The 288,358-nt window shown below is 45.1% G+C and overlaps 4 protein-coding genes, 2 long non-coding RNA genes and 2 pseudogenes across 10 annotated transcripts in view; 6 read left to right on the top strand and 2 right to left on the bottom strand.

Annotated features, from left to right (window-relative positions):
* Positions 1-16,533: 16,533 nt before the first annotated feature.
* LOC143984211 (uncharacterized) lies at positions 16,534-26,070 on the bottom strand. The gene is made up of 2 exons (XR_013274723.1): positions 25,950-26,070; positions 16,534-21,477 (listed from the first exon to the last, which is right to left on the bottom strand). It is a non-coding gene; the product is annotated as an uncharacterized LOC143984211 (long non-coding RNA).
* A 5,333-nt stretch (positions 26,071-31,403) lies between these two features.
* LOC143984240 (uncharacterized) lies at positions 31,404-39,224 on the top strand. Its single transcript, XR_013274740.1, has 3 exons — positions 31,404-31,935; positions 35,601-35,649; positions 38,593-39,224. It is a non-coding gene; the product is annotated as an uncharacterized LOC143984240 (long non-coding RNA).
* Positions 39,225-50,234: 11,010 nt separating this feature from the next.
* LOC143984248 (uncharacterized) lies at positions 50,235-155,064 on the top strand. Of its 4 annotated transcripts, XM_077484537.1 has the most exons (16): positions 50,244-50,314; positions 53,211-53,265; positions 75,715-75,847; positions 90,164-90,262; positions 91,317-91,385; positions 92,720-92,830; positions 94,402-94,497; positions 98,100-98,198; positions 103,843-103,995; positions 105,402-105,497; positions 108,302-108,358; positions 110,461-110,522; positions 136,627-136,711; positions 140,625-140,753; positions 142,745-143,002; positions 149,643-155,064. In XM_077484537.1, exons 2-16 carry the CDS (start codon positions 53,263-53,265, stop codon positions 150,686-150,688), a joined length of 2,496 nt encoding a protein of 831 aa, XP_077340663.1. In that variant the 5' UTR covers positions 50,244-50,314; positions 53,211-53,262; the 3' UTR covers positions 150,689-155,064. The 4 variants fall into 4 exon arrangements, with proteins under 4 accessions (XP_077340669.1, XP_077340657.1, XP_077340663.1 ...); XM_077484531.1 differs by lacking the exons at positions 136,627-136,711; positions 140,625-140,753; positions 142,745-143,002; positions 149,643-155,064 and having other exon boundaries at positions 50,242-50,314; positions 110,461-112,514; XM_077484533.1 differs by lacking the exons at positions 50,244-50,314; positions 53,211-53,265; positions 136,627-136,711; ... (1 more) ...; positions 142,745-143,002; positions 149,643-155,064 and adding an exon at positions 88,420-88,461 and having other exon boundaries at positions 75,745-75,847; positions 110,461-112,514.
* LOC143989639 (U6 spliceosomal RNA) lies at positions 88,873-88,968 on the top strand (annotated as a pseudogene).
* Positions 155,065-162,835: 7,771 nt separating the features above from the next.
* LOC143984299 (major histocompatibility complex class I-related gene protein-like) lies at positions 162,836-227,846 on the bottom strand. 2 transcript variants are annotated; one of them, XM_077484555.1, is made up of 6 exons: positions 227,684-227,846; positions 189,643-189,894; positions 180,163-180,447; positions 177,035-177,310; positions 168,701-168,829; positions 162,836-165,100 (listed from the first exon to the last, which is right to left on the bottom strand). In XM_077484555.1, exons 1-6 carry the CDS (start codon positions 227,739-227,741, stop codon positions 165,066-165,068), a joined length of 1,035 nt encoding a protein of 344 aa, XP_077340681.1. In that variant the 5' UTR covers positions 227,742-227,846; the 3' UTR covers positions 162,836-165,065. The 2 variants fall into 2 exon arrangements, with proteins under 2 accessions (XP_077340681.1, XP_077340676.1); XM_077484550.1 differs by lacking the exon at positions 227,684-227,846 and adding an exon at positions 206,696-206,818.
* LOC143989590 (U2 spliceosomal RNA) lies at positions 193,787-193,938 on the top strand (annotated as a pseudogene).
* Positions 194,059-195,612, top strand: LOC143987055 (uncharacterized). The gene is made up of 2 exons (XM_077485527.1): positions 194,059-195,245; positions 195,291-195,612. The coding sequence occupies exons 1-2, from the start codon at positions 194,233-194,235 to the stop codon at positions 195,610-195,612; spliced, it is 1,335 nt and encodes a 444-aa protein (XP_077341653.1). The 5' UTR covers positions 194,059-194,232.
* A 21,583-nt stretch (positions 227,847-249,429) lies between the features above and the next one.
* The window catches only part of LOC143984317 (major histocompatibility complex class I-related protein 1-like), a 95,068-nt gene continuing 56,139 nt past the window's right edge, over positions 249,430-288,358 (top strand). The window contains exons 1-3 of the mRNA XM_077484563.1: positions 249,430-249,591; positions 268,604-268,855; positions 284,517-284,792. Of these exons, the coding sequence (XP_077340689.1) occupies positions 249,507-249,591; positions 268,604-268,855; positions 284,517-284,792 (613 nt within the window). The 5' untranslated portion in view covers positions 249,430-249,506. The remainder of the gene's footprint in view (positions 249,592-268,603; positions 268,856-284,516; positions 284,793-288,358) is intronic.

Below are 288,358 nucleotides of genomic sequence, written 5' to 3' on the forward strand. Positions count from 1 at the left end.
CAAGGTGATGTACAAAACATACAACTGTACTATGTAGAGGCCAGTAGCCAATAGCTTTTGTCTCCAAATTTTTTATGAGCATATGTGGCACTTTGTGCGTCGGAATTCTCTACACATGATCGGAAAAAGTCTGATTGAATTTTGTTGTCGGAAAATTTTAGATCCAGCTTTCAAACTTTTTCCGTTGCAAATTCCGACAGAAAAAGTCAGATAGAGCCCACACATGATCGGATTTTCCTTCAACATAATCCGATCTGACTTTTTCCGACTGTGTGTATGGGGCATTAGACTGCAATGATGCAGAAGAAAACAGTAGCAATGGCGCCGACTTCAGAAGGCAGATGAATAAAGAAAAATAAGCTGTAAAACAGTAAGATGGAAACAAGGGAGTTTATTTTCATGGCGAAATGGTATTGTGCATAATGTGCAGTAATTACTGTCTTTTTCATGATTGCTATGCCTAAGTTTACTACCGCTTTAGCAAACCTGCAAAATAAACTTTTATTTTTTGATCACTATTGCTGTCTATTAAAAGTGCATCTTTTATTCTATAATTTGTTATGTTTAAAATTAGAGTAACATTTTGATTCTGTAACCAAACACTGCAATGTTGGTTCATAAAATAGAAACAAACAAACAAAAAAATAGTTTAAAGGGAGAAGGAGAAGAAAGAGTTGATTAGGGATGATTAGGATAAACTAAGGGTTAATATGAAGTTAAATAGACTTGTTTTACTTGTTAGGTTGTTAGCTGACAGCATCTGCAGACTGAAGATTCCTTTGACTGTAGATGAATGAAACAGGGTAGATACAACATAAAAATTGTATTTTGTATCTCTATCTGAACATTGTTGATATACACACTGTGTCAGACTCTCTTTTTTTTCACAGCAGTAGCTGCTAGAGCTGCTGTATTTACACAGCAACTCCCGGCTTTATTTAGGCCTCATGCACACAGGGTGTTTGATTTTCTACCCCTGACAGAAAAATTGCACACATGTTTAGGTTTGTTTAGGCACATTTAGGCATGTCAAGTGTTTGAGTGTTAATGGATTCCTTTGGCCAGAATATTAATTTATTGCCAACCACATAAAGGCAAAGAGGGTGGATTTTAATACCCACTTGCTGCACATACAGTGCCTTGCGAAAGTATTCGGCCCCCTTGAACTTTTCAACCTTTTGCCACATTTCAGGCTTCAAACATAAAGATATAAAATTTTAATTTTTTTGTGAAGAATCACCAACAAGTGGGACACAATTGTGAAGTGGAACGAAATCTATTGGATAATTTAAACTTTTTTAGCAAATAAAAAACTGAAAAGTCGTGCGTGCAAAATTATTCGGCCCCCTTACTTTCAGTGCAGCAAACTCACTCCAGAAGTTCAGCGAGGATCTCTGAATGATCCAATGTTGTCCTAAATGACTGATGGTGATAAATAGAATCCACCTGTGTGTAATCAAGTCTCTGTATAAATGCACCTGCTCTGTGATAGTCTCAGGGTTCTGTTGAAAGCGCAGAGAGCATCATGAAGACCAAGGAACACACCAGGCAGGTCCGTAATACTGTTGTGGAGAAGTTTAAAGCCGTATTTGGATACAAAAAGATTTCCCAAGCTTTAAACATCCCAAGGAGCACTGTGCAAGCGATCATTTTGAAATGGAAGGAGTATTAGACCACTGCAAATCTACCAAGACCTGGCCGTCCCTCTAAACTTTCAGCTCAGACAAGGAGAAGACTGATCAGAGATGCAGCCAAGAGGCCCATGATCACTCTGGATGAACTGCAGAGAACTACAGCTGAGGTGGGAGAGTCTGTCCATAGGACAACAATCAGTCATACACTGCACAAATCTGGCCTTTATGGAAGAGTGGCAAGAAGAAAGCCATTTCTCAAAGATATCCATAAAAAGTCTTGTCTAAAGTTTGCCACAAGCCACCTGGGAGACACACCAAACATGTGGAAGAAGGTGCTCTGGTCAGATGAAACCAAAATCGAACTTTTTGCCCACAATGCAAAATGATATGTTTGGCGTAAAAGCAACACAGCTCATCACCCTCAACACACCATCCCCACTGTCAAACATGGTGGTGGCAGCATCATGGTTTGGGCCTGATTTTCTTCAGCAGGGACAGGGAAGGTGGTTAAAATTGAGGGGAAGGTGGATGCAGCCAAATACAGGACCATTCTGGATGAAAACCAGTTGGAGTCCTCAAAAGACCTGAAACTGGGACGGAGATTTATCTTCCAACAAGACAATGGTCCCAAACATACAGCAAAATCTACAAAGGAATGGTTCACAATAAACGTATCCAGGTGTTAGAATGGCCAAGTCAAAGTCCAGACCTGAATCCAATCGAGAATCTGTGGAAAGAGCTGAAAACTGCTGTTCACAAACGCTCTCCATCCAACCTCACTGAGCTCGAGCTGTTTTGCAAGGAAGAATGGGCAAGAATTTCAGTCTCTCGATGTGCAAAACTGATAGAGACATACCCCAAGCGACTTGCAGCTGCAATTGCAGCAAAGGGTGGCTCTACAAAGTATTAACGCAAGGGGGCCGAATCATTTTGCACGCCCCACTTTTCATTTTTTTATTAGTTAAAAAAGTTTAAAAAATCCAATAGATTTCGTTCCACTTCACAATTGTGTCCCACTTGTTGGTGATTCTTCACAAAAAATAAAAATTTTATATCTTTATTTTTGAAGCCTGAAATGTGGCAAAAGGTTGAAAAGTTCAAGGGAGCCGAATACTTTTGCAAGGCACTGTATGCATCCATGAGCTGCAGAGGTTTTTGTGCTGACAGTGCACTCACTGAGACTGCTGACGGTTTCTAGTATAGGGAGCAAGTTTGGCTCCTGATCATGTGACCACTGTGGCAGACAAGCTAACTGGTCATGTGATCGGACAGTACTTTCTGTCCCCAGATGAAGGGAAGAAATTAGTGGGAAGGGGTGAACAGTCATATGTTTGTATACACTGTATTATGGTGAACATATTTTCATAGCCCTGCATTGATTTATGAATGTGTGATAAATCCATGCTCTAGATATAAGATAGAATTTTACTTAGATCATCAGCAGGTACTATATCACAATGTATGTGAAAATCAATGTCAGTATAAAAATGGCCACACTGAAAATGTAGATCTGCTAAATGTGTTAACAAAGTGATAGTGTAAGCACAAAATCAATAACTCTCAATCATAAAGTGAACTAACAAAATACATTGTGACTTTTTGCTGTGAAAAATATGTGCAAAATGATTCTCCAGAATATAGAGAAATCACAATGCTATATGGACCTTCAATATTGAATAACGTGGCAATGCAAAATTACAAGACCAAAGAAAAAAAATAAAGGAAATAAAATTTGAAATAAAAAAAAAAAAAAAAAGTCCAAATTGTCCAAAGTTCAATAAGTGTTCAAAATACCACAAAAGTACAAACGTGCAATTAAATCACAAAAAGTTTCCTCCGCCGAAGATTTCTTTCTCTCACCTCCCAAAAAAATTTATATTTGGGAGGTAGTTCATACATGTGCAGATAATGATCGCCAATCATCATAATTTATTTTATCAGTTCACTTTTATGATTGAGAGTTATTAACCTTGTGCTTATACTATCACTTTTTTTTTTTTTTAGCACATAGCCACTTTTTTTCCCCACATTTTTATACTGATATTCATTTCCTGCACTGATTTATGTTTATTTTATTTGTTAATATATTCATTTCAGGTGCGGGCAGCTTAGCATTTAAAGGGTTAATTAGGAGCATAGAAGGTTCTCAATAGAGATTTTTTTTTTATCAACGTTCTCTATTTGTGCTATCAATATGAGGAAACTACGGTTACCTATTCTGTGCCTTGCACGCCACGTTCTCCACGTATACCAGCCTGGCCAGGTGGTTTGAGGTAAACCATCTACCCACAGGCTATCTATTGGAACAGGTCATGACCCAAAATATGTAGAAGTGAAAGTGGTTTAAAGCAAAAAACATACAGTACTAGTTCACCAAACCACAAGACTTTACCCGAATGTCTATGTAAATGGGGTACAGTTAGGAGAGCCTAACAAAGCTATGGGAGCAAGAATTTTAAAATGGCTTGGATTGTATAAACCAGCCATTCCCAACCAGGGCTCCTCCAGAGGTGTGTATGGTGTCCTTGAGCTGTGAATGAATAACTGACTGACCTCTCACCTGACGGTCCAAATTGTACAGAAATAGCTTGGTGCTACTGTTAAATACCGTTATTTATGGTATTATTATCAATATTCTGTAAATTATATTGGTGAGAAGTTTTGAAGTAGAGAGTCTGTTCACTTTTGTAAAAACTCAAACAAAAATGTAATAATAAAATAACAAAATATTACAAGAACAATAGCAAAATGTAAAATGTAAAAATAACAATCAATAATGTAGTTATATTCTTGAAATGAAGATTGTATATATAATCAGAAGTGTGTCTTTGCATGTGTGTAGCTGTGGCAGCTTCCTTGAGTGTGTCTGTAGCTTCTTCCTAAAAAGGCTGGTTTAAGGTTCTTATTTGCCTTGCAGTTCTACAGAAAACCGCGGGCTTCAACCCCTTCCTCCCCTCAAGCAAAGGTGGGGGTTGCTCAGTTTCTATGCATTGGCATTCCTGCGGAGTGGGCAAGAACAATGTGTGAAAACATTTAACCACTTCCCGACTGGCGCACGCCGATGTACGTCAGCAGAATGGCACAGGCAGGCATATTGGCGTACAGGTACATCCATTTCTATATGCCGCCCTGCCATCGCGTGCGTGCCGCCGGCTTGCGTGCTGGTCGGGACCCCCGTAAATCCGGTCGCCGGTCCCGCGGACTCAATCGCGGCGGGGATACCCGCGATCGTCTCACGGGGAGGCTGAACGGAGAGATGCCGTTGTAAACAGCATCTCCCCGTTCTGCCTAACAACAAGTGACGCTGATCTCTGCTCCATGTGATTGGAGCAGAGATCAGTGTTCACTAACACAAAGCCCAACCCCCTACAGTTAGTAACACACCCCTAGGAACACTTAACCCCTACACTGCCACCCCCTGGTTAACGCCTTCACTGCCAGTGTCATTTACACAGGAATCAGTGCATTTGTATAGCACTGATTGCTGTATAAATGACAATGGTCCCAAAAATGTGTCAAAAATGTCCGATGTGTCTGCCATAATGTCGCAGTCACAATAAAAATCGCTGATCGCTGCCATTACTAATAAAAAAAACATATTAATAAAAATGCCATAAAACTATCCCTTATTTTGTAAACGCTATAACTTTTGCGCAAAGCAATCAATAATCACTTATTGTGATTTTTTTACCAACAATATGTAGAAGAATATGTATCGGCCTAAACTGAGGGAAAAAAAAGTTTTTTTTATATATTTTTGGGGATATTTATTATAACAAAAAGTAAAAAATAATAAGAGTTTTTTTTTTCAAAATTGTCGCTCTATTTTTGTTTATAGCGCAAAAAATTAAATCCGCAGGGGTGATCAAATACCACCAAAAGAAAGCTCTATTTGTTGGGAAAAAATTACGCCAATTTTGTTTGAGAGCCACGTCGCACGACCATGCAATTGTCAGTTAAAGCGACGCAGTGCCGAATCGCAAAAAGTGGTCTGGTCTTAAGCCAGCAAAAGGGTCCGGTCTGAAAGTGGTTAATGTATACAATATAACTTCTTAAACATCTAATTCAAATACTACATATACATACATGGTATGTATAGGCAAAGTTGATCCGAGGAAAATCCGATTGCCTCTCGGGGGATCAGGAAGGAATTTTTTCCCCTGCTTTAGCAAATTGGATCATGCTCTGCTGGGGTTTTTTGCCTTCCTCTGGATCAACTGTGGGTATATGGGCTGGTATGATATTTATTATATATATATATATATTTGTTTTTTTTTTTTTTTTTGGTTGAACTGGATGGACTTGTGTCTTTTTTCAACCTGACTAACTATGTAACTATACATATATATATACACACACACACATATACAGAGGCGGACTGACAACACTTGGGGGCCCCCGGACCAAATAAAGCAAGGGCCCCTGTCAAGCCCCACCCATGACCCACCCCTGACCACTACATTTTGAACAAAGTACAATTTCTGCCTTTTTTATGGGACCTGGAGGGGGTCTCTCTCTAACAGTGTCCATTAGAGATGTTAGAGAGACCCCCTCCAGGACCCATTAGAGTCTACAAAGCAGTCTAATGGGACCTGAAGGGGAGCCACTCTAACAGAGGCCTTTTCAGTGTCCATTATAGAGTCTGTCCCATGCAGGTCCCATTAGAGACTACAAAGGGGTATAATGGGACCTGGATGGGGTCCTGATCGGTCTACCTCCTTGTGCCATGACTCTCACCCCTGCTCCAACCTCTCACAAAGTAAAAATAAAATTGGCACTGTGTAGCACTCCTCATACCTTAACTATTAGTATTGTAGCTGTGGCTGGCTCCCGGATCCTCTGTGACTGGCTCCTGTGGGTGGGTGGCTGGCTGCCACCCTACTGTGGCTGCCTAGCTGGGTCCCTGGTGTGGGTGGGTCACCGTGGGTGGCTGGCTGGCCCTGCTGTGGGTGGGTCATAGTGGGCGGTTGGATAGCACCCTGGTCCTGCTGTGGGTGGCTGGTGTGTTCCCTGCTTTTCTGCTGTTCCGGGCACTGTTTGCCGAGGCAAGGGAGGGATTTGGAGGGAGGTTGCGGCCCCTATCTGGGATGCTAGAACTAGAAGGTTTGCAGCAGGCCCGGTGTGCAGCGGTGCTCAGTGCAACGGGTAATGACATTGTGTCCATTTGAGAGCCTATGTTGGAAAGAGCCCCCGTCAATGCAGCCTCACCAGTGCCCATCAATGCCACACCTGATTAGTGTTCATCAATGCAGCCTTACCAGTGGCCATTAATTCAGCCTCACCGGTGCCCATGAATGCAGCCTCACCAGTGCCCATGAATGCAGCCTCACCAGTGCCCCTCAATGGAGTCTGATCAATGCATGGGGGTTAGAGAGGAGAGCTGCCAGATCACACAGAGTGGGTATCTCTTGCTGTGATGCCTGGCGGCCGCTGTCATCCACGGTCCCACCTCTTTTGATAGAAGCCACACGTCCTCTCGCATTGGACCAGTGTGATGTTTGCCAAAGGAGCCAGGGGGCGGGACATCGGATGACAGCGGTCTCCGGGTAAGCGGCAGATCCCTGAACTGTGTGATCAGAGAGCGTTCGCCCTCCTCCTTACCCTCCAAGCAGTGGCATCACTAGAGTTATTGTCACCTGGTGTGGTAAAGCATGGTGTCACACTCCCCCACCTCGGGGCACTGAGCAGGCTAGTGCATCGGTGCGGCTCTCCTCCCAGCCTGCCACAGTAGATGGAGCCAGTGTGGGATTGGGGATGGATGTAGCCAGGATGGGATCAGGGGGGTGGATGAAGCCGGGATGGGATTAGTATGGTGGATGGAGCCAGGATGGGGATGGGGTGATGGATGGAGCCAGGGTGAAAAGGGGTGGATGGAGCCGGGATGGGATTGCGGTGGTGGATGAAGCCGGCATGTGGTCTGGGGGTTGCTGGAGCCTGGAGGGGATTGGGGTGGTGGATGGAGCCAGGATGGGGTGGGGGGGTGGATGGATCCGGGTTGAGATCAGGTGATGGATGGAGCTGGGATGGTATTGGGGTGGTGGATGGAGCTGGAGTAGAATGGGGGGGTGGTTATTGGAGCCGGGATGGGAGCGGGAATGGATGGAGCTGGGGTGGGATCGGGGTGGGGATTGGGCCAGGGATGGGGAGGTTGTGGATGGAGTCGGAGTGGAATAGCGTGTGGTGGATGGAGCTGGAATGGGTTTGGGGGGTGGATGGATCCGGGGTGGGATCGGGTGGTTGGATGGAGCCAGGATGGGATCGGGGTGGTGGATGGAGCCGGGATGGGATCGGGGGCGGGGGGATAGAGCTGAGATGGGATCTGTGATTTGGGAGGGGGGTTAAAAGAAGGATATGTGCCACGGGGTGCTTTTCAAAGGGGGCGAGAAGGGCCTGGGCAGGTAAAAAATTGCGCTGCTAGGAGTGATTCTAGGGAGGGGAAGGGGGTAGGGGATAAGATATGTGCTAGGGGGTGTTTTGGGAGGGGAGAGGAATTGTGCTGGGTGGGTCAAACTTCAAATCTGCCCCCCTTCTAATACAAGTCCTCTGTAGCCCAAAGCACCCCCTAGCACATATTCCATCCACCACCCCCCCTTCCCCTCCCTAGAATCACTCCTTGCAGCACACTTGTTACCTGCCCAGGCCCTTCTTGCCCCCCTTTCAAGACTTGTTATTACAGACCTCTTATGGCAGGTGTCCCTGCTCTTGCTCCCGGCCTGTGTGTGAATGTCAGAGCCGAGGATGAGGCTGCAGCTGAAAAGAAGTGCGATTGTGGAGGTGCGTGGGACGATTGGACCTGGGCACCCTGACCCTGTTTGTCAGTGTTTCAGCTGGGGGATAGCGGAAGGGAAAAAGGGAGCCACGGCGATCAGTGTCTATCCAAGCCTGGGGTCCCCCCCTTCAATAGCGACCCGGGTAGGGCCTGGGTGAGCACGAAAACAACGGTTGTGGGGGCCCGCAAGAGCACTGACAGTTCCAGCAGGTGGCGCTGGTGGGCCCTCGGAACGTGTTCGAACTGACCGAATGGTCAGTCCACCCCTGCTTATATCCCATATCGCACTTAGAGCATGTCCCATGCACTCTTCTATACCACATAGCACACTCGATACGTAAGGTTGCCACCTGTCCGGTATTTACATGGGCAGTCCAGGTTTTGAACCATGTGCCCAGGTCTCAGTCTGCCTGACACCCAGACACATTGTTCACACCAGACTGCGGCTCTAAGCTCCATCTGCTCAGCTCTGGGGGTGGGGGAAGGAACAGGACTAGGGTACCAGAGGTCTAGGAGCAGTTCCAGTAGATTCCTCTTCTACAGCAATACGCCGGGGCATGTAATTCCCGGGAACGGCAGCACAAGTATTACTCCTCTTCTTCCCGAAAATCATCAAATAGTCCCGGCCCCCTCTTCTATACCTCTCCACTAGGGCTTTGAAATTGCCGGAACCTGCAGCACACGGATTACTCCGCCGGGACTATTTGATGTGTTTCGGGCAGACGAGGAGTAATATGGAGTGGTATAGAAGAGGGGGCCGGCACTTTAGTTTAATTGGCAGAGCCACAGCAGAAGGAACACTCTGTCGGGACTATTTGAAGATTTTAGGACAGGGAAAGAGTAATGACCCCACCCCCGCCGTCACCGCTACGAGCGAGAGTTTCAGCAACATGGGGGGGCAGAGCGAGGAGTAGAAACAGCCGTGACAGCCGCCAAGTGCTCCATCACAGCCATCTGAACTGTGCGGGGGATTTCTTCCTCCTTCTCTGCAATCCCCCCTCCCGGACACCTCTGGGTGTCCTCACACCATTCACCTTATTAGGAGGGAGGAGGGGCAGCTGTTTGTATTCTTCCTGACCAGTGATTTCTTTCTGCTAGAGGGGGTAATCAAGGCCCCCCTATCATCCCTCTGCAGTCCCCCCAGCTGGTGTTTTTTTTAACTGGAGAGGGATGAAGGGGAGTCTCTATATCCCTGGATGGGGGCCCCCCTTATCACCCCTCCTACAGTCCTCCTAGCGGGATTAGGGATGCCACCTGTTCAGGATTCACCCGGACAGTCTGGGTTTTAAATCATGTTTCTGGGTTTCAGTCCACCTGAAACCCGGACATATTATTAAGACAGGAATGTGGCTTGGAACAGGGATTGACAGTAGGGTTTGGGGACACTGTGCATTACTATTCTGTTTGGAGCGCCCAAAGGTGTCCCAGGTCTCTGACAATCAAACAAAAAAATGTACTGTGCGCCACTAAAGTGTCTGGGTTTGTCTTGAAGAAAAGTGGCAACCCTACAGTGCCCATGAAAGGCAGCCTGATCACACAGGGGCTGGGCTGGTGGTCCTGGGATCTGGCTGCTGGAGCTGGGCTGCTGGTCCTGAGGTCTGGCTACTGGGGCCAAGGGTCCAGCTGCTGGAGCTGGGCTGCTGGTCCTGGGGTCTGGCTGCTGGTCCTGGGGTCTGGCTGCAACGGGGCTGGTGAGGCACCCCAGTCAGAAAATTCAGTACAGACCCCGTCCTGCAGTGCAGACCAATCTCCCGCAGTACAGACTCCTCTCCCACCTCCTGCAGTACAGACACCCCTCCCAAAGCAGACCTCTTTCCCGCAATGCAGACCTCCCTCCCGCAGTACAGGCCTCCCTCTGTCAATACAGATCCCTCTCCCTCATTGCAAACCCCCCTCCCACAGTATAGACACCTTCCCCTTAGTAGAGACCCCCCTCAGTATAGCCACCCCCTCTATCAGTAATGACCTCCCAGTGCAGCCACCCCGCCATCAACATAAACTACCGTGAACCAGACGTCCCCGATTTCCGGGGACAGTCCCTGGACTGAGGGCATGGTCTCTGGTCCCCATCATCCCAGGTTTTGTCCCCACTTTGGCCACACCAATCCTGGGCAGGCAGTTTCCCAGTGGACGGGTGCCGCGCTGGCTTTCAGAGGAGCCAGGTCTGTGTTCGCTATTGCGGTAGTACTCGCAAAGTAGCTGAAGAGGAGGAGCTGGAGTGGCTCCAGCCTGACTGTGTGCTACTTGTAGCCGCCATTCCTCCTCCCCATTTGTCAGCTAGAATAACCGGTGTTCTGGCGTATAGAGTCCGGGCATCACATAGTGTCCACTCCGTACTGTGCATGCGCAGTACGGAGCAGACGAAGCTTCGGAAAATCTCCGAAGCTGAACGACACCTGCGCCGTGAGTGGAGGTGGTAGCCCCACCATCCAAGCGGACATAGGGTTGTGAATTTTAGAGGGCCCCTCGCGGGGGAGCTTTGCTCGCCACGCTTCGGGCCCGGCCTCGCTGCGCTCGACTCTTTTTTATTCTAACTCTATGTCCACTTGGATAGTGGGGATAGAACCTGGACTCACGGAGCAGGCGCCGTTCATCCTCTGCAATTTTCGGAATCTGTGTTCCTGTGTACTGCGCATGCGCAGTATGCAGGGGACACTATCTGATGGAGGACGCTATTTGACAAGGCATCGGCCGTGATCCCAGAGACACATGACCACCCCCTCTCCCAGCATCCCGCCCCTCTCCTCCTACCTTTGCTGCCTCCTCCAATTACTCTCCTGGCAGTGTCAATACATAGGGGAGAGAACAGAGCACAGCGTTCCTCCCCCTCTCTCCTGTACTGAAAAGAATTATGAGAGTTGTAGTCCAGAGGGGCGGGATTGCCTGGAGCTACAGAGGGCAATGGCCACAAGTACAAGAAGGAGGTGAGTTTCTGTTATAACATTTTAATAAGTAATTTTTCTCCTTCACTGGTGGGCGCTGATGGGTGCCAATCATGGGCACTGACAGGCAGTGGAAATGATAGGCGGCACTGATAGGCACTCATGCAGTGGCACTGACAGACAGCACTTATGGGCACTAACAGGCAGTGTCACTGATAGGCGGAACTGAAAGGCAGTGGTGCTGATAGTTGGTGCTGATGGGCACTCATGCGGTGGCACTGATGGGCACTGACAGGCAGTGGCTCTGATAGGTGGCACTGACAGGCAGTGGCTCTGATAGGCACTCATGCAGTGGCACTAACAAGTGGCACTGACAGGCAGTGGCACTGATAGGTGGCATGGATGCGAACTTATGCAATGGCACTGACAGACGGCACTGATGGGCACTGATAGAGGCGATTCAGTTCGCATTGTGCGCTATACAAGTATTTCATTCATTCATTCATAGACACTCATGCGGTGGCACTAATAGGCGGCACTGATGGGCAGTAAAATCATTCTATAAACACATACCACATACACTTCTTATATAATTTGAGGAAAATATGCTTATAAAATAGTTTACTATTTGCCAAAAAATAATATATATATATATGTCCCGTATTTCATTTTGAAAATCTGGCCATCTTAACATAGACCCTCCTAAGTGCAGACCCCCCCTCCATCAGTATAGACCGCCTAAGTGCAGACCCCCCTTCCAGCAGCATAGACCCCCCTCAGCATATACACCCCCCTCCATCAGTATAAACCCCCTCAGTGCAGACCCCCCTCCACTTTTGCTAGTAGTCACCCCTCCCATAGCACCCCCAGCATTTTTCCATGTACAAATACAATACACTGTTCAGATCTCAGAACACGTGGGATATGCACAGCGGCGTGTCCCTCCACGGACTCCTCATCCATCCTGTGTACAGTAGTGTGGGAGGAGCTGCAGTGCAGAGGACTGGAGGGGCGCTGTACCGATCTGAGCCGAGAGCCAGGGGAAACGTTTCGGGGGAGGGAGGGACACAGATCGGTGGGGGGTGAGGATTGTGCGATGCCGCTGCCCACGGCTGTCACCCAGATGTGGCCCACAGCCCCCACCCCTTCATAAGAACGCCACTGCCTCCACCCACCCCCCTTCTTCCCTGCTGAATTGACCAGACGAAAAAAGTACCCGTGCCCATGCTGCAGTCAAAGCAGACTGGGGACAACAGTATGGGCTGTCCCCCTCTGCCTCAGCTCACAGCACCTTACATCCACCTGTCACTCAGCCACAGACAGAGCGGCCGTACTCCATTCAGCCAATCGGGCTGCTCTGTCTGTCTGTGGCTGAGTGACAGGCACAGCCGGGAGATCGCCCTGCACTCGCGGGTATCCGGGAGCCTGCAGCCAAATATGGGAGGCCCCCGCGGCTCACGGGAGACTTCAGATGTCTGCTTTATATGGTTCGTGGCCTCTATCATCACAGTGGTGTTCTATTGTAATGTTATTAGGAGTATTTTTTATTTAAAGTGATAGTTTGAGTGACTTCACTTAACCACTTCTGGACCGCTGCATGACGATGTATGTCCCTACTTTGGGGACAGATATAGTTGTTATGGCCGCCATAACCCCAGTATCCCTGTGTTCGACCGGTGGCCAGGTACAAGATAAAAGTGGTCTCTGCGGCGGATTCACTGCAAGATTACTTTTATCTATGGTGGGAGAGGGAACTCCCCCTCCCACCATGATCCGGTGCCCTCCGCCACTTACAGGAGCCGTTGGCAGAGGCAGAGGCAATTGCGCCTGTCCCCTGGGCTGACATGGAGACGAGTGAGAGGAAGATGGCCATCCCACTCATCTCCATGACACTGCAGGGAGCGGAAGTGACATCATAACTTCACTTCCGCCCATAGCTCTTAAAGGGCCATTTCATTTTTTTTAAATGACAAAATTATTATTATTTTTATTGCATTTTAGTGTAAATATGAGATTGGAGGTCTTTTTGACCCCAGATTTCATATTTAAGAGGCCCTGTCATGTTTTTTTTTCTATTACAAGGGATGTTTACATTTCTAGTAATAGGAATAAAAGTGACACATTTTTATTTATTTTTTTAAAACAGTGTAAAAATAAAAAGTAAAAGGTAAAATAAATAAGATTTTTTTTTTTTAAATGCACCCCGTTCCGCCGAAACGAACGCATACGTGAGTAGTGCCCGCATATGAAAATGGTGTTCAAACCATACATGTGAGGTATTTCCACGATCGGTAGAGTGAGTGCAATAATTCTAGCCTTAGAAATCCTCTGTAACCCAAAACATTCAACCGGTAGATTTTTTTAAATGTCGCCTATTGAGATTTTTAAGGGCAAAAGTTTGCCATTCCACCAGCGGGCGCAATTTTGAAGCGTGACATGTTGGGTATCAATTTATTCAACGTAACATTATCTTTCACAAAAAAATTGGGCTAACTTTACTGTTGTCTTATGTTTTAATTCAAAAAAGTGTATTTTTTTTTCCCCAAAAAAGTGCGCTTGTAAGACCGCTGCGCAAATACAGTGTGACAAAGTATTGCAACGACCGCCATTTTATTCTCTAGGATGTAAGAAAAGAAATGTATAAAGTATGGGGGTTCTAAGTAATTTTCTAGCAAATAAAAAGTGCTTTTACGTGTAAACACCACATCTAATGCCCTGTACACACGGTCAGACATTTCAACCAAAAAAATCTATCATATTTTTTTAAGATGGATTTTAGGTGAAACTAGTCTTGCATACACACGGTCACACAAAGTTGTAGGAAAATCCGATTGTTCTGAACGAGGTGACATACAACGTGTACGATGGGACTACGTAGAGGCCAGTAGCCAATAGCTTTCGTCCCCAAATTTATTCTGAGCATGCGTGGTACTTTGTGCGTCGGAATTCTATACACCTGATTGGAAAAAGTCAGACCAGATTTTGTTGGAAAATTTTAGGTCCTGCTCTCAAATTGTTTCCGTCAGAAAGCCCGCTAGAGCCCACACACGATCGGATTTCCCGACAACATAATCCGATCTGACTTTTCCTGTTGGAATTTCCGACCGCGTGTACGGGGCATAAAAAAGAGGCCCAGTCTTGAAGTGGTTAAATGATTTGCATTTCTAATATTCTTTTTAATTTTTGTCATTACTTTATCTATTATGTTGATTGATTTATTGTATTGCTGCCCATCACAGAAGGTTCACACATAAGATATATAAAGTTTATTCATCATTTAGGGGAGCGCTGTACCAATCTTTACACTAGACCAAAAAGACTACCGTATATACTCGAGTATAAGCCGAGATTTTCAGCCTCTTTTTTGAGGCTGAAAGTGCCCCCCTCGGCTTATACTCGAGTCATCGCTGTCTGCCCGCTCGATCAGCGTGTCGAGCAGACAGACAGCGGCCATTCTATTCAAAAGCCGCGCCTCCGGCTCCGCCTTCGCCTGTGATAGGCGGAACACTGAATTTCCCAGCAGCCTGTGTTCCGCCTATCACGGACATCGTATCATCCTCGTACTACGGACGAGGATGATACGACGTCTGTGATAGGCGGAACACAGGCTGCTGGGAAATTCAGTGTTCCGCCTATCACAGGCGAAGGCGGCGGCGCAGCTTTTGAACTTTACAATGGCCGCCGACGAAGAGGGCACGGGACGGCACGGCACGGGACGGGACGGGACGGGACGGGGGCAAGGCAAGGCAAGGCACGACACGGGACGGATGCAAGGAGGCAAGGCACGGGACGGAGGCAAGGAGGCAAGGCACGGGACGGAGGCTCGGGACAAAGGTAGGCTGGACACACACACACACACACATGGAGACACACACAGGGATGGATGGATGGATGGATGGAGACACACACACACAGGGATGGATGGATGGATGGATGGAGACACACACACACAGGGATGGATGGATGGATGGATGGACACACACACACACAGGGATGGATGGACGGACACACAGGGATGGACGGACACACAGGGATGGACGGACACACAGGGATGGACGGACACACACACAGGGATGGACAGGCATGTCTCACCCTCGGCTTATACACGAGTCAATAAGTTTGCCAGTTTTTTTGGGGGTAAATTGGGGGCCTCGGCTTATATTCGGGTCGGCCTATACTCGAGTATATACGGTATTTCATTTATTTTTAATATTCAAAGCAAGCTCCCCCATCCATCCATGTCTCTATCTATGCTTTATTTTGTTGAGAAATCACTTTGAAAAATATCCCCCTTAGCATTTCTGTCCGTCACCAAGGGCAATGATTCATGTAACATTTACTTCCTGGATTCCATCTGCCTTTAGCTCAGGCCTGCATGCAGGAGTGTGTGCTTAGTTGGGAAAAACCCTCTTCCCCTCCTGAAGTCTCCGATATTATTTGCCAAGGCAAGAAACCAGGAAGCAATTGAAGAAATGTAAAAAAAGAAAAAGTTTAAAACAAGTAAATATGGTATACTTTTCTATTTACTAAGACTAGCAGCATGGGGATTAAAAATAATGTTGATTGATTATCTTGATTAACTGAGACACACTATAGATGGATGTGCTTTATTCATATTTCATATCTGAGGTTTACAATCACTTTCCGTGGTCTACAAATCTCACCTTGCTAGCAGTGCAGATGGAGGAATCCATCACTGCTGATCATTGCATATAAACAAATCAGGCTTAAAGTGGTTGTAAAGTCAGAAGATTTTTTATTTTAATGCATTCTATGCATTAAGATAAAAATCCTTCTGTGTGCCGCAGCCCCCCCTAATACTAACCTGAGCCCATCTCGATCCAGCGATGTTGCAGGAGAGTCCCAGTTGCCCGGGACTCTCCCTCCTCATTGGCTGAGACAGCAGTGTGGCGCCATTGGCTCCCACTGCTGTCAATCAAAGTCAATGAGGAGATTGTGTGGGGCTGAAAAGCAGCTCCGTGTCTGAATGGACACACAGAGCAGCAGCTCGGGTGCCCCCATAGAAAGCTGCTTGCTGTGGGGACACTCAGCAGGAAGGAGGGGCCAGGAGAGCCCGTGGGGGACCAGAGAAGTGGAGGATGGGGGTTGCTGTGTGCAAAACCGTTCCACAGAACAGGTAAGTATAACATATTTGTTATTTTTAAAAGAAAAAAAAATGGAGACTTTAGTATTACTTTAAATAGTTTTATTTTAATAATAGGGCAAATTAATCCACTGACAAGAGATATAAAGATATATATTTTTATTATTTCTTGAAATTAAAATATATACAAGAACCTATAATAAAAATCACAAAGCCGTGTTCTTTCCACACATTTTCCTGTTTTCCCACTTAAGAAAGTTGCATATCTTCATTCTTCCAGCAGTGGCGGCGAGAAGTCCTTCCATTATACTGAAGGGGTATCCCATGAGCACCATCCAGTTCTGTAATACTAAAGAAGAGCTTATTCACATCATGTCCATTGATCTGCATTTTGCGGCACACCTCCACACATGTATAATACAGCAGGGCCCACAGGAAACTATTGTATTCTATGTTCACACCATGCATGTGTGTTGTTGTGCAGTAAACCAGGGCCATCTTTAAGGCAGGGCAAAAGGGGCAGATGCCCTGGGTCCTGTCATTGTTTTTGGGCCAAAAGCAGCTGTCCCATACTTGCCAAATATCTCAGTTTAAATTCCCTTTCTCAGTTTAAAACTTCCCCTGAAGTTTTAGTACTGTGCAGTGTCCCGATATCTCAGTGTGAAGTCCTGGAACTAATGCTGCCCAGCTTTGCCCTATTGTTGTGTACAGATGACTCACCTGCAGACCCTGTGTTTACATGTAAAAGTGGCGGCATTACTAAGTATATAGCTGCGGCTAGTGGCATTAATATGTAAATAAAGGTGTCAGTCATATGTATATCATGCTCCCCTGCAGTGAGGAGATGATGTGCTGTAACCTCTAGCAACCATTCAGTGAGCAGTATTAATGTACAGTAATCTCTCCAGGAACCAATTAACAAGCAGAAATCATTTACTGTAACCTCTAGCAAATAATCAGTAAACCGTAATGTGTGCTGTAACCTCTAGCAACCAGTCATTAAGCAGTAATGATATGCTGTAACCACTGGCAACCAATCGCAATTGCTGCCTGATCTGATAGAGTAAACTGACTTTAAGTCTAGCTACTATTTATTGTATGTCTCAGAGCAGGTGGAGAGTGAAATTGCATGTGGGTGGGGAAAATGTTTACCCAGGGTCCAATCAATATTAAAGACATCCCTGCAGTAAACGCACACGGTGTGAAGAAGCTCTGTGCCTGTTCACACATAGTACGGTGACTCGCATTTTCTGCACTGGAAGAACGGCAGTCACACAGTTGTTATCTATGTGCCCCATGTGCTCTGCAGCCTGGAGCCGCTGTATAATGCAGACATGCTGCACTGTATGGTACGGCACAGGAAGGCACTACATGTTACTGTACAGAAGCTGATCACACTGTACTACTCTATGGTGACATCAATGACTTGTCCCTTTGTGCGCTTCACATAAAGTTCACACAAAAAAAAGGGGGAAAAAAAGAGCCATGTGATGCGGTAGAACGTGCATTGCTCCGCCTCCTACCGCTGGCTCACTGTGACCGGAATGGACAGCTGCCTGCACACTAAACCGCTCCAGTTTGATGTGTGGGCAGTGTGAACAGACCCCCAATAATCACAATAAAATATCCGGCTTCCTGTTGCTAATTATAGTTGGACAATCACACTCTTTTTTGCAAGACGATAAAAAATAAATAAAACAAATCCGGCCTCTTCCTCGCTTTATAGCCGGCCAAATCACGCTACTTTATTGCAAAAAGTGACACTAAACTCTGGTTTACAAAAAAGAAATGTTCTGTTCAGGTATGCGTTGTTAAAGCGTTTGTTACCTCAGCACTTCATATTCCTGATATGTGCCCGCTGTACCATCTACTTGTATGAGAAAGTCTCCTGTTCTCTTTGTATTGCCTCCTTTGTGTGAAATCCCCGGTGTTCCTGCCAGACCCTCTGCTTTCCTATTAAATAACTGACCACACTAAGCTGGAGCCAGCATGGTCAGTTCTCTAGCTATAATGGGAACTTGGTGTGCTGTCCTCCAATGATCAGACTTGTCCTGACACCCCTGCTTCACAGCCATTCACTGGGAAGCTCAGTGTGATGCTGCTTCTCCTCCCTTCAACTCTTATAAGGAAACATTATAAATACCTTCCCCTCCGAGCTTTATACCTATAGAAAAATGTTTTGCCTTTCATTTCTATTTTAACCACTTAACCACTTAAAGTGGTTGTAAACCCTTACAAACCACTTTGACCTACAGGTAAGCCTAGATTAAGGCTTACCTGTAGATCCAAGAAATATCTCCCAAACCTATACGATTTAGGAGATATTTACCCAAAGACAGCCACCGCTGTCTACCGCGCATGCGCCGTAGACATCGGTGCGCAGGCGCACTGGGCAGGCCACAAATCGCTGCAATATGCCGCGAGTGTCCGCTCCCGTGCACATGCGCAGGAGTGACGTCATTGCGGCTCCGGCGAATCACAGCGCCGGAGCAGGGAGACCCACCAAGAAGATGGACGCTCGGAACTATAGGGGACAGCGGTGACTTCGCTGGCTCCTGTGTCAGGTAAGTGACACATAATGGACTACTATGCGATGCATAGTAGTCCATTATGCTTTACCTTTGCAGGCAATCAAAGAGGAAGTAAACCCATCAGGTTTTACTTCCTCTTTAACAATCGGCCCACAGCCGAATGATGGCTACAGGGCGCCTCCACCCGCGATCTACAGGCCCCATCGGGGTGAAAGTACTCCTTTGCGGTTGAAATTTGTCTTGGAGCCTCCACCCGCAACCTCGAGGTCACGTCACGGTGAAGGCACTCCTTTTTGGTTGTAATTGTCTAGGAGCCTCCACCCGTGAGCTCGAGGCCACGTTGGGGTGAAGGCTCTCCTTTTCGGTGGTAAATTGCCTGGGAGCCCCCACCTGCGATCTAGAGGCTACGTTAGGGTGAAGGGACTCCCTTTTGGTGGTAATTGCCTGGGAGCCTCCACCCACGATCTAGAGGCCGTGTCGGGGTGAAGGGACTCCTTTTCGGTAGTAGTAGCCTGGAGCCTCCACCCGCGATCTAGAGGCCCCATCGGGGTGAAAGGACTCCCTTTCAGGTGGTTATTTGTCTTGAAGCCTCCACCCGTGAGCTCATGGCCACGTCAGGGTGAAGGGTCTCTTTTTCGGTGATAATTGTCTTTAGTATATTCTTTTTCCAGCTATTATCTACTATATAAAATGCAGCGCTGTCAAAAGAAATCTTTTAGTGAAGATCTCAGGAGTCACCCCCAAGGATGAAAGTAAAAGATATTGGTGGCAATCCCCGGAGTCACCTCTTGGGATGGGTGTTAAACTAGTGACTAGCAGCAGGCGTGTTCTCATGCTCCATGTGCAGAGCCCGCCAGGATGTCGGCACAGCGCTGCGCTAATCACAGGCAGTGAGACATTTCCTGATCTCTGCAGCCGCACACCGGGACAATGTCTCACTGCCTGTGATTAGCGCAGCGCTGTGCCGACTTCCTGGCGGGCTCTGCACGTGGAGCATGCGAACATGCCTGAGCTCATTCTTACTTACCACAGGTGGTGGGCACACATGCCGTATAGTGGTGGGTTAAATGAGCCTTTAAGCCATCCACTCCGGTGGATCTTAACTGAGAAATGATGGTGTAATGGTGAACCTCGACCACATCTGCAGCAGCAACCGGTGGGAGACTGGCACCAAAAATCCCGACAGGTAGACATCCCTACATGGGAATCATAAAAAAACAATAAAAGAAAAAGGGCCTCCAGATAGTGCATGAATCCAAGTGAAAAAAGATTTTAAAAAAAATAAATTAAAAATGTACAATGACCAATCATGATGGGTACATAAAGTGATCACATAAAAAATGGCGTGGTAACGAGAGCACAATAGGCCAGCAACCCGACATATTTTGGACAATAGTCCAGCTACTGGGGCATGTGCCCTTTTTTTTATTTTTTTTTTTTATTTTTTTTCAGATTGCTGGCCTATTGTGCTCTCTTTACCACGCCATTTTTTATTCTAATGATTTTTATTGAAAATGTACTCATTATAACACACTTCCATTTCACTTTGTGAAGAATTATGAAAGAAAAGAATAGGCAAAACAACAACTATAACAATAAAGGAAAAATAATAAATGAAGCTGCAAAGTAGCGACCGCCCCGTGAAGACTTACCACGCCATTTTTTATGTGATCACTTTATGTACCCATCATGATTGGTCATTGTAAATTTTTATTATTTTTTTAAATAAAACAAAAATCTTTTTTTCACTTGGATTCATACACTGGAGTCCCTTTTCTTTTGTTTGTTTTTTCACGATTTTAAACCCTGACTGGATGGTATTGGGGGTATCGCAGACCATTCCAGCTGGTGATCGCCTTCCCATGTAGGGACATCTACCTGTCGGCATTTTTGGTGCCAGTCTCCCATTGGTTTCACTAAAGTTTTCTTTTCACAGCGCTGCATTTTATAGTTTTCATTGTATTACACAATCTACTATGTTGTTGATGTTACCTGCTGGTCCATTATTTCACCACATTTATATGCAGGAAATGTAAAAAAAGAACATACATATTGGTATACTGTACTTTACCCCATGCTGTTTTTGAGGCCTGTAATAAGACAAAGGTGGTACATTAGTTTATAAACCAGCGGATGCCCAGATTTCGACGAAGCCTTATCCGATGACGAATCTGCAAGGCAGGGTCTTGGTATGGTGAAGTCAGGGCTCGGCAGAGAGGACAAGTTGCTGTTTGCAGAAGCCATCTGTAAATACAATCAGAATGGAAAGTATGAGAACATGGTAATGTTCTGGTGGTCTCTCCATTATACTCACAGAGGCAAATGGAGCAGGTAGGCTGCTCCACTGCCGGTGGTCTCGGTGGTGCTGGGTGGTGTTCTGCAGCTCTGTCTCCGGGAGAACGGCTCCGGTTGTTTTCTGCCTCCTCCCGTCTCCTCCGAAGTTGTCCTCTTGTCCGGTGAGCAACTGGAGACTCTCCTCCCTCCTGACGGGATCGCCTTCCACGGGACAGACAGCGGGAAGCTCGTGGCATGGTGGTGGTGAGTGATGCTGGTGTGCCTGGAATAAACTAAAAACGTTAAATACTAATAATACTTATATATACAATAAAGATAAAAATATATTTGAATAAAAAAGCTAATAATCCCAGGAGACACAATCTGACGATGTGACTCGGTCAGCTCCCAGTGCAGGAATGTTTTGAAACAACTGCAGTCTGGTTTGAACCGGTTTGCAGCCCACTGTGACATCACGCACCTCATACCAACTGCCACTTTTCTAGTATGAAAACTTTGACTGGGAATACCTCGGTCATGTAACACTGTAGCCAAATACATTTTATATCATTTCATAGATTTTACATATAATTAAACTGTACTATGGTCATTTTAATGGCTGGGTATGCTGGGCATAATTCTCTGTATCTGTTCTTATTCTGTTTGTGTGGACCCTGCGCAGTACCACTTCTCTTGTCCCGTATGCTGGGTGTTTTTTCCAGTATCATACTTACCTAGGTGGATGCTGCATCTGTCCCCCGGCCCCTCTACATGGAGAACTGAGCGATCGAAAAACTGTCGATCCCTCGGTTCTGACAGCTCAGTGAGCAGAGAGCTGCAGACTGTCGGTCACCGCTCTCTGCTCTGCCCCCTCCTCACTCTCTGGAGCGCTGGGCTGTGGAGGGGGTGGAGTGGTCAGCTCAGGATCTCTGCGGCTCACTGAGAGGCTGATCCGGGTGTTGGTCCAGGGACCTGGTGGATCCCAACTTCCATTGTTGTGATGACACGGGTTGCCGGATCGACTTCTGTGACATGTTACAGGAGTGCAAAACGAGCTTTGGTTGTACTTCTCCTTTAGGCTGGGTTCACACTGCTGCGATGCGGGAATGCTGCGAATGTACTGCGGGTTCCCGCATCACATGCCTCCCGGTGGCAGTTCACACTGCCCTATGCGAACTGCTGGGAGTGTCAGTGAAAAGTTAATGACACCTCCAAATCAGTTCACATATCGCAGTGCGATCTGCAAACTCGGACAGGAATCGGATCGCATGGTGTGAACACCCATGCGATCCGATTCTGCTGCGGACCAAAAAAAGGGTCCTGTGCGAGTTTGGGCCGGATGCGATGCGAATTCAGCCATACTATCTGTATGGCTGAAATCGCATCGCACAGAGATCGCATGTGATTTGCAGTGCGATCCGATCTTGTACACCGCAGCAGCGTGAACCCAGCCTTAACCCCTTGCCACCCAGGCCAATTCTGACATTTCTCTCCTTCATGTAAAAGTCATCATCTTTTTTTTTGCTAGAAAATTACATAGAATCCCCAAACATTATAGATTTTTTTTTAGCAGAGATCATAGAGAATACAATGGCGGTCATTGCAACTTTTTATCTAACACAGTATTTATCAAACGTGTTTTTTTTTTGGAAAAAAATAGTTTCATGCTTTAAAAAACATAACATTAAAGTTAGCCAATTTTTTTTTGCATAATGTGAAAGATGAAGTTGTGCCAAGTAACATATACATATACAACATACCTAACATATCATGCTTCAAAATAGTACACGCTCGCGGAGTGGTGACAAGCCTCGGTACTTTAAAATCCCCATATACAACGCTTTAAATGTTTTTACTGGTTACATGTTTTGAGTTACAGAGGAGGTCTAGGGCTAGAATTATTGCTCTCGCTCTAGTGTTCGCGGCGACACCTCACATGTGTGGTTTTAACACCGTTTTCATATGTGGGTGGGACTTGCATATGCGTTCACTTCTGCGTGTGAGCTCACCGGGACAGGGGCACTTTAACATTTTTTCTATTTTGTTAATTTTACTTCATATTTTTTTAGTTTGACACTTTAAAAAAAATGTAAACATCCCTTATAATAGGAATATGGCATGACAGGTCCTCTTTACAATGAGATAGGTTGTCAATAAGACCCCACATCTCACCTCTAGGCTGGGACAGCTGAAATAAAAAAAAACGATCTCAGCTTCCCAGCCGAGGCGGCGCTGTTTGAATGCAGAGGCCGAGCGTGATGTCATAACATCGCACCCAGCTTCTAAACGATCATAGACTCCGGTGACTGTCTGGTCCGCCGGAAATCTCTATGTTAAAGATCCGGGCCCGACGGATTTGTTTTCCGCAGAGGTAAGTCGCTAGAAGCACAGGAGGGTGGCGGGAGGGGGGACGTCCCCTCTCACCACCCATAAGAACGATCAAGCGGCCGAGTAAGTACACTGAGGTAAATCAGGGTTCCCAGAGCACCCTTTATATCACAGTTCCCCTTTACACCAGAGGCCACAGTGTTCCCCCTTACATCAGAGTCCTCACCGTGCATCGGAGTACTCAGTGTTCCCCCTTAAATCAGGGTACCCAGAGCATCCCTTATGTTAGAGTCCCCAGAGTTCTCCCTTATATCAGAGTCTGCAGAGTCCCCCCTTACAGTGTAAGGGAACTCTGTGGATTCAGATGTAAAGGGGGAACTCTGTGGATTCAGATGTAAAGGGGGAACTCTGTGGATTCAGATGTAAAGGGGGAACTGTGTCCCCAATGGGTAGTGTGTGCCCTCCTGGCAGGGATCTCTGTGCCCCCATTGGGTAGTGTGCGCCCCCAGGTGTGGATCTCTGTGCCCCACTTGGTAGTGTGTGTGCCCCCAGGTGGGGATACCTGTGCCCCCTGGCAGGGATCCCTGTGCCCCATTGGGTAGTGTGTGCCAGTGTTGCCAGCCTACCAAACTGAAATTTACTGGCACGACACCCAAAATTTACTGGCAAAGCCAAATTTTTACTGGTATTTTAAAAAAGTTACAAAATTACAGTTTTAATTGCAAATTTCAGTATTTAGGCTACAAACAAGTACACTATCTGAATAGCAATGCAATTTAAGGTTCAATATAAAAATAGTCCATCAGATTTTGTTCACCATCTCCTCCTGCCCCCTCACCTCCTGCCACCATCACCACCTCCTTCTGCCACCACCAGACACTACCAGCTCCTCTTGTCACCTCCTTCCCCAACCAGCTCCTGCCAGCACCGTCACCTCCTGCCACAAGCTCCTCCTGCCACACCAGCTCCTGCCCCTATCACCTCCTGCCACCACCAGCCCCCTCCAGCTCCTACCAACATCACCAGCTCCGGCCCAAGCTCCTCCTGCCACCACCAGCTCCTCCTGCCCACCAGCTCCTCCAGCTCCTCCTGCCCACGCCAGCTCTGCCACCATCACCAGCTTCTCCTGCCACATCAGATTTTATTCACCATCACCACCTGCCCCCTCACCTTCTACCACCATCACCACCTCCTTCTGCCACCACCAGCTCCTCCTGTCACCTCCTTCCCCAACCACTCAGCGTGTGACATGTAATGTAATGTAATGTAATGTGATGTGATGTTCTGTCTCACAGGCAGCACTGTACACATTGCTTGGATGCAGCCCAGGCAGATCTCGCCAGACAGCAGGCATGGAGGGGGGAGGGGCTACACAAACACTGCATGGGGGATGTCGTCCCTTTTCTATAGGAATTTGGGGAAAAGATTAGAACTAGGCGGAGGAGGGGCCCCCTGTCAGGTGGGGTGATCTGGGCCCCTGTCAGTGGGGTGTTGGGGGCTCCTGTCGGGTGGTGTGTTCGGGGACCCCTGTCGGGTGGGGTGTTTGGGGACCCCTGTCGGTTAGGGTGTTCGGAGGCCCCTGTCGGTTAGGGTGTTTGGGGCCCCGAACACACCACCTGACAAGGGCCCCCATCAGTGGGGTCAGGTGATCGGGGCCCCTGTCAGTGGTGTGTTCAGGGGCCCCTGTCGGGTGGCGTGTTCGGGGGCCCCTGTCGGGTAGGGTGTTCGGGGGCCCCTGTCGGGTAGGGTGTTCGGGGGCCCCTGTCGGGTAGGGTGTTCGGGGGCCCCTGTCGGGTAGGGTGTTCGGGGGCCCCTGTCGGGTAGGGTGTTCGGGGGCCCCTGCCGGGTAGGGTGTTCGGGGGCCCCTGCCGGGTAGGGTGTTCGGGGGCCCCTGTCGGGTAGGGTGTTGTGGTCCCCTGTCGGGTAGGGTGTTTGGAGCCCCTCTGTCGGGTGGGGTGTTCGGGGGGCCCCTGTCGGGTGGGGTGTTCGGGGGGCCCTGTCGGCAGGGTCAGGTGTTGGGGGCCCCTGTCAGTGGGGTGTTGGGGGCCCCTGTCGGCGGGGTCAGGTGTTGGGGCCCCTGTCAGTGGGGTGTTGGGGGCCCCTGTCGGCGGGGTCAGGTGTTGAGGGCCCCTGTCAGTGGGGTGTTGGGGGCCCCTGTCGGCGGGGTCAGGTGTTGGGGGCCCCTGTCAGTGGGGTGTTGGGGGCCCCTGTCGGCGGGGTCAGGTGTTGGGGGCCCCTGTCAGTGGGGTGTTGGGGGCCCCTGGGATCTCTAATGGCAGCTCTGATGCTGAGTAAATCCTCAGGATGAGAAAGGAGGAGAGAAAACACTGACAGATCATTACAGTACAAGCCGCGCCCCTTCTCTATTGTCCCCGCCCCCCCACACATCCCGACTACTAAGGTGAAATCACGGATAATGACACTTACTATATCTCCGATGAAAAAGCTGTGCCTGTAATCTCCAAAAAATGCGCTGTATGGCGCTGTTCCTCCTCTGTGACGAGAGCCGATAAGACGCCTTCAACACACAGAAGAAAATGGCGCCGGTCGGCCGGGTGAGATCGTTATATGCCCGCCCCCTCCGCCAATCAGAGTAAGCCCGCCCCCTCCGCCAATCAGAGTAAGCCCGCCCCCTCCGCCAATCAGAGTAAACCGGCCCCCCCCCCGCGCCGCACAGGGCACGTACGGGCTGTTTCACCGCTCAGCCCTGATGTACTGACAGGAGAAGACAGCTGGAGAGAGAATTCGGCAGCCAGGAAGATGTTCAGCAAGTGAGTAAAGCAGATCAGCAACTTCTCACATCACCTCTCAGCGCCAAATGTTTTTATTATGGAGTCGTCTCATCTTCATTGTAATCCACACACTGATGGAAATGTCCTGCAAAACTCCCTTCTCTTCTGTACAGCAACAGTCCCGTCCTTTTCCACATGTCCCTTCAATAAACGGGATTTTTGTGTCTCCATTTTCCTGATTTGTGCAGCTTGTTGCAATCAGTGGCTTTATTGTCTGCATAATATTTCCAGCTGTTTACTTTGCCAACAGTCACTTCACTGCTGAGCCACAACTGATGCCAAAGACACCACCAATCTCTATTGTGCCAGATGAAAATAGGGACCCGAGTGGGCGCAGGGAACTGCTGCACAGGGCAGCCAATTAGACATTTTTGGGCCCCTTACACAGCTTTAGACCTGCCCCCCCCCCCCCTCGGCCCTGACCACCAACATTCCCCACGGTCTCCCCCTTGGCTGTACCACCAAATTCACCCACTGACCTTTCCATGCCATCCTCCTTTGTCTGCCATCCCATCTCCTCCATCCCATATCCTCATCCTCCTTCAGTCCCATATCCTCATCCTCCTCTTCCAGTCCCATATCCTCATCCTCCTCTTCCAGTCCCATATCCTCATCCTTCTCTTCCAGTCCCATATCCTCATCCTTCTCTTCCAGTCCCATCTCCTCATCCTTCTCTTCCAGTCCCATCTCCTCATCCTCCTCTTCCAGTCCCATATCCTCATCCTCCTCTTCCAGTCCCATATCCTCATCCTTCTCTTCCAGTCCCATATCCTCATCCTTCTCTTCCAGTCCCATCTCCTCATCCTTCTCTTCCAGTCCCATCTCCTCATCCTTCTCTTCCAGTCCCATCTCCTCATCCTCCTCCTCCAGTCCCAACTCATCCATCCCATGTCCTCTTCCTCCTCCAGTCCCATCGTCTCCTACCACAGGAGGGGGGAAGTGGGACAGGTGGGGGCCAGTGTGTTAGGAGGGGGGCAGAGAGACAGGAGGGGGATATGTCACAGAAAGGGGGGCAGCCGGATGAAAAGGTTGCAGCAGGAGAGGTAGGGGGCAGCGTAACCGGAGGGGGAGGTGTCATAGGAGGAGGTCAGTGGGACAGGAGGGGAAGTGTCATGTAAGGGGGCAGCAGGACAGGTGGGGGGGGCAGTGTCACACACACCTTAGGACACACCAGTCCTCCCATCTCTCACCTTTCCAGCAGTACCAGGAGGGATAGCTGACCCTGTGTCCCATCTCCACCAGGCTCTACGGGCCACCGCTGCAGGAGCCCAGGCTGCAGGCTCTTCCTCCCTGACCTTTTCCTCCATGGGGCGCTCCAACTGCCCCCGCACACTGACGGCGGGCCTGGGCTGCTCGTGAAAAGCAGTGGTGGGCTCAGACTAGTAAGCGCCGTTCTCCTTCCATAGCGTGCGACGGGGGGGGGGGGGGGTTGCTAGTGAAAGGCGTTGGAGGCTTCTCTCTCCTTCTCAATATCGGGCGGCCCGCACGGGCCCAGCCAGTGCATGACAGATTGTCATGTCTTGATGAACGGGGAGCGGGCCTGGCTAGTGGGGCTCCTTAGGACACTCGGGCCCCTTACAGGAATACTGCCTGTAACCCCTGATATTGGCCCTGCTGCTGCAGCAGTGATGATACTATTGGATTATTTATGCACGACTCTTTCTGTTTATCTTTGCCTCACTGTGCTCCTTATAACCAGGTCTAAAGTGCCACAACAGCTGTGCTTTACAATGATATTGTGAACACTTTAGGTCTTCAAACTAATAATACTGACACATATGCGGGCACCTTGTGGTAGAGGTGCGCATCTTCACTGGCCTCACAATTCGATTTGATTATCAGGTCAGCGATTAGTTTCGATTCCGCGATGCATCACGATTACTGTGCGCGGTTTTCTTAAAAAAAAAAAATTCAAGCAGTCAGGACAACTTAATTTTCTTATTTTATATGTTCTTAAAAAAAGACAACACTCCGTGCATGCAGCAAAGGCTAATCACAGCAGACAACTTAGAGGAGTTCCAGGCTCCCAACCCCCCCCCCCCCCCTATACTACAGGAGATGATCAGAGACTGCAGACATACTACAGGAGATGATCAGAGACTGCAGACATGATGCGCTGTTGCCATGGAGACAGAGACCAGTGCTATCAAATTTCGGTGCCAGGAAAGTAACCCTGGTTGTTCGCCCCACTGGTCCACTGTCGGAGGATTCCCCCATCCACCTGGAATGTGTAGATGGGGGAATTGGATCATATTCTTTTTCCAGTGTAATTACAAAAAAGCGATCAATATATGGACTGCATAAGTGGCTTCGGGGGAACTGGATCTTGGAAGAACAGAGCGGGGGAGGGAGACAGAGGAGAGAAAGGGACAGATCAGTTATCAATGTGTAATGAAAAATGCAGAGCTCACTGATTCAGGGAGGAGGATGGAAGTTCTCACAGCTTGGAATGTGTAGCTGCTGCTGTTCATATCTCCCGCGCACCTTCCTCCTCCTCCCCCTCCTCCTCCTCCTCCTCACAGCTGTAAATCGGGATAGGAAAGTGGGCGGGGCCAGGCTGACACAGGGAGAGAGAGGAGGGGCAGCTGTATGCAGTACATTCATTGGTCCGTTGCTGGGAGGGGCGGTGAACTTCGCTGGGCTGTGTGTGAGACGAGACACTCCATTCAGCTGCATCCACCAGCCCCTCAATGTACACACTGATCATCCTGTCCTACGGGAGAAATCGGTGTGTTTTTTTCTCTGTCACACGGATAATGGGAGGCTGGAAACAGTGCATTGTCCCTCCCACAGTGCAGGATCAGACAGACAGCTACACTGATCTGTCTCACAGCTCTGCGCCCGCCGATGGGGAGATGAGAGGGGTGTCCACAGCTCCAAATCCCGAGGCGGGGGAGAGCCTGGGTGGGGGCAGCATGCTGAAGCCAGATCATTGACGGGGAAAGGTTCAGCCAGCCAATCGGTGGCTTGTCATGACCGGTGTCTTATCATATAAGGTCCTCCATCCGATAGTGTCCGCTGCGCATGCGCAATACACAGCAACACAGATTCCGAAAATTGCAGAGGATGAGCGGCGCCTGCGCCGTGAGTCCAGGTTCTATCCCCACTATCCAAGTGGACATAGATTAGGAATATAAAAGAGCCGAGTGCAGCGAGGCCGAAGCGTGGTGAGCGAAGCTCGCCCACGAGGGGCCCTCTAATATTCACAACCCTATGTCCGCTTGGATGGTGGGGCTACCACCTCCACTCACGGCGCAGGCTCCGTTCAGCTTCGGAGATTTTCCGAAGCTTCGTCTGCTCCGTACTGAGCATGTGCAGTACGGCACGGACACTATATGGCAGAACACCGGCAAAGACACTGCTGTGCGGGGAGGGGCCAAAATAACGTCATACATAATCGATTCTCCGGGCTAACCGCATCGATGCAAGCGATGTAATGTCTGCCCTCATGTTGTAAAGCGCTGAGCAAACTGTTGGCGCTATATAAAACCTGTATAATAATAATAATAATTTTCAACACCCCCTACCTTGTGGAGATGGCACTTCGATTTCACTTCAACTAGTTTTCTTAGAGCCTTGGAAGTGCCTAACTCCCAGGCTATACCTACGGCCTGGTGCTAATAATAAGCCCGGTCTTGCCAGCCTACATGTGGAAGCCTTCATAGTCAAGGTGCTTATATTGGATCTTTGAACAGCAGAGAGATTATATCTGAGGTGGAGAGAGCTCATCAATCACTACAGGTAAAAGTCAAGAACTTATGTAAGGTGTGGGCATGGAATCGGAGGGTTGCCCAGGAGCAGAGGCAAGGTCTGGGGTGCCTTGGCGTACTTTGCTTAGTGAAGGTGATGTTCAGTCTCCCTTGCAGCAGCAATAATTGAGTTCTTTAGCGTAGGTAAGGGTTTACAAGCATTTACCGTTATCCCTGAGTTTCTTTATTTTGACACTAGAAATGTGGTCACCTGGTAAATTCACTTTTAAAGCTCTATACCCAGCTCAGAAAATAGTGTCTTAGTTTCCATTTTATAGAGCTGCTCTGTTCCATGCTTAAAGCGGAGTTCCACCTGGGAAAAAAAAAATACGTTGGCGGCTTCACTCTTGGCTCCCTACTACGCATGCTAAAGTCACGTTATATAGTTAGGTTGAATAAAGACACCAGTCCATGCTGAGTGAGTGTCTACATCGGTCCCTACCCGTCAAGGAGCCCACAATCCAAGGTCGCCACATTCATATACTAGGGCCAATTTTTGGACAGAAGCCAATTAACCTACCAGCATGTCTTTGGAGTGTGGGAGGAAACCGGAGTACCCAGAGGAAACCCACGCAGGCACAGGGAGGACATACAAACTCCAGGCAGTTAGTGCCATGGTTGGAATTTGAACCAGTGGCCCTTTTTACTGCTAGGCGACACCACAGGTCCCAGAATACAGCAGTGGGGGTGGAGGAGGGCAGGACATGGCGTAGCTTGCAGCAGAAAGTGCAGCGATCTATGCCCGGAAGTGGGAGCAAATACCTGAATTTGACAGGTATCTGCTCCCTGCTTTTTTTTTTTTTTTTTTATCGCAACCTTTTTAGAATCACTTTAATGCAGGGCTTTGGCTTTTAGTTCAGGAAGAAAAAGCCTCCACTGCTGGTTTTCCAAAGTCTTTCAGTGCAAACAATGGGTGGCATAATGTCTTCATTTATTTTGACATAATGGTAAAAGTGCTTGCTGACCTGGGATGAGCATTGGTAGGACAAAGCACAGAGGAACCATCTCCCGTAGTTTAAGACGTGCTTATTGCATTATTTTTGTTTTAAGAAATCGCACATATCCTAAAATGTTTTATTATAATTGAATATTTGTATGGCATGCACAGCTCAAAGCAATGGATGTTTTTTGCAGGATATCCAGGAGACTGGGCAGTGCCAGCTGGAGCTCATCAATGTGCAGGCTCTCCACCAAACAAACTAATAAACCACTTAATGAATCTATTCAGGAAGATGCTGACCAGCCCAAGAGAATGACCCGGGCATGGAAACAAAGCACAGCATGCATGCCAGTATTGGAGAAACCACTGCAAGATCTTGCTAATGCATCCAATGATCACATCTTGCAGGTGAAGATCAGTGCTGAAGAACGCCGTAGTGCAGAACAGTGCTGAAAAGAGATGATTGCACTGGGCTCAGTGAAAAAAGAGAATCCAGAAACTATTGTCCCAACTGTGCCAGAGTCTCCTCCTTCAGTGACCATCACACAACCCCTCGATCCTATCACCCCTGAAAAAAATGGCCGCACACAGCTAAGTTAAAGATTGCGGACAGCTCCATGCCTAAGTTTGCTTATAAAGAAATGATAGATTTGACAAGTGAAACGCCCCGGCGTGTTGAAGAAGCCGCTAAAACGCTGTCATTAGAATTGTCAAGTCACAGCACAACATCTACAGGCTCTAAGTCAGACGGACGCTCAGTGCGTCACAAGCATTGTGGGTCGCAAGTCGGTTAACTGTTGTCCTTCCTTAGCTGACCAGTTCTCCCTAGCCAAGAAGTGTGAACGCATGACTCCAGAAGCTGTTGGGCAATCCATTCGTCGCTCAATATCGGAAAAGAGCTACAGAGAATTCCGCTTCTAGCTACAAGTGTTGTAAGTACTCCTCTCCCCCCCCCCCCCCCAATTACGAGGCAAAGAAGCCCCACTTATCTTTCCAACTATGTTTTATTGATAATTTATAATGCACCCAAGATTGGGCTGGCACCAGCATCATCTTGTTGTGCTCACTTTGCTCTTGTCAAAAGAGAAAATGCTTGAGTGATTGGAGCATGAAGGACTCCAAATCTTTATTACATACAGAAATCACCACAGGTTTTCTGAATTTACATGTAGCGTGTTCCTTGTTTTCTAAACCTGGTACATTATTGCTGAAGCTGTGGCTCCAACTCTCACTCCAGACTTTTTCCTCCACCCTACAACCACTGTGCACATTTATACTGAACTGTAGGGGTGAGGTCTGATCTCACCTCACTGTTACCAGTCTCAATTGCTATATGAAAAGACATAAAATGTTGCAGAGGCACTGTGTTGTGTCCTAAGAGAATATGAAGTAGCTTTTATATATATATATATATATATATATATATATATATATATATATATATATATATATATATAATATAAAATTTTGTTTGTTTGCTGTTTGGAATATTAAAGGCACTCCACCTAATCTTGGGACTGCTGCTGAAAACAACAGTTCTGCCTGATCCTTCTCTTTTTAGCCCCCCCCCCCTTGCTTCTCCCCATTATTTAGTCCTCCCAATAGCAAGCCGCTTGTTCTGGGGGCACTGGTGCGTCCTAGCTCCCAAGCCCGGCTCTATGCATCCATGAGATGCACAGAGTCACTGATCAGCCCTGCCCCCCACTCTTTTCTCATTGTCTTGCTGGCTACGATGGACAGTAGCAGGAGCCAATGGCTCCCGCTGCTGTCTCAACCACTGAGAGACCCGGGAGAAGCTCAGCTCTCAAGCATATTGCTGGATCGAGTGGGAGCTTGGGTGAGTATTTGGGGGTGGGCCTCTGCATGCACACACAAGGTTTGTTTCCTCTTCATGCATGAAGGTTAAAAACCTTGAGCCTTTAAAACCACTTTAAAGTGGAACTTTACCCATAACCACATGATGGCGGGGTGGGGGGGGGATGTTCTTTAGCCAGGAACATACTTTCTGCATTATTAATTATGCTACCAAAATTGGTGTGTGCTGTAAATTGCCTCCAGCATTGATTCTTTTTGCCATAGGTTGCCATTTTGCTGAAGCCCAGAGTGCCTGAAAGACAGTATATCATAGAGCATAATTAATCTTTCAATTGAATGGTTTAAAAAAAAAAAAAAAAAAAAGGTTACGCTCCTGGAATGCCGGGATTGCTATCATATTTGCCTGCATCTTCAACCAAACTGTCAAATCATCAAATGGCTAATGCCGTAGCTGATCACATGTGCAGCACAATGGCAGTTGCTGATCAAATAGAAGCAGCTTCCTTGGCTGTAAAGGATAGGATGTTTTTTTAAGGCTGTCAGATCGGCCTTTACAAACTCGTAGTGCCTGAAAATGGAGAGCAACTGAGCATGTGCAGAGCAGGGTGAGACAGTGAGTACTGCATTTTAACCAGTAAAGACACTTATTTTTAATGTTTGTTTTTACAGTGGTGTGAAAAAGTGTTTGCCCCCTTCCTCATTTCCTGTTCCTTTGCATGTTTGTCACACTTAAGTGTTTCGGAACATCAAACCAATTTAAACAATAGTCAAGGACAACACAAGTAAACACAAAATGCAATTTGTAAATGAAGGTGTTTATTATTAAGGCCGGGTTCACACTGCTGCGGGGGGAGATCCGGATGTGATTCGCACCCGCACTGCAGTGCAAATCACATCCGATCTCCATAGCGATGCGAGTACAGCCATACAGATAGTATGGCTGAATTCGCATTGCTCCCGCAGCAAACTCGCACGGGACCCTTTTTTTGGTCCGCAACAGAATCGGATCGCATGGGTGTTCACACCATGCGATCCGATTCCTGTGCGAGTCGGCAGATCGCACTGCGATATGCAGACTGATCTGGGGTTGTCATTAACATATCATTGACACTCCCAGCCGTCCGCATAGGGCAGTGTGAACTGCCGGCGGGAGTAATGCGATGCGGGAAAACGCCGCGGATTCGCGGCGTTCCCGCATCGCAGCAGTGTGAACCCGGCCTCAAGGTGAAAAAAAATCCAAACCATCATGGCCCTGTGTGAAAAAGTGATTGCCCCCCTTGTTAAAACATACTATAACTGTGGTTGTCCACACCTGAGTTCAATTTCTCTAGCCACACCCAGGCCTGATTATTGCCACACCTGTTCACAATCAAGGCATCACTTAAATAGGAGCTGCTTGACACAGTAAGGTCCACCAGAAGATCCTTGAAAGCTACACATCATGCCGAGACCCAAAGAAATTCAGGAACAATTGAGAAAGAAAGTAATTGAGATCTATCAGTCTGGAAAGGGTTATAAAGCCATTTCCAAAGCTTTGGGAATCCAGCGAACCACAGTGAGAGCCATTATCCACAAATGGCGAAGACATGGAACAGTGGTGAACCTTCCCAGGAGTGGCCGGCCGCCCAAAATTACCCCAAGAGCGCAGCGACGACTCATCCAAGAGGTCACAAAAGATTCCACAACGTCCAAGGAACTGCAGGCCTCACTTGCCTCAGTTAAGGTCAGCGTTCATGCCTCCACCATCAGGAAAAGACTGGGCAAAAATGGCCTGCATGGCAGAGTTCCAAGGAGAAAACCACTGCTGAGCAAAAAGAACATCAAAGCTCGTCTCAATTTCTCCACAACACATCTTGATGATCCCCAAGACTTTTGGGACAACATTCTGTGGACCGATGAGACAAAAGTGGAACTCTTTGGAAGGTGTGTGTCCAAGTATATCTGGCGTAGAAGGAACACTGCATTTCATAAAAAGAACATTATACCAACAGTAAAATATGGTGGTGGTAGTGTGCTGGTCTGGGGCTGTTTTGCTGCTTCAGGACCTGGAAGACTTGCCGTGATAAAAGGAACTATGAATTCTGCTGTCTACCAAGAGATCCTGAAGGAGAATGTCCGACCATCTGTTCGTGTACTCAAGCTGAAACGAACTTGGGTTCTGCAGCAGGACAATGATCCTAAACACACCAGCAAGTCCACCACCGAATGGCTGAAGAAAAACAAAATGAAGACTTTGGAGTGGCCTAGCCAAAGTCCTGACCTGAATCCTATTGAGATGTTGTGGTATGACCTTAAAAAGGCCGTTCATGCTCGAAAACCCTCTAATGTAACTGAATTAGGACAATTCTGCAAAGATGAGTGGGCCAAAATTCCTCCAGGATGCTGTAAAAGCCTCATTGCACGTTATCGCAAACGCTTGGTTGCAGTTGTTGCTGCTAAGGGTGACCCAACCAGTTATTAGGTTTAGGGAGCAATCACTTTTTCACACAGGGCCATGATGGTTTGGATTTTTTTTCACCTTTAATAATAAACACTTTCATTTACAAATTGCATTTTGTGTTTACTTGTGTTGTCCTTGACTATTGTTTAAATTGGTTTGATGTTCCGAAACACTTAAGTGTGACAAACATGCAAAGGAACAGGAAATGAGGAAGGGGGAAAACACTTTTTCACACCACTGTATATAGCTACACATGCAAAAGGGACCAGCCTGAAGTCATCTAGGACTTTTTTGATTAAAGTTCCATTTTAATTCTGCTTTAATGTGTTACCTTTTTTGCAGACCAGAGCTCCGTTGAAATAGTGGATGAAGAGGTCACTGTTCAAGTTAGGTGAGAATGATTGTGAGATTAGTTTGAATAGTTGGCAGTTTTCTTAGTTGTGTAAAGTTTTCTTATGTTATATATCTCAACCAGCCAGCGGGCTGATTGAAATAAGTAAGATTCCTCCATCCACACATGAGGTGTGGCTTGCTGCTTTCCTAGTTATGGAAGATCACTGAGCTGAATGGAGGGGAACTGGGCCACCATGCCTCTGTCGGCGTCTGTGTGAGCTCCCTTCTTATCTCTGTGATACAAGCCAGAACTCCAAAGGGCATATGCGTTTCGGGGCTTTGCCCCTTTTTCAAAGCCCCCAACATATTCTCACCCAGTACTCACTGTGGTTGTGGTTTGCAGCACAGAGACGGAGGGAGCTCACAAAGATGCCAATAGTGGCATGGTGAGTGGCGGGCCCGGCTCACCTCCATTCAGCTCAGTGATCTTCCATACCCGGTGTCCTAGTTAGTGATCACCCTGTCTTAGGAGCTGCTTCCTCAGTACCTTAGTGTGAGTTTGGATATGGGTTGTTTAAAAAAAAAAATTACAATTTTTTTTTTTTGCCTTAGCTATTGTTTCTCTTAATTACTCTTTATTATATACTTATCACCAGTTGCATTTGAATCCGCTGCTCCTCTGGGTGACTTCATTGGTTGTGTGACCATGTTAAGAATTGTACTTGCAACCAGTCTTGTATATAATGGTTGTGTTTAAAAATGAATGGAAATCCTAAGTGGTATAATGACTGGTGATAGATTTTTCAGACTTAAATTTGTTTGTTAAATCTGCAGGGCCGAAGTTGCAGAACCTGCTGAGGAGATAAGAAACAAATTTCTTATGTTTGTCCTTTTAACTAGATTTGATTATTTGTAGTAATATGTGGTGTTTATATCTACTCATTCTGTGCCCCTATAGAACTTGATCAGGCTGCTGTTAATCCTGCAGACTGTACTGCATGTGAAGCCGAGGTCAACATGAGCGGCTTGCAGAATGCAATGAGGTGGTTCCAGAATGCCAGGTTGGCAGCCATTGGTGTATACAGTGCCTTGAAAAAGTATTCACACCCCTTGAAATTTTCCACATTTTGTTATGTTACAACCAAAACGTAAATGTATTTTACTGGGATTTTGTGATAAAACAACACAAAGTGGCACATAATTGTGAAGTAGAAGGAAAATGATAAATGGTGGTCAACTTTTTTTTAAATTCAGCCCCCCCGAGTTAATAGTTTGTAGAACCACCTTTCGCTGCAAGTCTTTGGGGATATCTCTACCAGCTTTGCACATCTAGAGTGACATTTTTGCCCATTCTTTGCAAAATAGCTGAAGCTCTATCAGATTGGATGGAGAGCGTCTGTGAACAGCAATGTTCAAGTCTTGCCACAGATTCTCAATTGGATTTAGGTCTGGACTTTGGGCCATTCTAACACATGTATATGCTTTGATCTAAACCATTCTATTGTAACTCTGACTGTAGGTTTAGGGCAGTTGTTCTGCTGGAAGGTGAACCACCGCCTTGCAGACTCTTGGCTTTTTTAAAAGCCAGCAGCTACAAATACTGCAGCTGCTGACTTTTAAAATAGTAACACTTACCTGTCCAGCGCGCCCGCGATGTCGGCACCCGAAGCCGATCTCTCGATCGTATCTTGGGTATGGGAATCAGGAAGTGGAGCCTTTCGGCTTCATTTCCCGGTTCCCTACTGCGCATGCGCGAGTCGCGCTGCGCAATAAGGATGGACCCGCTGCCTCTGGGATCTGTGTGTTTCCCAGCAGGCAGCGGGGGACTTTCGGAAAGGGGCGTAATCTACGCCCCTTTCCGCAGAGAGAGCTATCCCGGAAGTGGGGGCAGATACCTGTACTGTACAGGTACCTGCACCCCCCTCCCCCCTGAAAGGTGCCAATTGTGGCGCTAGAGGGGGGGAGGGTTCCGATGAGCGAAAGGTCCACTTTAGGGTGGACCTCCGCTTTAACAGGTTTTCTTCTAAGATTGCCCTGTATCTGACTCTGACCAGCTTCCCTGTCCCTGCTGAAGAAAAGCATTCCTACAACATGATGCTGCGACCACCATGTTTCACGGTGGGGATGGTGTTTTTAGGGGGATGTGCAGTGTTAGTTTTCCGCCACACATAGCTTTTTGCTTTTAGGCCAAAAAATTCAATTTTGGTCTCCTGACCAGAGCACCTTCTTCCACATGTTTGCTGTGTCCCCCACATGGCTTCTCACAAACAAGACTTCTTATGGCTTTTTCTTGGCCTTCATGATGTGGTTTGTTCAATAAGATTCTCTAACCAACCTCTGAGGGCTTCACAGAACAGCTGTATTTATACTGAGATTAAATTGCACAAAAGTGGACTGTTTATTAATTAGGTGACGTCTGAAGGCAAGACTAGATTTTAGTTGGGGGTATCAGTAAAAAAAAGTTAAAAGTTAAAAACCATTTTTATTGTGTTCCTTCCACTTCACAATTATGTCTAGGGGGTGCAACGGATCGTCACCGATCTGTGATCCGAACGGGTCACCCCGCTCGGATAGGCACACGCCGCGATCCGCGGAGTGCTCCCAGGTCACGGCCTTAGGATAGGCCGCAGCTCCGAATCGGCGGCCATCTTTCTTCACCCTGGCAGTTTACAATGTGATCGCTCCATCAAATGACGGAACGATCACTTGTAAACACTGAGCATGCGCAGGATACAGCGGTGAATGCTGGGAGCTCAGAATTCACCGTATCCCGGAAATCAATGCTTGCAAGATGGAAACGAGCAGAATCTATTTTTATAACTACTTATTGAACATGAAAATGGACAGCAACTGATTTGAAAAAACAGAAACTGTGAGTATCACTTAATGAGTGTACAAGTGTCTGAATGACAAAAAAAAAATAGAAATGGTCACGGGAACCCCACTTTAAGATGCATTTAAAGTTGTTCTTCCCATCTGATCTTCATATGTTTCTCTTTAGGTCCCCGTATTTGTCTTGGAGAGAATCTGGCCCAGACGGAGCTCTTCCTCTTTTTCACTACTTTGAAGAAATACTTTGAATTCCACTGGCCGGACCTCAAGTCTCCTCCGGATCTCACCCCAGTTTTTGGACTCTCACAAAAACCAAAGCCTATCAAAGTGAGACTGGTACCACACACACAGAACTGACCATATGCACTCTGAGGACTCAAAAGTGCAATGAAACAGTACCCAGTTATTATTTACAATAAAAAAATGTGTTTTAATTATTTACAATATACTAGATAATCCACATATGTCAACTATAACATAGTAAGTGGTGTCACAAAATTGGAAAATGTACCATAAAGTTTTATACTTTTTTGAAGTACCATCTATGGCAAGAGTGTTAAAAAAATGTATAAGTGCACCTGTTCTGGATTAGCACACAGACAGGCGGATTGTCTGCCGGACTGCTGAGTCCGGCGGACAATTTTTAGTCAAAACTTCTTTTTAAGTCCGCTGGACTTTTGGAAAGAAAAAGTCAGCCGGAGCCCACACACGGGCGGATTGTCCGGCAGACTCTGGTCTTATCATGTGTATGCGCCATTAGTGTCAAAGTCAATAATAAAGAACTTTCTTACTTTGACTAAATCCAGAGAATAGCCATTCACAGCTGAATGTTCACTCTAGTTGGATAGTCCCTCTCTCACAAGGCCTAGCAGCCAACAGGGTGCTTAAATCAGGAACAAGTTTGTGCCACAGACTTTGTTGTAGAACACAAAGGAATAAGTCTCTGCCACAGACTTTGTTGTAGAACTCGTAGGAAACTAGAAACTTATAGAACACTCGTGTGGTACCAGGATCTTGCAGCCGGTCCGGCGATACCGCATGAGAGGGGGTGGGGGATAGGATATGTGCTAGGGGGTGTTTTGGGAGGGGAGAGGAATTGTGCTGGGGGGGGTCAAACTTCAAATCTGCCCCCTTCTAATACAAGTCCTGTGTAACCCAAAGCACCCCCAGCACATATTCCATCCACCACCCCCCTTCCCCTCCCTAGAATCACTCCTGGCAGCACACTTGTTACCTGCCCAGGCCCCTCTCGTTCCCCCCCCCTTTCAAGACTCTTGTTATTGCAGACCTCTTATGGCAGGTGTCCTTCCTCCCCTGCTCTTGCTCCCGGCCTGTGTGCATAAATGTCAGAGCCAAGGAGGAGGCTGCAGCTGAAAAGAAGTGCGATTGTGGAGGTGCGTGGGACGATTGGACCTGGGCACCCTGACCCTGTTTGTCAGTGTCTCAGCTGGGGGATAGCGGAAGGGAAAAAGGGAGCCGCGGCGCCCAGTGTCTATCCGAGCCTGGTGTCCCCCCCCCCCTTCAATAGCGACGCCAGCAGCTCTGGGGCCTGGGTGAGCCCGAAAACGATGGTTGCGGGGGCCCACAGGAGCACTGATAGTTCCAGGAGGTGGTGCTGGCGGGCACCCTTACAGGGGCTGGGCCCTTGGAACGTGTTCAAACTGACTGAATGGTCAGTCTGCCCCTGCTTATATCCCATATCGCACTTAATGCATTTCCCATGCACTCTTCTATACCACATAGCAAACTCGATACGTAAGGTTGCCACCTGTCCGGTATTTACCTGGGCAGTCCAGGTTGTGAACCATGTGCCCAGGTCTCAGTTTGCCTTACACCCAGACACATTGTTCACACCGGACTGTGGCTCTAAGCTCCATCTGCTCAGCTCTGGGGGTGGGGGAAGGAACAGGACTAGGGTACCAGAGGTCTGGAGCAGTTCCAACAGATTCCTCTTCTACAGCAATCCACCGGGGCATGTAATTCCCGGGAACCGCAGCACAAGTATTACTCCTCTTCTTCCCGAAAATCATCAAATAGTCCCGCCCCCTCTTCTATACCACTCCACTAGGGCTTTGAAATTGCCGGAAGCTGCAGCACAAGGATTAGTCCGCCGGGGCAATTTCAAAGCCCCGGCGGAGTGGTATAGAAGAGGGGGCCGGCACTTTAGTTTAATTGGCAGAGTCACAGCAGAATGAACACTCTGTCGGGACTATTTGAAGATTTTAGGACAGGGGAGGAGTAATGACCCCACCCCCGCCATCACCGCTACGAGCGAGAGTTTCAGCAACATGGAGGACAGAGCGAGGAGTAGAAGCAGCCGTGACAGCCGCCAAGAGCTCCATCACAGCCATCTGAACTGTGCGGGGGGTTTCTTCCTCCTTCTCTGCAATCCCCCCTCCTGGGACTGCTATGTGTGTACAGACCTCTGGATGTCTTCACTCACTACACACCATTCACCTTATTAGGAGGGAGGAGGGGCGGCTGTTTGTATTCTTCCTGACCAGTGATTTTTTTCTACTAGAGGGGGTGATCAAGGCCCCCCTATCATCCCTCTGCAGTCCTCCCAGCTGGTGTTTTTTTTAACTGAAGGGGAGTCTCTATATCCCTGGATGGGGGGCCCACTTATCACCCCTCCTACAGTCCTTCTAGCGGGAGTAGGGATGCCACCTGTTCGGGATTCGCCCGGACAGTCTGGGTGATAGGTGGCACTGACAGGTAGTGGCACTGATAGGCACTCATGTGGTGGCACTGACAGGCAGTGGCATTGATAGGTGGGATGGATGTGCACTTATGCAATGGCACTGACAGGCGGCAGCAATGATAGGTGGCACTGACAGACACTCATGCGGTGGCACTAATAGGTGGCACTGATGGGCATTAAAATCATTCTATAAACACATACCACATACACTTCATATATAATTTGAGGAAAATATGCTTATAAAATAGTTAACTATTTGCCAAAATATATATATATATATATATATATATATATATATGTATGTCCCATATTTCATTTTGAAAATCTGGCCACCTTTACATAGACCCTCCTAAGTGCAGATCCCCCCCCCTCCATCAGCATAGATCCCCCTAAGTGCAGACCCCCCCTCCATCAGTATAGACCCCCTTGAGTGCAGACCCCCTCCATCAGCATAGACCCCCCTAAGTACAGACCCCCCTTCCACCCCTTCCATCAGCATAGACCCCCCTAAGTGCAGACCCCCCTTCCAGCTGCATATACACCCCCCCTCCATTAGTATAGACCCCCCCCCCAGTGCAGATCTCCCTCCCTCAGCATAGACCCCCCTAAGTGCATACTCCCGCCTCCATCAGTATAAACCCCCTCAGTGCAGACCCCCCTCCACTTGTGCTAGTAGTCTCCCCTCCCATAGCAACCTCATTTTTTTCCATGTACAAATACAATACACTGTTCAGACCTCAGAACACGTGGGATATGCACAGCGGCGTGTCCCTCCACGGACTCCTCATCCATCCTGTGTACAGTAGTGTGGGAGGAGCTGCAGTGCAGATGACTGGAGGGGTCTGAGCCGAGACCCAGGCGAAACGTTTTGGGGAGGGACACAGATCAGTGAGAGGTGCGGATCGTGCGATGCCACGGCCCACAGGTGTCACCCAGATGCGGCCCACAGCCCCCACCCCTTCATAAGAACGCCACTGCCTCCACCCACCCCCTTTCTTCCCTGCTGAATTGACCAGACGAAAAAAGTACCCGTGCCCATGCAGCAGTCAAAGCAGACTGGGGACAGCAGTATGGGCTGTCCCCCCTCTGCCTCAGCTCACAGCACCTTACATCCACATTTCACTCAGCCACAGACAGAGCGGCTGTAGTGACAGGCACAGCTGGGAGATCGCCCTGCGCTCGTGGATATCCGGGAGCCTGCAGCCAAATGCAGAAGGCCCCTGCGGCTCACGGGAGACTTGAGATGTCTGCTTTATATGGTTCGTGGCCTCTATCATCACAGTGGTGTTCTATTGAGAACACACAGGGGGACACTGGGTGGGGGAATACACAGGGGGGACACACTGGGGGGCACACAGAGGGGAACACTGGGGGGGATACAGGGAAACACTGGGGAGGGGACACACACAGGAGGGCACTGGGGGGGACACACACAGGGGAACATTGGGACGGACACAGGGGAACACTGGGTGGGGGGAGGACACACAGGGGGCGGACACACAGGGGAACACTTGGGGGGACATACACATTGGGACACTGGGGAGGGGGACATACACATTGGGACACTGGGGAGGGGAACATACAGGGGAACACTGTGGGGGGAGAGCATACAGGGGGGTAGTGTGGGGAGAGCACACTGAAGTCTGGCCCGGGCCCCATACATCTGTACTGCAGTCACCCTCTCCCTCTGATGGTGGCCCTCCAGTAAAAAAAGTTTCACTTACCCCGGTCATGCCTGTAATAATACTGCTAACAGCGTGCTGCTCCCCGCCGGCCCCTCGTCCCTTCTCGCCCCTCCTAGGTGATGTAGTGTACAGTGCAAGCACCTGAGACGGATGGGTGGGAAGGAGGAGCCGGCGGGGAGCAGAGCGCTGTTAGCGGTATTATTACAGCCGCTTCAAGGGGCCTCTCGTTGGGCCAGCCACGGGCCCCCAATGGCTCCGGGCCCTCGGATGGTGACCCAATGACCGATGGGTCAGTCCGCCCCTGCACACATATATGTATATGTGTGCAGGGGCGGATGCCCCTATACATATACATATACATATACATATACATATATATATACATATATATATATATATATATATATATATATATATATATATATATATATATATATATATATATATATATATATATATATAAACATACACACACGAAAACCCAATGTTCTTTTTAATACCAAGAAATATTGTAGTATAGAGAACTTATATTCATATATATATATATATATATATATATATATATATATATATATGCAGGGGCGGACTGACCCATCGGTCCTTCGGTCGCCGTCTGAGTATATATACACACACTCTATGTATCATAAAATTTGTTGACCTGTCTCACCTGATGGTGCCTGAATAGTTCTGGGTCTAAAGCAGAGCCAGCAAGATGATATCAATTATCTTTTTAGCCATCAGTAAGGGGGGATTCTGACCACCACTGTAAGGGGCATTTTCCCAATGAACCTCAATTATTTAAATTTAACAGGGCTTCCCTGAGAACTGAAAATTATATTAGGTCCCTTTGAGGTTCAATGGTTGTGAAAAGCTGGCAAAAAAACCCCCAAGAAAGTATAAACTAATAGGCAATAAAAATGATGTTCCTTTATCTAATTATAACTGAATTTTAAAGGAAAGCTTCCTCAGGGAGCAATACTTGGGCTTGAAATAGATCTTGGCAGCTCTACCACAAATCAGGGCCCCTCAAACCCGGCAATGGCCTTCACTAATGCCGGCCATACACGATGCGAATTCCGAACGACCCGTCGAACGATAAACGAAAGCGGCACTCACAACAACATGCGAATGTGCCATCAATTAAGTACGAAAATCGTACGTTAAAACACTATGTTTTAACGGGTTTTTTTTATTCCGTGTTGCGTTCGACCATTCGTTCGTTGTTTTATATGGTTTCCTTCTGGTTCAAACTTTCCAGAGATCGTGCGCAGTTCATTTTCTTATGTCAAATCGTCCAACTCTGCCATTAACGATACGATTTTTGGACGATTTTTGAAAAAAAAACCAACATGTTGGATTTGTCAATTTGCCCTGTCGTACGAAAATCGCATGTCGCGCGTACCACACTAACGATACGAAAATCGGTCGATTTTACTTTCGCTCGGATTTTCGTTCGGAATTCGCATCGTGTATGGCCGGCATAAGGAATCCAAGTGAAACTGACAAAAAAAAGCAACTAACATCCAAAGAGTCTATAATAATTTGTTGTTGAAAAAATCTCATAGAAACCCACAGAAGATGAAATGTGTTTTGGGGGCCAAACAACAATCCATCTGGATTTGAAAAAAAGTCCTTTCTATAGGATTCTATGTAAAGAACCTCTATGCCCAGAGAGGGGTCTAGGGTCTTGGTAATAGCAATAGACGCGTGTAAACTAGATCAAACTGCTAAAAAAGCTTAATACAAAGATTGCCAAGTCTTCAGGCCTGTTCATACCAGCCCCCACACGTTATGCTCCATGTAACTGGGATTGTGTAGGGGTGGAGTAATGCATTGTTACAATGTATCAAACTATTTACTTTTTCATTTTTAATATGGAGCTACCCTCTACTGAATTTGCTTGGGTCCTCTAGCCCTGCTCCAGTGATGGACTACCCTGTTCCTGGACTAAGATTACCATTTGTCCCCATCTGCTGGAGACAGTCCTAATTTTAAGAGGTTTGTCCCCAGCAAACAAATGTCTCCAGTATACTTCCCTAAATTTTTTTTACATACCTTATGTCACTAAGTCTTTAGCACCAGCTGCTTGCTTTTGCCCATCAGTGCTTTTGTCAGTCTTAGTCCGTAGGTTTCAATATTGAGTTGGCCCACCCTTTGCACCTATAACAGCTTTAACTCTTCTGGGAAGGCTGTCCACAAGGTTTAGGAGTGTGTCTATGGGATTTCTTGACCATTCTTCCAGAAGCCCGTTTTGAGGTCAGGCACTGATGTTGGACAAGAAGGCCTCGATCGCAGTCTCCGCTCTAATTCATGCCAAAGGTGTTTTATCGGGTTAGGACTCTGTACAGGCCAGTCAAGTTTCTCCACCCCAAACTCACTCATCCATGTCTTTATGAACCTTCTTCATATCTTCATGGCTCCTGCTTCTTTTTGAGTGACAAGCTTTGCACGTTGCGATTTTCATGATTTATCGGCCGCCAATCGCACCACCACCAAGCCACACAGCGATTGGAGTGCCATTAACAAGTAATGGCATTGCAGAGGTGTCCGGCATTTTGCCATCATTCTGGAATCGTGGTATTCCGCTCATGATTCCAAACTCCTAGGTGTGAATGGAGCCTTAGGGGGGAGATTTACTAAAACTGGAGAGTGAAAAATCTGGTGCAGCTCTGCATAGAAACCAATCAGCTTCCAGTTCTTTTTGTCAAAGCTTAATTGAGCAAGCTGAAGTTAAAAGCTCATTGGCTCCCACGCACAGTCACACCAGATTCTGTGTGCTCCATTTTTAGTAAATCTCCCCCTAAAGCCGGGTACATACAAGAAATGTTCGATGATAGGCTGTTGGCGGTAAATCCGACTGTGTGTATGCTCCATTAGAAAATTGGTGTCGGACTTTCCTTGGACAGATGTTGGATGGCAGGTTTTAAAGTTTTACACGGACAAATGTCTGTTGCCAGATTTTCCGAGCGTGTGTAACAAGTCCATCGGATAAAAGTCCAAAAGTACAAACACGCATGCTCAGAAGCAAGAATGAGCCAGAAGCGGTCAGTCTTGTAATCTAGCGTTCGTAATGGAGAATTAACATTTGTGACGCAGCAAATTATGAAATCTCCAAATGCAGCGCACAATTCTCTTCTTCTTTAATGGGATAATAATGAAGCTGCTTTGCTGGTGATACTGATGGAGTTATTGCAAATGAATTTTCAAAGGCTTTTTGTTTTCTAGCGATATCAAGAATAATATTATTATGCTTTTTTTTTTTTATTTGGGCAAGTTACCACAACACCATTATCCCGTAGTTTTTAAGATCAAAGCTACAACTATGTTGGTGTCCCTTTGTCAATTTTACATTGTATTTTTTAAATGTAACTGCCTACTCCCAAACTGTCATTTGAAGTAAAACACATAGCCAAATATTACAATTTTTTTTTATTGTGCATTAAAAAAAGAAAACAAATAAAATTAGACATAGACATGCTATCTGCCAATAGAACTTATCCAAAAAATGCATTCTATGCATCCAAAAGTATAGAAAATATAACAAATCAAATCATTATTCAACCAAAAAATCCATGTCAAAGCAATAACTCCAAGGCCAATAATAAATAACACGTTATCTCCTCTGATTCCGCAACATGTCTGGTTGACGAACGGCCGTTCAGAAACAAAATGAAAAGTGCGAATCAACACTCACCAAACTTCTACTAACACGAAATTAGCAGGAGCGCAAAGGGTGGCGCTAAAGAGCTGAAAAACAACGCAGAACGTCGCTACATTTGTATTTGTTAGCCAACAATTGTGTGGTCGTGTGTATGCAAGACAAGTTCGGACCAATGCCCTTCAGACAAAATTTCCATGGTTTTGTTGGCGAACAATCCAATTGTGTGTAGGAGGCTTTAGTGTTTCAATGGCAGTGGTGCAAGTTGGAGGAGGAAGGACGCAGGATCGGGATGTTCAGTTTTTATCTTTATTGTTATATATCAAAGCGGTAGCAAAGTCTGTTTTGTGATTTTTAACCAACAGGTTATCCTATAATAAAGCTTACCTGTTTAACGCAAAGTGTTAGGCCTAGTACACATGGGCCGGTTCACTAAAAACCGCCCGACATCTAGCCGGTGTGTATGCCAGCAGCAGATGGAAAGCCTCCATCTTTGCCATCACCTCCTCCTGTGTATGACCACACTAAGGCCTCCTTCACATTATTATTATACAGGATTTATATATATTTATACAGGATTTATATAGTGCAGCGCTTTACAACACAAGGGCAGACGTTACACTTACAATACAAATCAATACAGGAGGGATCAGATGGCCCTGCTCATTAGAGCTTCAGTGTGTTCTGAGAGTGCGCAAAATTTGCACTTTGCATTATTTGTTAATGGCGCCCCAAACACAGCTAGTAAATGCAGGTTTTGTTTTGCAATCGCACAACAACATGCGGTAAAAAAAATACACGCAACGCTCAACACCCAAAAAGGTGCGGGAGCTTTTGCAGTGTTTGTTCCACATAGGGGGAACCTATTCAAGTGAATACTTAAGATATGTTGGTATTGCGCTGCCCCTATATTAAATAACCCTCCGAGGGTGATAAGTATAATGCCTAGTTACATAAATCAATAGTGTAATATAAAAATATATATATAAATGTCTACTGAATAATATCAAAAAGTGCAAAGTGCTACATAAAAAAAATTAAATAAACATACCACAGAGGTGATAGAATCCAAATAAATGACAAATTCCTCTGATGAAGTCACGTTGTGTGATGTCACGCGTAGGGACGGGAAGGAAGCTGACTGTGGATGCACTTTCTGCTGATTACTAGAAAAAGGCTTTTTTCTATCTATTAATGTGTGAGTACCCTGTGTATGAAAATTTTTAATAAATGCTATTTGTGAAATACTACACTATGGTATTCCCTCTCTATTAATCTATTGGGTCCTCTGGAGCAATAAGAATAAAATTTAAAGGCGAAGGTGACCGAATTTACCAGGAGAGAAGACATATAAAGAAATCTATATACCTCTATGTGAATCTCTCCTTGCTATAGGTAAGGGGCCACTGCCCACTAAAGTGTGATCACAGCGGGATTAAGCACTGGGAGATCCACACCTCAGTTGAATTTGCACAAGTTTGCACAAAGCACTTGCACTTAAAGGAGACTGTTGTTTATTTATGGACTTGAATATTTATATCTTTTTCTTTTTTTTCTTTTTGATGGATTTCAATGTGTATATTTAATCTATAGAGGCCGGATTCATTCTGATATAATGTATGTTACAGCCGGCTCTGTAGTGCGTTTACTACTATATATATTTTTTGTTTAATTCTAAAGTTTATTTCCATGTGATCAGGAGAGGGTACCCTCTTTTTGGTCTAGGTATACTCTCTTATTTTCTTGTATATCATTTGTTTATTATGAGGGTGGCTCACTTATATCACCTCTGGAGAGTGTTTACTTATTTGCACATTTATAAGATGCACTTGGCACTTTATGATCAATTCACAGTTTTTTGGCTTTGCACTCAATTGAAGCAGTTGTGTTTCCGTGGAGGTTTTCAATTGACTCTGTAGTGCGTTTACTTTTTTTTTTGCATTTTCTCTGCACTTTATCAAAATAGTAATTTTTTAAGAGACTGTTTTTAGTTACTTACCTTTGTTCACTTGATTTTCATTTATTTGGATTCTATCACCTCTGTGGTGTGTTTATTTTATTCTATTTAATGTAGCACTTTTTGCTATTATTCAGTAGACATTTATATATATATTTTTATATTACACTATTGATTTATGTAACTAGGCATTATACTTATCACCCTCGGAGGGTTATTTAATATAGGGGTAGCGCAATACCAACATATCTTAAGTTTCATATTAAGTGGATACGGTGTGATCCATTCCGGTAGTAGCAGCAGCCCCTGTCATTTGATAGATCACCAGTGGTAGCGCAGGAATAAAACACTATCATTTTATTCAAGTGAATAGGCTTCCCTATGCATGTTGCATGAAAGCGCATGTAGTACTAACTACCAAAGGAGCTGCTGGTTAATTTTGGGCTTACCATTACCTTCTGTTCTCCTTGTTGCACGTCTAGGGGATGTCCCGTGGTAGATGACCCAGTAACTTGAGACTGACAATAGATCCACTTAAATGGATTTTATTTGCAAAAACTCAGAGAATTGAACAGTCTTTCAACTTGGGATCAGAGGGCTGGAAAGGAAAGTTCAGGTACTCTCAATGTGAAAGTCCAAAAACGTTAAAGCACTTGCTTACTTTGACTGCATCCAGAGAAGAGCCATTCGCAGCTGGATGAACACTCAGGTTGGACAGTCCCTCTCTCACAAGGCCTAGCAGCCAACAAGGTGCTTACTCAGGAACAAAGTCTTTGTCACTGACATTGTTGCAGAACACGTAGGGAAACTAAGCGGTAGAACACTTGTAGGATACCTGGATCTTTCAGCCCACTTGGCGATATCCACAAGACCGGATTCTCTCAGTTACTTCAGCCCTTCCAGGCTCTTGTTAAGAAAACCAACCCGTACGTGGTGTTCTTCTAAAGAGTCCTGAAATGCTTGAAGTACACTGGGTCTTTCCCGAACCGGAGACAGCACCCACCCACCTCGGAATCCTCCTTTAGTTTCCTTGCCTTGGGCTAGCCAGCTCCAAGACATTAAAGTCATGTGGATCCGCACCCCAGGTCATAGCCTTCCTGGGGGCTGGTCAGGAGGACCAGGACCAGATAATCAGCACATCATACTGGACCTGAACCACGTGATGTCCGCATCTTAAATACCCTCACCCAGAGGGCACAACAAGAGGGCCACTCCCACTGACCTGACTCCAAGGGAGAGAGTAATTCAAGCGCCTGACCAGACCATAGTTCCATGCCCGCCACAAGAGACAGCGCCCCCTGTGGCCAGGTTGAACATCTCACAGTCCAGTCAGACTGATGCAGAGGTCCAATTTAGATAATTACACCCAAACCAAATTGCAGTTTAGGCAACTTTAATTTTAGAAAAACCGCATAGCGTGTGTTCTTTGGGAGCCGCCGCTACACACAGAAATAAAAAAACGCGTTTGCGCGAAGCACAGATGTGACTGGTTCCGTAATGCCTCATTTATAGTGTATTATTTCATAATTCACACTGCTACCACACACAATGGTATAGATCACATTGTAGAGCCATCTTCTACCCCCCTGTGTGTTCCAATGACAAAGTTCCTCAACTCCATCCTCTCCAGATGCCTCATTATCTACACACTTCAATGCGTTTCAAAATTACAATAACAAACCATCTCTGTGCATTGATTGGCCCCCCGGGTCACCTGACCGCGCTGGCGGCTGGAGGATTCTGGGAGATGTAGTCCGGCCCCCCTCCACTCCCATACAAGGACGGGGCTCCGGAACTACTCCCAGCATTCCTAGCGAGAGAAGAATCAGTGTGAAAACCCCCGGCCAACCCGGGAGGTCACGTGACGCTGTGATTGCAGGCAGCATACAGGTATGGCCTCATGTGTATTGTGGGGTGATGTGTGATCTCCGCACTGTACTGTGTGTAGCCGGGGGCGGGTCATGTGACGGCTGGGCTCCGGGGAGTGTCACCTGTGCTGAGTATTGAGCGGGGACACCTCCGGGGACACAATGTGCTGGAGGTCTCCATCCTGGGTTACAATGATACAACTTCATCAATGAAATATGGGACAACTTTTTATATTGACATCTGCTGAATGATATTGTAATACTGATCATTGATCGTCACCCTCCGGACTGGACTAGGGGGCTCATTCTGGGACATGGGTGACGTAGAGCGATGCTGGTGGGGCGATTATTGGGGGGGGCTCCGTAGAGCAGCACTGGCGGGGTGATTATTGCGGGGGTGACGCTGTAGAGTGGTGCTTGCCAGGTGATTATTTGGGAGCACTGTAGAGCGGCACTGGCAGGGTGATTAGTAGGGGGTGGCGCTGTAGAGTGGTACTTGCAGGGTGATTATTTGGGTGCATTGTAGAGCGGCACTGGCGGGGTGATTACTGGGGGGGTGGGGGCTGACGCAGTAGAGTGCTACTGGCGGGTGATTATTTGGGCGCACTGTAGAGAGGCACTGGCGGGGTGATTACTGGGGGTGGGGGCTGACGCAGTAGAGTGCTACTGGCGGGTGATTATTTGGGCGCACTGTAGAGAGGCACTGGCGGGGTGATTACTGGGGGTGGGGGCTGACGCAGTAGAGTGCTACTGGCGGGTGATTATTTGGGCGCACTGTAGAGAGGCACTGGCGGGGTGATTACTGGGGGGGTGGGGGCTGGCGCAGTAGAGTGCTACTGGCAGGTGATTATTTGGGTGCGCTGTAGAGCTGCACTGGCAGAGTGATTACAGGGGGGGGGGGGTCTGGCGCTGTAGAGTGGTACTGGCGGGACGATTATTTTGGTGCATTGTAGAGCGCCACTGGCGGGTGATTGGTGGGGATGGTGGCGCTGTAGAGTGCTACTGGCGGGGGGATTATTTGTGTGCACTCTAGAGCGGCATTGGCAGGGTGATTATTGGGGGGTGGTGCTATAGACCAGCACTGGCGGGGTGATTATTGGGGGGGGGCGCTGTAGAGCAGACTGGCGGGGTGATTATTGGGGGGGGCACTGTAGAGTGGTACTGGCGGATTGATTATTGGGGGGGTGCTGTAGAGCGGCACTGGCGGGGTGATTATTGGGGGGGGGTGCTGTAGAGCGGCACTGGCGGGGTCATTATTGGGGGGGTTGCACTGTAGAGCGGCACTGGCGGGGTCATTATTGGGGGGGTTGAACTGTAGCGCGGCACTGGCGGGGTGATTATTGGGGGGTTGCGCTGTAGAGTGGCACTTGCGGGGTGATTATTGGGGGGGTGCGCTGTAGAGTGGCACTTGCGGGGTGATTATTGGGGGGGTGCGCTGTAGAGCGGCACTGGCGGGGTGATTATTGGGGGGGTGCGCTGTAGAGCGGCACTGGCGGGGTGATTATTGGGGGGGGTGCGCTGTAGCGTGGCACTGGCGGGGTGATTATTGGGGGGGTTGCGCTGTAGAGTGGCACTGGCGGGGTGATTATTGGGGGGGTGCGCTGTAGAGCGGCACTGGCGGGGTGATTATTGGGGGGTTGCGCTGTAGAGCGGCACTGGCGGGGTGATTATTGGGGGGGTTGCGCTGTAGAGCGGCACTGGCGGGTTGATTATTGGGGGGTTGCGCTGTAGATCGGCACTGGTGGGGTGATTATTGGGGGTGGGGGGTTGCGCTGTAGAGCGGCACTGGCGGGGTGATTATTGGGGGTTGCGCTGTAGATCGGCACTGGTGGGGTGATTATTGGGGGTGGGGGGTTGCGCTGTAGAGCGGCACTGGCGGGGTGATTATTGGGGGGGGGGGTGCACACACGTTTCCGTATACGTAGTGTGTAGCAATAAATATCGGTGATGGTAAACCCACATGCTAAAACAAAATGATAAAGTGCCGGCGTCTCGATGTGCAATCACAGATATACACAACAGTAAAAAAGCATCGAACAAGAAATCATACATAAAAAAAACGTCCATAAATATTCTCATTCGTAAAGAAATCTGTGCTTATCACATGTCTTGCACCTAGAAAAAACTAGTAATGACTTATTCACCGCAACCCCTCTGATAAAATGCATCTGTGTTGTGTAGATGTGGTGTGATTCATTGTCAAAATATGTCTGCAGTTTAAAAGAAAAGTGTGGGGTACGGCTTTTTTTCTGAATTGTACTTTCCTAGGTGGCTGCTGCATCTGTCCCCCAGCGGCTCTAAGAACTGAGCGATCAATCACTGCTGATCGCTGGGTCCTCCAGAGCTCCCTGTCAGTCACAGCTCTCTCCTCTGATTACCCCCCCCCCTCCGCACTCACTGAGCTGTGGAGGGGGCAGGAGCGGCCAGCTCAGGCTCTCAGTGGCTCGCTGAGGCGGATGTGGGTCCAGGCATGTGGGCGGATCCCGACTCCAATGTCGATCTTGCACTGAATCCTGTGACATCAGCAAAGAGCACATTTCAGGCCCTTCTCTGCTGAAAACAGGTCATGGGAGTGCAAAACAAAAAACAAAAACGTTTTTTTATTTTTATTTTTTATTGGAATTTATTTTAATTTTAACCTGTACCATGATAGTCAACTTGCCCTTGTTTCCTATGGGGGGGGGGGGGGGGGGTTTGGTTGGGGACCAACCTCCCGATCCTTATATTTCAAATTTTTGGATGGTGGTACAAATTTTTACATTCGTTGCTCATTTAAACTTATGGCTATAGAGGCCATCTATATTTCTTCAGTTTGACCAGAGCAATATGTTACCATAGTAACACTGTACTGTTCGGAAATTTTTTCTATACTTGCTTGGCACAATTTGTAACTGTTGCATATTTTTTCTTCTCTGCAGGAATTCGTAAGACGGGTGTCCTCCAGCGCTACAAAGCACAGTGGGTCCGGGGATGGTGAGTGGTTTCTGCTCCTGGCTTTTGTTGCAAAAGCAAACACTGCATACATAGTTTCAGCAACACATTAAGGATTCTTTGTATCTGCACATGGATTACATAAAAAAAAAAAAAAAAAAAAAAAAGGGGGGGGGGGGGGGGGTGAAATGTAATGTGCACACACACACTTTAATGGCATCCCAGTCTTAGTCCGTAGGGTTCAATATTGAGTCGGCCCACCATTTGCAGCTATAACCGCTTCAACTCTTCTGGGAAGGCTGTCCACAAAGTTTAGGAGTGTGTCCATGGGAATTTTGACCATTCTTCTAAAAGTGCATTTGTGAGGTCAGGCGCCAATGTTGGACGAGAAGGCCTGGCTCACAGTCTCCACTATAATTTATCCCAGAGGTGTTCTGTTGGGTTGAGGTCAGGACTCTGTGCAGGCCAGTCATGTTCTTCCACCCCAAACTCGCTCATCCATGTCTTTATGGACCTTGCTTTGTGCACAGTCATGTTGGAACAGGAAGGGGCCATATTAAAACTGTTCTCTCAAAGTTGGGAGCATAAAATTTGTCCAAAATGTCTTGGTATGCTGATGCCTTAAGAGTTCCCTTCACTGGAACTAATGGGCCAAGCACAACCCCATACCGTAATGCCCCCTCCACCAAATAATTTTGACCAGTGCACAAAGCAAGGTTCATAAAGACATGGATGAGCGAGTTTGGGGTGGAGGAACTTGACTGGCCTGCACAGTCCTGACTTCATCCCCATGGAACACCTTTAGGACTCAGAGATCAGACTGCAAGCCAGGCCTTCTCATCCAACTTCAGTGCCTGATTTCACAAATGCACTTCTGGAAGAATGGTGAAACATTCCCAGAAGAGTTGAAGCTGTTATAGCTGCAAAGGGTGGGCCAACTCAATATTGAACCCTACGGACTAAGACTGGGGTGCCATAAAGATTCATGTTTGTGTAAAGGCAGGCATCCCAATACTTTTTACAAGCTAGTGTATTTCAATCAAATCATTATGTGTTCAGGAAATACCTCCCCTTGAGACAGTGAAGTAATCAGTTGGCTTTTCTGCTTGTCTTTGCTCCAAGTTTACAGTTTAGTTCTTTCAACACATCTCTGGTATCCATTTAGATGTACATTCTCCTCCCTGCTAGCCACGGGGTGCTGCAGACGTTGGCTGTGCAATCTTTGATCAGTCCCTTGATCGCGCACATCTGAGATGATGCCAAAGATGTGTTTTCATATATTGCTTTGGGGCATTATTGAAAGCACAGCGAGGTGTGTGTGTGTGTGTGCGCGTGTGTGCGCGCGCGCATACCCCACGCTACAAATAGGTAAACATTTGTCCTTCAAATTTTATTCTAAAACTGTCCAAATATTTACATCAAAGCCGATGCTATCGATGCCAAACAAATTACATGAGGATGTCATTTTTGACAAAACGCGTTCGTGAAGCCGGAGGCTGTGACATCACCAATCATGTGTGAGTTGCATATTGGGATATGTAGTTTGTTTGGAGCCAATAGTATCTGCTTTGATGTAAATGGTGTGTGTGTTTTTTTATTTTTTTTATAAAATGTATTCTTTTGATTTTACACTTTTTGGAGCGTGGGGCATATATATATATATATATATATATATATATATTTGGAAGGATGCGAAAAGAGGATTGGTTGTTTCTTTTACCTACTATTCAGCCATCAGGCACATTTTGACTTCTCCTGATATTGGGGTCAAACCTTTTCTGTTGCATGTTACTGTGCAGCCCCTCCATGAAAGCAAGCCGGAGTTCCTCTCCCCGCAATTGCTGTTACATTTCAAATTCGGTGCGGCTGTGTTGTTCAATCACTGAGATCTGTGAATGAACTACAAGTCCCATCTGCCACCGCATCAGATGACTTGTATTTCTCAGTGAACTATGACAGTGCTGATGAGTGCTCTTGTAGTCCATTCACACATCCTCCAGCTTTCTAACAGTCTGTACAGAGGGACAAGCAAGAAAGTTGTAGACAGTATCTGCAGGAGCCTGATATTACACCTGCGAGCCACTGATTGCAAGTGCAATGCTCTGCAGGCTCCTGAGAATTTTTTTATTTTTTTAATCCAACATGTTATTAAAGACTGTTCACCTTTAACCACTTGACAAGTAGCAGATTCACCTCTCCCCTTCATGACTAGGCCACTAGTTTTTTTTGTTAGTGGGCAAACGTACAAAATCAGCAGGGGCTCAAAAAAAATAATAATAATAATACTTTTTATATATATAAAAAAAAAAAAAAAAAAAAATTTTGATCCCGAGCTGATTTTGTATGTTTGCCCACTAACAAAGAAATGATCAGTCTATCATTTTTAATGGTAGGTTTATTTAAATAATGAGAGACAAAATAACAAAAATATACAGAAAAATGCCTTTAAAAAAAAAAAAGTTATATATTTTGATTTTAATGAGTGAAATAAGCAGTGGCAAAACGTTCAGGGTTGCAACTTGGCCCTGCCATTCTGCCACTGTGTGGGGGCCCCGAGACCCAGCATCTCCCCCTGCACCTCTGGCTGTCGGTTTGGGATGCAGTGGGAGGTAGCGATCGGCAGCTCTATGGTGCCCACGAGCTGCGGGATCTCCCTGGGGCTTGTAGTTCTCCTCCCTGAGTTTATACAGTGGAGAGGGGCCTCTGACCCGGGCATGTATCAGTTTCACTCTTCACTCCGTGTACAAGTGAGTCGTCTCTGCTTGTACGCTGTTGCTGATGCATGCACCTGGTCAGAGGCCCCTCCCCCTCTCCACTGTGTACATTTGGAAGTTAAACTACTAGCTCCCCTCACACCTCAAGCCCCCCCCCCACCCCCCAGTTGGGGAAGTCCAGAGATGTGTTGGGGGTTGGAGGCGCACAGATCGCAGAAACCAGCCAGGTACAGAAAACCTCTGGGGGGGGGGGGGTGCAGCCCTCTGGGGACCCTTATGTAAGGGTGGAGGAAGCCCTCTGGGGACCCTGATGTAAGGGGGGGATCCTCACTCAGATATGTAATGTAGCCCGAGATCTTTTGTAGACTTAGCAATGCCCCTAGGGCCCCTCATGGTTTCTTGCACCGGGTCCCTAAAGATTCTAGTTACACCTCTGGAAATAAGTATTTGACCCCTTTGCAAAATGTGACTTGGTGGCAAAACACTTATTGGCATTCACAGAGGTCAGAAAAGTTGGAAGTGGTGACAAGTCCCCTACTAGTTTCCAAAGGGCAAGGAAATGGACTGTCTCGGTACCAGTTAGACAGAATACACAAAATGACAGTGAAATAAAATTTTTATTTTATACATAAGGATAAAAGCTGGCTATCCAAATACAGAGAGGAACTTGATAAACAATGTTCATACCAAAAACAGTATTAACCACTTCAGCCCCGGACCAATAAACACCTTAAGGACCAGAGGTCTTTTTACAATTTCGCACTGCACTGCTTTAACTGGTAATTGCGCGGTCATGCAATGTTGTACCCAAACAAAATTTGTGTCCTTTTCTTCCCACAAATAGAGCTTTCTTTTGATGGTATTTGATTGCCTCCGCGATTTATTTATTTTTTTTAAATTTTTTGCGATATAAATGGAAAAAGACCGAAAAATTTTGAGAAAAAATTTATATTTTCTACTTTTTGTTATAAGAAAAATCAAATAAACTCAATTTTAGTCATACATTTAGGGCAAAATTTATTCAGCCACATGTCTTTAGTAAAAAAAATGTCAATAAGCGTATATTTATTGGTTTACGCAAAAGTTATAGCGTCTACAAACTAGAGTACATTTTCTGGAAATTACACAGCTTTTAATTTACGACTGCCTATCTCATTTCTTGAGGTGCTAAAATGGCAGGGCAGTGCCATAGTTACATGTGGAATTGCACCCCAAAATATATTCTGCTGCTCCTCCTGAGTACAAGGATACCACATATGTGGGACTTTTTGGGAGTCTAGCCGCGTACGGCACCCCGAAAACCAATCACTGCCTTCAGGATTTCTAAGGGTGCAAATTTTTGATTTCACTCCTCACTACCTATCACAGTTTCGAAGGCCATAAAATGCCAAAATAGCACAAAACCCCCCCAAATGACCCCATTTAGGAAAGTAGACACCCCAAGCTATTTACTGAGAGGCATGGTGAGTCCATGAAATTTTATATTTTTATTTTATATTTAAGTTGCAGGAATTTTACAATTTTTTTTTTTTTTTGCACAAAGTTGTCACTAAATGATATATTGCTCACACATGCTATGGGCATAAGTCAAATTACACCCCAAAATAAATTCTGCTACTTCTCCCGAGTACGGGGATACCACATGTGGGGGACTTTTTGGGAGCCTAGCCACGTACGGGACCCCGAAAACCAATCACTGCCTTCCGGATTTAAATATAAAATGCTACCAAAAAAAACTGTAAGCGATTGCAGGGATCAGGCCTGACTCTGCGATCGCTGCAGTTATGTGTTTAGTGTTTTCTAAGTGACAGTGATCGATCGATACTGCACTTGGGTGGGCTGGGCGGAGGGGCAAAATGCAGGTGCCAGCAGGTATCTGGGCTGATCCCGCTAACAATGCATTTTTTTGGAACCCTAAACTGCTGGGGATGCTAGTATTGATCTGTTCAGATTCTATACCACTACGGGAGGTTTATGCTTTGCGTGTGGGTGTTAGCGGTACTGGCACTAACCTTGCGCTGCCTGGGGCGATGCAGACCCTGACCCTAAAACCTAATTGATATCACCCGCCGGGTGATCAGGGGGTTAAACCTTTATTGGGTAATAAATGGTGGGTGTCCTGATGCTATAAAAGGCAAACTAACCAGAGTCACCCGTAACAATTATACGGTGATCACTGGTGAAAGGGTTAACTAGGGGCAATCAGGGGGTTCAAATTTTTATTAGGTAGTATATGGGGGTCCCTGGCGCTATATAAAAACCTGACGGGGAACCTAAATAACTAACTAGCTAACCAGCGTCACCAGTGACACTTATACTGTGATCGCTGGTGAAAGGGTTAACTAGGGGCAATCAGGGGGTTAAAACCATTATTGGGTAGTATATCGGGGTACCTAGCGCTATAAAAACCTGGCGGTGAACCTTAAAAAAAAAAAAATGGCTACCTAGCGACATCAGTGACACTAATGCAGCGATCAGAAAAATGATCGCTTAGTGACACTGGCAAAAGGGGATGAAAGGGTTAACTCTAGGGGCAATTAGGGGGTTAAACCTTTATTGGGGGGTGATAGGGGGCTACCCTGGACCTAACACTAACTGCCCTGACAGTTTTTACTTTTACAACTGACACTGAATGCAGTGATCAGTAAATAAATGATCAATGCAATCAGTGACACTGTGACTGGCGGGGGGCGATCGGGGGGGGGGGGTTTGTGTACCTAATGTGTTAGAGTAGTGTTTTGGTGCACTTACTTTCTGTCTTCTCCTTGTAGTCCGGTCAAAAAGACTGCCCCGAGGAGAATGAGATCACTTCCTCCTTCCTGTGTATACAATACACAGTGGGAGGAAGCTTCTCATTGGCCAGGAGCGATCGAGAGGGGGTGGCCAGAAACCAACGGCCATCCCCTCATCACGGATCACTCCTGCAGCGAACCGGACCGCCGTATCCAGCGGGAGGGGGTCTGATCGGACCCCCCCACCCGCTGGAAGGCAGGCACGTACATATGTACGTGCTTGTGCCTGCCTGTGCCATTGTAATGACGTACATTGGCAATACGGCGGTCCTTAAGTGGTTAAAATACAAACTATCAATACATGTGTGTCACTAATACTTGGTGTACTCCCAATAAGGAGGCGAGGGTTATAGTAGGTCCTCACAGGACATGTACTCTACCGCTTCATCAGGAGGATGGTATCTGGAATGGAGTAACAAAATGTACAAGGTAATCAAAGAAACATAAACGCAGAAAAAAACAATAGCACAAGTATTATTCACAATTTATATAGCGCCAACAGTTTACACAGCGCTTTACAATGTATAGGGGAGACAACACTATTACAGTACAATACAAAAGGTACAGGAGGGCCCGGCTCGTAGAGCTTACATTCTAAAGGGAGGGGGTGGTGGTACAAAAGGTAATGGCTGCAGAGAATGATTTGATGGGGCTGGGGTTCATTCACAAGTAGTGAATGAACAAGTGGTAGTGAATAAACATTGCCGCTTACCCATAGACCAGAGCCAAGATCGAGGCACAGCTGACATTCCCCTATGGCGGTGCCTCGGGGGACATATACAGGTGGATGGATAAATCCTCTGTAGCAAAAAGTATATGAAGGCGTATGCATGCTCAGAACGTGAGTTGCTCTGCCACGCCCCCTGCTCATCACGGATGATGTGCTGACGTGCCTACCACCCGCCCAGCTGATCCCCTGCAGAGCCTCGGACATCACCGGAGCGTCCGGGACTTGTGATCACTCGTGCCCAGCTGAACGGACGCCAAAGACTAGCGTGGATATGTACAACATACCTTTTACTACTGCTGCTATGTGAGTTTGATACTACACATTAAACCTGATGTTTTAACCCCATGCTACACTCAGATTGGCGCTGCTTCCTTTTCCCACACATCTCAGGAGGGATTTTGTCCCACTCTTTGCAGATCCTCTCCATCTCATTAAGATTTTGGAGGCTGACATTTGGTAACTCGAACCTTCAGCTCCCTTCACATGTTTTCTATGGGATTAAGGTCTGGAGACTGGCTAGGCCACTCCAGGACCTTAATGTGCTGCTTCTTAAGCCACTCATTTGTTGGCTTGGCCGTGTGCTTTGGGTCGTTGTCATTCTGGAATACCCATCCACAACCCATTTTCAATGCCCTGGCTGAGGGAAAGAGATTCTCACCCAAGATTTGACGGTACATGGCTTCGTCCATCGTCCCTTTCATGCAGTGAAGTTGTCCTGTCCCCTTAGCAGAAAAACTCCACCAAAGCATAATGTTTCCACCTCCATGATTGACAGTGGGGTTGGTGCTCTTGGGGTCATAGGCAATTGGACAAGTGAATCCAAAAGCTGTTTGATAGCCAGGTGGGGGTAACTCCTTTGTTTCTTTATCAATTGGGGCCGGTTCACACTAGATGCCAGATGTTGCATCTAATTCGCACCACCGCATTGCTGTGCAGATCACATGCAATGTCTATGTGCTGTGAATTTCAGCCATACAAACTGTATGGCTGAATTCTCATCACATTCAGACCAAACTCGTGCAGGACCCGTTTTTTTTATTTATTTTTTGGTCCGCACCATAATCTGACCACATGGGTGTTGGCAATGATTGCAGGGTGTCATTAACTTACACTCCGCAATCAGTTTGCGATTTAGATGCGGTGTGAATTTGCCATGAATTCACATCTAGTGTGAACCGAGCCTTAAGCATGTAAATGGTCTGGAGTTGATTCTCAAGCCTCGTACATGCGATCGGATTGTTGGCCAACAGAATGTCAGACTTTTGCCAAATGGCGTGTGACAATTGTTGGCCAACAAACACAAACATAGTGACGTACTTTTCAGCTCTTGAGCATCAACCTGTGGGCACCTTCTGCTAATGTCGTGTTCGGTGAGAATTGATTCCGAGCATGCATGTTTGTACTTTGGACTTTGTGTGACGGACTTGTGTACAGACGATACGAAAATCTGACAACAGATCATTGTCCACCAAAAATTTACTAGCCTGCTGTCCAACATTTGTTGGCTGAAAGTTAGACAACAATTTTTCTGAAGGAGCGTGCTAACGGACGGATTTTAGACAAGTCTGTCATCGCACAATCCCCTGCCATGAATCGGATCGTGTGGTATTTGCATTTGAACGCATGATGTAGATTCTCAGCAATAGATTCCAAAGAAGCTGTCCATGCAAGTGAAACGGGCCATTGTAAAACCTCGTACACACGGTTCGATTTCTTGTAAGACCGAGCGTCTGATTTTTGTCAAAAGCGCGTGTGCAGGATTTTGTCTAGCATACTGGTTATCCGCAAATTGTCGTTCGGCAAACACAAACGTAGTGACGTGCTATGCAAGTATAAAGAGAAAGTTTAATTTTTCAAGCGCCACCCTTTGGGCCCCTTCTGCTAATTTCATGTTAGTAGAAGTTTGAGCGTTGATTCACACTTTTTTAAGTTATGTTATTTTTTATTTGTATGGCAGATGGCATCTCTAATTTAATTTCAGGTTTTATTTTTTATTTTTTTTTCTGCACAAAAATTGTGTAGAATAATACTTGGCTATGTGTTCTTCTTCAAATGACAGTTTGGGAGTAGGCAGTTACATTAAAAACAAAACAATGGAAAATTAACAAGGGACACCAACATAGTTGTTTTTGATCTTAAAAACTCCGGGATAATGGTGTTGTGGTAACTTCCCCCAAAAAAATCCAGCAACCTTAATATTTATATCACTACAAAACAAATGCCTTTTTAAAATCTGTTTGGCATAACTACATTAGTATCACCAGCAAAGCAGCTTTTGTGTGACGATTTCTGTACTGACCATCCAAAAAATCAGACGTTGAGTTCATATCCGACAAAAATTTTATAGCCTACATATCCAGCTTTTGTCTGACGAAAAAGTGAAATCAGCCGTAAAACGCACCATATTAATGATCCGCAAAGCTTCAAAAATGAAACGAATTCATTAGAGAGATAATAGCGACAACATTAGGATGGCCAAATCAACAGTTTGGTACATTCTGAGGAAAGTAGAACTCACTGGTGAGCTCAGCAACATAAAAAGGCCTGGACGTCCACGGAAGACAACAGTGATGGATGATCACAGGATCCTCTCGATTGGTAAAGAAAAACCCATTTACAACATCCAGACAAGTAGGACACTCTCTCCAGGAGGTGGGCGTATCATTATCAAAGTCTACAATCAAGAGAAGACTTCAGGAGAGCAAATACAGAGGGTTCACCACAAGGTGCAAACCATTCATAAACCTGAAGAATAGAAAAGCCAAAAAAAGCCAGACCAGTTCTTTAACCACTACAATACAGGGCACTTTCGCCCCCTTCCTTCCCAGCCCAATTTTCAGCTTTTATCGCTCTAGCGCTTTCAGTGACAATTGTGCGGTCATGCTACACTGTACCCAAATGAAATTTTATCATTTTGTTCGCACAAATAGAGCTTTATTTTGGTGGTATTTATTCACGACTCCGTTTTTTTTCATTTTTTGCAATATAAGCGCAAAAAAAGCGGAAATTTTTCTATTTTAAAAGAAATCCCATAAAATCAAATTTTGTCATAAATTTAAGCCAAAATGTATTCTGCTACATGTTTTTGGTAAAAAAAATTCCATTAAGTGTATAATAATTGGTTTGTGTGATCACGAACATATGTACGCAAATGATCATGTACATATGTGTGCAGGTGATCACGTACATGTGTGTAGGTAATCATTGGGACATGGGATTTTAGTGGGACATATGTGGGGGACATGTTTTTATTATTTGGGGACATGTGTGTTGTGGGGACGGTGTTTATACTGTGTGGTGTGTTGTGCGTTTACACTAGACTGGTGATCAGTGAGTAAAAAGCTGTAAAAAACAGCTCATACTCACTAATCAGCCGGCTGCAGCGATCTGCTCTCCTCTCCTCAGCGATGACTTCTGTGTGAGGAGAGGAGGAGCCGATTGCCTAGCAACCGGCTGTTTGTTTACATCACATGACGGCCGTGATTGGACACGGCCGTCATGTGATCAGGAGGGCCAATCACAGGGCCCTCCTGCCGATCTGAGATGCGCCGTGTCCGGGTGACACGAGCACATCGGGATCGCGCCGCTGCGCGGGCACGCGCTCGCGCTCCTTCTGAAGGACTTTCCTGAACGTCCTATCAGAAGTAGACGGCTCCCACCCGGCCGTATATGTGCATTGGCCGGGTGGGAAGTGGTTAAAAGCATTCTTTGCATGGATGAAACTAAGATTAATCTGTGCCAGAATGACAGGAAGAAAAAAAGTGTGGAGAAGGCTTGGAACAGCTCATGATCCAAAGCACACAGTCATATGTAAAACATGGTGAAACTTGCAGTGTGATGGAATGGGCATGCATGGCTTCCAGTGGCACTGGGTCATTGGTGTTTATTGATGATGTGACAGAAGACTGAAGCAGCCAGATGAATTCTGCAGTGTTTAAAGATGTACGGTCAGCCAAATGCAGCAGCTGATTGGACGGCGCTTCACAGTACAGATGGACAATAATCCAAAAACACACTGCAAAAGCAACCCAGGAGCTTTTGAAGGAAAAGAAGTGGAATATTCTGCAATGGCCAAGTCAATCGCCTGATTTCAACCCAATTGAGCATGCATTTCACTTGCTGAAGGCAAAAACTGAAGCCAGAAAGACCCACAAACAAAGAACTGAAGACAGCTGCAGTTAGAGCCTGGCAAAGTATCAGAAAGGAGGAAATCCATGTCCATGGGTTCCAGATGTCAGGTAGTCATTGCCAGTAAAGGATTCTCAGCAAAATCTTAAAATGTAACATTCTATTTATGATTATATTAATTTGTCCAATTTACATTTGAGCCCCTGAATATGGGGGAAAGGGGGGGAGACTGTGTATAAAAATAGTTGCAGCCCGTAAACTTTGTACTTGATATTTTATGTTCAACCCCTCAAATTAAAGGGGTTGTAAAGGTAATTTTGCACAGAGTGGCCCCCGAACCTGGTCTTCTGGAGTCCCTTGGCGGCTGTCTCAGGGGGGCCCCCCCTCCCGCGCAAGGACTTCTCACCTTCATGCGAGCTGCTTTCAATCCATACCCTGTAACCAATCAACGACCAGGCTGAGCGGCTAAGAGGATGTTGGGGGCGGGCGTGGGACTTTCGAGGGGTCAGGTAAGTAAAATGGGGGGCTGGCATTGTCGGATGTTTTACAACCCCTTTAAAGCTGAAGGTCTGAACTTCACATTCATTTGGATTGTTTGTTTCATTAAAATTTTATTTTGGTGGGATACGGAACAAAAAGTATGAAAAATCGTGTCCATCGTGATATACTGTATATGGGCGTGTGTGTGTGTGTGTGTGTGTATGTGTGTGTATATATATAATAATATAAAAAAAATTCTAGCAACTGCCACTATTTTATTCTTCCGGGTGTCTGCTTTCAGAAGATATATCATCTTGTATGGGTAAAAGGCATAAATGTTTGCTTTTTCTGGAGAAAATGCTCTGCCCCAAGCTCTCTCTCGTACTGGCCAAGTGCCCATTAGCTGCATGATGGTGTGATATCAAAGTTCTGTCAGTACTGGTTAATTATAGATCAGATTTTTACAATGCCAAGCATTTCACCTCTGAGACTTGTGAAGGCCGTCCTGTGACCAGCCAGAGCAACTAAACTGTATTAATGTGTGGACATGTCAGGGCTCATCCACACTATATGCAGTGACTGGCACTGATCGGGCACAGAAACACGACAGAAAACAATTGTCTGTTTTGTTCACGTTACAATGGGGTGTTGCTGTATGTTACATAATAAAATATAGAGATATGACATTTTACCACCAGATGCTGGAGATGGCCTAAAGTCACTGCCCCCTTTTTTTATGCAAAAAAAAAAATGTGACTGACAATAAAAAGCTAATTGAAAAAAATTAAAGCAGCATTAAATCCAAAAATAAAACTTTTATTATATTACAGATTCCCAATTCTTAGATGTGATGACTGTGTTTGGTTTTCTTTGTTAGGCTTGATGCACACTGAACGTTATAAAAAACGCCAGTAGCTTTGCAGTGAGTCTTCAATGTTTTTTTTGTTTTTTATTTTTGTTTTTGTTTTTGCAATAGCGGTTTTTAGCATAATTTTTTTTATTTTTATTTTTTCAATGGATCAAAAACGTTAAATGCTGGTGAGCCACGTTTTTGAGTGTTTATTGGTGTTTATCAGCATTTGGTACTTTTTGTGGTCAGAAAAACGACTCCTGAACTCGATTTTTGTGGCGTTCAGAAAACGACCCATAAACTCTACTGCTGATAAATGTGCAAAAACTTCCATGTGTGCATGGACACACAGCATAACATAGGGGGGAGTTTATGGGCTGTTAACAAAAACAAATCCCAAAAAACAACCGTTTATGAGCTTCAGTGTGCATGGAGTCTAAGGGGTTGATTTACTAAAGGCAAATAAACTGTGCACTTTGCAAAGGGCAGTTGCTTCAGAGCTTAGTAAATGAGGGAAAGCTTCACTTTACAAAGAATACCCAATCACATGCAAGAGAAATATAAAAAAAAAAAAAAAAAGCTTGTTTTGTTGTAACTGATTATAAAGTATTAGCTGGAGTTTGGCTTCAGTTTGCTGCTGTCCAAAAGTGCCCCCTATGGTCCTTCATCCAGGATGAGGGCATTCTAATACAGGTGTTGCTGGCCAGATTTCTGCATGAAAATGGGGAAAAAAGTAAAAAAAAAAAAAAAAAAAATGCAGCCACCACATCTAATGATTGGTACGCTGTAATATATTACATTTAGGCCTCATGTACACAGGACATTGTTTAACCGCCTCCTGAATGATTTAACTTGACAGCTAGAAACTGACGTCTAAAATGTCCATTTAGCCACGTTTACATACTGCGTTTAGCAGTGTTTGTGTCTAGAAGCATTTAAAAAATAAAATAAAGTGAAATGTTAAAATGAAAAACGTCTGTAAATGAAGCTCTGCTGAATGCAAGTTACCGCATTTAGCGGCATTTACAGGCTGTTGCAGGCATTCTGCGTTTCAAATGCCTCTGAACATCCATCCTGAACGCTTTTTATTTAATTTTTTTTTTTTTTTTTTTTTTTTTTGTGTTCCAAAAAATGCTTCTAAATTCAACTGCCTTTGGAATGCCCGGCATGGAACGGAGCAGCTGCTTCTAGAGAGCTCCGGTCTTCTCTGGGCTTTCTGCCACTGAACCAGGGACAATAACCTCCAAAATCGGCACAAGTTACAGGCTATCATCTGCCTACATCTCGGAGGAGGCGAGGAGGACAGCAGAAGTCCCTCACACATTACCTCCTCAGGTCACAAGAACGGGGCAGCATGGCTAAAAATGGCGCTGGCACCCTGCCCACCTCATCTGCCTCTTCTCCTGCACAAGAACAGCGGGGACAGAGTACAGAGGCCCTGGAAACGGTGAATACATTCCTCTGTCAAAGGCAGATCTGGATGTCGGCCTAGACACCCTTTGCTCAAAATTACTCGCCAAATTCCAGGCTGAGATCCAGAAATCTACTACAACTGTCTCAGGAAATTCAGACTTGCTAGAATACAAGCATGATGAGAACATGAATCCCTGTCCTCGGCTTTCACACAGTTGCAAGCACATGTGGACGATTTGGACAACAGAAACGGGAGAAATGATCTCAGGCTAAGAGGGGTCCCAACACAAATTTACCTGCATACTCCTCTAAATTATTTCAATCTCCGCTGCCAGAAAAAAACCCTCAGTCCTTTATGTGATCGCGCTCATCATGCCTTAAGGGCTAAATTCCCCTGGGGACGTTGTCCTATGTATGAAGGACTTCCTAGGAAAGGAGAAAATAATGCGTGCAGCACGTAGCATTAGAAACCTCCCTCTAGATGGGGTACAGTTGCAGATTTATCCAGATATTTCACAAGCAACACTTGATAGATGCAGAAAATTTTGAGAAATCACAGCAGTACACAGACGCAGAACCAGACATTAAAGGGGTTGTAAACCCTCGTGTTTTTTCACCTTCGTGCATCCTATGCATGAAGGATAAAAAAAAATACCTGGCAGTCACCAGCTCCAACCACCCCCCCCCACCCAACCCCCCCCCCCCCCTATTTTACCTGAAACTCTTCATCTTTTCGGCAGGGACCTGCTGTCTCTCTCCACGGGGTCCTGGCTCTTGATTGGATGGATTGATAGCAACGCAGCCATCGGCGTCCGCTGCTGTCAATCAAATCCAATGACCCGGGGCCCAGTCCGGCATTCCTGTCTATGGATGCAAATGCTGGACTCAGGAGCATGCCCACAAGGTAACCCCCTCGGGAGAGCGCTTCTTCTAGGGGGTTATACGATGTGGGGAAGAGATGTTTGTGGCCACTCTGTGTATAACGAGCTGTACAGTGGAGGTAAGTATATGTTTGTTATTTGTAAAGGATCATGCACTGATGAAGAAATTCTCCAAATTATTAAATCTCTTAAGAGGTCCAGGCCCAGATGGGTTCTCTTCCTTCTCTTACAAACAGTTATACCAGCTTCTTACCCCAGAATTGTACAACATTTTTAAAAGGAGATCCATTCCCAGAGGAGATTTTACCCCAAAAACTACAGGCCAATTTTAGTAATAAACAATGACCTTAAGATATTTAGCAGACTGTTAGCCAATAGATTGGCATCAATAATCCCCCTCTTTGATCTGGATTCATCCAAGGCAGACGGATAACATTTGCTTAGTAACAAATGTAATTCAGGAAGCAAATATTAAAGTGGATGTAAACCCACTCTCATCCTTTCTAAACTACTGCAATTTTGGTTATCTAGAAGGATATACATGCCTCCTGCATGTATACTTGTCTGTCAAATGTATCCCATCTGTCTGCTGAGACCCGAAAAACTGAAGATTTTGTGGGTGGGTCTGTTTTCCAGGGCTCAGTGGGTGAAGTTGTGATGTCAGTAGACTCCCCGCCCACCTCTACACTCCCCTTATCAACATGCATTTTCTCCTGTGTATTTCTTACACTGAACTTCTGCTATGATCACTAACATCCAGTCAAAACCCAGAAAAGTCCCCACATGACTTCAGGGTGCAAAATCATGCTGAGGTGTGGAACAGCCAATCCTTGCAGAGCTGCTGAAGAAAGGAGTGGGAATTAAAAAAAATAATGCATTTTTTAGGCTATTGCACCAGATATGTAAATCACCTGTTAATCACAGCAGAGCAAAGATTTCACAGTTTGTCCATTTTTTTATTTCACTGAAAAAGATATGAGGATTGCTCAGAGCTGGATTAACTCTTTGTGGCAAGACTGGGCACAGCTGATCTGAAATCCCATTTTCTATATTGTGCCAGACAAAAAAAATTCTGGGTTTACATCCACTTTAACCACTTGCCGACCAGCCATTGTCATTATACTGCGGCAGGTCGGCACGTAGCTATACGTCAGTCCCTTTAAGCGGGATAGCAGGTGGGGGTACCAATGCTCATGACTGGCGGTCGTGATCGTGGGCACGAGAGGCAGAACGGGGATGTGTGTATGTACGTACACACATCCCAGTTCTGTGAGGTGAGCAGAGAGAGATTGTGAGTTCCTACGGGCTGGGAACCCACGATTTTTCATCTCCTATAGTCAGTCCCAACACACACAGGGGGAACACAGTTAACCCCTTGATCGCTCCCTTGTGTTAACTCCTCCCCTGCCAGTGCCATTTATACAGTAATCGGTGCATTTTTTATAGCACTGATCGCTGTATAATTGTCAATCAACCCAAAATGTGTCAAGTGTCTGCCATAATGTTGCAGTCTTGATAAAAATCGCAGATCTACTACATTTACTAATGTGTAAAAAAAAAAATATGCCATAAATCTATCCCATATTTTGTAGGTGTCATAACGTTTGCGCAACCAATCGCTTTTTCTTTTTTATTTCTTTTTATTGTTAATAGCGCACAAAATAAAAACGGCAGAGGTGATCAAATACCACCAAAAGAACGCTCTATTTGTGGGGGAAAAAACCCGTCAATTTTGTATGAGCACAGCGTTGCGCAATTGTCAGTTAAAGCGGCGCAGTGCCGTATCGCAAAGAATGGCCTGGTCATTGAGCAGCCAATTCTTCTGGAGCTGAAGTGGTTAAATTACAATCAGTATTGTTGTTAAGTCTTGCTATTAACTACTTCCCACCCGGCCAATGTACATATACGGCCGGGTGGGAGCTCTCTACTTCTGAGTGGACGTTCCTGAACGTCCGTCAGTAGTAGGGGGGATCGCGCGTGTGCTCACGCAGTGGCGCGATCCCGATGCTCCCGTGTCACCTGGACACGGCGCATCTCGGATCGGCAGGAGGACTGTGTGATTGGCCCTCCTGATCACATGACGGCCATGTCCAATCACGGCCGTCATGTGATGTAAACAAACAGCCGGTTTCTAGGCAATCGGCTCTTCCTCTCCTCACACGGAAGTCATCGCTGAGGAGAGAAGAGCAGATCGCTGCAGCCAGCTGATGATCAGTGAGTATGAGCTGTGTGTGGTGGTTTTTTTTTTTTTTTTTTTTTTTTTTTTTTTTTTTTTTTTTACAGCTTATTGGGGCCGGTTCACACAGCGAGGCGAGGCGAGGCGACACGGCTCGCCTCGCCTCGCTCCCGCAAGTCGCCCCCATTCAGTACAATGGAACCGTTCTGAGAGGAGCGACTCGAGTCGCTCCGACTCAGAAAAAAGGTTCCTGTACTACTTCGGGGCGACTTCGGGGGCGACTTGCATTGACTTCTATACAGAAGTCCTCTGCAAGTCGCCGCTGAGCTCCCCGCAGGTCGCGGCGAGGTAAGTCGGAGACGCCTCGCCGCGCCTCGCTGTGTGAACCGGCCCTTAGAGTCCATTCACACAGGAGCAACTTTGGATCCGACTTGAAGTCGTCCCAAGTTGCCTCAAGTCGCGCAACATGATAAAATAAATGTAAGTGAATGAGAGCCGTCTTAATGTACACTACTGAAGTTGCTCCGACTTCAGAAAAGGTTCCTGTACTACTTCAATCCGACTTCTAGGCAACTTGTACCCATTGATTTCAATGGAAGTTGCCTCCAAGTCTGATCCCCCTGTCTTAACTGAAGCAACTTTCCAGGAAGTAAAAATTAGTTTTCTAGGCAAACCCCTCCCTCCCACAGAGCTGATTATTATGTGATTGGCCACTGGTAAAGTCTCCTCTCCTGGAAGCAACTTCAAGTTGCCTCAAGTCGTGCTGTGATTCATACTCCAGTCGTGTCCAAGTTGCCTCCCAAAGTCTCGCTTAAAGTCGTGTTGCCCCTGTGTGAACGGACCCTTAGTGCCCGTTCACACTACCGCGACTTGTCAGGCGACTTAGCCGCCTGACAAGTCGCGCTCCGTTCTGTACTATGGAACCGTTCTAAAAGGAGCGACTCAAGTCGCTCCGACTTAGAAAAAGGTTCCTGTAGTATTTTCGGGGCGACTTCAGGCGACTTGCATAGACTTCTATACAGAAGTCATTTTGCAAGTCGCCGCTGAAGTCGTGTGCAGGTCGCGTCTGTGAGTCGCACTGCAAGTCGCGTCGCCCCTGTGTGAACGGGCACTTACTCACTGATCACCAGTCTAGTGTAAAACACACATCACCACACCGTATAAACACAATGTCCCCACACATGTCCCCAATAATAAAAACATGTCCCACTAAAATCACATGTCCCAATGATTATCTGTACACATATGTCTGTGATCACATGCACACATTTGTACATGATCATTTATGTACATATGTCCGTGATCACACAAACCAATTATTATACACTTAACCAAATTTTTTATTTTTTTACCAAAGACATGTAGCAGAATACATTTTGGCTTAAATTTATGACAAAATTCGATTTTATTGGATTTCTTTTAAAATAGAAGAAAATATTGTTTTGTTTTTTCCCAAATTTCTGCTTTTTTTTTTTTTTTCTCGCTTATATCGCAAAAAAAAAAAAAACGGAGTTGGGAATAAATAACGCCAAAATAAAGCTCTATTTGTGTAAACAAAATGATAACAATTTAATCTGGGTACAGCGTAGCATGACCGCACAATTGTCATTGAAATTGCGAGAACGCTGAAATTTGAAAATTGGGCTGGGAAGGAAGGGGGCGAAAGTGCCCTGTATTGTAGTGGTTAATAAGGCTTTTGAGAGTGTATCATGGATTTACCTCAATATAGTGTTATAAAGATATGGATTTAAAGGAGAATTCATCCATGCACTTTATCACAGCCCATCAACCAGGATATAATTCTGAATTTTTCAAGGTGGGTAGGGGCACACGTCAAGGATGTCCCCTTTTCACCTTTTATTATTCGCGCTAGCAATATTGCTATACCCAGACATCAAAGGTTATACGTCAAACAACAATACATATAAATTGAGTACCGTATATACTCGAGTATAAGCCGAGATTTTCAGCCTCTTTTTTGAGGCTGAAAGTGCCCCCCTCGGCTTATACTCGAGTCATCGCCGTCTGACTGCTCGATCAGCGTATCGAGCAGACAGACGGCGGACATACTACAATTTGAAAGCCGCGCCTCCTTCTCCGCCTTCGCCTGTGATAGGCGGAACACTGAATTTCCCAGCAGCCTGTGTTCCGCCTATCACGGACATCGTCTCATCCTCGTCCGTAGTACGAGGATGAGACGATATCGGTGATAGGCGGAACACAGGCTGCTGGGAAATTCAGTGTTCCGCCTGGCGGAGGCGGAGGCGGGGCTTTTGAATTTTAGAATGGCCGCCGAGGCGATCCTGGCAAGGCACGGGACGGAGGCAAGGCAAGGCACGGCACGGGACGGGACGGAGGCAAGGCACGACACGACACGACACGGGACGGAGGCAAGGAGGCAAGGCACGGCACGGGACGGAGGCAAGGAGGCAAGGCACGGCACGGGACGGAGGCAAGGAGGCAAGGCACGGGACGGAGGCTCGGGACACAGGTAGGCTGGACACACACACACACACACACACACACACACACGGACACACACACATGGACACACACACACAGGGATGGATGGATGGATGGAGACACACACACACAGGGATGGATGGATGGATGGAGACACACACACACACAGGGATGGATGGATGGATGGACACACACACACACACAGGGATGGACGGACACACAGGGACGGACACACACACAGGGATGGACAGGCATGTCTCACCCTCGGCTTATACACGAGTCAATAAGTTTGCCAGTTTTTTTGGGGGTAAATTGGGGGCCTCGGCTTATATTCGGGTCGGCCTATACTCGAGTATATACGGTATGTATGCAGACGATATATTATTCCTTACACAACCAATACAACATTACCAAACCTTTTACATAAGTTAAAAACATTCTCATCACGTTCAGGGTTGTCAGTAAATGTATCAAAATCTATAGGTATGCCAATAAACATACCCCCATGTCAATTAGATACCTTTTCACACCTCATTCAATTTCACATGGTCAATGGAGTCTCTCCCTGATTTAGGCATTCATCTCACCCAAAACATTAATAATTTACCTTTCAAAAACTACCTACCTATGTTGCTTATGCCCTGGAAGTCTTTCAATATATCACTATTGGGCAGTATAACCGCATTTAAAATGTCAATTTTATCTAGAGCACTCCCTATTAGACTTAATAAGATATTGATTACTAAATTCAAGTCCGATATTAACAAGTTAATTTGGTTAGATACTCATCCACGTCTATCTAAAATGGTGTTGTACAAATCACAAAAAAGCAAAGGATTTGGACTACCAGACTTCTGGCTCTATTATTTAGCGTCACAAATGGCCCAATGGCATACCCACAACCCCAAGATCCCATGGGTCAGATTAGAAAAAAGATCCAATCCTACCATATTCTATTTCAGGACTATTATGGGGCAATAAGATCTCAATCTATACTTTTTAGATACCCTTAATCAATTAGTCTCACAATCATATCAATTTTGGAGATTACAAAGTAAAAAAATTAAACTTATCTCTACCACTCCCCCCACATGTCTCTTTCATAGGAGATACTAAATTCCTCCCAAACCACCAGGGAACGGGTGAATTCACATGTTGGATTGACAATAACCTGACATCGCTCACAGCTTTTATAGAGAACACTAAATTTAGTAATTTCACCTCATCACTAAAAACCAAATATCAGATTCCGTTAACGAACGCTGGAAATTCCTCCAAAAAAGACACTTTTTTACAACTCATACTTTCAAACAACCGAAATGAAATCACCCACTTTTTATGAAAACTTATGTTTGAGATCACCTAGAGGCACAGGATTGATATCTGAGATGTGTTCAAATCTAGTAAACACTGATAGGCAGGATAAACTTTCCTATATACACAAATGGAAGTTAAATGCGATATCCCATTCTCAACAGAAAAATGGGACAAATGTATCATCAATTTATACAAATGCACAAAATCACTCACAATTAGGAAGACGGTAATAAAATTGTTCACGCGATGGTACTATACACCGGCAAAACTTCACATCATTTTCCTTTCAGTGCCTCAGACACGTTTCAGAGGTTGCATCTTCACAGGTTCATTCTCACATTTTTTTTTGCGAATGTGAGCAAATATCCCAAATATGGAAACCAATTTGGGAGAATTTTGCCTCCAAAATTTTAGACAATATTATATGACTCGCTCTATCCAATGTTGGTATTCTCCCTTTTATTATAGGATTGTCCATCCACCACATGAGACTGATACACACATTATGTGTTGCCATACACTGGCTAATTGCCTACCATTGGAAATCTCCATCAGTACCACTAGCCCAACTGGAAGGAAGAATAAATATTTTAACCTTTTTATGGAAAAAATACTTCATGCTTTTACATGATACAAATAATTTGTATGATAAGAAATGGGACCTCTATCATTTTCGCTATGCATAGTTGTAATTGTCCTTACTATGCAAGTTCATATATTGCATTTTTTTTTCTCCCCCCCCCCCCCCCAATATATATCTTGTTTTGTAACACTTTTTTTGTACCTAATAAAAAAAAGTTTGTAATCAAAAAATAAACCCAACTGCCTAGAATCTACTATAAATGACCCTGTGTGCATGGACTGATAAGATAACATAGAGGAGAGTTCAGGGATGGCTGAAAAAAATGCCCAACTGCTCCTGAGAGCTGGTTCACACAGGGGCAACACGACTTCCAACGCGACTTTTGGAGGCAACTTGGACACGACTTGTCAACACGACTTGGGGCGACTTACAACACGACTTTAAGTTGCCCCAGGCCACGCCAAATTAAAAAAAAAAAACGGCGTGGGTTCCCCCTTCAGGAGCATACCAGGCCCTTGGGTCTGGTATGGATTTTAAGGGGAACCCCCCTACAACGAAAAAATGGCGTGGGGGTCCCCCCCAAAGTCTATACCAGACCCTTATCCGAGCACGCAGCCTGGCCGGTCAGGAAGGGGGTGGGGACAAGCAAGTGCCCTCCTCGTCCCTCAACATGGGGAGGGTTGGTGCTTTCGGGAAGGGGGCACCCAGCGGCCCCCCCCACCCCAAAGCACCTTGTCCCCATATTGATGAGGACAAGGGCCTCTTCCCGACAACCCTGGCCATTGGTTGTCAGGGTCTGCGGGCGGGGGGCTTATCGGAATCCGGGAGCCCCCTTTAATAAGGGGGCCCCCTGATCCCAGCCCCCCACCCAATGTAAACGAGTAAGGGGTACATCGTACCCCTACCCATTCACCTGGGGAAAAAATGTCAATAAAAAACACAACACAAGTTTTAAAAGTAATTTATTAAGCAGCTCTGGGGGTCTTCTTCCGACGTCGGGGGTTCTTCTGACGACTTCTCCGCTCTGTTCGGCGTCTTCTCCCGGGCTCCTCTGCTGTCTTCTAGCAGCTCTTTTACTAGCAGAGGAGCCCGGTCTCCTCTGCCCTCTGTCCTTCATCTCTGCTCTCTCTTCTTTCTTTTTTCTTCCGCTGTTGACCCAGCGCTGTCTTTCGCTGTACTGGCTTGTGCGACGTGCGCAGAGACTTATATAGGTATGGGGTGTGGTCACTGGGTGATGTCACACGGTGACCCCGCCCCTTTATGATGTCACGTCCCGGGGCATCCCGGCGCTCGCTCGCCCCCACCCCCTTCCTGACCGGCCAGGCTTCGTGCTCGGATAAGTGTCTGGTATGGATCTGGGGGGGACCCCACGCGTTTCCTTTTTTTTTTTTTTTTTTTGCGTAGGGGTTCCCCTTAAAATCCATACCAGACCTAAGGGCCTGGTATGCTCCCAGAGGGGGAACCCACGCCTGATTTATAAAAAAAAAAAAAAAAAAAAAAAAATTTGGCATGGAGTTCCCTCTCGAGAGCTGATAATTCTGTGAGACTCGCCTCAATATAGACAGAGATCTGATTTTGGAAGTGACTTCCATTGAAATCAATGGGTACCAGTCACCTAGAAGTCAGGTACAAGTAGTACAGGAACCTTTTCTGAAGTCGGAGCGGCTTTAGTAGTGTGCATTAAGACGGCTCTCATTCACTTACTTTGATATTTACATGTAGCGCGACTAGGGGCGACCTGAAAATCGGATCTGAGTCGCCCCTGTGTGAACCGGCTCTAAACGTCTGTTTACCAGCAGAAGTGTACGTTATGGTTTTGGGTTCAATACCGCTTTAACTATGCCTGCCATTGTAAAAAAAATGCAAAGCACTTCCCTGCCGCCAGCACACAGAGGAGACCAGCCTGCAAAAATGTAAAGTTGTATTGTGCATCCATAACCATGTGTGTTTTCCTCTCTATGTAGGATTTGGGTGTTAAGGATTTTGAGGATGTGGCCGTGTACTTTTCGGAGGAGGAATGGCGCACCCTAGGGGAAGGACAGAAGAAACTTTACAAAGATGTGATGATGGAGAATTACCAGGCTCTGAGCTCCCTTGGTAAGAGAATATTTTTTAGGCTGGTAAGGCTGGTGTATCTGATCTGTTATACAGCAAGCAAAGTGTAGATATCAGGATGTTATCATAATTTTGTTGCAAGAAAGTCTTTAAAGCTGACTTTTCTTTTTTCCCTTTAAACCTGTAAGGCAATGGCATAATGTACTAGTATGCATGGTATGCTGGCGCACATGCGAAACCTACCTTTTTAGAAGGCGCTTCCATCGTCGCCCATTTTCCTTCAGCCATCCACGAACCCAGGAGCCACAGTGACATCACTCTTGTGAATGCATGCGGAAGCCATCATTGGCACAGGGCACTGAATAAACAGCACGGGTATGCCATTCCTTCAGAGCGCGTTCTGCATTTACAGTAAATCTCTCCTAAACAGCGCACATTTAGGAGTGATTTACAGTGCCTAATAGGCAGTGGCGGCTGGTTGTGGTGGTGGGTCACGCGGCGAGCTGTGGGACGAGTAGCGTGGTGCTGACTCTGTGTCCTCCGTGCATGTCTTCCTGTTTTGCTAGGCAGCCAATGAGACCACCTCTACCTTCAACCAAACAGGTGCCCGGTATTTCATCCGGGCCTTCTGATTGGCTGAGGGGCAGCTCTGTGTTAAAGCAAATATTCATTGCTTTGCTAACACACCTGGGTGCACTGCCAGCGCAGTGGTTTGCGATCGCAGTGCACCCTTTTTTCTTCTTTTCTTCTTTTTTTTTTTTTTTTTTTTTTTATTAATGCTCAACATGGGCAAAGGCAATAGATACAAATGTACATATAAACATTGAAAAGGAAGGGAGTCAACAAAATCAACAGCAACACATGGGAGGGAGAGTATTACAAGGTTCATATACATTTTCCAACATGTTATTGTTTTCCCAGTGACAAATACCTCTTAAATTGTCACTGTGGGGCCTAGGGCCCTCTCCATCAGTAAGACTCTAATCTGAGGTGGTGAAGGTTGGCAAACCTCGGTTTTCTTTCGTCTCCTCTCCCCCCGGCCACCCCCCACCCCACCCGGGCCGAACTCCCACGCCTGGGGGGAGTGGGGGGAGGAACAGGGGGCCCCCAAAGAGGGGTGGGGGGATAGGAATAGGGAGGATATTAGGAAGCCCTGGTTGATTCAGGACGGTCTCTGGATTCATCTTTGTGGGGTATTGGCTTCATCAAGAAGTCCTAAGGGCGATACCTTCCGAGGAGAGGATGAACTGGCCCCACAGCTCCCATGTCTCTTTGTATTTTTCTTGCTGTTGTCTTGCTGCGAGCACCAAGTCTTCCATTTTACTAATGTCCTCTACTTTCTGGATGAAGCTAGCTACCGTTGGTGGGGCTTGACTTTTCCATTTAAGTGGGATACAAGATTTTGCGGCATTTAATAGGTGGCGTAGTATAGATTATTTGGATCTCTTAGATGATATTGTGTTTTTATGTGCAGTAAGAAAAATGCTGTGTAATCCTGCGTATTATATTCTGTAAACTTCTGGATGGTTATTCTAACCGTGGACCAGAAATTGGACAACTTCGGGCAGGACCAGAATATGTATAACAACGTACCTCTGTCTCCCTGGCACCTCCAGCACAGTGCTGAGGTGTTCGGGTAGTAGGTATGCAGGACATGTGGGGTTAAGTACCATCTTGTCATGAGCTTATAATTAGTTTCTTGTACTTTCGTACAGATGGAGGATTTTAGGGCAAACATTATGATACGCTGGGTCTGGTTCAAGGTGAATGTACAATTTTTAGGTCTCTTTCCCACCTACTCAAATGTGGCGGGTGCGTGCTTTGTCGGAAATCAGAAGGTTGTGCATTATGGACAGTGTCCTCGGTAGTACATCCTCCTCCAAGCAAAGGTCCTCAAAGGCGGTAAGGGGTTTGTCAAACCCCTGCGGGTTAGGTATGGCTGTAAGGAAGTGTCTTAATTGGACCACCATCCATAATAGTAGTTTGAAGGTGCCAGTTTTGCTTCTTAGTGTTTCTAAGGAGAACCAGGATTTGTTTATCACGAAGTGTCTTGCTTGAGTACAATTTAGGTCTTTAAAGACATTCTTGACCTGGGGGCCCAGTCCTGGTGGAAATCTCGGGTTCCCTATAATGGGGTATAGAGGGGAATTGGGTGTGGATAGTAACTGTGTGAGACATGTTTGTGACCCTATGCGGAGTGTCGCCCCTATCAGTGGGTGTTTTTTGACGCCTGCCGAGAGATGTTCATAACTCCAAACAGCTCCCTGCAGTGGTTTCTGTGATTGAGCTTGTTCCAGGTGTGTTCATAATTTTCAGGTCTTGATGACGGCACCAGTCTATTATCCTACCCAGTTGTACTGCCTGGTAATATTTTTTCACGTCAGGGACCGCTAGGCCCCCATTGAGCTTTGGCAGGGAGAGCCGGATATGGGGTAGTCTCGGTTTCCTATTAGCCCATATAAATTACTAAAACTGACTGTGTACTTGTTTAAAAAATGATGCTGGGATAGACATTGGAAGTGCCTGTAACAAGTAGAGGAATTTTGGCAGGATGCACATCTTAATGAGATTACATCTGTCGAACCAGGAATGGAGTCCCTTGTGCCACGATTCCAGTATTGTTCAGGTTTTGATTAGTAAAGGAGGGAAATTCAGATGAAAAGTATGCTTAAGGTTAGCTAGAACAGAGGCACCTAGCTATTTCAGGGCAGTCTCCGTCCATTTTAAAATTTTAAAGTTGGAGTGCAGTGTTTGCATATGAGTTGGTGGTATGCCTACCCCCATGGCCTCTGACTTGTAATTGATTTTGGGGTTGGATATGTTTCTATAGGAATCAAATTCACGGAGAAGATTCAGAAGGGAAATTGACGGGTTTGTAAAGGAGAAAAGCGTAAGCAGAAACCTTGTATTAGGTGTCCCCCACCGTAAAGGCCTTGGATGTCTGGGTTGCGTCTGATTTTTGCATAGAAATGGCTCTAGTGATGAGGCAAAAAGGAGGGGTGACAGTGGACAGCCTTATCTAGTCCCGTTCATGGGAGGGGGTGAGAGAGAATTCCATTTACTTTAACTTGTGCGGTAGGGGTAGAGTATATTTGGGTGATCCATCTAATCATAGTTTCCCTGATTCCTATATATCTAAGGACCGAGAACATGTATTCCCAGTTAACCCTATTGAAGGCTTTTTCGGCATCAGTATTTATGAAGATGGAGGGTCTGATTGGCAACATATTTTAGGTTTAGTACTTTAATTGTACTGTCCCTAGCTTCTCTAGTGGGGATAAAGCTTACTTTATCTAAGTGGACTAACGATTGTAAGCTAGTCGAGTCGCTAGGATCTTGGTAAATAACTTAAGGTCCTTATTTAGGAGGAAAATGGGTCTGTAGCTGCTACATACTGTGGGGTCTTTGTCTTCTTTAGGTATGACCGTGATATGTGCCCTTAAGGTATCACTAGAAAAAGTTGCAGTATTTCCTAATTTTATTATAGAAGGTCTCCATATGGGGGGCCAAGGGATGGGAGAAATGTTTTGTAATACTGTAAGGTAAGGCCATCTGGCCCTGGGGCCAGACCTGGTTTAGCTGAGTTTAGTGCCAGTTCTAATTCTTTTGACGTGATTGGAGTGTCTAATTCAGCTGTATTTTCCATTGTCAGTGTGGGGATTTGGGCGGAAGATAGATGAGCCTCAATCTGGCGTTGCGTTCTGGGGGGGGGGGCTGGGATATTATACAGATTGGCGTAATGTTCCTTTAAGGCCGGGTTCACACCACAGCGATGCGGGAACACCGCGAATCCGCAACGTTTTCCCGCATCGCACACCTCCCGCCGGCAGTTCACACTGCCCTATGCGGACGGCTGGGAGTGTCAATGATATGTTAATGACACCCCCAGATCCGTCCGCATATCGCAGTGCGATCTGCAGACTCGCACAGGAATCGGATCGCATGGTGTGAACCCCCATGCGATCCGATTCTGTTGCGGACCAAAAAAAGGGTCCCGTGCGAGTTTGCTGCGGGAGCGATGCGAATTCAGCCATACTATCTGTATGGCTGAACTCTCATCGCTACGGATATCGGATGTGATTTGCACTGCAGTGCGGTGCGAATCACATCCGGATCTCCCCCCACAGCAGTGTGAACCCAGCCTAAAGGTGTTGGCTATTTGATGTGGTAAGCTGCCCTTTGTGTCCGTTGTTGTCTTAACCACTTAAGGACCAGGCCTCTTTTTCAGACTTGGTGTTTACATGTTTAAAACAGTTTGTTTTGCTAGAAAATTACTTAGAACCCCCAAACATTTTATATTGTTGTTTTTTTTTTTTTTTTTTCTAACACCCTAGAGAATAAAATGGCGGTCATTGAAATACTTTTTTTCACACCGTATTTGCGCATCGGTCTTACAAACTTTTTTTGGAAAAAATTCACTTTTTTGAATAAAAAAATAAGACGACAGTAAAATTAGCCCAATTTTTTTTAGTAAAGTAAATTGATACCCAACATGTCACGCTTAAAAATTGCGCCCGCTCGTGGAATGGCGTCAAACTTTTAGCCTCAAAAATCTCCTAAAGCGACATTTAAAAAATTCTACAGGTTGCATTTTTTGCGTTTACAGAGGAGGTCTAGGGCTAGAATTATTGCTCTCACTCTACCGATCGCGGCGATACATGTGTGGTTTGACCACCGTTTTTCATATGCGGGCGCTACTCACGTATGCGCTCGCTTCTGTGCGCAAGCTCGTCGTGACGGGGTGTTTTTTAAAAAAATTTTTTTTTTTTTTTCTTATTTATTTTAATTGATTTTATTTATTTTTACACTGTTTAAAAAAAAAAAAAAAAAAAAAAAAATCACTTTTATTCCTATTACAAGGAATGTAAACATCCCTTGTAATAGAAAAAAGCATGACCGGTCCTCTTAAATATGAGATCTGGGGTCAAAAAGTCCTCAGATCTCATATTTGGGCTAAAATGCAACAAGAAAAAAACAAGGAGAATCTGACATTTAAAAAAAATATACCTTTTTAAGAGGTATGGGCGGAAGTGACGTTTTGCCGTCGCTTCCGCCCTCCTATGGTATAGAGACGAGTGGGGGCCATCTTAGCCTCACTTGTCTCTATGCCCAGCTAGGAAGAGGACCCAAACGCCTCAGCCGCTACCTGACGGCTCCGGTAAGCGGCGGAAGGTGCGGGAAGGGGGGTGGCACCTCTCCCGCCGCCGATAGTGGTGATCTCGCGGCGAATCCGCCGCGGAGACCACCGTTATCGTACAGCCGACCGCCGCCTGAAGAGATGGATATCTCGGTTGTGGCAGCAGCTGCTGCCGTTACCGAGATATCCCTCTTCAAAAATAGGACGTACATCGTCGTGCGGCGGTCGGCAAGTGGTTAATGTGGGGAATGTAGGTCTGCATCCTAATTTCTTTAACTGCCCTGGCTAAGATGCACCTGCATTTATTTCCCGACTCGTAGGATATAAGGCAACATTTCTGTAATTGAGGAGTTCTTTAATTTGGTTGCGAAGGGAGGCAAGTTCGACCTCTACTGGGTCAGGGGCGCTCCTATGATGTGTCTAGGTAGTGTGAAACTTGGCTAAAAATGTTTCCAGTTGTTCGCCCTTCTCTCTTTTAATACGCACGCCATGTTTTATAAAGATACCCCTAATGACCACCTGTGTACCTCCCATACCGCCCCCGGGGTCCATTCTGCTGTTTGTATTCGTTTTGAAAATAGAATTTCAGTTCTCAGTTTACCTCTTCCATGACTTCTGTGTTCTGTAGGAGGCTTTCATTTAACCGCCAGAAACAAGTCCTGAAAGAGGGGTGGTTGGAGAGCTTGCAGGTCAATGTGATGGGACATGGTCTGACCACGCCCCTAAGGCCTATAGTGGAGTCCTGCACAGCATGAGGTTGACCATGTAGTATTAGGAAATAGTCTATTCTTATATACAGTTTATGGGGAGGAGAGTAGAACGTGTAGTCCCTCTCATCCGACTGTTGGAGGCGCCACATGATACGTGTAGATCTTTGGCTATTTGTTTGCAGGCTTTTGATGATTATGGAAGATGTTCCTGAGGGCGTATCTACACTAGGGGCTAATGGGGTGTTGAAGTCATCATTTCTCCCCCCCAAATAAGTTGGAGTGTGTCTTGTAAAGGTGTCCTAACCGGTGTTGGGGCATAGATGGTGGCTAGCGTCAACTGCACATCACCCACTGAGTCTTTGGTAAACGTAAACCGTCCCTCTGCACTTTAAAATGGAATTGCGGTGGGATCATTGTATTCCATTAGACAGGAGGATGGAGGTACCTCTGGATTTAGTTTTGTTAGTGGAATGATGACTTGGGGGGAAAGAATCCGTTTTTGAGGACTGGCAATCGGTCATCTTTGAAGTGGGTTTCCTGGATGAAGGCTATATCCGCCCTAGCTTTTCTTAAGTCATTAATCAGCATTTGTCTCTCTTCTGGCATGTTGAGACCTTTCGCATTGATAGAGTATACTTTGAGGCTGCCCATTCTCAACCAGGGTTGGGGGTAGTCTTGGCAGGGGAGGATGCCGAGGCGGTATAGGGGAGAAGCGGGGCAGGGGACTTGGAAAAGGGAGGGGGGGGGGGGGTCGGGCACGGAAGAGACAAAGAGACAAAAGGTGTCTTTGCGGTGGGTTTGTAAGGTCAACTCCCAAAGGGGATGAGCTTGACTTGTTTTGAAATTTGGTACTTAAGTCGAAGGAAGGGAATTGGGCATATAATAACGCAGTGCACCTTTTATATGAAGCCTATTGGAGCCTATGGCTCTAATCGGGTGCTACAAACCCCCCTGCTGCTGTAATTTGGGTGGCCGAAAAGGATACGGATGCCTGAATGGGGGTGGCTACAGCGGCCATGGATAGATTCATGCAATGCATGAATTTATCCATAGTACACAGGGGGTGGTGCCCCAGCACCCCTAATGGATGCATCCCCACTGCCTTGAGGTAAGCCTACTTATAGGTAAAAGTGAGCGATGGAGTTTATTCCCACTTTAGGCAATATCGTTAAAGCCCGACTCCCCTGCCCCCCAAGGCCCAGACTAGTGTCAGGTATAATCCCTCTTCTCCTGTGGCAGAAGAGGTGGTATAACTGTGTCTGAGATGTTCAGTGCAGTAGTACTCTAAACCCAGGCCAATAGGATGACCAAATTGAGCTCAGATCCATCCTGTTTCCATTGATCATCCTTGAGATGTTTCTACATCTTTATTGGAGTCTGTGGTAGATTAAGTTGATTGGACATGATTTGGAAGGGCGCACACCTGTCTATATAAGGTCCCACAGTTAACCGTACATATGGGAGCACAAGCCAAGCCATGAAGTCCATGAAGGAATTGCCTGTACACCTCTGAGACAGGATTGTATCCAGGCACAGCTCTGGGAAAGGGTACAGAAAAATGTCTACAGCATTGAAGGTCCCAATGAGCAAAGTGGCCTCCATAATCTATAACTGTAAGAAGTTTGAAACCACCAGGACTCTTCGCTGAGTGGGCCGCTTAGCTAAACTGAGCCATCAGGGAAGAAGGGCCTTAGTCACTGAGGTGACCAAGAACTTAATGGTCAATCTGACAAAGCTCCAGCATTTCTCTGTGAGGAGTGGAGAAACTTCCAGAAGAACCATCTCTGCAGCACTCCACTAATCGGGCCTGTATGGTAGAGTGGCACTCCTCGGTAAAAGGCACTTGACAGCCCACCTGGAGTTTGCCAAAGGGCACCTGAAGGACTCTCAGACCATGAGAAACAAAATTCTCTGGTCTGATGAAACAAAGGTATTGCTCTTTGGCCTGAATGGCAAGCATTGTGTCTGGAGGAAACCAGGCACCGCTCATCGCCTGGCCAATACCATCCCTATAGTGAAGCATGGTGGTGGCAGCAGCATCCTGCTGTTTTTCAGTGGCAGAAACTGGGGAGACTAGTCAGGATCGAGAGAAAGATGAATGTTGCAATGTACAGAGACATCCTTGATGAAAACCTGCGCCAGAGCGCTCTGAATCTCAAACTGTGTCAAAGGTTCATCTTCAAACAGGACAATGACCCTAAGGACACAGCCTAGATAACAAAGGAGTGGCTATGGTACAACTCTGGTTGGGCCACTCAAGGACATTCAAAGCCCAGACTTGAACCCGATTTAAACATCTCTGGAGAGATCTGGAAACTGCTGTACACTGACGCTCCCCATCCAACCTGATGCAGCTTGGGAGGCCCTGCAAAGAAGAATGGGAGAAACTGGCCAAAAATATGTGTGCCAAGCTTGTAGTATCATACTAAAAAAATAAAAAAAATAAAAAATAGGGCCCCATTCACACCTGAGCGTATTTGCACTTTTCCATGCAGCATTTTCTGGCATTTTCGAGCTTTGGCGTTTTTATTAGCCAATAGGAAAATGATCATCTGTTTCATCATTTGTTGCTATGTTTTTTTTCATCTGCTTCCTGGGTGAACATTCTTCTTCCTGTTCATCATTTGTTCTTCCTGTTCCTGGCGATGTTGCATCTTGTTATACAAAGATGAGTGACGATGAGATGGTGTGTTTTGTGGCAGCAGCCACTGTTGCATCATATTTTCTGCATGAAAGAGAGAGGAGGAAGAGGGCGCGCAGATACTGGATCGACCCCTTAATTGCAGATCGAGAAGAGAGCAGCCAATTTTGGGTCATGTACAGTTTCCTATGTGATCATGAGGAAACATTTTTGGACTACACTAGGATGTTCATAAAAAGGTTAGTCAAACTTCTGTGAATTCATGATGTTTGACATTGTTCCTTTCTTATGTCCAATAAACCCCACATTTTGTTATTTTTGCTCACAGCTTTGATGAGTTGCTGGGTTTACTCAGTAGTCTGTTGCAACAAATGGACACGTATTTCCGTAACTGCATACCCCCTGTGGAACAACTAATCATCACATTGAGGTAACTTTTTTTGTTTTTTTTGTAAATTTTTGAAGACTGATACGTGAAGAACCCAGTATTCAAATTTGTTTTATATGCATAAAATAAACACCAAACACATGTTTTTAAAGTAGTACAAAACTTTACTTTTTATTAAATATTCTTAATCTTTGTGTGGTGTGTGTGTTGTTGTTGTTGTTGTTGTTGTGTTTTTTTTTTTTTTTTTTTTTCTTCCTTCACATATACATCTAGATAGGATAACATATAGATACAAGCTCAACAATAAAAAAAAAAAAAAAAAGGTTTGGGAGGAGTTGACTGCCTCATTGGGTGACATTGCTGTATTCATGAGGACCTATATGTGGTGGTTGGCGGAATAAATGTGGCTATGTATTGGATGGTACCTGCCAACATGTCTGCTTGGAGTTCTGATTGTACCTTCTCCATCAGACCTTCCAGACACCTTGCAGAAACCTGCACGTGTTGGTGTTCATCCTTTCCGACATACTGGCCATAATGTCCAACATGCGGTTAAAATCTGGTTCAGGAGCCCTCCTCCTTGTTGCATGTATGTTCGCTCTTGCAGGTACACAAGGACAAATGGGTGGTGTGGACTCCTCGTCTCCCACAGGTGCCGCAGAGGTAGAATGTGCTGGAGTCGACATTTGGCTCTCCGTAAGCTCTTGGTCTGCTTGCATCTTTGTCCAAAATGTTATTTTGAGTACTATCTTCCCTGCAGCTTTCCGTACTGAAAATGTAAACGTATTATAACTCTTTTCATTTTGTTTAATGACATACGTACAGGTGATAGCTTATCGCTCCAATTCTTTATCGTGCGCTTAATCTCCAGAAGCGCACCCTGCAGCTGCTCTCCTAAAATCTCTTAGCAGTCATAGATTTTGGGTGCAGGTGTCACGTATACTCTTCCACTTGCCTTTCAGACGTTTAACTGTTAAAAAAAAACACAAAAAAAAACATATATATATATATATATATTTCTTTGTAGGTACCTATTAACCGGACAATCATTAGCAAGTCTACACTATGCCTTTCAGATTGGAAAATCTACAGCCACTTACATAGTCCGTGACACCTGCTCTGCTATTTAGGATGCCTTGAAGGAAATTGTGTTTCAAAAACCTACAACAGAAGAATGGTCGCAGATCTCTGAAGTTTTCTGGCAACGCTGCAACTTCCCCAATTGCGTTGGAGCTTTTGATGAAAACATATTGGAATCACAAAGCCCATGGGCAGCAGAAGCCAGTATTTTAACTACAATAAATATTTTTAGTTTGCTGATGCTAATTATTGCTTCCGTTGTATAGATGGCGGGTCATATGGCAGCAGCGCTGACACTAGTATTTTTGGGAATTCTTCTTTTGGACCCATGCTGCATACCAATAGTCTGGACCTTCCAGAAAACGGTCAACTCCTGGGCACAAATGGCCCTCCCCTACCCAGTGTTTTTGTGATCGATGAGGCCTTTGCTCTGGGTGAGCATTCTCTACGGCCATATTCGGGGCACAATATAACTGTACAGAAGAGTGTGTTCAATTATCGGCTAACAAGCACGCAGAGTTATCGAATGTGCATTTGGCATTTTAGCAAAAAAATTGGTGGGTTCTGCACACTCCCTTTTGTTTTGAACATGCAAAATGCGTTCTGTGCTGTTGAAGCTGCATGTGCCTTGCATAACTTTGTAAGGCAGCGGGATGGATTTGAGTTTGAGGACTCATTACTTCAGAACATGCAAAGAGCTCATTGGACTGGTGTTTGTGGAAGCTGACGAGGTACACATGTCAGGGGTCAATTTGCGTCCTAATTTTGTCTCCAGCTGGACAGGTCCCATGGCAGCTTGAGGAAATTGAATAATTTTGAAATCTTTATTAAAGAGTAAAGTTTGTTAATATAACTATATACTAAGCTGTACTGAACAATAAAAAAAATGCTTTGATAAGTCTTGTGTTTTTAAATATGTTTTTATCTTTGTGTACAGCATCCATACAATATCCACTAGGGGTCCAAGTGTGCCCTCATGTTTTTGTGACGTGCTGACACCTATCTACTTTTGTATCCCCATGTAGCCTTGTTCTCCCTCCTACTGGAAGCTGCAGCAAGTACCTGCTGAAGACTGGAAAGTTGTGCAGGCCTGTCTTGCACCTTCTGCTCAACACTTGGTGGAGATAGAGAGTGTGAGGGCAAGAAGTGGCACATGTGCCAGAATAGCTGGCAACATTAATAAAGTGATTTGTAAGGTATTTTTTGAAATAACATTTTATACATGACTCCTCTGTGCAGTTGGTTTTGCACATATCTGCCCATATGCTCCTCTTCTCGTGTCCCTCTTCTGTGCTTATGGAGCCTCCCTCCTATGGAGTGCCCCTACAGCCAGCAGCTTGCTATAGGGGCACCATAATGGGCACATGAGCAATGCCTTAACATATGAGCATAAATTCACCTGTTTGAGCAAATTACTGTGTTCAAAAATAAGATTCCTAGCATCCAATCCTATGAACTGCTTAGGTGCTTATACTTGTATACTTACGATCAAGGAGGCAATAGATGTGCCATTCCAGTTCATCAATATGGCCACATATGAGTAAACGCAACTTGCATGTGTGTAAGAATGTGGCCATGAACTGCAATTGCACATCTATTGTCTGTTTTCTCATATGTATGATCATGTAAGCAATGCATAGGAATATGAGCATAAGCTTGTACGGTTTTTCTGGTGCTAAGAATCTGTTATTTACATTTTAGATGATGTACTAAATACAATCATCTCCCTATGGTCGGTTTGGAGGTTAGTTCAGTTTGCAGGGATTTATCTTACCTTTTATCATCCTTCGCATGGGCATTTCTTATGTCTACCCAGTTTGTGAACGCTTGGCTGGCAATCTGGTTCCATGCCCTCTTGCTCGCTTGAAGCTTGTAGCATGGATCTCTGGAATCGTAGAGCAGGTGTGTTGCTTTACCATTCGGATAAAGCTCTCCGGGTCTAAAATAGACACGGCCTCATCTGTCCTTCCTCATCCATGTTTCTTTCCTCCATATCTGCTAACCAAAAATGGAGATCTGTGCATTTCCTGTGTATTTTTATGTCATTTCCTTTATAGAAATCTATTTTACTTGAGATGATAAAAGTAGCAAATTGCGCTAAGACGCTCAAATGGAGCATTTCCATTAATTTCCATGGTAATACAAATGCTCCAAAAACACCCAAATCTGCCTGATTCGAGTGACAAAGGGTCCAGAACTTGTTTGAGCTTCAGGCTACTTGGAGTGGAGATGTGAACCATCTCTATAGAGAATTGATTCCCCACATCGATTTTTATATATATGTATTTATGTACATGGGATTTTTTATTTTTAATAAATTTGCAAAGATTTCAAACAAACTTGTTTCATATTGTTTTTGTTATGGGGTATTATTTTTAAAATTTTGAGGAAAATGATTTTGAATAATGTGGGAAAAAATGAAGCGCTGTGAATACTTTATGGATGCACTGTACAGCTGTACCAGATTCTCTGTGTGCCAAATTTAGTAAATCGATCCCCATTGTGTGTGTGTGTGTGTGTGTGTGTGTGTGTGTGTGGTCCTTTTGCGTACACCTTCCCCTTTTTTTTTATTTTATTTTTTTTCTACATGATTCATATAGCTCCAACAGTTAGCACAGCACTTTTACAATATAATTTTTTCTTAACATATATCAACAGGCAAACATTAGATCTTCATTCAAACAGTGCCCACGGATAAAGGTGATCTTTCTAAACAAGTGACAAATAAAACTGACATGGTGTATTCATTCTTGTAATCTAAAATGCAGATTTGTCACATGGAAAATGTAAGTACACCCTTACACTTCTCACCACTTGGAATCCAAAGTTCCAGACTAAGTCCCAATGATCAGAACTTCCATAGGGGGTATGCAGATGGTGGGACCTGTCCTATTTAAACCTCAGATATTTATGGTCAGGTGATTTGCTATTGAGGTGCATTGTCGTCATGCCAAGATCAATTGAGCTTTCTAAAGCCGTAAGGTATTTAAAAAAATTATCCCACCACTGTAGGAAAATCTACACGTCTCCCAGATTTCAAACTGCTAATTTAGCCAGCACAGCAGTTTCAACACAAGAGCTGAACATTTTATAAGATAAGTCTCCACCCTCGCTTTGGCAGAACATATACTAAAATTGGAACGATGAGACATTTAGCATAGCCCTTGCTCAAGAATGACACAAATTTGTAAAGCTTTCCATAAATAAGTCTCCAAGAACTTAAAAATGTAATTGCAGGTTATTCAGGTAATTCCACCGTTGATGTAAAAATGCATGCAGCTACAATCGGGGGAAAAAAGATTGCGTGCGTCAGGGAAAAACCCTTTTTTGCTTTTTCAAAAATGGCAATGGAGCAAAACTATTAGGCGGGCATATAGAAAAAGACCAGCCTTTTCTGGAACAATGTGCTGTGGACTGATCACTGACAGAGGTGTTTGGTCGCTGAAGATAGCAGCCTTTCAGGAGAAGAATATACCAACTGTGAAGCATTTTGGTGGAAATAGTATGGTTTGAGCCTACTTTTGTGCTTCAGGGCCTGGGCAACTTTATCAGTTATCAAGTCGACTATGAATTCTGCTTGTTAGGAATGTAAGGCCATCTGTGCAAAAACTGACGTTCTACTAGAAATGGATCTTTCAATCTAATGATTCAGAGCACGCTGACAAATGCTTCAATAATTGCTCAGAGAGCCAAAATAGAGGGTTATAGACTGCCCTGGTGAAAGGCTTGATTTGGATCCCATTGAAATGCTGTGGGAGATCGATTTTAAAACTGGCAGTTCCTGCATGGAAACCCACAAACCTGTTGCAAATGGAGCATTTTTGCATGGAGAGGTGGTCAGAAGAGACTGGTGACAAGAGACAAATTTCAAGAAGTAATTTCTGCTGAAGGGGCAATACCTGCTTTTAATGCCAAGGGAGTACTTGACAGGTCAACAGTGCACCATTATATCTATTGATGGGTTTTATTGAATAAATGATTGGAAAGACAAATTTTCCTTCTGCGTGTTTTTTTTTTTTTTTTTCTTTTTTTCTGAAGTATATCACCTTTTTATCTGTAGGCACTGTCTTGTGTATCCTTTTTTTTCTTCTTCGTTGATATTCCGTTATTAGAAGCCAGAATGGGGCTGTAATTTTTTAAGACACAATAACCTGTATAGCAATCTTAGTAAATGTTACTTTTATATAATACATTACAAAAAAAATTGATAGAATAAACCCTACCGCTTAATTTAGAAGATTCATGCTTTTACTGAAATGGAAAAAATGTTTTGCTTTTGTGTTTTTATAATGTTGGTTGGCATGTACATTCCCCGTGTAGAACCGCCAGGTAGTTAGTAGTATGCAGAGGTTGAAGTCTTTAACCAAACACCGCTCATTGCATTTTTCTTTATTGGTTTCAGAAAATGCCTGCAGAAAGACAGAAATGATCTGTAAAGCTGAGCGAGGGAAGGAGCCGACTGCGAAGAGTCAGCTGCAATGTGAGGAGGAGACCCCAATGGGTTAGTATAGAGATTACCAATATTCAATTTAAAGCGACTGCAAACTTCATTTTTATTTTATAACAAGCCTGTTATAATTACCATTACACAGAGCAGCCCTGTTCCTCCTTCTCCTCCCCCCCCCCCATAGCAAGCTATGTGCTAGGTATGGGCTTGATCCCAAGCTGCGATATCTGTGTCCATTGATGCACACAATGTGGCTTGGCTCGGCTCCGCCCCTGCTCTCTTCTCACAGGCTGAGATTGACACCAGCAAGAGCCAGTGACTCCCACTGCTGCCTCCATGAGCGGATAGAGATGCTGCTCTTGGGCTCACAGCTGGGTCAAGACCAGGCTCCTTAAGAATTTAGGGGAGCCAGGGGGGAGGGGGGAGGAATAATCTTGAAAACGCATTAAAGCAATATTACCTGCTCAGTGTAATAGTTTTGCACAGAGCAGCCCGAATCCTCTTAAGAGCCGGGTGCCCCCACGTGGGGTGGGGGGGGGGGGGGTGGAGAGCAGGGCAGTGTATGACGGAGGGAGGCACTCTGACTATGGTGGTCATGACTCGGCAGCCATGATTTTCATGGTCAGCGCAGAGAAGGCGTACAGGAAGTGCTGCTTTAAGGGACCAGGATCTGTATCATTTCTTTGACATAAAAAAAATACGTTTTAAATACTAGCCTACTTGGCCTTAAAAAAGAAAACGAATGCAGCCACACCCCTAAGGACTGCTAAGCTGCAATATATTACATTTGTTCTTTGGTTTGAATGCACTGTGTACAGCCTGGTCTGAGGGCCTCCATGGGGACAGTCCATAGGAACATCTTGCCTGGACAGGATCATTTTAAAAGCAAATAACGCTTCCATCTCTCCTGCTTGCTGTTTAGTATTGTCCCTTTGTACATGTTTATCTCAAATAATTTTTATCTACAGGGTAATGTGAGTCACATGCATTGCTACCCTTTTTTGCTTTTTAAACAGTATACTGTATATGCTATGCAGAGAGTGCGGAATGAGTGATAGAAGTTCTAATCCCTATGTTTTGATTTTATTTCTGTATTGTACATTTGCAGCTTGCATCATTGTGAGGCCTGAAATGGTAGCAAATCTTCCAGAGCTACTGACAGATGATGAATTATCAGGTACAATGTTACTTATAACTGTAATTTCCAGCGCTACTAGGTCTTCCAAGGTGGGGTGTAACAGATGTGAGATAAAATAGTGGTGTGAAAGGTATATATGGTATCCCGAAACTGTGTGAATGCTGCCTTCCTCAGATGGGGTAATCTGAAAGGAACTACAAGAAAAACAGAAATGGAAGGTGCGTACACCTAGTGCATTACCAAAGATAATTTAGTAATAAGACATGTTTGTATAAAAGTGGGTACTCGCAAGATGCAACTGACAAAAGCCCATAAACGCAGTGCATGGACATGCACAGAACACAGGGGACAACTAACGGGTTTCAGGGGTGCACCCCCTTCCTCAGCTAGGCCTAGTACCCACTTTTATACAAAAATGTCTTCTTATTAAATTATCTTTGGTAATGCACTAGGTGTACGCACCTTCCATTTCTGTTTTGCTTACAATGTTACTTATTGGTTTATAATGATAGACCGTTGTGTAATGACAACCTTAGTAAAGTTGTTCATTTACCAATGTTGGGGCTTCCGCAATGTAACCTGAATTTAAAGTTAAAATTTTTTATTTTTTTTGAGCTTTCACGTCCTCTGCTAGAGATATATTGGGATGAGAGAGAAAATCTCTCCAAATTGGGGAAAATCCCTTTTAAGACTATTTTTAGCAGCGCTTTACCATAGTTTTTACAGTGCTTTTCGGCCGCTAGCGGGGGTTAAAAGCGGCCGAAAAGCTCTGTAAAAACTATGGTAAAGTGCTGCTAAAAATGGTGGCGCTTTACCACCAATGCCCCAGTGTCAAGGTAGCCTTAACGTCTCCCAGAGAGGAAGTAAAAGCATCCGCAAAGCGCCACAGCGGAGGCGCTTTGCCGGCTCTTCGGTGGTGTGCCCATTGATTTCAATGGGCAGGGGCGCTGTAGGAGCGATTGTATACACAACTCATACAGCGCCTTAAAGATGCAGCTTTTTTTTTTACCGTCTTGCAAGTGCACCGCTCCAGTGTGGTAGCGGTAACTCGGGCTTTCGCACTGGAGTGAGAGGAGAGGTGCTTTTACAGGCTCTATTTTTAGTGCTATAGCACCTGTAAAGCACCTCCCAGTGTGAAAGCAGCCTAACAATAATAATGCAGACAGTGGATCCAACTATTCCATATTCCATCCAGAGATCAAATCAGAGTTTTGGTTGTAGATACACTCCCTGGTTATTACTAGTGATGCTTGGACTATTTGTCTGTTGTGAAAATTAAAATAATTTTTTTTTGTTTGCTTTTTAGCTATGATCTTTGTAGAAATTGGTCATTTTACTTTGTATACGTCTTATTTTCGTTTGGACATATATAGATTGCATCTACCTGGAAATTGACTCGGACTCTGACTCTGACTCGGATACTGAGCAAGAAAAAGAGTCGCATGTGAACGACACTGGAAAACATGAGGATAATAATTACTCAGGTTGGTACCAATGACAACAAACCACCTTCTCTCTTCTTCTTTTTTTTTATTTTTTTATTCCAAAAAAATGGGGAAAAGTCCTATACATAATTATATACCATCTTACTTTTGTGTGTTCACAGCAGTGCTTGCTAAACTCATGGCCTTAAAGCGGACCTGCAGTTGTTTTTTCATCTGCCCATCTATTAAATCTTCTGCCCTTGTTGTTTTAACTTTGGATAGAAAACATTTTTTCTTTCTGCCAGTAAATGCCTTTTTATACAGCCCACTTCCTGTTTCTTGTCTGGTCATTGGCCTAGGCTTATGACATCATGTACAGCGCTCTCCCTCACTCTTGTGAGAATTTGCCAGGAAATGGTGGGGGGGGGGGGATGAGTCAAAAGGGAGCCAATGAGTGCTGCAGAGCTGGAGGTGTTCATCTGTGTAAATCCAGGAAGTTAACAGTCAACAGCTTCAGCTACCCACAGTTAAAATGGTTGCAGCCAGACTTGGTGGAGGGAGATTTCTGTATCGTGTGTGTGTGTGTGTGTATATATCTTTTGGGAACCAGTGATTACTACAGTGATTAGTGCTAAAAATATGCACGGTTACTGTACTAATGACACTGGCTGTGAAGGGGTTAACACCAGGGGTGATCTAAGGATTAAGCATGTCCCTAGGAGGTTCTTGCTTAATGTGTGGGTGATGGACTCACTGGATGAAAAAGATCCGTATTCTTGCTTGACAGGAACACAAGAACGCCGTGTTCTTCCCTGTCAGAACAGGGATCTGCTTGGTTACATAGGCAGATCCCCCGTTCTGCCCCTCTGTGGTGCTTCCCTCTGACCAAACAGTGTGCACCTCCTGTCTATTGCATAAAATGACATGCAGGTACGTTGTTTTGTGCAATAGAGCCAGCTGGTCGGCAAGTGGCTTAATAAAAGCTGACCATTCTAAGCACCTCTCTCAGAAGGTTGAGACAAACCATTTACCACTAACTGCCACATCTACAGAACAGTTTGTTCTGTTAAAAAACAGACTTGCTGGCAGGATCAAAGGTGAAGATGAAAGAAAACTAATGCAGCCACCATTAGCTACAAATTGGTAAGCTGCAATATGTTTGCTTTTGGGTTTAATATCGCATTAAAGGGGTTGTTTTTTCACCTTCATGTATCCTATGCATTAAGGTATAAAAACTAATGACACCTGACCGCAGAAGACGAGGATCAGGGCCATACTGAGCAAAACTAACTGCATAGTGGAGGCAAATTTTTATATATATCTATCTCTCTATCTCTCTATCTCTCTATCTCTCTATCTCTCTATCTCTCTATCTCTCTATATATATATATATATATATATATATATATATATATATATATATATATATATATATATATATATATATATATATATATATATATATATATATATATATTTATATATATTTTTTTTTTTATATTTATTTATTACAGGGTTTACAATCAATTTAAGGATAATGTTACTCTGATCCCTGAATATTTGTTTTATTCTCTGACTGATCTGGTTGTGATAAATGGTAATTATGATGGACTTTCTTTCTTTTTATAAAGACTGTTTCTGTGTGGATCCAGAACCGGTCCACAAGACTGAATGGAAGGAAAAGGTGAAAATTAAGGAAGAATTCAAAGAGGAGAAGATTTCTTCCAGTGAGTATAAATGAAAGATGGAACTTTTTTTGATTGCCAGCAACCAGTGCTGCAGCCCTTCCTGGGACATTTAGCGGTCAGCTGAGAATGTATACAAAGGGTCAGAATAACAACAAAGTGTAACTTGCACTTAAGCCTGGTGCACACTAAGGGCCAGTTCACACCAAATGCAGTTCTGTTTTTGCTTTTTTTTTTTTTTTTCTGCAAACAATGCACATATAGTGCTTTCCATGTATTGCAATGGCTCTAGTTGACACCATGCAGTCAGTTTCTGGAAGCTGCATGGTGTGAACTAGAGTCATTGAAATCCCTGTTGCGTGCATTTTTAGTGCATAAAAAGGGCATGAAACTGCATTGTTAAGTGGCCCTAATAGTTTTATTTATTTTTATTTTTAATTTTTTTTCAATCCAGTGGGCTGAATGAGAAAAAAAACTGACAGCTCAGGTTGGAGCCGCTGTACTAACTATATGATGTTAGTACATCGATTTCCCCTGCTGTTCTGTTGTGTTCATCCCCAGTCGGTCATTGGCTGAGAGTGCTGATCAGGAGCCGCTTGTTAAACCTTTTTTTTGGCCATGCCCTTTCTGTCAGAATAGTTGCAGTACACGCAGGCAGAATGTCAGCCCGTTTCTATTGAACCGGCTGATGCTGCCTGACATTTTGGCCCATATGTACTTGGTGAATGACTAAAAAATTGGTGTCAGTAACCATCCTTATACAGTCCAAGTGCAATTGAAAAATTCTAGTAACGTTGCCGAAAAGGTGACTTGAATGGACAACTGTGCTAACAATAAAGAATGTTCCATGCATGAGAGGCATTCACATAGGAGTCTCGGCCACGGCACACAGCTCTGGGGACGTCACCGGATCCTGATCGCTAGAATATCTCCTAAACGGTGCATGTTTAGGAGATGCTCATTTTTACCTACAGGTAAACCTTATTATAAACTTACTTGTAGGAAAAAATAGGTAAATAGGAAAAAATAAACAAGACTACTACACAGGTTTTACTCTCGAGTGCTATCATGAAGAAACAACCATGGTCAATTGCGTGATGATGTCATATCTGGCTCCGCCCTACATGTTTCATCGTGAAAAGTAGTAGTCGGGCTGAGTTATGTTTTTTACCTTGGATCTGGAATTTACTTGAATTTCGACACTTTTTATTTTCTGTATGTTCTGTGGGCTTTATATTAAGTGCACATTAAAGGGAAGCCCCTGTGAGAATGGGTTGCTATTGCTGACCTCTCACTTATGCAGATCAGGAGTTCTGACTCCGCTCTGTTTTGGGTCACTGACTCAGTGTGGAAGCCAGAGACAGCCAGGCACCTAATATTCCTTAGTGTTTGCTAAACCCACAACTGTAAAATCTGTCTGCATATGCAGTAAAGAATGCTTGTTATACTCCCTGTGGAACCTAAGGGGTTAACATTGTGTAGATTTAAGTTGTGGGTTAGCTGTTTGGATGCCTGGCTGTCTCTGAGCCTTCCCACTGAAGTCAGGACCCAAAACAGAGCGGAGTCAGAACTCCTGCATGCTAAGTGAGAGGTCAGCAATAAGGAACCCCAAGCCTATTGATGACTTTTAAAGCGAACTACAGAAAATAAAAAGTGGGTAAATAACGTTTATTAAACTATCATAAAAACCATTATATGAGACAACCATTTAAACAACATGGGTATCAATGATACATAGTACAATACGCCGGAGCGGGGCCCCGCCCATTCCACCCGCCGGCACAGCATGCCTCCCAGGTGGGCAGTGCATGTCTACTGGGCTAGCAAGATGGAGGGCAGCCGGAGATAGAATACTACTGGCTATGTCCTCCTAATTCATCGCCGACTGCTTTTAACCCTAACATGGAATATCTGTACTTTCCCTCTTTGAATTGTAAGTACCCTTTTACAGAGACCCGTCTAATGAATATTTCTGTATATGTGATTATTTTTGTTCTAATATCATATTATCATATTATCTGTATCTCCTCAATAGACTGTACTACATTGTACTATGTATAATTGATACCCGTGTTGTTTAAATGGTTGTCTCATGTAATGGTTTTTATGCTACTTTAATTAATGAACATTATTTACCTACTTCTTTCTTTTCTGTATGTGCCTTTTAAAGTCCACCACTAGGGGTTCTTTTTGTTTGTTTTTTTTCCCCTTCTTCCATTGTCCCCAAAACCGCTCCGGATAGGACAGCTAGTGGAGTCACTCTGCACATGCTCAGTTTGGTGTGTATTGCTAGATGGTGGTTTTTTTTTTTTTTTTTTCTGTGCTGGCCACGTGTTTTTTCTGTGCTGGCCACATGCAGGGGCAGGGGTCCTGCATCCTTATAGGACATTCATGGGAGAATGAAAACTCCTTCTCCTACAAGGTTTAACCAGACACTGATAGAAGTTGCAAGACTGCTATATACTGTTGATGAGAAAAGGTATTTAGCAGTATATATTCCATTTTGTGTGTACTGTGGGAGACCAGATATCGTGAATGCAGGCTTCTGGGTTTAGTAACACTTTAACCATACCAGAACGCATGCAGCTGCACCAGAATGGACTTTATTGAACCTCTTTCTCAAATCGCCTTTCAGGACAACCTTGGAGAGGGAGTAGCTCCGCCTTCTTACAGGAAACGCACGCAGCCTTTAAATCCCTCCTCTTCCACCATGGCCTCAGTTATTGTGTTTCCTCCGCCATGGTGGAAGTGTTATGGATTGTTTAATACTTTGATTAAATTACTATTTTCTATTATGTAAAGATATATGCTGTATCTCCTTACTCAAAATGCTTCACCTAGAGACGCTTGAGATTATTATGAGAAGAGATTGTGTCTGATCTGTTTCCTGCTTTTCTCCATATTCGCAGCCTCTAAATGGCAAGCCTATATCGACATCCAGCTAAATATGACGACTAATGATCTGGCCACCAAAAGGGTCTTATCTCTACCCAAGAGATGCACACAGGTGTACCTACAAACAGACCAGTGGCTTTTGTGGTGGGAACATTTTTAAGCTGCCCAAAGACCATATTTAGCCAGCAGTGTGGGTTGAGGAACCCCCCCCCCCCCATTGGTACATTGTATTCTGACAGCCCCCCCCCCCCCCCCCCACATCAAGGAGTAAAGCCAGCCATGGATGTACTGACGTTCAGCAGGAACCGGCTGAATTTCGATCCATATATGGGCACGCTGGTTGTACTGATCCATCGATTGACTTGACTTCAGTACAACCAGTTATTTTTTATTGAATTACTTGCTGGCTGCAGCCACCAGCAGTAGTCATTGTGTTCTGTTGGCTGGGAAACCTCCCGCAGAATACAATAGTGCAGCGAGAGGGATTCCCACATTAACGCTTACTGTGTTCATGGGGGAATCAAGCAATTTTTCTTTTCTTCATTCCGTGGTTACAGGAAAAAAAATTGCATAATGTATGGACCTGTATATATGTATGTGGGAATCTTGGCTTCTTTCAGGTAATACATATTTTTCCTTCCTTTCCATAACCTTCAGTCAAATTTACAAATGTCTTTTTATAGGGCTCCGGACTTTGTAATATGTTTTATTATTTTTAATGAATGTTCTTGTGACGTTTTTATATGTAGACTCTGTGTATGTGAAGACTGAGCCCATCTCGGCATCAGAAGAGAAAGAGACGAGTCTGAGTGATCCAGCACTGTATGACCACGACGATGATTCTTCAGGTTGGTATTAAATCTGAACTCTGGAGGAAACAAATCCTCTCTTGCAGTCCTGCTGGAGGGGGGGTGGAGGATTGGATAGGTAAATCGGCTTACCCTAGATCTAAACTAGCATTTAACCCTAGCAGTAAATGGGCAGCCTCACTGCAATGGAGGATTTCTCCTCCCCCTACCCCCCCCCCCCCCCCAACGGAGATGGGGTTTGTCTTTTTTTTTTTTTTTTTTTTTTTTTTAGCTCCATATGTTGGTAATATGATATAGCTCGCACACTGCAATCAAGATCAAAAAGAACAATAAATACCGCGTTAAACCTAAATCTTCACTAGTACAACTAAAAATCGATTTTACAAGATGCACGTAAACACAATAAGATACCAAAAGAAAAAGCCGCCGTACATGCATAAATACTATAAATAAAATTAAATATAAACACCTACGTTGAATAATTGATTGCAATAGTAGTGAGAAACGATCTACCCCTCTAATGTATCAAACATACCATAATTTATAAAAATGAATTCTAAATGACAAGTGTTAATAATAAAATTTGAAAAATCCCAGTGAAGTGATAAAAAAAAATTCCAATAAATGAAAAATAGTCCAGTGAGAACTTAATATATTAAAATATTAGGTTAATAGTAGCAATAAAAATAACACGTAAAAAAATGTATATTAGTGATAATGAGTGTAGTAGTAGTAATAATGTAAAAATAAAGAGTATTCAATCTTCTGTGCAATGAAAAAACACCAAGGATTGTGACCACCACCACACAAAATATAACAAATTTAATAAAATTAAAGAAATACACTTGCATAGAAAGCAGTAAAAAACGCCCATAAAAAATGACGGCCGGCATGCAATCGCCCGTCCAACCTATGCTGTATCGCGATGATGTCAGCACGTCTGCCACCCGACGTACGTTTCGTTGTAAAAAGACTTATTCATGGGGATAATCAAGAGATTGGGATCAGTTCTGATTAGGAAGATATCACTATTTAGGAACATGCAATATTTAGTAACCCCCCCCCCCCCCCCCCCTTTTTATTTTTATTTTTTTTCTAGAACTGACTCTAACGTTGCTAGTATTTCTCATTTTGTAGACTCTACTGTAATCTTTTACAATCTCTTTAATACTTCCTCATCACCGGAACTAGTGTCCCCATTGGAAGGTTTCTCCTCTATCACTTTTTTGGGGACAACCCAAAATTTGGGGTTTTCTTTTACTTTCAAAGAAAATGGTAAACAGGACAAATAGGGCGAATCTCCACAGACAGCACTGAGAATCCCTCTCAACACTATACAAAACTAAAATGTTTTGCCTTTTTAGTTATGCTTTAAATAGATTTTCATTTTTTTTAAAACAGATTTTACTGGCACTAACTTTTGGTGTCACTCATATTCTCATGCTTTTCCAGAGGTCCAATTCTATCATCCTTTTTTTTTTTTTTTTTTGTCCCCCCCCCCCCCCCCTATATCCTTCTAACTAGAAATTCCTTCCATTCCCCATAAACCAACATGTTTCATTTGCTTTTTGCAGCTTCATCAGCGGTTAAAGAGTGCTAAGTGTACAAGTGCTTAAATGCACTGCAACAGGTTAATGTTACAGAGATCTAGTGCTTCATGTACATTCGACCGTTATTTGCCGCAGCCACGGGAAAATGCGAAATGTGTCAAAATCACGCCAAGATTTTTCTTTTGTTTTTCTTTTGTTGCGTTTTTTTCCACAACTGCCAGTCAAAGCGTTCCTATCCTTAACACGATTCTTCCACGTTCAGGACAAGGAGCTTGAACCTCCCCTAACAGCAGCAGCTCCTAAACTCTGTTATGTGTACACTGACACAGGCTTTTAAACTCAAGTTTTTAGGAGCTGCTATTGTGCATGAAGCCTTCCGCTCATACCACTGCCGCTCTGATCCACAACCGGCGGCAGAAATACCCAGGGCCTCCAACAATAGACTTCCATAATGGTATGCTTGGTGCCAAAGTGGGCAATTGCCAAACTCAAGTGCTGTCATTTAGAGATGGGGAAGAGTCCTCCTTCAACAGGTTATTATCATAGCCAGGCGTTCCCTTAGCTGGAAGTTTCAAAGCACTTAAATTGGTTTTAAAGGCAAAAGGTTTTTTTATCTTAATGCTATGCATTAAGATGATTAAAAACCTTCTGTGTGCAGCAGCCAGATCCCCCCCCCCCCCCCCCCATACTTACCTGAGGTCCCAGCGATTTCCACAGTGTCTCAGCCGTCCTAGATTCTCCTTCCTGATTGGCTGAAACATTGGCTCCCGCTGCTGCAGGGGAGAGAGGGGGCGGTGTCGGGTTGGGGCTCCGTGTCTGGACACACGGAGCTGTGACTCTGCTCGGGTGCCCCCATAGCAAGCTGCTTGCTGTGGGGACACTGAACAGGAAGGAGGGGCCAGGAGCAGTGACGAGGCACCCAAGAAGTGGAGGATCCAGGCTGCTCTGTATAACATGTTTGTTGTTTGTTGTTTTTATTTCCTATAAAAATAACAAAGCCTTTACAATCACTTGGGTGCTAAAGCAAATGCCGTTTGCAGTACTTGCTGTTAGGCAGACGTGTTGCTTTGCCCATTGTGGCATTGATGTTTTTGTTTACTTTTTTTTTTATTTATTTTTTTTACCTAATGTATTCACTCAAGTTTTTTTATTTTATTTTTTTTTTCTGATTTTGACAGCGTGAAAAGGTTGGAACCCCTGGCATGTTTTACTGCTATCCAGGGCTCTGTTAGCGAGATTTCATAGTTTAATATTAATACATTTTTTTTCTACACCCTGCTGCAGATTTTGACCTTGTGTGGTGAAACCTATGTAGGCAGGACAGGAAGTGAGAGTAAGGGCCGGTTCACACTGCAGGCGAGGCGAGGCGACTCCGACTTGCCTCGCCGCGACCTCAGCGGCAACATGCAGATGACTTCTGTATAGAAGTCAATGCAAGTCGCCCCGAGGTCGCCCAAAAGTAGTACAGGAACCTTTTTTCTGAGTCGGAGCGACTCGAGTCGCTCCTCTCAGAACGGTTCCATTGTACAGAACGGGGGCGACTTGCGAGAGCGAGGCGAGGCGAGTCGTGTCGCCTCGCATCGCCCGCTGTGTGAACCGGCTCTAACTCTTATGGAGCACCATATAAAAACCTTACAAGGGTTCCAATCTTTCCCCATTCCAAAGCAAAATGAGAAAAAGATTTTTGGCTTAACATACACTTTTTAAAACACTCTTTAACTTGATACTAAAGACTTTGTTTTTTTTTTTTATTTATTTTTTTCTCCTTTTAAAAATAACAAATATATTTTATACTTGCCTCCTCTGTGCAGTTGGTTTTGCACAGAACAGCCCAGATCCTCCTCTTCTCGGGTCCCTCTTTGGTGCTCCTGGCCCCTCCTTCCTGTTGAGTGCCCCCACAGCAAGCAGCTTGCTTTGAGGGCAGCCAAGCCGTATCTCTATGTATCCATTCAGACACTGAGCTGTGACCCGGCTTCGCCCCCTCTCTCTCATTGGCTCAATTACTTAGACAGCAATAGGAGCCAATGGCGCTTTGCTGCCGTCTCAGCCAATGAGGCGGGAGAGTCTAAACAGCTGAGGCGCTCATACAACATCGCTGGTTTGAGATGGGGCTCGGGTAAGGGGGGGGAGGGGGGTGTGCGCTGCATGACACAGGTTTTTTATTTTGATGCATAGAATGCATTAACCACTTCAATACCGGGCACTTATACACCTTCCTGCCCAGACCAATTTTGAGCTTTCAGCACTGTCACGTTTTGAATGACAATTGTGCGGTCATTCTACATTGTACCCAAACTAAATTTTTATCATTTTGTTCCCACAAATAGAGCTTTCTTTTGGTGGTATTTGATCGCCTCTGAGATTTTTATTTTCTGCTAAACAAATAAAAAAAAAGACCGAAAATCTTGAAAAAAAAAAAACATGTTCTTTTTTTGTTTCAGTTACAAAACTTTGTAAATAAGTAAGGTTTTTCTCCTTCACTGATGGGCACTGACGGGGCTGCAGTGACGGGCACTGATAAGGTGGCACTGATGGGCACCGAAGAGGTGGCACCAATGAAGTGGCAGTGATGGGCAGCACTGATAGGTGGCACTGATATGTGACAGACACTAATAGGTGGCACAAATAGGCACGGATAGGCGACTAGGATGGGCACTGATAGGCAGCTAGGATGGGCACTGATGGGCAGCATTGTAATTTAAAGTTTTGTAGGGATGGATGCCAATCAGTGCCAAACAATAATGCATGCCTATCAGTGATGCCCATTGTGGGCACTGATTGGCATCCATTATGGGCACTGATTGGCATTCATTATGGGCACTGGCTGGCATCCCTGGTGGTCAAGGGGGCATACCTGGTGCTGGGCATCTTCTGGTGGTCTAGTGGCGTCCCTGGTGGTCCAGTGTGGGCATCCTCGGGGGGGCTGTGCTGATAATCGATCAGCACAGACCCCCCCCCCCCCCATCAGAGGAGCAGCCGATCGGCTCTCCTCTACTCTCGCATCTGGCAGACGCGAGTGAGGAAAAGCCGATCACCGGCTCTTCCTATTTACACTGTGATCAGCCGTGATTGGACACGGCTGATCACGTGGTAAAGAGTCTCCGTCGGAGACTCTTTACTTAGATCGTAGTTGGAGGGTGTCAGACTGACACCTCGCAACAACGACCGCCGCGATGCACGCCCCTGGGGGAGCGCAGCGGCTTAATATCCTGATCACGTCATATGACGTCCGGTCAGAATATTACAACCACTTTGCCACCATCATTTTGCTATATGGCGAGCAGGAAGTGGTTAAGATTAAAAAAAAAAAAAAAAAAAAACTTCTCCCTTTACAACCACTTTTTTGAATCTGAAATAGTTTTTTACATTTTATTTACTCGTAATGCACTGTAACTATTGCAGCTTCCTGGGTTCAGCTGTCACTGGGCCTCATTTTGTGCAAGGCACAGTGTCAGATGGAGCTGTTCTCCTTCTCCTTCTCCTTCTTCTCCTTCTCCTTCTTCTCCTTCTCCTTCTCCTTCTCCTTCTTCTCCTTCTCCTCCTTCTCCTTCTCCTTCTCCTTCTCCTTCTCCTTCTCCTCCTTCTCCTTCTCCTTCTCCTCCTTCTCCTTCTTCTCCTTCTTCTCCTTCTTCTCCTTCTTCTCCTTCTCCTCCTTCTCCTCCTCCTTCTCCTCCTTCTCCTTCTCCTTCTCCTTCTCCTTCTCCTTCTCCTTCTCCTTCTCCTTCTTCTCCTCCTTCTCCTTCTCCTTCTCCTTCTCCTTCTCCTTCTCCTTCTTCTCCTCCTTCTCCTTCTCCTTCTTCTCCTCCTCCTCCTTCTCCTTCTCCTTCTTCTCCTCCTTCTCCTTCTCCTTCTTCTCCTCCTTCTCCTTCTCCTTCTTCTCCTCCTTCTCCTTCTTCTTCTTCTTCTTCTTTCGTACCAACCAGCCTCATGAGATCTCCTCCATAATTTGCCATTATGTTGATCACATAATCAACAATTGGTTCCTGAATGTTAGTATAAAGTTAGGACTTAGAACTAGAAGGGTGCACAGGTTTGATAGACTGTAGATTGACATTCTCTCTGCCATGTCTGAGAATAATATTCTGCTGATTGTGATGAGGAACAAGGTTAACAATAACCGGTTTTATTTGTAGACTGTATGTGTGTGGAGCCTGACAGTCTATCAGAATCGGAAGAGAGAAAGGAAACCGGGGTGAGGCATCCTGTGAACTATGAGGACGATGATGAAGATGACCTCGATTACGATGAAGATGAGGAGGAGGATGATGATGATGATCACTTTTCAGGTATGTTGTTTCATTGATATTTGATAGCCATATTGATTGATCATTAATGGCCTTAGGTAAAGAGCATGTACCATTAACACAAGAAAGTTCTCGATGAAGGCGGAACTTTACTCCCTTATAAATTTTAAGGAGACTTGCGAAGAGGTAGTTAATATTTCATTGCAGAGGAGATGTATAGTTTATTATATTTTATTTATTTTTTCTTTTCCAGAAATATTATTTATGCCTACAAATTTCCCTTGGGGGGGGGGGGGGGGGGGGTTCGAGGTGGTTTCACTTTAAATTTTGATGTTCTCCTGAAAATACGAGCTGCCTGGCTTAATGGTGACCTCTGGCCTCAGTTCACTTCCTCAGCTGATGTTCCTTCTGGGATCTGTTGGTCTTCTGTGTCCCCAGTAGTGATGGGCTCAGGTGTGTTGGGGATCGTAGTCCAAACCCCCCAGAGCACTCCCACCTGGAAGCCAACACTGCCCACCACCAATCATGGGCAGTGATGCATTTCTCGGTCTGTGCATCTGTGTATATTTTTATTTTTCCCCCTTTTTTTTTATTTTTTATTTTTTTTAAAGTTCTTACTGATATCAAAATAAAACTGATATACCCTAAACCACATGTTTAGCTCAGCCATTGGCGGGGCCAAATCCTGCATTCTGTGTCTATAGATGCAAATGCTGGACTCAGGAGCGCGCTCTCATGGTAACCCCAACCCCCGCCCCGGAGAGCGCTTCTCCCAGGGGGTTAACCGATGGTGCCAGGAGCCGCCGTGGGATCGGGGCCGGCCACATTGTAGGAACTGCACAGTGGATGTAAGTACGATATACGTACATATAGTACGCATGTTGTTTTGTAAACCACCTTTTTTTTTTTTTTTTTTTTTTTTTTTTAATCACTTTAAAGTGGTTTTTCCACCCAGAAATTTTTTTTACTCACCTCCTAAATGACTGTTGATAGGGGGTCCCTCGTAGTCTACCTCCTTCAGTGCCCGGGCACTGACATCACTTCTCCTCCATGCCGCACAGTCATCTGGGACCTGTCACATGTCCCAGGTGACTGTGCGGCGTATCACAGCGAGCGGCACTGCTCGCGTATGCGTAGTGGGTCCTGGGCTGTGAAGCCACAGCCGGGTGCACAGTAAGAATGCCCGTGCTGAGCGGAGCGGGGAATGAGGGGGGGGGCTTCGTTCCCCCCGCATCGCTGGACCCTGGGACAGGTAAGTGTCCCGATTATTAAAAGTCAGCAGCTGCAGCATTTGTAGCTGCTGACTTTTTAACTTTTTTTTGGGGGGGGGGTGGCAACCCACTTTAAGGCTAATGTTACTCAGATCCATGAATATTTGTTTTATTCTCTGACTGATCTAGTTGTGATAAATGGTAATTAGGGTGGACTTTCTTTCTTTTTTTATAAAGACTGTTTCTGCGTGGATCCAGAACCGGTCCACAAGATTGAATGGAAGGAAAAGTTGAAAATTAAGGAAGAATTCAAAGAGGAGAAGATTTCTTCCAGTGAGTATAAATGAAAGATGGAACTTTTCTTGAATGCCAGCAACCAGTGCTGCAGCCCTTCCTGGGACATTTAGCTGTCAGCTGAGAATGTATACAAAGCGGCGGGATAACAACAAAGTGTAACTTACACTTAAGCTTGGTGCTCACTAAGGACCAGTTCACACCAGATGCAGTTCTGATCTTCTTCTTCTTTTTTTTTTTTTTTTTTCTACCTTCTGTGTGCGTGAGCCATGCTGATGTGCCCCCGCGCGCAGGAGTCTCAGCCACGGCACACAGCTCTGAAGAAACGGCACGGTGACGTCACCCGTTACTGATAACTAGAATCTCCTAAATGGTGCATGTTTAGGAGATGCTCATTTTACCTACAGGTAAGCCTTATTATAAGCTTACTTGTAGGTAAAAAGGAACAAGACTACTACTTTAGAGGGCTTTCACACCGAGCCGCCTCGGGTGTCGGCAGTCAGGCAGGCTTTCACACTGGAGTGAATGGAGCCGCTTTCTTTCGGGTGCTATTTTTAGCGCTGTAGTGCCTGAAAAATGCTGGCAGTGTGAAAGGGGTCTAAAAAATACAGGTTTTACGCTCGTGTTATGTCGTGAAGAAACAGCCATGGGCACTTGTGTGATGACGTCACATCAGGCTCACCCTACGCGTTTTGTCATAAAGTAGTAGTCAGGCTGAGTTATGCCACTCTCAGCCAGCCAATTAGGGTGGCCAAAGATGCGCAACCCAGAAAAGGACCTGGGGAAGATGTCAGAGATGATGGAAATATGGGGCACTTTGCTAGGTAAGTCTTCCATAATGTGCATATTATGGCAAAAACTCTGAGTTCCGACAGCGGAGTTTAACTCTACTTTAACTTGTAAAAGCTCCCATTGTGTAGTCATTAGTAACCCCTGACCCAGCTTCTCAAGGCCGTCATCTTGGATGTGATTTCAGCAGACTGGGCATTCACTCAAGTGACACTCTCTCTAGCAGTGTTTCTCAACCTTTTTTCAGTCGAGGCACCCTTTAAAATTATGGATAATCTCAAGGCACCCCAAATTAAAATGTAAAAATGTTTATAGTTCTACATACAGTGCCTTGAAAAGGTATTCATACCCCTTTGACATTTTGCACATTTTTGTCATGTTACAACCACAAACGTAAATGTATTTTATTGGAATTTTATGTGATAGACCAACACAAAGTGACACACAATTGTGAAGTGGAAGGAAAATGATAAATGGTTTTCAAATATATATTTTTTTTCAAATATCTGAAAAGGTGTTTTGTGTATTTGTATTCAGCCCCATTTACTTTGATGACCCTAACTAAAATCTAGTGGAACCAATTGCCTTCAGATGTCACCTAATTAGTAAATAGAGTCCATCTTTGTGTAATTTAACCCTCTCCGGCAGTTTAAAAGTGGATGAAGGCTTCTCATAGACCCATATAGAGTGTGGCTCAGGGTTAAATTTCCATAGCGTTAGTGGTAACCCCAAGCCACACTTGGCATTGCATTTCAGAATCCTGGTTCAACATACCTTGTCACCAGGATCCTGCTGTGTCCTCCGCCGGATCATCTGCCCATTGCTCTGCATGCCGGGCTCCTTTCCCTGCGAGTGTCACGACACATGGGGCAGAGCCCGGCGGCAAATTCAAAAAGTACATAACACATACAGTATACTCTAAGCTTACAGACATTACATACCAATACAGAATAATAAAGTATGATGAATACTTTAAGGCACTGCAGTGCAGCAACATCCACACATGCAGGACACCCAACATTGGAGGTGATTTATACTTGTACTAGTACTTAGTATTCCAATGTTTCTCTTCCCCCTCGCTTTCTCTCCTTCATTCAAGCTAATGTGACCCCAGTGCAGACGGAGATTGGTGGGGAGGCAAGCCCCGTTTTTCATCCGTGTTTTTTTTTATTATTATTATTATTAAATCATGTCATACCTCCACTGTGCAGCTTGTTTTGCACAGAGTGGCCCCGAACCTGCTCTTCTGGGGTCCTTTGATGACTCTCGCGGCTCCTCCCCACATCTGATAACCCCCTGTGAGAAGCATTTCTCCGAAGGGGTTACCTTGTGGGCACACTCTCGAGTCCAGCATTCCTGTCCATAGACGCCAGCCCTGCCTCCCTGGCGCCTGTGTCATTGGATATTTGATTGACAGCCAATGGCTGCGCTGCTATCCATCTATCCAATCAAGAGCCAAGAACCCCGGACAGAGAAAGCACGACCCCATGGGACAAGTTTAAGGGTTCAGGTAAGTAAAACGGGGGACTGGGGGGGGCGGTCAATGATGGGTGTTTTTTCACCTTAATGCATAGGATGCATTAAGGTGAAAAAACACAAACCTTTACAACCCCTTTTAAATAAGACACTGGGGTTGATTTACTAAAGGCAACTAGACTGTGCACTTTGCAAGTGCAGTTGATCCCAGAGCTTGGTAAATGAGGTAAAGCTTCACTTTGCAAAGAGTACCCAATCATGTGCAAGGGAAATAAAAAAAAAAAAAACATTGTTGCTTGCACTTGATTGGATGATGGAAGTAAGCAGAGCTTATATTACTTTACTAAGCTCTGGGGCAACTGCATTTTACCAAGTGCACAGTCAATTTGCCTTTAGTAAATCAACCCCACTGTCTGTGCTTTTACTATCATTGGGATAATGCAGGACCCTTCTGAAGTCACTGAATCATGTTTTACCACAGATTTTAGATGAAGTTTATAAATGTTGTGGAGCAAATAATACATTTCACTAGAAGATTGCACTGAATGAGAAACAATAAAATATGTTCTTGCCCACAGCGGATGTGACGACAGCAAAAAGCAATACCCAGCCAGTTGAAGGTGTTGCTGAAATTGGTAAGGGAAGATTTTTTTTCTATATATATTTTTATATATTTTAGAAGAATGTAAAGTGATTCTTTTTAAATATTTGTAATTTTGCTGGCCTCCCCGGCTGCCGGACATAGTAATGATGTAGTGACAGGCGATTGGAACCGCGGTGTAGGGTAGGGGACAGGCAGGTATCTGACACTCTCTAGAGACACTATAGGCAAAGCGGCAGATTCTTAAAAATATTGATAATTACTTTTGATATTACATTAAACTATATTCCTCACTGGGTGTGCAAGTATTTTAAAGTATAGGTCATAAGTTTACATCCCGCTGTGAGCTGCCAACACCTGCTTAGAGGGTTCTTTAGGGGTCTCCCAAGATCAGAGACAATTAAAGATGGCCCCATAGAACCCTTTGGGAACCTGCTGTACATTTTGCGGTCCACGAACTGAAGGTATTTCAGCAGGAAGCTACAGGTGTGATTGCTAGGTAAGTATGTATCTGAGGAGGGGGGCTATGTTGGCAGAGTGGGTGGGGGTCTAAAAAGGATAAATGTGTTCTGTTTTAAAGTGTACTTATCCTTAAAAATGGCCTGAACTAAAAAAAATTAAGATTTGCATGTTATATGAAACAGCTAGAAGTGTTAATTGTACCTTTTTTAAAATGTATCTCTTGGTTAGATATCCTTCTAAAAAATGGCAGCGTACTTCCTGGTATGTAAGGGTGCCTAGGTACTTCTGTACCCATAGCCCCATAGCTTTATATTTTCAGTGTGGGCTCTAAGGCACCTATGTGAATTGGATGCGGTTTTCTCTGCATTCAATTCGCATGATAGGAGATTGTGACTTGCTCTCTATGGAGTCGGTTCTCATATCTCCATTGCGGCTGCAGATCGGCTTGCACAGGAACAATGTGCGTCTTTGGCTTAGTTTCAGGGCCAAATTCAGGCAAAAATGAATCCCTGAAATGGAGAACAGGGATGCACCGGACCCCTACTGTGAGCCACATCTGTTGGAGGTGTGAACCCAGCCTCAGGAGATTTGATGACGCAACTACTGTGCTGCTCATTGTTCTCTATGCTGGAGGCTCTAACATGAGGAAGCAAAGCCCTGCCTTCTACTAAGATGGCCACCTCCAGACACAGGGCAAAAAATGGCATGGCTAATCAATAATTGGTAATGATCAGCTGTAAGGAGACCACATTATTGGGGGGGGGGGGGGGGGTGGAAGTTCATCTTTAATAAGCCCTGACATGGCTGCTTAAGGCCACAATCTTGGATACGATATCAGCAGACTCAGCGTTGTCACTCTAGTAACCCTCTATAGCAGAATTCTTCAAACTATGGCCCTTCAGTTACTACAATTCCCATCATGCCTAGTCATGTCTGTGAATGTCAGTTTTACAATGCCTCATGGGACGTGTAGTTCCGCAATAGTTAGAGGGCCGTAGTTTGAAAATCTCAGATCTATAGTTCCCCTTCACTCCCCTCTGGATGCAACAAAAAAGAAGTGATGCAGGGAGGTTAATGGAGGGGCAAAAGAGCTGGGACAATAATTAGACGCTCCCAGGCGAGGCAAGGATTATGACGTACTGGAAGTGAAGGGGATGTGCTAGAGAATTGACTCTTCCTGAAGTAGTCAAACTCATATGCGACTGTTCCTTTGCCCTCTGTATACCCATTTTTTAAAACCGCTTCCAGATTTCAGTTCTTTAAATAAAGCTTCAGTGAGAGCCTGACGACCACCTTTGTTGATCCACCCTCTTAAATACACTAGTTTCTTGGCCATTATGTTGTCCCAATGGCTTTAGACTAAGTTACTTCTTCGACTAGGTATGCAGATTAGGAATGCTGACTTAATTCTATTTTTACTAGTGTGTTGGTGTTTTAAAGCATGAAACCAGATAACTTGCATTTTTTTCGGAAATAAGCAATGGTCCACCATTCTTTCAGTACAGGGTTTCTTCAATGTCATGATATGTAAATCAGTCTATGCATTAAAAAATGATTCTGTATACTCTGCTCTTCTCGGTCTACTCCTTCTTTGATGGAGGAGTAATGGTAAGGAACAGCTCTTTAAATTACAAGTGGTTAACTTATCTTATATTTATTTTTATTTTTCTGCAGAGTGGATTGTAGAAGATGTGGTCACACCATTGCCCCAACAAGACCCTTCCAGCAAGGCAGAGGTAAACTACTGGTTTGTGAAGAGAGTGGCAACAAACAACCACAATGACAGGTCATCCCAATCCCCTTGTGGTCTTCAGTCGTCGCACACTAACCCATCTGTAAAGGAGCACCGTACTAAGCAAATAACTCCAAGAGATTTGCGGTTCATTTGCCCCGTGTGTCCAGAAACATTTGAGGGTGTGTCTGAATTCTTTGAGCATCAGAAAATCCATGACAATGTTTGTCCAGAATGTGGGGAACAGTTTTCTGATAAGTCGGCACTTGAAGGACATCTGTTACTGCACCTGGAAGACAAGATCCGCATATGTGAGGAGTGCGGTCAGTGTTTTGGCACGCAGGCCGAGTTGGAGACCCACATGAGGACCCACAAAGGAGATAGGCAATGGCTGTGCAATCAGTGCGGCAAATGCCTTTACTCCAAGTCTGGTCTCGACAGGCACCGGCTCATCCATATACGAGATAGACTTGTACCTTGTCCGCAGTGCGGCAAATGTTTTGCAAAACAGTCAAACTTCGAAATGCACTTGCGTCTCCACGCTGGCGAAGAGCTGTACCCGTGTACACTGTGCGAAAAACTCTTCCCCACAAAAGCTGCATGTGAAAGGCACATCAGAGCCCATACCATGGAGCGCCCCCACGCCTGCCCAGAATGTGGCAAGAGGTTCTTGTATAACGGCTGTCTGATTAAACACATGCGCGTTCATACTGGGGAAAAACCGTACGTCTGTGATCTATGTGGGAGACGGTTTGCCCAAAGCTCCAGTCTTAACAGCCACCGACGGCTACATGAGGATGAAAAGCCTTTTGTTTGTAAGGCATGTCAGAAGTGCTTTAGCAAGAAATTCAATTTTGAGATGCACATGAAAATTCATGCCAAGGAAAGGCTGATAGAGCAATTAGCTCGACTGAAATGTGACAGTGGTGATAAGACCCTGGCCCTTTCTGGGGAGACAAATAATTATAAACCTGCTAATGATGCTTTGTTTACTGTGAAAACTGCTATGGACATCAACGTTGGTGTTTCGGCCAGTGAAAACACTAGTGGAGATGTTGACAAGATCCCAGATTTTGATACCTTGCTTGGGGTTAGGCCCACCGGAGAGATCATGTTGGATAAAACTCCAGTTAACGATGCCTCGCTTAAGTCTAAAGATGACGCTGTTAACGACGTATCTTTAAGAGATGCTACTGGTGCACCACCCATTAAAGAATCCTTGTTAGGTGAGGGCTTTATAAGAGATGGCTTAGTAGGCAACACAACAGATAAAGATGTCTCGTTAAGTAATGCGTCCATAAGCTATATCTCACCTAGCGACAGGCTCAGAACAGGTGTCTCCTTGAATGAAAACGTATCGATAGATGTCTCTCTTAGTGAGTCGTCTATCACAGATGAATCATTTGGCGAGATGTCCGACGACGACCTCCTAAATGAGGAGCCGTGGAAATCAAATCCGGAGGTACGTCCACACGTCTGTGCTGAGTGCGGGAAGAGCTTCCTCTCCAGCGGCTGCCTGGTCAAGCACATGCGGACCCACACGGGAGAGAGACCTTTCGGCTGTCCGGAATGTGGAAAACATTTTGCGCAGAAGTCCACGCTCAACTGCCACATTAGAAGTCACACGGGCGAACGCCCCTTTTTGTGCCCGATATGCGGCAAAGGCTTCACTAGCCAGTCCCACGTTGCCCGTCACCAGGCAGTTCACCGGTCAGGCCAATTCTCATGTAACGGGTGCGGAAAAGAGTTTACGGTGAAGTCTTATTTGTTAAAGCACCAAAGGAGGACACGCTGTGTACAAAAACTCTAACTTTACCTTTTTTTTTTTACTTTTTCTTTTGTTAAATATAAATAGTTTACTTTTGTTAATATCTATGTTTTCTGTTTTTATTCAATGAACTGTTTTCAAAATGTTTTTGCCTTTTTTATCTATAGACATATTCGGTGCCTGGTTTAATTATTAAAATGTAATGTTTTCAGGTGCTGCAGATTACAACGTATGACCTTTACTGTAGCCAATCCCTTTCCAATGTTGGTTCCTGCATGTCAGTGGGTGGGCAGGTAAAGCTGAACAGCATCAACTTTGCTATTGTTCTGAGGCATTGAACTTTAAAGTGGTATCAAAGGCTCAAGATTTTTATTTTTTTACCTTCATGCATTCTATGCATGAAGGTTAAAAAATAAAATTAAAAAACCTGTGGATTTGGTCCCATCGATCCTCATTGGCTCCTGCTACCGTCAATCAGCCAGTGAGCCAATGAGGAGAGAGAGGGCAGGGTAGAGTCATGGCTCTGTGCCTGAATGGACACGCAGAGCTGTGGCTAGAGAGCGAGCCTGCCCACAGCAATCGGCTTTCTTTGGGGACACTTGGGAGCAGGGAAGGGCCAGGAGCGCCAATGGGTAATGTGAGAAGAGGATCGGGACTGCTCTGTGCAAAACCACTGCACAGAGCAGGTAAATATAAAATGTTTTTAAAAAAAAGAACTTGCCCTTCTTTAATATCACTTTAAGGCCTGTTTCACACGGGCTGCAGCTTGTATAAGCGCAGTGTGATAAGCAGTCTTTGAAGCTTTTAGAGTACCATTCAGCTCCAGTTTGTAAATGTAAACACAGATCCTCATGGGAGTTTTGAATGCCACTTTAGGCCGGGTTCACACTATTACGAATTGGATGCTGGATCCTTGCATTCAATTTGCAACAGCAGAAGATTGTGAATGGTTTTTCTATGGAGCCGGTTCACATATCTCCGATGCAGCTCCGGTGCAAATTTGTACAGTAGTCCTGTGCATCTTCTGGTCTGTTTCAGGTCCAAATTCGGGCTGAAATCGGACCTGAAACGGTGAACCAGGATACACAGGACCCCTGCTGGGAGCCGCATTGGTATTACGTGTGAACCGAGCCTTAAGCAAGCTGCTAGCAGGCTTTAGCACTTCTTGAAGATTCTTGAATGCCTTCTGAAGTCTGCTAGCAGCTTGCTTAACCACTTCCCACCCTCCATATATCAAAATGACGGCCGGCCAGAAAGTGATTCTGTTATCCTGACTGGGCATTCTATGATGCCCAGCAGGATAATCCGCAGTCCCCACGGGGCGCAGTGATCTGTGTGGTGTGTCAGTCTCACACCGCATTTCTGATCAAAGTAAAGTGCCTATGACAAAGGCTTTTTACCACGTGATCAGTTGTGTCCAATCACAGCTGATCAGTGCAAACGGGAAAAGCAGTGTATCGCCTTTTCCTCCACTCGCGCTGACAAGTGTGAGTAGAGCAAAGGCGATCGGCTGCTCTCCTGCCGTGGGAGGTGGGGTGGGTTGATCTGCACTGATTATCTGTTCAGCCTACCCATGACCACCAGGTAAGCCCACCAGGGATGGAACTCTGTGCCCATCAGTGATGTCTGCCAGTGCCTCCTGATCAGTGCCGCTTATGAGTGCCCATTAGTGCTGCCAATCGGTGCCTGTTAGTGATGCATACAAGTGCCTCATCAGTTCCCATCAGTGAAGGAGAAAACTTATAAAGTTTTGTAACAGAAACTAAGAAAACTTTTTTTTTTATTTTTTTTTTCAAAATTTCCTTTTTTTTTTTTTTATTTGTTGGGCAAAAAATAAAAACACCAGAGGTGATCAAATACCACCAAAAGAAGCTCTATTTGTGGGGTAAAAAAAATTATAACATTTTTATTTGGGTACAGTGTCGCATTACCGCATTCAAGGTGTGATGGCACTGAAAATTGGTTTGGGCAGGAAGGTGTATAAGTGGCCTGTATTCAAGTGGTTGAAGGTGGCAATCAGCACTCCTGTGAGGAGCTCTGTTTTCAACATTTTGCAAACTGGAGCTGAATGGTACTTTAAAAGCTTCAACAAAGCTTGCTGTTCAGACTGCTCTTATACAAGCTGCAGCTCGTGTGGCTTCTTACGCTGTGTGTTAATGAGGACAGACCTAGGACAGGCTCTCAAAGTCACTAAACCCACATCATTGAAAACTATCACTAAATCGTGTATTACATGCTGTTTGTACTCACTCGGTCACTGTGGGATTCTTTCTCTGTATTTTTTTTTTTTTTTTTTTAAACCGGTTGAGCCTTCTGTCCATGTCCCCACTGCATTTGTGGATTTTACAGAGCAGTGTTGGCAGCTACTGCACATGCTCCGTTTTTAGTGTATTTCTTCCCTGAGCTTTTCCTCCCTATCACATCTGAGCAGCCCATGTGACACACATGACAGAGTCACACATGTAGGTGTATATACACAGTGGTAAATGACAGCCCACTCCCTCTCTCCTCCTCCATGCCCACTAACCAGCTAAACACAATGGGGTTGAATATTACATGTGAGGCTTCATCTCCCGATTATTCTAATACACAGGCTGGAGAGCCATGACACAGCCTGTGACTGTCAGAAGTCTGCCCACACCATGTTAATGGCAAAAAATATTTCATTTCAAATATGAAATACTGTGTTTTTGTATGACAATATAAAACAGTTTGATAGTAGTATTTTTTTTTTTATTTTTTTTTTTTTTGCTCTGAAGTCCAAAAGGTGTTTTTTTTTTTTTATTTATTTATTTTTGAACATGTGACCACCAGCAGCAGAGGACTAGAAGCTCCTCCAGCTTTAGGAAAAAGGGTAATTGGATGAGCAATTTTTCAAACATTGATGGGGGGGGGGGGGTTGGGGAGAAACGGTTTCATGAATAAGCCTAATATTAGTCCAATTTTTTTTTTGGTATAATGTGAATTATGATGTTACGCTGAGTAAATGGATACCTAACACGTCACGCTTTAAAATTGCGTACTTCAGTACTTACAATACCTTAAGGATTTCACAGGTTATCAGTTTAGAGTTAGAGGAGGTCTAGGGCTAGAATTATTGCTCTCTCTAACTTTCATGGAGATACCTCACATGTGTGTTTTGAATGTCGTTTACATATGTGGGTGTGATGTATGTTTGTGTTTGCTTCTGCGTGTGGAGGCGCTTTTACATTTTTTTTTTTCTATTTTTTTTTATTATTTTTTGATCCAGTGAAGTCTGAGCCTCTCTGCAATGCACCCACTTCATGTCTAATGAGGGGCTAGAAGGGTGCTGTACATAATTTTCTGAAGAAATCGCTGCAACCTGTCCTAGTACTCTTCTCAGAAGCCCTTGTTACTGATGCAAGCAGTGGTCTTAGTCCTGGGAGGAGTTACGCAATTAATTAAAATGCCTTTTATAGGTGTCTGGAGGAGGGGGTGTTGTCAGTTTATTTGAATGTGTTTAGATAAGGCCTACATGTCATGTGGAGACTCCGTTATTAAAAGAACTGAAATCCAATGACTAAAAGGAGCAGGCCAGAGATAGTCCGGCTGGGGAAGAAAAGGCCTGTACAGTGCCTTGCGAAAGTATTCGGCCCCCTTGAACTTTTCAACCTTTTTGCCACATTTCAGGCTTCAAACATAAAGATAGAACATTTTTATTTTTTGTGAAGAATCACCAACAAGTGGGACACAATTGTGAAGTGGAACGAAATCTATTGGATTTTTGAAACTTTTTTAACTAATAAAAAAAATGAAAAGTGGGCCGTGCAAAATTATTCGGGCCCCCTTGCGTTTAATACTTTGTAGAGCCACCTTTTGCTGCGATTACAGCTGCAAGTCGCTTGGGGTATGTCTCTATCAGTTTTGCACATCGAGAGACTGAAATTCTTGCCCATTCTTCCTTGCAAAACAGCTCGAGCTCAGTGAGGTTGGATGGAGAGCGTTTGTGAACAGCAGTTTTCAGCTCTTTCCACAGATTCTCGATTGGATTCAGGTCTGGACTTTGACTTGGCCATTCTAACACCTGGATACGTTTATTTGTGAACCATTCCTTTGTAGATTTTGCTGTATGTTTGGGATCATTGTCTTGTTGGAAGATAAATCTCCGTCCCAGTTTCAGGTCTTTTGCAGACTCCAACAGGTTTTCATCCAGAATGGTCCTGTATTTGGCTGCATCCATCTTTCCCTCAATTTTAACCATCTTCCCTGTCCCTGCTGAAGAAAAGCAGGCCCAAACCATGATGCTGCCACCACCATGTTTGACAGTGGGGGTGGTGTGTTGAGGGTGATGAGCTGTGTTGCTTTTACGACAAATACCATCGTTTTGCATTGTGGGCAAAAAGTTGGATTTTGGTTTCATCTGACCAGAGCACCTTCTTCCACATGTTTGGTGTGTCTCCCAGGTGGCTTGTGGCAAACTTTAGACGAGACATTTTATGGATATCTTTGAGAAATGGCTTTCTTCTTGCCACTCTTCCATAAAGGCCAGATTTGTGCAGTGTACGACCGATTGTTGTCCTATGGACAGACTCTCCCACCTTCTCTGCAGCTCATCCAGAGTGATCATGGGCCTCTTGGCTGCATCTCTGATCAGTCTTCTCCTTGTCTGAGCTGAAAGTTTAGAGGGACGGCCAGGTCTTGGTAGATTTGCAGTGGTCTGATACTCCTTCCATTTCAAAATGATCGCTTGCACAGTGCTCCTTGGGATGTTTAAAGCTTGGGAAACTTTTGTATCCAAATCCGGCTTTAAACTTCTCCACAACAGTATTACGGACCTGCCTGGTGTGTTCCTTGGTCTTCATGATGCTCTCTGCGCTTTCAACAGAACCCTGAGACTATCTCAGAGCAGGTGCATTTATACAGAGACTTGATTACACACAGGTGGATTCTATTTATCACCATCAGTCATTTAGGACAACATTGGATCATTCAGAGATCCTCGCTGAACTTCTGGAGTGAGTTTGCTGCACTGAAAGTAAAGGGGCCGAATAATTTTGCACGCACCACTTTTCAGTTTATTTGCTAAAAAAGTTTAAAATATCCAATAGATTTCGTTCCACTTCACAATTGTGTCCCACTTGTTGGTGATTCTTCACAAAAAATTAAAATGTTATATCTTTATGTTTGAAGCCTGAAATGTGGCAAAAGGTTGAAAAGTTCAAGGGGGCCGAATACTTTCGCAAGGCACTGTAGATCAGTGGTGGTTAACACTTCCAGAGGACCTCATTTTCATGCATTAAGGTGTGTTGCATCAAGTTGGGCAGCTCATTTAAAGAAATTTAAATAAAAGAAGCTAGACCACACCTCGGCAACCAAAAATGTTGGTCCAGCTGCGTATCACATTGTACACTGAAGTAATTGGTAGTACGATAACGTCCAGCATTAATGGCCGTAATATCCCCCAGCATTGCTGTTGGTGAGGCAATAACCACCCCCAACGCTGGTGTTGGTGAATGCAATATTAACTCCTCACATTAGCGACCTTGGACACAATAATGATCCCCATAACTGATGACAGTGGACCCAGTAATTATCTCCCCATAATTGGTGACAGTGCTAATAACCCCCCCACCTCAGTGGTCAGGGCAGTGAAAGCTAACTATCAGAAACCATGAATCGGACCGAGACAGAAGTACAATTAAATCACACTTGTTTATTAAATAAAAATGTAAATAGAAAAAGCGTAGTCAAAGCATAGCCAGAGTCCAGTAACCGGATCGAGTATTCGGCCAGGCCAGAGTTCAATAACCAGATCGGGTAATCAGCCAGGCCGGAAGTCAGGGATCCAAGTAGAGCAACAGAAAGCAGAATAAGGAGCCAGAAGGGATGTCAGCAAGCCAGTTAAACAGAACCGCAGAAGATGGTTTCTTGTGATGTGACCAAGGCTAAGGCAGAGGTAAAGTGAGCTGGACAGCTTTAAGTAGGCAGGTCAGACGAGCTGGATAAGGAACAGCTGGTAACTGTGGAGAGAGATAGGAGCTGGCAATTAGCCGACAGCTGAGCAGCCAGCCCAGAGAAGGAAGGGCTAAGCCAGCCCTGACACTCTCCTCCTGTATTGGTGATTATGGATAGAAGACAACCAGTTTTCCTTTCTCTACACAGTAGTCCTGCCCAGAGATGAGGCATGGGGGGAAAATCTGTGTGCACAGTCAATATGAGGTAGCCTATTTTGTGCATAAAATTCAACATAAGAGAGATGACTGCACTTCAGATATAGCGGACAAAAATCTTTATTCCATAAAATCCAAGAAAAATGGCAAAACCTCACGTTTGACAGACGGCAACAGAGTTAAGGGCCGGTTCACACTGCGGGCGATGCGAGGCGACACGACTTGCCTTGCCGCAATCTGACAAGTCGCCCCCGTTCTGTACAATGGAACCGTTCTGAGAGGAGCGACTCGAGTCGCTCCGACTCAGAAAAAAGGTTCCTGTACTACTTCTGGGCGACCTCGGGGCAACTTGCATTGACTTCTATACAGAAGTCATTTGCAAATCGCCGCTGAGGTCGTGGCAGGTCGCGGCGAGGCAAGTCGGTGTCGCCTCGCATCACCCGCAGTGTGAACCGGCACTTACGCATTTCACCAAAAACGTTGCTTAGTCATAACTTGATTCGCACCTGGAAGTTTAACTCCTGATATATACAAACAGTAGAAGGAATACAAACAAAGTGTATATAAAAAATACATGCAGTTTCATAGAACTTTTGTAAAATCCCAAGTAGTATATTGGTACACAGTACTAATAAAGATGATGTATACCATAAAGTTGTGCACCTATCTAACATGTCGTACATGTGCACTCATAGACAAGAGAAAAGCACAACCACTCACACAAACTATAAATGCAATCTATAAAAATAGAAAACTTTTGGATTGTGTTTTTTATAGTTAGTTTTTTTTTTTTTCTTCTTTTTTTTTTGTGCGATTTGTCGTGCTTTTTTCTTGTGTCTATGGGTGCACGACTTTCTGGTATATATCCTCTTTATTACTAGTGTGTACCCATATACTACTTGGGATTCTACTAAAGTTCTATTAAATTGCATGTATTTTTTTTTTTCTATACACGTTTTTGTTTTCATTCCTTCTACTTTTTATGTGTGTGTGTGTGTGTGTGTGTGTGTATGTGTGTATGTATGTATATGTATGTGTGTGTGTGTGTATATATATGTATATGTATGTGTATATATATATATATATATATATATATATATATATATATATATATATATATATATATATATATATATATATATATATATATATGTATGTGTGTGTATATATATATATATTATTGAATATTTGTCTATAGCAGTTTAATTGGGCAACATACATATTCAGCTGCACTTATGCTTTTTAAGAGTTAAACTTAACTTAAGGTTATGACTAAGAAAAGTTTTTTGTTGTTTTTTGTTTTGTTTTTTGTGTGAAACGCATCAACCCTGCTGCTGTCTGTCTTGTCTTGTATTGTGATGTTTTGACTTTTTTTTTTTTTTTTTTCTTGGATTTTATGGAATAGGGTTTTTTTTTTTTTTTTTTGTCTTCTATATCTGGAGTGCGGTCATCTGAGCTCTTATGTTGGCTTTCATGCTCAGACCATGGACCGGACCAGCACCCAGTCATTAGAGGGAGGATTACTTCACCTGGAGCAGTGTTGCCTCTCCCTATTTTGTGCAACTGTTAGACTTTTTGATCAAATACTGAGCAATTAGATGTTCTCTATGCAGCATCTGAAAGAATTTGTGGACTAAAACAGAACACACACAATCGACTGAAGGATCAAATATTGTTTATATAAAGAAGGCTGAATAACTTCTCTCGTGGGAATAAGGTAAAATACGTGAGTATAGAACCTTTTTTTTGGGCTAATCTAACATAAAACTGAAAACTAGCCATGAAAGGTGGTGTTCTTGGATAGCCAACACCAACCCCTGCAGCCACCCCCCCCCCCCCCCCCCCCCCCCCAGCAAGGTATATTTTCCAATCTGCCCTTCCTCACTGTGTCCCCACTGCAGGAGTCTAGCTTAGAGAAGCTCCAGTGTTTGCGCTTTCCTGAATGAAATCACTGCATCCTAGCCCAAGAAAAAACCCAGGACTTGGTTCCACCATGTATTGTGAATTCTCAAAGCTTCCAAACTCGCAAACAAGCCCTCCTTGTAGTGAGGGGACACCCCCACTTATCAGAGTGGGGGGAAATCTGTTGCCCCCTGGTCCCAGGAAATTTCAGGCATTTGAGTACAGAAAGTAGTAACCAGAGGCTACTAGCTAGAATTTCAGTCTCTGCCTCAGCCCCTACTCCACTTCATTTTGTGAAGTCTTCCAAAACCCTCACAAATATTAGACGACCTCCATGCTGCTCTGGTGCTGATCCTCTTGCAAGGAGTCATAACCATTGATCTTTAAATGGAAAGGTTCCAGGGTTTATTCTCTAAACCTGTTTTCAGTTACCAAAGCGAAAGGGGAATTTGCTCCATTCTGAACTTTTTAAACACCTTCCTTTTAAGGTACAGAAACTGGATGGAATATTTTTAAGGTCAGTCATTGTTTCTTTTCATCCTGGTGACTTTCTGGCATTCCTATAGTGAGATACCTGGGCTGCTCCCTACTGAGGGAACGGTCGGCACATGTTTTCTGTCAATGTCTAACTGCTCCAACACTGCAGAGGTTTAGGTGGCTCTTTAAAAATCCAGAGGTCAGCACTGAAATGGACTTGTCACTTGCAGTATCTAGGCCTTCTAGATACTGCTCTTCCCACAGGACAATCTTCAAACTCTCCGCTTCCATGCTTGGAAACTATAGTCCAGAAGCTGACCATCGCTCAACATTTACATGATGGTTCAGGGCTTAAAGGGGTTGTAAAGGTTCGTTTTTTATTTTCTAAATAGTTTCCTATAAGCTAGTGCATTGTTGGTTCACTTTACCTTTTCCTTCGATTTCCCTTTTTATAAATGTTTTTTTTTCTTTGTTTTCTTTGTCTGAATTTCTCACTTCCTGTTCCTCCTCAGTAAGCTGTTCAGTAAGCTGTTCTGGCTGACTAACCACCAGCTCGGATGATGGTGAGAAGTTTACTGAGGAGAAACAGGAAGTGAGATATTCAGACAAAGAAAAAAAACATTTAGAACGGAAATCGAAGGAAAGGGTAAGTGAACCAACAATGCACTAGATTAGAGAAACCTATGTAGAAAATAAACGAACCTTTACAACCCCTTTAATGTAGAAGGAATTGCATCACAATAACCCACCAGTTTAATGTTGCTCCCAATTGGCTTTGATCCGCCCTGTATACATACATTTTTAATTGTTTTGTAAATGCTGTTCTAGTTTTTCTATGGGGTTATCTGACTGTAATGCTCTATTGCTTCTCTATAAAAAAAAAAAGAAGGTCCAACAGCAAGTGCTGAGTTTCAAGGAGCTATGACATCATCCCTCCAGTGTCCATAACTGCCAGAGTCAGCAAAGCATGGACGGCTGGGTGAAGAGTTCTTGCCCAACATCCATAGAGAGATGGGAGTAAGCTAGAATGCCAAAGCTTTACGGTCACGTGACTGCATAGAAAATTGTAAAAGAGAAATGGTATTCACGTAGTAATTTAGTAAAAAATGTATACAGGGAAGATCAGAGCTAAGGAGGAGCAACATTTTTCTGGTGAGTTATTGTGATGCCTTTCTCCTATTTTAATGGTAGCCTTTTTCACAGCAGATCCATACATTTAGTTTCAATCCCTAAACTCAATATTTTAGCTGCATGACTCTTCTCTGGAGACCATTGCATAGGACCAATGGTGGGCTTGCTGTGGCCTGGTGGCTCTTGAGGTCTGCCCTGGAGTTGAGGAAATCTTTCTTCCCACTGGTTTGGAAGGTTCCTACAACAGATACCAGCCTGTCCGGTTGGGGAGTAGTCCTGGACACCTTTTAGGCGGAATGAATTTGGTCCCTGGAGGAAGCTTGTATGCTGATCAACATCATGAATTTTGGAGCAGATCTGTTATCCCTTCAATGCTGGACTTCTCAATTACAAGGTGATCACACTAGGATCGGGCGGGACAGTGGTGTAGTGGGTAGCACTCTCACCTAGCAGTAAAAAGGGTCAATGGTTTGAATCCCAACTACCTGCCTGAAGTTTGCATTTTCTCACTGTGCCTGTTGGTTTCCTCCAACACTCCAAAGACATGCTGGTAGATTAATTGGCTTCTGTCAAAATTGGGCCCCATATATGTGAGTTGGGGACCTTTAGATTGTAAGCTCCTTGAGAGTAGGGACTGATGTGAATGTACAATGTATATGTAAAGCGCTGCATAATATGGCGCTATATAAGAACCTTATTAATTATAACCATCAGGTTGCTCAGTGAAGCCAACCAGAGTCTTCTTTGGTAGAATTTCACGTTTCAACCCTGTGTTCTTTCCAGTTGGGGAAAATTGACAAGTCCACTTCCTTGATTGTCACCAGCTGAATCCAGAACAGCCTTTCACCCCAAAGTGTTTCAAAACCTCTGTCGCAAATGCCAGATATTGATCACTTGGTTTCCAAGTGTCCCCATGTTGAGGGTTTCTCTAGCCTTCACAGTGCATACTTTGATGACTCTGTGGATCTGTTTAACCTGATCCACACCTTTCCAAACTGGCCCGAGTCATGCACCTGACAGACTCTCCATGCGCTCTCCTAGAATGTGCTATTGCAAGGAACGGTTTGCCTTCCCTATCCCTTTTTTTGGTCACTGGCTTGAACGGGCTATAGAAGCTCAGGTCTTGAGGGATTTGAACCTATCTGATTCCTTAATGCTCTTGAAGTTGACTTCTCTATCCTTGCACTTAGCCTATTTCTTATGGTGCAAAGCAAGGAATTATCCCAGAAAGACTCCTGTGTTTTTTTTACAGCAGGGCCTGAATCAATATCTGGTCTTAAAGAGGAGTTTCCATTTGAAAAAAAAAACAGCAGCTACAAATACTGCAGCTGTTGACTTTTAATAATCGGACACTTACCTCTTCCAGGGTCCAGTGATGCGGGGGGGGGGTCGAACCTCCGTTCGTCCCCCCCCCCCCCTCCGCTCGGTGGTGCCGGCATTGCAACTGTGGGCATCTGGCTGCGGCTTCACAGCCGGACACCCACTGCGCAAGCGCGAGAAGTGCTGTGATTGGCCGCGCAGTCATCTGGGACCTGTCACGTGTCCCAGATGACTGACAGGAGGGAGGAGGCAGAGCTGAGCCCTTCCTGTGCCGAGGGGAAGGGATGTCACCAGCCCAAGCACTGAAGGAGGGAGACTACGAGGGACCCCCTAGAAAAAGGCATTTAGGGGTAAGTAAAAAAAAAATTCCAAATGGTTTTTGTTTTTTTGTGCAACACCACTTTATCATCAAGGGTAATTTTTCTGCCCCTGCAATTCTTTCAAAAACCACTTGCCTCAGTCCTTGCATACATTGGAGGAAATTTACTAAAACCGGAGCACACAGAATCTGGTGCAGCTGTGCATAGTAACCAATCGGTGTCTAACTCCAGCTTGTTCAATTAAGCTTTGACCAATAAAACTTGAAAGCTGGTTTCTATGCAGAGCTGCACCAGATTTTGTGTGCACCAGTTTTAGTAAATCTTCCAGATTGTTTCCCTTCTATGCAGGGCTGGTGCTACCACTAGGCAAAGTAGGGCACACTGCTGCCTAGGGCCCTCAGCTACTGGTATTCCTACTCTCCTGCAGCAAACAACTAAGTCTCAGCAGGCAGCCACCGCTCTGTTCACACATAGTGTCAAAGGTGCAGTGGCGGCGGCAGACTGTGTGTTCCGACTTCAAAATGAATGGAAGAAGGCAAACCTTCATTGATGGGCGCTGGTGAGGCTGCATTTGATGGGCACTGATGAGGCTACATTTGATGGGCCCTTCATTAAAAAGGTGGGGCATACGTGGGCATGGCAAAGGGGGTGGAGCCAAGGGGGGTGGCAAAATGAGGTTTAGCCTAGGGTGTCAAAAATCCTTGCATCAGCCCTGCTTCTATGTTCCACAATGAATCAGTGGAACCCCAACCAGGTGCTGTTGACTCATCAGATAAAGCCCCTTGAACCTGTATGTTGTGGATTTATCCTGCTCAGAACCATTGCTCCAAAGAGACAAGGTTGCATTTATTATTATTTTTTTATTATTAGAAGCCTGTAAAGCAGGGATATGCTGTTGCAAAACTACAAGTGCTGTCATGCCTCTGCCTCTGGGTATCATGCTTGTGGCTGTCTGTCTTGCTATGCCTCATGGACGTGTAGTTCTTCAACAGCTGGAGGTCAGTTAATTGCATATCCCTGCTGTAAAGCATTGCACCTGCAATATGCAGATCGGGGATACAATGCCAGGCTCCTGTCAGTGTAGCGGTCTGCTCGTACCTCATACAGGCAGGCAGTTACTGAATGACAGGAAAAATCAATTAACTACCTAGAGTGCTCATCAGCTCCCTGGTAGATCATTGAAAACTACAAGCTGTAAGCCACCATAGGTGATGGTAGTTGTAGTTCTTCCATTCACAGAATATGAGCGGAGTCCTGCACATACTTACTTTTTTTTTTTTTTTTTTTTTGGGGTGCACGGAGAAGATCTCCAGCCCACTGTCACAACCGTGGCTTGGAGAGTGCGGGGTCTGCTTTTTAAGTAACATATTACACCTACAGGTGTAACATGTTATGAAGTGTGAACTTTAACCAGGACACTGTAATCCAATCTCTCGGTCCTGCTCCAAGGCATGCCAGGGAGATTTTCCTCCACTGCCTGGATGTTTAACGTCTATCTCGCAGTTGAATTTTCTTTTAGACAAACTGACTCCTGTTTTGTTATTCCTGTGGGTCCCTATAGTGGACAGCCTGCTTCTTGCTTCACCATCTCAAGTGATTTTGACAGGTCATCTATCAAACTTAGATTTAAAAGAGGAACTTCACCCAAAAGGGGAAGTTCTACACTTCCTCCTCCTTCCTCCACCCCCTTAATCTGACATATTTGGCACATTATGTTGATGGGGCGGGGGAGTGGGTACCTGTTTTTGAAAGGTACCCACTCCCACTTATGCTTGGATCGCCTAGACGATCTGAGCGGACGTTCTCCTCCACTCCCCCTTGCCTGCAGTCTTCTGGGACACATCACAGATCCCAAAAGACTGTGGGACTATTCACAAAGCGCAGCATGGCTTGTGCATACGCAGTGAGCAACCATCTGTTAAGCTGCCAAGAGTCGCAGCCGGCTGCCCACAGTTAAGATGCTGGATCCCTGGGTAGGTCAGTGTATTAATTAAAAGTCAGCAGCCAAAAAAAAATTGTAGCTGCTGTGTTTTAATATTCGCATGCCCAACTGCAGCTCCTCCTTTTAAGATGGACATTCACTTCACATTATAACTTATTGTAATGTTCTTTACTGCTCCGTCTTCCTTACCGTTTATTTATTTTTATTTATTTATTTTTTTTAAAAGCTTGAGCTTTCACCTTTCACTCTAGGTAAAAATGGCATAGTTCCAGTCTCCTGGGACACCCGCATCCCAGGAGGCTTTGGCCACCTCATAGTGGCATGGCATATGTCATGAAGGGCTGGCAGAAGACCTAGGAAAGAAGGTGGTGGCATGGACCACAGTGTTTGGCAGTGGAGCAACAAAATGCAGCAGACAATGTTGGTTGGGTGAGTACATTTTCAAAGAACCGGCCAGCAAGGTAAGATGGGGGGGAAAAAAAATGAAATCTAAATCAAGGGGGAGTGAAGTTCCTGTTTTAAAGATAACCTAAGGTACCACCTTTCCCTGTCAAAGTACACTATTATATGATTCATGGGCTTTTCTGCATCGGGCATCTATTTTTATGGACAGTTTGTCAAGTTTTACCAAGTGGATGTTTTCTGAGGCCAGCAACGGTTTTTCAGGCAGCTCCGCTTTTGGTAACTTACTGTTACTTGTGGACCTGTTAGCGTGTTATATGCTGTGCTGCTCACCCCTCAGTTGGACTGCTTTTGAACATCCATTTATACCGGAATAACTCTACTGTAATCCGTTTTACAAAAAAAAAAAAATGAAAACCATTTGTCTTTTTTTTTGACTTGCCTCAAAATCCCTTTTTTGGAGTACATCAATGCACACCAATCCCTCCCCTCTGTTCTGATCATCCACTCCTAATATTGATTTGCTACAAGCTGGAGCATTACAGGAGTTGGGGGGGTTAGATTGGGCTGTTTGCTCAGTGTTCTATCTGCTGAAGGCACCAGCTTACCTGTATCATCATCTTGTGTTCCTTTTTAAAGTGATTTGTAAAGTTTTTTTTTTTTGTTTTTTTTTATGTTATACGTTCCAGCTCTGTGTAATGGATTTGTCAGTGGTCCTGGCTTCTCCCATCTACCGAGTGCCCCCCAATAACAAGCCTTTGCTATAGGAGCACTCAAGCAGGCCACAATCCTTCACACGTCACACCTCCCATCCTGTCTGTGTTTTTCGGGCTTACCATTTCCACCGGCATGCCCAAGAAACAATCTGACGGTGCAGCTGGCTGGTCAAAGAGGTAATAATTGACTAGATCGTCTCTGCCTCTATGGCCTTGGAGGACTGGAGTGATGTCATGACATCACTTCTGGTGTTCTATCAGAATACCGCTACCCATCAGAAAATGCAACGGAAGCGACGTTCCGTGACAGCCATCTTGATGCAACCCCGCACATGTCAGCAGTAAGGCTACAGTCAGAAAGCGATAAGTGGACATCTTTTGACACCCGCCATCGACGGACGTCTTTTTACATCCAGGAAGTCTTGCTTTTCTCACTTATTTTTACCAGTAAACTGAGCGTGTATAGTAGCATACGGTATTTTGAAATCCGTGACACTGTTTTGATGTTGAACTTTAAAAACAGCGGCAAGCGTGCTAATCTCACAAATTTGCTAATCTGACAACACCACTGCTTGGTAAAAATAAGTGTGAAATGCAAGACTTCAGTGTAAAAAGATGTCCACCTGCCGCCTTCTGACTGTATTCTTACTGCGGACGAGTGTGGGGTGTACCAAGATGGCCGCAACGGAATGTCGCTTTCATTGCATTTTCTGATGGGTAGTGGTATCTTGATAGAATAGTGGTCCAGGCTGAAAGTAAAACAATTTATTATTATTTTTTTTTAATTTGCTTTTAAAGGTAAAGGAGAGATTTGGGGGTCTTTTTGACGACGAATCTCTCAAAGTGAACCTATAATGCTGTTTTCTATTACAATGGATGTTTACATTCCTTTTAATAGGAATAAAAGTAATAAAAAAACAAAAAACTTAAAGGTACAGTGTAGAAAGAAAAAATTTAATTAATTTGAATTTTTTTTATTTATTTTTTTAAAGCACCGCACATGTGGGGTATCGCCGCAATCATTGGAGTAAGAGAATTTTTTTTAGCACTAGAACTTCTCTGTAACTCTAAACTGGTAACCTGTACACATTTTTAAAGCGTTGCTTGTGGAGATCTGTAATTTGCACCATTTCACGAGTGTGCACAATTGTAAAGCGTGGCATGTTAGGCATCTATCTATATATATATATATATATATATATATATATATATATATATATATATATATATATAGAAAAAAAAATTTAACTTGTGAACCACACATGTCAGATAAAATCTGGTCACCAGGTGGATTTGTACACAAAAGAAATTAAATGGACTCTGACAGTGAAACACATTTTTTTTTTATTTTAGTGATTTATAACGGTCTTTGGAAGGTCGGGGCGTCCCCTCATAGTGGGACTCGGGATATGATGAGACTCCTGGGCCCGGGTAGGACTGGTATTGTAGACGGGGAAATGTGCTCCCGCCTGTCTTCCACATCGCTGACCTGACTATACCCCGCTGATTTCAAATCCCAGGAACGCCGAGCTCCTGAGCTGATTGGCTGCTTTATATCGACTGATCAGGCCTGCCGCGGGGGCTTCTGGGATCGGTAGTCCGACGCTGGGCTGGTCTCGGCTTGTTCCTCATGTTCTAGGACTACAATTCCCGGCATGCTCTGAACGGACGGGAACAATGAGCCAATCGGCGCCCTCTTCCTGCCCGGAGTCCTCCTGTGTGCCTGCAGCAGGTATGGCAGCGACCCTCCTCGCCCCCTGTGCGAGGACACGGCGTGTGTGTGTGGCGGGAGATGCAGAGTACCGGGGGAGGGGGGAGAGCCGGGCCCGGCCTGGGTGTATGGGGCGGCGGGGAGGAGGAGAGAGTATGAATGGAACTTCCCCACCGGGGGCCATGTAAACATGGAGTGCCCATACATTGTATACATACACCGAGGAGGGGATAGGAGTGTGACCGAGTGTCCATACAACTCCACCACCACCACCACCCTACACATACATTGTATACACAGTGCTATGGAGGGGGGAGGGGACATACAATGTATAGAAATAATAGAATGTTCCTTGTATCTCTTCCCATCATTGTGTGATGTGACCATGTGTAGTGCCCAGTCTGATCTTCATATATTCTACACTATATACATGGATATACATTGTATACACAACACTGCGGATGGAGGGGAATCCACAAATACATAGAATGTTGCATTGTATCCCTTCCCATCACTGTGATAGAACCATGTGCACTGTATGACCTATACCGGGGCTCTCCAAACTGCGGCCCGTGGGCTGCCCTTTGCTCGCCATTATCCGGCCCTTGGAGAGCTTTTCTTCCCACTGATGCAAGGAACTATTCCTCCCGCTAAGCCCGACACTGGGGCACTATTCCCTCCCGCTGAGACCGACACTGGGGCACTATTCCCTCCCCGCTGAGCCCGACACTGGGGCACTATTCCCTCCCCGCTGAGCCCGACACTGGGGCACTATTCCCTCCCGCTGAGACCGACACTGGGGCACTATTCCCTCCCGCTGAGACCGACACTGGGGCACTATTCCCTCCCGCTGAGACCGACACTGGGGCACTATTCCCTCCCGCTGAGACCGACACTGGGGCACTATTCCCTCCCCGCTGAGCCCGACACTGGGGCACTATTCCCTCCCGCTGAGACCGACACTGGGGCACTATTCCCTCCCGCTGAGACCGACACTGGGGCACTATTCCCTCCCGCTGAGACCGACACTGGGGCACTATTCCCTCCCGCTGAGACCGACACTGGGGCACTATTCCCTCCCGCTGAGACCGACACTGGGGCACTATTCCCTCCCTCTGAGCCCGACACTGGGGCACTATTCCCTCCCTCTGAGCCCGACACTGGGGCACTATTCCCTCCCCGCTTAGCCCGACACTGGGGCACTATTCCCTTCCCGCTGAGCCCGACACTGGGGCACTATTCCCTCCCCGCTGAGCCCGACACTGGGGCACTATTCCCTCCCCGCTGAGCCCGACACTGGGGCACTATTCCCTCCCCGCTGAGCCCGACACTGGGGCACTATTCCCTCCCCGCTGAGCCCGACACTGGGGCACTATTCCCTCCCCGCTGAGCCCGACACTGGGGCACTATTCCCTCCCCGCTGAGCCCGACACTGGGGCACTATTCCCTCCCCGCTGAGCCCGACACTGGGGCACTATTCCCTCCCCGCTGAGCCCGACACTGGGGCACTATTCCCTCCCCGCTGAGCCCGACACTGGGGCACTATTCCCTCCCCGCTGAGCCCGACACTGGGGCACTATTCCCTCCCCGCTGAGCCCGACACTGGGGCACTATTCCCTCCCCGCTGAGCCCGACACTGGGGCACTATTCCCTCCCCGCTGAGCCCGACACTGGGGCACTATTCCCTCCCCGCTGAGCCCGACACTGGGGCACTATTCCCTCCCCGCTGAGCCCGACACTGGGGCACTATTCCCTCCCCGCTGTGCCCGACACTGGGGCACTATTCCTTCCCTTGACACCAGTGATGTGTCCATTTGCACCAATGATCACTGCGTCCATTTGTAGCCATATGTCCCTTGAACTTCACACTCGGAAGTTAAGGGTTCCTAAATGCCCTCCAATAAAAAAAAAAAATCTAATTTCTTCATCAGTTTAGGCCAATATGTATACGAACGATCGGCTAGTCCCTGCGGCTGCAGGACCCGCTGATTGTCTCCCACTGTGATTGGACACATCGGGTCGCCGCTTGCGCACGCCCAAGACCCCGAGGCAGAAACGCTGTACAGATACGTTGTTTTGCGGTCTGGAAGCAGATATATAGAAATGTTGATCAAATGTTACATTGTATACCTGGGACGTAAACATGTGTAGTGCCCTGTCTGATCTATAATAATATTGTACAATTATATAAACCGATTACATTGTATACAGAATTCACTTCCTGGAGGGTGAGATCCAATGTATAGAAACCGTGATAGAATGTTACATTGTATCCCTTCCCATCATTGTGTGATGTAAACATGTGTAGTGCCCAGTCTGATCTCCATATATTGGATGGTATAAAATGTATATATGCAGCAATCTCTGCACGTGTTTCCCACACCACATTGCAATCACATCATGTTTGCGATCTCTTGCAGGTGTCAATACAAAGTTAATGACACCCCAAAATGATTACAAATGCAGTGCGCCGGATCGCATGGTACAAAAGGGCCATACGATCCGGTTGCAGTGCAGCTCCAAAAAAAAATGACTGCACTTTTTTTTTTTTTTTTTTTTTTGTGATTTGAATTCATTCAAAACACATGGTTCACCACACTGAATCGAGTGCGACTTCCACAGGAATGTGGTGTGGTTCCTGCCATTCACATGCAGGGTTATAGTGTGAATCGGGGCTGAACTATAATGGCCCTTTCACGCAGCCACTCCAATCATTATTTCAGCCAGATCTCCTCATCAGATGATCCATTTATCCCTATGGACGCTTATCTCTAGGTCCAGTCCGGTCTGCTAAATAAAACAGAAGGGAATTGATAAGCTGCAATATGTTTGTGTTTTGGGCTTATAGTGATATTAAAGCTTTGTGTATTAAAAAAAAAAAAGTCATACTTGTTCAGCGCTGCAAAGATGCTGCTTGCAGGACCTTTATTTTTTTTTTTTTTTTTTTAACCGTCCTACTAGCGCACCGCTCCAGTATGAAAGCATTCAGGCTTTCACACTGGGGTTAGAGGAGGGACTCTGCAGGCGCTATGTAGGCACTATTTGTAGCAATATAGCGCCTGTAAAGCTCCTCAATGTGAAAGCAGCCTTAGTGGACTCTTTATTCTCAAAATGCAACTTTTTTTATGGCAAAAGAACGACCCTTCATGTTGGTTCACAAAACAAAAACCTAACCTAAAAGGAAGGGGAAAAACCAGCACAACACGTTCAGCTCTGCCAAACTGGGAGGCCGAGATATGTAATCTGCAGGAGGAATGTGCGAGAAGACAGGACTGGTACCAATGTAAAAACGCACACAAAGATGTCCAGCACAATGGATACCTTACCCCTGGTTTACTAAGGTCCTTGTAGGGGGTTGGTCGGATAAATAAGGGGTTCCTAGTGGTGATCTAAAAAAAAAAAGCTCACAGGCTGTGAGATGTGTAATTAGTCAATCGGATAGTATACAGTAAGCACAAAGCCTATGCTAGGGGGCCATGGGTCTGCTCATAGTGATATCGACCGGGTAATGTGTTTAGATCAATATAAAGGAACCTCATAAACTGTCACCATTAATTAGAAATAAATGGTTCATAAAAGCAAGAAGTTGTAAATCGAGGCAAAGCAAACAGCCGTCTGTACAGTGGTAAGTAGACAGACCTGGGTGGATTCTTTTTTTTTTTTTTTTTTTTAAAAGCCAGGTGCATGTGAAACGCACCCACAAAGCTCCACCCGGTGCCAAAAAAAGGGCACACACATAAAGAGTGAAACACAAAACGTGCAACAGGTGTAACACTGCCCTCTACTAGTAAGGACCTTACACTGATCCCCCGGGGCATTAGGCTCCAGGCGGGGACTGAGGTACTTTACTTGGTCCTTCTGGCCGAAGCCGACCCCTTTCTCTGGAAGGTCTGCCAAGACAGACCCACCTAAGTACTCGGTTGAGGCTCCCCCGAAGGGAGACCCCCCCAGAGAAAGGATGAACCAAGCCAGAAGGCCTATGTCCACCCAGCCCTGGATGGATGGGACCTTTTAACCCTCTCTTGGCCAAGAAGATGAGTTGTAGCGGGGGCTGTCTGGCTAATGGAATCCCAGAGAAGGAACCAGGAGCTGCATGCTAGTGAGAAATATATGGGACACCTGTGGAGGTGGTGTCTCGATGGAATAACAGAGGGGTAATCCTGCTGCTCACACAGTGTACCCAGAAGGGATGGATGGATGGATGGATGCATGCATGTGGACCAATTACTACAGCGGCGCCAGCCACCATCAAAGGGAGAGTCCATCTGTGGCACCTACTGACCCGGAAACAGCTGAGCAGCCTGCATGGGGAGCCACAAGGCAGACAGCCACGGGGGAGACGCTCACCACCACGATTGTCTAGTTGTGTCCATGGCAATGAGGAGTTTAAGGGCCACGCCAGTTTTTCACGTTTTGGATTTTTTTTTTTTGTAGCATAAACAATATGATTTTTGAAACTGTAGTAGAATCTATCAGAAACAGTGCGAAAAAAAAAAACGTACAGTGCATGTGCTTGTTAAAATGTAACTCCGGAATTAAAGGCAATGAAAAGAGAGCTTTCATTTAAATACAGTTGGGGGGGGGGGGGGGGTTGCAAAGGTCAAAAAATCTTTACATAACTTCTGGCAATCGACAAAAAAATGTACCATTTTATGATGTTCGTGATCGATTGTCAATAATCGGGGGGGGGGGGGGGTCTTGAATACAATGATGGTGCATCGCATGCATGTTTGACAGATCTTTATTAAATACTTTTTTCTTTTTTTTTCCAACCTGATCTTTAACCATGTATGGCCAGCCATACACTATTGCTGATGTCTGTATTTGAGGAGATGAGATGCATAGAGCAGCTTTAAGATTCTACACTTCTGTTTATATCTCCCCCATCCCTGAATGACTCGAATGACCAGTCAGTGGCAGCAGAGCGGGCATAGAATTGCCTCCGCTGAGGTCAATATGTGCCGCTGCCTACACATTGTTTACTTCTCCCTATGACCCTGACTTCACTAGGCAGAAGTTCATAGACTGTATCCTTTCACACGGTATGCATGTAAATGTTTGCACAAGTTTTTACATATGTACGGTTTAAAATTCGGTCAAAATTAGATTGTGGATGCAGATTTTTCTTGTTCTGGTTTACACAGCCAAACACTTTATGGATCTATGCAGCTATGTTATGGGCTCATAGTGTGTAATCCTGATGTGATCAGATCCTTATAAAACTGTATACAGTACAGATCGCAATGCAGCTTATTTTTTGCCCATGTGACTGAGCCCCTAGTATATCACTGTCGCTGTGTAATGTGAACATATGTAGTATACAGTTTGATGTACTGTATGTTATACAGTGTGGAATAGACCGGATTATCTTCTGTAGTACTTTACATGGGAGGAGCACAGGATCACTACAACTTGTAGTTTGCGTGGTTACCGCCTTATTACAAATGCTGCAAATTCCTCTCCTCTATTGCACCATAGGGCATGTTGCTAGTTTCCCATTTTACTGAATGGGCATAGAAACGGTGAGATAGTCTTTATATATTGGATACATGATGCCAGTTCTTCCAGTAGCTCTAAACCAGGGCTGTGCAATGTTTTGACCTTCCTGGGCCACATTGGATGAATGGTCTCGGGCCACACAAAAAATACACAAACTATAAGGAGAGCTGATTAGCGGAAAAAGTCGAGCAGAACACAAGATAAAGATCACTGATATAGATAATGTACCTATCTGTACTTTTTTTTTTAAAATTTTTTTTTTATTGTAGTACCCTCTACCACAAGGTAGGTGCTAGCATGGGTTGTTTTACTAGGTTTTTTCAGCACAGGCAAATTTAGGCAGGCTTATGCTGCTCGATAGGCCTATCTGTTTTGATCTGGGGGCTGGGAGTGGTTAGAGTAGCAGTGGGTGGGACCACCTGTGCTACAGTTTTGAGGCACCTCCCCTGCTTCCAGAGAGAATGTTCTGGAAGAGAAGGCTGGGCCCAGAGCTGGAGTGGCATGCAGCACATGTGGGAGCTCTGACCAATCCTTAACTGAATGGAATGCTAGACAGTTGCAGGAGCACACCCCCGTGTGTGTGTGTGTGTGTGTGTGTGTGTGTGTGTGTGGGGGGGGGGGGGGGTTTACCGATCGCAGGAGGAGGCCCGGGGAGAACTGTGAGGGAACATTGCCTTTATACTGTCATTGGCAATGTCTCTGTCACCACACAGTCAGTGGCAGGGAACTCCTGGGGCAAAGGGGCAGGAGAAGCTGTCAGAACGCAAGGTCCAGGAAAGTTCCTCATCAAGTACTCAGGGCTGGAAGGTTGGAAGGTCAGTGAGTGTTACCACAGTGGATGGCTGGAGGATGTGCCAGGGATTCTGTAAGGGAACTCTGCTTCTACATGATCACTAGCAGAGTCTTCATCATGCACATGGTGGATGGTGAGGAGTCCTGGACCAGAAAAGAGACTGTGGGGATGTGTGTCAAACCAGTGTGGCCGGGGAACACATGGTGTGCAAGTTGGACTGGCTGTGAGCAGTAGTCCATTTCCTAGAACATAGGCTTTAACCTACTAGGTCTCTGGGGAGAGGTTCTGCAGGCCTCAGGCCTAGTAGCAGCGAGTCACCAGAGCCAGTAGAGGGGCTTATTCAGAGCGAGTTCTTCATACCCATTAGAGGATGTGTTCTACCCTAATGTAATTAAAAGTTGTGCAGGAGGAAACCAAGTGCGCAAGGAGAAGCAAGTTTGGGCAGGTGGTGAAGAGAATGAAGACCATTACTTATACACGGTCAAAAGTGATGTTTCTGTCCCTCACATGGTGATGGATGGAGAACTCATAGTAACAGCAGTCTGCATAGAGATGCAGGGAGCAATAGTCTGCATATAGATGCAGGGAGCAATAGTCTGCATAGAGATGCAGGGAGCCATAGTCTGCATAGAGATGCAGAGGGAGTAACAGTCTGCAGGAGAAGATTTCTACTTGGTCAAGTTTTCACATTCTATCTTCAGGCTCTAAACAGATCAAAGTATATTGAAACCTGTAAATATGATGGCAATGATTAATTCTATGGGCATCCCATATCCCAATCTCTATCCAAGTTGTATCCCCCAATAAAACAACAAAAACCAAGCTTGCAAATGACTGTTCATTGTCTCTGGAAAGGATAAGTCTGGCAGTGGGGTGAATTGGCGGATTGTTTGTCAGGAGTGCTGTCACTATGGCTACATTATTGTAAAAGAGGGCAACATATGAGTGCGACATTTGACATGGTTTACCATAAATGAACACATCCATATCACAAATATAAGTTCTGCTGAAAACTGCAATAAGGCGTGGTTGTGAAGAGTGGGACATTTTTCTTTGGGAAGATTAAAACTTTTATAAAAGTCCAACTTCTTTGACTGCATTTTTACAAAAAAAATTCCCCAAAACATCTGCAAATTTGCAGGATGGACACCCCGGCTCTAAAGCCTTGTTTACACGTGCAGGGAGCGAGGGCAGATTGGGATGGAAAATGAATGCACTCAGGTGGAAGATGCACCCTTAAAGAGGAACTGCAGTTTGCTCACTTAATTTCTAATAAAAACATCTTTGCCACTCTGAAGCTTCCCTCCAGGCACTTCGCATAATATTTTATGTATAATGTGATTCTGTACTTGCCAAATATGGTGTGGACATCTCCCTCCGCTAAGTCTGGCTGCATCCATTTCAACTGTGGGCAGCTGAAGCTGCGGCCTGTTCACTTCCTGGATTTGCACAGACACACACCTCCAGCTCTCATTGGCCCTCTTATGACTCATCCCCCACCCCTCTCTTCCTGGCAAACTCTCAGAGAACGGTGCATGATGTCATAAGCCTAGGCTTTTTACCAGCCAAACAGGAAGTTGGCTGTATAAGGTATTTACTGGCAGAAAAAAATGTTTTACTATCCAAAGTTAAAACAAGGAGGGCAGAATATTTAATAGATGAAAATTTGAAAAAAATTACTGAAGGCCTGCTTTAAGCTGCAAAGGCAGCAGACGGGGGCGTACACATGCAGGTGACATGGCAAAGTTTTCCCCTAATGTCATATTCAGCAGGTGGTACCACCTGTCAAATGTAACTCATTCAGCTGTGTTGTGGGATAGTTGCAGCACGGTGGTGCAGGGTTTTATGGATTAAAGGCAACAGAATGCCTCCTCACTGCATGTTAAATGCCCTCTGACAAGCAATTCACCGTAGATTGTCTTCAGCAGGGACAGCCAGTGTAAATGAGCCTTAAGAATGTTGGTTGATTTATTAATTTATTGTATTTTTCTTTTAGGAGTTGTCTGGTTGCATACAAGACGTACAGGGGAGTCTGTGCAAAGACGTGAGGATGGAGGACTACCGGAGCCTCAGTTCTCCAGGTGAGAAAACAGATCTTTCTTGAAAATGTGAAATTGCGCACACGCAATGCATGTTGGTACTTTTTCATCCAGTATATTTTTGGAGGTTGAGTAAATTTTAAAGCAAAGTTTTCTTTGAAGTCGCTGCAACTTTAAGTCAAGTATATATGACTGGTTATCCTTGGGAAACATGGAAGACGACTTGTCATGCAACTTTGACGTCCAAAGTTGCATAACAAGTCGCACAAGTGTGAATGGTGCCTTAAAGAGGAACCTCATTCTAAAATAAATAAATTAAAGTCAACAGCTACAAATACTGCTGGCTTTTAATATATACGCACTTACCAGTCCAGGGATCCAACGCTGTCCTCACCTGGGTCAGTTTTTCGCCAGTCTCTGGGTCCCTGGCTCGGCCATCTTGACATTTGGAAGCCAGGTGTGACTTGCTGGTTGCGAGCGAGGAGGTGGGGGGGGCAAGCTTTTGAGTGGGAGCGGGTACTTGCCAGAAATGGATAACTGCTCCCAGAAAAAAAAAAATCCCAATATATGCAAAGGAGGCGGTTCAGCAGAACTTCCCTTTTCAGGTTAAGTTTTTTGCTTTAGGACTTTGATTGAAGCATGCAGCTGGAGAGCAAGGAGGCACTAAAGGTTATCATAATTCAACTTCAATTTTTTAGACATCCCTACAACGTCTGCTCCTGATGAGTGACAGTCATGAAACGCGTCGCGCTATAGATGCTACAATCATGGTTATACATCCAGTTGTTTGAACCAACAATGCTGCTACCTTATGTTTACAGTCAGTGACTATTTTATCACTACTGTATGGGACGTCGTATACAATTGTATCTTATCTTTACGTATTTATATTGCATATTATAAATTATGGGACACAACTTTAGATGGCTTGCAGGTCTCAATGTATCTCTGTTCCAGTAATGTATTGTATTGTATGTTGTATTTATGGAATATAATGAATTTTGATAACCTTTAGTGCCTCCTTGCTCTCCAGCTGCGTGCTTCACTCAAAGTCCTAAACCCTTTTCTCTCTTTTTGCTGCGCAAAAGCCGGGATGGAAGTACCTCTGATTTCTACTTCAGAGGCCTCATTTAAAGTCCCAAACTATTTTCCTTTTCAAGTTTTTTTGCTTTAACCTTTTGCTAACCACCATCACTTTCCACAGGTCCATATTTTCCTAGTTCTACATTTGCTATGGCTGTCTGCCGCCTGTCTCTTCTCACTCATGTCTGCACATGCACAGTAGACCAACATAAACTTTCATTAGGTCATGTCATAAGCAGTTTCTTGTCAGAAGAAAGCCCATAGAAGAGAAGAAGCAGCTGTGAGGTTGGCTCTGGGACTTGGGCACGTGTCCTCGTAGCTAGAGCCTTCCACTTAGCACTTCCATTGCACAGGCCTGCTAGCCAAAAGTAATCAGTCATCTAGTAATTTTTACTCCTGCAGCAGTGGGGCTCCTCTGTTTGAATCTTAACCTAGACACTATCTGCATGGAGTTTGTACGTTCTCTCTGTGCTTGTTTGGGTTTCCTTCCACTCTCCAATTACATGCTGGTAAGTTAATTGGCTCCCGTCTAAAAATGGCCCAGGTATCTGTGTGCATGTGAGAATAGGGAGTTTGGATTGTAAGCTTCTTGAGTGCAGTGACTGATGTAAATGGATAGTATGTATTAGAGGTGCACCGAATAGAAATCTTGGTACCAAAAATGCATATTCATTTAAAGCGGAGGTCCACCCTAAAATGGACCTTCCGCTCATTGGAATCCTCCCCCCCTCCGGCGCCACAATTGGCACCTTTCAGGGGGGAGGGGGGTGCAGTTACCTGGATAATCCAGGTAACTGCACCCACTTCCGGGATAGCTCTCTGCGGAAAGGGGCGTAGATTACGCCCCTTTCCGCAAGTGCCCACCCCCTTCCGCAAGTGCCCCGCTGCCTGCTGGGAAACACACACAGATCCCAGAGGCAGCGGGGACCGTCCTTATTGCGCGGCTCGCGCATGCGCAGTAGGGAACCGGGAAATGAAGCCGAAAGGCTCCATTTCCTGATTCCCATACCCAAGATGGCGGCGGCAGCACCCGAGTGACGATCTAAAGATCGGCTTCGGGTGCCGACATCGCGGGCGCGCTGGACAGGTAAGTGTCACTATTTTAAAAGTCAGCAGCTGCAGTATTTGTAGCTGCTGGCTTTTAAAAAAAAAAAAAAAAAAAAGCGCGGAGTCCCGGCGGACTCCCGCTTTAAATTTATGATACAAATTTTATATATTATATATAAACATTTTATTTATAAATTATGATATTTGAATATGAATTTAAACTAATATGAATTTGTTAACCATTATCAGGCCCTTTGTTGCAAAAAAAGCTAAAGAAAAACGCATCCCTTTAAATTCTGTCTGTCTTCACACTGGTCTGTTGCGCTTCCTTTGTGGCGTTAAAAATCCTGCTTGCTACATTTTGGTCAGTAAAAAAAAAATGCACCTTCCCATGGAGATTTATTGAGAACGTATCATGACCTATGAAAAACGCACAATAAAATTGTGTGCGTTTTCCGCACCTTTTTTCCTCTGAAAGTTAAAGCGGAGTTCCGACGTTTATTTTTTATTTTTTTCTAAATACTCAAATGCTGCAGCTGCTTTTAAAATATGGACACTTACCTGTCCAGGGTGCCCGCAATGTCGGAGCCCGAAGCTGATCTATTCCTTGACTGTTGGGTGTTGCTACCGCCATCCTCGGTAAGGGAATCGGGAAGTGAAGCCTTGCGGCTTCACTTCCTGGCTCCCTACTGCACATGCACGACTTGCGCTGCGCTATCCCACTGGTCCTTGCTGTTTTCTGGGACCCATGTCTCTCCCAGAATACAGTGTGGAGGGGGGGGGGGGGAGTGGCGTAGATACCCGTGGATGGCTTGGGTATCTATACCTGGAAGTGGGAGCAAAATACCTCTGTTAGACAGGTATGTGCTCCTCTCCCTCCCCCCTGAAAGGTGCCAAATGTGACAGTGGAGGGGGCAGGAAATAGGAAAAGCAGAAGTTCCATTTTTGTGTGGCACTCTGCTTTAATCCTAAAATGATCTGATTGTGAAATATTGGCTAGTTGATGTAGTAACCATTACCAAATTCTGTACCTCATCCCACTTGTTTGCCCTGATTGTGTCTCAAGCGGTTTTGATGGGAGACCACCCTAGTAGACATGCAGTCAGAAATAACAAATGGGCTTTAATGCTTATAAGGCGGCATATCTTTTCTATCATGAGACTGCTGTGATTGGCTCGATCGATCATAAGTACCTGTTGGTAACAGCTCGATCAGTGTGCTGGGAGCTTGTAGCGAGCACACTCGCTCACCATACAACCTCAGGCCGCCATAGACACACACCCACCCCCATTCATGCATCCAGCTCCCTAACCCACATGCAGGGCGCCGGACGCATGGATTCCAATCTTCTTTTAAAAAAAACGTGATTACAGCCAGAGGCTCTAATGGGCTTCAAAAAAGGGTGAGCTCTGCGTCCCGAGCCGGCCCAGTTGTGTGACAATAGCAATTGAATATTTGCTATTGTCACACTGACGCTCCTCCCAGCCAAACAGGAAGCTAGTCCTGATTGGCCTAAGAGGAAGAGGTAGGTGACGCCCTGTGGAAGGCATCACCCGGAGGGAAGGGCTGCCCATGTCATAGATTGTACCGGACTGCGGGGTGGCTTTGAATACACTACTTTTCCGACCCCAAAAAAAACTTACCACCATGTCGCCACTAGACACATATATGGCAGCTTGGTGTTGTAATCATCTCTGCTTGCTGCCTCATATATATGTTACATGGTTGGCAAGAGGTTAAATATGGCTGATTGATTGTTTTTGCTTAGAATTCTTTAAGTGAGGGAAGCATTGGTGTACAAGTACTTACCTTTTACAATATGCAGGTCATGGGAATTCAGATTCGGAGATCGTTGTGACTATTGATGATGATGACGACGACGACGATGATGATGAAGATGAAGATTATGCCGAACATAAACTTTTGGCTTGTAAAACAGAAGTCAAACTTGAAGGTCAGTAGCACAAGGGGAAGATCCGGGACTTCTATGTAGAACATATAAATGCTTGGTGAAGCTTGCAGCAATCAGTGAGCTGCTTGTGATACAGAAATCTGTCTGCTGGCTAGAAACTTCCCAAGTGATCTTTTCAAAGTGACCATTGTCCTGTTTATCTTCTAAATAAGATTAAAATTGTATTTTTCAGTTTTATATGGAATGAGAAAAGGTTTGAACCTCTGTCAGGTTTTTACTGATATCTGGACTCCATTGGAGGAAATCTTGTCCTGTTGACAGCTATTACCAGACTGGAAGTGAGGGGAAATCAAATCAACATCAGGGACACAGAAATCAAAATCTAACAGGGGTTCCAGCCTTCCCTACTCTAAAAAACAAAACAAAAAAACACATTTTTATTTTTGCCTGTGGAGTTTTGTCACTTCCTGTCTGGTAATACATTGTCAGCAGGACAAGAACTAGGAGGGGGAAAACGTTCTTATTCCTGAATAGTAGTAAAAAACTGATGATTTTGAATCCTTTTTTACCCAATCCAAAACCCAGGGAAAAAAAACTTTGGTTTGACTTAGAGGAACTTTATATATATATTTTTTTATCAAGTTGGGTAAAGAAAGAAACACATTCCACACTGATAATTATGCTATCCAAATTAGTGTGTACTGTAAATTGCCTTCAGCATTGCTCCTGTTTCTTCTTTCTGGAGGCTGCTATTTTGCTGAAGCCCAGAGCCCCTGAGCCACAGTAAATCATATAGTGGAACTAAACCAATCAATTTAAAGTTTCAAAATTTAGAGTTCCAACCCCCGCACCAAAAAAATTAAGTCAGCAGCTACACTTACTGTAGCTGCTGACATTTAATAGTAGGACACTTACCTTTAGTGGAATCCAGTGATGTTGGCACCCAGTCGATGTTTCCATCGGGTGTTGCCGCTTCCATTCGTGGTAAGGGAAATCGGCAGTGAAGCTTTTAGGCGTCACAGCCGGTTTCCTACTGCAAATGCGTGAAAGGTTCCAAATTTTGCACTGGGGGGGATAAGCGGAGCTTCCACTTTTGGGTGGACCTCCCACTTTTAATGGTTTAAAAAAAAAAAAAAAGTTACCTAAAATGCTAGGATTGCTAACTGTCGCATTTGCTGGTGTCCTCAAACAAACTGTCAAATGGCTGGTGTCATAACTGATCACATGTGCAGCACCATGGCAGTTGCAGGTCAAACAGAAACTGCTTCCTTTTCTGTAAAGGGTAGGATGGTTTAAATCTGCTTAAGGCTGGGTTCACATTGCAGCGATGCGGGAACGCCGCGAATCCGCTGCGGGTTCCCGCATCGCATACCTCCCGGCGGCAGTTCACACTGCCCTATGCGAACTGCTGGGAGTGTCAGTGAAACGTTAATGACACCCCCAGATCAGTTTGCATATCACAGTGCGATCTGCAAACTCGGACAGGAATCGGATCGCATGGTGTGAACACCAATGCGATCCGATTCTGCTGCGGACCAAAAAAAGGGTCCTGTGCGAATTTGGGGTCGGTGCGATGCGAATTCAGCCATACTATCTGTATGGCTGAACTCGCATCACCCAGATATCGGATGTGATTTTCACTGCAGTGCGGTGCGAATCACATCCGTTCTCATAAACCGCTGCAGTGTGAACCCAGCCTTAAAGTGGTAGTAAACTCTGTACTACCACTTGTACCTACAGGTAAGCCTTTAATAAGGCTTGCCTGTAGGTACTGTGAATATCTGCTAAACTCCAAGTCACTGTTTGCAGTGGGGGTGCTTTTCTTCTACAAAGTACACACAACAGGCTCTCCCTTTTTATTTTTTATTTTTTTTTCCTTCACATAACTAGAGGGCTGGTACATATTGCAGTGCACGGGAAGCAATGCAGTATATATATTTTTTTTTTGTCTGAGTATTAAAAGATTTGGATATTTAAAAAAACAAAAACTAGTGTGAAAGAAAATTTCATATTTTAGATGTCTCTCTTTTCAGGTGACAAATGGACACACAGCCAAAACCACAAGAATACGGTAACCAGCGCCAGTGTTCCACGTACGGTCCCAAATGCTGTATCCAGCTCCAGTGTTCCACGTGCGGTCCCAAATGCTGTATCCAGCTCCAGTGTTCCACGTGCGGTCCCAAATGCTGTATCCAGCGCCAAAGCTCAACATGCGGTCCCAAATGCTGTGTCCAGCGCCAAAGCTCCACATGTGGTCCCACAGACTAAATCCAACAGCACTGAGCCAGATGGTATGAACCATTAACTGTTTTACATAAACGACTTCTGATTTATCTATGAATCGGTTGTGTCTGCAGTATACATATAATTGTATCTATCTGTATCATAAATTTCTTGACAAACCAGTTGAAGGTCCAACAGAATATTTGGCCGGTACATATTTCTGTCCCATACTGAATCTACAGTACAGTAAACTTCCAATGAACACAGTGGTGCTGCTGAACAGTTACTGCATCTCATAGGCTGCACTCATTGTTTGGCCGATAAATTTCCACCCAGAGCACTTGATTTTTAAATCTACTTTGTCAAACCAGATGGTGCCACCCAATCATTTCTACAAGAAAACCAGTCGCCAGTTGAACATTGGTGGGGCACTTACAAGCTCTGCCCGCTGCCTTACTCTCTTGTGTTTATGCAATAGAAAAAGTCATGACACAAATCTCCAGAATGGCTCTCATTTTCCTCCCTATGCACAAAATCTTATGACCAATAGCCTGGTCAGCTGAAGCTGTTTGCAAACAACATTGATAACATATATATATATATATATATATATATATATATATATATATATATATATATATTATACTGTTACTGATTAAAATTTTCATGAGCGATTCATTTTTTTCATCGACTAATTTCGATTAATAATAACGCACATACAAATCCAACTACTTTTAGCTGCTCTCCTTGCGTTGCAACTCTGCATTAGTCAGTGGTAAATGTGGTATACACTATATACAATCACCCGACACAAGTTGGTTTCCACAATCCATGACTTAACTTCACAGTTCACACAAATACGTTTTAAATTCAAACTGTAGCACTGACAGTTTATGTAAGTAATTTTTTTTTAATTACATTTTAAGAAAAATGTAGAAATTTGGTTTAACTTTAATTATAAAACGTATCTAGTATATTGACTGTCAGTCACTTTATAGTAGACAAGTAGGCATCACTTTAACCAGTCACGTAGACATACCAGGGTGTTTACATTTTTTGTTTTTACTTATATTCACATACATTTGCTCATTGTTCATATATGAAAAAATGCAGCATACTGTTCCTTTAGTTTATTGGATTTTACAGTAAGCCTCGGTTTCAGTCCATAGGGGGCACCCGGGCGACGCCCCCCGGTAGTCACCAAAAACAAAAGTCCTTTAACAAAGTGCACTGTGTTCGGGTGCCGGACAACGTGGCACTATGGAAAACGCCATGTCAATGCAATCACGAGATTTCAAACGTGGCGCTTCATTTGAAGGATTTTTACTGTTTTTTTTTATTTTTTGCTTATTCACATTTTAAAGCACAACTGTATGTTTCTTTTTTACAACAATGTTAAAAACGGAGGTTATCAAATTTGCCTACACTTAGCTCACTGAATGATCCCACTTAACTACATCCATATTTACGATCGCTGTCCGGTGACGTCATCTGACTCCTCCCCCCTTCCCTTCGTTAGCAGACGGAGGCACTCGGGGAGGGGGGGGGGGGGGGAGTCCGGTGACCTCGATGTCTGTGACGTCACATGATCTCCAACGGAACTCCCCGAAGACCCGGAAGCCGGTGGAGAGGGGAGTACCGATCAAAAGAATTTTGATTGATCAAAAAAATTAACAATTAATCAAGGAATTGATCTTTTATTTTCCCAGCCCTAATATATTAATAGATCAAATACACTTTGAAGACAAAAGTCTGTTTTGGTGAGGCAGTTTACAAATTCATCTAAGGGGTCACATAGAGATGGGCTCGGCGTGTTTGGGATCCCACCTGCCTGATCCTCCCTGGAAGCCGGCACTGCACACTACTAATCACAGGAACGGAGACCTTTCCCCATGTGTGCAGCTGCGAACCGCAAAATGTCTCCGTGCCTGCGACTTGCCGTGTCCGCTTCTTAGCGGGATCAGGAAGGTGGGTTCCTGAACATGCCTGAGCCCATTCCTAGTGTCACAGGAGAAAAAGTAATACTTTTCACAATGGAAGGTTTCTGAATCCCCTTCTTTGGGGGATTCTACCTTCTCAAAAGAAAGTCCCTGTCCTCGGACTTCATTCTCAAACTCAAAACTTAATCCTTAAGATCAGAGACCCCCCTCAGCGAGATTCTCTGTGACCGTTCTAAGCCTCATTGTAGGCTGATTTGAGGCTGTGCCTTCACTCAATTCCATTCAAGGCCTCTTTAGCGCAACATCTTTTTGAACTGGAATCGGCTTTCTCCTTCTCTCAACCTCACTATAGCCACGTAGGATACTCCCTAGCATGGTGGACTTCCAATCCAGCCTTGACAATAGGGGAAGTAATTTATCAGCGTGATAAAACGGACTTTGAATCATTGAACTTCACTTCTTGAGGCTCACCCAATCAGGGAACAATCAGACAATGCCGTGGCTGTGGCCTATACCCCTAGAAGTAAACCTAATCATCTCTTGGGTATAGAAACGATGTCCGTTCCTCTCTGCTGTTCACATTCCAGGAGTGGGCACTTAGAAAGCAGATAACATTAGTCACCACCGCCTGGACCAAGGGGAATGGACCTTTCATCTCAACATCATCAATCTCATATGTCAGAAATGTGATGTGGACATCCTGGCTTCCAAGTACAACATGAAGTTAACCCTGTTAGTAACCAGGTCCAAGGATCCTCTAGCACTGGCTTCAGATGTTCTGATAATTTCCTAGACCTTGTTCCAGTTCATGCCTAGCATTTGGCACACGGTTGCAGCATGGCCCTGTTAACCCACTTCTATTACATGCTCCCATCCTCTGCACCATTATAAAAAGTTTTCCTGTGCCTGTGTTCTGTAAAAAAAACAAAAAAAAAAACTGATTGTACCTATATGAGCTGCGCTCCAGGCACTCCCGCTGACGTTAGCCGGGGAGGAGGGGTAGAGAGGAGAGACAGAGTGCTGAGCTGCCGTCAATCAGTTGAGCGGCTGGAGCGGAGCTCATACATGTACAATCGTGCAGTTTTTTTTTTTTTTTTTTTTTACAGAACACAGGGACAATTTATTATAATGGTGCAGAGTGGATGAGACCATGTAGTAGAAAATATGAGAATAGTTAGAGCAGCAGGAGTGGGGGGAGGGCGGTGTGTGGGCACATTGTATGGGCATAGACTGGCAGAGAGGGGAGAGGAGGACACAGGAGACCGATAGCAGGCTGCGGATGACGGAGGCACTTTTGGTCCCTTGAAAAAAAAAAGGGGGGGGAGGGTGGCTATTCTTAAGAGCTGTAATTCTTAAACCCTTCCGATTTGGATGTACATACTCTCAAATTAAACCTGAGCGTGTGCACTTTTAGCTCCTATCCATTATATAACTATAGCTTGAATATGTTTTTTGGTAAATACCTGAAAAAAACTAAAATTGTGCCTGTGTCCAAATATATATATATATATATATATATATATATATATATATATATATATATATATATATATATATATATATATATATATATATATATATATATATACCGTATATACTCGAGTATAGGCCGACCCGAATATAAGCCGAGGCCCCCAATTTACCCCCAAAAAAACTGGCAAACTTATTGACTCGTGTATAAGCCGAGGGTGAGACATGCCTGTCCATCCCTGTGTGTGTGTCCGTCCATCCCTGTGTGTCCGTCCATCCCTGTGTGTCCGTCCATCCCTGTGTGTCCGTCCATCCATCCATCCCTGTGTGTGTGTGTCCATCCATCCATCCATCCCTGTGTGTGTGTGTCTCCATCCATCCATCCATCCATCCCTGTGTGTGTGTGTCTCCATCCATCCATCCATCCATCCCTGTGTGTGTCTCCATCCATGTGTGTGTGTGTGTGTGTGTGTGTGTGTCCAGCCTACCTTTGTCCCGAGCCTCCGTCCCGTGCCTTGCCTCCTTGCCTCCGTTCCGTCCCGTGCCGTGCCTTGCCTCCTTGCATCCGTCCCGTCCCGTGTCGTGCCTTGCCTTGCCTTGCCTTGCCCCCGTCCCGTCCCGTCCTGTGCCGTGCCGTCCCGTGCCCTCTTCGTCGGCGGCCATTGTAAAGTTCAAAAGCTGCGCCGCCGCCTTCGCCTGTGATAGGCGGAACACTGAATTTCCCAGCAGCCTGTGTTCCGCCTATCACAGACGTCGTATCATCCTCGTCCGTAGTACGAGGATGATACGATGTCCGTGATAGGCGGAACACAGGCTGCTGGGAAATTCAGTGTTCCGCCTATCACAGGCGAAGGCGGAGCCGGAGGCGCGGCTTTTGAATAGAATGGCCGCTGTCTGTCTGCTCGACACGCTGATCGAGCGGGCAGACAGCGATGACTCGAGTATAAGCCGAGGGGGGCACTTTCAGCCTCAAAAAAGAGGCTGAAAATCTCGGCTTATACTCGAGTATATACGGTATATATATATATATATATATATCTATATATATATATATATATATATATCTCTAATTAGCATTCACAATCAAATAAAATTAACACAAGTGATGTCTGCTGATGACGAAACGCATTAGGCGGGACCTAGCGTATGACGCAAGCACACTACTAGCCGCGGTCATTTTGATTGCATTGTTTGGAAGCTTCTTTTTATTCGATGTTTGCCATGGATATAATTATGAAATATGTTTACATGACCTCATTATAATTTGAGGGTCCACCTGGCTCTGGGAAGGAGACTTGCCGGAAATACAGTGGTGTTGTGTGCACTTCTTATCGCACTGAAGCTGATGTGGGGCTTTCATCGAACCTTCCAATATTCATCAAATGTACTTTTACCTATCACTTTAGTGTTCATTTTATTTGATATTTATGATTAGCGCTGCATATCAGGACTTCTTAATTTTTATATTTGTAATCGGCACATTTTTTTCTGGCTGCTATTCTATTTATTTATATATTTTTTGATTTAATTCCTGGTAGCATGGGAGATCTGTGGTTTTTTTAGACATGTATTTTATTAGGTGTGTTCACCAAAGCATTGACATATATTGAAGTACAAACTCACTGCAGCCATTCACTTTTTTATGGCTCTGCATGTGCCATCTGTGGCTTCCTGGGTGGGTATAAATGATGGCATTATACACTTTTGCATTAACCTCTCCCTGTTCACGTGTATGAGGCCTAAAGAGGAAAATGTGGTACCATTCTATTTGGCTATACAGTGAATGGAAAAAAAAGTATTTGATCCTCCTGCTAATTTTGTACGTTTGCCCACTGACAAAGAAATGATCAGTCTAGAATTCTAATTGCAAAAAATAAGTAGAAAACTGCGCCCATTTGTTCTCATACAAGCGCTTAATGGATTGAGCAAAAAAATTAAACCCTAAAATGCCTAAATAGCAATATCCTGTGGCCAATTAAGGCAAAAGTGTGTGTGTGTGTGTGTGTGTGTGTGTGTGTGTGTGTGTGTGTGTGTGTGTGTATGTATGTATGTATGTATGTATGTGTGCCATGCAGTGAAATCAGAAAAGTGCATAATGTATAGCAGTAATAGTCCATGAGATAATCTAAAGGCAAGTGTAATTGGTAGACTGTCACCAACACCACCACACATGAAGAGGCAGGGGCGTACGCGCATCCCACTCTAAATTAAACTCTTACCGAATAGGATAAGATAATAAGCAGATAAATGACACTTGTCTAAAATCCTTTCTTAATCAACTACATCTGAGGGCGCCCTCAGATGTCGATGATGAAACGCGTGAGTGTGTGGCTTAACGACGTCTATCAGTAATCTCAGTACGCCCCTCGGAGACACGGATTTCACTACCGCCGGAAAGACATCTTATTGTGGTAGGAGACGCTGTACGATTCCCGTTCATGCAGGCTCATAAAACCTTGTATGATGCTATGCTTTTTGATTTTGTGATTGTTGTAAGTGCAAGACATAAAGGAAATCAATGGTTTTAACAGGATTACTCTCTGGATTGTGTGTTATTTTTTTTTTTTTTTTTTCCCCCTTTCTTTATGATTTGAAACAAGCATATTGCTCGTACATGGTCCTGGGAGATTGGATAGGGAAGGATTTTAGACAAGTGTCATTTATCTGCTTATTATCTTCGCCTATTCGGTAAGCGTTTAATTCAGAGGGGGATGCGAGTACACCCCTGCCTCTTCACGTGTGGTGGTGTTGGTGACAGTCTACCATCCTACAAGCAGGAATTATCCTTCCCTTTTATTATCTTATACTGCTATATATTATGGACATTTATGCACTTTTCTGATTTCACTGCATGATTATTTTATATATACGTACACATACTTTTTTCTGGTATTTTAAATGGGAGAATGGAGGAATGGGAGAAAATCCCTCCTGAAATGCGTGCAAACCTGGTCACCAACTACAAGAAACATCTGACCGCTGCGATTTGCCAACAAGGGTTTTGCCCCCCCCCCCCCCCCAGTACCAAGTCATGTTTTGCGAATGGGTCAGATGCTCATTTCACTCATTAAAATGCAAATCGATGTATTATTATTATTTTTTATTTTTTTAATGCTTTTTTCTGGATTTTTTTTTTTTTTTTTTGTTCTGTCTCACTGTTAAAATAAATCTACCATTAAAATTATAGACTGATCTTTTAACAAACAGAAAACCGCTATATAAATTAAAATATTATCACCTCTATTCAGTGGTTGAATTATCCATTTCATAAGATTTTATTTTTTTCTAATTTATACAGACTGGTTCATTGAAGATGTCATCACCCCAGTACAAACCGGCTGCGGTCCTTCAGGAGACTCCAAAGTAAACGTCTGGTGTGTAAAGAGGGTCATGGTCAACCAGACTACTGACGATGCAAACGGTGGCACAGCTTCTCCTCACCAGACTGATCACAAGGAAACCAAACCTTCCCTGCAGAAGAAATCTGATAATCAGGCTATAGAGTCCTCTACCACCGACGACAAAAAACCTGTTATGGAAATGGTGACGCAGCCTACAGGTCAGGGAACCCCCGTCAACATTTCAGGGGACCGCCCAGCCGCCATCAAGCCGGAGTTGTATGTTTGTGCTGATTGCGGTGAATGTTTTCGGGAACAAAATGACCTGGATGAGCACATTCTGCACCACAATGAGGAGAAGCTGAAGGTGTGCCCTGTGTGCGGACATTTTTTTAACAATGAGTCCGCTCTGGAAAATCATATGAAATTACACAATGTTGAAGCTTCCTGGGAGTGCTCTGAATGTGGAAAATCATTTGGCACCAAGTCTCGCTTGGACCGTCATAAAAACATCCACGTGAAAGACCAGCCCATTCCTTGTCCGCAGTGCGACAAATTATTCAGGAAGCGTGAAAACTACGAGATGCATCTTCGCATGCACGCCGGGGAGGTCCTGTACCCCTGTACGGAATGCGAGAAATTGTTTACCATAAAAGCCACCTGTGACCGGCATATCAGGAGTCACAGCATGGTGAGGCCCCACGTGTGCCGGCAGTGCGGCAAGTGCTTCCTATACAATGGCTGCCTAATTCGCCACCTCCGCACTCACACTGGGGAACGCCCCTTTCCCTGCCCCGAGTGTGGCAAATGCTTTCGGCAAACATCGGCTCTCACCCGCCATCTGAAAACGCACTCTGGGGAAAAACCTTTTGATTGCCCTGAATGTGGCAAATGTTTCGCCAATGAATTTGATGTTGTTCGACATAGAGAAACGCACCGCAACGAAGGAGAGATCGTACAGTGCGTGGCAGAGAATGACGACCTACCAACGTACATTATCCTGTGACGAATCAGGGACTTTCTGTGTAGCAGGTTGTAAATCAGTGGTCCCCAATCAGTTGCTTGTGACCCCATGTGATCCTCGGCTACTTTTGACATTGTTTTCTATTGTCTCTTAGCAGAGGTTCAGTGTCTGTATTTACCTGATAATGAGATGTGCAAATAGGATCATTGCACGTTAGGCAAAACAGGTCTAAAAATTTCTGGGTGACTCACTGTTGCTCACCACAGCTTTTCAACACTTTTTGCTGTGTCAGTGTGTCCCCCGCTGGGCTGTCTGGTTCTCCTGCCCCCCCTCACCCAGAAGTGTTGTAGAGCAGTGTGACCTGGAGCTGTGCTGTAAGACGCCGCAGACCGGAAAGGTGAGTAATAATCATGGGGTCGCTTTGAAGAACAACTCCGTTACTTTTTTTTTTTTTTTTTTTTTAAAGCTTTTAAATCAAAAAAATCCAATCTTTTTTATTGTGGGAAAAAAAATGACTAATGGCTCATTCACAACATTCTCTTTTTTGTGCCCCCTCCTTCCCGAGAAATAATAATTAATGGAGCTCTTTGACACCAAGTGCAGCTTCTAATCATATTCGCTGAATGGGATCTTTTTACACTGGACTTAAAAACACATTTAGAGCGCAAACACCTCAAGGTGTGCTAAATGCTTACATATGCTGTAGATAGGTTTTTACGGCTTATGGGGCTTTTATTGTTCTAGCAAACGCACTTGCAAATATTCAAACATTTAGGAGCTGGGTGTGGGTAATCCTTCTGAGGTTGTCGTAGCTAGAAGGCCTGGAAGACTTGAGTCGGGGCCCGTTCACATCCGTGCCAGAAGTCTAGGGGGGTTTAACTTTCATCTCTAATAAATGTATACTTGGAGTTCTTTTGAAGTGCAGTATGATTTTCTTTTCTCGGAAGCATTCTCTGATGGGGGTATCAATGCCTGTAATTTTAAACACATGGACCTGGAAGATTCACCTGCAGAGAATGTTTGCTAAATGTCAGATTCGTTGCTTAAGACCCCTTTTACACTGGTGGGGCAATCCGTTCCGCCTGTCAGTTTTTCAGGCAAATCTGATCGGGCCATTCACTGCCCTCTATCGTGCGGCGATTGTCAATGGACGTGTGTCTGTTTAAGCCCGCCTGCTATCAATCTGGTCAGATCTGCTGAAAACAGATGGATAGGAACCTGTTCACCATCATTTAATAAAAAAATAAAGACTGCTGTGTCAGCCTCTCATCAAGACTGCCGTCTGTGCCTGCCCTTTTCACTCCCTCCTCCAATCATAGAAACCATATTACAGCTTCTATGGATGAAACGGGGTCTATGAATAGAGGTGGTGGACCTTTTTCAATCATCCATTTGTCCTCCGTTCATAGATTGTGTTTCTTTCATTGAAGCTGTAGTATGAATTCTATGAATGAAGGAGGGGTGTGGAAAGGGTAACACAGTCGTCACTCTTGATGAGCGCCTGGCACAGCTAACTTAATGTTTTTAACCCCTTCCACACCAGAAGATTAGGGGACATCAGAGGGTGAAGATCTACTAAACCAGAAGACAGCAGCACAAGGAGCACATCACACTGATGGGAAGTAATATCCCTTGTGCTTATATTTTAAAGTTCTTGGTCCTAAACGTAGGCTTTAAGGTCCCTTTCACACGGGGCAAACTCTGCTTTTTGCTCAGCGGGGGGATCTAGATGCTGATCCCGCACGGAGGATGACAGAGCAGAGCAGACAGAGCAGACACTGACACAGCCCACTCTGCTCTGTGGGTGGTTGGGTGTAAATGGACCTGCTGTCCGTTTACACCGACTGCCCCTCCGATTCGTTTTGCCCAGATGGAGGGAAATGGATTCCCTTTTTTTTTTTTTTTTTTTTTTTTCTTTTTGATCGGATTGGAGTTTGGCGGGTGTAAACTGACTCTGTAAATCCATAGAGGTGAATGGAGGGTCCGATCAGGTCCGCCTGAAAACAGACGAACCCAATCAGACCGATTGTGTGAGGGGGGGCCCAATTCTTTTCCCAGGTGTCAAAGGAAGAGCTAGAACTGGAAGTGCAGTTATCATTTACACCGGAAAAGATATAATTTAATAATTAGCCATAATAAATGTCAAGGAATCGAACAGGATATAAAAAAAAAACTTCTGCAGGCTTATAACTGGAACATTTATGTGATAAATATGCAAAATACACAGAAATATTACAACCAGTGAGAAAAAAAAAAAGCCATTTGTTGGTTGCTGGCCATTAAGAGAGAATTCCGATCATAATATAGTGAAAAATTCCAACCTTTTACTGTAGTGAAAAATAACCATCATTTAAGATGACATTTTATCGATTTTAAAAACCTGCTAGTGTAAGTACACATTCGCTTTCTGACATGTCCTGTTCCTCAGATCTTACACCCGACATGGGAGGGGCCATCAAGTCTTGGTGTCATTGCTTGGAGTTTGCTCAGAAGGAAAACTCAAGGGTGATGACCTCATCCGCATGCTCAGGTTCCTTCATTGTCCAATCAACAGACAACGGACAAAGTCATATATTTTTTTTATTTATTTTTTTATCCTTGGAGATGTCTGGATTGCATCCGTTTGACAGATAAAATGGTTTCCATATATGCTTACCAAAGTTTAAAGCTGAAATCTAAAAACCTGTGATCTCTGCTGTGTGTGTGTGTTTGCCAGCATGCTGGATAATGTGTGCAATTGAGTTTCCCCGGCATTGTCTACAAACAGCTGAAACATGCATCCTGTGCATTGATGATGATTTGAATGAAGGTTGTTGATGATTTTACCCAAATAGAAACGCACTCTCTATAAGGAGGGTTCAAATATAGAAATGTCTTTAAATTAGGTTTTCTGAGTGCCTTTTACCCTATTTACTGTGGTTAGGAGAACCTGTCTAGTCGCCAAACAAATCAAAATGGTGGTTCCCCTACATTAGAAGAGGTAGACTACTTGCCTCTCCAGTGACTTGTGCCTCATACATCTCTTCAGGTCCAGTACTGCATCCTCTGTCCGTTTCTTCATTATTCCACACTTTAAAGGGGATCTTCACTGCATCTGAGCACCACAAACGCAAACGCCCCTATCCATCCATGTCTCTTTGCTTTATTTTGTTGAAAAATACCCCCTAGCATTTCTGTCTCTGTGTCCATCTTGAGTAAGGGCAAATGACTCATGTAGCATTTACTTCCTGGAGTTAATCTGCCCTTAGCTTAGGCATGCATGCAGGAGGGTGGGTTGATTTCCTATACCTGGAGAGTGCACAAATGGGTGCAGCACTGCCTGGTAGCCAATCGGCTTCTAACTTCAGTGTGTTCAATTAGGCTTAGACCAAAAAAAATTAAAAATGGAAACTGATTGGTTACCATGTACAGCTGCACCAGATTTTGCACTCTCTAGTTTTAGTAAATCAACCGCACTGCGAGCTGAGAAAACCCCTCTCCTGAAGACTCCTGGGATGTATGACCTAATTTGTCTAGGCTAGAAACCAGGAAGTATCTGAAGAAATGTAACAAAAATCTGTAAAACAAGTAAATATGATATGCTTTCTTATCTATTTTCTAGCAGCATAAGGATTAAAAAAAAAAAATAATTGGGATAATGAAGTTCCACTTCAGATTGTGTTGGATGTCCCCTGCCTCCTGCTGTGGTTCAGTCCTGTGACCCCTTTTGTTGCTGCTAGGTCCTGTAGTAATATAGGGGTCAAAGGAAGGAACTACAGCATGTGGCAGGGGATTCACACATCTGACACTCCCAGAAGTGTCAAATGACTGAGATCCCGGCCAAGGCTGCAGTACTGGAACTGAGTAGAGCTACAAGACACCGGTCACCAGATTAATAAATACAATACCTCTTCTATTGCAAGGGAATTGCATTTTGATCTGTTTAGAGACCAGACAGGGCCTCTCTTAAATACAATTTGGCAAATCTGATAGCGATTCACAAGTTACCCAGAGTTGGGGACCTCTGATGTAAATTATTGACTGAAAATGACAAAGCTTTCTTTGTAAAAGGTTTTAAATATTTTGAATTCAAATAGTAACAGAGTAGTTTTTATGAATTTTTCTTTGCTTTTTAAAGGGCTAGTATTAAATGATATGACGAGAGATGTAAGTGTAGCTAATGAAAGATTTTATATACATGTGTATTTGTATATACATTTCACTTTGCTTGTTGCCCCGGGGACTGTATAGAACAAGCTGTGTCTATGAAATGCTAGTCCTGCTCAGTACATACTGATGAAAAAATAGCATTCTGTAAATACAGACAGGGAATCCCTTAAGCAGCAGGTAGGCATTCTCCCCAGAAACAGTGGATACCTCAGGAGTCTGTACAGGCATATGGAGCAAGGCAAGTAATAAATACTTATTTACCTTCTGTATTTTACCGTCTGAATTTATTTTCTCCAATAGATCAGCATCTGTGTTGTGGTGTGTTTTTAATTATCCTATTTAGTTGTGTTGTTACAATGGCAATGTGTTGGCATTAAAAAATCTACTTTTAGTCACAAATGCCAGTGTTAAGAGCTACCTCTTTCCTTTCCTTTGAAACGGCCTAATGCCTGCATTAGCATTGGACCAATAACCTGCTGAACAGCATTTCCCCCCCTCCTCCGGCTGACATGTGTCTCTGACGATCAATACAGGGTCTGTTTTAAGCATACCATAGATTATGCAATTTCCACCACGGGTGGAAAGAAAAGAAAATTGCTCAATTTCTCATCAACAAAGTCGGTCTCCCACAGTGCTGTTGGGTTCTGCTGGCGGGGAGCCTTCCCCCCCCCCCCCACCATCAGAATACAATGATCACTGCTGGCGTCTATAGTCTGACACTTCAGTCTACAGAACATTAGCCCCTTGGAGCTAGTGCCTCTTGGCCCTTTAAGGGGTTTAGGATGCCAGAAGGCAAGGCGGGATTTATGATCATATGACCACCATGATTGGCTGTCATTGCGGTCACATGATTGGAAAGCTCCCAATTGCATCGGTAACTGTTCGTTCTCGGCACAGCTGTAATCACATCAATTCGTGCAAACATGCGGCCTCTCTGTGCCAAGGCCCACCCACCGAGAGGCCACATATTTGTGTGCGTTCAGCACTAATGGGTTCTTTGGGTGCATCCTAACCCAATCAATAACATCCCATATAATCTAACATGTTAATGTAACGTCAGAACTTGTTTTCAATCTTTTAAAATCGTAGCTTTTGTTAAAATTATACCTGGTGATCCTGCCATGAAGTTCCATGTTCAGGCACTTCCTGTTTTGGGATGACAACTGTATTTCTGTATTATCACACTGTCCCCTGCATACATGCCAGTATTTCCCATAGTAAACTACGCGGCCCGATCCGATCGCATGGCGGAGTTTGGGGTCCACATGGAGACAGGATACCCCTAGCTGTGTTGCCCCAGGCGCCAGGACGCTAATTCTAGTCGCAAATGCGACCTGGCGCCCAGGGTTTGTTGAGCCCTGTGTCAATGGCTATGCCTACTCTTCATAGCTTGAAATGAGGAAGTTTACTATGGGAAATACTGGCATGTAGTAATTGGGAACCAGCAAGGATCTGCTTCTGTGCTTGGCTCAGTCTCACTGAAGGAGGAAAAGTGTGGAACTGGCAGAATCACAAGGTATTTCATAGGACATTGCTAAACATTAACATGTAAGGCAAGCCTTACCAGATAATAATCCACCAATAAATATGTTTAAGATCAAGGTTGGCATACACTTTAGCTTATTCAACATGAATACCACTAGCTTGATCATACACTTATAAAAGCTTATCAAGAACTCGCAAGGATTTTTTCTTTCTGTTCATTATAAATGGTAATGTGAATTTTATCGCAGCGTTGGCCTTGGCAGTCCTTGTCTTTAGGGGAGTGTCTGTTGTAACGGTGCCTCTAACCAATGATATTTTGGGGAAACTGCCATTTATTTAGCTGTTCCAATACTGGTATCTTGTAAACGACACAAACATTGCTGTTATCACTATTGGTTTCATCCTATTGTTGCTTTTACTGGGATATATGATCAACAAGTATTAAATATTTTTATGTATCTGTGGTTTGTAAGTGTATCACAGGCTAGGCATTTCCTTTTACATCAAATGATTTTAAGGAAATAAGCTATACCATTGCTTTGCTTCATGTTTCAAAATAAAACCTGCACAATTCTTTTAATATGTTGAAAAAACCCAATAAACTAGCAGCCAATACTATGCATGGTAGAATCAAGATTAGGAATTTTCTTTAAAAGCTCAACTCTGGGAAACTTCAACATTCTCTCATTTCAAGGGGTAACTGCTTATTTAGATCTAGGGTGCATGGAAAAGCCGATTTACTTACCTGATCCTCCACTAGACCGGTCCTCACAGCATCATCTTCCTAGTCAAAGGTCCCTGAGCTCAAGACTGAGGCAAGGTACAGTACATAGCTCTTCATTGGATGTGAGAACGCCAAGGGACAGTCTACTGCCCAACCATGGAGGGTTGCCATCTGCCAATGGAGCGCAGAACCAGGTAAGTAAAAGTGGGCCTTTTATTTTATTTATTTTCTCCACTAGATATAAAGAAGCAGTTAATCCTTGCAGTTTAGGGAGGGTTTTCACATTTCCTGGAGTTTAGTTTTGAAGAATAACCCTAGCCTACTTATTTTTGCTTTCACTACATCTCACCCATTTGTGTAAGCTGAATGCACAAGTGTCAGTCTCTTTCCACTGTGTCCCCCTATAGTAGTCTTACTGCTACAGGGAGGCAGCTGTGCACTGCATCACATGTATATATGTATGATCTGGCTTTTCCGAGTAGGGTGCACGTATGCACGCCGCTGGCTCTCTCCCGCTGTAATCCTACAACGGGAGCACCGCAGACTCAATGTACGCTGGCACTTGCTGATTGTTTATTACACAGGCAGAACAGAGATCTGCCTATGTAAACAAGGCAGATCACCGTTCTGTCAGTTGGGAAGGCATGGATCCCGTGTCTCTGCAAATCAGGGGCACGGATCTATACCTTCCCTTAGTAAAAATACCTCCCACATAGTACACAAACACTGGCTAAGTACATATTTACCCTTTGATTGCCCCTGATGTTACCCCCTTCCCAGCCAGTGTCAGTACAGTGACAATGCATATTTTTAGCACTGATCACTGTAATGTTACTGGTCCCCAAAAAGTGGCAAACGTGCCAGTGTGCAAATTTTGCCCGCCGCAATATTGCAGTCCCGTTTTATAAGTGTCTGATCGCACAAATCAATATATGCTTATTGGCTTTTTTTTTACCATAAATATGTTGCAAAATACATATTGGCCTAAACTGATGAAGAAATTAATTTTTTTTAATTGTTTGTTTTATTATTATTATTTTTTTTCAAAAGTGTTGGTCTTTTTTTGTTTATAACACAAAAAATAAAAAAAAACGTAGAGGTGATCAAATGCCATCACAAGAAAAGCCCTACTTGTGGGGAAAAAAGGACATACATTTTATATGGTATAGCGTCACACGACCACGCAATTGTCAAACGAATGCAATGCCGTATCTCAAAAAAATGGCCTGGTCATGAAGAGGGTAACTCTTCTGGAGGTAGAGTGGTTAAAGGTAGGGCCAAAACAACTAATCGATTAATCGACAACTAAACGATTATGAAATCGATTACTATTTTCAGAATTGATTAATCAGCCAGTAATATAATTGGGTTAAAGCTAAAATGGCCAATTTCTTTTTCTTTTTAACTCCATTATGTTAGTAAATGTCTTAGGCCTGGTTCCCACCTATTTGCTTTTTGTAGAAATGCACTACAGTTCATTTAACATTCACATCTATGCTTTTTTTTTCAGATGCTGTGTATTTGGAAAGGGGCCAAGGACCTTTTTCAATGCAAAACGGTTCTTTTTTTTTTTTTTTTTGGTTCAATATACTTCAATGTAGAAGCTGCAGAAAAGCATGTAATATTTCTACAGTTCTGTTTGAAAATCTGCAAAACAGTCTAGAACTTTTTTTTTTTTCTTTAAATAAAAAAAAAAATTGATCGGAGTCTGATGTTTACCAGATTCAACCTCTAATAGTATATAGAGTATATCTCTTCTGTCTGTTGTTCTCAGTGTGGATTAAAGATTTTACTTCCTAACCATATAGATGGTTATTTATATTTACCCCTGCATATTTAGGATTAAATTGCCTTTTTTTTTTTTTTTTTTTTTTTTTTTACATATTAACTAAATTATACACCACACTTTTTTTAAGGTTAGTAATCGAAACAATAATTGGCCAACTAATTGATTCTGAAAATAAATAATCATTAGTTGCAGCCCTAGTTAAAGAGGGATTCCACCAAAAAAAAAAAAAATTAAAAGCCAGCAGCTATAAATACTACAGCTGCTGACTTTTAATAAATGGACACTCACCTTTCCCGGGTTCCAGCGATGCCGAGGCCGATCGATCGCTCGGCCCTCGGCTGCTGCCGCCACCATTCTAGGTGAGGGAATCAGGAAGTGAAGCGAATCGGCTTCACTTCCCGGTTCCCTACTGCGCATGCGCGAGTCGCGCAGCGCAATAGGAATTATCCGCGCTGTCACTGGGACACGTGTGTGTCCCAGCAGACAGCGCGGCAGGGCAGGAAATGGTGTAGACTCCTACGGGAGTCTATGCCCGGAAGTGGGTGCAAATACCTGTCTTTGACAGGTATCTCCACCCCCCTCCCCCCTGAAAGGTGCCAATTGTGACACCAGAGGGGGGGAGGGATCCTATCAGCGGAGGTTCCACTTTAGGGTGGAATCCCGCTTTAAAGGACAACTACCTTTTAGTGAAGTTGTCCTTGAATACATTTTCTCACCCTGAGTGCCTGCAGCCTAGGATCTTGCCTTCTATACTGATCCAACTGTAGCTAGGACTCCGTATGACGCTGCTTAGATATTTGGGTTCTGCCATCTATCCCATGGCTTCCTGCACTTTATCTGGATCCAACAACTCCCCAACAAACACCTGGGGAAAAATTAGGCTCCAGGTCACTAGGGCCTTTTTTTTAACCATTTATTGCAAAACTCAAGCTGGATAATGTTTAGGGGTGCAGAATACCCAAAAACACAAAATTGGAGGACGGGTACTGAATCGGCAGTAGATTCTATTCAAGCAACCTCTAGAATACTGTAAGCCGGCAAACAACCAGATAAATCCGTGACCCTTTGAGAGCAGTCACATTGAGCATTATTTACAAAAGCTGAAGAGTACCAAATGTGGTTCAGCCAATCGGCTCCTAAGTTTTATTATCTAAGCTTAATTGAACAAGCTGATTGGTTACCGTGCACAGCTGCACCAGATTCTGAGTTTGTTTTTTGTTTTTTTTGTTTGTTTTTTTGTTTTTTAGTAAATCCACTCCAGTGTTTTCTTGCTCCTGAATCTAACGTCTGTAAATCTGTAAGCATACAAAAATACCTGAGGACCCCTGGGTAAAGTTCCTTAGAGGCTGGGTCACATATGTGCGGTTGGGGATTCGTGCCTGGGGTACAGTGCGTCTCTGTTCACTGGTTCAGGTGTGATTCAGGTCTGAATTTTTCACAGAATTTGCATCTGAACTGGACCAACACGCACAGGACTCTTTTACACTCCGCGACCCCTCTGGACCTTTGTGAACTGGCTTCGTTGAGAGCCGGTCGCACTTGCTTGTGGATGTCGAGAAAATCTGCATCCAATTCGCACACATATGTGAATCTGGCCTTAATGTCCACAGGTCCACATCTGTGCTCTGCCAAGCTCTCTTCGGGCATCATCTCCAACAATTGTCTTGGTATTCAGGGCCCTTAGCACATGGCTCAGGCTGAGGCCAAGCCCTGACAGCAATTCTTCACCCAGGCCTCCTCCCGGGGAGAGGCCCCAGGGAAAAGGGTTCTGGAAGGGCTACATTTTTGTCTCTCCAGACCATACCTCTGAACAATATTAACTGAGATTTGCTGGGTCAGACAAATATTTGGGTAATCCCAATCACACTGATTTACGGAAAACCTAGAGAACTTAGAATAGGTAAACATCATCTCAGGCTGCCTACTACAGCCTAGCAGTAACACATTCTGTATTATAGGCAAAACTGCATAGGGGAAGGGTCACTGCGCAGCGATAATTGGTGAGAATTCTGCTGGGCCCTCTTCTACTGCATATGGATATCATGAGTACGGCTTACCATGAATGAATGGACTGGTGGAGCACGTGTGGGTTTATAGAAGACACCTGAGGCCCTGTAGTAGAAAAGATTTCAGCATTGGGGGAAAGGTAATTCTTTTCCCAGGTGGGATCCTCTCCTATGTGGGAGAGAATAAGAAAAAAAAAATGCTTAGTGTAAAGCTGAATGGGCAGAAGTCTTGCGGTGTGTGCTGGTGGAAAATGAATGGGACTTAAAAATTGAATTCTAGTCAAATTCTAAGCCTAAACCTACTCCCACCCCTATTCTAAGAATTAGATCTACCCTGTTAAAGAAAAGATGTCTCTGCTTACCGATTTTCTTAAGCCTCTCCAGTCCGGTCACATGATCGGGTTGCAGTGCCGACTTCAGTGTAGAGGAGGGACAACGATTGCAGAACCTATGCACTGATGTCACCTATAGGCTTGCTATGGGGCATCTATTGTTGGCTGTCCCTCCTCTACACTGAAGCCTGCCCAATCATGTTACTCAACTGGAGCGACTTCAAAATCGGTAACTATAGACATCTTTTCTTTTAATCCTGGTAACACACTAGTGTTTTTTTTTTTTCCGTTCAATTGGCTGAACAAAAAAAAACTGACCGCTCAGGTTGGAGCCGCTGTACTATGTGATGTTAGTACATGATCTCCCCTGCTGTTCTATTGTGTTCTGACACACCAGGACACTCCAGTTAGCAGCCTCAGACATTGGCTGATTTTTTTTTTTTTTTGTTCATGCCCCTTCCGGCTGCAGTACCAATGCCGCCCGACATTTGGCCCGTTTGTACTAGGCTTTACAGGGTAGGTGGAAGTAGGTTTATGCTTAGGATTTGACTGGACGCCAACTTTAGGATGTTATTCACACTATGAATTGCACAGGAACAACACTATTCCTGTTCTATTCACATGCAGTTCAGTGTGGTGCATTTTGAGCCCATTCATGCGGGCGCCTTTTATTTTTATTTTTATTTATTTATTTATTTTTTTTTTTTTTAACCACACCACAACCGGATAGCATGGTCATTTTGTACCATGCAATCTGATGCAGGCAATAGAACTGCGTTTGCAAACCTGCATTTGGGCTGTTAACTTTGTATTGACACCTGCAGCAGATCGCAAGGGTAGTAAGTGTGGACCCAGCCTTTAATGTGGCCATGACGCGGTAGATTAAACCTGTGTGGTTTAGCCATTATCAACACTGTAAAACAGTCAAACTTTATTATGATTTGTGATAGTTTTTGTTTTTTTGCCCTGGAAAATTAGGTAGCGTATAGTATTTCACTCACAGTTTAGCTTTGTGACTTGTTCAATTTATAACACGAAAACACACTACAAAAATGGGAATCGGAAACGTGTGTGTGCTTCATTCACACAGGAACCTCTGTCAAGGATTGTGAGAGCCCAGCTGTCAGCTATGGACATTTAAAGCCTCCATAGCTCCCTTTTTAAATGGTTTGTTATCTTAAAGTGGTTGTAAACCCTTACAAACCACTTTGACCTACAGGTAAGCCTAGATTAAGGCTTACCTGTAGGTCCAAGCAATATCTCCTAAACCTATATGGTTTAGGAGATATTTGCCCGAAAACGGGCACCGCTGTCTACGGCGCATGCGCCGTAGATAGCTGCGCACTGAGCGCGGCATTTCCAAGAATGGAGCTGCCACGCGTGTCGACTCCCGTGCGCATGCGCGGGAGTGACGTCATCGCGGCTTCGCTGAATGACAGCGGCGGAGCTGCGAGACCCCACCAACAAGATGGATGCGGCGGACTACAGAGGACAGCGGTGACTTCGCTGGCTCCTTTATCAGGTAAGTGACACATAATAGTAGTCCATTATGCTTTGCCTTTGCAGGGAATGAAAGAGGAAGTAAACTCATCAGGGTTTACTTCCTCTTTAACTGTTAATCAGTTAGCTCGGTGGGTTTAGCTCAGCTTTAAAGAGAAGATAATATATAGAAAAACAGGGAGAAAATAAGACAACGTTCCAGTGTCATTTAAAGTGTATTTTATTCAACCACCAAACTGCAAAAAACAGACATATAAAAACATTGATATAATTGTTAAATAGGGAGAAGTACATACATTTATAGAGAAACAAACATGCAACTTGGCAATATACAGTATAGTATAATAATAATCTGTACTGTACATACATATATGTGCACAGCAATAATCAGATTTAGAGGGACGAATAAAGAAAAAAAAATTGATAAAAGACAGGTCCAATTATACAGACGACAAACAGCAGTATATACAGTATCTCACAAAGTAAGTACACCCCTCACATTTTTGTAAATATTTTGTTATATCTTTTCCTGTGACAACACTGAAGAAATTACACTTTGCTACAATGTAAAGTAGTGAGTGTACAGCTTATATAACAGTGTACATTTGCTGTCCCCTCAAAATAACTCAACACACAGCCATTAATGTCTAAACCACTGGCAACAAAAGTGAGTACACCCTTAAATGAAAATGTCCAAATTGAGCCCAATTAGCCTTTTTCCCTCCTGTGTCTCGTTAGTGTTACAAGGTCTCAGGTGTGAATGGGGAGCAGGTGTGTTAAATTTGGGGTTATCGCTCTCACTCTCTCATGCTGGTCACTGAAAGTTCAACATGGCACCACGTGGTAGAGATCTCTGAGGATCTGAAAAAATTATTGTTACGCTACATAAAGATGGTGAACCTTGGCACCCCAGATGTGTTGGAACAACATTTCCCATAATGCTCAACTACAATGCAGAGTACATGAGTATCATGGGAAATTTATTTCCAAAACATATGGGGTACCAAGTTTTGCCATCCCTGGCCTAGGGTTTAAGAAGATTGGCATGCCCCTGAAACTGAGCTGCAGCACAGTGGCCAAGACCATACATCGGTTTAACGGAACAGGCCTCACCATGGTCGACCAAAGAAGTTGAGTGCACGTGCTCAGTGTCATATCCAGAGGTTGTCTTTAGTAAATAGACGTATGAGTGCTGCCAGAATTGCTGCAGAGGTTGAAGGGGTGGGGGGTGGGGGTCAGCCTGTCAGTGCTCACACACTGCATCAAATTGGTCTGTATAGCTGTCGTTCCAGAAGGAAGCCTCTTCTAAAGATGATTCACAAGAAAGCCTGCTGACAGTTTGCTGAAGACAAGCAGACTAAGGCCATGGATTGCTGGAACCATGTCCTGTGCTCTGATGAGACCAAGATAAACTTATTTGGTTCAGATGGTGTCAAGCGTGTGTGGCGGCAACCAGGTGAGGAGTACAAAGACAAGTGTGTTTTGCCTATGGTCAAGCATGGTGGGGGAAGGAGTGTCGTGGTCTGGGGCTGCATGAGTGCTGCCGGTGTTGTATTGGACAGTGCCTGCTATCGAGAAATGCCTGAGACGAATGGTGCATGCGTCGTAGGGAACAGCAGAACAGCTGATTTTACAATCAGCTGGTGAAACTGCGCCTGCGCACAATAGCAGCACTTCTCGATAGCCGTTACTATTTGATAGAACACCAGCACTGGGAGCTACAGTTCATTGAGGGATCCATGGATAACAACATGTACTATGACATACTGAAGCAACACGTTCCCCTCCCTTTGGCGACTGGGCCGCAGGGCAATATTGTAACATAACAACCCAAAACGCCTTCAAGATGACCACTGCCTTGCTAAAGAAGCTGAGGGTAAAGGTGATGGACTGGCCAAGCATGTCTTCAGCCATAAATCCTATTGAGCATCTGTGGGAGCTATCCTTTGTGTGTGAATACAGCCCAAGACCAATGACTCCTACTTCATTGGGCACTTCAGTCTGAAATTTCAGTTAGACAAAGCTAACCAAAAGGCAGAAGATTCTGATACAGATTCTTCTCAGATAATACATTGTGCTTTGGGAATCCTTTTTCATTTGACATATAATAACTTATTTGTTTCAAATACAAAATGGAGTACTGTGTTTGTGTATGTATATAGCTGATCTAAACGATTAGTTTAGAAATATGTAAATTTGTGAATGGCCTCTGTCTTCCTATATGTATGTACCTCGGAGCTGTAGCTCAGTTGGTACTACAGATCTTTGAAAGTTATACAAAATAGATTTAATATGCTTGCTGATGCATAAGAATTATAGATATGTTAAATACACATAGCATCAACAAATATATTACACTCACACCACACTAGAACTTTAACCAAAAGACAAGTAAAACAAAATGGTGGTTGAAGACATCTGTTTAGTTCCATCATCAGTCTGGTTCGGTCATTGCCTTGTTTTTACGGCCTATACAGAAAAAAGAAAACGGTTATTTTTTTTTGCAATTGTTAAAGTATATCTAAAGCAGACACATTTTTGTTCAGTGTTGGAGGGTTAGATTTTATTGTTTGTGACCCTCCTAGGGAGATTTACACTCTTCATTTGTCCTGATGACCATGGTTACCTGGATAGAAAATCCAAAAGTTTGCAGTATTTGTCTAGCACCAACAGTTTACACAGTGCTTTACATTGTATGTTTACATTAGTCTCTGTCTCAAGGAGCTTACAATCCATGGTCCCTATCTCACATACATACCAGGGCCAAGTAACCTACCAGTATGTCTTTGTAGTATAGGAGAAAATCTACAACTGCATGTCCACATAGTGTCCTGATTGGGATTTGAAATGAATCCCCAGTGCTGCAAGGCAGGAGCACTGACCACCAGGCTATTCTGCCCATTACCCAAGCAAGAGGTGAGGGGTACCATCAAATGGAGGGCATGTCTTCTGCTGACAAAAGGGGATTATACTCTCACTTCCTGTTGCATCCTTTTATGACAGTAAGTCTAGGTTCACATCTAAGCAGTTGATGTGTTTTTCAGGCACTTTTTGCAGTGCATTTTGCGGTTTTGATGCACTTTAACACATTTTTTTATTTTATTTATAATGTCCCTTTAAATTTCCCTTTTTTTTTTGTCTGCGCTGACAGCGGAATGTAAAAAAGAGTTGTCGGCTGTAAAAAATTGTGGGGTCCCTCCCCCAAATGCATACCAAACCCTTATACAAGCATGCAGCCTGGCAGATCAGGAAAGGGAGAGGATGAGTGAGCCCCCCCCTTCTGAACCATACCAGGCCACGAGCCCTCAACATGCGGAGAGGGTGCTTTGGGGCAGGAAGTTCTGCCCCCACTCCAAAGCACCTTCTCCCCAAGTTGATAGGGATAAGGGCCTCTTCCCCGCAACCAGGGCTGGTGGTTGTGGGGGTCTGTGGGCAGGGGGCTTATCGGAATTTGGAAGCCTCCTTTAAGAAAGGGGGTCCCCCGATCCCAGCCCCCCCCCCCATGTGAATGAGTATCCGGTGCATTGTACCCCTACCCATTCACCAGAAAAAACAGTGTAGCGTTACAAAAAAAGCAAAACCTTTATTAAAAATTAAGAATGTCCCCGCTGTGGCTCTAATGTCAATGTCGTTGTCATCTTCTTTCTCTGCTTCCTCCGCCGATTGTCTTTTTTTTTTTTTCTCTCTACTTCCTCCTCTGGAGGAAGACCCCATCAAACCCAGGTCTGTGACATCACAAGTGGGTGTGGGTCTCAGTCTGATGTCACCGCATGGCCAATCCCCATAGCTATATAAGGACTGTCAGACACCGGAGCTGTTAGAACGGTGAGAGTCAGCATTGGAGGAGTGTTCAGTGGAAGAAGTATAGAAAGACGACATTGTGTCTTTCTTAATTTTTAATAAAGGACTTGTCAAAAACTGTCTCTTGTAACACTACACTGTTTTTTGTTTTTTTTTTGATGAATGGGAAGGGGTACAATGTATACGCATTGACATGGGGGGGCCTTCTAGATTCTGATAAGCCCTTGCCCGCAGACCTCCACAACCACCGGCCAACATGGGATCAAGGTGCTTTGCGTGCCCCAAACCACCCCCCAAGTTGAGGGCATGCGGCCTGGTATGGTTCAGGAGGGGTGGGGGGTGGTGCTCGCTTGCTTGTTCATCTGTCCCCTCCCTTTCCTGAGCTGCATGTTCCGATAAGGGTCTGCTATGGATTTGGGGGGGGTCTGACTTTTTTTTTTTATTGGTGTGGAGGGTCCAAAGCCATACCAGACCGGGGGGGGGGGGGGGGGTGCACACCAATATTTTTATTTAATTTTTTCAACCTTCAGTTGTAATTTTTACATGCAAAATGCAATGTGCTGGAAAAAAAAGTCCCTGACCCTTTACAAAAATGCACTGGCTGAAAATCACATACATGTGAATATGTACCATAGGAAACCATTTTAAATGGACTGTAGTCCGTTTCTGAAAAATGGAAAATGCACAAAAAAAACGCATAGGTGTGAACATAGCGTAAGTGAAGGAAAACTCATCAATGGACTCAAACAGCAAATTATAAACTGACAGGTTTCAACCCTTCTGTAATCTATCCATAGCTAGAATACAATTTCATAAAGTGGTAGTAAAGTACCTCTTCTTTACTTGTACCTACAGGTCAACCTATAAAAAGGTGTACCTGTAGGGACAGTAAATATCTCCTAAACATGATCCATTTAGAAGATATTTTAGTAGCAGCCAGCAATGCATCCATTGAGAGAGCTATGCTGCCAGAGTGATGTTTTTGTGGGTCGGCCATTCAAACGGCCAGAGCCTGCAAACCCGGAAGGAAGACCTGGTAAAGATGAAAGCCCTGTCAGTGCTGACAGCATGCTGCTGGAGTGCTTTGTTCTAAGGTACAGTAAGTTTTTCATAATGCGCTAGTATGTGATACATTTTTCATGTTGCAACAAAAAACGTAAATGTATTTTATTAGGATTTTATGTGATAGACCAACACAAAGTGGCACATAATTGTGAAGTGGAAAGAAAATGATAAAGGGTATTCTAAATGTTTTACAAATAGGTGAAACGTGTGGCGTGCATTTGTATTCAGCCCTCCTGAGTCAATACTTTTTAGACTCTGCTGCTCTGCTGATGTAAATGTAAGGAGGGACTCTGCTGACGGGGGCAACTGATGTAAAGGGGGGACTCTGCTGGGGGCACCTGATGTAAGGAGGGACTCTGCTGGGGGCACCTGATGGCAGGCGACGTGGCAGGTGCCACGCTCAGGGCTCCTACTGACTCTGCATTAGGGTGAGTTGAATGATTTCATTTTATATTACAATGTAATAATACAAATAATGCGCTTCAATCATCCTAACACCATAAAAAATAATGGCGCTGGGATGACTGAAGTGCTAACACCAGGTGTTTGGAGTATCTTTATCTGCTGATTGTTAAACTTTCTAGAATACACATTTTTATTCTATTGTTTTGTAGGATCTGGGCCTGCTGTCCCTCCCTCTCCCTCCATCCCTCGTTCATCTCAGATGCTAACCACACCACCTTAGAGCCACGCCCACTATTTCAGTGAAACCACGCCCATTTCACCAAGTGGGAGCGGTCAAATAGGAAAGGTGGGGTCTGGAACCCCCCCCCCATCCTAAAACTTCACCAGCTGCCACTGGCGAAGAGGCATTATATCACCTCCTTACCGCCTGGTTTAATCCTAAAATGCCGCACTACCACACAGCAAACATGTGCATTGTATGCAGTGGCAATGTGACCCCCCCCCCTCCATTGAACTCAAGTGGCAAGTGGTGCCACTTGTCAGGCTGTGAAACTTGAGTTAAAAATGCCATGGCCATGAAGCAAGGCAGTGTGGCCACAGTATGTGAACAGCCCTGGTCAGCTGTTGCTATACAGTTTGGGGTGGCATTAAAACTGCAGCTCAGTAGGCCATTTTTACCACCCATCTGAAAGAGACCAAAGTCACAACCATTCTACTCAAAGGTTGCTTTGAATTAACATTGCCTCAATCGTATTATACAGATAGACAATGGACTATGTAAAGATTTTCTATACCCACCTGATTTCTCTATATATACTGATTTCCCCATATGTACAACAATGAAGACTACCAAGAAGGAAACAGGAACGATGGAGAAAAGGATCCAGGTAAATGTTCTCTTTTCTGTACACGAGATATGTTCAGCATCTAGGCACAATAAATCACAAATTTAAATATGACATATACTGTTATAAAATAATATGCAGTATAATATTCATGTTCAGAATAATTTGCTCTGATTTCAAAATTAAAAACTTTTGGGCCAGTTCACACTGAAACGTGTGTCGTCCTGTGCATTCTGGTCTCCAGGCTGCCAATCACACCATAATGCAGAAAAATGACTGCAAGCACTACTTTTTCAGATCGCGCAGCACCAAATTGCAAGGCGGCTTGGTGGACGCAAATGTGCTGCATTTATGAGATTGCGTTTCGGGTTCCATTAACAATTGGCACACGTATTACAAGGGCAGCGTGTTCACATCTGGTGCAGAAAAAACGCAGAGAGAATGCACCTTTCTTGCACCATGTTCCAGTGTAGACTCTTAGGCCCCTTTCACACTGAGGCTATTTGCAGGCGCTAGTGTTAAAAATAGCCAACCATGCCAGAGGGCTTTCACACTGAAGCGGTGTGCTTGCAGGACACTGAAAAATGTCCTGCAAGCCGCATCTTTGAAGCTCTGTAGGAGCGGTGTATTTACCACTCCTAAAGCGCCCCTTCCCATTGAAAACAATGGGGCAGCGCTCCAAACCCGCCTGCAATTTCTGCAAAGTGCAGTTTTAACCATTTTTCGGCTGCTAGCGGGTGTTAAAACTGCTCCGCTAGCAGCCGAAAAGCGGAGCTAAAATGACGGTAAAGCGCCGCTAAATATAGCGTCGCTTTACTGCCAGCATGCCCAGTGTCAAAGTAGCCTTAGGCCGCGTACACACGGGCGGATTGTCTGCCCAACTAAGTTCGGCAGACAATCTGACAGACAGTCCGTTCAAAATTTGCATGAACGGACTTGACCACACACGATGAGCAGACAGTCCGCTGAAAGTGTGCGTGATGACGTGCACAGCACGTACGACGGGACTAGAAAAACGACGTCCTATACACTGCAATGCAACCTTCGGCCGTGTAAATCCGTTCTGAGCATGCGCCATACTTAGTCCGTCCAACTTGCCTACACACGAGCGGACTGTCCGCTGAAACCAAGTTTGGACGGACAAAACCAAGTTTGAACGGACTGTCTTACGGAAATTCCGTAAGACTTTGTTCGTCAGATTGTCCGCTGAAAAAGTCTGCTGAAGCCCACACACGAGCGGACTGTCCGCTGAAACACTGTTCAGCGGACTAAGTTGGGCAGACAATCCGCCCGTGTGTATGCGGCCTTAGAGTGTTTCTAGGTACCTAATAGACTGGGGGCACCTCTGGGCACACAGATTAAAATGTTGGGATGCTCCCTTGATACCATGACCACTTTGGATCAATTCTTAGACTACAGTGGCCACAGTATGTAAACAGCCCTGGCCAGCTGTTACTATACAGTTCAGGGTGGTGACCAAAATTGGGACTGAGTTTTCTGAGAAAATAGTGCAGGAGAAAGAATTGCTCATCTAAAAGTAAGCAGAAAGCTTTCACACTCATGGTGGAGTGTGGTGCCCTCTGAAGAATGATCTGCATCAGATGAAGTCCACCTCCCCAAACCCTCTCAAATTTATCTGAGTATCCACGGTGCTGGTACATAACCTGTTCATTTCTTAAAGTAGTACCCATGTGGTCTAGCCATTCCTTAAGGGATGGAGAGGAAGTGCTTTGCTTTTCTAGCAGAGGAGGATAATTTTATGTGCCTGAAACAAGACCCTGGAAGCCACTTCCTTAGTAAAGTCAGCCAGTATAGTGTCATTGAAAACTCTCAGCAGACAGCACCTAGGGCAGTGATGGCGAACCTTGGCACCCCAGATGTTTTGGAACTACATTTCCCATGATGCTCATGCACTCTGCAGCATATTGGAGCATCATGGGAAATGTAGTTCCAAAACATCTGGGGTGCCAGGATTCGCCATCACTGGCCTAGGGTCAGAAGGGATGTCTTTGGAATACTCTGTTAACTGTTGCAAGAACAGATGCCCAGTATCTGTGTAATTTGGGATATCTCCCCATGTATGAGTTTCCCATGGTGACTTCTAGCTTTTCTCACATTTACAACAGACTGCCCACCTCAGGTTTGCCATTGTGCTATCAGGATTACATAAAAGATCTGCTCTGAGGAAGGAGATAGGCAGCTTCTGTGGGAGCCCTACAACCCAACACTGGGCTGACATTCCAGCTAGGACAGGGAAAAAATACAATAAAATAACAGCACACACACCCATGCCTGAGAGGTGAGTCAGCACTATCCTAACAAGTTTCCTTGCCTGCCTGTGTCATTCAGGTAGGTCCTCATTATTTCTGCTCCGAAATAGGGATGAGCCGAACACCCCCCGGTTCGGTTCGCACCAGAACTTTCGAACGGACCCCGCGTTCGTAACGAACGTTAGAACCCCATTGAAGTCTATGGGACTCGAACGTTCGAAATGGAAAGTGCTAATTTTAACGGCTAATATGCAAGATACTGTCCTAAAAAGGGTTTGGGGACCTGACTCCTGCCTCAGGGGACATGGGTCAATGCAAAAAAAAGTTTTAAAAATGGCCGTTTTGGCGGGAGCACTGATTTTAATGACTATTAAAGTGAAAAAAAAAAGTGAAATATTCCTTTAAATATGGTGCCTGGGGGGTGTCTGTAGTATGCCTGCCTGTGAAGTGCCACGTGTTTCCCGTGTTTAGAACAGTCCCTGCACAAAATGACATTAAACGGAAATAACACCATTTAAAACTGCTTGCGGTTTTAATGCTATATCTGGTTCCTGCAATATGGTTGAAAATCATTCAGAAAAATGGCATGGGTAGCCCTCCCTGCCCATTACCAGCCTATTTGGGTCTTGTACGCATATTAAGGGGAACCCCGTACCCATATAAAAAAAAAGGAAATGCGTGTGGCTCCCAGGCCCTATATACTCAGAACAGCAGTATACAGGCGGTGCAAACAAGACAGGGACTGTGTAGGTTTGTTGTGTTAAGTTGAATCTGTTTGTAATTTTCAACTGGTACATTTTTAAAGTGTAGCTCCAGTCAAAAAAACTATTTTTAAGCTTTTTGGAAAACATAGGGAAGGGTTATCACCCCTGTATAATTTGTTTTGTCGTCCATCTTTTTTCATCTCACTTGCTGTTGTCTCCTTCCGTTTGCAAGTAGGAGATGTTTGTAAATTGGATGTTTGAAAGTAGGGGCCTGCCCTATATGCTCTGCAGAAATGGCGGAACAAGGTGTTGGTTTTGCCACAACATTGTAAGCCCTCAAAGTGACTCTTGGTGGGCGCTGGAGCGCCCTGCTGTGAACGATTATATCAAGAATTGTAATTACATGCCATTGTTGAACAGTGGTAGAAAAATTGACCTTTGGTGGTTGTGGTGCTGGTGCCACAACACTATAAGTCCTCACCGTTACTCTGGGTGGGCACAGGAAGGGGCCCTCCTGTGAAATATTATATCAAGAATTGTAATTACATGTCCCTGTTAAACAGGGGCAGAAAAATTGGGCCTTAGGCACTGGTGCCATCACACTGCAACCTCTGCCATATACGGTACTCTAGTTTTATTGCAGGAATTAGCCCTGCTGCAAAGCATTGCATCAAAAATTGTAATTAAACGCCCCTGTTAAACAGGGGCAGAAAAATTGGGCTGCTGGCATCACCCAGAACCAAAAATGTTCTTCCAACATATCAGCGGAGGAGGAAGAGGATAGACAATCAACATAACAGGACAGTCACTCAGCATCAGCATAGGCAGTCTTGAAGGGATGTGGTATTTCAAAAAAAATTATTCGGTTACATCAGCTTCAGGTGCTTGGTAGCTGTGGGTGATCCAAGACTGATTCATCTTGATGAAGGTCAGTCGATCAACTGATTCGGTGGACAGGCGCACCCTGTGATCGGTAACGAAGCCACCAGCAGCACTGAAGGTGCGTTCCGAAAGAACGCTGGATGCAGGACAGGCCAGTAGCTCAATTGCATACTGTGCAAGCTCTGGCCAGTGATCCATCCTCAAGACCCAGTAAGCCAGAGGATTTTCAGTGGGAAAGGTGTCCAAGTCTGACCTTGCCCCTAGGTATTCCTGCACCATGTAAATTAGACGCTGGCGATGGGTGCAGGAACCAATCATACCTTGGGGCTGCGGACTAAAAAATTGTCTGAAAGCATCAGTCAGACGACCACCTTCTCCACCGCTCCTTCTGACCGATGCCTCAGCAACACGTTGTCCAGGACCAGGAGTTTGTAACCTCCCAGTCTCTGGGAACGCGTTGCACAGAGCTTTCTGCAAGGCCTCCCGGAGATGTCTCATCCTCTGCTCCCTCTGCGATGGCAAGATAAGGTCGGCAACCTTACCCTTGTACCGTAGATCAAGGAGAGTGGCCAGCCAGTAATGGTCCCTCTCCTCGATCCGAAGAATACGAGGATCCTTCCGCAGGCTTTGCAGGATCAGGGAGGCCATGCAGCGTAGGTTAGCTGAGGCATTCGGTCCGGAGTCCTCTGGGTCACTAAGGACAACATGATCCGCAGCTACCTCCTCCCAGCCACGTACAAGTCCACGTGTTTCTTGGGACTGTAAATCATCCCTATAAGACTGCTGCTGATGCTGAGTGCCAGCCTCCACCTCCATGCTGACACAATCATCCTCCTCCTCCTCTTCCTCCTCCTCACCCTCTTCCTGTGTGATGGGTGGCACAGCAGGAACACTGTCTGGATAAAGGGGGGCCTTGAGAGACAAAGAAAGTCCTCCTCTTCCTGCCTCTGTTCTGCCTCAAGTGCCCTGTCCATTATTCCACGCAGCGTATGCTCCAAGAGGTGGACAAGAGGTACAGTGTCACTGATGCATGCACTGTCACTGCTCACCATCCTTGTGGCCTCCTCAAACGGTGACAGGACAGTGCATGCATCCCTGACCATGCCCCACTGGCGTGGTGAGAAAAAACCAAGCTCCCCTGACCCTGTCCTGGTGCCGTAGTCGCACAGGTACTCATTGATGGCCCTCTGCTGCGTGTGCAGCCGCTGCAGCATGGCCAATGTTGAGTTCCATCTGGTGGGCATGTCACATATAAGGCGGTTCTTGGGCAGGTTCAACTCCTTTTGGAGCTCAGCCAGCCGAGCACAGGCATTAAATGATCGGCGGAAATGCACACAGACTTTCCTGGCCTGCTTCAGGACATCCTGTAAGCCGGGGTACCTGCCCAAGAACCGCTGCACCACCAGGTTAAGGACGTGAGCTACACAGGGCACATGGGTCAGTTGTCCCTGTCGGAGGGCGAAGAGGAGGTTGGTGCCATTGTCGCAAACCACTATTCCTGGCTTAAGCTGGCGTGGCGTCAACCACCTCTCGGCCTGCCCCTGCAGAGCTGACAAAACATCTGCCCCAGTGTGGCTCCTGTCCCCCAAACAAACCAGCGCAAGCACGGCATGGCATTGTTTTGCCTGCGTACTTGCGTAGCCCCTGCAACGCCTACGGAGCACCGCTGGTTCTGAGGACAGAGCACTGGAAGAGGCCATGGAGGAAGAAGAAGAGGAGGGGGTGGAGGAGAGAGGTGTGTCACAACCAATAGTAGCATTTTGGAGGCGTGGTGGCGGAACAACCTCCAACACTACTGCACCTTGTCCTGCATCCTTCCCAGCAGCCAGAAGAGTGACCCAATGGGCCGTAAAAGACAGGTAACGTCCCTGTCCATGCCTGCTGGACCATGAGTCAGCGGTAATATGCACCTTACCGCTGACCGCCCTGTCCAGCGAGGCAAGGACATTGCCTTCCACATGCCGGTAGAGAGCTGGAATCGCCTTCCGTGAGAAAAAGTGGCGTTTGGGGACCTGCCACTGAGGAACCGCACATTGTACAAACTCACGGAAGGGGGCCGAGTCTACCAACTGAAAAGGCAGCAGTTGAAGTGCTAGCAATTTAGCCAAGCTAGCATTCAACCGCTGGGCATGTGGATGGCTGGGAGTAAACTTCTTCCGCCGGTCCAGCAGCTGGGGCAGGGACATTTGCCTGCTATAATCGGACGTGGATGTACCACTAGCAGAGTTCCCGGAAGCACTTGGCTGTGACACACCTAATTCTACACCTTCATTCCTCTCAGAGCAGGTTTCAGAGAGGACTGAAGGTCTAGTGGGGTTGGAGATGCCAGCTGATGAGGAGCAAGGAGAGGTCCGCTTTGTTCTTTGGTGTGGGTCTTTGAGGTACGCTTGCCAACGAGCTGCATGGCAGGTCAACATATGTCTGGTCAAGCATGTGGTGCCCAAGCGGCTGATGTTTTGGCCACGTGAGATACGCTTGAGACATATGTTGCAAATAGCAGCGGTGCGATCTGATGCACTTGTCTCAAAGGCGCACACCAAAGAACTTTTAGAATAACGCGCAGAGGAAGCGCTCTGCGCAGGCGGAGCTCTGCGGTGTGATTCAGTCGGTGTGCTGCCCCTAAGCTGGCCCCCGGAGGGCATCCTGCCTCGTTGGACATGTTCCTCCTCCTCCTCCTCCTCCCTCCTTCCAGGCACCCATGTGGAGTCAGTGCCCTCATCATCCCCTCCCTCTTCATCGCTGTAGCAAACCTGGCAGTATGCAGCAGCTTGTGGAACATGACTGCCAGATTGCTGTCCTTCTTGAGCACCCCCTCTCTGCGCTCACGCTACTGCCTTCCTCTAGCTGAGTGTCATCATCAGAGCCCACCAAACACTGGGCATCCTCCTGGAGCATGTACCCAACACTGTGCTCAAAGAGTTCAGGAGACTCCTCAGGAGGACGTGGTGGGTCTAGGGAAGGAGTCACTGATGATGACATTGAGAGGAGGGAAGACGATGCGTTGGCAGCTGCTTTGCTACTACCCTGAGACTGGGGTGAGAGAGGATGAGGAGGATGAAGAGGGCTTGGTCATCCACTCTACCAAGTCATTGGCATGTTGCGGTTCAACATGTCCAGCTGCAGAAAAGAAGGACAAGCATGTCCCATGGCCACGTGCTGATGACAATGCACCGCGTCCACGACCAGCACTGTTGTCTCTAGACACAGAGCCTGCTTGCCCTCTTTTATCGGCTCGCGCCTGTCTGCCTCTCCTTGCTGGCCTTCCAGACATGGTAATGGCCTGAAGGGAGTTGGGTAAAACAGTAGTTGGGTAGTTTATATTGTGCTGGAGGCACACAACACCCACTAACTCCTGCAGATGCCTTTTTTATAGAACAGCAGAGATAAAGGGGTATATACAGATGTATACTGTGCTGTGCTGGAAGCACACACAACTTCCAATAACTCCTGCAGATGGCAATTGGGCCCAAATAGAGAACAGCTATGTAGGTGGATTATAGCGGTATGTACTGGGTACAGAGCACGCAGACAGCACGCACTATCTCCTGCCACTACTGACTGCAAGCTCTATTATTAAAGATGGACCACTAGCTATATAGGTGAGGTGAATATCACGGTGTATACTGCGGTTAGGGCACGCAGACAATAACCAGAAAACAGCAGAGTTAAAGGGGTATACACAGATGTATACTGTACTGTGCTGTGCTGGAAGCACACACAACTTCCAATAACTCCTGCAGATGACAATTGGGCCCAAATAGAGAACAGCTATGTAGGTGGATTATAGCGGTATGTACTGGGTACAGAGCACGCAGACAGCACGCACTATCTCCTAACACTACTGACAGCAAGCTCTATTATTAAAGCTAGATCACTAGCTATATAGGTGAGGTGAATATAGTGGTGTATACTGCGGTCAGGGCACAGACAGTAACCACTACACAAGAGCAAGATAGGAAATCAGCCAAAAACGATTGGTGTGTAACTGTGTTGAAGGTACACAGAACACCCACTGCTTCAGATGCTAACTAACACACTACATGAGGCCGCCTCAAAGGCGGCCTTATATAGTGTGGGGCGTGCACTACACAGCCTGAGCTATGATTGGCCACAGGCAGGATGCCTGTGGCCAACCATGGCTCTCCTCGCTGCTGGCGCTGCGATTGGCCAAGCATGTGGGGGTCACAGTGCATGCTTGGCCAACCATGAGCCAGCAATGCACTGCGCCATCGCAGTGCATTGTGGGCCACACTAATTTTGCCGCGAACGGCCCAAACGTTCGGAATTCGGCGAACGCCCGAACGACCAATGTTCGAGTCGAACTTACGTTCGACTCGAACACGAAGCTCATCCCTACTCCTAAACAGTATGCTCATTTTAGCTGGTGGAGTAATGTGATATTATTCATATTGTAGGTTGGTCATTACTTACCCAGTTTCACAGTGAAAACATCCTCCAGACTGCTGTGTTCCACATGACAGGAGTAAGTGTCTCCCTCAATTGTTGGCACTTCCACACTGACTCTGATCTGATAGGTGCCATCAGGATGGGGGAGAATTGGACTCATTTCATCTGAAGGAACATGATCTGTCCCATTCCTCATCCATTTCACATCCACAGATCGGGGGTGAAACCCGTACACCAGGCAATGAAGTCTGGTCACCCCATCCGACTGACGATGACCCCACACCTTCACCTCTGGGGGTACTGAAAAACAAGAATTACTTTACATTGCAAAAAAATATGTTCCTTGTGTTTAAAGCCCAAATGTTCCTTGTGTTTAAAGCCCAAAAAAATAAAAGCATAGATAGGAAATGCTTTCAGAGTACATAATCTTTGTACATCCCTTTCATGCACTTTGTCATTATGGTCTTACGCAGAGCCGTGCGGAGGGAGAGTACGAGTCACTGTTCTTTTTTTTTTTTTTTTTTATTTATATCAGGAAATGGGTCCACACAAACCAACAGAGTACAAACTTTCCACATAGTTTACAGATAGCGAGGCAGTATCTAAAGTACAACATCACGAGTCACTGTTCTGACTAACCTGTGTACCTCAATTTTCTGCTTGAGCTACTGAGCTCTATAAACATGCTTTTTACAACAGGTGGTAAGGTGAAAAATGGGAAAATATGGGGGCACTCCTGCCTTTCTGTCAGATAATGCATCACTTTGCCCAGAAAATTGTTGCAATTACAAATGTTTAGGCATTTTCATGTAGATTTTGTTTGTTTGTATTGGTATAACACAAAAAAGTGGAGAAACAAAAAGCCAAATCTAACACATTCCACGCAAAACTCCAGAAATGGACTAGACAAAATTATTGCCACCTTCTCAAAATTGTATGAAATAATTACATTCCAAGTTTTTGATGCTCCTGTAATTTATAATCATACTTACCTGTATCAATTAACAGGTGCTGACATTATAGAAATCACACCGGCAACCAGTTAAAATGGTTAAAAACGTACTCAACCTTTTTGTTCTGTGTCTCTGTGTGCCACACAGAGCATGGGGATGAGAAAGAGCAGCAAACAATTGTCTGAGGATTTGAGAACAAAATTTGTGGACAATCTCGAGGTTAAAAGTCCATCTCCAGAGATCTTAATATTCCTTTGTCCACTGTGCACAACATTGTCAAGAAGTTTACAGCCCATGGCACTGTAGCTAATCTCCCTGGACATGGACGAAACAGAAAAATTAATTAAGGAGATTGCCAAAACTTTCCTGAGGAAGCCAAAATCCTTTTGGGAGAATGTGCTGTGGACAGAAGAAACAAAATTTCAGCTTTTTGGTAAAGCCCATCATTTTACTGTTTTCAGAAAAAGAAATTGGGCCTTTACAGTCAGACATGGTGGAGGTTCACTGATGTTTTCGGGTTGCTTTGCTGCTTCAGGAACTGGATCTCTTGACCATGTTCATGGCATTATGAAATATGAAGACTACCAAAGAATTCTGGGGTGCAATGTAAGGCCCAGTGTCAGAAAGTTGGGTATTCTTCAGATAACAAGGGTCTTACAGCGGGACAATGACCCAAAGCACACGTCAAGAAGCACTCAGAAATGTTGAAGACAAAGCACTGGAGAGTACTAAACTGGCCAGCAATGAGTCCAGATCTAAATCCCATAGAGCACCTGTGGAGAGGTCTCAAAATAGCAGTTGGGTATCAAGTCACCTGAGGCCAGGTGACAGATGCACACCGGTGGTGTCAGAAGTGCACCACTAAGATAGTGGACCTTTCAGCTAACTGCTGCGGATGGAGCTCTGGGTGGTTCAGGAAAGCAGAGCCACTGCTTATTATTTTTTTTTACCCATGAAAATGGAGTTACCCTTTAAAGTGGTTGTAAAGGCAGAAGGTTTTTTTTTTTTTTTTTTTTTTTTACCTTAATGCATTCTATGCATTAAGGTAAAAACTTTCTGTGTGCATCTCTCCCCTCCAGCCCACCTTATACTGGGAGCTAGAGCATGAGATTCCCCAGCGTGTGGAGTCTAAAAGCTAGCAGGTTTTCCTCAGGGCCTCTGATGTTGAGGATGGCCTTCGCTGCAACTGACTCCAGGGCGCGACCCCCAGGGTCTCCCAGCTCACGTTAGGCTACTGGTAGATAGAGTGGAAACAGCTGTCCAGGACAACAAGGAATAGTCAGGAGGATAAGCCAAGGGTCAGGGTATCGAGCAGAGAGGAGAACACACCAAGGGTTGGGGTATCAAGCAGACAGGGATAATCAAAGAACAAGCCATGGTTGGTAAATGGAATCAGACGTGGAGCATACAGCAGGAACCACACAGGAAGCCTAACACACCAATATTTAACAGCAAGGCTTGGCTTGCAGTGCACATGTTAATATGGTGTTTCCTATTAGAGGCTGGGGTAGAGCCATGCTTCAGGGAAGATTACTTAAGCACACAGGTGAACAGCGATTGGTCCCTAAGCTGAACACAACAGAGAGGTAAGCAGACAGACATGAACATCACTGCAGATTCATGACATTGGGAGAAGGAACCCTTCCAATCTGAGAGACTGGAGCAGTTGGCGAAAGAAGAGTGGTCCAAAATTCCAGTAGAGAGGTGTAAGAAACTCACTGATGGTTACAGGAAGTGACTGATTTCAGTTTTTTTTTTTTTTTTTTTTCAAGGGGTGTGCTACCAAATATTAAATGAAGGGTTCCAATAATTTTGTTCAGTCCATTTTTGGAGTTTTGGCTTGTTGTTTCTCTGCTTTTTTGGGTCATACCAATATAAACAAGAAATTAACAAGAGAACGCATAAACATTTATAATTGTAACAATTTTTTGGGCGAAGTGGTGCATTATCTGACAGAATTGTAGGGCTGCCGATATTTTTGGCCACGACTGTATTCATCTACAAGAGGGATAAAAAAGAAAAAATATGTACAAAAGCATTATACATTCCCTCCAACTCACAATGGCGGTATTTGTCTATAAAGAAACACAAAAAAACATATGTGTGTCTAATAAGTAAAACATATTTTCTGTAATGTTTCAGAACACAGATAGTTGCCCACCTGCAATATGTGCGTGTTGAGAAAGAATTTCTTATTACCATTTTTTGGAAAGTCATCGGTTTTGACGTCTAGATAAGCCTGCATCCACTGAACACACGCCGTGTCTTTATAATCGAATTGTCTTCTGACGCTGTTCGGTCTTCTGTTCCATTCCTTGACAAAAGTTGCTGCCTCGCTCACCGACGCCATAAACTTCCTCTTCTCGTTGTCCAAAAAGATAAAATCTCTTCCATGAGCACCAAACTCTTCTTCCCCACCCGTAGAATTATCCTCGTAAATCCAGCAACCGAATTTCACTTGATAGACATATAGATCTGTATAATCTGAAGAGAAAATATGAATTTTTTTTTTTTTCATAAACCGAGAAGTATATGAGAAAAGTAGAGGTGCATACCAGTAATAATACAGTATTTTTTTTAAAGAAGCTATCAGAGGATCATTGATATGAGAAGGAAAGGGGGAAAACGTCGGATTAGACATTACTGGTTTGATAGCAAGGGGACAATAGTGAGAAGGTATAATCCCTACAGAGTAGAGCTAAGGAAGCTGACTTGTTGTCATCAGGGCTGGACTGGGACAAAAATTTGGCCCTAGACTTCATCCAGACCGGCCCACTTTAATTTTGCAAACACGCAAAAAACAGTATATAAACTGTACGCAATTGTGCAAAAAAGCCCCTAGAGAGCCCCCCTTACATCAGGGTGCCCAGAGAGCCCCTCCTTACATCAGGGTCCCCAGAGAGCCTCCCCTTACATCAGGGTCCCCACACGTTTGTGTGGATAGTAGGCGCCCTTCTGGGCATGAATCAAAGTATTAGCAGTTTGGATCAGAAATATGGAATATCTGAATGAATGACCATCTGAACAGACACCTGGTTGAAAGGCTTTTGGTGCAGCTGATTGCAAAAGACCCTGGAGTGGATTCAGCATAACAGAGGTGGTGAGACTTGGATGTTATAAAAACAAGTGGTGAAAGATCCTACACACATTTATTGGACTTTTGATCGACTAAAATCGTTTGTGGAGAAAGATTGCATCCAAGTATTCAGCTTGTTTGATGAACTGCCTGAGAATCTCATATATATATATATACTGACACAGCAAATCAGAGTGAAATCCCCAGGTTATGGTAAGCCAGTGTGTCTGAGAACCATTCATTTTTGGTGCAAGGCATTTTTTATGGAATTGCTGGATATATGGAACTTTAAAACAGTCACAGTATTATAGGAAAGTCTGACATGTGTGACAAATAGTGCACTTTAAATACGACTGAGTTTGAATATAATCAATTCACTGCCACTGATTGTTACATTTTCAGTATTGACTGTCATTTATGCCGCTGCTTGCAAAAGGCTAAAAGTGAAGGTGAAGGCTTCAACATGTCAGTTTCAGGTTTGCTAAACTCGGCTGCAAGTGATTAAAAAGGAGACTCAGAGCTATAATAATTGACTGAACTAACTGAGAGATCTTCATGAGACTTTTATAATCACAAGCCAGTGATTTTCCTATTTCTATTAAAGAGAATTGCAATGTAGATTTAATGGAGGTACTAGTGAGAGATCAGGACTGGTGATTGCTCATAATTATTTCCATCTCCAATTACTGCTACCTTGATGACTGTACATGTGCAGATTTCTGAGAGATTTTTATCTCATGCTTCCTAATAGAAGCGTAATATTGGAACCGTTGAATATATGGAACTTTCAGTCACAGTATCATAGGAAAGCCGGACATGTGTGATAAATAGTGCACTTTAAATACAACAGGAGTTTCAATTCACTGCCATTGATTGTTACATTTTCAGTATTGTCTGTCATTTATGCCACTGCTTACAAAAGGATGAAAGTGAAGGCTTCAGGTTTGCTACACTTTTGCTATAAGTGATTAAGTAGAAGGAGACTCAGAGTTATAATAAATTGATTGAACTAACTGAGAGATCTTCATGAGACTGTTATAATCACGAACCTGAGATATCCCTATTTTCAACCAAAGAGAATTGCTATGTAGGTTAAATGGAGGTACTAATGAGAAATTAGGACCGTTGTCTGGTCATAATTATCCCCATTTCCAAACACTGCTACTTTGATGACCATACATGTGCAGATTTCCGAGAGATTTTTATCTCATGCTTCTAAATAGAAGCGTATTATTGGTACAATTTGATCATACTCGGTATATCTCCACATGTATGGCCATAGGAGGCGCCTCTATCTGTTTTATTGTTGTATGTATGAGCATGTTTGTCTGGTTTTGATTGTTGAAAGTCAGGGTGTATGAACTGTGCAGATAAGGATGATCTTTGGGTCATCTTTGGTTAATGTTGTGTAAACATCTAGGATCGATTGATGCAATTCAATCAAGGTTTATTGTTTTATGTATAGAAAGAAATAAAAAATATTTTTGATATTAAATCAAATGTCCTATGTGTTCACTGAAACCTAAGGTAGCTACTTTTCTTTTCTCCTGGTATTGGTACGCAAGTTAAAAGCGGGACACAACAGCAGGGGAAAAGTTTCTTTTCTTTCTTTTTTTTTCTCCCCATATAGCCTTCCCCTTAGATCAGGGTCCCCAGAGAGCCCCTCTTACATCAGAGTCCCCAGAGATCACCCGCCTTACATCAGGGTCCCTAGAGAGCCAATCCCTTACATCCGTGTCCCCGCAGAGCCCCCCTTACATCCGGGTCCACAGAGAGCCTCTCTCTTACATCAGGTTCCCCAGAGAGCCTCCGGCTTACATCAGGGTCCCCAGAGAGCCCCTCCTTACATCAGGGTCACCAAAAAGAGGGCAGGTAGTGGGCTTGGGACCCTGTGGTTGGGGACTCCTGGACTGACTCGGGGCTATAGCCCCAAAAGTTCCCCCCAGCAATGCCACTGGCTGTCACTGAAACCGGCCCACTGAGCCATCGGCCCACCGGGAAACTCCCTATAGTCCCTATGGCCAGTACATGCCTGGTTGTCATAGACAAAACAGAAAGTGAGAGGAAATCCTTCCAAAATGAAGGAATCTCAGGGTATCACCAGAACTAGTTTCCCCATTGGAAGACCTTGTGCCATCGTGCCTTTTTTTGGGTCATTACCATTGTGTTGGTGTCAACCCAAAATTTGTGATTTTCTTTTATTTCACTCCAGGTAATAATGAGTGGGTCTCCCTAGCGGGGACACAGACAGTAAAAAGAACTTGCAGGGGTTCCAATTCCTCTCCACTTTATCCAACGTAATAAAAAAAGGTTTTCTGTTAGTTATACTTTAACCACTTTAGCCCCGGAAGAATTTACCCCCTTCCTGACTAGAGCACTTTTTGCGATTCGGCACTGCGTTGTTTTAACTGACAATTGTGCGATCGTGCGACGTTGTACCCAAACAAAATTGATGTCCTTTGTATTTATTTGATTTGATCGCCTCTGCAGAGTTTATTTTTTGCGCTATAAACAAAAAAAAAGTGACAAATTAAAAAAAGCATTTTTTAAATTTTTGCTATAATAAATATCCCCAAAAATATATAAAAAATCATATTTTTCCTCAGTTTAGAACAATATGTATTCTTCTACATATTTTTGGTAAAAAAAAAATCACAATAAGCGAATATTGATTGGTTTGCGCAAAAGTTATAGCGTCAACAAAATAGGGGATAGATTTATAGCATTTTTATTATTATTTTTTTACTAGTAATGGTGGCGATCTGTGATTTTTTTATCATGACTGCGACATTATGGCGGACACATCAGACAATTTTGACACATTTTTGGAACCATTGGCATTAATACAGCGATCAGTAATGTAAAAGTGTCACTGGCAGTGAAGGGGGCACTAGGGGGCAGGGAAGGGGTAACTGACTGTTCCCTGGGAGGTGATTCTAACTGAAGGGGGATGGACTAACTAGAGGAAGTGACAGATCCTGGTTCCTAGCTAATAGGAACACACGATCTGTTACTCCTGTCAGAACAGAGAAGTGTGTGTTTACACACACTCGTCCCTGTTGTGTCTCCTGGTCACAATCACTCATGGCCGGCGTTCATCGCGACCGTCGGCCACGAGCATTGGCACCCCCGCTATCTGGACCCCGCAAGATCACGTACAGTAATGTGGTTTCCCGCAGGGGAGCCAACCTGCTGCAGTAAAACTGCGGCGACTGGCCCAGAAGCGGTTAAGAAAGAATACACATGACAATATTTGCTTTGCCCTGGAGTCCAGTTTTAAATGCCATGCTTGGGGGATGCCTTAACCCGGGGGTCAGCAACCCATCGATCATGATCTACCCATATATTGCAAGCATGTGACCAGTAGATTGCAACCCCATAGTTGCCAACCATGGAACCTGGAGAGGAGGGGCAGCAGAGGGGCATTTAGCCGATGCACTGTATTTTACTCCCTGCAGCAACTGGATGTTGAAAATGCCTGCTTCTTCTCCTCCTCCGTCTGCTGGCATTCAGCTGCTGCAAGTAGGAAAATACAGACCACCGGTTCCACTAAATACTGCCCTTCCTCTCCAGGTCCTTCCTTGTGCTGCCTGGCCCCCGTGTGCCCCCCCCCACCCAGCACTACTGGGTTCCCCTCCTCACCTCTCCCATCAGCTACTGCAGGGGATGTTTAAGGAGAGCAGGGAAGGGTCCAGTAAACATGTCATTTACTATCCCCTTCCATTTCTGAATGAACACAGTCAGTGAAAACTACTGATCGCGGACTTTGTTCAATCACAGCTGAAGCATAGTAAACTGTGGAGTTGATCTACTAAAACCAAGAGTGCGAAATCTGGTGTAGCTCTGCACAGAAACGAATCGGCTTCCATTTTTTTTTTTTTTGTCAAAACTTAATTGAACAAGCTGAAGTTAGAAGCTGATCGCTTTTACAGGACTCCAAAGGCGTCGTCCCTTCACTGGCATCCACAGAGGGTCCTGGGCTCTCCCGTTCCTCCGGTAAACATTAGTAACTAAAAAAAAAAAGTAAGGGATCGGGGAACATCCATTGCCCTATCCCCCTGCAAATAATCGACATGACAGCTGTCATTCTTCAGCTACTGTAGCCAGGGATGCAGCTAATCAAGCATTATCTTTGCTTGATTAACTGCAGTGGAGGGCAGGGGAGACATTGGGAAGCTTATTAACCCTTTTGTAAAAGCAATGAAATGATATAGATCTATATTAAAATATTGTAATAAAAAAAATTTTTTTTTTTTAAAAGCACCTCTCTCACCCCTGTACACACCCCATTGCAAATGCGCAGCGCAAGGCATGCACATGTATATAAACATAATTTGCCACACGTGAACTATTGCCACAAACATTGGAGTGAGAGCAATACTTCTAGTACTATAATTAATGGTTAATGATAAAGTGATAACCTATAAAGGCTTTTAAAGTATTTCCTAATATGAATAGGTTCCCCCCCCTGCTGAGTGCCCCCATAGCAAGCCTCTTGTTATGGGGGCTCTTGAGCGTGCTCGCTCCTGAGTCACGGTCCTGTGACTAGATATTGTCCATTCACACACAGAGCGTGGCTAAGCCCCACCACTGCTCTCTCCTCATCGGCTCACTGTGTGTGATTGACAGAAGAAGGAGCTAATGATTCCTACTACTGTGTGAGCCAATGAGGGCAGAGAGATGTGGGACTCGTGCACATTGCTGGATCGAGAGGGGGCTGGGGGGGAGAGATGCACGCAGAAAGTTTTTACCTTCATGCATAGAATGCATGAAGGTAAAAAAAAACTTCTGCAAAAAGGAAAACACCACGCTACTATAATACAACTAGCAGCTAACACTCAAACAAAGTTACAAAAAATGTGAAACAAAAAAGTGTAGCACTAAACAAGTGAGTAGAAACACACTAAATACAATTAGTATGCCCCTGTTGATGACCGCTTGTGTCGAAACGCGTCGGACAGCATTACTTGCACCCTACATTGCTTTTTTATTTTTTCGGTCTTTTTTATTCCGCTTGAGTTTCCATCCGAAATTAGAGCCTGGATATACCTGGCCCTGGAAATATTACTGCCCTCCATTGTGGGAAACATCAGTTGGCAACAGCTTGGACCACCCACCTCCACCTGTGACTGAGGACGTCTCTGGGAGGATCAGAAGTTGGGACCTACTCCATGAGGAATTGGAGCGCAGTCCCTGTGGGACGATACACCTTGTAGAACCACTGTCAAACGGCAGGTGGGTCCAACATTTCTAATAAGGGTGTCCACCTTATTTCTATTAAGTGCGGTGTCTTCAGATATCACCACAGACAAGCAGATTTCTGTTGTTGATTTTTCTGCCATCCCAACTCAAGGTTTCCAAGAGAAAATTGGCTGACTTTGCCTTAAATAATATATGAAGATTTTTGCACAGACTGATATATTGAATATTACTCAATTCTTATTATTTTTGATTCATATCACATCATTGTATTTTGCTTATATAGAAGTTGTATGTATAGTCCTCTAAGGATAATAGAGCACATATAGTGTTGTTTTCACTAATTTAACAGCAAGTGTGTAGCTCCTCTGTGGTTTAACACAGGTGGTTCACATTTGCTTATAAATTGTATTTAGTGTGTTTCTATTCACTTGTTTAGCGCTACACTTTTTTGTTTAAAAAAAAAAAAAACCTTCTGCCTTTACAACCACTTTAAAGGGTAACTCCACTTTCGTGGGGAAAATAATAAATAATATAGTGTATATAATTGCAACACAAGTCAAATTGTAATTGAATGTTATTAAAAATGACCTTTCCTTTTCAATCTGCAGCTGTAATTTTCTGAAAATGCAATATGGCTACCTGGAGGTATTCTGTACACAGAATGTGTACAGAAAGCCCCTCAGAAACAACATTTCCTGCTTATGTGATTGGCTCACCAATTTTCCCTGCACTAAGATACAAGTTGGACATTGGGAATCCCCTGCAACAAAAAATTCATTTTTGGTGAGATACTCTCCTAATAGGAAATCACATCTAAAGGGATGCAGGCCCAGCAGTTTCTCTTATTAGAGCTCTACACCTCCATAGCTGATTGATAATTATGAAACCACTCCCATTAGACTCACTTTCCCACATGGATACAGACAAACACACATGGATTTCTTCAGAATAACAAACGGAAGGAATCTGCAACAAAGTTTGTTAAAATCCTTACAATGAACATAGATCACACAGAGGGGAATGTTTTTTTTTCTCAACAAGAGTGGAGTTACACTTTAAGTGCTCTTATGTCTGACTGTAAGACCTGTCATCCCAGATTCAACAGCAGGTGGCACCGCAGAGGGTTTTTCAAGCAAAAGCTGCAACATCCTCCCGAGCGGATTCAATTGGGACACTAAAGCTAGTTATGCACTAGTAGACTTTAAAAATAGAATTTGTACAGAAATTTGCACACAAATTCTCAGTGCATTCAACAACTTGACAAAAGTAGTTCAAAATATTGCTTTTAACATTTCATTTTGGAACAATTGGACCCCACTCCCTCAAATATTCTAGTCACTTAGGCTGAAAATGGATATTGATTTGACCCCACTAATGACTAGAAAATCAAAAAAATCTTTTAAAATGAAAAACTTTCATTGAAATTCTGCTAATGTATAGCCAGCTAACTCGTGAGCTTAGGCTCCTTCAAGGGTTTTTGGAGCACTTTTTTACGTGGGCTTGCACGCCCATTTTTCAGGCATTTTCAGGCTAGAACATTTTTTATTTAGCCAATGAGAAGCTAGTTATTAGGAGAAGAAGATGCAAGAAAATGGGCAAGAAGCACACATGGGCATTTTATAGGCACTCCCATTGAAGTCTATAGGGACCAAAATGTGACTTTGTCCCAAAGAAGCTCATGTACTGTTCCAAGTTCTTATTGATAAGCTACAAGCGACAACACTCAGATGTGAATGGACACCATAGAATAAAATAATTCTCCTTTTGGGTTCTCAAATTTTCTAGAAAAGTGCTTTAAATCACTCAGGAATGAACTGAGCACTACAGAATTTGACCAGTCTAAACGTTTGCTTGCATATCTGTCTAATATATAGAGAATAAATCAAATCAGAAGCCCAGTCAGCTATGGCTCATGAATTGTATAATCTTCTACAGACTGGAAAAATCACCATGCCTATATTCTGTTGAAACTAAAGAATATGTCAACTCAACATTGCATGCAATGCCAAGCTGCTGCTAACAAAGCAAACAGAATATTGGCATGCATTAAAAAAAAGGTATTAACTCCAGGGATAAAGCGATAATTCTCCCGCTCTACAAGACTCTGATCCGGCCGCACCTGGAGTATTCTGTCCAGTTCTGGGCACCAGTTGTTAGGAGGATGTACTGGAAATGGAGCTAGTACAAAGAAGGGCAACTGAGCTAATAAAGTGTCTGGAGGATATTGGTTATGAGGAAAGGGTGCGAGCACTGAACTTATTCTCTATGGAGAAGAGACGTTTGAGAGGGGATATGATTTCAATTTATAAATGCCATACTGGTGACCCCACAATAGGGATAAAACTTTTTTGCAGAAGGGAGTTTAACAAGACTCGTGGCCAATCATTAAAATTAGAAGAAAAGAGGTTTAACCTTAAACTGTGTAGAGGGTTCTTTACTGTAAGAGTGGCAAGGATGTGGAATTCCCTTCCACAGGCGGTGGTCTCAGCTTTTAAAAAAAACTATTAGATAAGCACCTGAACAATGGCAACATACAGGGATATACAATGTAATACTGATTTCTAAGCACACACATAGGTTGGACTTGTGTCTTTTTTCAACCTCACCTACTATGTAACTATGTAACATTTCATATTCCTGATATGTGCCTGCTGTACCATGTACTTGTATCCTGTGCTCTTTTTATTGCTTTCTTTGTGTGAAATCTCTGGTGTTCCTGCCAGTCCCTCTGCTTTCATATAAAAAACTGACCACATTAGGCGTGAGAGCACAGAGTGGTCAGTTCTCTAGCTGTGCTGAGAACTCTGCCTGCACTCTTCCAATGATCAAAAAAAAGGGGGGAAATGTATTTATAATGTTTTTTTCTATCTATACACAAATGTTTTGCCTTTCATTTCTATTTTAAACTGAATGGCTTGTTTTACAAGGTGAGGGTTCACATATACTTAAAGAGGAAGTAAACCCTGATGGGTTTACTTCCTCTTTGATACCCTGCAAAGGCATCGCATAGTAGTCCATTATGTGTCACTTACCTGACACAGGAGCCAGCGAAGTCACTGCTGTCCCCTTGTGTACGCAGCCTCGCTGTTATTCGTCGGAGCCGCGATTACGTCCCTCCCGCGCATGCGCATGGGAGCGACCACTCGCGGCATATCACCGTTAACTGCGCCTGCACGCCCGCTGTCTACGGTCCGCTGTGTAGGTTTAGGAGATATTTCTTGGACCTACAGGTAAGCCTTAATCTAGGCTTACCTGTAGGTCAAAGTGGTTTGTAAGGGTTTACAACCACTTTAAGCAGAAATTTCATCCCTGGTAGCCCTAATTGTCGGGTACAAACGTTGGGTTTGTTAGCAAAACAAATCAACTATAAATTCTGGCCAAAATTGTGTAGTTTTGCTTACTTTGCGAGGGGCTCAGACGCTGTATTGTATGCTGATGCCTCCGTTCATAGTGCTTTGCAATTTCTTCCAGATCTTCCCAGTGTCTAGGATCAACTTTCCCCAGCCAGTTAGCAAGATGTTGCAGTTTTTGGTCACTGTTGATGTATTTTAAAATTGGGACATCATCTAGAAAGGCAATTATTTGGGTTTGTGGTGGGGTTGACCTTTTTGGTGACCAGACGGTTGTAAAGCAGTAGTTCAGTCTATGACTGTCTGTGGAGGGAAAAACAAGAGAAAAATACATTTAAAATGAAGTACAGAAAGCATGGCTCTAGGAGGTCATCAGCATCAAGGTATCACAGACAGCCAGGGCACGCAAAGAACAAAAACATCCCCATCACTTACTAAAGGAGTAAGATTAGGAAAAACGGGGCCACACAACTTCCCTCAGGACACCTGGCCTACCTGAATGTGAGAAGAAAAGCCTGTCTCCTCCGAATCTCCAGAGATCCAACATGCCCTTTGCTGGGTCAGAACTAAAGCTCTCCATTAGCTAGGTGGGGGCATTTCTTATTGGAGAGCTCCAGCTAAGACTCATACCATCACAGGACAGCTGGACACCTGTCCCCCAACTTCCTCCTGGTACTCTCCAGTGAGCCTCTCAAGACCCAATTGATCTCCAGGACTATGTTTTGTGACTAGGCACCCCTAGCTGAAGCTTCAGCTGGGACCTCAATGTCTTCTGACGACACCTCCAGAAATGCTGCCCCAGGGGCAGAGCCCCTGCACAAGGGATCTACTCCAGCAGTACTGGACCTAGGAACTCCGCTGCTTCTGTCTCAGGCCCCAGACCATTTATGGGCTCTCCTACCACCTACTGGGCACACCTCCCCAGGGATTGGCTGCATTCCCCTAAATATTCAGGCTGTTTACTCTGTTCTTCCTCTCACTGTAATTCTAGAATCCTCTAGAATACAGGAGGAAGCAATCAGAGCAGCATCCTGTGAGACGGCCTGAATAATCAACCCCACTTCACTGATTATAGAGGAGCTAACTAAATTAACCTAACAATCCACACTACTCCAAGGAGCATGCTACAACAGCTTTGTTTCAATGCACCTGAAAGGTATTTAACTAATTTAAACAGAAAATGTAGCTGGGCTTTCAAAACTAATCATAACTACAACCCTCCCAATAACTCTATCAGCTGGGTTACTTGTGAAAGCATGTCCAACCCATTTCCAGAATGCAAAACCCATGTGTCCGGAAAATACTTTTGACACAAAGCCAGCAAACCAGTGTCAGTAAACACCAATGCAAAAAAGTATCCGCATTTACAAGAGCACAGCATGCCCATGTCCAGTTATTCACTTGAATGGCAGGCCATACAGTATATGGCATCTGAGGGTCACTTGCTGTGGGAAAGAACCGGTAAATATATGCTAGGGATATAAAATGCATGTAAATCGTTCTTTGCATGAACCCCAATACTAATCTTTCCCTGTAACTCTATCACACCAATCACACTATAAACGGTGAGGTTACCATACATATAGGTGCCTCACACAATGTGAATAATGCAAGGTGAATGGAAAACTACAACAGGGTGATCCGCTGTGGTGGCTTGATTTTACTCTAATGTGTCCTTCGTGTGAGGCACCTATATGTATGGTAACCTCACCGTTTATATAACACGCATGAGAGTGACCCCAGAAACGGGATTTTGGATATATACGCTCTCCCTACAATTGCCGACATAACACATAGATCTTAAAGTGTAAGTGTTTGGATTATAAGTGGTGGTCAAAATGCACAAACAATTTAGGAGCAGTTCTTGTTAATCTATACTCCTTGGTTTTATGTCAGTAACTATTGTGACATATCAACTGGGACATATAGATGATACGGGGCGGCACAGTGGTGTAGTGGTTAGCACTCTCACCTAGCAGTAAGAAGGGTTGCTGGTTTGAATCCCAACCACGACACTACCTGCCTGGAGTTTGCATGTTCTCCCTGTGCTTGTGTGGGTTTCATCCAGGTGCTTCAGTTTCCTCCCACACTCCAAAGACATGCAGGTAGGCTTATTGGCTTCTTTCCAAAATTGGCCCTAGTATATGAATGTGGACCTTGGATTGTGGGCTCCTTGAGCAATGTGAGCATGCAATGTACAGGGATAGGGACAATTGTAGACACTCACTTAGGTTGAACTGGATGGACTGGTGTCTTTATTCAACCTTACTAACTATGAAACTATATAGATACATATCTTATCGCTATTATAATCCATATATATATATTATGTCTTAGTATTTCTGCATATTCTTTATGTCATTTGAATCTGTAGAATACATAAGTGATTTTTGGATTAAATCAAGGTCCAAAATAAATAGTCAAATAAATAGTCAAATAGATGTGCTGATAACATTAGCATATCACTTGTTATAATTTCCTGTTGCACCCACTATTGGGAAGCAATGTGAGGGGACATCGTATGCCCCTGTCGAAGACCGATTGTGTCGAAACGCATCGGGCAGCATTTCTTGTACCCCACATTACTTTTATATGTTTTATTCCGTGATCACTTTTTATTTTTGAATTATTTGTACATTGTATATTTTTCAATAAACCTACCGGCTTGTTTTTTGATCTGCACCATCCGGAGCCCTTTTTGCTTTTTCTTTTTTCCATATGCCATTCATACGGGTTTTATTTGAAATTTGAGTTTGGATATGCCTGGTTCTTGAAATACCGTTTTCCCCTGGAATCTGGAGACTACCGGACGGTGATTGTCGGGAGTGTCCACCTTCATCTGTGGTCCAGGACGGCGAAACGAGGATTACACATCAGGATCCATCCTATTGAAGGCCCGAGTGTAAAATTCTGTGATTACAAGCCTTTCAGACCCACTGTCGTATGACAGGTGGATCCAACATCATTGGTAAGAGTACCCATCTTATACCCATAGAAGATTTTATGTAAACATCGCTTCAGTCAAATAGACCGTTGCTGTTGGTTCCATCCTCTCCTCTCGCTACATTTTGGATGAGAAGATTGAGCTTTTCCTTTATCTCTGTATTCAGCATGATAGGAGGACATTTTTACAGATAGATGAACTGACAGAAGTTCTTTTCCAGCATTTATGATATGCAGCTTTATTTGCACTATATTGCACAATAACTGTGGGACTACCTATCCCTTCAGCATTTATTGTTTATATTTTTATTTATTGGCTGTATGAGAGGCACTTTCCAGAAGTCCTCTGTGGTACCCCTGCCCAAAGGGCACGCCAAAGAAGATGTTGTGTCTGCAGAAAACACGGATATAGGCGTGACACCCGCTTTTATTGTCCCTCCTGTCCTGACCAACCTGGTCTCTGCATCAGTGAATGTTTTCTTCACTACCACACACTAGAGGAGTATTAGCATAGGGTACAGCATGGCACTGTTCTAGGGCATAATTACACATGGTCTAGAAAGATGAGATGACCATCACATTTTGAGAGACCCTAACCTGGAACATTTATAGTTAAAAGTGCAAAAGAAAAAGTAAAGAAAAAAAGCCAAAAATAGTTGTCGTTTTATTGTTGTTCTGTCTCTATTGTTCTATATCTATTGTTCTCTCTCTATTGTTACTGTATTTTATGCTTAACTGTAATCTTTTATTGTTACTGTTTTATTTTTTTGCTTTGCATGTATGGTATGTCCTACTGTTATACTGTACTGTTACTTTGTTTTATTGTTAACCATTATTTACTTTGCAGGTACGCCATTCAGCTGCAGCATGGGTTTATTTATTCTGACAGTAACAGAGTTTGCTCTCACGATACAGTTAAAAAAAGAGCATATATGCCAAAGCATGGGGGCAGGGGTTGACATTAGGGGCGGATTGCCCCTATGCTTCGGCATGTTTTACTCTTTTTTTTTTTGCCACAGATTGCAATAAAAAAAAGTTTATTGGGAATGTTATATTTTTACCATTGTTTGATTTTCAGATACGCCATTAAGCTGCAGTACGGATTTATTTATTTTGACAGCAACAGGGTTTGCTCTCACTATGCGTAAATCCGTGACTCCAGCGCTGTAGGAGGTGATTTCACGATCACAGTTAAAAAAAGAGCATATATACCGTACACCATTCAGCTGCAGCACATGGTTTGCTTTCACCGATCGCTTCTCGGCCTTTTGGCTAAGATCAAGTGTAGTATCGACTATAGCCCTTAGGGGTGTCTCTGCTTCACAGCTAGGACGTTGAGAACCACTTGTATCTATCCAAGCCATTAGGTCCTTGTGGGGTACCCTCTGCTCGGCCTTGAAGGATCGTTGATTAAATTCAGCTTCACCTACTTGCTGCTATTGGGCCAGAGGCTTAGCCCCCACAAGGAACGAGATTGCGGTCTTCCCTCCTCCCCCCCCTCCTCCGCATTACTACCTCCGGGCAGTAGATGCAAGAGCCTTTATAAAGGCTTCAGAGCGAAGACGTCGAGGAATCCAGAAGGAAGCCGCCGAAAGAACACCTGAAGCGACTTCTCTCTCTCCAAGACGATGGGGAAGAGCGAGAGAAAGACCAGCAAGAAGAACCCCGCTCCAGCCACTTCCACCAAGGTCCCCGGGGATGTTGCTGCCCCAACCCCCACCTCTACCCCGGCCAGCACCAGCCAGCCGGGACCAGCCAAGCCTTCCCCCCCCTGCAGACGGGCTCCCTACCTTGGAGTCCTGGATGAAGCAGACGGTCGTGCTGCAACTGAAGGAGGTGGACGGAAGGGTCCCCGACATGACCCCGGAGATCTTCGGCAAGAAGATGATCCTGGAGCAGGGGTTCAGCAAAGCGGAAACGCTTTCAGTGCAGGCCTTCACAAGAGGTACATTTTTTGTAACTTTTGTGTCTTTCCAGGCCTGCAGAAGATACTGGGATATGGTCAAGGCGAGTGGTCCTGAATCCCCCTTCCGTAAGTTCGCTGCGAACTGCCCCATAACACGGGACGAGAAGTGGGTGACGGTGGCCATGAGGAACCCCCATACCTCAGGTAAGGATATAGCCACTTACCTCCAGAGGTTCTGCACCGTGGTGAAGGACCCCGTCCGAATCCTCGATGCCAACGGCTTCTGGATAGGTAAGTGGTCAGTACTCTGCAAGTTCAGGAAGGACCCTTCGGGGGACATCCTGCACCTGCAGCCCTGCTTCTCCCTGGGCAACTCCGCAGGCATCCTTTTCTACCCCGGTATACCCTTCACCTGCAACAGGTGTAGCAACACCGGACACATGGGGAAGGACTGCAAAGAACCTGCTTGCAGGTCCTGTAGGGTTGCAGGCCACGAGACCAAGGATTGTCCGAGGTCCAAAGCCTGCAACCTCTGCGGAGCGGCTGAGCACGTGTTTAAACACTGCCCCCAGCGGTCCCGGTCCTATGCTGGCGCCCTGATCCAGGGCAAACCATCCTCCAGCACCAGGAAGAAGCCACCGGAAAGGGAAAAAGAGCCACAGAAGACCACGGGTAAGCACACCCCTACCCCCACCCCTGTCCAGGCCCCAGCCCGGACCCCGGCCCCAACCTCCAGCACCCCCCCACCCGCCACCCCGGTGCTGGAGGATACCCTCCCCACCCTCCCCCCACCCACCCCGGACCTGTCCTCCCTGGAGGACTTCCCCACCCTCCCTTCCACCCCCACCAGTGGACTCGCAGGAAGCCGGAAACGGAAGCCTAGTAGTCCAACAGCAGAGGAACCCGCTTCCTCCACTAAAAGGCCCACTGGCGACCGGCGCGAAAGCGAGGGACCAGAGCCAATAGTGGAGGACCTCGAGTCAGCGGGGGAGGAGGATGAGGACGTGGAGGGGGAGGAGGAGGTCATGGCCATCCCTGAGCCTGACCTCCCCTCCGACATCCACGTCCCCATCACCCAGAAAATGATGGATGCTGTCCTGCAGGAGCTCGGCCTGTCCGAGAACACAGGACAAGCAGAAGAGGCAGCGGAAGACCCCCCTCCGGGGAGGTAAGTTCGGTCCCTTACCGACTAGACCTCATACCCCTTTTTCATTATGGCAGAGATCTCAATCTTTTCCATTAATGTGAGGAGTATCAAGGATACATCTAGGCGGCAAGCGGCACTGACATTTCTTGCCACACAGCAGAGTGATGTCTACATGCTCCAGGAGTGCGCACTTCCTCCTCTGAGGAGGTACACCCATCTGACCTCCCAGTGGACCCTCGGTCCCTCCTACTGGTCCGGGGGTGGCGATTGTAAGTCTGCAGGTGTAGCCATTCTTGTCAGGGGTGGGCGCTTCGCGGTTGACTCCATCCATGAGCTAGTCTGTGGCCGTCTTCTGGTCATAGACGGCTCGTGGGTGGGAGAGCCAATTAGGCTCATCAACGTGTACGCCCCCCCAGATAAGAATGAGCGGCTGGAACTTTTCCAGACCCTGCGGACCCAACTCGTCACCACCAGGGCAGTAGTAATCGGCGGTGATTTTAACTGTCCGATAGAGGAGGATGGGCGCAGCTCCAGCATGTACGCAAAACTTGATGCTACATCCAGGCTGCTCAAGGAGATGATCTCGGAGGCTTCCCTGCAGGACGCCGTGGGATCCATAGGGAGAGGTACCGTGAACTACTCATGGTGCCGTCCCGATGGATCAGTGCGTTCCAGGATCGACTTCGTGCTCACTTCAAGAGCAGTCAAGCATCGCGATTTCTCCATGATCCCCTGCTTTTTCTCTGACCACAGGGCTATTCACTTTCGGGGTGACCTGGGCGAGGGCTTTGCCCGCGGACCAGGCTCCTGGAAGCTGAATAGTACCCTGCTGGAAAATGAGGAATTGATGGGGGAACTCCGGGAGGCCTACGCCACCTGGAAGGAGGAAAAGCGATTCTTCGGAAGGGTAAGTGACTGGTGGGAGTTTGTGAAAGTCAAGCTACGCAGCTTCTTTCAGGCAAGGGGACGACAGCAAGTGTGTGCCAGGAAGAAGGAACTCAGGAGACTGCAACGTCAGTTGCAGTCCCTGCAGGACCTTCACCACTGTGGCTGGGACGTTAGGCAGGACCTGGAGGACACCAAGAAGAGCCTGAAAGGGCACTTTGAGGAAGAATCCAGGCACATTGTCTTCCGTGCCAAGGTGGAGAACCTTGAGAAAGGTGAGAAGTGTAATTCTTTCTTTTTCAGGAAACTCCACTCAGGACACACACCCTTGTCTGAGCTGCGTGACGAGACCGGAACACTCCAGAAGGGAAAGGAGGCTGTGATGCAAGTGGTCAGCGACTACTACACCAACCTCTACTCCCCGAAAACAACAGACTCACAGGCAGCCGACAGGTTCCTGTCAGGTATCTCTAACCAAATTGATCCTGCAGGTTCGTCGGATGTCAACGCCCCCTTGGTGTTGGAGGAGCTGCACTCTGCCGCTAAATCCTTTAGGCAAGGCAGGACCCCGGGCTGCGATGGTCTCCCAGTTGAACTTTATGTAACGCTGTGGGATCTCGTAGGCCCGGACCTGCTCGAGCTGTACGAGGAGATGGTGGTGGAGGGCAGAATGCCTCCGACCCTAAGGGAGGGGATGATCACGATTTTGTATAAGCGCAAGGGGGAGAGATCGGACCTGAAAAACTGGCGTCCGATCTCTCTTCTGAACGTGGACTACAAAATCCTCGCCAAGGTTTTGGCCAACAGGCTGAAATCTGTCATCGGACAGATCATCCACCCGGATCAGACTTGTGGCATTCCTGGTCGCAGGATTGCGGACAGCCTCGCGCTTGTCCGGGACACGGTCCAGTACATTCATGGCCGCCGTGTGCACGCGGCCCTGGTCAGCCTTGACCAGGAGAAGGCCTTTGACCGTGTCTCCCATGAGTTTATGTGCAGCGCTCTGCGCAGGTTCGGTCTTGGGGAAATGTTCTGTTCATATGTAAATGTAATGTACAATGAAATTTGTAGTGTGGTGTTGGTGAACGGTTGGAAAACTGACCCCTTTCCAGTGTTGTCTGGGGTCAGACAAGGCTGCCCTCTCTCACCTCTGCTTTTTGTCTGTTGTATAGAGCTCTTCGCCCGAAGCATCAGACAGAACCCAGAGATCAGAGGGATCACCGCACCAGGACCGGACAGACGGGAGGTCAAGTGCTCGCTCTACATGGATGATGTGACGGTGTTCTGTGCCGACCGGCACTCCATCGACACACTCGCCCAGACGTGTGAGGACTTCGGCCAAGCTTCAGGGGCAAAAGTCAACTGCGGGAAGTCGGAAGTCATGCTCTTCGGAAAGTGGTTTCTGCCTTCTTCTGCACCTATGCCCTTCAGCGTCAAAGCAGACTTCATCAAAATCCTTGGGGTCTGGTTTGGAGCAGAGGGCGCAGCCCTGAAGTCCTGGGAAGAACGACTGGCAAAGATGCGACAAAAGTTTGGACTTTGGAGCCTCCGAGAACTCACCATCGAAGGTAAAACACTGGTACTCCGCAGCGAGATTCTCCCTGTGTTGCAGTACCTCGCCCAGGCCTGGCCCCCCCGGGTTAACACCTGCAAGGCCATCACCAGGGCAGTGTTTCACTTCATCTGGAGCTCCAAAATGGACAGAGTAAAGCGGGCGGTTATGTTCAAGGAACCCCTCAAGGGCGGTAAGGGCGTGCCCGACATCGCCACTCTACTGAGGGTCTTCTTTGCCTGTAACTGCATCCGCAGAACTTTGGTGGACAGAACTGTAGACTCTGGCGGTAACTCCATGTCCCGTTTTTTCCTCCTGCCTCTCTGGAGGTCCCTTGGATGGGACAAATGGGACAGCTCCATCCCCTACAACTGGGACACTCCTTGGTATTACTTGGACACTTTCAAGTTTATTAAGGAGCAGGGGCTACATGGAGTGAAGCCCGACTTGTGGAAGCCAAAAACTATCCACAAGTTGATTAGAGCATCAGACATTGTTGAGACTGTTCCAGGCCTCCCTTCAGCCACTTGCAAAGTGGTCTGGAGGAATGTTTCTTCAAAGAGACTTACCAACAGGCACAAAGATCTGGCATGGATGGCAATCCAAGGGGGGTTGCCACTCAGGACATTCATGCATGCCAGAAACCTGTGCAGATACAGACACTGCCCCTTTTGCATCATCCAGGAGGAAACTGCTCTGCATGTTTTCTGGGAGTGTCCCTTTGCACAGGGCCTGTTGAGGGCTCTGGAACCTGATCTCAAAGACTTTGTTCCACAGACTGCTATAACACACTTTGGTGTGTTAAACGGACTATTTTGTGGGACTCACTCACAAGAGGACATTGATAGTGCCTGGCGGGTGCTGTGTTGTTTTAAGGACGCTGTTTGGTGCGCCAGAAAGCGCCTCATCCACCAGAGGGAGAGGATGTCCATCCAGGACTGCCGCAGACTGACCCACAGTCTGCTCAGAGACTATCACCTGATGGACAACAAGGAGGAAGAGGAGGTCTGAAGATTTCCCCTTCCCCCCCCCCCTCCTCCCCCACCACTATGTACCCTTTTTGGCAGTTCAATAAAGCTTCGGGCCTGTGAACTCTTTCTCCCCCCCCCCTCCTCCCCACCTTCTCCAACCCCCCCCCATCACACCTGTTGCTCTTTGAAATGCCATCTAGATTTTGACTTTGACTAAGACTGTATGACGTGATATGTATTTAGTAATGGCTTTTGGTAATGCTTTCAGGGTAATGCGGCGTCATGCATGATGTGATGTTTCGGGGTATTATTACTCTGCACAACACATCAGGCATCATACCGCAGGATGAATGTAATTTATTTGTATGTTTGGAACTGTATTGTTATGTAGTGTATTTTATGCGCTGCGTCGCAGTACAGTGTGGAATGTACCCTGTTAAAAGTATTTTGTTTTTTGTATATTTTCTTGAAAAATAAAGTATACATTTTCAATCAAAAACATGGTTTGCTTTCACTCTCCTCTCCACTATCCCTTCCCCACTTTTTATTTATTTTCAGTGTGTGTTTTGTCACGTCTTGTTTTGTCACTTTGCACGTTTGCTGTGATGAGTAGGGTCACAGGTTCTACGGCCTGTCCTGAAAGTCTGGTGTGGGGGTGGACATGGCCTTCTGGCTTAGTTCACCCTCTGCCTTAGGGTTGGGGTCTCCCTTCGGGGGAGCCTCACCTAGTATTTGGGTGGGTCTGTTTCGGCAGACCTTCCAAAGAACGGGGTCTGACTGGTTTCGGCCAGGAAGACCAAGTTTTAAGTGTCCTTGTCCCTGTCAGGAGCCTAACGCCCCGGGGGATTCAGGACAAGGTCCTCTGATTTTAGAGGACTTGTGTACCCGTTGCACTTTTTTGTGTCACTCTTTATGTGTGTGCACATTATTTATGCACCGGGTGAAGTTTTTTGGAGTGTGTTTTGCACGCCACAGGCTTTCAATAAAAAAAAAAAACATGGTTTGCTTTCAGAATACTTAAATCCATGACTCCAGCACTGTAGGAGGTGATTTCACCACCACAGTTAAAAAAAGAGAGCATATATGCCAAAGCAGGGGCAGGGGTGGACATATATGCTTCGGCATAAATTTTTATATAAAAAGAACATTACAATATATGCCCAAAAAGGACCAGCAACATATTGGTATGTTGCTGGACTTTGAGTGGTTATACCAGAATGATGCCTGCAGGTTTAGGTATCATCCTGGTATTACTTTTTTCAGCCAGCAGTTGGCTTTCATGTAAAAGCAACCCTACTTGTAAAGCAGTGGGAGGGAACATCCCCCCCCCACCGTCTTCCATGGTTTTCTCTGGCTCTCCTGTCCCACTAGGGAACCCGAGAACACAGCTGGTGGTTCCGCCAGCTGACCATAGAGTTGATTGGAGACCAGAATGGCTCCAATCATCTCTATGGCTTAAGAAACCGGAAGCTACGAGCATTTCATGACTTCGGTTTTGCCGAATATAAACAGCGCCATTGTGAAATTTGAAAAGTATCTTATCACACCAATCTTGGTGTGGTCAGATGATTTGAGGGCAGGGGAAATATCTAGAGCCTAATAGACCCCAAATTAAAAAAAAAAAAAAAGTACCTGTCACTACCTATTGCTATCATAGGGGATATTCACATTCCCTGTAATAACAATAAAAATGATAAAAACATAAAAAAATATGAAAGTAACAGTGTAAAAATAATAACAGAAAAGCAGTCCCCCCCCCCCCCCCCCATGCATGTGTGCAAAGGCGAACACAAGCATCAGTCTCGTTTCATATGTAAACCGCAATTGCACCATGCATGTGAGGTATCACCATGAACATCAGATCAAGGTCAGTAATTCTGGCAGTAGACCACCTTTGTAAATCTAAAGTGGTAACTTGTAGAGGCTTTTAATTATGTATGGAGTTTGTCGCGGCTGCATGGTTGTGCGCAATGTTAAAGCATGTTGTGTTTTTTATCTATGTAAGGTCATCTTTTATATTGTACCAAACATTTGGGCAATATAATGTATTTTAATGCATTAAAATAAAAAAAACCTATTTTTTCCAAAGAAATAGCGTTTGAAAAATCGCTGTGCAAATATTGTGTGAAAATAAAAATTGCAATAACCACCATTTTAATCTGTAGGGCCTTTGCTTTAAAAAATATATATAATGTTTGTGGGTTCAAAGTAATTTTCCAGCAAAAAAAAAAGTTTCATGTAAAGTGTCAGAAAGGGCTTTTTCTTCAGGTGGTTAAAACAGTGGGTGATGTGTGGCATAAGCTTCTAATGTTGTGCATGAAATGCCAGGACAGTTAACACCCCAAGCTATATGCTGATAGGCATGTTGAGTCCATGGAATATTTTATATTTTGCCACACGTTTTGGTAAAATTATTATTATTTTTTTTACACAAAGTTGTCGCTAAATGATATATTGCCCAAACATGCCATGGGCATATGTGGAATTACACCACAAAATACATTTAGCTGCTTCTCCTGAGTACGGGGATACCACATGTGTGAGACTTTTTGGGAGCCTAGCTGCGTACGGGGCCCCTGAAAACCAATTACTGCTTTCAGGCTTTCTAAGGGCATAAAACAGTGATTTTTACTCCTCTTATCATAGTTTTGGAGGCCCTGAAATGTCAAGATAGCACAAACCCCCCCAAATGACCCAATTTTGGAAAGAAAACACCCCAACGTATTTGCTAAGAGGAATGGTGAGTATTTTCAAGCTCTCGTTTGTTTTTGAAAATTTAATTTCAAGTTTCAAAACTTTGTGACAAAAAGCAAGATCTGCAAAATACTGAACATGCCTCCTGCAAAGAGCTTGGCATGTCTATTTTCCAAAATGGGATAATATGGGGGGTTGTGCCATCTTGGCATTTCATGGCCTCCGAAACTGTGATAGGTAGTGAGGAGTGAAATCAAAAATGTACGCCCTTAGAAATCCTGAAGGCAGTGGTTGGTTTTCGGGGTCCTGTACGCAGCTAGACTCCCAAAAAGTCTCACACATGTGCTATCTCCATACTCAGGAGAGGCAGCAAAATGTATTTTGGGCTGTGAGCTGGTGAGCGTTTTTAAGTGTTTATCGTCGTTTTTTAACAGAGTGTTTTTACAGCTGAAAACAGCTAGAAAAACTCCTCTCAGAACCCACTAGTTTTTTTTTTTGTTTTAACAGCCAAAAAACCCCCCAGACAAAAATAGTTGATAACACCCTATGTGTACGTGGACACATATGATAAGATGCTGAAGGGTTTATTGACTGTAGAAAAAAGTCTGAAGCCAAAAACAGCAGCTGTAAAACTGTCCAAAAATGTCCGGAGTGTGAGGTCTTAGGCCTCTTGCACACGATGCTCCTGTTTGAGCATCTACTTTTTCAGACTTTTTTAACCACTTGCTTACTGGGCACTTAAACCCCTCTCCTGCCCAGACCAATTTTCAGCTTTCAGCGCTGATGCACTTTGAATGACAATTGCGCGGGTATACAACACTGTACCCAAATTAAATTTTTATCATTTTTTTTTCCCCACAAATAGAGCTTTATTTTGGTGGTATTTAATTACAGCTCGGAGTTTTATTTTTTGCTAAACAAACAAAAAAAGATGCAAAATAAAAAATAAATAAAAAATCATGTTTAATAGTTTGTTATAAAATTTTGCAAACAGGTCATTTTTCTCCATCATTGAAGTGCGCTGATGAGGCGGCACTGATAGGCGGCACTGATAGGCTGCACTGGTGGGCACTGATAGGCTGCACTGGTGGGCACAGATAAGGTAGTACTGATGGGCACAGATAAGATGGCACGGATGGGTGGCACGAATGGGTGGCACTAAGGGGCACTGATAGGTACCACTGATAGATGGGACTGATGGGCACTGATGGGCGGCACTGATAGATGACACTGATGGGCACGGATATGTGGCACTGGGGTGCAGCACCATTGTTGAGGCAGATTGTGGGCACTGATGGGTGGCACTGTGGGCACTGCTGGGTGGCACTGACAGGGGGCACTTATTTATTAATGAGGTGGCACTGGCAGGGGGAAGGTGGGCACTGGCAGGGCTGGCCGTGATCGGGACTGATGCCCCGATCACGGCCGCCGGGGATCGGCTCTTTTTTTTTCTCCTCGCGCTGTCAGCGCGAGGAGGAATAATAGCCGATTACTGGCACCCATTGTATCACATGATCAGCTGTCATTGGCTGACAGCTGATCACGTGGTAAGGGGTCGGGATCGACCCTTTGCTCGGATCCGTGATCAGGTGAGTTTCATAGACTCAGGGGGCGCACAGGCCGCTCGTGCACGGGACAACGTCAATAGACGTAGTCCCGGCAAAGGAGGTCCGCGCTGTAGCCGTCATTTGGCTATAGCGCGGATCTCTAGTGGTTAATGTATTTTCACGCATATGCATTTACGCAATTTCCATGCAAATTTGCGCAGATTTCCACACCTGTGCAGCAAGCTTGTTACCATGTATGAAATGCCAATGGACACTCTGTGCGAATTTGGGGAAACGTGCGTGAATGCAAGCAAATGTGTGAGAATTCGCTCATTTACACACATGAGGTGTAAATTACTGCCAAAAATGCAGATTTTCCTATTTTTTTTTTTTTTTTTACTGAGGAATACACAGCGCTTGTTTACGTGCCTGTATGCATAGGCACATTACAATTAATGGGCTGTATTTTAGCTCAGTAAAAAAATAAGCTGTACTGAGCTTTTTCAAGCAACAGTGTGCAAGAGGCCTTATACAGCAATCAGTGCTAAAATAGCCACTGATTACTGTATAAATTACACTGGCAGGAAAGGGGTTAACACTAGACATGTGAATTGGTTTTTGTCCGAATGCATTTTTGACACAGTTGCCCGTGTTGTGGGGGGGGGGGGATTTATTATTATAGATTCTATATTATAGATGGGGTATATAGAATCTACTTTTTTTTTTTTTATCTGCCTCCAAATGCCCCTTAGTGTTTACCTACACTATATTACGAAAAATATTGGGACACCTGCCTTTACACACACATGAACTTTAAAGGCGTCCCAGTCTTAGTCCGTAGGATTCAATATTGAATTGGCCCACCCTTTGCAGCAATAATAGCTTCAACTCTTCTGGGAAGGCTTTCCACAAGGTTTAGGAGTGTGTCTATGGGAATCTTTGACATTCTTTCATAAGTGCATTTGTGAGGTCAGGCACTGATGTTGGATGAGAAGGCCTGGCTCGCAGCCTCCACTCTAATTCATCCCAAAGGTGTTCTATACGGTTGAGGTCAGGACTCTGTGCAGGCCAGTCAAGTTCCTCCACCCCAACCTCACTCATCCATGTCTTTAATGACCTTGCTTTGTGCACTGGTGCACAGTCACGGTGAAACAGGAAGGGGCCATCCCCAAACTGTTCTCACAAAGTTGGAAGCATAAAATTGTCTAAAATGTATTGGTATGCTGACACCTTAAGAGTTCGCCTCACTGGAACTAAGGGACCAAGCCCAACCCCTGAAAAACAACCCCCACACCATAATCCTCCCTCCACCAAATGATTTGGAGGGGTGGCCCAATACTTTTGGCAATATAGTATGAATGAACGAGTTTGTGGTGAAGGAACTTGACTGGCCTGCAGTCCTGACCTCAATAGAAAACCTTTGGGGTGAATTTGAGCGAAGACTGCGAGCCAGGGCTTCTCATACATCAATGCCTGACCTCACAAATGCGTTTTTGAAAGAATAGTCAAACATTCCCATAGACACACTCCTAAACCTTGTGGACGGCCTTCCCAGAAGAGTTGAAGTTGCTCAAGCTGCAAAGGGTGGGCCAACTCAATATTAAACGCTATGAACTATAACTGGGATGCCATTAAAATCCATGTGCATGTAAAGGCAGTCGTCCCAATACTTTTAGCATTCTAGTGTATGTATCAATGCACATGTTTAGAAACCGGAGCATTTTGAGGAAGAAAAAAAAAAAACACTTGAGTGTTCGGAAGAGAAGCATATGGGCTGAGAAAGCACGCACATTCACAAAAACATCATCAAATTGTGCGTTTACATGTTAATACATTTCGTGTCCAAAATAAATTAACCACTTGCCGCCCGCCCTATAGGCAATTGACGGCTGCAAAGTGGTTTCATAATCCTGACCGGACGTCATATGACGTGATCAGGATTATGAGCCGCTGCGCGCCCCCAGGGGCGCGCATCGCGGCGATCGTTGTTGCGGGGTGTCAGTCTGACACCCGGCAACTACGATCTCGGTAAAGAGTCTCAGACGGAGACTCTTTACCACGTGATCAGCCGTGTCCAATCACGGCTGATCACAGTGTAAATGGGAAGAGCCGGTGATCGGCTTTCCCTCACTCGCGTCTGTCAGACGTGAGTAGAGGAGAGCCGATCGGCTGCTCCTCTGACAGGGGGGGTCTGTGCTGATCGATTATCAGCACAGCCCCCCCTAGGATGCCCACACTGGACCACCAGGGACGCCACCAGACCACCAGGGAAAAGGTAATCCTCCCTAGACCACCAGGGATGCCAGTCAGCACAATGGATGCCAATCAGTGCCCATAATGGATGCCAATCAGTGCCCACAATGGGCATCACTGATTGGCATGCATTATTGTTTGGCACTGATTGGCATCCATTACTATAGTATAACACCAATGCCGCCTATGAGTGCCCACCTGTGCCGCCTATGAGTGCCCACCTGTGCCGCCTATCAGTGCCCACCCGTGCCCATCTGTGCCACCTATCCATGCCCATCTGTGCCGCCCATCTGTGCCGCCCATCCATGCCAATCCGTGCCAGCTATCAGTGCCAATTTGTGCCACCTATCAGTGTCCGTCCGTGTCGCCCATCCGTGTCACCCATCCGTGTCGCCCATCCGTGTCGCCCATCAGTGCCGCCTATCAGTGCCGCCTATCAGTGTCCATCAATGCCACCTCATCAGTGCCACTTCATTGGTGCCACATTGGTGCCCATCAGTGCCACCTTATCAGTGCCCATCAGTGTAGCCCCATCAGTGCCCATCAGTGAAGGAGAAAACGTACTTATTTACAAAGTTTTGAAACTGAAACAAAAAAAAACATTTTTTTTCAAAATTTTCGGTATTTTTTTATTTGTAGCGCAAAAAATAAAAACCGTAGAGGTGATCAAATACCACCAAAATAAAGCTCTATTTGTGGGAAAAAAATGATAAAAATTTCATTTGGGTACAGTGTAGCATGACCGCGCAATTGTCATTCAAAGTGCGACAGCGCTGAAAGCTCAAAATTGGTCTGGGCAGGAAGGTGTTTAAGTGCCTTGTATTGAAGTGGTTAATATTTAATATTTTTTAATTGTAACTATTTATTATTCGTTCTTTATTAATTATTTTTAAATAATAATAGCCAATAGAATGCATTAATGCCAAACATGCAAACGTGTATAAACGTGCACAAGCAACCATGTACAAATTCAGCTTTTAATGCTTTTTCCAGCTGCTTTCCTCCTAGGCGTCCTATAGAGTACAGTGTGCACGACGCCTATAGGAGAACGAACCCTTTATCACAAACAACTCAGGCTTGTTTCAACTTTCATTCTTATGTTATTCTTCCTCAACCTTTTTGACAATGTCTCATTCCGAAAAAGCTGTTTCAAATTTACAATCAAGATGTAGCTAACTTTCAAAATCAAATTCAGATAAGACTTACCGGCACAGACTACAGAAGCGGACAGAAGACCCTCCAGAAGGATTGATAAGCCAATTATGGAGCCCATTTCCATGTGAAGAGTAGAAGCTGATACGTGTGTTGTGCATACAGGAAGCACTGCCAATAAATATAGAATTCTTTTCCTGGGTGGAGCCATGAAGTGGTTTCACCACCGTCTGATCACTTACTGTATAGCTCACCTCTTTTACTACTTAATTATATCAATTTACAGAATTGTAAAAATACATCCCACATTGTATGTAGCTAGGTTTCTAGTCCTGCATCTCGGAGGTTTAACCACTTACTTACTGGGCACTTAAACCCCCCTCCTATCCAGACCAATTTTCACCTTTCAGCGCAGTCGCACTTTGAATGACAATTGCGCGGTCATGCAACACTGTACACAAATTAAATTTTTATCTTTTTTTCACCCCAAATAGAGCTTTCTTTTGGTGGTATTTGATCACCTGTGTGATTTTTATTTTATTTTTTTTTAAATGTAAAAAGATCCAATTAAAAAAAAAAAAAGTATTTTGTTTAAAAATGTTATAACGTGTAATTTTTGTCTGTCATTGATGCATGCTGATGACGCGGCACTGATGGGCACCAATAGGTGGCAGTGATGGTCACTGATAGGCAGCACTTCTAGGTGGCACTGATTGGCACCACTGGTGGGCATCAATAGGTGGCACTTGTGGGCATCGATAGGTGGCATTGTGGGCATCGATAGGTGGCACTTGTGGACACTGTTAGACTTTATAAATGAGGCATAATTGCCTCTTCCTTTTCAGGACCGATGTCCCTTCAAGATAAGCTGGTGATCGGCTTTTTTTTTTCTCCTCCGCTGTCAGCAGCAATGCATGGAGCAGGAGAGGGGTACTTTGAGGAGCCGGCCAAGGACACAGGTCATGCGGAAAATGCACAACTAAAGAGCAGCCAGTGCGATAGTCGAGCATGGAGCTCTGCTAGTCACCCTCCACCTCCTGCCACCCATGCTCATGGTGCACTGGTACCCCTAGCTGCCTATGCTGCTGCCGGCCATATGTAGAGGGGGCTGCATGGGCCCCCTGCATCACAGGGCCCGGTTGCGGTCACGACTGCTGCACCCCCTATAGTTACGCCCCTGCAGCTTTACATGGCAACCAATCAGCTTCTATAATTTATTTTTATTAACTTAACTAAACTAGCTGAAGATAGATTCTGATTGGTTGCCAAGAACAACTGCTCCAGATTCTGGCTTATTTAGTTTTAATACATTCCCCCTCATAATGTATAGTCTGCTTCCTTTGAAAGTCCACCTTTCTTGTAGGGATAGGTGGTCCCCAATTGCACACCCTTTGGGTGTCTCCTTTCCCTAGCTGGCTGCAAAGGAGACACCCGATCTTGTGTGATCCTGGCTGGAGCTTTGAAAATCTAGTGAAAAACATTTAGGGATTGGCTGCCATTTACTGCCAGTGTTTGTACATAGCTTGTGCTTATTAAAACAGTAGTAAAGCCAGCTTGGTGATTTTTACCTACAGGTAAGCCTATAATAAGACTGAGGCCGCGTACACACGGGCGGACTGTTCGCCCAACTTTGTCCGCTGAACAGTGTTTCAGCGGACAGTCCGCTCGTGTGTGGGCTTCAGCAGACAGTTTCAGCGGACAGTCTGACGAACAAAGTTTTTCGGATTTTCCGTAAGACAGTCCGCTGAAACTTGGTTTCAGCGGACAGTCCGCTCGTGTGTAGGCTTGTTCGACAAACTAAGTGTCGCGCATGCTCAGAAAGGATTTACACGGCGAAGGTTGCATTGCAGTGTATTGGACGTCGTATTTTTCGTCCCGTCGTACGTGCCGTTCACGTCATCGCGCACGGTTTCAGCGGACTGTTCGTTCATCGTGTGTGGTCAAGTCCGCTCATGCTAATTTTGAGCGGACTGTTTGTCGTACTGTTTGACGAACAAAGTTGGGCGAACAGTCCGCCCGTGTGTACGCGGCCTTACTTGTCGATAAAATTAATATCTCCTAAACCTACAGGGTTTAGGAGATATTCCCCCTGAATGCAGTGGTTGACGTCACCAGCGCATGTGCGCCGAGCTTGGTACCAGAACCAAGGGCTCCCACACGCATGCGCTGGAGTGACATCATCACGGCTCCGGCCAATCACATAGCCAGAGCGTAAGAAAATGGAAGAAAGACTGGGGAAAATGTCAGCCCTCTCAGCGGTGACAGCATGCCACTGGAAGACTTTGTTCCAAGGTAAGTATTTCATAATGTGCTAGTATGCAATGCATACTAGCACATTATGCAATTGCCTTATAGGCTTTTTTTCTTTTGAACTAGCCGCAGTTTATTAAAGCATTAGTAACCACAGAGTTAGTTGGTTACAGAAAGGTACTTCTTCTCCTTTCTAAGCTGGGTCAGAAACCCTGATTGGAGGATTGCAATGTTTTATAAAGGGGAAATTCCAGGAAGCAGACACAGAACTAATGTCGCGTACACACGACCAGACTTTCCAGCAGACTAGGTCCGACGGGATCAGTCCGTCGGACAATTCGATCGTGTGTGGGCTAGTCCGACTTTAAAAAAAATAAAAAATCAGACGCACTTAGAAATAGAACATGTTTCAAATCTATCCGACAGACTCAAGTCTAAAAATCGGGAAAACCGTTCGCCTGTGTGCTGGTCCGACGGACCAAATACGATGCAAGGGCAGCTATTGGCTACTGGCTGTTGAACTTCCTTGTTTAGTTCCGTTTACGTCATCATGGTCAAAACGAACTGACTTTCGAATGGACTTAATCCGGTCGTGTGTGGCCAAGTCCGCTTGTTGAGAAAGTCATTCGGGAAGACTGTCGGACCTAGGCCGCCAAAAAGTCGGTCGTGTGTACGCAGCATTATACATACAGCTGTATTTCACTCAAGCCAGAAGCAGAGATTATTTGTCAAGCATTCCTACTGTATGTTCTAATAGTTTAACTGCAGCTTCTCAAGTGTGTATTATATGTTATTATGTCACATGTACAGTGCCAGATAGCTAGGTATGTACTACAGTATGTGTGTGTAGTGGTCACCTTCCAGTATATTAATAAGTAAACCCGTTTATTGCAATAAACTTTGTATGCAGCTCTTGTTATTTTAGTTAAGCCTGTCCCTTCTGGTCTCGGTATGTATAGATAATTTTAGCTTAGGGTTTAATGTTTATTAACCGGCATGGACTAGAGCCAGGTTATGCATCCGATGGCCACTTCTGGTAGTTAGAGGCCTGGTTGCAGATGAGAAACTACCAGAGGACTAAGGTGCAGTGTAGATAGGCTGACTCTGAGTTTCAGCGCCACAGCAAAGTTTCTGCTGGTGAGAATCGGCATTCCAGGCTGGTTGGACAATGGTTGGAGGATCTCCCCATCACCACAGATCTCGATTTCTACATCATGGTCATCCTTAGGCCAGGGCCCCTGCAACTGAACTTTGATGCAACATTCATCTGGAGGCATACTACTCCAAATGTGCCACACTAACAAGTGCCAATTCCAATCATAAAATAAAGTGAAATAAAACATGAAGTCTAAGAATAAACAGACTTGATCTATGAAATACAGAAATTCACAAAATAAAACAAGTGTACAGGATGGGAACCGATTTTTAAACATCCATGTGTCCATATTAATCCATAACACATAATGCCTTTACTCGGTAATGCACCATAAATCCCAACATGCAAGTGAAAAATCCTTATCCTTAATCAGTATATAGTAGTCTTGTGACTTTTATCAGTGTCTGGTTAAAGCCTGTAGGAGTTTTCATTCTCCTCTGACTGTCCTATGAGGCTGCATGGTACCTGACTTTGTCTGGACAGTGCTGATCACATGCACTCTACCAAGAAAACTATAGCAACACACACCAAACTGAGCATATGCAGTGACTCCAAGGCTCTGTACTATCGGTAGAAGGATTGGGGACAGTGGAAGAAGGAGAGGATCAGAGGAGACAGGATCAAACAGTCTTTTTACACAATGCGGAGGATTAGCCCTTTAGGTTCCACAGTGAGTATAACAATCATACTTTACTGCATATACAGACTGATTTTACTGTTGTGAGTTTAGTAACACTTGAACTACTTGCCCACCAGCCGCCGTCGTTATATGGCGGCAGGTTGGCTCCCCTGCGCTAATTGCCATAGCTGTACCTTTAAGAGGTATAGAGGGCACGTCCCTACTGCGTGACATCAGAGCCAATGTGCCTGGCTGGTGGCCGCGATGTCCGCCGGCGACCTGTGATCACTCCTCAGAGAGCCAGAACAGGGATCTGTCAACAGACAAATCCCCATTCTGTCAGGGAAGTAGAGAGAGATCTGCTGTTCCTAGTGATCAGGAACAGCAATCTCTCTCTACACCCAGTCAATCCACTCCCCCCACAGTTTGAAGCACCTCCCTCTGACACACTTAACCCCTTGGTTGCCCCCTGGTGTTAACCCCTTCCCTGCCAGTGACATTGATACAGTAATCAGTGGCTATTTTTAGCTCTGATCGCTGTATAAATGTCACTGATCCTAAAAAAGTGTCAAAATTGTCCAATCTGTCTGCCGCAATGTCGCAGTCCCACTAAAAAAAGCTGATCATCACCATTACTAGTAAAAAAAAAATAATAATAATAAAAAGTCCATAAATCCCCTATTTTGTAGAAGCTGTAACTTTTGCGCAAACCAATCAATATACACTTATTATTATTTTTTTTACCAAAAATATGTAGAAGAATACATATTAACCTAAACTGATGAAGAAATTAGTTTTTTTACTTTTTTGTTATATTTATTATAGCAAAAGTAAAAAAATATTGTTTTTTTTTCAAAATTGGCAGTCTTTTTTTTTGTTTATAGCGCAAAAAAAAAACACAGAGGTGATCAAATACCACCAAAAGAAGACTCTATTTATGGGAAAAAAGGAGGTAAATTTTGTTTGGGTACAACGTCGCATGACTGCGCAATTGTCAGTTAAAGCGACGCGGTGCTGTATCGCAAAAAATGGCCTGGTCATTAAGGGAGCAAATGTTCCAGTCCTTAAGTGGTTAAATACTCAGACAGGTAGGGCTGCAGCTTGTATACAGGAAATCTGCATGTGTGCCTTGGTAAGCTCTGCCCTATGCGGTACATTTTGGAGCAGACAGAAATTACACTTAGTGCTCTGGACTGAGGCAAGGGCACACTAGAGGGATATGCTTTGTTTATATTTCATGTCTGAGGTTTACAACTACTTTAAGACTAATATACTTAAGTGCCTATAAAAATGGAGAAAGAACACTGCATTGTTTTAACTGCTGATTACTCTGCAAAAAAAACACTTAAAGGAGAAATTGTGTTGTTGGTTCGCTTTAAGACTCCTCTTCATAGATGGCCTCATCCACATATTGTATTTCCACATTGTGGTTCACACACAGCACTTGTAGCGAATAGCATCTATTGAGCTGTGATAAGTATATGATGAGTATTGATCTAATTGGCTGGTCATGTAAAGGGAAATATTTCATCAAAGAGGATTTGAGGAACATCATTGGTACTCCTTTCAATTTTTAGTTCACTTACCACCATTCTAGTTAATGTGATGAAATACTGGAATGTTTCCAGGACTACAGTTTTCATGAAACAATACAAAACGTGACTAGTGACTATACTGCGCAATGAAAGCAAAAGGAACAAAATACCAAAAACCCAGAAAAAGTAATTAGGGTTTGCTCAGACTTGTTACTTTCAGCTTGTTTATACTATTCTTAACCACTTCAACAACGGGTCAGTTCTGACACTTCTCACTCATATGTAAATATCTACTTTTTTTGCTCGAAAATTATTTAGAACCCCCAAATATTATATATTTATTTAAGCAGAGGTCCTAAACCAGGGGTGTCAAACAAAATGTAATCGCAGGCCACATTGGCATTATGATTGTCCTCAAAGGGCTGGTTGTAGCTGTAAGACTATATAAATGTATGCAGGGCTTTTTTTCTCAGAGAATTGGTGCAGGAACACAACCACACCCCACGCCAAATCACTTTGATTGGTGGGTGTGGCCAAATTGCACAGTGGGAGGATCTTAAAGGGGCAATAAATACCAAGAGTGCATTACATGCGCTGTGTACAGAAGGCTGAGTTCAGGGGTGCACTACATATAGAGTGCAGAGTTCAGGGATGTGCTGTGTACAGAGTGCAGTGTTGAGGAGTGTGCTACATACAGAGTGCAGAGTTCAAATCACATTGAATGGTGGGTGTGGCCAAATTGCACAGTGGGAGGATCTTAAAGGGGCATAAAATACCAAGAGTGCCTTATGTGTGGAGTTCAGGGGTGCATTATTTACACAAGGCAGAGTTTAGGGGTGCACTCTGTACACAGTGCTCTGTAGAGAATGCAGAGTTCAGGGATGTGCTGTGTAGAGAATGCAGAGTTCAGGGATGTGCTGTGTAGAGAATGCAGAGTTCAGTCAAGGGGTTTGCGAGCACACAGAGAACCCGCAGCTGTACCTTCTGTCATAGCACAGCGGATCAGAGACCCATAGTGACCCGTGCATTGGCGGGAGGGGAGAAAGCTGAGCTACACTGATGACAGTGAGGCCACACGGGCCCCCGTAGCTAGGAGCAACACAAGATATTACACCTAGGATGGGCTCAAGGGGCAGCTGCTTTAGGCCCCACAAAAGTGACTGGGTCCAGGGCAGCTGCCCCTTTTGCCCCACCTTGAAGATGACCCAGAGCAGCAACCACAGCCTGCCAGACATTGTTTAGAAAGATGTACTGTTTTCCTTCACAGTAAATCTCCTGTTTAAGAAGGGCCCACAAGTTCTCAACAGGGTTTAGGTCAGATGAGGAAGGTGGCCATGTCATCATTCCTTCATCTTTAAGGCCTTTACTGGCTAGCCATGCAATGGAGTACTTGGATGCATGCGATCGAGCATTGTCCTGCATAAATATCATGGTCTTCTTGAAAGATGCTGACTTTTTCCTGTACCACTGCTTGAAGAAAATGTCTTCTAAAAACTGGCAGTAGGTTTGGTATTTGATATATAAATAAATACAAAATGTGGAAAACAACCAATATGTGAAAAATGGTGTATGGTTATACCATAAGGTATAACAATATTATTACGAAAAGAAGTCCCAAAGTGGGAGGAGTTGACGTGCTGACGTCATCGCGTTTATCGGTCTAAGCGGACGAGCGTTCGCACAGCCGGCTTGCTATTTCTGATGTTTTTATTATTTCAATGCTGTAAGTGTGATTTTGATTCCTATTAAATAATACTATGTCGGATTTACACTATGGTGAGTTCCTTCTTTCCTTCTGGGTAACATTTGACTACTTCCCATGGTTTCTGATTGATCGTGGTATCCCGGCTATCTGCTGGATATACATCCTTTCCATCACACCGACCATCTGGAGATACCGTTTTAGAGCCCTCTGGATAAGGGCCCTAGCTGGGTATTTAGCCACAAGCTTATTTAGCTTGCCCTGTGGTAAGCACGCATTATGTGTAGTGTTGGCACATTGTCTGTGGTGGAGGAATTTGTCACTGATCAATACCTATTCATGTACAACTGTGTCTATGGACTTTACCTAACACCAAAATTGTTGGACGATACTAATATTTTTTCTCATATTCACTTATGACACTCACTTTGGGACTTTTTTTTGTATTAATATTGTTATACCTTATGGTATAACCATACACCATTTTTCACATATTGGTTGTTTTCCATGTTTTGTATTTATTTATATATTTGTATATATTCAGTTTGGACAGATGCTTGTTGAAGCCGGTAACGGCCTGTTTACATGAGACTAAAACTGGAAGTGACAAAATCCTCGTCGCTTAGGGTTTCTGACATCATGCAGTGGGGAGGATCAGTGACTCTCACTGTGACTCAGGAACCAGATGCTGCAGGCCGCATCCTTACAGCCAATTGCATGGGAGAGCGCAGTAAAGGTGGCAGCAACTGCGGGAGAGTAGTGGGACAACCTTCCACCAACTGTAAATGTAATCCAGCAGCTTCTTAGCCACTAGGATTACTTTGAAATTGTAGGGAATCGCCGGCCCTAAAAAAAAATTATAGCTTTATTTTTGCTGCAAATGGCACGGCCCCATTTACGTGAATGTATCACACTGGATAAAGGCTTTTGGGTTTCTTAGATCCCTTGTTCAGGCTTTATGATGGAATAAACTATTTCAAATTTACAGTCAAGAGGTGACTTAAACTGCCCATAAATGGATCGAAATTTGTTCCTTGAGTGGCCCTGTTGGCACCACTTCGCTTGACAAATATCGATTATACTGTTTAATTTGTTGAAGAACACAGGCAGATAATTATTGACCAACAAGCACCTGCATCCAATCAGATGCAGTTGCTGTTCGGGTATTCTGGCAGCCATGTGTGCTGGCTATTAGAATGCATCAGCTGGTACTGCACAATTGTCTATCTGCGCTGTTTAGTATGGATGGGGGAATTGAGTGATTTCTCTTGTTCAGCCCCCGAGCCAAATTTGCCTTTAAAAAATATTTTCATGAAAAATTACACTCCACTGATATAATTTAGGCAGGCCATACATTATGGAATTTTATTTTCCTCAACCACAGTTTGAAGGATAGAAAATTGCTTGATTCCTCCATCAACACAGTCAGTGTAGATAGGGGAATCCCTCCCACAGCGCTATTGTGTTCTGTCAGCAGGGAGTGCAGGGAGCCTTCCCCACTGGCATAATACAATGATCACTGCTGGCGGCTATAGCTGCTGACAGTGATCGGGAGAGAAAAACCTGACAGGCTGGTTGTACTGAAGTAATTTAATAGATTACGTTTAGTACAAGCAGCCTACCCATAGATGGATCATAATTCGGCCAAGTCATGCTGAACTGGCTGAATTTCTATCCCTCTATGGCCAGCTTTAGCGGCACAAATTATAGAAATAGAAAGAAGAGGAGGATTGATAAGTATGGATAATTGTGGAACCCACTTCACTGTGATCAGTTTAAGATGTGAGTTAGTAAAGACGGTGCTATGGGAACAAAGTTATTTATGAACATAATGGTTATCCTGGGAGGAGCGTAGATGGTGCCACTGATCGGATCACTCATTCCACCTCCTACGAAGGTTTATTAGAGTTATAAAAAGTTATTCATTTACAATGATGTGTGTTCTTGTCCTGCAGCTCATATCACTATCTACATGGAGGGTGTTTGGTGGGTTTTCTCTGGGTATTCCGGTTTCCTCAAACAACCAATAAACTACCTGTAACTTTATTAGCTTTCAATCAGAATTGATCCTAATGTGTCCTCTGATCTGCAGGAGCTCCGCATACCTTGGAATTGGGGCAGGTAACAGCAGATTGCAGGGAGGTTTAAGCTGGTCATACACTAGTACAATTTCATTTAAATTTTTTTATTTTACAGAATATGTAAACCGAACTTTTCATATTCCTGATATGTGACTGCTGTACCATGTACTTGCATGAGAAAGTATCCTGTTCTCTTTGTATTGCGTTCTTTGTGTGAAATTCCTGGTGTTCCTGCCAGTCCCTATGCATTCCTATCAAACCTGACCACACTAGGGAAGAGAGCAAAGCGTTGCCAGTGCTTTAGCTGTGCTGGGAACTCTTATGCTCTCCTCCAATGATCAAACTGGTCCCCCCTCCTGCACAGCCATTCACTAGGAAGATTAATGTGATGTTGTTTCTCCTTCTCTAGCTCTCGGAGTTCCTTATGGAACTAAGAATAGAGGGAATGTGATCACTTATTAAACAGGGAAAAAAGGTATTTATACGTTTTCTTCTGTAGCGCCGGTACTCCTGAAGAGCATGCACTATGTTTTGTAAATTTATTTTTTCTAAGACCATAGTTGGGTCTTAGGGTTAAATTATGTAAATTGTAATTCTGGCATCAGTTTGGCTGGACTGTATTGTGTTCTCCCTGGTCATAGGTTTATGTATCATCTCTGACAGGCATTGGAACACAGTCTGGTTTGACGCATTGGGTACCAATCTCTCTCTCAGAGGGTGTGTTGTCTTGCTGTGTATTTCGGGAGAGGGTACTTAAGGTGCTGAGGTCACGTGGTCCTGGGTTCCGGTCCAGAAGTATGTTCTGACTCCAGGGTCCTCATGGCCTGGTGTGCGGGTCCATAAATTTCCTAATCTCAGGACTAGCTAGTCCGAGGCACAGTAACTGGAAGGAGGATTTCAAGGTGGTCCGGTGCCGTCTCGGTATTGGAGAGGCCCAGCAACTCAAAACGCAACCAGGGGAGGACTCTTCAGAAGAGGGCCACACACGAGGCTGGCTGCTCAGTAAGAGCCTGGAAGCTGAGCTGAAAGGACACCAAGTAAATCCTTATGGTATTGCCGGACCGGCTGCAAGTTACTTGTACTGTAAGAAAGTCTGCGCCTGTTTCGTCTTCCTGCACGAGACACCGCGTGAGTGTGTCGTGGGAGGAGAGTGAAGCCAATTGTGTTTTGCTGTGTGGAGAGGAAAAAAGTTCTCGGAAGGAAAGATGTTCAGTGTTCTGGGTACATCATCTGTTCCAGGACCCAGGATGCCATCTGTGAGATGCCTGGTACCGTATTGACTGACACGGGAATCTGCCTGCTGCTGCAGAGGCGGTTTATCCTCTACACCACCGGGGACATCGAGGCCCTCAGCATGCTTTGCGGAGGATGTAAGGGATTGATCCCAAGTCCCCGGGCCATTTGTCCGGTGTCGGGGATGTGGAGATTACAGTTTCAAGGTTGAGCAGCCTTCAGAATCGCCTTGGGCCTACCATATGGACTGGACCACGGGCGTGGCTACCGAGGAGTCTATCGTTTACGCTCCAGTTGTGAGGCCTACAGTTTCGGCTTCATCCACTGTTGCTGGTGCCTTGGAAAAGGACATTGTTTCCTCCCGAGTCAGAGAATCTACTCCTGAAGTTATGGATGCTGCTTTGTTTACTGCTATTGCTACTACTATGCCTGCTTTGGATAAAGTGGAGTGTGCAAAGACTTCCTGTGATCGCAGAAAAGGACCACCCCCCCCAGTCCGGTTCAATTTCATCAGAAGAAGGAGATCGCCCTGGAAAAGCCAACACAATCCACCGGTGAGAAACCTGGGGAAACGGTGGGGAAAGGGACTGTAAAAAGTTATGTGTTAGCAGAAGTATGGGACTCAGATTTAGACTCTTCTGACATTGGGGATTTGATGAGTTGTTTGACACAATGTCCCAAGAACTGTTATGGGCCTGTGGGGATGATGTGACCACTACCTGTGCTGACATTTCGGGCTGGCTAGCCCTTACTTCAGGGAACGAAACGCCACGGGGGGGGGAAACCCCAGCCACGGTAAATGTGACAATGGCAAAACCCGTGAACTTGCCAACGCTTAAAAGAGACGCTACTGCTTTGGTGCACAAATCCCCAAATTCGTGTATAGCCCCTGGGGATGGGACTGCCAGAAACCTGCTGAGACTTGCAAGGTCTCAGAGACTTTTGAACAAACAGGTGGCAACAGAGTATGGACTAGAGCAGTGATGGCGAACCATGGCACCCCAGATGTTTTGGAACTACATTTCCCATGATGCTCTGGCAATCTGCAGTGTAGTGGAGCATCATGGGAAATGTAGTTCCAAAACATCTGGGGTGCCAAAATTCACCATCACTGGACTAGAGTTTCCATATGTGCCCTGGGAGATAATGGACATTATTGAGGAAAATTGTGAGAAGTGGTATGCAGAAGACATCTGGGACTACCTAAAAGTTCCAAAGCGACTTCGTAAGAAGGAATTCTGTCTGGAGATGTATGAACGCTTTCTGGGGTGTCTACAATACTGGAGCTATGGCTGGCATATTTACGTGGATAAAGTTGTCATTTGCAGGCCAGACAAAGACCGTGTGATGTACATTATAACAACTGTGGATGAGAAAGGAAAAGACTTGATCTTGCCCGATCCACGATTCTACTGGTGAACGGTTTCTTGAACTGGGTTTTTTGGAATACAAGGATAGTTTTTTCTCTTTTTCTGCCGTGGGTAGATAGACAGGGTAGCTACTAGAGAGCTGCGTGTCAAGATTACCATATGGGTCGCAGTACTTACTTTCAGGGAAAGTACTTGTAGTTACAGTGACTCTGACCACTAGGTGGCATGGGTCGGCACAAAACAAAGCAATAAGTCATTTAACCACTTGCTTACTGGGCACTTAAACCCCCCTCCTGCCCAGACCAATTTTCAGCTTTCAGCGCTGATGCACTTTGACAATTGCGCGGGCATACAACACTGTACCCAAATGAAATTTTTATCATTTTTTTCCCCACAAATAGAGCTTTCTTTTGGTGGTATTTAATTACAGCTGAGAGTTTTATTTTTTGCTAAACAAACAAAAAAAGATGCAAAAAAAATAAAATAATGTTTAATAGTTTTTTATAAAATTTTGCAAACAGGTCATTTTTCTCCTTCATTGAAGTGCGCTGATGAGGCGGCGCTGGTGGCCATGGATAGGCTGCACTGGTGGGCACTGATAGGCATAGTTAAGGCGGCACTAATAGGCACAGATAAGGTGGCACCGATGGGCACAGATAAGGCGGCACTGATGGGCAAAGATGGGCACAGATAAGATGGCACGGATGGGTGGCACAGATGGGTGGCACGGATGGGTGGCACTAAGGGGCACTGATAGGTACCACTGATAGATGGGACTGATGGGCACTGATAGGTGGCTCTGATAGGTGGCACTGATGGGCACTGGTAGATGACACTGATGGGTACGGATATGTGGCACTGGAGTGCAGCATCGTTGTTGAGGCAAATTGTGGGCACTGATGGGTGGCACTGTGGGCACTGATGTGTGGTACTGCTGGGTGGCACTGATGGGGCACTTATTTATTACTGAGGTGGCACTGGCAGGGGGCAGGTGTCCCGATCACAGACGCCGGTGATCGGCTCTTTTTTTTTTCTCCTCGCGCTCACAGCGCGAGGAAGAAAAATAGCCGATTACCGGCTCCGTTGTATCACATGATCAGCTGTCATTGGCTGACAGCTGATCACGTGGTAAGGGGTCGGGATCGACCCCTTCCTCGGATCCGTGATCAGGCGAGTCTCGTAGACTCGCCGATCACAGAGCGCGCCACGCAAGCCACTCGTGCACGGGACGACGTCAATAGACGTAGTCCCGACAAAGGAGGTCCGCGCTGTAGCTGTCATTTGGCTATAGCGCGGATCTCTAGTGGTTAAAAAAAAAGTTTTAGGTTTAGAGGAGAGAACTCTATTGAGATTGGGATAGAGTTCTGCCTTTCTAAGAAGCGTAATATATTTTGTATTGCTGTTGTGTGTTTCTTTTCAGGCCGCTGGAGAGTGGGTGGTGTAGATAGACAGGAATTGGGTGGTATATGTACAGTTTGTTAATGTAAACTGTTTTCATGTGACAAATCTTAAATGTGTTGCTATTTCCTTCCCTTTCCTTTTCCAAAACCCAAAAAGCTCAGGTACTCAAATTTTTGTAGTGTTAAGAGTTTTTTTTTAGCTAGACGATGAGGACGTCGTCTAAATAACCCGGGGGGAGTGTGTAGCGCTGGTACTCCTGAAGAGCACACGCTTGTTTTGTAAATTTAGTTTTTCTAAGACCATAGTTGGGTCTTAGGGTTATATTATGTAAATTGTGATTCTGGCATCAGTTTGGCTGGACTGTATTGTGTTCTGCCTGGTTATAGGTGTATGCATCATCTCTGACAGGCATTGGAACGCAGTCTGGTTGGATGCATTGGGTACCAATCTCTCTCTCTGAGCCAATCAGTGGGTGTGTTATCTCGCTGTGTGTTCCGGGAGAGGGTACTTAAGGTGTTGAGGTCACGTGGTTATGGGTTCCGGTCCAGAAGTATGTTCTGACTCCAGGGTCCTGGTCCTACTGGCCAGCCTCCAGTGGCCCTCATAGCCTGGGGTGCGGATCCATCTGTTTCCGAGTCTCGGGACTGGCTAGTCCGAGGCACAGTAACTGGAAGGAGGATTTCAAGGTGGTCCGGTGCCGTTTCGGGATTGGAGAGGCCCAGCAACTCAAAACGCAACCAGGGGAGGACTCTTCAGAAGAGGGCCATGCACGAGGCTGGCTACTCGGTAAGAGCCTGGAAGCTGAGCTGAAAGGACACCAAGTAAATCCTTACGGTATCCCCGGACCGGCTGCAAGTTACTGGTACTGTAAGAAAGTTCCTAATTTCATCCTTCGGTTACACCTAAGTTTCTGTGCTAACTTAAAGTTCTACAATCAAGTCTGTGGCAGAGACTTTGTTAAGCTTAAATCACCTGTCGGCTGCTAAATCCACAAACAGGGATTTATCCGGTAGTTGAAATATCCAGTTGTGAATGGCTATTCCCTGGATCAGCTAGAGCAGGGATCTGCAATTAGTGGACCTCCAGCTGTTGCAAAACTACAAGTCCCATCATGCCTCTGCCTCTGGGTGTCATGCTTGTGGTTGTCAGAGTCTTGCTATGCCTCATGGGACTTGTAGTTTTGCAACAGCTGGAGGTCCGCTAATTGCATGTCCCTGATCTAGAGAGAGACATTTCAAGTGTCAGCAGTTTCCAAAAAGTACCTGAGCTTTCCTCCCCGTACCCTCTATTCTGAACTGAGAGACTGTGTTCTGTTCAACATTTTATGCAAATAAAAATTCCTAAAAAGGGATTCAAGTGTCGGTCTCTACAGTTATGGAGCCATCAACCTCGGGAACCCCTAGACAAGAACGAGGTGCAGAAGGTAAACGGTAAGCCCAGAAAAACCAGCCACTCCTTCGGGGGTCAGTGCTACATATCTATACACAAAAGTTTCGACTTTCATTTCTATTTCATCTGACAAGTGGATTCCTGGTGCCCCATATATTGGCCCTGGGCCCGCAGATGGGCAGGCGGAGCCCATGACCAACATAGCAGGTGCCGCCGGGCAGAGGGGTGGGAGGGAGAAGAATGGACACATGTCCACTTACCTCCCCTCCTTGTTACTGACCTGGAAAACAATGTGTTTGATATCACTTCCGGGTCAGCCTCTTGGTGTCCTTGGCCAGGATGGCTGGAAAAAAATGTAATGCAATGGGGGTTATTTACTAAAAGAAAATCCACTTTGCACTGAAAGTGCACTTGGAAATAAAGTAACTGTAGATCCGAGGGGAACACGCAAGGAAAATAAAAAAACAGCATTTTAGCTTGCACATGATTGGATGATAAAATCAGCAGAGCTTCCACTCATTTCAGATCTACCCCTCAGATTTAGAACGACTGCACTTCCAAGTGCACTTTCAGTGCAAAGTGGATTTGCCTTTCGTAAATAACCCCCAATGTGGTCTGCATTGCATTACACTCAGTGGAGCACAGCAAAGACTTTTTTTATACCCTGGATGTCTCATTAAAGAGAAGCTGTCACCGAAAAATAATCACATAGGGGACTTATTGTCCCACCTATGTGATGAAAAAAAATTAAGTAAAAAAATGAAAGTTATACCCAAGCACATAAAATCCCCCTAATGTTTTTTTTGTTGAGGCCCCCACCCCCATATATAAGCACACACAAATGTAAATGAACAAGTCAGAGCTTACACATGAAAATGTTGATTGCAAAACACGTTACATATTAGCACGCTTGCAGGATTGAGAGCAATAATTCTAGTACCAGACCTCTTCCGTAACACTAAACTGAAGACCTGTGGGGGCTTTTAAAGTGCCGCTCATGGAAAATATAGGGCACCAAATTTTGTCTCCATTTTCAGGCGCACGCAAATGTAAGGTTTGACATGTTGGCTATTTATTCGGTGTAACCTCATCTTTTCGATTTGACCCCAAAAATTGGGTAATTTATTATGTTTGTGCGCCCTAAAATTAACTTTACCTTTGCGGTAATATCGTGTTTCATTAAAAAAAATGTAACTACCACTATTTTATTCTTTAGGGTGTCTGCTTTTAGAAAATATATAATGTTTTGGGGTTGTATGTAATCTTCAGGGCTAGCATAATATAACATTTGATTTTTAACATGGATGAGCGAGTTTGGGGTGGAGGAACTTGACTGGCCTGCACAGAGTCCTAACCTCAACCCGATAGAACACATTTGGGATGAATTAGAGCGCAGACTGCAAGCTAGGCCTTCTTGTCCAACATCAGTGCCTGACCTCACAAATGCGCTTCTGGAAGAAGGGTCAAAGATTCCCATAGACACACTCCTAAACCTTGTGGACAGCCTTGCCAGAAGAGTTAGCCCCTGTACACACGGTCGGAGATTTCCACAACCAAATCCGTCGGATTTTGTCCGTCGGATCTTGTCCGAAACTGTTGCATACACACGGTCAGACAAAGTTGGCGAAAAATCCGATCTTTCAGAACGTGATGACGTAATTTCGTTATGATGGGACTACATTCAGGCTAGTAGCCAATAGCTTTGATGTAGGAATTTGATCTGAGCATGCGTGGCACTTGGTCCGATCAAAATTCTCTACACATGATCGGAGTATGTCCGATCGAACCAGTTGGTCGGGAAATATTTCGAAACATGTTGGAAAATTGGGTCCGACGGATCTTCGGACGGAATCAGTCCGATGCATACCACACACAGTCGGATTATCTGACGACGCGGTCCGATAAGACTCATTCCGACAGATTCTCCGACCGTGTGTACAAGGGCTAAGACTGGGATGTCATTAAAGTTCATGTGCTGTAAAGGCAGGTGTCCCAATACTTTTGGCAATATAGTGTAAGGCCGCGTACACACGGGCGGACTGTTCGCCCAACTTTGTCCGCTGAACAGGGTTTGTGCGGACAGTCCGCTCGTGTGTGGGGCTTCAGCGGACAGTTTCAGTGGACAGTTGGACGAACAAGGTTTTTCGGAAATTCCGAAAAACTGTCCGCTGAAACCTTGTTTGAGCGAACAGTCCGCCCGTGTGTAGGCTTGTTCGACAAACTAAGTTCCGCGCATGCTCAGAACGGATTTACACGTCGGAAAGTTGCATTGAAGTGTATTGGACGTTGAAATTTTCGTCCCGTCGTACGTGTCGAAACGTCATCGCGCACGGTTTCAACAAACTGTTCGTTCGTCGTGTGTGGGCATGTCCGTCCATGCTAAGTTTGAGCGGACTGTCCGCCGAAACTGTTGGACAGACAAAGTTGGGCGAACAGTCCGCCCGTGTGTACGCGGCCTAAGTGTCTTCTACTAAAGAACTGGAGGAAGAATACTACATTGTTGTAACTGATTATTCTACATAAAAACTGTTGTGTCTGTTCCTCATTGTGGTTTCACGCACAGTGCTGTAGAGAACGGATGTTGCCGAGCTGTGAGAAGTATTTGGTGTGTATTGATATAATCTGCTCATCATATCATGGGGAAAGTTTTCATGATGATTTGTTAAACATGAATAATACCTATACCATTACTCGTGTAAAAGCAGCTACTAACAAATCATTGGCTATTGATCGGCAGTTATCAGATATGTTATCAACAGTTATAAAATTACAATCTAAAAGATTGTGCTACTGTACAAGCAGTTAAAGACAATTACTGATAACTATTCACACAAAACATGTGTTACAATCGTTAGTTTGTAAATTAAAGCAGAGGGTCACCCTAAAATAAAAAATAGCATTAATATTCTTTAAAAAAATTAGAAAAAAAAAAATGTAACTTACCAGAAACCCCTGTTGCTAGGCAGTCTTCCTAATCTGCCTCTTCCTATTCCGCGGCGCTTCCTCCTCTTTGGCGAGCGGCCCCGTTGTCTTCGAGCCTCAAGGCTCCGCTACATGTTTCCCTTCGTTAAGATGTCGGCGCCACAGCCGATCTGATGGACAGATCGGCCTTCGGGAGGGGGCCTACATTGCGGGCTCGCTGGAGAGGTAAGTGTCCTTATTAAAAGTCAGCAGGTACAGTGTTTGTAGCTGCTGACTTAAAAAAAAAAAATAATGCGGCCGGAATGCCCCTTTAAGCCAGCAATAAACAGGTCGAATCTTGGCCGGTTCAGCACGAATGGGCCGAGATTTGGACCATGTATGGGCAGGATGAATATACCCAATTGATCAACTTTGGTACAACCAGCCTGTTGGATGTTATTATGTCTAGTGGCTGTTATAACTGCTAGCCATAATCACTGTGTTCTCCCGGGGTGGGGGGGACACAATGGCTTTGCCGGAATCAGTGTTGATGGGGGAACCTGTAGTTGTAGGAAAGATATTGCTCTGTCTATGGATAACCACAAGGGGGACACTTCCCCAATGCCACCAGTGTTAGAGGACACTACATTAATGATCACCATTGTAGGTGGGCACTTCTCCAATGATCACCAATGTAACAGAGCACTTCTCCAATGTCACCATTATTGGACAAAACTACAATAATGACCACCAATGTAACAAGGCACGTTTTAACTGAATGCCAATGTAAGGGGGCACTTCTCCACTGACCACCAATGTAAGGGGGGCTTCTTCAATGTCACCAGTGTTAGGGAACACTAGAGTAATGATCGCCAATGTAACATGGCACATTGCCACTGACCACCAATGTTAGATGGCACTTTGCCACTGACCACCAATGTAAGATGGCACTTTGCCACTATCCACCAATGTAAGATGGCACTTTGCCACTGACCACCAATGTAAGATGACACTTTGCCACTGACCACCAATGTAAGATGACACTTTGCCACTGACCACCAATGTAAGATGACACTTTGCCACTGACCACCAATGTAAGATGACACTTTGCCACTATCCACCAATGTAAGATGGCACTTTGCCACTGACCACCAATGTAAGATGACACTTTGCCACTGACCACCAATGTAAGATGACACTTTGCCACTGACCACTAATGCCAGATGACACTTTGCCACTATCCATCAATGTAAAAGGGCACTTTGCCACTGACCAACAATGTAAAAGGGCACTTTGCCACTGACGACCAATGTAAGATGGCACTTTGCTGCTGACCACTAATGTAAGGGAGACCTTTTCCACTGACCCCCAATGGTTGATGCCACTTTGCCACTGACGGCCAATGGAAGGTGGCACTTTGTCAATGTCACCAGCATTAAAGAACACTTCATTAATGACAACAAATGTAACGGTACTTTTCGAATGTAGCCAATGTTAGAGGACACTATATTAATTACTGCCAATGTAAGGGGCACTGAATTAATGACAACCAATGTAGCTGGACACTTCTCCACTAATGATAAATGTAAGAGGTGCTTCTCCAATGACCACCAATGTAAGGAGTACTTTTTTGCACTATAAACAAAATAAGAGCGAAAATTTTGCTATAATATCCCCCAAAAATATATATAAAAAAAACATTTTTTTCCTTAGTTTAGGCCGATATGTATTCTTCTACATATTTTTGGCAAAAAAAAAAATCACAATAAGCGTATATTGATTGGTTTGCACAAAAGTTATAGCGTCTACAAAATTGGAGATAGATTTATAGCATTTTTATTATTATTGTTATTTTTTTTTTTTTACTAGTAATGGCAGTGATCTACGACTTTTATCATGACTGCAACATTATGGCGGACACATCGGACAATTTTGACACATTTTTGGGACCATTATCATTTATACGGCGATCAATGCTATAAAATTGCATTGATTACTGTAAAAATGTCACTGGCAGGAAAGGGGTTAACACTAGGGGGCGATCTAGGGGTTAACTGTGTTCCCTGGGAGGTGATTCTAACTGAAAGGGGAGGGGACTGACTGGAGGAAGCGATTAACTAGCTAATAGGAACATACAATTTGTCACTCCTGTCAGAACAGGGAAGTGTGTGTTTACATACACTGTTCTGTCTCTCCTGCTCACGATCGCTCGTGGCCGGTGGTGATCGTGACCATCGTCCACGAGCACCGGCACCCCTCGTGTGCAGCGGGCGTGCGTGCGTGTATACGCCTGCAGTCCTGACCCCACGAGCCAACGTACACCTAAGATGGCTCACGCAAGGGAGCCAACCTGCTGCAGTATAACTATGGCGGTTGGTCAGGAAGCTGTTAAGCAAGCCATAGAGGATGCAATTTCCTTTTCTGCAATCACGGGTTGCAGGAAAGAAAATCTCTCAAATCGCTTTGACTGTGTCGGTGGGGGATCCCTTCCACAGAATAGGGTCCCTTTCACACGGGGTGGATCAGTTTGATGGACTCTGCTTTGCTCAGTGGGGGATCGATTTGCTGATCCCCGCTGAACAGGCGGATGACAGGTCTGTCTCCGCTCACTGTGCAGAGACCTGTCAGAGCCCCGCTCTGCTCTATGGGCAGGTCAGGTGAAAATAGCCCGCCTGTCCGTTTTCATCCGATCCGCCAGACGGATGGAAAATGCGACCACCATCCATCTGGATTTGGATCAGATCGGATAGCAGTGGGTGTCAGCAGATATGACACTGCTGACATCCACCGCTCCATAGGAGTGAATAGAGAATCCAATCGGGTCCGCCTGAAAAGCTGACAGGCGTACCCGATCGGACAATCCGTGTGAAAGAGGCCTTATAGTGTTTTCCCAGCTGGAAACCTTCCCTACTGTCTGACAAGAGAACACCGCTCTAGGCAGACATCTCATAATTAGGGATGAGCTCAGGCGTGTTCAGTTGTGATGATATTGTATGGACAATTTTACTAAAAAATGTCAAAGTTACAAAACGGTGTTCAGACATTAAGGGGTTAATATCACCCTAAATATGTACAATTCAGATCACACAGATGAGACTGAGCACAGCGCCCCCTCCAGGAGGAGATCTATAGGAGGAAATAGGTGTGATGAGTGAGAAGGTGATACATTGTAATGTCTTCTGACCTCTCCGTCCATCATCAGCTCCGTACACAAGATCAATAAAGACCCGGCAGAGCCTGGAGAGCCGTATTGTCATCTTCACACAGACAGGACATGGTTGTCACTTCCACAATACTTCTACCTTTATCACTAAACATTGATTTCTACCATTCTATACAACACTTGGAGGAAATCCCCCCCCCCCCCCCACTGACAAGATGTCATCTATATTGTCCTCTACTTACCACACTCCACCCCTGACACCCCCAGAATAATCAGGATGAGGGGGGTCATCATCTTCATCCTCCCCGCTGTCCTCTATAGAGAGACCCCAAAACACCACAACCTTCCACTTCACCCAGATCAGGACAGTCTGTGTACAGGAAGGCGGAGCTCTGTGCTGATTGGAGGAGCCGTCCTCTCTCTCCAATAGGAAAATGATTTCATAGAGGATCAGCAGTTACCAGGCAGATAAACACTATGAAAGTTGGAAATGAGACGCCACAAAGTGAAAGTGAAACCTGCAGACATTCCACCAATAGAATTCTAGGAATCTCCCAAAACCCCCAATCATCTCCTAATACCGGGCATGGGAGAGATCCACAGGAATCACCAGAGACCAATCACAGGAGGGATCTCTACTTATTGATCTACAGAGAACCTTCCACACCAGAGAAGGAGCTTACAATCTAGTACAGACTAGGGATGAGCTCAGGCGCGATCGCATGCTCCACGTGCAGAGCCCACCAGGAAGTCGGCGCAGCGCTAATCACAGGCAGTGAGACATTGCCCCGATGTGCGGCTGCAGAGATCAGGAAATGTCTCTGCCTGTGATTAGCGCAGCGCAGCGCTGCGCCGACTTCCTGGCGGGCTCTGCACGTGGAGCATGTGATCGCGCCTGAGCTCATCCTTACTCATAATGCATCCCACCTGCTAATGGAAACAGGCGCTGGCTCTGCATGTAGGAATGAATCAAAGAAAAGACTGGACAGCCGCACTCTGTTGGCACCTTTATTGAAGACGGAACAAAAACATCAGAGGCACAGGATCAATGAAAAGCTGACATGTTTCACACCACTATGTGGTGCTTAGTCATAACTGTTGGAGGATGGAATGACCGTCCATATATATGTGGATGAGAAAAAGGTCGATCAAACAGGAAATCCTTCTGATAGGCCACCCATATGGATACGTCAGTTCAAATTCAGTCATTCAGGTGCATGGGATATCTTAAAATGAACTTAAAGAGGGATTCCACCTACAAAAACAATATTAAAAGCCAGCAGCTATAAATACTACAGCTGCTGACTTTTAATAAATGGACACTCACCTGTCCCGGGTTCCAGCGATGCCGGCAGCTGAGGCCGATCGATCGCTCGGCTCTCGGCTGCTGCCGCCACCATTCTAGGTGAGGGAATCAGGAAGTGAAGCGAATCGGCTTCACTTCCCGGTTCCCTACTGCGCATGCGCGAGTCGTGCAGCACAATAGGAATTGTCCGCGCTGTCTCTGAGACCCGTGTGTGTCCCAGCAGACAGCGCGGCAGGACAGGAAATGACATAGACTCCCATGGGAGTCTATGCCCGGAAGTGGATGTAAATACCTGTCTTTGACAGGTATCTCCACCCCCTCCCCCCTGAAAGGTGCCAATTGTGACACCGGAGGGGGGGGGGAGGGTTCCGATCAGCGGAAGTTCCACTTTAGGGTGGAACCCCGCTTTAAACACGACATCCCAAAATAACCTGATAATCATACCTGATCGTATCGTGCAACACAAAAATGCATAATGAACAAATATAATATGTAATTATTTATACTTAAAATATGAAACAAGTTAACCGCTTGCTGACCAGCGAACGCCGATGTACGTCGGCAGAATGGCACTGGCAGGCAAAAGGGCGTACAGGTACGTCCCCTTTAAGAAGCGGTGTCGCGAGCACGTGTGCGCCCACCGCAGTCTCCGTTACCATGACTGCGGGTCCTGCAGACTCAATGTCTGCTGGGTGCCCGCGATTGTGTCATGGAGAGGAAGAACGGGGAGATGCTTTTGTAAACAAAGTATTTCCCCGTTCTGCCTAGTGACAGGACAGAGATCACAGCTCTCTCTCATCGGGAGTAGTGATCACTGTCCTGTGTGTTGAAGCCCCTCCCCCCCACAGTTAGAATCACTCACTAGGATACATTTAACACTTTCACTGCCCCCTAGTGGTTAACCACTTCACTGCCAGTGTCATTTACACAGTAATCAATGCATTTTTATAGCACTGATCCCTGTATAGATCACAATGGTCCCAAAATAGTGTCAAAAATGTCCGATGTGTCCACCATAATGTCGCAGTCACGATAAAAATCGCAGATCACTGCCATTACTAATAAAAAAATAATAATAAAAATGGCAAAAAATATTTTGTAGACACTATAAATTTTGCGCAAACCAATCAATATACATTTATTGCGATTTTTTTTCTATCAAAATATGTAGAAGAATACGTATCGACCTAAACTGAGGAAAAAAAAAATGTTTTATATATTTTTGGGGGATATTTATTATAGTAAAAAGTAAAACAATATTGCTTTTTTTTCAAAATTGCCGCGCTTTTTTTGTTTATAAAGCAAAAAATAAAAATCACAGAGGCGATCAAATACTACCAAAAGAAAGCTCTATTTGTGGAAAAAAAAGTATGTCAATTTTGTTTGGGTACAGTGTCATACGACCGCGCAATTGTCAGTTAAAGCAATGCAGTGCCGAATCGTAAAAAGTGCTCTGGTCAGGAAGGGGTTAAATTCTTCCGGGGCTGCAGTGGTTAATCAATGAACAAAAGATGAAGAAAGTGAAAAAAAAAAAAGATGAAAAAGAAAATAAATGAATAATGAAAGAATAAATACACAAATGAAAAAATAAAAAGCTGAAAAACCAAGTACCTATGTGCATATATATATATATATATATACAAATGCATATTAAAAACATGGAAATAAAATAAAAAGCATTGAAACACACTGGGGGTTATTTACGAAAGGCAAATCCACTTTTCACTGCAAGTGCACTTGGAAGTGCAGTCGCTATAAATCTAAGCGGTAGATCTGAAATGAAGGGAAGCTCTGCTGGTTTTATCATCCAATCATGTTCAAGCTAAAATGCAGTTTTTTTTATTTTCCTTACATGTCCCCTTCGGATCTATAGTGACTTTACTCTCAAGTGCACTTGCAGTGCAAAGTGGATTTTCCTTTAGTAAATAACCCCCATTGTGTTTTTTTTTTTTCTGTGTTTGTTTTATATAGCATAGACCAAAAAGAAATGAAATATAATCAATATATATATCAATGATATTGTAATGCAATGTCACTAATTCCGGTACTACTATGTACATATAACTGTGATAATCACAGTATAGGAGGAATACTATCACTTTAGTCTATCAATAATCTTATTAAATGGAAAAAAATCCTTGAAATCTCAGATAAAGAGAAGATCCCATGGGGGACACACAAAACAGGAAATCTATGAAAACAAGCCAACAGGGACATGCAGACCTGCTGGCAGGATATGATTACTGCTAGCAGCTATAGCACCCGATAGTGATGGCATGCCAAAAATACAACAGGCTGGCTGTACTGAAGTTGAGCAATGGTTCGAATCTTGGAGGGTCCCTGCTGAACTGGCCAAGAATCGATCCATCTAGGACCTGTTTAAAACCATGTTTAGGCAATTAGTCAATTGTAATTTAATTATGAAATTGCAATTTAATGCAAATTAATGCAATTTAAAAGATAACACTTAAGCCCGTACACACTATCAGATTGTCTGCTGAGTTTTTCCTTCAGATTTACCAAAACCATGTAGTAGAAGGGCCTGCCTGATTGCATACACATTGAAACTCCTAAGGTTTGTCCTCATATTATATGGTGTTGGTAAATCTGAAGGAAAAACTCAGCAGACAATCTGATAGTGTGTACGGGGCTTTACCATCATGAAGCAGAGGGAGGCTTGCCAGGAGGATAATGAAGCCAGGGACAGACACCATTACATTGGTTGCATATTACTGTGCTGTTATCGGTAGAAGAATTCCCGCGTGGGACGTGTAACCTCAACTCACACAGCGTACTTTGTGTTTTGCGTAGAGTTTAGCTGAAAAAATGACAATGCAGGAAGAGTATAAATAGGAACACGTGACATCATTTCACAACCTGAAGCTGTTAATTGCCGGATGCCAAACTTAGCAATGTCAGTGCGTTGTTGATATGAATGTGATACTAAACTAGATTCAAAAAAGTTCTATTTTGTTTTTATGCTTAACTCAGAAATCTCTCTTCTATTGCTCTCAGTCTTATCCAAATCTACAAATTCCTTTTTTCTGCTGTAACTTCCTGTTAAGCAAGTCAGAAATGATGCGATTTTCTTTGGTTGCAGGATAGAAAACCACTTAATTCCCTCCCATGGAGCTATTGTGTTCTGACGGGGGGGGGGGGGGGGGGGGGTTGGGGTTGGGGGAAGGGGTATTGGGACACCTGCCTTTACATGCATATGAACTTTAACAGCTTCCCAGTCTTAGTCCGTAGGGTTCAATATTGAGTTGGCCCACCCTTTACAGCTATAACAGCTTCAAGTCTTCTGGGAAGGCCGTCCGCAAGGTTTAAGAAAGTGTCTATCGGAATGTTTTGGCCATTCTACCAGAAGCCCATTTGTGAGGTCAGGTACTGATGTTGGACGAGAAGGCCTGGCTTGCATCCCAAAGATGTTCTATCGGGTTGTGTCCAGGACTCTGTGCAGGCCAGTCACGTTCCTCCATGCCAAGCTCGCATGTCTTTATGGATCTTGCTTTGTGCGCTGATCCAAATAATTTGGTGGAAGGGAGATTATAGTGTGGGGTTGTTTTTCAGGGGTTGGGTTTGTCCCCTTAGCTCCAGTGAAGGGAGCTCTTAAGCCATCAGCATACCAAGATATTTTGGACAATTTCATGCTGCCAACTTTATGGGAACAGTTTGGGGATGACCCCTTCCTGTTCCAACATGACTGCACACCAGTGCACAAAGCAAGGTCCCTAAAGACATGGACGAGTTTGTGGTGGAGGAACTTTATTGTCCTGACCTCAACCCGACAGAACACCTTCGGGATGAATTAGAGCGGAGACTGCCAGCCAGGCCTTCTCATCCAACATCAGTGCCTGACCTCACAAATGTGCTTCTGGAAGAATGGTCAAACCTTCCCATAGACACACTCCTAAACCTTGTGGACAGTCTTCCCAGAAGAGTTGAAGCTGTTATAGCTGCTTTTTCTTAACTACTTCAGCTCTGGAAGATTTACCCCCCTTCCCGATCAGACCATTTTTTCCGATACGGCACTGTGTTAATTTAAATGACAATTGCACGGTTGTGCGACACTGTACTCAAATGAAATTGATGTCCTTTTTTCCAGAAATAGAGCTTTCTTTTGGTGGTATTCAATCACCTCTGCGTTTTTATTTTTTGCGCTATAAACAAAACATTACAGACAATTAAAAAAATAAAATAAAACACGTACTTTCTGCTACAAAACACATGCAATAAAAAAAAGTTATAGTGTTTATAAACGAAACTATGGGATAGATTTAGGCTCGGTTCACACAGAGGCGACTTGTCCAGGCGACTTAGCCACCAGACAAGTCGCGTTCCGTTCTGTACTATGGAACCGTTCTAATAGGAGCGACTCAAGTTGCTCCGACTTAGAAAAAAGGTTCCTGTACTATTTTTGGGGCGACTTCAGGTGACTTGCATTGACTTCTATACAGAAGTAGCTTTGCAAGTCGCCGCTGAAGTCGTGTGCAGGTCGCGTCTGTGAGTCGCGCTGCAAGTCGTGCCGCCCCTGTGTGAACCGAGCCTTATGTAATTTTAAAACATTTTATTTATTTTTTTACTAGTAATGGCAGATATCAATGGCTTATAGCGGGACTGCGATATTGTTTTTTTTTCCTTCTGGGATTCTCCCTCCATGGATTAGGGGACTGAAACAGGCCTGGGCAGAGAGCGGTATTATACCGCACCACCCGCCGCCGCCGCCATTACACCGGCTTCACATCCACCGGCCCTTCCCTCTCCTCTGTCCTAGCCTCCCTTCCATGATTGCCAGCAGGGTTAGAGCCTCTGCTCACGCTGGAACAGCTCGTTTTTAAAAACGAGGGGGGGGGGGGGGGCGTTGCATTAGGCTACACAGGCTTTAACCACTTCAGCCCCGGACCAATTGTCAGCCTAAGGACCAGAGGTCTTTTTACAATTTCGCACTGCACTGCTTTAACTGGTAATTGCGCGGTCATGCAATGTTATACCCAAACGAAATTTGCGCCATTTTCTTCCCACAAATAGAGCTTTCTTTTGATGGTCTTTGATTGCCTCTGCAATTTTTATTTTTTGCGATATAAATGGAAAAAGACTGAAAATTTCGAGAAAAAAAGATATTTTCTACTTTTTGTTATAAGAAAAATCAAATAAACTCAATTTTAGTCATACATTTAGGGCAAAATTTATTCAGCCACATGTCTTTAGTAAAAAAAATGTCAATAAGCGTATATTTATTGGTTTGCGCAAAAGTTATAGCGTCTACAAACTAGAGTACATTTTCTGGAATTTACGCAGCTTTTAATTTATGACTGCCTATCTCATTTCTTGAGGTGCTAAAATGGCAGGGCAGTACAAACCCCCCCCCCCCAATGACCCCATTTTGGAAAGTAGACACCCCAAGGAAATTGCATGTTGAGCCCATTGAATATTTTTTTTTGTCCCAAGTGATTGAATAATGACACAAAAAAAAAAAAAGTTTACAAAAAGTTGTCACTAAATGATATATTGCTCACACATGCCATAGTTATATGTGGAATTGCACCCCAAAATATATTCTGCTGCTTCTCCTGAGTACGGGGATACCACATATGTGGGACTTTTTGGGAGTCTAGCCGCGTACGGCACCCCGAAAACCAATCACTGCCTTCAGGATTTCTAAGGGTGCAAATTTTTGATTTCACTCCTCACTACCTATCACAGTTTCGAAGGCCATAAAATGCCAAAATTGCACAAATCCCACCCCAAATGACCCCATTTTGGAAAGTAGACACCCCAAGCTATTTACTGAGAGGCATGTTGAGTCCATGAAATATTTTATATTTTGCCACAAGTTGCAGGAATATTACAATTTTTTTTTTTTTGCACAAAGTTGTCACTAAATGATATATTGCTCACACATTCTATGGGCATAAGTGAAATTACACCCCAAAATAAATTCTGCTGCTTCTCCTGAGTAGGGGGATACCACATGTGGGGGACTTTTTGGGAGCCTAGCCACGTACGGGACCCCGAAAACCAAGCACCGCCTTCAGGATTTAAATATATAACGCTACCAAAAAAAACTGTTAGCGATCGCAGGGATCAGGCCTGACTCTGAGATCGCTGCAGTTATGTGTTTAGTGTTTTGTAAGTGACAGTGATCGATCGATACTGCACTTGGGTGGGCTGGGCGGAGGGGCAAAACGCAGGTGCTAGCAGGTATCTGGGCTGATCCCGCTAACAATGCGTTTTTTTTGGAACCCTAAACTGCTGGGGACGCTAGTATAGATCTGATCAGATCAGATATTGATCTGTTCAGATTCTATACCACTACAGGAGGTGTATGCTTTGCGCGTGGGTGTTAGTGGTACTGGCACTAACCTAGCGCTGCCTGGGGCGACGCAGACCCTGACCCTAATTGATATCACCCGCCGGGTGATCAGGGGGATAAACCTTTATTGGGTAATAAATGGTGGGTGCCCTGATGCTATAAAAAGAAAACTAACTAACCAGAGTCACCCGTAACACTTATACAGTGATCACTGGTGAAAGGGTTAACTAGGGGCAATCAGGGGGTTAAAACCATTATTGGGTAGTATATCGGGGTACCTAGCGCTATAAAAACCTGGCGGTGAACCTAAAAAAATAACTAGCTACCTAGAGACAGTAATGCAGCGATCAGAAAAACGATTGCTTAGTGATACTGGCAAAAGGGGGTGAAAGGGTTAACTAGGGGCAATCAGGGGGTTAAAACCGTTATTGGGTAGTATATCGTGGTACCTAGCGCAATAAAAACCTGGCGGTGAACCTAAAAGAATAACTAGCTACTTAGCGGCACCAGTGACACTAATACAGCAATCAGAAAAACGATCGCTTAGTGACACTGGCAAAAGGGGGTGAAAGGGTTAACTCTAGTGGCAATCAGGGGGTTAAACCTTTATTGGGGGGGTAGGGGGCTACCCTGGACCTAACACTAACTACCCTGACAGTTTTTACTGTCACAACTGACACTAAATGCAGTGATCAGTAAACAAATGATCACTGCAATGAGTGACAATATGACTGGGGGGGGGGGTGATCGGAGGGGGGATTTGTGTGCCTATGTGTACCTACATGTCAGTGTAGTGTTTGGTGCATACTTACTTTCACTGTTCTCCTCGCAGTCCGGTCAAAAAGACCGCCCCGAGGAGAATGACATCACTTCCTCCCTGCCTGTGTTTACTATACACAGCGGGGGGAAGCTTCTCATTCGCCAGGAGCGATCGAGAGGGGATGGCCAGAAACCAACGGCCATCCCCTCATCCCGGATCGCTCCTGTGGCGAAACGGACCGCCGCATCCAGCGGGAGGGGGTCCGATTGGACCCCCCACCCGCTGGAAGGCTAACATGTACTTGTACGTGCATGTACGTGCTTGTGCCTGTCGGTACCATTGCACTGACGTACATTGCCATGCGGCAGTCCTTAAGTGGTTAAAGTGCACTATTTTTCAGATGCACACAGCCTATGGAGGGACACAGATCTGACAGACGCATGTGAGTGTGGGAGACACAGGCATTCCCAGGCAACATTTACTTAGGCACCAGACTGAGTCTTAAGTAGCAGCGGCAGTTGCTGAACTACAGGGCTCAGTAGTGCATTTTTGTGTGGTACCTCTACCTTTTGTTGCTTTGCACTATGGGTAGAAGAGTTACAAGTACCCCGAAGAATAGGGGCTCTAAGGGGTCCCCTTCAGGCTCTGAGGACCCCCCTCTGCAGCACCTTTCCCCCCTGCAGGACCCGGGGAGGCTGCCAGGGAGAGCCGTCGGGGTCAGGGGCTGCAGCTGCTTCTGGCACACCAGCCCCTGTGTACATTACACAGGAGGTTTTTCCTCAACCATAAACGGTTTAGAGGAAAGATTAGTGGCCTTAATCGCATCTTCACTCAGTGGAAGAAAACGCACTAGGCCCCCCTCTGTCACCCGGACCCTCAGAGTGAGGAACTCTGGGATAAAGGAGAGGAACCCCCCTCAGAGGATCGGGAGGAGACTGATGATTCCACTTCTGAGGAATCTAGTGGAGAATCTAGTGGAGAAGGGCCCTCTTCAGCTTCTCAGGATGAGAAAATGTTGGTGCAAATTCTTGCTGGATTGGTCCATTCCACGTTTAAGTTACCCATACCTGAGTCAGTTAAAGAACCCACTTCTTCTCTGGGTTCACTGAAACCTCCTCAAACTGCACATGCTTTTCCTGTTCATGGTTTGCTGGAAAGGCTTATCTATTCTGAGTGGGATCACCCAGATAAACATTTTTTTCCTCTTAAAAAGTTTGTACACTTTATCCTATGGAGGAAAAATTTACTAAGATGTGGGGTATACCGGCAGTTGGCGCCACGATTTCCTCCATAAACAAAAGCCTGACTTGTCCTGTTGACAATGTTCAGATTTAAGAGACCATGTTAAACAGGTGCTTAAAGCTTTACCTGAACAGCAAGCCCGGGGGTTAGCTAACCTTCCAGCGGCTCTGTGTTTTGCTGTTGATGCTATCAGAGATTCTATCCTTCAGACCTCGAGCCTTACGCTTGGGTTGGTACACATGCATAGAATCTTGTGGCTGAAAAATTGGTCAGGCGAATCACCATGTAAGAAACTCCTGGCGGGATTTCCCTTTCGTGGTGCAAAACTGTTTGGAGAGGATTTGGACAAATATATCCAAAGGATCTCTAGTGGGAAAATCACCCTTTTACCAGTCAAGAAAAGGAGTAAACATCCCTCCTTTAACCACTTCCCACCCGGCCAATGCATATATACGGCCGGGTGGGAGCCGTCTACTCCTGATAGGACGTTCAGGAACGTCATTCAGGAGTAGCGGGATCACGCGCGCGCGCGTGCCCGCGCAGCGGCGCGATCCCGATGTGCTCGTGTCACCCGGACACGGCACATCTCAGATCGGCAGGAGGGCTCTGTGATTGGCCCTCCTGATCACATGACGGCCGTGTCCAATCACGGCCGTCATGTGATGTAAACAAACAGCCGGTTGCTAGGCAATCGGCTCTCCTCTCCTCACACGGAAGTCACCGCTGAGGAGAGGAGAGCAGAACGCTGCAGCCGGCTGATGATCAGTGAGTATGGGCTGCTTTTTACAGCTTTTTACTCACTGATCATCAGTGTAGTGTAAACACACAACACACCACACAGTACAAACACAGTCCCCACATATGTCCCCAAAACACACATGTCCCCAAAATATACATGTCCCCAAATAATAAAAACACATGTCCCTAATAATAAAAACATGTCCCCCACATATGTCCCACTAAAATCACATGTCCCAATGATTATCTGCACACATATGTACGTGATCACCTGCACACATATGTACATGATCATTTGCGTAAATATGTCCGTGATCACACAATTATTATACACTTAACGGAATTTTTTTTTACCAAAAACATGTAGCAGAATACATTTTGGCTTAAATTTATGACAAAATTTGATTTTATTGGATTTCTTTTCAAATAGAAAAAAGAAAATATTGTTTTTTTTCCAAATTTCCGCTTTTTTTGCGCTTATATCGCAAAAAAAAAAAAACGGAGTCGTGAATAAATAACACCAAAATAAAGCTCTATTTGTGCGAACAAAATGATAACAATTTCATTTGTGTACAGTGTAGCACGACCGCGCAATTGTCACTGAAAGCGCTAGAGCGCTGAAAGCTGAAAATTGGGCTGGGAAGGAAGGGGGTGAAAGTGCCCTGTATTGTAGTGGTTAAACGGGCGCTTTCTCCAGTGCCAGGGTCATCAGCCTCCAGGCAGTCACGACGGCCTCCTCTATCAGGCTCTAAGGTTAAAACTCAGAGTCAACCCCAGGGACAAAGAAGTCCTGGGGGAGAAGGTCTTCAAGACAAAACGCTAAGACCTCCTTATGAAGGGGCGCCCCCGCTCACTCGAGTGGGGGGAAGACTACTAAAGTTCTCAGGGCTCTGGCAGGAGGAATTTTGGGAAATAACTCTAGGTTACAAACTAGAATTCTGAGAATTCCCTTCTCCTCGTTTCCTCAGATCAAATGTACCCAGAGACCCAGAGAAAAAGAAGTCTCTCCTAGCGTTGGAGCGACTATTGTCGCAAAAAGTTATCATGGTAGTTCCCATGCAAGAGCAGGGAATGGAGTTTTATTCAAACCTTTTCACGGTACCAAAGCCAAACGGAGATGTCAGACCCATTTTAGATCTCAAAGATCTAAACTGATTTCTAGAGTCCTTTCGCATGGAATCGATACGATCGGTAGTCTCCATCCTACAAGGAGGAGAAATTCTGGCATCAATAGACATCAAGGATGTGTACCTGCATGTACCTATTTTCCCTGCTCATCAAAAATTCCTGCGTTTTGAAATAGAAAACTAAGTTCGTAGCTCTGCCTTTCGGGCTAGCTACTGCACCTCGGGTGTTTACAAAGATCTTGGCCCCTCTGGCGAGATTAAGGGCCCAAGGTATAACAATAATAGCATACCTAGATGACTTGCTCTTGATAGACCGGTCGGTAGCCCGCCTGGACCAAAATTTGGTCACCACAATCAACTACCTGGAATGCCTAGGTTGGGTCCTCAACTTAGAGAAGTCTTCTTTAAAACCAGTAAGAAGACTAGAGTATTTGGGTCTGGTCATAGATACAGCCCAGCAGAGGGTATTCCTACCCCAAGCAAAGATCAGTGCTATAAGAGAACGGATTCAGGTAGTCAGGGCAAAGAAGGGTCCTTCTATTCGTCTTTGTATGAGGTTGTTGGGGAAGATGGTGGCTTCATTCAAAGCAGTTCCCTACGCTCAGTCTCATTCAAGGCTACTGCAAAACAGTATCCTATTGGCCTGGAGCAAGAAGGTTCAGGCGTTAGATTTTCCGATGCATCTGTCCCCTACAACGCGTCAGAGCCTCAGCTGGTGGTTGATACCCGAAAATCTGCAGAAAGGAAAATCCTTTTTACCAGTTACCTGGACAGTGGTAACAACAGATTCCAGTCTTTCGGGTTGGGGGGCAGTCCTGGAACAGTCGACTGTCCAAGGGAGATGGTCCAAGACCGAGAGGGCCTTACCCATCAACATTCTGGAAATCCGTGCTGCGTATCTAGCCCTAAAAGCCTGGACACTCAGGTTGCAGGGTTGCCCTGTCAGGATCCAGTCCGACAATGCCACAGCAGTGGCTTATATCAATCACCAAGGGGGCACCAAGAGTCGTGCAGCTCAGGAAGAAGTAAACTAGATCTTAATCTGGGCAGAAAGACATGTGCCATGCATATCGGCAGTCTTCATTCCGGGGGTAGAGAACTGGCAGGCGGACTACTTGAGCCGCCAGTAGTTAGTCCCAGGGGAATGGTCTCTTCACCCCGACGTCTTCTTGGCCATATGCCAGAGATGGAGGGTTCCGGATGTAGAGCTCTTTGCGTCCAGGTTCAACAACAAGGTCGACAACTTTGTGTCAAGAATGAGGGATCCTCTTGCATGCGGGACAGATGCGTTGGTAACTCCATGGCATCAGTTCTCTCTGATTTATGTGTTCCCTCCTAATTTGCTGCTGCCAAGACTTCTTTGCAGGATCAGGCAGGAAAATAATTCGGTGCTTCTGGTGGCCCCAGCTCACAGAGTCTGGAAAGCATATGTCTCCTGGTGTGAATCCAGGGGTTGGCACCCCAGAAAATATGTCACAAGCAGAATCCTTTGAATTTATACAAAATGGGTTAGAGATGAAACTGGCCTTGAGTACCATCAAGGGCCAAGTCTCGGCCTTATCGGTTCTGTTTCAACATCCAGTTGCTTCGCATTCTTTGGTCCGAAGCTTTATACAAGGGGTAACGCGCCTTAATCCTCCAGTTAGGGTGCCTCTGAACCCCTGGGATTCGAATTTGATTCTGTCAGCTTTACAGAAGCAGCCTTTGAACCGATACATCAAATTCCCTTACTTCTGTTGACAAGGAAATTACATTTTTCTGGTGGCCATTTCTTCTGCCAGAAGAGTATCAGAATTAGCGGCCCTCTCTTGTAAAGAACCGTATCTGATAATGCACAAGGATAGAGTGGTGTTACGCCCTCATCCTAGTTTTCTACCGAAGGTGGTCTCAGATTTTATCTAAACCAAGATATTGTTCTGCCTTCCTTTTTTCCAAATCCCTGCTCTATGGAAGAGAAGTCACTACATTCTTTGGATGTAGTGAGAGCAGTCAAAGCCTTTCTGGAAGCAACTGCTCAGGTTTGCAAAACTGATGTTTTGTTGGTATTGCCAGAGGGTCCTAAGAGAGGACAGGCAGCATCAAAATCTACCATTGCTAAATGGATTTGACAAGTAATTGTTCAAGCTTATGGTTTGAAGCAAAAGATTCCGCCTTTTCAGATCAAGACGCACTCCACTAGGGCTATTAGTGCTTCGTGGGCGGTGTATCACCAGGCCTCCATGGCTCAAATCTGAAAGGCCACAAACTGGTCAGCAGTCCATACATTCACCAAATTTTATCAGGTGGATGTGAGAAGGCATGAGGACATCGCCTTTGGGCGTAGTGTGCTGCAGGCAGCGGTACAGGGTCCTCAGGTCTGATTACACCCTATGTTGTGTGGTTCCCCTCCCCTCAGATAGCATTGCCCTGGGACATCCCATGAGTAATTACTGAGTCCCTGCGTCCCATGATGTATGAGAAATTAAATAGGATTTTTATAACAGCTTACCTGTAAAATCCTTTTCTTTTGAGGTACATCACGGGACACATAGGTCCCTCCCCTCTTCTAATACACTTATATTGCTTTGCTACAAAACTGGGGTACCTCCAGTAGGGGGAGGGGTTATATGGGGGATTGAACTTCCTGTCTAGGGTGTGCCAGTGTCCAATTACCTAGTGATACCCTATAACCCAGGGGTCTCAAACTGGTGTCCCTCCAGCTGTTAAGGAACTATAAATCCCATGAATCATTGCAAGGCTGATAGTTGCAAGCATGTATCCCACAGGCAGAGGCATGATGGGACTTGTAGTTCCACAACAGCTGGAGGGCCACCAGTTTGAGACCCCTGCTATAGCCCATCAGTAATTACTGTGTCTCTGTGTCCCGTTATGTACCTCAAAAGAAAAGGATTTTACAGGTAAGCTGTTATAAAAATCCTATTTTTAAACAGTAATACACAATCAGAGGTTTCTCTTTTTGATTGAGCCATTGTAGAAAAACAGGAAAAGGATTTTTCAGTTCCATCCCAATGTAGAGTGCTGTTTGATGCCTTTGATTAGATTGTTTCATCTTCGTGCCATGTCAGACCTCCTATAATTTAGGGTCTGCATTTCTGGTAAGAGGCTGGATGCACTTAGGTGGTGGGCTCATTGATCACAACTTGTTGCAGTCACATGAATGATGAACACTATCTCATGAGCACTGTGGACTGGATTCATTATTTCAAAACAAATATATGGATTTGATGTATTGTCCCACTTTGGACTTCACAATTTATTTCGATTTATGTTCTTTTGTGAAAATATAAAAATTTTTATAGTTCATTTACACACCGCAACTGTGTGATATTCACCGCCCCACTTAGCCCTTGTACACACGGTCTGATATTCCGACGGAAAATGTCTGATTGGACCATGTTGTCGGAAAATCCGACCGTGTATGGGCTCCATCGCACTGTTTCCATCACAATATCGGACCAACAAAGTTTGAGAGCTGGTTATGAAATTTTCTGACAACATGATCTGATGCGCATCAGTTCCGATCGTGTGTAGCCTAGTCCAATGGACAAGGTGCCATGCTTGCTCAGAATAAATTCTGAGACGGAAGCACTTGGTCAGGTAAAACTACCGTTCGTTATCGATATAGCACATTCGTCATGCTGCAATGTTAAAAATTCTTTAATGCAGCGCATTTCTTTTTCTTTAGAATGCTACAAGAATGAAGTTGTTTTGCTGCACATATTCACACACACTTCTCCCAAACTTATTTCTTTATTCTTTTTCCTCATTTCATGAATACAATATTTTAATTCGTCACATCTCCCCAATCTTTTTTTTTTTTTTTTTTTTTTTTATTTTGTGGTTGGTTTTTTTAATCAAGTTCTCCTTTTTTATCAGTTTGTCATCTTCCGAATTTTTTTGGTGTGTTTTGTGTGTCAACTTACCACAACACCATTATTATCTTTTTATTTTATTGTTTTCTTTTTTAATCTTTAGGAGGTTGTTTGGTGTTGGTTCCCCTTGCTATTAATTTGACTTTGTATTTTTGAAATGTACCTGCCTACTCACAAATAAACTGTCCCTTTTGAAGTAAAACACATAGGCAAGTATTTCTCTAACCCAAAAAAAACGTTATTTAGGTGTCAGTAACAAATAAAGAGGGAGGCAGTGCTGGAGAAAGTGGGGAGATTAGCGAAGCCTTTGCTACCCAGGGCACACATCAACTAATTAAATGCAAAAAATGGTGGCCTGAGGAGTACATATTTGAGGGAGAACAGTCTGGTCCTGAAGTCCAAGAAATCCGGAACAGTAGCAGATGACATCTATGTCCCCAGGCTGTGGTCCTACAAGAGCATGCATCTTCTGTCAGACCAGACTGAACACAGGCCATCACTCTCTGGTCTTCCTTCCATGCTTCCTTCCAGGCTGTGGCTGTGGTGCTGGAGTTGTGGCAGAAGGAGGAGGAGGAGGAGCATGGTCCAAATCACACAAGTGTGTTGTTTGTGTGATTTGGCCCAACAACCCCTTATTCAGTGTGTGGATAATGAGCACCTCACACATGAGGTGTTGCCCTCCTCCATTTGCTGGAGTTTGCAGGCAGCCAAGGCGGAAAAGGCCTCTTGATATGTGGGGATGGCTTTGAGGGCCGCTGAAGCCACCCCAATTAGCTTCAGAGCCGACTCCTCCACATTCCCCCCCTTTCTGGCCCTTTTGGGTGGAAGGCGGAGGGGAGGTACCTGGGATTGAGTCAGGCTCCTAGGCCTGCCCACCTCTTGGCTGCCACTTACCCCTGCCTCCTCTTGGCTGCCACATTCCACAGCCACCTCCTGGCTGCTGCATTCCACACCCTCCTCCTGGCTGAGGTCTTCCTGTGTATGAAAAAGGGACCTAGTTTAAGTTTTTGGTTCATAATCAAACACACACAATTTTCAGGTCTTGACTGTTGCAAATTGGTAACAAATAGAAAAGGCTATCATTCTGAGCCGAGCATTTTTCATTCTTGGCCCAAATATTTTGGCATCTACTGTCTATTGATATGTGAAACACTTTCTAAAATCAGCAATTAGTGAGCAAAAATCAAGTTAACATCATAAATTTTTACTCTAAAAATGTGTAGAACAATACTATACCTGGCTCAAGCTGGGCTCCACCAGTTCTTCCTGTCTGGAAGGCCCCAGTTGGGCGTCGGAAGACTCAGCAGGGGTGGAATGAAGCGTAGAAGGAAGTGTGGAAGGAATAGTAGAGAGGGATTCCCTGACCTCAGCCTGGTCTGATAGAAAATGCATCCTCTCATAGTACCACAGCTTGGGGACATAAACTTCATCTGTTGCTGCTCCAGTTTGCATGGACTTCAGCACCTTCTTGTGATCCCTCAGATATGTACTCCTCAGGCCACCAATTTTATTTTTTAAATAGGTGATGTCTGCCCTGGGAACCACCGGCTTCACAAACTCCAGCAGTTTCTCCATCGCTGCCTGCCTCTTTAATTTGTTGCTGTAGTGGGGATGTGTAGCTTTCCACAGACAGGGCAGCTCCCTGTACTTGTCAATGAACATGAAAAAATGAAACCCATCCATATTATCTGCAAGGCACAACACAAGACAAACCCTAATGTCAGGCTAAACTCTCCTAATCTTGTCCCAATACAGGCCTCAATCTAGAAGCAGTATAGGCTAGTGATGTACCAAGTTAAAATTGTACCTTCGTTTGAATGAGCAGCGAGTCAGCTTCTCCCTCTGCTCACAGATCGTATGTACGACACATGCGTGTTGCGTTTTATATACAGTGCGCATGTGTGAAACTCCGCCCGCCCCTGACGTTCTTTCTAGTTTATTCCCTGCCCCTTCTCTTTCGGCGCAGTGGGGAGAGCACATGACGGAGACACAGCAGGGGCATGATTAGAATTCTACTAATGAGGAGGAGGACGAGGAAAGCCCGGAGCCTGAAACGTCCCGATCCCGGAGGAGAAGATTTAAGGCCTCAAATATGTCTTTTGGAGAGATGTTGGAGATGGTGGACATATTGAAGAGGAACGACTATGATGGGAAGTATGGACCTTACCCAAACCCAAATGTCAGAAAGGCCAAGATCATGACTAAAGTTGTGGAGAGTCTTCAGAAGAATTTTGGGGTACGGCAATACAAGGATCAACTAAGGAAATGCTGGTCAGACCTGAAACTGAGGGAGCACGATCAGTACAGAAGGATCAAGCGAGTTCTTCAAAAAAGTAAGTAGTTGTCATGTGTTCATATTATTATTATTGCTTGCATACTGCGCCATGTCCTTTGATTTAAAATGGCCACTTTCATGTTCATGGGTTCAATCGTTCGTAATAAACATCGTTTATTAGCCCACTCCAAAAACAATGTTTTGCCAAGTTGCACTTGACTACATTTGTTCACACAACAGGTAAGTATTCCAGATTTAGAAAGTGTCAAAAATAATGTTTTCTCCTTTGAACTCTGCCAAAAAACACAATTGTACGACACTTCCAAGCAATGTTTCATATTCCTATTTCTGCCCTCAAATATCTGTGTGCTAAGTATTCCTTTTTTACATTCTCATAGGGGAGAGAAGACTCGGGACGTCTGAGGGCACCAGGGACCCCACACCCCCCAATGAAGGGGAAATACCAACACCACAAGCAGAGGAGGAGGAGGAAGGAGAGATTGTCGAAATTGGCAAAATTGGCACCACAACAGGTGAGTTTCGGAGACCACAGCTTCAGGTAAGCAAATCAATGTATGCCTGCATATTTATAATACATGGTGTGTTTTTTTTGGTTTCTTTTTAGGTGATGTGGATGTTGTGGAAGAAGAATCGAATTTTACCAGTGAAAGTGCCCAAATCCTCATTGGGGAGATAATGGGGTGCAATCGCGATTTAGAGAATATCCAGAAAAACATCAATGATGTTCAGCAAAAAATTAAGGAACATCATTGATAATTTAGGGAGAGTCTGAAACACCCAAAACTAGCTAGCATCAATTTTAATGCTTCAAAAACACTTTTATATTTTTAGAAAAGCCAAATTTGGAAGATGCACTCAGTGTGTCAACATGTACTATCTCCCATCACTGGGGATCAATGTTCGCGTTTTGTGGGTGCAACCCCTTTGCTACTAAAGTGGCTGAGATGAAGGGGTTGCACCCCCAAAACACGTACATTGATACCCCATGATGGGAGATAGCACATGTAGACTTTAGGCATGTAATCAGGAGGAAACTGGCCACTTTTTGATTCTCAATTTGTGTGCATCTTCCAAATTTGGCTTTTCCAGGGGTGGCACTCCATCTGATGAAGGTAATATCAGCACAGTTTGTACATACTCATGTCTGATATTGTCTTCACTTTTCAAAGTGGAAATTTGTAAGTTCCTGTGTTCTGTATGTTATGCTTTGATACATGCCTGTTTACACAAAAACCGCAAGTTAGTAAAATGTTACCAAAAATAATGTTTTATATACACCAAACATGTTGGTTTGTTGTAAAACCCTTTTCTAAACGCACATGTGAATGTGCTTTGAGTAAAAAGTTAAATTATCAACAATGTGTATTTGTAGTAAAGCAGTATTTGTAGTAAAGTTGTTGTTTTCTGTGGCAATGGGTGGTATTTACTAAAGGCAAATCCACTTTGCACTCCAAGTGCAGTTTCAGATGCACTTTTGCAGTTTTGCAGTGCAGTTGTAGTGCATAGTGGATTTTCCTTTAGTAAATAACACCCACAGTGATGTTTAAATTTCCCCAATCACGCCATTTTCATGACTCCACATATTTCTGCCATGGTGCTGAAAATGAGCAATATTTTTGTCAGTAATGCACTACATACATTAACAACAAAAACAAGGTGTGTGTGTGGCAGACCCACAACATAATAAGATTATCTGAAGAAGAGACTGTCACCTCATCTCGCTCTGAAATTGGGTTTGCACTGTTGTAGAAAAAGGCCCAGAAAACCCCCAAATAAAACCTAGGAGACACCTAAAACAAAGCCAAGCAGTAAATGAAAACAAAGATTATTGGAGTTTCAAAGAAAAATGTATTACAAAAATGCCTCTCAGACATTATCTGGCATATCAATAGCCCCCCTACCCACAAAGTACTCCACATATCTTGATCTGACCTCGCGGGCACAAACCAGGATGACCAGCTTCAAGGGCCGTCAGGTTGACAATTTCCAGCAAGTCTGCATCGGGCCCAACTGAGGCCACATAGTTTGCTGAGTATTTTTTCAAAAAACTGTGCAGAATGCAGCACGAAAGCACAATATGATTGAGTTTATATTCCGCCATGTGGATTGGAGTCAAAAATAGGCGGAACCAGCTGGCCATTATCCTGAAAGTGTTCTCCGCTACTCTTCTGGCTCTGGCCAGCCGCAAATGAAAGATCCTCTGATCCGGGTGAGGGTCCTCATTGTGAAAGGCAGCATCAGATGGTTTGCCAGAGCAAACGCCTCAACCATGACGAAAACAAAGGGGAGTCCTTTGACATTCTCCTCTGGAGGTGGCAAGCCCAGACTGCCACTCTGGAGACGCCAGTAGAACTCCGTCCACGCGAACACTCCACCATCCGACATACGGCCATTTTTCCCCACGTCCATATACAGGAAGTCATATTTCGCTGACATCACTGCCAACATCACGATACTATTATACCCCTTGTAATTATAATAGTAGGATCCCGAGTTGGGGGGCGGGTTGATGCGGATGGTTTCTTATCAACTGCAGCTCCACAATTGGGAAAGTCCCAATGGCTGGCAAAGTAGGAGGTCACAGTCTGCCATTCCTGTGGCGTTGAAGGAAACTGTGGAGTCAAACAAGAAAAAAAAATTGTCATTTTGCACATCAACATTGCAAGCAGATTAGACACAAACATTTTTGGAAATGAGTATTTAAAGCCAAAAGTATAAGGTCCCCTTATCAGATTCCTCCCGGATCTTACGAAGCAAAGGCATGTGCGAGAACTGGTCACGCTGGAGCAACCAATTCTTGGTCCACAAACTCCTCCTCGCCCTGTTTATGGACCGGACTTGTGTCAAAGATAAAAACCCAACACCAAGCCAATGCACAGCATGAACTCTACAACGAGTACATACACGAACCATGGCTTAAAATGGTCGGCTGGTCAGAACGGACAACAGAAAGCACCGATAAACAGCAAGGCCTGAAAGAACAAACTGAAAACCAGAAACGAGCGGACAATAAGCACTGTAATTCAAAGCGTACTATATACCAAATTACAGTCCGCAATGACCAACAAATGCGAACCAACTACACACACTGATAAGCAGATACGCACCGACAAGCACAAACTGAAGAGCAGTAACGATCTGAAGCACAAATCTGAAAAGCGTGAATCGTCTCTCACCAAACTTCTACTAACACGCGATAAACAAGAGATCAGCAGAAGGAGCCCAAAGGGTGCTGCACGTGGTGCTGAACTTCCCTTTTCTAGTCCCGTCATACGTGGTTTACGTCACCTTGTTGACCGGAAATTTCGACAACTTTGTCCGACCGTGTGGATGCAACACCACTTCCGGACTAAATCCTTCGGAATTTACCCAACAGATTTTGTGGTCGGAATGTTCGACAGTGTGTACAAGGGCTTAAAGTTTTTTAAAGAGCCATACTGGTTTACGCTATGTGGAGCCCATTTTTCTTCTATTTTTGAATACTCCTAGGGTTGTTCATTTGGAGCACGGATGGTGGCAGAGAGCTGCTGATTGTAATTCAGGTGTGGAGCCTGTGATCGTTGAGATATGATCGCGGTCTGGATCTCGTATAGTATGGAAGAGCAGAGGTTTTCTCGGGCTGTTTCCTGGGACCACAAGACACTGACAGGAGCCGTTTTCAGTACCTCGGGTCACTTAGTCCATACAGCGCTTTTGACCACTCTTGCTGTAAGGTAATGAGGGTCAACTTCATTCAGTGAGTAGAGATCTTCAATTTAATAATCAGTTGGGAGCACAATCAACGTTTTTTTCATTCCATGGCATACTGAGCACAGTTTCATTTAACAAGTAGTTTAATCTATTATGGATTTTAATGCACATTCATTTCCACATATATTTATTACTCATTATGTATGATTTAATATTGGTTTAATATTTTTCACTAATTTTGCACCAGGCACATTGCTAGTGCTGTTTGTCAAATAATTTATTTCCTATGACACCACCTTTTTTCTCTGAAGGACCAAAAAAAACTCATGTACTTTTTTGAGCATAGGACGTAAAGCATGGGGCGACTGTAGGTACAAGTGTGAACACGGAAAATTTAAAATGATGGTATTCTATGTATAGGGAAATGAGCAGAAAAATGACCATGTGCGAATACGCCTGAAAAACACTTCAAAATCACCTGGAATATGTTCTGTTTCTGCTATGCTCAGATGTAAATGCAGGCACAAAAATAATACAAACCATAGCTTTTGTTTCAAAGCAAAACGAAAATGAAAGAACTGCTTGCCATGCAGTTTGACACAAATGGGTTAATAAAGGCGTTCTACAATTTAAGACTCCTCCTAGTAACTTTCCTGTTGAAACTAAGCTGAATAGGTGGACTGTGCTGATACAATTGAAAACAGAAATCATTTAGTGAGCAATGAAGACAATACTGAAGAGAGCCATGTTTTGGAGATTACAGATCTTCCAGGCTTGCTTTTTGTTTCTGCCAACAGCCTACGCAGGTTAGTACTTATTTTTCTCTCGTATTTACATGCTGCTGTGCTATAGTTAGAGAGGAAGTAAACCCTTCTATACTGACCTTTTAGGCAACCCATGGTTTGAAATACCACTGCGTTACAGCTCTTCCACTGCCGCTGTGGATATTTAGGGCCATTGTTACAAATCATGTGGCCCTGTACAGCCTACTTGATAGGGCCAGGGCCTAAAACCACCACCCAAATCGTACACAGCCAGTAGAGAAGAAGGAGATGTGCTGTGAAGTAATTAGGGTGTGACAGTATTGTGCTAACCATGGTGGGGGTTTAAAACTTGTACAGAGCACAGGAGTGAAATATGTGTATATAATGTACAACATGTAGGCGTCGGGAGTTTGCACTTTACACTGTGCAGGAGTCAGAAGTGGGTAAAGTACATAATGCAGCGGTCAAGGGTGGGTAACATACAGAGTGCAGGGGTCGGGAATGGCTAACGCACACAATGCAGGGGTCAGGAGTGGGCATATCTCCCAACCATTCGGTGTGGGAACAAGGGATACCTATTAGCAAAAGTATGAAGCATAGCACACACCCCATGCCACTTCCTCTTAAAGGAAAAAAAAAAAAGAAAAGGGAAGGAGGATTAGTTAAACCATTAAGTGCTTTTTTTAACCACTACTATTCCTTTATACCAGCTTTTGAAATTTACAAATGCAACAATTTAGAAATTGGATGAAACACTTTTTGAAATATAAAAAGTGTATTTTGTTTACAACTATATAGATCAGACCAAAATGAGGGACAAATGAGGAGGAATGAGGGACAGATGGACTTTTTTCCAAATCAGGGTCAGTCCCTCGAAAACAGGGACAGTTGGGAGCTATGGGAGTGGGTAATGTACACAATGCAGGGGTCAGGAGTGGATAATGTACATAATGTCATGGCCACGATGCTTTATATTGTAGTGCAGCAAAAATTACCACTCACTGCACTCAACCCATTCAACTGAATGGGACCGTGCCACAACTCTGTGTAATGCACATGGCTACAGCGCAGTGGTGTGGGCTTTTAGGGGTTACAACAAGTGGTGGGGAAGCCACATCATTTTTTTTCAATTCTTTTATTAAAAATTCTTTAAAGAAGAAGTAAACCCTGATGAGTTTACTTCCTCTTTCATTCCCTGCAAAGGCAAAGCATAATGGACTACTATGCATCGCATAGTAGTCCATTATGTGTCACTTACCTGACACAGGAGCCAGCGAAGTCGCCGCTGTCCCCTGTAGTCTGCCGCATCCATCTTCTTGGTGGGGTCTCGCAGCTCCGCCGCTGTCATTCGGCGAAGCCGCGATGGCGTCACTCCCGCGCATGCGCACGGTAGCCGACACGCGCGGCAGCTCCGTCGCTGAGAATGCCGCGCTCAGTGCGCCTGCGCGCCGCGCGCCGTAGACAGCGGTGCCTGTTTTCGGGCGAATATCTCCTAAACCTTATAGGTTTAGGAGATATTTCTTGGACCTACAGGTAAGCCTTAATCTAGGCTTACCTGTAGGTCAAAGTGGTTTGTAAGGGTTTACAACCACTTTAAAATGTTTACATAAAATACACTTCACACAAAAAACAAACAAAAAAAACATCAAAAATATTCTATACAATAATCACAAATCCCAAACATATCTTCCCACCCATAATAATATCACAAAGAATGTTTCCTTAAAACCTTTCCCTCCACTTAAAGCGAGAGTCCGCCGGGAGTTCCACCGTTTTTTTTTTTTAAAAGCCAGCAGCTACAAATACTGCAGCTGCTGACTTTTAAAATAAGGACACTTACCCGCCCAGCGCACCCACGATGTCGGCACCGAAGCCGATCTCTCGATTGTCTCTCGGATGCTGCCGCCGCCATCTTGGGTATGGGAATCAGGAAGTGGAGCCTTTCGGCTTCATTTCCCGGTTCCCTACTGTGCATGCGCGAGTCGCGCTGAGCAATAAGGATGGTCCCCGCTGTCTCTGGGATCCGTGTGTTTCCCAGCAGGCAGCGGGGGACTTTCGGAAAGGGGCGTAGATTACGCCCCTTTCCGCAGATAGCTATGCTGGAAGTGAGTGCAGATACCTGTACTGTACAGGTACCTGCACCCCCCTCCCCCCTGAAAGGTGCCAATTGTGGCGCCGGAGGCGGGGAGGATTCCAATGAGCGGAGAGGTCCACTTTGGGGTGGACCTCCGCTTTAAATACACAAGTTTGCTTTCCCTCCACTGATGTCTCTCCACCATTGCACTCACCCTATAACAGAAGAAAATTACATTAATAACACAGAGTAAACATTTCTTAATTACAAATTAACCATCAACCAAAGCTCCCACCTTCCTTCAAAAACCATATAACGTATCATAACAAAACCCACCCTACCATATCGCATATATAACTTACAATATTATTTCCCACCTCCCACTCCACCCTCTGTAAGGGCCAGTTCCCACTGCTGTGCAAATCACATGCGATGTCTGTTCAATGCAAATTCAACCATACACATTGTATGGCTGATTTTGCATCTCATTCGGACCAAACGCTTGCAGGACCCTTTTTTTGGTCTGCACCAGAATCGGATCGCATGGGTGTTCATACTCATGCGATCCGATTCCTGTTCAAATTGACAGTTTGCATATCGTAGTGCTGGGGGTGTCATTAACCACTTAAGGACCGGGCCTATTTTTCAGACTCTGTGTTTACAAGTTAAAATCAGGTTTTTTTGCTAGAAAATTAGTTAGAACCCCCAAACATTATATATATATATATATATATATATATATATATATATATATATTTGTCTAACACCCTAGAGAATAAAATGGCGGTTGTTGCAATACTTTATGTTACACCGTATTTGCGCAGCGGCCTTACAAGCAAAATAAGACAACAGTAAAGTTAGCCCAATTTTTTTTTATATTGTGAAAGATAATGTTACGCCGAGTAAATAGATACCCAACATGTCACGCTTCAAAATTGTGCCCACTCGTGGAATGGAGACAAACTTTTACCCTTAAAAATCTCCATAAGCGATGTTTTAAAATGTCTACAGCTTACATGTTTAAAGTTACAGAGGAGGTCTAGGGCTAGAATTATTGCTCTCCCTCCAACGATCACGGCAATATCTCACATGTTACATAGTTACATAGTAGGAGAGGTTGAATAAAGACACAAGTCCATCAAGTCCAACCTGTGTGTGATTATATGTCAGTATTACATTGTATATTGTATGTTGCGGTCTTTCAGATTTCATCCAATAGTTTAAAAAAACTATCGATGCTCCCCATTGAGACCACCACCTGTGGAAGGGAATTCAACATCCTCGCCGCTCTTACAGTAAAGAACCCTCTACGTAGTTTAAGGTTAAACCTCTTTTCTTCTCATTTTAATGAGTGGCCACGAGTCTTGTTAAACTCCTTTCTGCAAAAAAGGTTTATCCCTATTGTGTGGTCACCAGTATGGTATTTGTAAATTTAAATCATATCCCCTCTCAAGTGCCACTTCTCCATAGAGAATACGTTCAGTGCTCGCAATCTTTCTTCATTACTAACATCCTCCAGACCCTTTATTAGCTTTGTTGCCCTTCTTTGTACTCGCTCCATTTCCAACACATCTTTCCTGAGGACTGGTGCCCAGAACTGGACAGCATACTCCAGGTGCGGCCAGACCAGAGTCTCGTGGAGCTGGAGAATTATCGCTTTATCCCTGGAGTTAATACCTTTTTTAATGCATGTCAATATTCTGTTTGCTTCAGTAGCAGCAGCTTGGCATTGCATGCCATTGCTGAGCCTATCATCTACTAGGACCCCAGGTCCTTTTCCATCCTAGATTCCTCCAGAGGTTCTCCCCCCAGTGTATAGATTGCATTCATATTTTTGGCACCCAAATTCATTATTTTACATTTTTCTACATTAAACCTCATTTGCCATGTAGTTGCCCACCCCCTTAATTTGTTCAGATCTTCTTGCAAGGTTTCCACATCCTGCGGAGAAGTTATTGCCCTGCTTAGCTTAGTATTGTCCACAAATACAGAGATTGATGTGTGGTTTAAACATTGTTTTCATATGTGAGCGCAACTTGCGTATGCGTTCACTTCTGTGCGCGAGCTCGGCGGGACGAGGCACTTTAAAAAATTTTTTTTTCATATTTATGTAGCGCCCTGCTCCTGATGGGCAGGCACTATAGGTGTAAATTTAGCTTTGTCTGAGCTGTAGTTTAGCTCAGACTGATTGTGTTAAATTTATGGTTTCTGTTCCAGTTCAGCTGGGGTGTGTAGTTTTCCACTTGGTCATGGGTGGCGCTCTCATCATCGGTCAGTGTTGGAAATGCAACAGGCTGGGTGTATTGAGTACCTCTTTGCCCAGAAACAGCCCAGTGGGAGTGGTTTACCCGCTGTGCATTCTGAGAGAGGGTACCTAAGGGACATAGTTACATAGTTACATAGCTACATAGTTATTCAGGTTGAAAAAAGACACAAGTCCATCCAGTTCAACCTTAAAAACAAATAAATAAAATAAAAAATAATCGTACAATCCAAATACCCAATTTTATGCCCACAATTGATCCAGAGGAAGGCGAAAAAAAACCCCCAGCAGAGCATGCTCCAATTTGCTACAGCAGGGGAAAAAAATTCCTTCCTGATCCCCCAAGAGGCGATCGGTTTTTCCCTGGATCAACTTTACCTATGTTAGTACCCAGTTATATTATATTATGTACATTCAGGAAAGTATCCAGGCCTTTCTTAAAGCAATCTACTGAGCTGGCCAGAACCACCTCTGGCGGGAGTCTATTCCACATTTTCACAGCTCTAACTGTGAAGAAACCTTTCCGTACTTGAAGATGAAATCTCTTTTCCTCTAGACGTAAAGAGTGCCCCCTTGTCCTCTGGGTTGACCGTACAGAGAACAACTCAACACCAAGTTCACTATATGGACCCCTAATATATTTGAACATGTTGATCATATCCCCCCTTATTCTCCTCTTCTCAAAGGTGAATAAATTCAGTTCCTCTAATCTTTCCTCATAGCTGAGTTCCTTCATGCCTCTTATCAGTTTGGTTGCCCTTCTCTGCACTTTCTCCAGTTCCCTGATATCCTTTTTGAGAACTGGTGCCCAAAACTGAACTGCATATTCCAGGTGAGGTCTTACTAATGATTTGAACAGGGGCAAAATGATATCTCTCTCTCTGGAGTCCATACCTCTCTTAATACAAGAAAGGGAGCCAGGGGTTCCCCAGTGACGTGTGGGTGACCCCGCCCCCTCTGATGTAACGGAAACCTGCGTTACATCAGAGGGGGCGGGGTCACCCACACGTCACTGGGGAACCCCTGGCTTCCCTCTCCAGCGTCAGAGGGGCGGGGTCAGGTGACGGATGGCCCCGCCCCCCTAATATAAGAAACAGCGCTGGGCTCTCTGCAGTGTCTCCGGAGTGGAGACAGAAGAAGGATGTATGGACAGCGCTGTACTGAGAGACCCCCCCCGTCGCTGGATATGATCATCCATCGTTGGACCCCGGAGATCCATCGCTGGATAGCAAGAGTGGATTAGCACCGCTGGAATCTTTTTTTTTTTATTTTTTTCATTTTTAATAAAGGAATTTTTCAAAAGTGTGTTTGTCTTATTTAACCATTTTGACACTTTCTTTGTGAAATGGTAGGGGTACTTTTGTACCCCCTTACCATTTCAAACAGGGGGGGGCCGGGATCTGGGGGTTCCCTTGTTAAAGGGGGCTTCCAGATTCTGATAAGCCCCCCGCCCACAGACCCTCACAACCAACGGCCAGGGTTGTGAGGATGAGGCCCTTGTCCTTATCAACATGGGGACAAGGTGCTTTAAGGGGTCACAGACCCCCAAAGCATCCTCCCAATGTTGAGGGTATGTGGCCTGGTACGGTTAAAGAGGGAGGGGGGCCGCTCTCTCGTCCCCCCCTCTTTTCCTGCGGCCTGCCAGGTTGCGTGCTCGGATAAAGGGTCTGATATGGATTTTTAGGGGGACCCCCACGTCAATTTTTTTTTTTAAATTTGACACGGTGTTCCCCTTAATATCCATGTCAGACCTGATATGTCGGCTAATACAGAGAACACTCATTGAGTGTTCTCTGTATTACGGAGACCCGACAATTTAGCCGCAAGTGATTTTAAAAGACTTTTTTTCCTGCACAAATGACACTTTGTGCAGGGACAGTTCTAAGCACCAGAAACATGCGCCCCTTCATAGGCATACTATAGATACCCCCAGCTACGAAATTTAAAGGAATATTACACTTTTATTGTTTCACTTTAATCATTATTAAAATCACTGCTCCTGAAAAAACGGCCGTTTTTAAAACTTTTTTTTGCATTGATCCATGTCCCCTGGGGCAGGACCCAGGTCCCCAAACACTTTTTAGGACAGTAACCTGCATATTACCCTTTAAAATGAGCACTTTAGATTGTGAACATTCGAGTCCCATAGACTTTAATAGGGTTCTAAAGTTCACACGAAGTTTAGGTCTGTTCGCAGGTTCTGGTGCGAACCGAACAGGGGGGTGTTCGGCTCATCCCTAAGAGTAAGAATCATTAATCACTACTCTCTGAATTCTGTCTTTTAGCCAATTTTCTATCCATTTACAAACTGATATTTCCAAACCTGTAGACTATACCTTACACATGAGCCGTGTGTGGGGAATTGTATCGAACGCTTTTGCAAAATCCAAGTATACCACGTCCACCGCCACCCCTCTGTCCAAGGTTTTACTTACCTCCTCATAAAAAGAAATCAGATTTGTCTGACAACTTCTGTCTTTCATGAATCCATGTTGTCTGTTGCTTAAAGCGGAGGTCCACCCTAAAATGGACCTCCGCTCATCGGAATCCCCCCCCCCTCCGGCGCCACAATCGGCACCTTTCAGGGGGGAGGGGGGTGCAGTTACCTGGATAATCCAGGTAACTGCACCCACTTCCGGGCTAGCTCTCTGCGGAACGGGGCGTACGTTACGCCCCGTTCCGCAAGCGCCCGCCCCCTTCAGCAAGTGCCCCGCTGCCTGCTGGGAAACACACAGCTCCCAGAGGCAGCGGGGACCGTCCGGATTGCGCCGCGCGGCTCGCGCATGCGCAGTAGGGAACCGGGAAATGAAGCCGAAAGGCTCCATTTCCTGATTCCCATACCCAAGATGGCGGCGGGACCCGGCAGCCGAGCGAGCGATCGGCTTCGGGTGCCGACATCGCGGGCGCGCTGGACAGGTAAGTGTCACTATTTAAAAGTCAGCAGCTGCAGTATTTGTAGCTGCTGGCTTTTAAAAAAAAAAAAAAAAACGCGGAGTCCCGGTGGACTCCCGCTTTAAAGTGTTTTTGTTCAGCAAGAACTCGTTGATGTGGTCTTTTATTAAACGCTCCAGTATCTTCCCAGCTATAGAAGTTAAGCTAACAGGTCTATAGTTACTTGGTAAAGACTTTGATCCCTTTTTAAATATAGGCACCACGTTCGCCCTGCGCCAATCCAGTGGGACTATTCCCATCATTAATGAGTCCCTAAAAATTTGATACAATGGCTCTGAAATTACAAAGCTCAATTCTTTTAGGATCCGTGGGTGGATGCCATCAGGGCCAGGTGCTTTATCCACCTTTATTCTGTCTAAATATTTCTGGACCATATCACTTTTGAGCCATTGTGGATCATTTGGGGCTGTGTCACTATCACTCCCATTTTGGACATGCGCTTCCCCATGCTCTTTTGTGTACACAGAACTGAAGAAAGTATTTAATAAATTAGCCTTCTCTTTGTCCCCAGTCACCCACAACTATTTTGTAAAGGGCCTACATGCTCAGACTTGACCTTTTTACTATTAATATATTTGAAGAATTTTTTGGGGTTTGTCCTACTATCTTTTGCAATCTGTCGTTCGTTTTGAATTTTTGCATCCTTGATTTCCTTTTTACATATTCTGTTAAATTCTTTGTAACATTTAAATGTCACTAGTGATCCTTCATTTTTATATTTTTTAAAAGCTCTTCTCTTATAGTTTATAGCTTTTTTAACTTTGGCTGTGAGCCACATAGGTTTTGTTTTTAGCCTTTTAAACTTATTGCCCATGGGAATATACTTTGCAGTGAGGTCCCAAACAGTCTTTTTGAAGAATTCCCATTTCTGTTCTGTGCCCATTGAAGCAAATATTCTCTCCCAGTCTAAGTCCTGGAGAGCAGCCCTCATCCTTGGAAAATTTGCTCTCTTGAAGTTAAGTGTTTTTATCTTACCTGTATGTATTTCTTGTTTAGCGCTAACATCAAAGGAAATCATGTTATGATCACTGCTACCCAGGTGTTCCTTTATCTGGACATTAGTAATAAGCTCTGCATGGTTTGAGATTACCAGGTCCAACAGAGCTTCATTCCTAGTTGAGGCCTCAATAAACTGGATCATAAAATTGTCATGTAATAGGTTTATCATTTTTTGCCCTTTAACTGTCCCAGCAGTGCCATTACTCCAGTCAATTTCTGGGTAGTTAAAATCCCCCATTATTATCACTGTCCCAGCCCTTGCAGCCCTTTCCACCTGTGCAAGGAGCTGAGTCTCCACCTCCTCATTAACATTGGGTGGTCTATAACAAACTCCAACGATTAACTTTGAACTACACCGATCTAAATGCAGTTCCACCCATAATGCTTCAGACTCATCACACTCTCCATCCACCAGGTCCTCTTTCACACTTGCTTTGAGATCACTTCTCACATAGAGACAGACCCCGCCACCTTTCCTTCTTACCCTGTCTCTCCGAAAGAGTGCATAGCCAGGAATATTAATAGCCCAGTCATGTGAGGATTGAAGCCAAGTTTCAGCAATACCGATTACATCATAGCTCTCCTCATGCACCACAGCTTCCAACTCACTTATTTTGCTTGGCAGACTTCTGGCATTGGTGTACAAACACTTTAATGCATTATTACATTTTGCTCTGGTGTTTTTCATATTTTTAGTAGTACAAATTGCCCTATAGTTTTCAATGGCTGTTTGCAACATGGGAAATTTCTTGTCACCTGCCATATCCCACCCCCCATATATCCCCATTCCACCCTCCATTAATGTATGACCCCTAACTGACCTGTCTGCCCAATGTAATTCTGGTTCACCCCCCCCCCCCCTCAAACCCAGTTTAAATACTCCTCCAGCCTTCCCATATACCTCTCCCCCAGCACAGCAGACCCCCTTCCATTCAAGTGCAAACCATCTTTAGCATATAGGTTGCACCCCAATGAAAAGTCAGCCCAGTGCTCTAGAAACCCAAATCCCGCCTCCCTACACCAGGTCTTTAGCCATGCATTCAGCTCTCTAATCACCCCCTGCCTTTCCTGTGTTGCGCATGGCACAGGCAATATTTCAGAGAATATCACCTTGGAAGTCCTTCCCTTCAACTTGCAGCCTAGTTCTCTAAATTGATTCTTAAAGAGCCTCCACCTTGCTTGTATACGGTCATTGGTTCCAACGTGGACCAAGACTGCTGGGTCATACCCAGCCCCTCCCAGTAATTTATCCACCCGGTCCACCACATGCCGAACCCTAGCACCAGGGAGACAGCAAACTATTCGGTTGAGGCGATCCTGGCGACAAATTATTCTATCAGTCCTTCTGATTATAGAATCCCCTATAACCACCAACTGTCTAGGCCTATCTGCACTCCCCTCACCTCCTCTACTAGATGGACTGCTCTCCCGGCTGTTAGGGGGAGCAGTGACATATAGGGCTGCCACCTCTGTGTTTGCCACCTCCACATTTTCACCCAACTCTGCAAATTTGTTTTGATGCACAAACACAGGACTGGCCTTCCTTTTCTGCAAGCCCCTTCCACTCCCTCTAACTACATTAACCCATCTTCCTATGTGATAATCCTGACTTGCCCCTCCACCCTCCACATCAACCCTACTGACCACCTGCTCAGCGAGCAGAGGACCCCTTTCAAGGTTGTCCTTTCTGCCCAGTGTTGCAACTTGCTCCTCCAGATCTCTAATGTGAGCTTCCAGAAGGGCAACCTGCTCACATCTGTCACAGCGGTATGCATCCTGGAGCTCTTTCACCAGTTTTGCATACTTGTGGCACACTGTGCACTGAGCAAAACCTTCAACCCTGCTAGCACTCATTTCCCAGTTACAATACAATTACTTAAAGGAAGTTTAAGATGTTACTTACAGGTTAGAGACTCCTGTCTTAACTCCTGTTTTCAACTCCTGGTTATTAACTCTCCACTTTAGTTCAAAATTCCACTTGTGTTCACAAAATCCACATGCAAACCACCAACAGGGAGCAAGCTCCTTGAGGAGTTTGTATAACTACCTTTATACACCTGTGAACAATTAACCCCCCCTAAATTAGCAGGAAGAAAGAGAGAAAAAAAAATGCTTTTTAAAAAGTGTCAGAAAAAAGGACTTTTAAAAACTGCTAGCAACTGTATCAAATGAAGGAGAGGAAGAAAAAACACCCCCAAAAACAACACTTGCAAGCAGAAGCAGTCAAAAGCACAACTCCTGGTTATTAACTCTCCACTTTAGTTCAAAAAAAGACACCGTTGTCCAGGGTTCTCCGACCTGATGGTCCTCCTGCCCTGTCTTGGGGCCGGCTGGCCTGAGGCCTCGTCACTGAAAGTAGGCCCAGGAGTTCTGGGGCCTACTGATCCAAGGGTGGTCCTGCACTGTCTTGCCTGCGGGAAGAAGCCAAGCAATTGGAGAAACCAGGGGAGGACTTTTCTCAGAGAGGACCAAGCAACGAGGCTAGTATCTCAAGAAGAGCCTGGAGACTCAATTGGAGGATGCATCCCGGGTAATCTACCTCACAGTATTGCCGGCTTGGCTGAAAGAAACTGGTACTGTGTGACTGTACTTTGATTTTGCAAAAGTTATTGGTTACACAATCCTGTGGCTGAGGATTGTGCAAAGATTATACTGTACTCTTCAAGTCTGTGGCAGAGACTATGACCTAGCATTGCACCGGCTAGTGAGAGAGGCCTATCCGGTGGTTGCTAGATCCTGTTTGTGGAAGTTGTTTGTCCTCTGGATCAAAGAAATACCCGTGATCCGCAATGCAAGGTACCTGAATCTTCCCAAACCCTCCACCCCTCTATCTGATTTTGTTAATAAAAGCATTGAGAAAAAGAGACTAAGGCTGCTTTCACACTGGGGCGGTATTCAGGCGTTACAGCGCTAAAAAATAGCGCCCGTGTAGCGCCTGAAAAAAACCGGCCCCTTACACTCCAGTGTGAAAGCCGGAGGGCTTTCACATTGGAGCGGTGCGCTGGCAGGACCGTGAAAAAAAGTCCTGCTAGCCGCATCTTTGGAGCGGTGAAGGAGCGGTGTATTCACCCCTCCTAAACCGCTCCTACCCATTGAAATCAATGGGACAGCGCGGCAATACCGCCGGCAAAGCGCCGCTGCAGAGGCGCTTTGCGGGCGGTTTTAACCCTTTTTCGGCCGCTAGCGGGGGTTAAAACCACCCCGCTAGCGCCCGCAGACCGCCGCTAAAGCGCCGCTAAAAATAGCGGCGCTTTACCGCCGACGCCTGCACCGCCCCAGTGTGAAAGCAGCCTAAGTGTTTGGAGCTGACATCTGTGAACAACATTCCAATGGGATCCCTGTGACGGACACAGTGGAACAGTGAGGTAACGGTGGACCTAAAATAATTAAAATTAGCGGCTTCTTTTGGGGTCAGTGCTACATTTAATTTCACTTTTTATCTTTGCACTATCCTTTTACGAAAAAAAAATTGGGTCACTTTTATTCCTATTACAAGGAATGTAAACATTCCTTGTAATAGAAAAAAAGCATGACAGGACCTCTTAAATATGAGACCTGGTGTCAAAAATACTTTAGCTCTCATATTTACACTAAAATGCAATAAAATAAAAAAATTATTTGAAAAAAATAAATTCCCATTTAAGAGCATTGGGCACAAGTGACATTTGACATCGCTTTCTCCCTCCAATGCTATGGAGCAGAGTGGGGGCCATCTTCCCCTTACTCAACAGCCAGGGGAGCGCGCGGCCCCCCCACCCCAAAGCACCTTATCCCCATGTTGATGAGGACAAGGGCCTCTTCCCGACAACCCTGGCCGTTGGTTGTTGGGGTCTGCGGGCGGGGGGCTTATCGGAATCCGGGAGCCCCCTTTAATAAGGGGGCCCCCGGATACCGGCCCCCCACCCTATGTGAATGAGTATGGGGTACAATGTATCCCTACCCATTCACCTGTGGAAAAAAAGTACAAAAAAAACACAACACAGGGTAAAAATATTTTATTGCACAGCTCCGGGGGTCTTCCGTCTTCGGGGGTCTACTCGCCGGACTCCTCCGCTATCTTCTTGTAGCTCTTTTGCTAGCGGAGGAGTCCGGCTTTCTTCCTCCCTGCCGCCGGCCTCTTCTCCCGACTTCGGGGGTCTTGTCCTCCTCTTCGGTTCTTCTGCCGGGCCACCGCGCCTTCTTATAGCTCTTTTACAGGCGGTGGCCCGGTCTTCTGTCGCCGCCGCCTTCCGTTCTTCTTCTTCTTCTTCTCCAGGAGATGTTGACACGAGGCTCTCTCCGGCCGGAATGCCAGAGCCGCGCTGCACTGCCACTTATATAGTGACAATGGGGCGGTGTCACATGGTATATGTCACATGGGTTGATGTCATGTGACACCGCCCCATTGTCACTATATAAGTGGCAGCGCAGCACGGCTCTGGCATTCCGGCCGGGAAGAAGAAGAAGAAGAAGAAGAAGAAGACCGGGCCACCGCCTGTAAAAGAGCTATAAGAAGGCGCGGTGGCCCGGGAGAAGAGGCCGGCAGCGGGGAGGAAGAAAGCCGGACTCCTCCGCTAGCAAAAGAGCTACAAGAACATAGAGGAGGAGTCCGACGAGAAGACCCCCGGAGCTGTGCAATAAAATATTTTAACCCTGTGTTGTGTTTTTTTGTACTTTTTTTCCACAGGTGAATGGGTAGGGGTACATTGTACCCCATACTCATTCACATAGGGTGGGGGGCCGGTATCCGGGGGCCCCCTTATTAAAGGGGGCTCCCGGATTCCGATAAGCCCCCCGCCCGCAGACCCCGACAACCAACGGCCAGGGTTGTCGGGAAGAGGCCCTTGTCCTCATCAACATGGGGACAAGGTGCTTTGGGGTGGGGGGGCCGCGCGGCCCCCCCTTCCCCAAGGCACCCCCCATGTTGAGGGCACGCGGCCTGGTACGGCTCAGGAGGGGGGGCGCTCGCTCGCCCCCCTTTCCTGGCCGGCCGGGTAGCGTGCTCGGACAAGGGTCTGTTGTGTACTTGGGGAGAACCCCCACGCCGATTTTTTTTCGGCGTTGGGTTTCCCCTTTAAGTTCATTCCAGGCGGCGGATCCCGCGACGTCTCCGTCGCGGGCCCCGCCTACCTTCACACGCGCTCGAAATGAGCGGACTGTCCTCCGCGTGTGTGGGCGAGTCCGTTCATTTCAAAAGTTGCGCTGACTTAGTACGACAAACTTAGTTTGCCGTATTAGTCTGCTCAAAAAGTGCCGTGTGTGGGCAAGTTCGTTCATTCAAAAGTTTGAGCGACTGTTTGACGAACTTAGTTTGGGCAGACAGTCCGCCCGTGTGTACGCGGCCTTACACAAAAAATGGACACGGCGCCCTCAGGAATTACTCTATCAACTCCTCTCTCTACCAATTCACATCTCTGCATCATACTTTACGCTGGTTAATTCATCATTTAACCACTTCAGCCCTGGAAGGATTTACCCCCTTCCTGACCAAGGAAGATATGGCACTGTGTCGCTTTAACTGACAATTGAGCGGTCGTGCGATGTTGTACCCAAACAAAATGTATGTCCTACCATTTTTTTTTACTAGTAATGGTGGTGACCTGCTTTTTATCGGGACTGTGACATTGTGGCGGACAAATCGAACACTTTTGACACATTTTTGGGACAATTTACATTTATACAGAGGTGTACATCTCTACATCTCTGAAGGTCTATTCTAATATAGGTCCCACCATCAGAATATGTGTCCAGGCTTTCATGCAAAATGACCTAACAACCCGATCTTTGTCCATTATACCCCAGCGTTCTATAGGTTTTCTTGATGGCCCATTTTGTGGCCTTCTTCTGAAATAGAGATATCAAGCCACTCACTTCCTCCACTCAGGACACTGGCCCTTGATAGGGGACATAATGAATTTAGTAGGTGCCTGTTGCCTAAGCCTCTGAAACTCATTATAACTTAATTACTTTTTACAATCCCTCTCACCACCCTTTGCCTTCTTCTGACCTTTGACCACCTTTGAAAAGTTCTGTTTAACCACTTGACCACTGGGCACTTAAACACCCTTAATAACCAGACCAATTTTCAGCTTTCGGTGCTCTCGCATTTTGAATGACAATTACTCAGTCATGCAACACTGGACCTATATAAAATTTTTGTCCTTTTTTTCACACAAATAGAGCTTTCTTTTGGTGGTATTTAATCACTGCTGGGTTTTTTTTTTTGTGCTATAAAAGAAAAAATACCGAAAATTCTGTAAAAAAACGAATTTTTCTTTGTTTCTGTTAGAAAATTTAGCAGATTAGTAATTTTTTCTTCATAAATTTTGGCCAAAATTTATACTACTACATATCTTTGGTAAAAATAAGTACAAATTGGTGGATATTATTTGGTCTTTGTGAAAGTTATAGAGTCCACAAGCTATGGTGCCAATATCTGAAAATTGATCACACCTGAAGGACTGACGGCCTATTTCAATTCTTGAGACCCTAACATGCCAGAAAAGTACAAATACCCCCCAAATGACCCCTTTTTGGAAATAAGACATTCCAAGGTATTTAGTAAGAGGCATGATGAGTTTTTTGAAATTGTCATTTTTTCCCACAATTCTTTGCAAAATCAAGATTCTTTTTACTTTTTTTTTTTTTTTCACAAAATTGTCATATTATCAGGTTATTTCTCACACACAGCATATGCATACCACAAATTACACCCCAAAACACATTCTGCTATTACTCCCGAGTATGGTGATACCACATGTGTGAGACTTTTACACAGCGTGGCCACATACAGAGGCCCAACATGCATGGAGCGCCATCAGGTGTTCTGGAGCACCCAGGACAATTCTGACATTTCTCTCCTACATGTAAAAATCATCATTTATTTGCTAGAAAATTACATAGAACTCCAAAACATTATATATGTTTTTTTAGCAAACACCCTGGAGAATACAATGGTGGTCTTTGCAACTTTTTATCTCGCACGGTATTTGCGCAGTAATTTTTCGAATGCTTTTTTTTGGAAAAAAAACTGTTTTGTGCTTAAAAAAAAAAAAAACACAGTAAAGTTAGCCCAATTTTTGCATAATGTGAAAGATGAAGTTACGCTGAGTAAATAGATACCTAATATGTCACTCTTCAAAATTGCACACGCTCGTGGAATGGCGGCAAACGTCGCTACTTAAAAATCCCCATAGGCGACGATTTACATTTTTTTTACTGGTTATATGTTTTGAGTTACAGAGGAGGTCTAGGGCTAGAATTATTGCTCTCGCTCTAACGTTCGCAGCGATACCTCACATGTGTGGTTTGAACACCGTTTTCATATGTGGGCGGGACTTACGCATGCGTTCGCTTCTGCATGCGAGCACATGGGGACAGGGGCGCTTTAAAAAAAACATTTTTTTTTTATTGTTCATTTTACTTTATTTATTTTAGTTTGACATTTTTTTCCCCAAAAATAATTTTTTTGATCACTTTTATTCCTATTACAAGGAATGTAAACATCCCTTGTAATAGGAATATGGCATGACAGGTCCTCTTTACAGTGAGATGTGGGGTCAATAAGACCCACATCTCACCTCTAAGCTGGGAAGCCTGAAAAAAAAAAAGATTCTGGCTTTGATCGTATTAGCGATTCGGTAGAAGCACCGGAGGGCGGAGGGCGGCGGGAGATGTCTATGGTTGGGTATTGCAGGGTATCACCGACTATGGCTGGGTATCTCAGAGCATGGTGTTGCAGAGTACTGCGTTGCAGAGCATTGCAGGGTATTGGCGGGTGTTGCAGAGCATTGCAGAGTGTTGCAGGGTATTGGCGGGTGTTGCAGAGCATTGCAGAGTGTTGCAGGGTATCGGCGGGGGTTGCAGAGCATTGCAGAGTGTTGCAGGGTATCGGCGGGGGTTGCAGAGCATTGCAGAGTGTTGCAGGGTATCGGCGGGGGTTGCAGAGCATTGCAGAGTGTTGCAGGGTATTGGCGGGTGTTGCAGAGTGTTGCAGGGTATTGCAGAGCGTTGCGGAGTGTTGCAGGGCATTGCGGAGTGTTGCAGGGCATTGCAGAGTGTTGCAGGGCATTGCGGAGTGTTGCAGGGCATTGCGGAGTGTTGCAGGGCATTGCGGAGTGTTGCAGGGCATTGCGGAGTGTTGCAGGGCATTGCGGAGTGTTGCAGGGCATTGCGGAGTGTTGCAGGGCATTGCGGAGTGTTGCAGGGCATTGCGGAGTGTTGCAGGGCATTGCAGAGTGTTGCAGGGCATTGCAGAGTGTTGCAGGGCATTGCAGAGTGTTGCAGGGCATTGCAGAGTATTTGCAGGGCATTGCAGAGTAATGCAGAGTATTTGCAGGGCATTGCAGAGTAATGCAGAGTATTTGCAGGGCATTGCAGAGTAATGCAGAGTATTTGCAGGGCATTGCAGAGTAATGCAGAGTATTTGCAGGGAATTGCAGAGTAATGCAGAGTATTTGCAGGGAATTGCAGAGTAATGCAGAGTATTTGCAGGGAATTGCAGAGTAATGCAGAGTATTTGCAGGGATTTGAGGGGTTAATTTTCGGTGAGCAGCGATGTGGGCACTGCAGATGCAGCCCACATCGCTGCTGACACCGATCTCTTCCCCCTCCGCTGTACCGATCGGTACAGAGAGGGGGAGGGAGGAACCGGCGTCATAACATGACGCCGGCTTGTTTACAAGTGATCACTCCGTCATTTGACGGAGCGATCACGTGGTAAACGGCCGCGATGAGCGGCCGTTTACCGTGATTCGTGATGCGCCGGGTCCACTGGACCCAGCGGTCACGGATGCTCTCGTGTGCGCGCCCCAGGGGGCGCGCGAGAGCAGAATTCTGGGAGGCCGTTAATTAACGGCCTCTCAGAGTTAAACAACCGCCCTGATGCCGTTAATCGGCAATGGGCGGTTGTTAAGTGGTTAAACACTGGGGAGCCTTCCCCACTGACAGAACACAATAACCACTGCTGGCGGCCATGAACGTTGGAGAGAGAGCAATAATTCAAGGGACATCATTCATTGTTAGTTCTAAATAGATCAATTGTAAAAACATTGCCTGTAGACAATTTTAAGTACTGTCATTTTTCACCATTTCATAGGTGTGCACAATTTCAAAACTTGAACTGTTTGGTATCTATTTACTCAGTGCAACCCCAGCTTTTATATTTTACCAAATACATTAGTATTATATTGTGTTTGTGTGCAATAAAATTTATTTTACTGTATTTTTTTCATGAAACTATAGATTGGATAAACAGTTTAACAAGTACAGAGAAACATAAACAAATTGCAAATGCTATCATTCGACAAATACACTAGTTTTAGAAACGATATAATTATTTGGGAGTTTTAAGTAGTTTTTTTTAGCAAATCTGCAGATTTTAAAGTGTGTGAGAATAATTTTGAAATTGCTTCATATGTGAAGCAGATAAAACAGCCCTAAATTGAGATTATACTCCAGTGAAGGAAAGTGTCAGGTACGCGAATAGGCTCTATTAAATGCTATGAAATGTTATGTCTATTTTATAAAAGTATATGTATGTAATGATTTCCTTAACCACTTCAGTATCGGACATTCTCCCCCTTCCTGCCCAGGTAAATTTTCAGCACTGTCACTTTTTAAATGACAATCGCGCTGTCATGCTACACTGTACGCAAACAACATTTTTATCATTTTGTTCCCACAAATAGAGCTCTCTTTTGGTGGTATTTGATTACCTCTGCGGTTTTTATTTTTTGATAAAGAAATAAAAAATACCAACAAATTTTGAAAAACTGTTATTACATTTTTTTATTTTTTACTGTTATTAAATTTTTTTAAATACGTAAGTTTTCTCCTTCACTGATTGGTGGTGATGAGGCTGCACTGATGAGGTGGCACCAATGAGATGGCACTGATATGCAGCACTGATGAGCACTTATGGGTGGTACTGATGGGCATTGATAGGTGGCACTGATAGGCACTGATGGGCACTGATAGGCAACACTGGGCACTGAAAGGATGCAATAATGGGTACTTATGGGTGGCACTGGTGGACACTGATAGATGGCACTGATGGGCATAACTGATAAGGAGCCACAGGCAGGCATTATTAATGGGCACTGATTGGCATAATTTGTGGGCACAGATTGGCATCCCTGGTGGCCATGGGTGGCATACCTGATGGTCATCAGTGGTGGGCATCCCTGGTGGTCCTGGGTGGGCATCCTTGAGGGGGCTGATAATCAATCAGCGCAGACCCCCCCTGTCAGGAGAGCAGCCGATTGGCTCTCCTCTACTAACGTCTGTCAGATGGACACAGTTGATCACGTGGTAAAGAGTCTCCGTCTACCTAGATTGGAGTTGTGGTGTATCAGACTGACATGCCGCAGACTGACATGCCGCACCACAGATCGCTGGGGCCTCCATGGGCGTGCGCTGGCTTGTTATCCTGATCACGACATATGATGTCCAGTTGGATAACTGAACCACCGCCCAGCTGTCATTTTGCTATAGGCCGGACAGGAAGTGGTTAAAATGGACATGGGCATATTATGCATATAATATATGTGATATATTTGAATTATCCATATAACTGTGGACCTGCAACTTCTGATGTTTTAATGCTTCTCCGGGCCTCAAAGAAAAGTGTTTAAATGAAGAACAGTTCTTGATAAATAAACCAGTTTCTCCTTTTTAATTTTCCAGTACTGCAATGGACTATGAAAGGGAGAACTGGATTGCTATTTGCAAATAAACTGTTCTTCCTTTGGGCACTTTTTTTTTGCATGAGGTCCTCTCTTTTACAGAATCACACAGCCTCCGACGTCACCTCTCAATTATTCCCAACCCTATTGGATCTCCAGTATATTCCGTTAAAGTGTATATCGATGATGTGGAGTTGGCAAGTTACAGCGATGAAACCCGTATTTTTCAGTCCAGCTTAAAAGGGAATGTTAATGCCGAATACTGGATAGATCTCACTTTAAATCTCCAAAATGCTCAGCTGGCTCACAAACATCATGTTAAGTTTGTAAATGATGTTTTAAATCAAACACATGGTAAGTATTAAGATGCCTCATTTGTGATTATATTCTGTGTTGCAACCCTCCAATTTGCTTGTGTGGTTTTTGTTTGGCTTATGGTACTAATAAACGACCTGATTAAAGCAAGAGATACAAACAGTCTGAGCTTTTGAAGCAACTAGGCCATGTAGAATATAAAACCTCTTCAGGGATTATGACTGACAACTGAATGTAACCAGAAGAATACCTTAAAAAAAAAAACAATGTGAGTCCCCCAAATTCCATAACAGACCCCTGGAGTCCAGGTATGGTTTTTAAGGAGACATCACAGAAAAAAAAAATGTTTGGGGGTCCCCAAAATTCCATACAAGACTCTTAGCGGTCTTTATTGATTTTAAGGTGGAATTGCACTCAAAAACAAGAAAAAAATTATGGGTGCACTGAATGGAAATGTTGGTGCCAAAACTGAAACCAAAAATGCAGGATGCACTTAGCCGAAAACCAAAACTGACAGTTTTTAAACATTTAAAAAAATGAAAATTTACTGAATGAAGTGGACTCACATGCCAGCGACAGTGAGTCAATCATGCTTGAAATGCTAGAACATGGGACGTGGGGTTGGGGAAAACGGGATCTTACTAAACCAATGGCTCTTGTGCCCCCTCCCTATTATACCCTATTATACCAAACTGAAGATATGGCACGAAACTGTTTAAGTGACTTAGGTACTGGTGCGGTAGCTAAAAATATCCTGGTCAGATGGCTAAGGAAGGAGGAATCGATTTCTAATATCGCTGACTTAAAACCGAAGCAGGTGGAGGAATGTTGGAGGAACTTGGAGATGGAAGGGGTGACCAACAAACAGAAAGAGATTGTTTGTTTGGATGGGTTTCCATGAGTGTTTGCTGACAATTACCTTAATGGAAATTGAGAGATTTGGTGAGAAATGAGAGATGTGTAAGGGAAGGATGTGGTGCGATTGAAAGAGTAAGAAACGTGTTTTTGGAGAGCTTTTTTGTTAAAAATGTTTGGGGTAGGTTGGCGGGTTTTGTGAAAAATGTGTTGGGGGTGAAGGAGGTTACACAAGAGTTATGTTTGTATGGTCTGGTGGGTGGTGGGTTTGCTGTGAAAAGGAGGGGGTGGATTTTGTCAGCAATTGTGAAGGAGGTGGTTTGGGAAGCAAGATGTGGCTATAGAAAAGGATATTTTGTTCTGTCTGAGGAAGAATGTACAGAGTGGGTGCTGAGTAAATTGTATCATGTTGTGTTATATGAGCGGAAGAAGTTGGGAGTGGCGGAGGCAGATGCTTTTTGGAATTTTGGGAGGTGGAGGTTGGGATAGGTTAAATAAGATATGTTTGTTTTTTATGTTTTTTTTGTCTTTTTACTGTTGCTTTTTTAAAGAGTTTTTTTTATATAAAATACTTACCTGGATGATGTGAGGAAGGTTACAAAGTCTCTTGAGAGTGGATTGATGGAGTTCTGAGTATACGATTCATGCTGACAGGAAGAAAAATAAAATCATGGTTGTTTCATCTGAACTTCTGAACACCAATTCTACTGCAAGGGTGGATTATTTTCATGCTTTATCTCATTTGAACTCACTTCATGATATAGTGATCCATCATTGGTTCAGACCTTTGGGACTTTTATTTTAATTAAAATTTTTCCCTTTTTAGCACATTTTCATTTTACTATACATGTTTTATACCATTGTATGTTACAATATATTAGTATATGTTTTTCTCACTGTATGACATATAGCACTTTGGTTTGGGATCACTTTAGCGGTACAATTCGTTATACATTTTCCTAAAATATTGTCACTTTTTTTGGTAGCTGCTTTTATCACTACTTGGGTTAGCGCAGTAATTTCATACACTATAATCTTTTACTTAAACACACTGCTAATAGTATTAGTAAAATTTACATTTGGTGCAGCTCTAGCAGACATGAAACAGGAGATGGTCCGAGACTGCAGACATAGTACAGGAAATGGTCAGAGACTGCAGACATAGTTCAGGAGATGGTCAGAGACTGCAGACATGCTACAAGAGATGGTCAGAGACTGCAGACTTAGTACAGGAGATGGTCAGAGACTGCAGATATAGTACATGAGATGATCAGAGACTGCAGACATGATACAAGAGGTCACTGCAGTCTCTCCAGTGCCCTCACATACCCCTAGTACCGGTGATGTTAGAGGGGTTCGGGGTCACCGTTTATGTAAACAGATGACCCAGCCTCCTCTGACAACATGGAGAAAGCCATAGGGAAGTCCCCGTGTCTCAGAGGAGGGCGGGGTCACCGGGGTTAGTGATGGCCGAACGGTTCGCCCGGCGGTCGTTTCGCGGCGAATTTCCGACTTTCGCCGTCCGCGGGTTCGAACGCCTTTTTCCGTCGTTCGCCCCGGCGGACTTACGTGTTTAATGTATACAAGAACTTTAACCTTTCGTGACACGTTTATCATGTGTTACAGGACAACCAATTGAGACATGACAGCTCATGGACACTTGGACATTCCCCCTAACCTATAAATACACCCGATCCGGTGGCCATTTTACATTCTTTCTTCTGTCACTGTAGGGAAAGGATCCTGTGTGGAGTAGGGACAGAGAAAACGCTAGCTATTTGGTACACAAAAGTTCTTTTCAGGACTGGTATAGGTGTTAGGTCAGCAGCCTGAGTTTCTTTTGTCAGTTTAGATAAAGGGACAGAGCGCTGTATGCTGCTATTTTAGGGACAGCTCAGCCAGATTAGTCTTTCTTCATCATCATCATCATCATCATCATTAGCTGTTACTATCAGGTCCACAAAAGAGCTGTTCCAGCTAATCGTTCCAGCCTACTCTTTTTTGCCAATTTGTATAGGGACAGGCAGGAAGCAGTGTGTCAGGCAGTGAGGATAATTTTAAAGACTTGCTGTTACTATTAGTTCCACAAAGGTTCTTTTCAGGACTGGTATCAGTGGTACGGTAATAGGCTTGTACACGTATAATATTCTTTCTTCCAAATATAGAAAGAATATTATACTTGACTGCTGCCCTTCTGCTGCAGTCTGCTAATCATTCACAACTCACTTGTTCCACAAAGCTCTTTATCAGGACTGGTAACTTGGTCTGTCTAGGGTGCTACGGTACATAGGCTTGGGTGCGGTACAGTCTGCTGTTCTGTAAGGACCGCTATCGGTCCACAATACATAGGGTTGCCGTGCACTACTGCTGACCGCTGCCCTATACTGCAGCAGTCCTTCATTGGTATAGGGACTGACGTACAGTCTGCTAATCACTAACACACAACCTGCTTGGTCCACAAAAGTTCTTATAAGGACTGGTAACTTGGTATAGGGTGCTACGGTACATAGGCCTGAGTGCGTTACAGTCTGCTGTTCTGTAAGGACCGCTATCGGTCCACAATACATAGGGTTGCCGTGCACTACTGCTGACCGCTGCCCTATACTGCAGCAGTCCTTCAGCGGTATAGGGACTGACGCACAGTCTGCTAAACACTAACACACAACCTGCTTGGTCCACAAAAGTTTTTATAAGGACTGGTAACTTGGTATAGGGTGCTACGGTACATAGGCCTGAGTGCAGTACAGTCTGCTGTTCTGTAAGGACCGCTATCGGTCCACAATACATAGGGTTGCCGTGCACTACTGCTGACCGCTGCCCTATACTGCAGCAGTCCTTCATTGGTATAGGGACTGACGTACAGTCTGCTAATCACTAACACACAACCTGCTTGGTCCACAAAAGTTCTTATAAGGACTGGTAACTTGGTATAGGGTGCTACGGTACATAGGCCTGAGTGCGTTACAGTCTGCTGTTCTGTAAGGACCGCTATCGGTCCACAATACATAGGGTTGACGTGCACCACTGCTGACCGCTGCCCTATACTGCAGCAGTCCTTCAGCGGTATAGGGACTGACGTACAGTCTGCTAAACACTAATACACAACCTGCTTGGTCCACAAAAGTTCTTATAAGGACTGGTAACTTGGTATAGGGTGCTACGGTACATAGGCTTGAGTGCGGTACAGTCTGCTGTTCTGTAAGGACCGCTATCGGTCCACAATAGATAGGGTTGACGTGCACCACTGCTGACCGCTGCCCTATACTGCAGCAGTCCTTCAGCGGTATAGGGACTGACGCACAGTCTGCTAAACACTAACACACAACCTGCTTGGTCCACAAAAGTTTTTATAAGGACTGGTAACTTGGTATAGGGTGCTACGGTACATAGGCCTGAGTGCGTTACAGTCTGCTGTTCTGTAAGGACCGCTATCGGTCCACAATACATAGGGTTGCCGTGCACTACTGCTGACCGCTGCCCTATACTGCAGCAGTCCTTCATTGGTATAGGGACTGACGTACAGTCTGCTAATCACTAACACACAACCTGCTTGGTCCACAAAAGTTCTTATAAGGACTGGTAACTTGGTATAGGGTGCTACGGTACATAGGCCTGAGTGCGTTACAGTCTGCTGTTCTGTAAGGACCGCTATCGGTCCACAATACATAGGGTTGACGTGCACCACTGCTGACCGCTGCCCTATACTGCAGCAGTCCTTCAGCGGTATAGGGACTGACGTACAGTCTGCTAAACACTAATACACAACCTGCTTGGTCCACAAAAGTTCTTATAAGGACTGGTAACTTGGTATAGGGTGCTACGGTACATAGGCTTGAGTGCGGTACAGTCTGCTGTTCTGTAAGGACCGCTATCGGTCCACAATACATAGGGTTGCCGTGCACTACTGCTGACCGCTGCCCTATACTGCAGCAGTCCTTCATTGGTATAGGGACTGACGTACAGTCTGCTAATCACTAACACACAACCTGCTTGGTCCACAAAAGTTCTTATAAGGACTGGTAACTTGGTATAGGGTGCTACGGTACATAGGCCTGAGTGCGTTACAGTCTGCTGTTCTGTAAGGACCGCTATCGGTCCACAATACATAGGGTTGCCGTGCACTACTGCTGACCGCTGCCCTATACTGCAGCAGTCCTTCATTGGTATAGGGACTGACGTACAGTCTGCTAATCACTAACACACAACCTGCTTGGTCCACAAAAGTTCTTATAAGGACTGGTAACTTGGTATAGGGTGCTACGGTACATAGGCCTGAGTGCGTTACAGTCTGCTGTTCTGTAAGGACCGCTATCGGTCCACAATACATAGGGTTGACGTGCACCACTGCTGACCGCTGCCCTATACTGCAGCAGTCCTTCAGCGGTATAGGGACTGACGTACAGTCTGCTAAACACTAATACACAACCTGCTTGGTCCACAAAAGTTCTTATAAGGACTGGTAACTTGGTATAGGGTGCTACGGTACATAGGCTTGAGTGCGGTACAGTCTGCTGTTCTGTAAGGACCGCTATCGGTCCACAATACATAGGGTTGCCGTGCACTACTGCTGACCGCTGCCCTATACTGCAGCAGTCCTTCATTGGTATAGGGACTGACGTACAGTCTGCTAATCACTAACACACAACCTGCTTGTTCCACAAAAGTTCTTATAAGGACTGGTAACTTGGTATAGGGTGCTACGGTACATAGGCTTGAGTGCGGTACAGTCTGCTGTTCTGTAAGGACCGCTATCGGTCCACAATAGATAGGGTTGACGTGCACCACTGCTGACCGCTGCCCTATACTGCAGCAGTCCTTCAGCGGTATAGGGACTGACGTACAGTCTGCTAAACACTAATACACAACCTGCTTGGTCCACAAAAGTTCTTATAAGGACTGGTAACTTGGTATAGGGTGCTACGGTACATAGGCTTGAGTGCGGTACAGTCTGCTGTTCTGTAAGGACCGCTATCGGTCCACAATAGATAGGGTTGACGTGCACCACTGCTGACCGCTGCCCTATACTGCAGCAGTCCTTCAGCGGTATAGGGACTGACGTACAGTCTGCTAAACACTAATACACAACCTGCTTGGTCCACAAAAGTTCTTATAAGGACTGGTAACTTGGTATAGGGTGCTACGGTACATAGGCTTGAGTGCGGTACAGTCTGCTGTTCTGTAAGGACCGCTATAGGTCCACAATAGATAGGGTTGACGTGCACCACTGCTGACCGCTCACCTATACTGCAGCAGTCCTTCAGCGGTATAGGGACTAAGAGTTTTGTCACAGGGTCATTTAAAAAATGACATGCAGAGGAAGAGGCAGGCCCTTCCGCAGGGGTGGTAGGGGTAGGGCAGGAGCAACAGGCTTGAGCCAAAGTGGGAAGTTGCAGAAGGTGCGTTCAATTACTTTAAAGGATGCACCAGACTTGGTTGAGTGGCTCGCTCAGCCTTACTCTTCTGCACCCTCCTCATCCTCTCGATCTGCACCCTCTTCTTCACTCTCTGCTATGTGCACCCCCAAAGACACTACCACCAACAACACGACCACCACCACCACCACCACATACCTTCCGCTTGAGTCACTGGAATTATTTTCCGATCCATATCAAGAGGACATTTCTGATGCGCAGCCACTCTTGGTATTGGATCAGGAAGAGGAGGTAGCAACAAGCGCTACTCAGCAGTCTGACGCCAGTACCCAGATCAGCCCAAGGAGGAGGTTGGTCCCCGGTGTTGCTGCCTACTCTACTTATAGCGGTGGGGAAGGTGACGTTGATGATGACGTGTCTAGTGATGTCACGTGGGTGCCCACAAGAGAGGAAGAGGAGGGGAGTTCAGAGGGAGATATGGACCAGCAGATAGGGAGGAGAAGCAGCAATGACTTACATTGCACAGCAGGGACAAAGCAGACTGCAAATGTATCAGGAGCGAGTCATCGACCATGTACGGTCACATCTGGCGCTCCCAGGACACCGGCACATGGCTCCGCAGTGTGGGCTTTTTTTAACGTGTCCGCTGCTGACAATAGCGTTGCCATCTGCAATCTTTGCAGTCAACGCGTTAGTCGCGGTAAGCCCAATACTCACCTAGGGACGACCGCCTTAAGAAGGCACATGAGCAGCCATCACCGAGCCCAGTGGGAGCAACGGAACACACAAAGCCACACTGCAGGCTCTCACCGTCCAGCCTCGTCTTCTACTTCTCCTTCTCCTCTCTCCTCACAATTGTCCTCCACTCCACCTTCCATCACGCCAAGCTCACATTTTTCTGCAAAAAGGCAGGCTTCCGTGGGCCTAATGTTTGAGCGTAAAAAAATGATGACGCCGGATAACCCTCTTGCCCAACGGTTGGCGGCTGGCTTGTCAGAACTCATAGCCCGCCAACTACTGCCATATAAACTGGTGGACTCGGAGGCCTTTCGCAAATTTGTGGCCATTGGAACACCACAATGGAAGGTCCCAGGAAGGAAGTATTTCTCAGAGAAGGGCATCCCAGAGCTATATGGCCATGTTCAGCGGCAAGTGAATGTATCTCTGGCACACAGTGTCGGTGCCAAGATACATCTGACCACAGACACGTGGTCTAGCAAACACGGGCAGGGAAGGTATATCAGTTTTACTGCCCACTGGGTGAACCTTCTGACGGCCGTCAAGCATGTAACCCGTGGCACCCGTGTAGATTTGGTTTTACCGCCACGGATTGCATGCAGGCCTGACTCTTCTTCTCCTCCTCCTACTCCATCCTCCTCCCTCTCCTCCTCAGCTGCCTCCTCCTTTTCCGCTGCTAGCGTCTCTTCCACTGCACCGCCCAAGCTCCCCAGAACCTATTCCACATGCCAGGTGAGACGTTGCCATGCCGTGCTGCGTCTGTTGTGCCTGGAAGCAAAGAGCCACACTGGCCCGGCACTCCTTTCAGCTTTGCGTTCACAGGCAGATGAGTGGCTAACACCGCTCAATTTGACAGTTGGTAAAGTGGTGTGTGACAACGGTGCCAATCTGCTTAGCGCATTGAAACAGGGCAAAATCACGCACGTGCCGTGCATGGCACACGTCTTAAACTTGGTCGTGCAGCGATTCCTTGTCAAATACCCTGGGGTCCAGGACATCTTGCGGCAGGCAAGGAAAATCTCGGCCCATTTCAGAAGATCTTACACGGCCATGGCTCGCCTTGCTGACATTCAGCGGCGACACCATCTGCCGGTCAGACGTCTTATTTGCGATTGCCCGACGCGATGGAACTCAACCTTCTATATGCTTGATAGGCTGCTCCAGCAGAAACGTGCAGTTAACGTCTACCTGTATGAACTCTGCGAAAGAAACGGTTCTGGGGAGCTGGGTTTTTTTTCACCGCGCCAGTGGCTGCTCATGCGCGACACATGCAGACTTCTGCGGCCATTTGAGGAGATCACCAAACTGGTCAGTCGCAGCCATGGCGCCATCAGTGACATGGTACCTTATGCCTTCTTTCTGGAGCGTGCATTGCGTCGTGTCATTGATCAGGCTGTGGAGGAGCAGGAGCGGGAAGATGAGGAAGTCGCAATGCTGGATGAATTCCCAGGGGGGGCTACTCTATCTGAGACAAGTCAACAACAGGAGTCTGATGAGGAGTCAGAGGAGGATGGTGCCGGGGCGGATGAGCAGGAGCAAGAAGAGCATGCTTTAAACCTTTCTGGGATCCCTGTTGTGCGAGGATGGGGAGAGGAGAATGAAGAGGACGACATTATCCTGGATGATGAGCAGGAGCCAGGCCACCACACCGCTTCCACTTTAGTGCAAATGGGGGCCTTCATGCTCCAGTGTTTTAATAGGGACCCCCGTATAAAAAGCATGAGGGTCAAGGACCAGTACTGGGTGGCAACGTACTTAGACCCCCGGTACAAACACAAAATGGCGGAAATGTTACCGCCGTCGCAGAGGGCTGTCAGAATGCAGCACTTCCAGGCCTTGCTTCGAGAAATGCTGCATTCTGCTTTTGCGTGCGCTGGCAGAGGAGCAATTCCCACTCCCAGAGAAGGATTTGCGGGTACCAATCCAACAGCGCCTGCAAGAAGAGGCCGGTTTGAAGATGTGTTGGTGACTTCGGATATGAGGTCATTCTTTCAGCCGACCCATCGACAGGTGTCATCCGGATCCAGCATCAGGGAACGCCTAGACCGTCAGGTGTCCGACTACATTGGGTTAACGGCCGATGTGGACGCTCTGAGGAGTGATGAACCCCTAGACTACTGGGTGGGCAGGCTTGACCTCTGGCCAGAGCTTGCCCAATTTGCAATCGAACTGTTGGCTTGCCCCTCATCCAGTGTCCTGTCCGAAAGGACGTTCAGCGCAGCAGGGGGGATTGTGACCGATAAGCGTACTCGCCTAGCTCACCACAGTGTTAACTACCTCACATTTCTAAAAATGAATGAGGCATGGATCTCGGAGGAATTCAACACATGTGATCAGTAGACCATGTATATGTCTATAAACAATTTTTGGAATCAAGCACACAGACCTTCTTAATTCATTTGGCTCACTTCCCTGACCCAAAAAAGCACACCGTACTATATGCCCCTACCCTCCTCTTTGAAGAGGTTGAGCGGTGTCATATTTCTACTGGGGCTGCTTATTATGAGGGGTTCCCACCATCCCTGTGCTGTGCTGACTTCCTCCTGGGTGTTCTTATTATGAGGGGCTCCCACCATCCCTGTGCTGTGCTGACTTCCTCCTGGGGGTTCTTATTATGAGGGGATCACACCATCCCTGTGCTGTGCTGACTTCCTCCTGGGGCTGCTTACGGTGCTGCTGTCAGCGCTGTATGTCACGGAGCTGCTGTCAGCGCTGTATGTCACGGAGCTGCTGTCAGCGCTGTATGTCACGGAGCTGCTGTCAGCGCTGTATGTCACGGAGCTGCTGTCAGCGCTGTATGTCACGGAGCTGCTGTCAGCGCTGTATGTCACGGAGCTGCTGTCAGCGCTGTATGTCACGGAGCTGCTGTCAGCGCTGTATGTCACGGAGCTGCTGTCAGCGCTGTATGTCACGGAGCTGCTGTCAGCGCTGTATGTCACGGAGCTGCTGTCAGCGCTGTATGTCACGGAGCTGCTGTCAGCGCTGTATGTCACGGAGCTGCTGTCAGCGCTGTATGTCACGGTGCTGCTGTCAGCGCTGTATGTCACGGAGCTGCTGTCAGCGCTGTATGTCACGGAGCTGCTGTCAGTGCTGTATGTCACGGAGCTGCTGTCAGCGCTGTATGTCACGGAGCTGCTGTCAGCGCTGTATGTCACGGAGCTGCTGTCAGCGCTGTATGTCACGGTGCTGCTGTCAGCGCTGTATGTCACGGAGCTGCTGTCAGCGCTGTATGTCACGGAGCTGCTGTCAGCGCTGTATGTCACGGAGCTGCTGTCAGCGCTGTATGTCACGGAGCTGCTGTCAGCGCTGTATGTCACGGAGCTGCTGTCAGCGCTGTATGTCACGGTGCTGCTGTCAGCGCTGTATGTCACGGAGCTGCTGTCAGCGCTGTATGTCACGGAGCTGCTGTCAGTGCTGTATGTCACGGAGCTGCTGTCAGCGCTGTATGTCACGGAGCTGCTGTCAGCGCTGTATGTCACGGTGCTGCTGTCAGCGCTGTATGTCACGGAGCTGCTGTCAGCGCTGTATGTCACGGAGCTGCTGTCAGCGCTGTATGTCACGGAGCTGCTGTCAGCGCTGTATGTCACGGAGCTGCTGTCAGCGCTGTATGTCACGGAGCTGCTGTCAGCGCTGTATGTCACGGTGCTGATGTCAGTGCTCTGTATTACGGTGCTGCTGTCAGTGCTCTGTATCTCCTGCACCCTCTTGTTTGCCTACCCTGGTCCCTGACCTTCCCTCTCCTCCATTGCCTTCATTAGCTCCATAGTCCTGAATTGTCAGAACAATTTCCCAAATAAAAAAAAAATGCTTGTAGTTATCGATCCCAAATTCACCTCATACATGTATTATGCTATTGTCCAGGTGGTGGGACTACGTGCTACCCCCTAATAATTACCCCGTGGCCGCAAATTCGACCTAAAGGTTTGCGAAATTCGCCTCCCATTGAAGTCAATGGAGCCCGCGGCGAACGGTCGTTTTCGCGAACGTTTGTGTCCGTTCGCGTTTCGCGTTCGCGAAACGTCCCGTCGGAAGTTCGTCCATCACTAACCGGGGTCCTCCGTTATTTAAGAAGTGTCAGAAAAATCGAAGCGTCACACGGCTGAAGACTCCCACAAAGGCGGATCGTGCGGATGGAGCAGAGAAGAAGCCGGAGCAAGATGCGAGATGAGAAGAACGGAGGAAGAAGAAGAAGATGAAGAAGAAGAAGAAGATGAAGAAGAAAATGGAGGAACAAGAACAACACCGAAGGAAGACAAGAAGAAAGAAGATGAAAGAAGAAGAGGAAATTAATAAAGGACTTGTCAAAAACCGTCTCTTGTGTTTTTTAGTCTTTTTTTTCACTTTTTTGTGAAATGGTAGGGGTACATTTGTACCCCATTACCAATTCACATGGGGGCAGGATCTGGTAGATCCCTTGTTAAAGGAGAATTCCAGATTCCGATAAGCCCCCTGCCCGCAGACCCCCACAACCACCGGGCAAGGGTTGTGAGGATGAGGCCCTTCTCCCCATCAACATGGGGAGAAGGGCATATGAGGGCATATGGCCTGGTATGGTTCAGGAGGGAGGCCACTCTCTCGCTCCTCCCCCTCTTTTCCTGCCGCCTGCCGGGTTGCGTGTACGGAAAGTTTCTGGTATGGATTTTGAGGGGGACCCCCACGCCATTTATTTTTTAAAATGTTGGCGCGGGGTTCCCCTTAATATCCATACCAGACCTGAAGGACCTGGTATGGAATTTAGGGGGACCCCTGCGCATTTTTTTTTATTTTGGTTCGGGGTTCTCCTGTGGGGAAATCCCCATGCCGTTTTTATCAATGAACTTTTATGTACATTGCAGACCAACAATTCATTGTAGCCGCGAGTAGTTTTAAATGAGTTTTTTCCTTTAGAAATTTAATTTCGCTCTCAGACTATTGTAAACACGGGAAACATGCGCCCCTTTACAGGCATACTATAGGCACCCCCCAGGTACAAAATTTAAAGGAATATTACACTTTTATTGTTTCACTTTAAGCATTATTAAAATCACTGCTCCCGAAAAAACAGACATTTTTAAAACTTTTTTTTGCATTGATACATGTCCCCTGGGGCAGGACCCGGGTCCCCAAACACTTTTTATGACAATACCATGCATATAAGCCTTTCAAATTAGCACTTTTAATTTCTCCCATAAACTTTTTAAGGGTGTTCTGCGGCTTTCAAATTTGCCGCGAACACCCAAAATTGTTCGTTGTTCGGCAAACTGGCAAACAGCCAATGTTCTAGTCGAAAACATGAGTTTGACTTGAATATAAAGCTCATCCTTGTTCAACACACAGGACAGCGATCACTGCTCTCAATAACAGAGAGCTGTGATTTCTGTCCTGTCACTAGGCAGAACGGGGAAATGCTTTGTTTACAAAAGCACCTCCCCGTTCTTCCTCTCCATGACATGATCGCAGGCACCCGGCAGACATCTTGTCCGTGGGACCCACGGTCACAGAGACCGTGGCAGCGGCGCATGCCCACGACACCGTTTCTTAAAGGGGACATACCTGTATGCCAGGCATGTCCAAAGTCCGGCCCGCGGTCCGGTTTTGAACGGCCCGCCTGCTCTTTCTCAATTTATTGTGCCATGGGAGCAGGGCTGTCAGATCAGCCGATCCCCGGCACTGTGAGAAGCTCCGTGAGCTTCAAAAGTGAAAGTAAAGTGCAAAGGATTGTGCTGTGCTCTCTGCTTCCCCCTACAGTGCAGTACCCAGCTGAATGAGGAAGCTGCAAAGGTACTGTACTATAAGCTAGATTCGTGTTAAAAAGGCCTTTATTCATGTGTGTGTATGTATGTATGTGTATGCATGTGTCTGTATTTGTGTGCATGTATGTCTGTATGTGTGTATGTGCACATGTGTCTGTATGTGTGTGTGTGCACATGTGTCTGTATGTGTGTGTGCACATGTGTCTGTGTGTGCGTGCGCACATGTGTCTGTGTGTGTGTGCGCACATGTGTCTGTATGTGTGTGTGCGCACATGTGTCTGTATGTGTGTGTGTGCACATGTGTCTGTGTGTGTGTGTGTGCACATGTGTCTGTATGTGTGTGTGCACATGTGTCTGTATGTGTGCACATGTGTCTGTGTGTGTGCACATGTGTCTGTATGTGTGTGTGTGCACATGTGTCTGTATGTGTGTGTGTGTGCACATGTGTCTGTGTGTGTGTGTGTGCACATGTGTCTGTATGTGTGTGTGTGCACATGTGTCTGTATGTGTGTGTGTGCACATGTGTCTGTGTGTGTGTGTGTGTGTGCGCACATGTGTCTGTATGTGTGTGTGCACGCACATGTGTCTGTATGTGTGTGTGCGCGCACATGTGTCTGTATGTGTGTGTGTGCACATGTGTCTGTGTGTGTGCACATGTGTCTGTGTGTGTGTGTGTGTGCGTGTGTGTGCACATGTGTCTGTATGTGTGTGTGTGCACGTGTGTCTGTATGTGTGTGTGTGCACATGTGTCTGTATGTGTGTGCACATGTGTGTGTGCGCACATGTGTCTGTATGTGTGTGTGCGCGCACATGTGTCTGTATGTGTGTGTGCGCGCACATGTGTCTGTATGTGTGTGTGCGCGCACATGTGTCTGTATGTGTGTGTGCGCGCACATGTGTCTGTATGTGTGTGTGTGTGCGCGCACATGTGTCTGTATGTGTGTGTGTGTGCACATGTGTCTGTATGTGTGTGTGTGTGTGTGTGTGCACATGTGTCTGTGTGTGTGCACATGTGTCTGTATGTGTGTGCGCGCACATGTGTCTGTATGTGTGTGTGCGCGCACATGTGTCTGTATGTGTGTGTGCGCGCACATGTGTCTGTATGTGTGTGTGCGCGCACATGTGTCTGTGTGTGTGTGTGCACATGTGTCTGTGTGTCTGTATGTGTGTGTGCGCACATGTGTCTGTATGTGTGTGCACATGTGTGTGTGTGCGCACATGTGTCTGTATGTGTGTGTGTGCGCACATGTGTCTGTATGTGTGTGCACATGTGTGTGTGCGCACATGTGTCTGTATGTGTGTGTGCGCGCACATGTGTCTGTATGTGTGTGTGCACGCACATGTGTCTGTATGTGTGTGTGCGCGCACATGTGTCTGTATGTGTGTGTGCGCGCACATGTGTCTGTATGTGTGTGTGCGCGCACATGTGTCTGTATGTGTGTGTGTGTGCGTGCACATGTGTCTGTATGTGTGTGTGTGTGCACATGTGTCTGTATGTGTGTGTGTGTGTGTGTGTGTGTGTGTGTGCACATGTGTCTGTGTGTGTGCACATGTGTCTGTATGTGTGTGTGCACATGTGTCTGTATGTGTGTGCGCGCACATGTGTCTGTATGTGTGTGTGCGCGCACATGTGTCTGTATGTGTGTGTGCGCGCACATGTGTCTGTATGTGTGTGTGCGCGCACATGTGTCTGTGTGTCTGTATGTGTGTGTGCGCACATGTGTCTGTATGTGTGTGCACGTGTGTGTGCGCACATGTGTCTGTATGTGTGTGTGTGCGCACATGTGTCTGTATGTGTGTGTGCGCGCACATGTGTCTGTATGTGTGTGTGCGCGCACATGTGTCTGTATGTGTGTGTGTGCACATGTGTCTGTATGTGTGTGTGTGCACATGTGTCTGTGTGTGTGTGTGTGTGTGTGTGTGTGCACATGTGTCTGTATGTGTGTGTGCACATGTGTCTGTATGTGTGTGTGTGCACATGTGTCTGTATGTGTGTGTGTGCGCACATGTGTCTGTATGTGTGTGTGTGTGTGTGTGTGTGTGTGCACATGTGTCTGTAGGTGTGTGTGTGCACATGTGTCTCTATGTGTGTGTGCACATGTGTCTGTATGTGTGTGTGTGCACATGTGTCTGTGTTTTTTTTTTTTTTTATTGCACTGCACCAAAAGCACCCTACATTTTCCAATGTGTGGGGTACCATTAAGAATTAACGGTGCCCCCTAAAGTGCAGAGCATTCGCCTGTGTGTTGGGAACGAGTGCGACAAAGGCAAGAGAATTCTTGTTGGGCTGTGTATTGGCGCTCGGATGGACACACTTAGACCACATTTTCAATGGTTCAAAGAATGTCAGGCAAAATGGTCGGCCCTCAGGCATGTTCACTTCATCAAATCCGGCCCACTTTGAAAAAAGTTTGGACACCCCTGCTGTATGCCATTTTGCCTACCAGTGCCAGTCTGCCAACGTAAATCGGCGTGCCCTAGTTGGCAAACGGTTAAAACTGTCACCTTTAGTGGTGGTAGTAATCCAATCATTTTCATAGCTTTGTAATTAGTATCTACTTGGTGAATACTAATTCAAAGATTGCGAGTGGAGATACAACAACGAGAATTGTTTTCTGTTTTGCCAGACTATTTAATGTAGGCAGCTGTACTATTTGGGGGGGTCAGTTTCTTACACATTTTACTGGAGCAAGACTACTCAATAAAGACAAATTAGCCCAAATTAGATGTAAAGAGCTAGTAGGGACTGCAAAGCTATGCAAATGATGATGCCCAAAGTTGGGCTTTAACTAAAAATAATAATTAATTAAAAAAAAAAAATTTCTCAGTTTTTGCAAGAACTTATAACTACATGCAGAGAAATGTCTTTATGTCTGTCTGATAACTGTACTGTACCCTCTTCTATGTACATCATCCGTTAGATAAGCAGGGGAGGCACGGGAAAAATCTTAAGGCAGCTCTTGAGGATAACAGTCCAGTGACACCAATTTCTTTTCTATTCAGGAAAGAATGTTTACCAGCAGATGTCTGCCTGCACAATGGATGGAGATGGAAAATATGATGGATATTTGAAGTTTGCACAAAACGGGAAGGATTTTATCGTGTTTGATAAAAATCAGACACTCTATATACCTATGACCTTTCAGACTCAAGTTATAGCCCACCACTACAACAAAAATACTGCTTATGGCTCTCGTAACAAATATGGTTTAGAAGTTTTATGCACTGAACAGCTACATAGTTACCTCAAATATGCAAGCTTTGAGTTGGAGAAAAAAGGTGAGAACCTGTTGAAATATGATATCTAATATATACCTTTCACCTTTATCTCTTTGGCTATGGCAAGTAAAAGGCAAATAAAGCTGCGTTAAATATTTGGTAGAGAAAACAAAAGCCTATATAAAGAACATATCACTGAGTAAATTTGTTCCATAGCAAGCTGACATTTATGTCTATTCAGATACTGCAAGTGTAATTTGCTAAAATATCAAAAAATGTGTCCAAATATAAATATTTAATACACTAATAGCGCTTATAAAATCCAAGAGTATTTGGACTTGATGCACAGTCCACTTTTGATAAAATAAGAAGCAAAAATGTAAAAAAGAGATAAAAGGTGATCCGCTCCAGAAGAAAAGAATTAGAGGTAAGTTATAATTCATTGATCCAGACGATTAACCATCTCCGCGACACTTGTATGACAATCCCCCAAAGGAAGCTCACTTACCAGATATTACTGGATATACTGCATATCTTTGGGTGTGCTGTTGTCAGCAAGGCTCTGTGAATCTTCATCTAATACTGGTGGGTAGGTATATGGATGTCAGGTGGCTATAATTAGCAATCACTGCATCTTTCCATCTATATTTCTTGATCATACATCACGGGACACAGGAGCTTCATTACATAGTGGGTTATATAGGCACCTCTGGTGATTGGACACTGGTTGACCCTAATTAAGGAGAATTCCTCCCCTATATAACCCCTCCCATCCGGGAGGCACCTCAGTTTTTTCGCCAGTGTCTGGTCGATGGTCACGTAAAACTTAGCTCTATGCGGGTCCCGGCGAGGGCCGAAGGGCTACAACAAACCGGATCCATACCTCGGGCCGATATTTGACTCCCAAGATGGTATGGTACCCGGGCCTCGTCTGCCGAAGACACGAGGTTTTGCCTGTAAGTCCTCTCCATTGGAAGACTGGACTCTGGGACAACCAGACTTGGGGTACTGTTTACTCAGGGCGCCCGTAAGTTTCTGGCAGAGTTTTTTACAAGGCCCAGGTAGGAGGATCTTTTCGTAAGAACCCCAGATACGCCTGAAGGTTGGCTAACAATACCCGCCGTGATGGGTGAAGGCTGGAATTGGTCTGAACACAGCAATTCCTGCGGCGGGGAACAGGTATGGGAAGTCATCCTATATATTTAATATATGAATGGATTTCTTCATTGTGAGTAGTTGTATGTCTTACCTGGTTTCCACCACTTGAGGGAGTAAGAGCAGCCTGATGCATACTTACATGCCTTTCAATACAAACACGCTCAGTGAAATGCCTGGTTCTCCCAGCTACTCACGTCTCCTTGCAGTCCCTGCCACAATAAAGGTAAAAAAGGGGTCCCACGCAGATCAGGGGGTCCCATGTCACTCCTTTTGGGTTCTCCTCCCCCCCCCGGATCCCGCGGTCCTCGTGCACCGGGCGCGCTCCCGGCCTAATGGGGAAGGGGGGGGTGTGGTTGCCAGCTGTGCACAATCAGGTGCTCAGTGCTGCAGTGCAGGCGCCAAAACGGCCATTTTAAAAGCCCAGAGCGTCAGGGGACTGTAAGGTGAGACACAGGAGCTGTGGGCTGTAAGCATCCGTGGGGATTGGATCCAGGCGAACCTTAAGACACCTACTCGGCATCATATTGTGCAGTTAAGCTTATATTGATTTATTGTGAGACTTTAAGCACAACAAAGTGATTGCATTTTACACTAGTAACTCTGCTTTGTAGCTCAGTACTATGTCTCCTCGTAAGAGGGTTTCAGGGGCAGGTAACAAAAGCACTGGCAAATCACCGCCTAGGTCCAGGGGTTCCAAAAGTGCATGCAGATTACCATCCCCCTCTGCAAGAGTGGAGCCTGCATCTCAAGACGAGTCAGTGCCCCTTTCAGGCTTTGCAGCCTCTCCTAATGTCGCAGCCCCGGTCTGTCACTGAGGACTCCCTTAGGGCTTCATTGGAGAGTTTTGAAGGGAGGATAATGAATTTTATTTCTGCTTCCCTAAAAGATAGCAGAAAAAGGGGTAGATCCCCTCCCTCTGCTGAAATCCCTCTCTCAGACAGTTGCTCTGAAAATGAGGAGAGATCCCTATCTTTAGAAAGGGATCATGAGCAGTCGGATCAGTCAGAGGATGAGGAGTTAGTCCCCTCCTCCCAGGCACTCAGAAAGCAGGTGCAGTATTACACTAAATTGGTGCGTACCACGTTCAGAATGCCGGCTGCTGAAGTCGCTACATCCTCTGTCTCTTCCCTGGGAGTCAGGAAAGCCCCACAGACTGCTTGTTCCTTCCCAATTCATCCTTTAATGGCTGACTTGATGTATGAGGACTGGGGACATCCCGATAAACTGTTTACTCCTCCCAAGAGGTTTTCTATGAATTATCCCGTGGAGGAAAGTTTCACCAAGAAATGGGGGGCCCCATCTGTTGATGCGGCTATCTCTTGTGTGAATAAAAACCTAACTTGTCCTTTGGATAATGCGCAGGTATTTAAGGATCCAGCTGACAAAAGGCTGGAAACCTTGTTAAAAGCCTCCTTTTCCATGGCCGGCGCTGTGGTGCAACCTACAGTCGCAGCCGTGGGGTTGTGTCAGTTCCTTAAGGAACAGGTCAAACAAATGTTTGAACTCCTCCCCAGCGAGGAAGTAGAGAAATATGCAGAGATGCCTCACATCCTATGTTTCATAATTGATGCGATTTTGGATTCTGTCCAACAAGCATCACGTTTGTCCCTCATGTTGGTACACATGCGTAGGGCTCTATGGCTAAAAAATTGGGAGATGTCATGCAAGAAGCATTTGGCTGGGTTCCCATTTAAAGGGGAGCGTTTGTTTGGAGAAGAATTAGATAAATTCGTCCAAAATATTTCAGGAGGTAAATCTACACTCCTTCCAGTCAAGAAGAGTAAGCGTCCCTCATTCAGGCGTACTCTTTCTCCCGAAGCGTCAAGCTCTAAACAGTGGCGACGGCCTTCCCAGCCCTCCGCTGCTAGAAAGCCTCAGGGCCGAGCCCAGGGACAGAAGAGGACTTGGGGGCGGAAGCCTGCCAAGCAAACCTCCAAGACCTCCCTGTGAAGGGGCGCCCCCGCTCGGCCGAGTGGGGGGAAGGCTCCTGCGGTTTGCAGGCGCCTGGCGGGAGGAGATTCAGGACAAATGGGTGATCTCTTCGGTATCTCTGGGCTACAGGCTACAATTTCAGAAGATTCCACCCTCTCGTTTTCTAAGGTCAAGGATCCCCAAGGATCCGATAGAGCGGAAACCGCTACTCCTGGCCTTAGATCAGTTACTATCCCAAGGTGTGATAGTAGAGGTGAGCCCGAAAGATCAGGGTTCAGGTTTTTATTCGAATCTCTTCACCGTTCCAAAACCAAACGGAAGTGTCAGACCTATCTTGGATCTGAGAGACTTAAACCGGTTTCTACACATCCAGACCTTCCGGATGCAGTCTATACGCACTGTGGTCTCCTCCCTGCAGGGAGGAGAATTCATGGCATCAATAGATATCAGAGATGCATATCTCCATGTGCCAATATTTCCCGCACACCAGAAGTTTCTAAGGTTCGCGGTAGAGCAGCGCCATTTTCAATTTGTGG

This window comes from Lithobates pipiens, unplaced genomic scaffold, assembly GCF_037356315.1.
Source record: "Lithobates pipiens isolate NorthernLeopardFrog02 unplaced genomic scaffold, aLitPip1_a1.2 Scaffold_1, whole genome shotgun sequence".
NCBI lineage: Eukaryota > Metazoa > Chordata > Amphibia > Anura > Ranidae > Lithobates > Lithobates pipiens.

Bases quoted from the DNA above. Each gene is read 5' to 3' on its own strand.
- LOC143984248 (XM_077484531.1), top strand. The intron at 103,996-105,401 runs GTATGTTGTTTC...TTTTTTATAAAG, and splicing joins TGATGATGATCACTTTTCAG to ACTGTTTCTGCGTGGATCCA. The intron at 105,498-108,301 runs GTGAGTATAAAT...TCTTGCCCACAG, and splicing joins AGAGGAGAAGATTTCTTCCA to CGGATGTGACGACAGCAAAA.
- LOC143987055 (XM_077485527.1), top strand. From the start codon at position 194,233: ATGTTGCTGCCCCAACCCCCACCTCTACCCCGGCCAGCACCAGCCAGC. The intron at 195,246-195,290 runs GTCCTCCCTGGA...CACCCCCACCAG, and splicing joins CCCCCACCCACCCCGGACCT to TGGACTCGCAGGAAGCCGGA.
- LOC143984299 (XM_077484550.1), bottom strand. From the start codon at position 206,768: ATGGAAATGGGCTCCATAATTGGCTTATCAATCCTTCTGGAGGGTCTT. The intron at 168,830-177,034 runs GTAAGTAATGAC...TATTGTGCCTAG, and splicing joins TGTTTTCACTGTGAAACTGG to ATGCTGAACATATCTCGTGT. The intron at 165,101-168,700 runs GTGGGTATAGAA...TTTTCTGTATAG, and splicing joins AGTATATATAGAGAAATCAG to GCCGTAAAAACAAGGCAATG.